A 288358-nucleotide genomic window follows, 5' to 3' on the forward strand; every position below is an offset into this window, starting at 1 on the left:
GTTGTTATAGACCGCAAAGAAAAATTGTAGGCTGATTTTTATAGTAGTGCAGTCACCTGAAATGTTATCAATTTAGATATATTCCGCCTATGTTTGATAGGAGATGGTTGTCTGTCCAGTGCAAAAGAAATGTTTACATATAATATGAAGCCAGTAACAGCAAAATGGCATTTGCTGTATAGAAGATAAAGTACACTTAACAGTGCAATCTGTTTTATTTTTGAGTGAGAAAAACAACTTTCAAATACTGAAGATACAAGTGGCTTTCCAAATTTTTCTTACAAATAAAACATTATGCTGCCTAGGCATGCATAGCTTTTTAAATTGTGTGTAGCAATGATTCATTTCTGTTTTGTCGACAATATTTTGCAACTATGATTGGCTCCTGTATTGATTCATTTCCAGAAACTAAATTACTTGGTCCAAGCGCAGGTCACATTTGTTGTCTTCAAACACTCCTACTATACATGTTTTCCTTATTTTAGCATATCATATTTTATAAATGAGTTTCCATAATGTCTGAAATAATGAAGGGATAGTATAAGATCCAAGGAGAGGACATATAAATTGGCCAGCAAAAGCAGTAAACCTGAGGATTGGGAGCAGTTTAGGATTCAGCAAAGGAGGACAAAGGGATTAATTAAGAGGGGGAAATTAAAGTATGAGAGTAAGCTTGCAGGGAACATAAAAACTGACTGTAAAAGCTTTTATAGATATGTGAAGAGAAAAAGATTGGTGAAGTCAAGCATAGGTCCCTTGCGGTCAGAATCAGGGGAATTTATAATGGGGAACAAAGAAATGGCAGACCAATTAAATACATACTTTGGTTCTGTCTTCACAAAGGAGTACACAAATAACCTCCCAGAAATGTCGGGGAACATAGGGTCTAATGAGAGGGAGGAACTGAAAGAAATCAGTATTTGTAGGGAAATGGTGTTAGGGAAATTGACGGGATTGAAGGCCGATAAATCCCCAGGGCCTGATAATCTACATCCTAGGGTACTTAAGGAAGTGGCCCTAGAAATAGTAGATGCATTGCTGGTCATCTTCCAAAATTCTATAGACTCTGGAACAGTTCCCATGGATTGGAGGGTAGCTAATGTTACCCCACTATTCAAAAAAGGTGGTAGAGAGAAAACGGGGAATTATAGACCTAATGTAAGCCTGACATCAGTAGTGGGGAAAATGCTAGAGTCCATTATAAAAGATGTAATAGCAGAGCACTTGGAAAACAGTGACAGGATCGGACAAAGTCAACATGGATTTACAAAAGGTAAATCGTGCTTGACTAATCTACTGGAATTTTTTGAGGATGTAACTGGTAGAATAGATAAGGGAGAACCAGTGGATGTGGTGTATTTGGACTTTCAGAAGGCTTTCGATAAGGTCCCGCATAAGCGATTAGCGTGTAAAGTTAAGGCACATGGGATTGGGGGCAAGGTACTGACTTGGATAGAGAACTGGTTGGCAGACAGGAAGCAAAGAGTTGGAATAAACGGCTCTTTTTCCGAGTGGTAGGCAGTGACTAGTGGGGTACCGCAGGGATCGGTCATAGGACCCCAGCTATTCACAATATATATAAATGATCTAGACGAGGGAATTAGATGTAATATCTCCAAGTTTTTAGACGACACAAAGCTGGGTGGGTATGTGTGCTGTGAGGAGGATGCCGAGAAACTCCAGTATGATTTGGACAGGTTGCGTGATTGGGCAGAAACATGGCAGATGCAGTATAATGTGGATAAATGCGAGGTTATCCACTTTGGTGGCAAAAACAGGAAGGCAGATTATTATCTGAACGGCAATAGATTGGGAGAAGGGGAAGTGCAACGAGACCTGGGTGTCCTTGTGCACCAGTCGCTGAAGGTAAGCATGCAGGTGCAGCAGGCGGTTAAGAAGGCAAATGGTATGTTGGCCTTCGTAGCAAGAGGGTTTGAGTACAGGAACAAGGATGTCTTGCTGCAGTTGTACAGGGCCTTGGTGAGACCACACCTTGAGTATTGTGTGCAGTTTTGGTCGCCTTATCTGAGGAAGAATGTTCTTGCCATGGAGAGAGTGCAGCGAAGATTCACCAGACTGATACCTGGGATGGCAGGAATGACGTATGAGGAGAGATTGGGTCGATTGGGCTTATACTCGCTGGAGTTTAGAAGAATGAGAGGGGATCTCATTGAAACTTATAAAATTCTAACAGGACTAGACAGACTAGATGCAGGAAGGATGTTCCCGATGACTGGGGAGTCCAGAACCAGGGGTCACAGTCTAAGGATAAGGGGTAAGCCATTTAGGACAGAGATTAGGAGGAATTTCTTCACCCAGAGAGTGGTGAACTTATGGAATTCTTTACCACAGAAGGCAGTGGAGGCCAATTCATTAAATATATTCAAGAAGGAGTTAGATATATTTCTTAAGGCTAAAGGGATCAAGGGATATGGGGAGAAGGCAGGGACAGGGTACTGAATTTGGATGATCAGCCATGATCTCATTGAATGGCGGAGCAGGCTCGAGGGGCCGAATGGCCTACTCCTGCTCCTATCTTCTATGTTTCTATGTTTAAATTTGACTAGTGATTACAGTATCATAATGGTGGTTGTGGTGATTAAAGCAGTAGTCTTGCTGAATGGATTATGATGTAATGTGACACCAATATGCTGAATGAAATTTGCTACTGGTAAACAACCGTACCAGTTGATCATGGCCTGTACTTGTGGTAAGAACATATCAGCATAGCACTTTACAATGAGCAATATGGCCTAATGTATCAGTATCTTTATTCCAGGAAATACAGAAAAAGCTCTACAGTGTGAAGATATGTCTATACAGACATTGCTGGGACACTAATATAATACATTTTTGTAACATACCTTGTTTGTATAAACTTCATGGGCATTCCACAGGAAAGAACTTGTAATCTCAGTTGATAAAATGATAATACGTATTCCTTTACAAAAATTCATTAAAGTTAATTAAACATCTTGCATAAACGAATATTTCTTGATTAACTTTTTAAAATATTTTTTGCAACTATATGGTGGATGCATTCTAAACTCTATTGGTAGAACAAATCTTAAATATGAATCCATTCAACATTCAATTTATGTTTCAAGGCTAGCACATGACCAACTTGGGCTTTTGAAAACTGTCAAAAGTGTGTTTTAATGTTACCAAACAAATTTTACTCAAGATTTCAGATATTTGGCCTTATTGCTGACCTTCAAGAAAAGTTTGATATGATCCAGCAGCCTTTGACACTGCATGATCTCTGAAGAATTAAGTCTGGCCATACTTCTAGCATGTACTGGTGCCAATTCCTAGCTCAGAATCCTTTTGTCTTAGACTGGAACAGGAGCACTCAAGGAAGTGTGGGACCTCATTCCTAATCAAGGATTATTTACCCTTCTCTTTCTTTCCCTAAATGCTGAGCTGACGTTTGAGCATTTCTCTACTCCTTTTTGAGTTGGTGGTCTTCCTTAAGACAAACACCATAACTCCAACGATTGAAAGGGGAAGAGAACACCTTGGCTCTGTCTCCTAACATCTACTGAATACTGGTAGTTGCCTACAATCAGTTTATTTCCTCTGTATATTAGTTGATTTATGAGTTGAATTGAAACATTACTCCTCAACTGTAACCTATCGTACACTCAATAATCAGGCTTTGATTATTGCCATCTACATCTCAAATTGCAATTATTGCTATCTTGCAAGGTATTTACATCTATTTATTTTTACATGTGGCCCTCCAGGGGGCAACTTGTACTGTTTTTTTTCCCTGATAAAGGGAGAATTGGGGTAGGTAATGATGGGTCATAACACATGTATTAATGACCTTTAAATATGTTATGAAGAAGGTTCAAGCACAAAAAGAATTTTCAGCCTGTGAGGAAATTAAGTCAAATTGTTTATTAACCAAACTAGCAACTAGTGTTAACTAGCAATTCTGAGAACAGTGTTTACATTGGGTGCATAAATTCCTCATCTTCGTGAGTACAATAATATTACTGTGAGCATAGTACTCTGGTTTTCATTTGCAATACAAAATATTTACTGTGGCACTTTAGTATTAGTGGAGAAGATATTTCTGTGAGGTGCAGTACACTTTAATTCCATAAAATTACTGGAAGTTGACTATGTGAGTCTTGATCTTGACATCCTTTGTTGTGCTTTCATAGCATATCAGTTAGGTATTCTGTTATACATTGTAGCAGCATCTATGAACTAGACTAGTGTTGTCCAACAGAAATTGCTGACTAGCCACAGGTCTGGCTACGATGACATCATTTTAGCACATGCACTAATTTTGGTAGAAAATACCATACATACACTCTCAAAATACAGATAAATTCACGTGTATATTTACTTCACAAACATCTACCACCATTCGGTAACCAAGGAACTAGCGCACTCAACGATGATCATAAAACTCCTGCACAATGCTTTTCGTCTTACCATTTTACCAACAAACACACAAAAAGACTTAAACTACACATGCATATGCCAAATGAATGAATATTTAGATCACATGCCCAACGACTAATCACAAATACAATTATTCACAACTGGATTCCCAACCAGCAATTTCCATATCCCACAAACCTCATAATAATAGTGGGTAATGTATTGGACAATGCTGGACTGGAACTTTTATCATGAGATTTGTAGGATACTGAATTAGCTAGTTAGGTATATGTTTACCTCTCAATCCTCATTTTTAGTTGGCAACTCAGTATTCACTTTTACCATATGCGCTTCTTCAGAGATATCCAAATAAACATTGGGAAGACCGAATCCATTGTCTTCGTCGCCCACCATAAACTTTGTTCCCTTGCTACCGATTCCATCCCTCTCCCTCAGCCACTGTCTCAGGCTGAACCAGACTGTTCACAACCTCGGTGTCCTAGTTAACTCCATATCCTCTCCATCACAAAGGTCACCAACTTCCACCTCCGTAGCATCACCCATCTCCACCACTGCCTCAGCCCATCTGCTGCTGAAACCTTAATCCATGCTTTTGTTACCGCCAAACTCAACTATTTGAATGCTCTCCTGGCTGACCCTCGATCTTCCACCCTCCATACACTTGAGCTCATCCAAAACTCTGCTGCCCATATTCTAGCCTGCTCACCTATTTCCCCCCCCCCACCCCCCCCAAAGCTTGCCTCACTCTCCATATCTCTGTAACCTCTTCCAGCCCTACAACAGTCCAAGAACTCTGCGTTCCTCGAACTCTGGCCTCTTGTGCATCCTCCACTCCCTTTGCCCCAGCATTGGAGACCTTGCCTTCAGTTATATAGGCCCTAAGCTCTGGACTTCTTTCCCTAAACTCCACCGTCTCTCATAAGAACATAAGAAATAGGAGCAGGAGTATGCCATTCGGGCCTCAATTCAGTAAGGTAATGATCTCAACTCTACTTTCCCGTCCGATCCACATATCCCTTGATTCCCAAAGAGTCCAAAAATCTATTGATCTCAGCCTTGAATATACTCAACGACTGAGCATCCACAGTCCTTTGGGGCAGAGAATTTCTACGATTCACAACCCTCTGAAGAAATTTCTCCTCATCTCAGTCCTAAATGGCTGACCCCCTTATCCTGAGACTATGCCCCCTAGTTCCAGACTCGCCAGCCAGGGGAAACAGCCTCTCGGCATCTACCCTGTCAAGCCCTCTCAGAATATTATGTTTCAATGGGATCACCTCTCATTCTTCTAAACTCCAGAGTGTATAGGCCCATTCTACTTGATCTCTCCTCATAAGACAACCCTCTCTTCCCAGGAATCAATCCAGTGAATCTTCGTTTCACCCCCTCTGAGGCAAGTATATCCTTCCTTAGATATGGAGAGCAAAACTCTACGTAGTACTCCAGGTGTGGTTTCACCAAAGCCCTCTCACTTCTGTTTTCTCCTTTAAGACCCTCCTTAAAACCTACCTCTTTAACCAAGCTTTTAGTCACCCATCCTGATAGCTCCTTCTACGGCTTGGTGCCAGTTTTTGTCTGATTATGCCCCTGTGAAGCACCTTGGGACGTTTTCCTACGTTAAACGCTCTATATTTTGTTTTTGTTGTTGTACTTTGCTGCAAATTTCACTTCCCTAGCTTCCTGGATATTTGTTAAGCTGCCCAGTTCCTTACTGAAACATTTTTTGAGATTTGTAGCTAGTTTTCCATAGAAAATATTTGGAAAAGTTACATTTACATGTTAAGTTTTTAAAGCAAAGTGTATTCATATATATTTTTTTAAATGCTGAGATGAAAGGTGGTTAAAATGCTAATGGTCTAGCCATTGAAGTCGTTTTCCCCAAACCTGTGAACAATAATCAAAGTATCAGTAATCTATAGACACCTTGCACCCACTTTGTGTGATCCCAGATGCAAAGCGGGGGGATTGCCTGGCTTAGACTTTCCCCTCACATTGTGAGCACGGGGAGATAAAAATAAGACAAAACCACTCACTGACAGGATTTTAAAGTGAAAGTTGCAAGAGCAAACTTTTACCTAGACTCAGTAGATTAGGATGTAGGAGTGTAGTTAGACGTTACTTTCTTTAAGTCAAGCAAGATGATCTATTGATGTGGCGAAGTGTAGCGTGTTCATAATTTCTGTATTATTATGCAAAAACAATTTGTATTAATTGAACTGAGTCTGATTACAACTATTTCTGTGTGTTCATTTGCTGTGAAATAAAGCAACTTAATTACTTGTTTCTGGTCTTGTGTTGCCAAGTGTTTTCTCTGTCTGCCTTTGAAAAATTTGGAGAGGGGCATGTAGGGGCATTTACGAAAGACACAAATATCTAGTTCAGAGCACAAGGGGTTACCAATGTTACATACGGATTACACTATCATATAGTTAGCTTTAGGACAATGTGGGCACATCCCCAATGTAAGACACTCGTACCACTATAAGGAGTGATTAATACTACCGTATCCGAGGGAATATCTCAGGCTAGACCCAAACTTGTAACAGTCCCCTAGCTCTGCCTTAACTCATCTTGGATATAGTGTGGTCATCTGCTTTTTTAATTTTCTGAGAAGAATGTATAGATACTCTGTGCCCATAGTATTACTAATGCTGGTTCTCTCATGGGATACACAAATTCCTCCAGTTCTCAATTGTTGTTCTGTGTACTGTAAAACATCTGTTTTGAATATATAAAGGAATTCTCATACTCTTGTTTCCATTGCTCCCTTTTTCTCTTAATTAAAGGCTCTATTTTCATCAGTCTCAGCTCCTCTTACACCTGGCCATTGTAAATCCTGATATTAATTACCTTTTTTGCTGATCTGTGTAAAACAATCTGACACTAATGTTGGAACAGCATTAATCAACTAATGTCCTTGTTTTAGTAGAATGGTTTATAATTCTGGCCGTAGGCAAAGGATACTGCCAGCTGCCTCATTGTACTCTAAGATTATATTCCCCTAAAGAAGGGATAATTCTCACCCAATCCAATTGTTCTTTTCTCCTGCTAGATTGTAGTTGGTGAGTTTTGCTTTTGGTTGAATCTTTCCCTGAAATGAACTTTTGGTTCACTCTTTATAGTCCATTCTTCTTCTTACAATCATAGAAATTTACATGATAGAAGGAAGCTATTCAACTCATCATGCCTTGGCCAGCTCTCTGATAGTTTTCCACTTAGTCTCAATCTTCTGTCCTTTCCCTATACCCTTTTATTTGTTCTTAAATATTTATCAACTTCCCTCTAGGGATTCTGGTTTCACTACTGTTTTGGGTAGGGCACTTGACATCCTCACAACCCACTGTATAAAGAAAATCTCCTAACCTCTCCCTTTGGCCTTTCAATAATCTTAAATTTAAGCCCTTTAATTATCAACTCACTAACCAGTGGAAATAATTTTTCCTGATTTTATAAAAACTTTTTGTAATATTTAACATTTAAAAAATCTCTCTTTAACCTTTTTCTAATGAAAAGAGCCCCAGTTTCTCTAGTCTCTCCTAATTAAAGGCTCTTATGCCTGGTATTATCTTAGTGAATCTCTTCTGCACCCTCTCACGAGCCTTAACATCCTTCCTGAAGTAAGGAGCCAAAACTGAACACAATATTCTCACTGGCCTAACCAATGATTTGTACAGGTTTACTATTACCTCTTCGCTTTGTACTTGATGTCCCTATTTATGAAATCTAGACCTTTTTACAGTTTTATCAACTTGTCCTTGCACATTTAAAGATTTGTGTATCTGAATCTTTGAGTCTCTCTGCTCTTCTACTCCTTTTAAAGTTTTACCACCATTTAGTGTTTATGTCCTCTATTTAATCTTCCTCACATTTATATGCATTAAATTTATTCTGAAATCTATCTTCCCAATGTATTAACTTGTCTATGTCTCCAGATGTTGCTTACAGACAGTCCTCTTACCAATTCACCATGTTTCCATTTTTGTGTCATCTGCAAATTCTCATACCCAATTCCAGACCCTTCATATATACCATGAGTTACTGTGGTATATAATCTTTGACTTTAATGGTGGCCTTACTTATTCTAGATGTATAACCACATAGCAGAGATACTTGGGTTGATAGTCATCCTATTTTCATCCCAGTTCTTCCTCTCGACATGTGGTCATCAGGGTCATTTCTTCCCTCCATCATTGATAGTTGTGACTTGCTAAAGGTATCAATTCCTTAACATAATATCACTTTGACCCGTCCAGGGATATAATATATGTAATCAATAATGCAGCAGAAATACTATGTCACACTGTTCTACCTGTCCTATGATAAAGTAACAATAGATTTACTTGCACTAGGATTGCTTGTAATAACCAGGCCTATGTAACTTGAGTTTCCCTGTGTCCATTCGCGTGCGTATTTTGGCTGCCACTCCGGACCCAAGCCCATCACTTCTGTTCCCACTGTTTTCTCCAACTTTTTTACTTTTCTCTCTACCCCTCCTAGAACCCTCTCTCCTGTCGTTATGCCTCCTTTCATTTCTTCCCTCTCGGGTACTCTGCCCTACACCAGCCCTTTAGTACTTCTCGACTTTCCTACTCACCTGCCGCCATCCCAGGCTTGACTCCCTCTTAGATAAGCCTACAGATTCCCTCTGTGCCTCTCTTGGCATCCTCTGATGGGCCTATTGAGGCACTCGTTGCTGCCTCCTTCAGAGCAGCAACACCAACTGCCCCATCCTACTCTCTCGCTGACCACCTTATCCAGCATGCCCGCTAGGGACTAATCTTGCCAATCTCCTCGTCCCACTCATCCCTCCCAATCTTGACCCTGTGAACTCTGCCAGCAGATCAGGTATCACCTCCCCTCTCTGCATCTCCCTCCAGAATCTCCATTCACTTATGAACAAGGCCCTTGCATTCATGAGCTTATTTTGGATGATTGCATCAACATCATGGCATTGATGGAAACCTGGCTGAGGGGTGATGATACTTTCCCCCTAAATGAAACCTCCCACCCAGCTATACCTTCCAGCACTTGCCCCGCCAAGAACGTCACGGTAGCGGTGTGGCTCTTATCACCAAACACACGTTGGTCTGTCCCCCTACTCCTCTGGAACTTTCTCTTCCTTTGAGCATCTCACATTGTTCCACCTATCTCGCCTCATTTAAAATTGTCGTTCTCTACCGCCCACCCAACTACCGTAAAAATGTTCTCGCCAAGATATCTCCACTGCTTTTCTCCCTCAGCCTCTGCATCAAGCAACTTCTCATCCTCGGTGATTTTAACCTCCATCTCAACTCATCATGCTCTCCTCCGAGTTCACTGCCCTCCTATCCTCCCTTAATCTCTCCCTCCATGTAAACTCCCCAACGCAATATCACGGCCACCGCCTTCACCTTGGCATCTCACGTGGCCTCGCTACACCAACTGTGTCAATTACAGATAAGACCATCTCTAATCACTTCCTAGTATCACACCCCACCCTCATCCCTCTTCTCCCTCCCAACCCTACATCCTTCTGTGTCCGTGCCTGGAAAAAAACCTCTCACAATTCACTTACAGCTGTACTTTTAAAATCCAAACTGTCTAGCCTTCGGCCCTCCATTCACCACAATATTTTTGCAGCTACTGATCTGCTCAAGCACACGCTCACCTCCACCTTTGATGCCCTAGTCCATATTAAAACCATTACTCTCTCCCCTGGCCATTCCTCCGGTACGGCCCTCATCTCCGCTTCCTTAAGTCCAAGGGACCCAGACTTGAACGGATATGGCGGACAACTAGTTTAGCCATTCACCACCAGATCTGGCTGGATCACATAAAGCACTATCGGGTCCTTTCTGTCAAAACAGCTCACTATTCCAGGATCATTCTGGAATGCAAAGATAACCCCTGGCTTCTTTTCTCTACTGCAAACCATCTTCTTAAACCCTCTCCCCTGTCTCCTTCACCCTCACCTCCAACAACAAGTGCAAGGAGCTTATGGACGACTTTCTCACTAAGACTGAGACCATCCGATCTGACACTTCCCTCCCTTCCACTAGCACACCGGCCAAACTTCCTCTCAGGTTCCCCCCTGCCCTAGCCCTGAACTCGCATCTTTCTCCAGTTTCTCTCTGATCTCCCTTCATGCCCTCTCTGAGCTCACCTTGTCCATGAGACCCACTTCCTGCTCCCTCGACCCTATTCCCACTAAACTGCTGACCACCCAACTTCCCTGACTGGCTCCCATGTTAGCTGGCATTGTTAACTGTTCTCTCTCCTCCGGTCCTGTCCCCCTCGCCTTCAAATCTGCTGTCATCACCCCTCTCAAAAAACCAACCCTTGACCCCTTCATCCTTGCAAATTACTGCCCCATCTCCAACCTTCCTTTTCTCACAAGTCTTTGAACATTTTGTCGCCTCCCAAATCCATGTCCATCTTTCCTGGAACTCCATGTTTGAATTCCTCCAATAAGGTTTCCGCCTTGCCACAGTACCGAAATGGCTCTTAACAAAGTCACGAATTACATCCTATGTGACTGTGGCAAAGGTAAACTATCCCATAAGAACATAAGAAATAGGAGCAGGAGTAGGCCAATTGGCCCCTCGAGCCTGCTCCGCCATTCAATAAGATCATGGCTGATCTGATCCTAACCGCCAATCTCTATCACAGAACTATCTCCTGAAACTAACAGAATTAGACACACGAAATAGGAGCAGGATCAGGCTACACGGCCCCTGGGCCCGCTCCGCTACCCACAGGGCCATGACCGATCCGAACCTAGACTCATGTCCAAATTCCTGCCCGCTCCCCGTAACCCTTAATTCCCTTTACTTCTAGGAAACTGTCTATTTGTTTTAAATTTATGTAATGATGTAGCTTCTACAGCTTTCTGGGGCAGCATATTCCATGGACCTACCACCCTCTGAGTGAAGTAGTTCCTCCTCATCTCAGTTTTGAAAGAGCAGCCCCTTATTCTAAGACTATGCCCCCTAGTTCTAGTTTCACCCATCATCGGGAACATCTTCCCCGCATCCACCCGATCCAACCCCTTCACAATCTTATATGTTTCAATAAGATCGCCTCTCATTCTTCTGAACTCCAATGAGTAGAGTCCCAATCTACTCAACCTCTCCTCATATGTCCATCCCCTCATCCCTGGGATTAACCGAGTGAACCTTCTTTGTACTGACTCGAGAGCAAGTATGTCCTTTCTTAAGTATGGACACCAAAACTGTACGCAGTATTCCAGGTGCGGTCTCACCAATACCTTGTACAACTGAAGCAATACCTCCCTATTTTTATATTCTATCCCCCTAGCAATGAAAGCCAACATTCCATTGGCCTTCTTAATCACTTGCTGCACCTGCATACTAACCTTTTTAGTTTCGTGCACCAGGACCCCTAGATCCCTTTGTACTTCAGTACTTTCCAGTTTCTTGCCATTAAGATAATAATTTGCTCTACGATTTTTCCTGCCAAAGTGCATAACCTCACACTTTCCAGTATTGTATTCCATCTGCCAAATCTCTGCCCACTTACTTAGCCTGTCTATGTCCCCTTGCAGGTTTTTTATGTCCTCCTCACTCACTACTTTCCCTCCCATCTTAGTATCATCTGCAAACTTTGATATGTTACACTCGGTCCCCTCCTCCAAATCGTTAATACAGATTGTAAAGAGTTGGGGACCCAGCACTGACCCCTGCGGAACACCACTAGTTACTGATTGCCAGTCTGAGAATTAACCATTTATCCCAACTCTCTGCCTTCTGTTAGATAGCCAATCCTCTATCCATGCCAGAATATTACCCCCAATCCCGTGATTTTTTATCTTAAGCAATAATCTTTTGTGTGGCACCTTGTCAAATGCCTTTTGGAAATCTAAATACACTACGTCCACTGGTTCCCCTTTATCCACCCTATATGTTACTTCCTCAAAGAACTCCAGCAAATTTGTCAAACATGACTTCCCCTTCATAAAACCATGCTGACTTTGTCCTATTAAATTATGATTATCCAAATGTCCTGTTACTGTCTGTGGTAAACCACTGTCATACCTGTCTGTGTCTGTATGTGTATTCCACTAGGTACAGGTCTGGACATGCCTCGGCTGACTCCTCCCACTATTCCAGGTATATAAGTGACTACCTCCCAGTCCCTTAGTATTCTGGACGGGTCGACCACTCGAGACAAGACCTTCATTCTTTAGTTAATAAAAGCCTGATTGTTACTCGCTCAACTTCAGTCTTTTGAGTAATTGATGGCGCATCACTGTCTCCTTAATAATGGACACCAAAATTTTACCTACCACAGATGTTAGGCTAACCGGTCTATAGTTTCCAGCCTTCTGTCTACTGCCCTTTTTAAATAAGGGTGTTACATTAGCAGTTTTCCAGTCTGCCGGGACCTTTGCCGAGTCCAGGGAGTTTTGGAAAATTATTACCAATGCATCCACAATCCCTACCGCCACTTCCCTCAAGACCCTAGGATGTAAGCCATCAGGTCCAGGTGATTTATCCGCCTTGAGTCCCATTATTTTACCGAGTACCACTTCCTTAGTGATTTTGATCGTGCTTAGCTCCTCCCCCCCTATAGCCCCCTGTTTGTCCGGTGTTGGGATATTCTTAGTGTCTTCTACTGTAAAGACTGATACAAAATATTCATTCAGTGTTTTTGCCATCTCCATATTTCCCACCATTAATTTCCCGGTCTCATCCTCTAAGGGACCAACATTTACTTTAGCCACCCTTTTTCTTTTTATATAACTATAAAAACTCTTACTATCTGTTTTTATATTTTTTGCTAATTTACTTTCATAATCTATCTTCCCTTTCTTAATCAATCTTTTTGTTATTTTTTGCTGTCTTTTAAAGTTTTCCCAATCCTCTATCCTCCCACTAGATTTGGCTACCTTATATGCCCTTGTTTTTAGTCGAATACTATCCTTAATTTCTTTACTTAGCCACGGATAGCTGTCTTTTCTTTTACACCCTTTTCTTCTCAGTGGAATATATTTTTTTGGGAAGTTGTAAAATAACTCCTTAAATGTACACCACTGATCATGTATCGTCTTACCCTTTAATCTATTTTCCCAATCCACTCTACTCAATTCCGCTCATACCTTCATAGTCTCCTTTATTCAAGCTTAGCACGCTTGTTTGAGATCCAACCTTCTCACCCTCTAATTGAATATGGAATTCAACCATGTTATGGTCACTCATTCCAAGGGGATCCTTTACTAGGACATTTTTAATTAATCCTGTCTCATTACACAGGACCAGATCTAAGGTTGCTTGCCCCCTGGTCGGTTCAGTTACATACTGCTCAAGAAACCCATCCCTAATACACTCAATGAACTCATCCTCAAGGCAGCCCTGCCCAATTTGATTTGTCCAATTAATATGATAGTTAAAATCCCCCATAATTATAGATGTTCCCTTATTACAAGCCTCAACTATTTCCTGATTGATACTCCGTCCAACAGAGTTGCCACTGTTCGGAGGCCTATAGACTACGCCCACTAGTGTTTTTTTCCCCTTATTATTCCTTACCTCCACCCAAACTCTTTCATTATCCTGATCTTTTGACCCAATATCATTTCTCTGTATTACAGTGATTCCTTCCTTTATTAACATAGCCACCCCATCTCCCCTTCCTTCCTGCCTGTCCTTCCTGATCGTTAAATAACCTGGTATGTTTAATTCCCAGGCATTGTCACCCTGCAGCCATGTTTCTGTAATGGCCACAAGATCATACCCATATGTAGTTATTTGTGCCATTAACTCGTCTATTTTGTTACGAATGCTACGTGCATTCAGATAGAGAACTTTCAAAGATGTTTTGTGACACTTAGTTCCTGCTTTTGCCCTTTTTATTACTTTACCTTTTACTCCATACCTTCTGCCCCTTCCTGACACGCTCTGGTTTTTAATTTCCCCACTGCTACCTAAGTCTATGACCTTCTCTGTTGTCATTTTTATTATTTGCTCTCTAGGAACCTCCCCCCCACTAGTTAGTTTAAAGCCCTCTCTACAGCCCTAGTTATATGATCCGCCAGGACTCTAGTCCCAGCACTGGCCAAGTGAAGCCCGTCCCAACGGAACAGCTCCCTCCTGCCCCAGTACTGGTGCCAGTGTCCCAGGAAGCAAAACCCATTTCTCCCACACCAGTCTTTGAGCCACGCATTTAACTCTCTAATTTTATTTGTCCGAGCCAAATTCGCTCGTGGCTCAGGTAATAATCCAGAGATTATTACCCTTGTGGTTCTGCTTTTTAATTTGACCCCTAGCTGCTCAAACTCCCTCAGCAGAACCTCCTTCCTTGTCCTATCTATGTCGTTGGTACCAACATGGACCACGACAACTGGATCCTCTCCCTCCCGCCTCTTCCTTCTCGGCCTATCAGCAGCCTTTGACACAGTTGACCACACCATCCTCCAACCTCTCTCCACCATCGTCCAGCTGAGCAGGACTGCACTCACCTGGTTCCATTCTTATCTCTAATCGTAGACAGAGAATCATCTGCAATGGCTTCTCTTCCCGCTCCAACACCATTACCTCTGGTGTCCTCCAAGGATCTATCCATGGCCCTCTCCTATTTCTCATCTGCATGCTGCCCCTTCACATCATCCGAAAACATAGCATCAGTTGCCATATGTATACTGACGACACCCAGCTCTACCTCACCACCACCACCACCTCTCTCGACCCCTCCACAGTCTCTAAATTGTCAGACTGCTTGTCCGACATCCAGTACTGGATGAGCAGAAATTTCCTCCAACTAAATATTGGGAAGAACAAAGTCATTATCTTCAGTCCCTGCCACAAACTCCATTCCCTAGCCACTGACTCCATCCCTCTCCCTGGCAACTGTCTGAGACTGAACCAGACTCTTCACAATCTTGGAGTTTTATTTGACCCCGAAATGAGCTTCCAACCACATATCCGCACCATCACTAAGACCGCCTATTTCCACCTCCGCAAAATCGCCCGTCTCTGCCCTTGCCTCAGCTCATCCATTGCTGAAACCCTCATCCATGCCTTTGTTACCTCTAGACTTGACTATTCCAACACACTCCTCGCCAGCCTCCCACATTCTACCCTATGTAAACTTGAGGTCATCCAAAACTCCGCTGCCCATGTCCTAACTCACACCAAGTCCCGTTCGCCCATCACCCCTGTGCTCGCTAACCTACATTGGCTCCCAGTTAAGCAATGCCTCAATTTAAAAATTCTCATCCTTGTTTTCAAATCCCTCCATGGCCTTGCCACTCGCTGGCTCTCCAGCCCCACAACCTTCCGAGATATCTGCGCTCCTCTAATTCTGACCTCCTGAGCATCCCCGATTTTAATCGCTCCACTATTGACGGCCGTGTTTTCAGCTGCGAAGGCCCTAAGCTCTGGAATTCCCTCCCTAAACCTCTCTACCTCTCTTTCCTCCTTTCTTCTTAGGCAGTCCCTCGGACTTCCACACTAAAAATGAGTTCTCAGGTAGCTGATGAGTCCAATGTGGGACCTACAGTCTCCTCCTTTAAGATGCGCCTTAAAACCTACCTTGTTGACCAAGCATCTGCCCTACTATCTCCTTATATGGCTCGGTGTCAAATTTTATTTTATGATGTTCCTGTGAAGAGCCTTGGGACATTTTGCTATGTTAAAGGCATTATGTAATTACAATTTATTGTTGTAATACTCATTTATTTATGCCACTGCATTTTAAAAATAAAATTACATTTTCCAAGATGAAAATGCAGATCAGGGTTCTGCACTTTTCTAAATCACTTGACAAGTTGGTAGAGGTAATTTGGCAAAGGCCTATGTGGCAGCAGTAATAGTGAAGAATTTGTCCAGTTGTTTCACAGGACCTGTAGTAAGAGTAAATTCTTATGAGTGATTTACCCAAGCAACCCTTGGGTAAAAGAAACTACAAAACCTTGCAATGTATTGCTGTCCATCCTATTTATAAAAAGCTAGGCATGTATATAAGATCAGTCAACAAACTAAGAAAGAAGCAAAATTTCCACACATCAGGGATACACATGGAGAGCCAAACTGATAAATTCCTCCTTTCTTAAAAAATTGCATTTTCTTTGTGAACTTCATTCAAAGGTTGAGTTTTTCATCATGGATATTTATCTTCTGCAGCATCATATTCTGGTAGTTCACAAAAGTCAATTTATGGAGTCAGACTTTCATTTTAAACAAGGTGTAAGAACAGGGACCTGGCCCCAATGCCAGAAGCTATTTCAGCTTCTCAACTATGGCATGTGGTAAATATTAGGAAGCAGAGTTTCCAAATGTCACGTAGGATTAGTTTTGGTCTTTCTCCCTTTTTTTGCAACACTAATCTGTTCAGCTTTCTGCCTTAAAAAAAAAAATCTGTGTATTTTTCGGTTGTTTTTCTTCATCTTGCCAATATTTAGGCTAACGCTCCAATAATGGAGCTTTTATCATATAACTGGAAAGCAAAATAAATAAAAATTGTACATGCTGTTATATGAAATACAAAGTAATGCGAAATTAGAACACTTTCTGCTGGGAACATCAAACATTGGCCCTATCTTTGTGAAGACAAATGCAAGCCCCAGTTTCCATTACGCTCCAGCACACCAGTGTGTCTTTTCCTTTTTGTGCTCTCCGGCGTGAGAATAACATTTCCGAAATCTACGTTGTGGACACTGTATTCTGTCCATCGCTGTGCTCATTGGAGGAGCCAAGCTTCATCGTCTTCGCAATTTTTAACGACTTGGAGAAAGAAGACTATTTCTTCAAACTCCCCCCCCCCCCCCCCCATTATATCGTGTAAAACAGGACTTTTTGTTTTGCACACATGGCACCACGTAATCCTTTACTTTGCTATCGTCCTTTAAATAAGATGCGTTAGGTACTAAACATAAGCTGCTTGCGAAGACTTCTAACGTGTTGGGATGCTAATGTTCATCGAACGCCTGCAATGTACTCGTACTGTTACCGTGAGATTGCTGCCTGATATTAACCATCTATCCAGGAGAGGGTGCGGGACGTGGAATCCTCCAATAGTAATGGTGAGGGTGGGAATGCTACCAATCCGTGTGGGAGGGGGTGGGATTTCCTGTCTGCTGTGAGGCTGTAGCGGAGTGGAGGTGACACGTAAGAGAGATTGGGGAAAAGGGCCTGGAAGTTTTCTGTCGTGTGGAGTTAAACGCAAATACTACTTTGTTGTTACAAAGCTGCATTTCAGTATACGGGGTGCTGCAGCCAGACAGGTTATACAGCGGTGCACGGTTTATGGCAACATTTTACTTCATTCCTAAAATTGGATCGGAGACTTTTTTTTGTTGGGCTTTGCAACTTGTAACCTGGAAAGGATTTTCAGCGTCAGAAACAGCTCAAGTTGTAGGAATGTCTCTCTGCAACTGAGTGCTGCGCCCTAATATGCTCTTGTTTCATTGAAAATAAACATTGGACTGAATTGTGGCGGGGGGGGGGGGGGGGTGGAAACCCTGACTTCTTCGATTTGGAGGCTCAAAGTTCACGTTTTGGAGGGAAAAAGAGGGAATATGGGAAATAATATGTGTTCCAGGAGACAGAAAAAGATTTTTCAAACTTTGTTCTTTCTTACAATAGTTTTTGGGTTTCTTTATGGTTTGTTGCTATACTATGAGATGCATAATCAGTTAAAGAAGGCTGAAACTCTGGCGTTGAAGTACCAGCAGCACCAGGAGGCTTTATCTGCACAGTTGCAAGGTAAAGTGTTAAAGCTCCAGCATCTTTCGTGTGTGTGTGTGTGTGTGTGGTTTGTGTGTTGGTGTCTACACGCGTCCGTCCTCCCAAACTTACACTCCAGCTGCTTTGTTGCTTAATCGTGTCTAGTTTAGCTAAAATTAGTCAATATTTAAGGCCAAGACTATAAATTCCACAAACTTTTTAAATGAAAAAAGGCTGGTGTTGCTGCAAGCAGTATTAACACTTGGTTGGCGGTGTCTGTGTAATCTCCACACTCTGGGTGCGCGGCCGGCATTCCTCAGGTTCCCAGGACAGTTGCAAGCAGATTTTCTTTTCCTGCCTGTGGCGGCGGCGGTATGTTGTGTGGGATTCATTTGCAGTGTCATCTTGATCTGTACGGGGGTGGGTGGGGGAGTCCTGCATCTCCTGTTTCATTTGAAGCTGTGTTTAAGTTCGGCTGAGCAACAACAACAAGAAGAACAAAATAAATCTAAAGAAAAAAACTCGGCGCAGAGTTTGTGTTTGGGGAGAGTAAATATTTGGCGGTGCGAAGAGGCGTGACTGAAGTGAGCAGTCGGCTGGTGTGTTGCTGAACCGTTCAGTTACATTTCTGTCATTGGCACCAGATCAGTGCGGGGGATAGTAGGAAATCTGACAGTGCCAATGCACGCAGTTTATAGGAATTGCGTTCTCTGCTGCTGCTGTCCGTTGACACGTTTGCTCAGTTTTCCGACCTATGATCTTCACTGCAAAAATGAAACGATTCCAACTGCGGCTGGAGAAAGCGCTCCTGGAGCTCGGATATCTCTCCTCAGCTACCCTTCATTTCTCCCCCCAAACTATCCTGGTTTTAAAATCACCCCATTTGTCCGGCAGCCTCGGTGAATCGTTTTCTACTGCACCTTCCCCAGCAGCAATGTTTCTGTCCTACTATAGACTTATGCATTCAGGCACAAGGGTTTTGGGGGAGCTTTGAGTTAAAAGTGGGAGTGTAACTCGAGATCGCCCTGCTGTGCGAGGCCCTCATCAGGAGGCTGTTTCACACTGGCTTGAGTTTGTACAGAATGCACCGGAACTCCTCAGAGACTGTAACGTCCTGATTTATAAACTCGGTTCATAGAATTCAACGTCCTGGAGATCTCAGAAGTCCCCAGGGTGGGTGCCAATTCTTTTCAATGCAGGAATCTCAGTACTCGGAATTGGGATTCCCCCGTTTGGTTCTACACCAAGTTACAGAGAAAATGAGTAATTCTCACTCGCTGATTTAAAACTAATATCCCGTTTGGACTATGGAGGTTCACCTTTTGGTCGAGCTTTCGCTGATAGTTTGCCAAACCACAAGCTCATTTCCATTCTGTGGGCATTGTTGATCTGTTCACAGTCTCGACCAGTGCTTTTCACACTCATAAAAGTAGTTACATGAAGTGAAAAACATCACTTACTGTCCATAAATGTTTCTGAAAATAGGTTAAACTAGATGATGACATGAGTTCAAATCTCATCAAGGCAAATTGAAAATTGAATTTAGTTTTAAAATATCTGCAATTAAAAATACTCTTTATCAGTAAAAAAAAAGTGACCATGCAGCTATTGGATTGTTGTAAAACCCCAATTGGTTCACGATTGTCCTTTAGGAAAGGAAACCTGCTGTTCTTAGCTGCTTTGGCCTATATGAGAATTCAGTCCCACATCAGTGTGGTTGACCCTTAACTGCCCTGTGAAGTGGCCACTCAGTTTTATCAAAGCACACGGACTGCAGCGGTTCAAGAAGGTGGCTCACCACTGCCTTCTCAAGGCAACTAGGGAAGGGCAATAATTACCAGCCTTGCCAGCATCTGAGAATGAAAATAAAAACGATGCATTCTGACTTTTTCCCCTTGGTAATAAACAGTGGAGCTGATGAGTTTTGAATACTCTACCATTCTTAAATAATGTACACCAGCTATCACTGCATGTTTTATTATTGCTTGGTCATAACAGGTTCTTTTTCAATACTTCAAAAACAGTAGATTAAAACATTCTAGTTTTCACCGACAATTTGCCAAACTAGCAAATAGACTGCTTATTTTCATCATCAAAGATCAAAACATTTTACAAGTTATGATACATTGTATCTTTTGATCTTGAAAATGAAATGCTGGACTGTGGGGAAACAATTCTTTGGAATACCATGACTTTGACTTTTGTTCCCTTAAAAACTGAAGAATATCAGGTGATTGATATTTACACTTTAATGAAATTCCACCATTGGTCCATTGAACTTTGAAAGCTGATGTATTTACAGAAGGAAAATAAGACAATGTAATTTTATTTGGGAGAATATAACAGATTAAAACTAAATAATGATAGAGTCAAAACTTTGACCATTAAAGAATCTGTGAATCATGTTGTTGGTGTTTGTTTAACGATTTTACGCCTAGAAATTTGAGATCACTAAAAACTTGCTGGTGTCACCGCGGGCGGGAGTTAACGGCCGGCGAAATTGATGGTACTGGCAGGACCGGGATATTTGTGCTGGTTGCTAATTAACATTAGCCCAGCGCTAACTCACCGTGCAAGGCCGTTAAATGTAGCATGGCCATAGCGTCATTGCAGCAAGAACAGCCTTTTCAGAAAGCAATGCTGTCATTTTAGAAAGCAGTGTTGGTCCCTTAAAGGGGAACTGCCTTCTAAAATGAAAAAAATAAAAATAATTTAAGAATAGGTAGTTTTTAGCCCTTACAGCTCAACTACCTTCTGAAAAAAAGTTAACATTAAAAAGAATTCCCAAATGGGAGTCTTCAGCTCTTAAAGCTGAATTGCCTTCCGCACCTAAAAATCCAGTCGAAAAGCTTAAATACAAACTTACTTGAAAGATGCGTGTGTCCCGTTAAGAATTGCTGACAGCGTATCTGTCAGTCTGCTGCACGCTCGCTTTTCAGAGTGAGCTTATGACGCAGTGCTAAACTCAGTGCTAAGGTCCAAATTTGCAGAGCGTGGCATTAAGTCGACATTGCAGGTCGACTGACGTCACGCTCTCCATATTTGCATCTCCAGGGCCAGTGCTGCTGTCGGCAGCGCTAAGGCCCTCACCAAAATGATGGTCGGCAAGTCCCGCACCAGAAAACGGCGTTAGAGTGGCAGCTGCCGTTTTTTCCAAGATTGCAGTGGTAACTCATGCCAGTAAGTAGCCCAATTTCTGGGCCATAGTGTCTGCGCCAGTTAATTCCTATTAATGAAAGTCTGAGCTTTAAATGAGTTTACTGAACACCCTGGCAGTGTCTTGTACTTGGCAGGAATTCACTGTTATCACTTAATCTAAACTGTAAAATGAACTTGGAAGTATACATTTACTACCTAACTCTTAGTAGGCACCAGCTGTATTGGCGAAGACCTTGTTTCATCTTGATAGGATCTGCTGTTAACAGCACCAGCTACTGATAACATTGGGGAATTGGAGCTCTGTGAATTTGATGTTTTTATTTTACTCAAGAGTATTGCAGGATGGTTGTTGACATAATATTCTCTGTTTTAACCAGTTGCATAAAAGAGTTTATTATTTCCTACTTTGCACATTTTTGGTACATTTTGGATCTCTTTTATTGTAAAGTAAAATCTTAAATCTTTGCAAATCCCATTAAGCCTGCATCTCCCGGAGATTGTGCACATTCTGTCAATTTTTTTGGTAACGGTCAAGGTGCAGTTTCCTTTTGCGCACTGCGCATGCTACCACAACACACACAATGGCTCGATAGAGGACTGGATCAGGCAATGCTGGATATATCCCATCGAACTAGTTAAGTTGTGGGAAGATCAAGATCTGTGTTTTGTCTGGAAAGTGTCCATTTGCTAACTAGCCAAAGGTAAGTTAGCTTGTTGCTTTTGGGAGTTGAAAATAAAACATCTCATTACCTTGCAAATTACAATGTTTTATTTATCCCTGTCTCTGCAGTCCTGCAATGCTACTGAATTGGCCAGAATTTGTTGGCAAAATAACTGTGACTTTAATGCGCACACCATTATCAGTGTGTAAGTCGCCCAGCAATTTGTGGCGAGGAAGAGATACCCCTTGAGTTGTAAATCGCCACAAAGTGCTGGATGATTTGTGCTGCTCCGCTCAAGAACAGCAGCTCGCTGTCAGCCTCCTCGGGTGTTTCAAGAAATTGCTGCATTTGAGCATTAAATAAGAATTAAACTTGCTGCAGAAAGTTAGGGCTGGTACATAACAATGTAAGAACCATTTGATTGATGAGCTTTTATGTTCCTGCAATGCCACTCAAACTCCCCAGCCCAGAAAGGGAACAGTTGAAACTATGGAATTTCATTCCTGCATGTAGTATAATTGTTCTTTGAGATTTTAAAAATTTAAGTTAAATTTTAAAATTTGTTTTCTTACTTTTCTGTCTTTTTTTCTCGCTCTCTTAATCCAATCTTTCTTTTCTCATTATTTCTCTTTCTGTACCTGATTTGACACTAATTCACCCTATTTCTTTCTCTGTTGTTTCTCTGTTTCTTTCTCAAACCTTAAATATCATTGGCTAAGGAGACAGACTGTTGGTCCCATCGTTCACAAAAGTCCCAGATGCCCTGTTGCCCTCGCCGCGTCATTATCAGTTCGCACTTCCAGCAATTTGCGACGTGAAGACTTATCGAGCAGAAGGGTGAGGAAAAAATCTAATGGGGCAGATCATGAGATGCTCCTCTCCAGCAAACTCTGGGCCATTGTTTCTCCTGCATTTGGACCTTTATATCATGTTGCAGTTCTTCCAAATTACCCTCACTGCTCTGTGTGGAAACGAAAGACAGTGGCCTAGATTTTCTGCAGGAGCTGAATTGGAGTGCATATTCAAACTTGCGGTACATAACACCAGCCAATCTTCTGGTCTTAGATCAGTACCATATTTTAGAAGGGGTTCCTGGCCTAGGAGTAGGGTTATTGTTCTGTTGTGTATGTCCTTTGGTTGAGGCCAGCCACGTTGTTGTGGTGCTGGCGGCCTCCACCAAAAGTTTTTTGTGAAAATTTAAAACCTACCTCCTGTGGCCTGTGCCATCCATTGAGCTGCAAGCATTTGCACAGGCTTTGTCAATGGTTTAAAAATTAAAAGGCCTCCCGCCACCCCCATAGCAATACTGGACGCTATGGACCAGTGAGCATATCTTGCATCCTAAGGTGCAAATGACATAAAAATAAAGAGTTATAAACTTGACCTCTTCAAATAATTTTGAAACATTTTGAGCAGAAATTGCTAGAATATTCCAGCAGTGCAGCTGACTGAATGGTACTGATGTATCCTGGGAAAGTAGGTACAGTGCACATGCACAGATGACACAAACCAAATGCGGTTCACAAAATAACAGCGCCAATCCTGTCCTAGACCCTTGGGACAGGTCAAGGCCTTCACCTTTAATGAAAGCATTATAAGATTCCAAAGACAATTCAATGAATAAATATAATCATGCTATTGTGAAATAATACTTTCTGATTTTTTAAATTTTGCTTAAACCCAAATTTTAGACCTTTGAAATGTCAGTTACTGAGAAAAAATTGTTGGATGCAAAAAGCATTTCAGAAAGAATTTTGAGCGATTTGTGAGAACCTGGTGGCTGTAGAAGTTATAGTCTCCCCAGAAAATAGTAGCTATTGTCTGTGTCACAGGCCGTGACAGGGAAGCATAACACCTTTAACATTGAGAATACCTAACACAGCACCACCTACTGGAGTAACAGGTACTGTAGATACTTACAATGAGAATTCAATGAAATGTGTGCCCACATACTGAATCTATCTAATATATATATATATAATAGATAGATATGCAACTGTGCAGCAATGTAAGTCATCTCCCTTCTTCTCTCTTCACCCCCCTCTCCCAAACCAAGCTTTTTTGGCAGTTGATCTGCCTTAGAATTTTGGAATTTGTCAAAATGAATGACATTAACAAAATGACAGTTGTGGAGATTGTTCATTGCTTACATAGCATCAACTATTGAACTCAAAATTGAGCTATTTTTAATTTAAACTTTATAAAAATGTTAATAAATGCAGTTCCCTCACAAAGCACAGTCTGACCATTTAATGGACTTGTGATTTAAAGGAGCTGTTTGTCTTTATGTATCATTAGCTGTAGGATTACAGATGTTGTGATTCTTCAGCCAACAGCCTGAAAGAAAGAACTTGTGTTTATATAGTACTGTTCACATTCTCAGAATGTCCTAAAGCACTTCAAGGCCAATGAAGTACTTTTGAAATATTGTCACTGTAATGTAGGCAAATGCAACAAAGTCCCACTAACAGCAATGAGACAAATTACCAGATAATTTATTTTTAGTGGCATTAGTTGAGGATAAATGTTGGCTAGGACACGAGGAGAACTCCCCCTGCTCTTCGAATAGAATGGAATTTTTTTGATGCCCACCTAAGAGGATGAGAGAACTCAGTTTAATATCATCTGAAAGATGGCACCTGTGATAATGCAGCACTCCCTCAGTACTGTACTTAGTTTTAGCCTAAATTATGTGCTCAAGTCTCTGGAGTGGGGCTTGAACCCACAGCCTTTCTGGCTTAGAGGCGACGGTCTTACTACTGAGCCAAAGCTAACGCTCTATGTACACAAATCTATATCTGACATAAGCTCAGAGTTCCCTGTAACTGAGTCTGCAGTACAAATAGCAATTAATTTAGAAATAAATAGTTTTCATGAAAGAATTTACAAGAATGGGTTGTGAGGGATATCAAAATGTTTTGGTAGTCTAGTAGAGGGTGCCTTTTTGAAGTTGACGGTGCAAATTGCGGGTGTTTTGCTCTGCATCCAACACCACTGATACTGAACCTGTGAGTGCTTGATGTTGACACTAGGTGCAAAAGATTGTAAAGTTTTCTTTTCTCTTTTACTGATCTTATTTACCTTAATAAATACGGAACTCATAAAAATCTTACATTATTTTTTAAATCAGATAAGCATTCCCGCTACTCCACTAGAGCAAGGAGTTTGCATATCACAGAATCACAGAAACCCCACAGTGCAGATAGAGGCCATTTCGGCCCATCGAGCCTGCACCGACACATATCCCACCCGATCCCCGTAACCCCTACACCAACACGTAACCCCACGTATTTAATCCCCCTAACACTAAGGGTCAATTTATCATAGCCAATCAACCTAACCCGCACATCTTTGGACTGTGGGAGGAAACCGGAGCACCCGGAGGAAACCCACGCAAACACGGGGAGAATGTGCAAACTCCACACAGACAGTCACCCGAGGCCGGATAGTTGTATAGTTCTGCTCAGTTGTATGCATCCTGGTAGATAATCATACAGGAAACTCTCATTTAAACGGCACCTAAATATCCGGAATTCTCTATTAGCTGGCAAAATTCATACTCTGAAAACACCTCAATAACCGGAAATGTTGCCGAGTCCAAGTCCGAGTCTCCCGCGGTGGCCGAGTTAGTCAGTGTGGGTAGTTCTCCAAACTGCCACTACTCGGCTTCTTGGCACTGTCAAAAGTCCGAACACCTCAATAACAGGAGTCTGACGCATTGTTTGTTAAAAATAGCCTCGGTAGATAACCCTCTCCGTCATCCGGAATTTTTTAATCAACCGACACCATCCCGGCCCCGTTGGTGCCGGATACCAGAGAGTTTCTTGTATTTACTGTAAACTTTCCTTGTTTCTGCTACTCTCATAGACTTGGGGAGAAATTCAGTATCGCCCCATTTGGGGCGCAATTATCGGCCGGGCGCAAAGATTAGCGCCTGGCGCTAATTATTGTCTCCAACTGCAAACTTGGCTTTTATCGCCCCTGGAGGTGATTGAAGCGCTAAATCAGGCGCTTCACAACTGTCTTAAGGCACAAAGGCCGAGGAGCGAGGCGCTACCTCAGAGCGCTGGCGAAGCTCGTGATGTCAGTCAGCAATGGAACACAGACACAATGGCTCTGGCCAGTTCTTAAAGGGGAGGGTTGATCTTGCTCTCCATCCACATCCTGCTCATTGCAGCCTTGAATCTCGGCCTGGAGAGACCTGTACATCAAATCTGCTGGAAAGAACAATGGAGCGACCCAGCGAAAGAGCTGAGTGCAGCCCCCACAGTCTCTTTTAAATCGATACAAGGAAGGGCAAATCATAATGAACCTGCAAAGTGCTGCTCAGTACCCAAAACTCCTTCACACAGCGTTGAATCTCTCCAGAAGTCTCTCTCAGAATGCGTGGTGCAAAAATGTCACCAACAAAAAAAGGCAGGAAGCGGTCGCCTTTAAATAGCGCTCGCCCAGTCCCTTCCTGACTGCAAATGCTCCCCTCAACCTGTCGTTGCTAGCGGCAGGCGGTAAGGCAGGGGGCGCCACTCAATATCCGGTCCGGGGCACTACCGGGGCGTTGCACACTCGACTGACGTCCCGATCTGCCGGTGCAGGAGATCGTGGCGGTAATGTTTAGTGCCGCCTCAAAATGTCTAGTTAATTTCGTGAGTGGCGCACACATCTCCGCGCACGGGCGCAAGTTGCTTTGCGCCCCATTAGCGCCCTCTTAAGGCGCTAACAGGAGGCGCAAACCAGCTGAATTTTTCCCCCTTAGAGTTAAGTTGGAGGGAGGTGGCAGTTTCTCAATTAATTTCTTAATTATTTAAATGTGCATTAAAAAATAAACCTATTCACATAAAAGAAACAAGGGCTCATTAAGTTTACAATTTTAATTTTGCTGAATTTAAAATCTTCATTTCTATCAGATAGGAAAAGTCAAAAATGATTTTATTTAGAGATTTATTATTAGTTTAAAAAAGTAGGCAGATTGTTCGTAGTCAAAATATGAATTATTACTCTGCCACTAATATGTTGTGCCTGAGCCAAGCTGCAGCATTCAAATGTTGTTTATTTGCTTTAGACATTGACTAATGATAAGACGTCTATGTATTTTGTATGTATGCTGCAAATTATAATTCAGAGTTTTGTGATCACTGTTAACCTTTATGCAAGTTTTATCAAAGTATTGGATTGCTTATAAAGATATACATCAAAATACTGTAACATACTGTAATGGTGAAAAACTATGGAAAATATTTTTTAATAAATTGGGGTAAGTGTTCCAGGGAATAATTTCAGTGCCAAAATTAATTATTAATTAAAACCTAAACAAATCTGCTATTGTGTTAACCTGCCAACTTACATTTTTCAAACACCAGCCTTATTTTTCTTTAATTATCTGTTCAGCTTGAAATTTGTTAGGAAGGGAAGAGGGAGAGCAGTAGTTATTCTATTGTTTGTGTCCAAACACTAAGTAATCATCTCAATAATTTAAAAACACTTGGTAACTTTAATCAAATGTGAAGGGCCTGGATTTTGTGATAGGAATAACGGTGAGGCTATTAGCGCTAAGGGGAACAACTTCTCCAGTCAATCCACGTAATTGAAGAATACTGTGAGTTAAGAAATATGCTGTAGTACAATGTAATTATTTAGGATTAAGTACATTTCCGTTCTATCTCCCGCACTTCTGCCCTCACCCCTGCCCCTCCCTCCCGGAACCACGATAGGGTTCCCCTTGTCCTCACCTTTCACCCCACCAGCCTCCACATTCAATGGATCATCCTCCGCCATTTCCGCTACCTCCAAAGTGATCCCACCACCAAACGCATCTTCCCCTCCCCTCCCCTTTCAGCATTCCGTAGGGACCGCTTCCTCCGAGACACCCTAGTCCACTCCTCTATCACCCCCAGCACCCCTTCCCCTTCGCCTGGCACCTTCCCGTGTAAGCGCAGGAGATGTAACACCTGCCCCTATACCTCACCCCTTCCCACTGTCCAGGGCCCCAAACACCCCTTCCAGGTGAAACAGCGATTTACTTGTACTTCTTGCAATCTAGTATACTGTATTCGCTGCTCACGATGTGGTCTCCTCTACATTGGGGAGACCAAATGCAGATTGGGTGACCGCTTTGCGGAACACTGCCGTTCAGTCCGTAAGGGTGACCCCGAGCTTCCGGTCTCCTGTCATTTTAATTCACCGCTCCATTCCCACTCAGACCTCACCGTCCTTGGCCTTGTGCATTGTTCCACGGAAGCTCAATGTAAACTCGAGGAACAGCACCTCATCTTCCGATTAGGCACTTTACAGCCTTCCGGACTCGATATCGAGTTCAACAATTTCAGATCATAACCTCGGCCCCTATTACATTTTTACTTATTTTTTATCCTCCCCTTTGTTTTGGTTTTTCCCTCCCCCCCTCCCACCTTTCCTTTTTTTTCTCTCTCCCACATGGCAGCTGTCTCTCATTCTGCCAGAACATTTCACACCTAATCTGAGCCGTCTTTTGTCTCCACTAGTCCTATCACCATCTCGTCTCGTTTTGAATACCTCTTAATGTCTCTTCACTTCTTTTGTTCTCTCCCAGCTCTGCCTTTCGATCTATTTCATTTCCTTTCCAGTTTTGAAAAAGGGTTAGACCCGAAACGTCGACTCTAATTTCTTTCCACGGATGTTGCCTGGCCTGCTGAGTTTTTCCAGCATTTTCTGTTGTTATTTCGGATTTCCAGCATCTGCAGTATTTTGCTATTGTTTAAAAAAATATAGTTTGTTTCTTACCTTCACTCTTGCCAGTTGTAGTTTGTTCTTTTGTATAAAGGTATAGCAACAGGAATAAAAACAAAAATTATTCTAACTTATCAGCAGAATGTATATTAATGAGACATATTGCAAATCACATATATCATCTTTTCAACAAAGCACAATATTTGCAACTATGCCAAAATGATAATAAGAGCCCCCCTTTCTTTTTCTTTACAAAAACATAAAATGAATGAATAAACTATTTCATGGTCATACATGTATAGAATTATAAAGGAACTCAAGATGAGTAAAATCTCACCTGGTATGCGGTTTGAAATCACGCCTGCAAATAATCTCCATCATTTATTGATGCCGGACAATTCATTTCATGATTCCTACCCAGACGTGTAATGCATGAAAATTAGCATCCACTCTCAACTCCAATCCATTTCTTTCTCTGTGCCATTCAAATTTACAGTCACCTTACCAGACACTATAGGGTAGATTTTCAACTTGCCGCCAGCGTGTAAAACTGCCATTGTGGATCGGCCTCCCGTTATACAAACTGCTCGATTTTCATTTCCATTGATTTCAGTGCAAATTGGGTGGCATCTTGGAAGCCAATATTAGGAGGATCTTGACTCAAATGAGGTTATTGTCTCAGGTGCCAGGGAAATATGTCAGCAGATTATTAGTCAGATATTCTCATTAGATCAAAATCATTCCACCTGACTACACACCCATCACAACATCTCCCCAGCATTCATGGCTACTCAAATCCTTTCCTGTGAACACATCTGTCTTTGGGTCTTGTAAACCAACCGTGCCACTTCACCTCAACAAGACCTTGCTGACTTCTGTTGGCTCTCCATCCCTTAAAGCACTGAATTTAAATTATTACTGAGGGATAGCATATCAGTGAGGAATAGAAGGTAATGGAAGAAAGAACCTTGGGCCACTCCTGTGGTGAGCTTGAGGGGATGGGAGAAAAAGTCAATGCAGATGATATGCTAGCTACATTGGAAAAAAATAGGATAGGGAGGTGCCATTGAGTTGGATCGTGGAGGAGTTACGGTTGAAAAGGATAGAATGGGTTGATCATGTCTAATACTGTGGAGAGATCAAAGAGTGGTAGCGCATTATAATCACAGTCACAAAGAATGTCCATGCTATGATGTACATCCATATTTAGAAATCAGGTGTCTTTCAGAAATTTTTTTTAGAGAATAATTCACTTTTAACTCTATATCATACAAATATTTGTAGGCTAAGGCAGCAAGGGGGTAGCCTGGAGGTGGTCATTGTTACAATTTGGGCTCTCTTCCAAATTTTTTTACTTGTGTTTGCTGCAAATGGACTTGACACATCCACATGGAGCTCAGAAATTGACTTTAGACATATCTGAAAATGAAGTAAAAATGTGGTGAAGAGCCCGCAGCATATAGCTCGGTCTAAGAAGCCTCGATCACAGAACTGCCAATCAAGGCAGATCAAAGACACAGTGGAACAGCTTGAATAAAGAACCACTTGATGAGAACAGTTCACAACTCATCCAAGGCTTGCATAACTAATTAGTGCTTTGATGAGGCATTGGGGGTAATTTTCGACTTCAGCAGAGACTTCAATAGAAAGGAAAATTGTGTGTCATGTATAACGGGCGCCGATTCACTATCGACAGTTTCCCGCCCCCACTGCAGTTGTAAAGTGGCTTTAGGATGAGCTTTCTGCATCCTGTCTGATTTACAAATGAAAGCAACTGTTCTGCAGCACAAAGATTACTTCATGGTTTTAGCTGGCACCTGTCCGATTGCAATATACAAATACAATATCCATCATCCTTCAAAAGATTCAGAATTTGGTTAGCTGTAGTTTAAATGCTACTGGGGCTGTGACCCAAACAACCCAAGTGTTTCCCAAACTATTGGAATAATATTTCTCATATTCTCTAAACCAAACCCGGGGAGACACAGGGTGGGAACACGGCAAAGTACCCAGGACGGAAAATGTAGGTTGCGCAGCGTAGCGAGGCAAATTTTTTTAGCAGCCTATATTTTAACAGTTGCACATATACACTACAAATGCAAAATGGGATACTTTCCTTTATTAGCGGAGGTATAGAATATAAGAGCAAGGAAGTTATAAAACACTAGTTAGGCCTCAGCTAGAGTACTGTGTACAGTTCTGGTCACCACATTACAGGAAAGATGTGATTGCACCGGAGAGGGTACAGCGGAGATTTACGAGGATGTTGCCAGGACTGGAGAATTTTAGCTATGAGGAAAGATTGGATAGGCTGGGGTTGTTTTCTTGGGAGCAGAGGAGGCTGAGGGAAGACTTGATTGAGGCGTATAAAATTATGAGAGGCCTAGTTAGAGTGGATAGGAAGGACCTATTTCCCTTAGCAGAGAGGTTAATAACCAGGGGCATAGATTTAAAGTAATTGGTAGAAGGATTAAAAGGTATTTGAGGAGAATATTTTTCACCCAGAGGGTGGTGGGGGTCTGGAACCCATTGCCTGAAAGGATGGAGGCAGAGACCCTCCTCACATTTAAAAAGTACTTGGATATGCACTTGAAGTGCTGTAACCTACAAGACTACGGACCAAGAGCTGGAAAGTGGGATTAGGCTGGATAGCTCTTTTTCAGCTGGCAAAGACACAATGGGACGAATGGCCTCCTTCTGTATTGTAAATTTCTATGATTCTAAGTGTGCATATAATTACTGTGGAAGTGATGTCACACTATTGAAGTGCATTCAGACATCGTTTATAAATAACAGAATAACACTGTTCAGTCCATTGACCTGAAACATAGGGGGGAATTTTCCCAGCCCTGAGGAAGCGTGTTTGGAGCCGGGTCTGCCGGGAAAATGGCAGAAACTGGAAGTGGGTACCGACCCCGCTCCCAACCCACCTCCGTGCCATCTTCCCAGGAGGCGGGTCCCCGAATCGCGCAGGGACCCGTCTCCTCGTGGCAGGAAGGTGATTAGAGCCAATTAACTGCCTGTCAGCGAGGCGAGCAGTGGGTCTGCGGGGGTGAGAGGGGTCGAAATGTCAGCTGTAGAGGTGAGTGATGGGTGCAAGTGTGGACAGGTAAGTAAGGTGTTGGAAAAAGTTTCCTTACATTTGCTTCTTTCTGCAGGCTTCAACTGTTGAGGATCCGGGGGTGCCTCATCTCAACGGCAGAGATGACAGAATGGCTGCTGCATTCTCGGATGCAGCAGCATTTTGCTGAGGAGAGAGGTCTTGGTGAGCCTTTGTGCAAGGGCTCACCTTAGAACAGAGATTGTCAGTGTTTGACAGCTTCTTAAAGCTGTCGAACACTGACAATTCATCTGTCAAAATTTTTTCGACAGATGAAGCGTCATACGCTGATGTCATCTGTCACCGGCTTTCCTTTTAATTGGCTGGAACAAGGCCAATCAAGGGAAAATAGCGTGTGTTCGTCAGACGTCGCTGGGGGCTGGACTGAAACCCGGAAACCAGAAGTCCCGCCTCCAGCACGTCTCCATTGACAAAATCCAGCCCTGTGATTCTGTCGAACGGTTTGATATGCATATATTCCAATGAATATTGCTCTAGTGTATTTGGGACCGAGTTTCGTGAACCAGGGACTCTACCGGGGACATTGTTTGCCCGGGGACACAGTACCTCATCCGGGGATTGTCCCCAGAAAACAGGGATGTATGGTGACCATCTAAAGATTTCTTTGGTTGAAGTCTGTTTTAAACTGACAGGGCTAGAAATTCATTATAGCCCAGGAATGGGCGGTATCTTTAGAAAAGTTTGAGAATTAGCGCCAGGCGCTAATGCTTTAGACTGCCTGCAAAATTCATTCTCACTGCTCAAAGAAATGATTTTGGCGCTAAATCATGTCTTAAAGGCCTAGCCCAGTGGTGTTACACTCAAAGGGTGGACCAATATCGGGTGCAGTCTAATCACAACTCATCATTGCCACAGGCTTTTCCCAGTACTTAAAGGGCAGGTTCATTGATACTGCAGCACCTCATTCTCAGCATTGCTGGCTGTGCAGCTGCCTCATCAAGGAGAAGCACAACAAGAAGGAGGAGCCGGAGGACTGAAGCAGGTGTGCTCATGGCAGATCCACCTCAGTTGGGTGGTCAGGGTGATTGAATGCTTCAAACAAATGCTACATACCACCATCTGTACCACAAACTTCACACACTGCCCAAAGCACCAGACCTCCAGTGCTCACCCACCAACAATCTCTACCTAACAACGCTCACACCCACATCTCACACCTTGCACACAATGACAGCTATTCAACTAAGCCAGGCACAAGGGTCATTAGTTATTAGAATGATTGTGATATATGTGATCTGTTTATGCATACATTTATTCATGGAGTTTGTAATATTTTGTGGTCTCTCTCATTTCACCTTTGCTCCCAGGAGGACGCTGTAATATGGCATGACACAGGGATGGCATGATGGGCATGTGGTGTGCAAAAGGGATCTGGGGTTTAAGTCATCCTGCTGTGAGGCTGGAGGTCTGTTTGGAGGAGGTGGCAGAGTTCTGTGACCACCACCTTGGTGATGCAGAGCCGTCTAATACACTGCTCCTCGCTTAATTGAAGGTAAGAGAAGTGCTGTCGGAATACCCTCGGAGGGTAAGGCCTCCTGGTGAGAGCCCTGATGTCCCTCCTCATCCCTCTGCGCACATGTTCCTGTATTCCTGGCTGCCTACGATCCATCCGCCATAGATCCTGGAGGGCAAGGTGGCATGCCAGTACAGCCCCCATTAATGTTGCCAAGTGTAGCAGTTTGAATCTTTAAACAATAAATGTAGTCACTTTGCACTTGCCAGAAGACTGCTGATAAAAAAAGCTTGAAATTACTCATACAAACTGCTCCACTGGCTGAAACTGTTTCACGCTCTCTGATGTCACCATCTGCCTCACATTGAAGTCCCCGGCAGTACCTTGCACCGGTGGCGGACGAAATTGCCGTGCGGCGCTAGATTTGCATCGCCCCGGTGCTACTGCATCAGCATCCCGTTACTGCCCTCTGCAGGTGAAAATGGGAGGCGCTAACTTACTGAACTTTTCCCCCATAGGCCCCAAACTTATTGGGCCTGCTCCGCCAGTGTACATGTGACAGAACAGATCTCCTGTCCACCTTAGGCTGGACACCCTGTCTGAAATCCTGGTGACAGGGTGGGCTACTAGTGCCTGTAAGGTCACATCAGCAGTAATCATCCCAGCCCAACCTGATCTACCCTTATAAGTTTCAGTAGCACCTTACCACTCCATTTGATGCCACCCAAGGCCCAACTGGGCCAAAGAAAAACATTCTTTTTTCATTCTTTGGCTCCGACTGGCACCATTCTACCACTAGAGAAGGTCATCGGCCCCCTCTAGGTGCTGAGCTCTACTTATTATGTTGCCATAATTGTGAGTACTGATATTTTTACCTGTCTTAAGATGATCATCATTACAAAGATTAAGGTGAACATTGGATCATCCTATTGAATGGCGGAGCAGGCCCGAGGGGCCGTATGGCTTACTCCTGCTCCTAGTTCTTATGTTCTTATGTAAGTATTTAGAAATCATGGAATATTTGTTTATAGTATTTATAGTTAAAATAGTTTTTAAATCACTTATTTAAATGCTGAAATCTGATTGCTTAAGAATGGCTTCAGGTTTTTTATTATTTAGGACAGCCAAGCTTGATAAAAGAGACATTGATCTCCTGATTATTAGATTAGAGAATTGACCTTTGTTCAATACTTTTTACTGTTATAAGCTTCATAATCAAAATATCCTTAATATTTTTACTCTGTATTTTCGATAAGAGGCAGTATATTTGCAGAGCTTTTTATAAAGTGGCAGGCTAATGCTGCACAGGAGCAAATGATTAAATGAATATTAATGTATCCAAGTCCGGTATGTGTCAAGTAAAGCCACACTCAACACGTGAGGGCGATTAATCAGCATCTTTTTGTTTGGTAGACAATCACTTAACAAATGTATGGCAGTATAGTGCTATTAGCATGAGTCCTATACATAAATCCTTTTAGGTATAAGCAATTACTATGCCATCAAAAAATTCCTGTAGAAAACTGTCATTTAGATAGATGCATAGATATGGGATGTTGGCTTAGAGAATGGATATTACAACCTGGTTATTTTGTTGCAGAGGCTCTGGAGACATGGTTTTATTGTGACTGATGTCTTTAGATCTACTAGATAAATAGCACCCCAAAGATTGATGGCAAGAATTGATTAGTAATCCTGCTTCAGCACTATATGGCAAATCTACTTAGATAAATCATGCATTGGGGGTGTGGGAAGAATGATATATCCAATGGGATTAAACCTAATCATTATAGTGATCATTTCCAAAGGTTATTTATCTGGGGTTTGTTGACCTGCTGCATTGGAGTCTGAATTCACTGTCTTAGTGAAGTGATGCTATGTTGACGTCCATAAGCACCCTCTATAAATTTATTGCTATATAAAACTAGAAGCAGTATAATTGCTGCAAATTGTCTCTGAAGGAAATGACTGTGCTAATAGATACTATTGTGCACCTCTGCAAAAGTTTTCATTGACTAACCGTGTGTAAGAGCAGAAAAAATGCCTCTTGCTGTGTGAGTCAAAAAGTACACCCTTGTTATTGTAATTTGCTGGAAATGACATAAGACCGCTCATGTCATCCGAGTTCTTCAGATAATGGACAAAATACGACTCCAGCATACCATGTGATATAGGCCCTAATCTACAAATTGGGTTTAGCAAACGTATAAATTAAGCAATAGCAAATTATCAATGCATTAGATTCTACGAGATTATAATATTTAACAATAACTCCTTGCAAAATGTAACTCTTCACTAATCACCCTAGTAATTCTGAGCTTGGATCAGAATCTGTAATGTAAACTTTCAATGCAAGTTTGAACCCCTCAATGAGACGTTGCATGCTCAGCCTTATACAGGCTGCAGTACAGTAGAACAGGAAGAATTGCTGAACTGGCAAAAATGTCTGTGCACGGAGCTGTTAATTACCCATTTCCCTCAGCGATACCCTTTAGAACAACCCCAGCATTAAAAAGCAGGCTACTGAGTTCATGTTTATGGCAGTTTGCGAACTTGATTGCTGTGATCTCTGCATATAAAATCCAAACTTGTAATATCTCAGTATATGTCTGTTTATTTATATCAAGTTGAAGGGATTGCTTATAGGCATCAGAGGTAAGGAAAGCAAACCAACCCCAGTAGCACTTTGATGTGGATTCCCTTACAACTCGGGAAACTGTTTCTTTTAAGAAAGCAGTTCCAGATAACTCAGTTGGCAACAACAATAACTTGCATTTATATAGCGCCTTTAACATAAAACATCCCAAGGTGCTTCACAGGAGGGTTATCAGACAAAATTTGACACCGAGCCATATAAGGACAGGTGAGGTAGGTTTTAAGGAGTGTCATAAAGGAGGAGAGTAAGTGGTTGACGCAGAAAGGTTGAGGGAGGGAATTCCATAGTTTAGGGCCTAAACTTCTGAAGGCACGGCCACCAGTGGTGGAGCGAAGGAAATCAGGGAATGGCCAGAATTGGAGAACTGCAGAGTTCGCGGAGGGTTGTAGAGCTGGAGGAGGTTACAGAGATAGGGAGGGGTGAGTCCATGTAGGGATTTGAACATACGGATGAGAATTTTAAATTCGAGGCATTTCTGGACCAGGAACCAATGTAGGTCAGCGGGCACAGGGTGAACAGGAATTGGTGCGAGTTAGGATACGGGCAGCAGAGTTCTGGCTGAGCTCAAGTTTACGGAAGGTGGAAGATGGGAGGCTGGCCGGGAGAGCAGTAGAATAGTCAAGTCTGGAGGTAACAAAGGCATGGATGAGGATTTCAGCAGCAGCTGGGCTGAGGCAGGGGCAGAGAATGGTGATATTATGGAGGTGGAAATAGGCAGTCTTGGTGATGGAGAGGATATGTGGCCGGAAGCTCAGATCAGGGTCAAATTGGATGCCGAGGTTGTGAACAGTCTGATTCAGCCTCAGACAGCAACAGTCAAATGAAGGAATAAAGGGCTAGAACATTGTTATAGCCAAGAAATGGGTGGTGTTAGGACAAAAGATGGTGAATTAGTGCCAGGCGAAAATGCTCTAGACTGCACGCAAAATTCGTCCTCACTGCTCAATAAAATGATTGGAGTCTTATATCAAATCTGAAAACCTAAGCTCATTGGCATTACAGTTAAAGGCTAGACCAATATCGGATGCAGTCTAATCACAACTCATGATTGCCATGGGCTTTTTTCACTACTTAAAGGGGAGGTTCATTGATGCTGCAGCACCTCATTCTCAGCATTGTTGGCTGTGCAGCTGTCTCAACAACCATAAGAAGAAGGATAAGGAGAAGTAGCACTTATTTTACAAATCCTCATGGCAGATCGCCACCCCAGGGAGCGAGCACGCAGGTTTTCCCGTGAAGCTTTGAAGGCATTGGTTTTAGCGCTGGAGAGAAGGCGGGCAATCCTGTACCCACCAACTAGCAGGAGGCCCTCACCACAAGTCTGCTGCACTATGTGGAGGGAGGTGGCATAACACATCATGGATCACCCATCCGAAAGCCTGATTATCTGGCTGCCTCCTTCCTCCCTCCTGTTCCTCGTCTTCTTCCTCCTTGTCCTCATCCTCCTCCCTCTGCGCACATGTTCCTGTCTTTCTCGCTGTCTACGCTCCCTCCGCTGTAGATCCTGGAAGGCAAGGTGGCATGCCAGTACAGCCCCCATTAATCTTACCAAGTGTTGCAGTTTGAATCTTTGAAGAATACATGTAGCTACTTTGTACTTGCCACAAGACTCCTGCTATAAAACCCCCCTGAAATTACTCAATAAAACTGTTGCAGTAGCTGAAACTGCACCAACCTGACAGGTGCAAGTGATTACTGATGATCCTTTTAAATAATGTACCTGCAGCCGGCTTCCTGGTGTTGCACACCAGCTCTCTCTGTTGGTGTTCTCTCCAGGCGGTGAGTTAAGTGGCTAAAAGCAATTTGGGAAATCAGGCGTTCAGTGAGCATTGCACACTCACTGGATTCTGGATTTCTTGCCGGCATAAGAACATAAAGGGCAAAACAAGAAAACCCCACTCAGCCCATTGTCTGCTTCTTCCACATAGCACATACAATTTACCCTATAGTGGACTCTAATTCTCGCCCACCCATTCCTGAGGGAAAGTTCAATGTGTAAATACTCCCTAATCCCCAAAGGTTATTGAGCAAAATGCCAGTACATTCATCCATCCTCACATTTTCATTATCCACCTGGCAAGCTTCTATCCACAGAGATGTCCCATAGCTACAGAAAGGCATCATGTCCTGTGACACACTCGATCCCAGAGAGATCGATTACCATTTGAGCAAGGGCCTAGTAGCAAGGAAGTATCCAGTAGGAAGATGTGGGGCCTGAAAATCAATGGCAAACTGGCCTGTTTCTCCCCCCTCCCCGACAAAGCGCTACTCAGAAATCCTGTCAGATCCACGAGGTGGGCGTCCAGAATATTTTAGTATCCTATTTCTGGGATTTGAGACCATATTATACCAAGGTCAGACCGTTGGGCAGAATTTCGAGGCCGTAGTGCCCAAATTTGCAAACAGTATCCAAATGTGCCTCACCAGTGATGAGAATAACCTATTTAGATTTAGTCAAATGTCCTCATATATGGTTGAGAAAGTTGCTTGATTTTATGAGTTGAAATTGCTTTTTGTTAATTGCTTGATGTGGTTGATTTAATTACTGTTATTAAGGTGCTATTGCGGTACAAAAATTTTAATCAGAAATTGCTGCACCTGTTAACTTGATGGCCCTGAATTTGCAAATAAAATCCGTGCCTACCTGGTGGTCTGGGAGGTACGGAGACTCGCGATCCCAGGTACCCGCGGGTAGAGGCCCACGTATCCCAGGGGCGCAGGCAGTTTGCGAGCGCCCCTGGGATCACGTGGGCCAGACCAACGAATGACAGAAGGGGATCCCCATTCATGCTTATTGGGATTCCGTATGTACGGAAACCCCATAAGCATGAATGGGAATACCCCAAAAAATACACCTAGACATCAAATAAATAAAATAAAAATCACATATTTAAAATTAATTAAAATGGCATTTAATTTAAAACAAAAATTCAATGTTTTGAAAAATAAATTTACATGTGTTAAGGGGCTAAAAATAAAGTTACTTTAAGTTTGTAAATGTATAAATTATTGATAACATTTTATTTTTCTGTTTTTTTAAAACTCTTACGCTGGTAAAAGCAGGCCTTACCAGGCGTAAAAATTTCACGGGGATGTGGATGATCTGTCAAGATGACAGATCGTAAGTTCCGGGTTTTAGCGCATGCCTAAACCCGGAACTTGCGCAGCCCTTATGGGCGTGTGCACACCTCGTACGCGCCCGTAGGGGCCGCAAATTACGGCCCGATATTTATTGCATATGTGTAGTGGAGAATGTTTGCCAAAATGATTGAACACTATTGAAATTCACAACATAATTAATGTTATTTTCACCATTCGTAGATTCCGATATTTGTTATAGAGATAAGCATTTTGGTCAGCAGTAGGAAGTAGTAATGTCTGAATAGATCCAAGTGCAAAATTCAAATGTAAGATGTATACTGAACCAGATCAGCTAACCTTCAACTGCTGATTATTTCTTACAGTTGTTTATGAACATAGATCAAGATTAGAAAAATCACTACAAAAAGAAAGAAATGAACACAAAAAAGCTAAAGAAGGTAAGGAAACATTGAGTCACATTGACATTTTATAAATGTGTTCATTCATTTTTACTTGTTCATTTACAAATGGCATAGGCCCTCATCAAAAGCAAGGATTTTTTTTCTGGTGCGGTCTTGCAAGCTTTTAATACTGGATTCCTCTGACCTGGCCTTTTGTGTGTCCCTCATCTCTTAATCTCATCATTGGTGGCAGCCAATTGTGAAGTGCTTTAGGATTTTTTTTTACGTTAAAGACAATGCAAGTCGTTGATGTCATTGTCTTCACCGCCAGTGGCCAAGATTCAGCAACTGTTGTAGAATTCTACAGTTGTAAAAATACATTGAAAGATTAATATTTTACAGAAATTCATTCCTGACATATGTGATGATTATATATGTAAAAAGTAGGTAGTAGGAGAACAGAGATTAGTGCTAAAATCTTCTGACCACAAGAAAGTTTGTAATGGCCTTGCCTGGGTAAATTATGGTCGTCATTATGGTGGTAGTGGAGAAGGAGAGGGAGATCTGGGAGTATAAATACAGCAGGTCTATAAAAGAAAGCCTGCATGGCAAAGATTGACCAGGGAGGTTGTAACTTTTATAATAAATAAAAACAGAAAATGCTGGAAATACTCAGCGGGTCAGGCAGCATCCGTGGAGAGAGAAACAGAGTTAACGTTTCAGGTCGATGACCTTTCATCAGAACTGGAAAAAGTTAGAGATGTAACAGATTTTTAAGCAAGTGCAGGGGCAGGAAAATGGGGGAGGGGAGGGGAGGAAAGAACAAAAGGGAAGGTCTGTGATAGGGTGGAAGGCAGGAGAGATTAAAAAACAAAAGGGATGATGGTGTAAGGCAAAAGGAGATGGTAATGGGACAAGTTAAGAAACAAAAGATGAGTCTAGATGAGGTGTAAATGGGAATGGCAGAATCATCAACAGCTGCCATGTGAAAAAAAAATAGGGGCAGAGGTTATGGTCTGAAATTGTTGAATACGATGTTGAGTCCAGAAGGCGGTAAAGTACCTAATCGAAAGATGAGGTGCTGTTCCACAATAACCTGCAGGGACAATCAACCATCTATGTTGTGGAGTAATTTCAAATCACTCAACACAAGTCCGAGATTGGGGGTCCAAACAGCCTTTATTCGCACCAGTGGGGCGGCCACTGGTGGGGAGACAGCCTGCTTCCGCCTTTGTTAAGCTTCTCTGAATTGTTACAGCAGTTAGTAGATATTTATACATACAGTTTGATGTGCTATACATTGTTCCCACCTACCTTCTAGAATGTTCTGCGTTATAACATCAGTTTTATCTCTTATCAGCATTTGTTTACTGGCCCTTTGTCCTAGTCCCAAGAATCGTTGACTGCTTCCTGATCTACTTCATGTCCTTGGGATATTGTTAGGCCGTCTGGTTTCTAGGCCGGTTACACATCTTGAGCATCCCCTTTGTCTTGCAACATTTGCATTTCTATGTTTCTGATTATCTTGTAGCCAGCCCAGTTACGCGATTATCTTGTAGCCAGCCCAGTTACGCGATTATGTGAGATAATGCTATGCACTGCCTTTCCTGACCATTTTTATATAGAACCAAATCCCCATCATGCACCAGCACTCCACACCAACCCTCATACATCTTCTTTCCCCCTTTCAATCTGCAATAGACTAATAGCAATGCTGGTCACCATTGCCCTCAATTTTAATGTTGCAAGGATCTCTCGGGGGATAATTGATGAATGAGCTGCTTTGGCGTGTACTGCTCCATTAAGGAGGTAACTGAAGCCCTGTAATGCCATTCACCTAACTACATGCAACTTACTAAGAACCACAGAAAACAAGCTGCATCGGGTAGGGAAATGGAAGCATAAAGTTCTCAATGCCAAGTCCTCCACTCTGCTTTGTAACTGGGCACTATTTTCTTTTTGGATACATTTTCAGTGACCAAACTTATTTGCCAGCCGTGTTCAGTTTTTGCTGTTTACTGCCTATATTTTACTTGGCCTCTGAAAACTAACAGTCTATTTTTTGTGGAATGAAAGAACCACAGATTACAAGTGGATTCATTTTAGTAAGTTGCACTGCTTGCAGTGTACGTGTTTAATGTGTTTTGAGATTGTGTTTGCCCTTGTGTGCCGTGAACTTCTTCATGCTTGTTAGGGATGCGACCTACTACAGTATTACACAAAGCTCATTGGTTTCAGCCAGTACATAAGGAAGTCTTGGCGTCTAACAAAACTTTAAATTTATTCAGCGTTCAAACTGCTTTCTAGTGAAAATGTTTAAAATCCTGATGTAACAGATTTTGTTCGGCTCTGAGATTCCTAGGTGAAAAAGATAAGGATTTTCAAGTCCTCACTTTAACCCACAGTAAGCATATTTACTTCTGTTAGAACCGCTTGGCTAGTCACTGAGGGGTTACCATTAAATCCACTACCCTTGCTACAGTCAAGTTGGTTTTGAGAGTCAATTAAGGCGTGTTTTGGAAATGCGATCGTCATGCTGAAACCTTATCTTGGTGCATCGCTTTAATTGCAGACATGTTTTTTTTACGTTCATTGTAATTTAACCTCCCTAACAACTGTCATGTTGAATTCCAATTGCTTCACAATGTTTCAGTTTTTTACTTAATAATTTAAAGCAAAGTCTTAAAAATTCATATTCATACTAAAGTAAACCCTTGATTGACCAGCAGAGCTATTTAATGTTGAATTGCCTTTTTGTTTGAACTTTTCCTTGCAGGTGTATCTTGTGTTGTGGCAGTGATATGATTCCATGTTCATGGTTTTATAGTCTACTCTTAATTCAAAGTTTTTTGTGTGAAAAAAACACTCAAAGGGGGAAAATTTCTGATGGTTAGTGTTACGTCCGTGAATAATTGAGACACGGACAGCAGGAGTGAACAAAATAAGTCTTTACTGGTGGAAGTCAATAGTGAAACTAAAAACACAGAGGCTTACTAGCGCCTTTTATACAGGGGTGGTCACTGCCGGTACTGCAGTCTGAGACCAGTTATTCTCTTAAAGGTACATACACAACAATTCCTCCCCTTTTAGATAAACAGTACATAACATTCATTTAACAACTAAATGATAACTAATTACAATCACAATTACTGTTGCTAGATACATTGGTTAAGTTTAAGCAATTATAAGTTCAGTCTTTGAGGAGGCTTCCTGATTCTGTCTGGATAACGCCTCTTTGGGTTATCAGGTTCTTCTGGCAATGTTGAGTCGGGATCAATGTCGTTGTTTGGTTCATCTGCTTCCAATATTACCGGTTCTGCGGTAGCTGCAATTGGAACGTCGATTTCATTACCAGGTGTATCAGATCGTGGTGTGGAGTTGACGTTTTCCAGTGACTCTAGAATCTGGTCAGCATGGCGTCTTACAATGCTCTCCCCAACGTCCACGCTATACATGAGAGGTCCTTGTCGTGTACAAATCGTTCCTGGCTGCCATTTCTCAGTGCGGTAGTCCCGGGCCAAAACTGGTTGACCTATCTTAAAACTCCTGGTCGGCCTTTCATTCATATTCTGAAACTGCCTGTTCTCCACATCTCTTCGGACGTTTGGCTTAACCAAATCCAAGCGGCATCGTAGTCTTCGATTGAAGAACATCATGGCTGGAGTTTGGTTGGTAACCGCATGTGTCGCATTCCAGTAGGCAAGCAAGAAGTTGTCCACCTTGTGTTGTAGGGGTATATCTTCATTACACATTGCCTTGATAGCCTTCTTGAATGTTTGGACAAACATCTCGGCCAATCCATTAGTGGCTGGATGATATGGGGCAGATGTGTAATGCTTAACACCATTGTTCTTTAAGAACCTCCGGAACTCTTCAGACACAAACTGTGGTCCATTGTCAGAGCAAATCTGTTCAGGCAGCCCATTCCTGGCGAATATGGTTCGTAAAACTGTGATAGTTTTTTCCGTGGTGGTTGAGGACATTTTTATTACCTCTGGCCACTTTGAATGTGCATCCACTGCAATTAAAAACATCGAGTCCATGAAGGGACCAGGAAAATTAATGTGCACCCTTTGCCATGGAGATGAGGGCCACTCCCATGGATGCAGAGGAGCTTGTGGTGGGGCGTTTTGGACCTTCTGGCATCCTGCACAGCTCTTGGTCATCTCTTCGATTTCTCTATCGATTCCCGGCCACCACACAAACGCTCTGGCTAAGTTCTTCATTTTTACCCCACCCAGATGACCCTCATGAAGCTCATTGAGCACTCTATCCGTCAACTTAGGTGGAATTACTACTCTGGATCCACACATCAAGGTTCCTCTGCACACTGACAGCTGTTCTCTTCTCGGCGAGAATGCTGGCAGCAGTGGTTCGCCATGTGCTGGCCATCCCTTCACCGTTAAATCATAGACCCGTGATAGTGTCGGGTCATTCCGTGTTTCCTTTTCTATGTTTGCATTCGTCACAGGGAGACATTCGACTATGGTCGAGTGGAATAACTCCATTGGATCCACTGCAAGGTCTTCTTCTTCCACCATCGGCAACGGTAGACGTGACAATCCATCAGCATTTCCATGCTGTTTAGTTCCTTTGTACTCGATGTCATATTGGTGTGCCCCTAGGAAAAGGGACCATCTCTGCAGCCGTTGTGCTGTCATTATCGGTACGCCCTTCTGAGGGTTGAAAATGGAGACAAGAGGTTGATGATCGGCTAGTAGAGTAAATTTTTGACCGTGCAGGTAGTGATTGAACTTCTTCACCCCCCACACTAGGCTGAGGGCCTCTCTCTCAATCTGGGCGTAGTTACGCTCGGCAGAAGTTAACGAGCGTGACGCAAAAGCTATCGGCCTCTCCAAACCATCAAGGAATTTATGTGACAGTACCGTCCCAATGCCGTAGGGAGACGCATCACATGCCAGCCTGATTGGCAGTGCTGGGTTGTAGTGAGCCAAAACTTCCCTTGAAGTGATTAAGTCCTTACTCTTCTGAAAAGCACGCTTACAATCATCGCTCCATTTCCATGCTACCCCCGTTCGTAGCAGGGCGTTCAGTGGGTGCAGAATTGTCGACAAATTCGGCAAAAACTTATGATAGTAATTCACCAATCCGAGGAATGACCTCAGTTGCGACACATTTTCAGGCGCTGGGGCCTTAACAACTGCTTCAATTTTGTCAGGGGACTTATGTAACCCCTCTTCATCAATCACGTGGCCACAATACAATATCTGTTTCTTAAAAAATTCACACTTGGGGCGGTTGGCTCGCAGTCCATGTTCCCGTAGTCTAGTGAGCACCTGTTCTAGGTTGTTAAGGTGTTCACTGTCATCTTCACCTATTACAAGGATGTCGTCCAAGTAACACTGAGTCCCCGGAATCCCTTGCAGGACTTGTTCCATCGCTCTTTGCCATATCGCCGTAGCCGATGCTACTCCGAATACCAATCGATGATACTGGTAAAGACCTTTGTGAGTGTTTATCGTGAGATACTTCCTGGAGGACTCTTCAACCTCCATCTGCAAATATGCTTGTGCTAGGTCAATTTTTGTAAAACGCTTCCCTCCAGACAGTGAGGCGAAGATGTCTTCTATCCTTGGAAGAGGATATTGTACTGTGTGAAGGACTGGGTTCACCGTCACCTTGAAATCCCCACAGATGCGAATCTTCCTTGGCTCCCCGGACTTATTGCTTAACGTTTTCTTCATGACAGGAACGAAGGGTGTCGCCCACTCGCTCCAGTCGACCTTAGACAACACGCCTGCCTTCTCCAGATTCTCCAGCTCTGCCTCGACGGCTGGGCAAATTGCATATGGTACCGGTCTTGCTTTGAAAAACTTGGGAACTGCATTCTCTTCTATTTTTATCGAGGCGGTTACGCCTTTAAGCGTGCCCAGTTCTTGTTGAAATACCTCTTTGGCGTTAGCTAAGATTGTTGACAATCGTCCAGGAGTGACATCTTCATCTTTTTTACTGTCCACCGTCATTGCATGAATGGAATGCCAATCTAAGTTTATCTTCCTGATCCATTCCCGTCCCAATAACGGTGGTCCACCATTTGGCAGTATGTAGAGATACAGTTTCCGTATTTTCTTGTCATTGTATTCGACAGGCACCCTTATTTTTCCTCTGGGGTATACTTTTTGCCCCGTATACGTCGTCAAGACGATGGATGTCTCTCTCAAGGGTGATGTAAGAAAAAGGAGGCTTACCATCAAGTAACTTTAAAGTAAGCTTTAAGTAACTTATAAACACACTATATACAAGAGAGGTCTTTACCATGCCTCTGGTAGAAGCCTCTTACAATACTGAACAGACCAGTATTTATACCAGTCCAACAGGAAGTGACACATGACAGGAAGTGAGGTATGTACACAGTTCATAGTTCACAGTTCACAGTTCACAGGAAGTGATGACATAACTTCCCGGAAGTTATTATTTTTATCACATTCTTCCCTCCTGCAGGTTTAGGAGGCTGTGGTCTACCTTTTGGTCCGCAGCCGCCGAACAAGGAAGAGTCGCACCCGTTTGGATTCCCGTCGTAGAGGGTCGCTGGTCCGCTTACATGCGGTTGGCCATTGGCCAGAGTCCGTGTGGCCTGGATTGCCCTGTGAAGGGTCGGGGAGATCATGGCTTCGAGTACGAGCCCCAATAGGTTCAAAGTCAGACTGCCTCTGTTCAGAGGGAGGTGCAGAGCTGGTCTGTGGCAGACCAGTACTTTCATGCGTGGTACTGGGAGGGTCGCAACCTTGAGCACGGGGTTCTACCGGCACCAAGCTAGTTGGTGTCCGATCAGGATCCTGGAGAGGGGTACCCGATAGGTCCCAAGAGTTTCCTGGTGAAATGCCATCACCCGATGTCCCACTAGGTCCTGGTGGGCAGGGAGCCAGATCCCGTAATGATACGGTAGATTCTCGGCCGTCGGAATATCGTATGTTTGCATAGGTGGGGTTGGCATCGGTTAGTTCGACCTCGTCTACAAGAGGGTCATTTTTAGACGTCCGAACGTATCTTCGGAGTAATACAGGTCCAGGAGTAGTTAGCCATGACGGGAGTGATGTCCCATGAGATGAGCGACGCTGGAATCCAAAGAACCGCTCATGAGGTGTAGTATTTGTGGCTGTAGAAAGCAGGGACCGTATAGAGTGCAATGCATCCGGAAGCACTGTTTCCCATTGCTGGTCTGGTAGGCCCCGAGATCTTAAAGCGAGACGTACGGAATTCCAGATGATACCGTTATACCTCTCTACCTGCCCATTTCCGATGGGATGGTATGGTGTTGTTTTGCTTGTAGCAATTCCCCGTTCTGAGAGGTAGTCCTTGAGTTCCCTCGACATAAAGGATGGACCCCGATCTGAGTGAATATAAGCCGGCATGCCACAGAGAGAAAATACCTGCTCAAGGCAGGAGATTACTGTGGACGCCAGCATATTGGAGCAGGGGAAGGCAAACGGAAAACGTGAATATTTGTCGATCATGGCGAGCAAATATGTGTTCCGAGTTGAAGAGGGCACTGGGCCCTTAAAATCGATGCTAAGTCGTTGCATCGGTTGGGTTGCATGTATGAGTATACCATCTGAGGGGCGGAAGAACTGAGGTTTTAATTCCGCACAAAGCCGGCATTCTGAGCATATTTTCTTTACATCTCCAGTGGAAAAAGGGAGATTCCGTGATCGTACGAAATGTAGCATGCGCGTAACGCCAGGATGGCACAAACCATTGTGGACATCCATGAGGGTGGAGGATGACATAGTGGAGCAGAATGCCCGTGTGAGGGTGTCCGGGGCCACATTCTCCTTGCCAGGCCGATAGAGAATGGTATAACCAAAAGAGGCCAGTTCCATCCTCCAAAGTTGTATTTTATTATTCTTAATTTTGGTTCGTTTTCGATTATCGAGCATGAAGGCGACTGATCGTTGGTCCGTGATCAATGTAAAGTGCTGGCGAGCTAGAAAATGGTTCCACTTCCGTACTGCCTCTATGATGGCTGTGGCTTCTTTCTCAACCGGAGGATAATGTAGCTCGGCACCTTGTAAGGTCCTGGACATAAATGCTACAGGACGACCTTCCTGATTCAGAGTAGCCGAGATCGCCACCTCCGAGGCATCACATTCAACCACGAAAGGGAGATTCTCATCAATGGAGTGAAGAGCCGCTTTCTCCAACTGTTTTTTGAGAAGGTTAAAGGCTGCAACAGCCGCTGTTCCCAGTGGAAATGATCTAGCATGCAGCAAGGGTTGGATTTTGTCCGAAAAATGAGGAATCCATTTAGCGTAGTATGCAAACAGACCGAGAGCCCGACGTAAAGAAGCCGGATTCTTAGGTGACGGGAGCTCTTGGAGCGGGCGAAGTCTTTCTGGGTCTGGCTGAATGATACCATTGCCTACGCAGTAGCCAAGGATGTTGATGGTCGGTTGCGACTCAACAGATTTGGATTCATTCAGGGTCAAATTACGGCGATGGAGGGCATCCCGAAATTTTTGGAGGTTGGAGTCGTGTTCCTGTTGATCGTGACCTGCAATGGTAATGTTATCAAGATAGGGAAAAGTGTCCCTTAGGTTTTCCTGCTTAACCAGGCCATCCATTGCCCGTTGAAAGACAGCCACTCCATTAGTAACCCCGAATGGGAGGCGACGAAATTGGTACAGCCGTCCATTAGCCTCAAAGGCTGTGTACTGCTTATCTGAGACCTTCAAGGGTAACTGATGATAGGCACTTTTTAAATCGTAAGTTGAGAACACTTTGTATTCGGCCAGTTTATTAACCATATCATCAATGCGTGGCAATGGGTAGGCGTCCAAGTCGGTATATTGATTGATGGTTTGCGAATAATCGATGCATAGTCGCTGTTTGTGAGGTTTTAGAGGGTTCTTGACAATGACGACTTGAGCCCGCCAGGGCGACGAACATGGTTCAATGATATCCTCTGCTAGAAGTCGAGAGATTTCAGCCGCAATAAAAGATTGGTCTTCCTGATTAAAGCGCCGCGATTTCGTTATTATCGGTTGGCATTGAGGCGGAATACTGGCAAATAATGAGGGTTCATCAAGTGAAGCTGCTGATAATGCACAAAATGGTAATTTAGACGGTATATTAGAAATAGTAAGTCCGGGTTTGGATCCACCAAACTCAATGGTGAGTTTCTTATGCTGTTTTTGGAAGTCCAGTCCTAAGAGGAGATCACTACATAAGTCCTTGAGCACCGAAAGTCGGGTGGAGGGATACATACGACCATGAAGTGTCATATCAACAACACAAAAGCCGGAGATTCTGGTATTAAGTGATGACTGGGCCATCGCAATTGCCTGGTCCGATGGGAAGACATGTAGTTTCAATTTCGCAACAATCTGTTCCTTAATGAAACTATCAGTACTTCCTGAGTCAATTAAGGCATCTAAGGTATGCCCTTTAATTGAAATTTTTGTGGCAGCATGAGACAGGTTCTGTGGGCAAGCAGCTGTAATTGGTGTCGTTGCACAGAGAGTGGCTAAAACTCTCGGTGTGCTTCTTCGGGAGAGAGCTCGAGAGGAAGCTTGATAGGTCCTAGCTGGAGCATCTTGATAGGCCCTAATTGGGGCAGTTCGGTAGGCCTTAGCTGGATTGGCCCTCGTAGAGGCCCTTGATAGGCAAACTTTAGCAAAGTGTCCTTTTTTCCCGCAATAACTGCAGATTGCATTGCGAGCAGTGCAGGTTTTCCTAGGGTGAAAAGCATCTCCACAAAAGAAGCATTCCTTCCTAGATTGCCAAGAGGCTGCTAAAGTGGGGTCGTCCTCCTCTTCTTCATCAGAATTATCAGAATTAGATTCCCCCATGATAGGGTTCACCTGAGACCGCTTGAATTGTCTGGTTGCAGCTACAGCAGCAGATCGAGATCTGGGCAGCTGATAGAGGTCTGCATTTCTCTTTGCCAAATCCAGTGAACAAGCTAGGTCAAAAGCTTTTTGTAGCTCAAGTGTTTTACTTTCTAGTAGACGCTGGTGTATAAATGGAGAGGCAATCCCGCAGATGAAAGCATCACGAATCATTTCTTGGCGGTACAGCTCAGCTGAGGCTGCCTGAAAGTTACAATCTACGCTGAGCCTGCGAAGTTCTTGCAGGAATTCGTCAATTGATTCCCCTGGCCCTTGTCGGGCTGTGGCCAGTAGATGTCTAGCATAGACCTCATTTGGGGTCTTGGCATACAGTTTCTTAAGTGCCCGAATCACCTCATCGTAATTATCCCATTCATCAACATATTCGAACACTTTTGGGGTCACATAATTGATAAGTATCTTCAATCTAGCAGGAGCATCCGCTTCACATTCATCCAGAAAATTCTCAAAAGTACGGTACCAATGCTTCCATACCCTGCCAGCTGCTGGTGCATTCGGGTCCAAGTCCAGACGAATAGGTCTAAGGATTTTCTCCATGATGGGTGGTTCCCTGGATCCTTAATTCCGAGTTTGTCCGAAGGTCTAGTATTCGTGAGTGTAAATACTAAGTTACTTAAATTGATGTAAGAAAAAGGAGGCTTACCATCAAGTAACTTTAAAGTAAGCTTTAAGTAACTTATAAACACACTATATACAAGAGAGGTCTTTACCATGCCTCTGGTAGAAGCCTCTTACAATACTGAACAGACCAGTATTTATACCAGTCCAACAGGAAGTGACACATGACAGGAAGTGAGGTATGTACACAGTTCATAGTTCACAGTTCACAGTTCACAGGAAGTGATGACATAACTTCCCGGAAGTTATTATTTTTATCACAAAGGGTATGTGTGAAAATAGCCGCTCGTAGTCTCGTCGATTCATGACGGTTAGCGCTGATCCTGTATCCAATTCCATTTTAACTTGGGACCCTGCTATCGTGAGGGTGACCCAAATGGTTCGGTGATCCTCTTTTGCGATTACATTGTGAAGTTTGAGACAGCTTAGTCTCCTGTTCCCGGATTCACTATCGCTCATCTGGTCTTCGGAACTACTGTCCGTCATCTTTTGTACTTTCTTGTACGGTTCCTTAGTAGCCTTTTTGTTGTCGCTGGTCTTCTTCCCAGACCTGCAAACTCGTGCAATGTGTCCCATCTTCCCGCATTGCCTGCATATTTTGTCTTTGGACCAGCAATCCTTCTGGTCATGGTTAGTTCTGCCGCAGCGATAACATTTTGCAAATCCCCGTGTCATTTCGTGGGTGCCGTATTCCTGTGGTTTTTGTTGAATTTCTGCAGCTCCCCTGGCTGCTGCTTCATACGATACTGCCACGCTGAAAGCCTTATCTAGCGTCAGCTCTTTCTCTGAGAGTAACTTCTTCTGTGTTCCTTCACTCAGGAGTCCACAGACAAATTTGTCCCGTAGGGTATCTGCCAGTCCTGCTCCGAACTGGCAGTGCTTTGATAGCTTGCGTAGTTCCGTAAGATACTCAGCATTGCTCTCATCTTTGTGCTGAGTTCTCCTGTGGAATTTAAATCTTTCTGCTATCAACAGCAGTGCAGGGTTTAAGTGCTCCTGTAGGACAGCAACAATTTCGTTAAAACTCTTCGCCTTCGGTTTGGCTGGAGTAATCGGGTCCCGCAATAGGCTGTACGTTCTAGCGCCCATTAAGTTTAGCAATATCAATGCCTTTTTCCCCTCCGCTATTTCGTTTGCCTCGAAATATACCTCGACTCTTTCCACATACGTGGTCCAGTCCTCTATTGTATTATCAAAAGCAGTGATACAGCCAGTCTTCGGCATCTTGCAAATCTAAAATGGCGCCTCCCGCGCTTCGCCGCCTTCCCCGATTTAACAAAATGGTGCCTCCCGCGCTTTGCCTTCTTCCCCGCTGTTGTTAGCGCTGCTTTCCACGGTTTCTTGCGCGTTTAATATTGATTTTTTTTCTTTTATTATTTTCCCGTCGTGGAGCGGACCCTCTGGGACACTTCCCTCCCTCTTCTTAGGTCCGAACGCTGCCCGGCTTCGAAGCACCGGCCGCGCCCTGTGTGCTCCACCCTCTCTCTTTGCTTCCCGACTCGCTGCCCGGCCCTGTTGAAAAGCCACCCGATCGAGCTCTAGCCCGCCGCAGCCCAGGAAGGATCAGTGCACTACCTGCCACCAGCCCGATTAGCTGGGAAACCACAGACCGAGGAACCAAGCCTGGCTCTGGACAGTCTCTCCTGCAAGTTTTCAATCCGATGATTTGGAGGGCGGTTGCCCACGGTCGACGCCCATTTCTCGAGTTTCTTTGGATTTTATTTATTTATTTATTTTTTCTTCTGGCTTCGACCTTCAATAACGTCGTCTGAGGTGCTGCCGAGTTGCAGGTAAGTTCGTTTCATACTCATCGCCAGTGTTACGTCCGTGAATAATTGAGACACGGACAGCAGGAGTGAACAAAATAAGTCTTTACTGGTGGAAGTCAATAGTGAAACTAAAAACACAGAGGCTCACTAGCGCCTTTTATACAGGGGTGGTCACTGCCGGTACTGCAGTCTGAGACCAGTTATTCTCTTAAAGGTACATACACAACAGTTAGCACCTCCCGTTAACGCCTGGTGAGGGCCCTAATGGGGCACTGCTGCAGTAGCGCCGGGGAAGGCGAGGCGAAGCCAGTGCCGGACAGCAAATCTGCCCCCCCCCATTTCGTCGCCGCTACCAGTTACCGCCAGGGACCTTACCACCAGACAGATCGTGATGTCAGTGAGCATGCAACGCTCACTGGGCGCCCGATCTGCCAAATTCATTTTCGCCCCCTGCCTTAACGCCTCGCCCCGACAGCGACAAGGAGAGGAGGCGTCAAGCAGGCGGATGCCGGCTCCAGGGGCGGTATTTAAAGGGATCATGAGTAATGAGTCACAGCTGTCAGGTTTGTGCTGTTTCACTGCTTCCTTGTCAGCTTGACATTGTGCAGCAGTTTAATTCTATCATTGTAATGTTGTTTAGTATCAGGAGAGTTGTGGCTCCTAACAATTAGTTACATTTATTCTCACAACATACCGAAGTGCTGCACTTGGATACATTAATGGGGGCTGTACTGGCAGTCGACCTCGCCCTCCAGGAGGGAGTGGAGGCAGCGAGAAAGATTGGAACATGTAGCCAGAGGGAGGAGAAGGGCCATGAGAGCTCTCAACAGCAGGCCTTAGCCTCCAAGGGTATTCTGAGAGCACTTCTACCTCCAATTAAGCAAGGAGCAGCGTATTAGAAGGCTCCGCTTCAGCAAGGAGGTGGTCACAGAAATCTGCCACCTCCTGCAACCAGACCTCGAGCCTCAGAGGGTGACCACGGCTCTCTCAGTGGCAGTCAAAGTCACCATCGTCCTCAATTTCTTCAGCAGCGGATCCTTCCAGTCTGCAACAGGAGATATAGCTAACATCTTGCAGTTCGCCATCCATCGCTGCTTCCAGGAGGTCACAGAGGCTCTCTACAGTAGGAGAAGGGATTACATTTCCTTCCCCATCACCAGCGAGAAGCAGGACAAATGTGCATGTGGCTTTGCCAGGAAAGCGGGCTTCCCCATGGTGCACGGCGCCATTAACTGCACCCAAGTGGTTTTGCGGGCACTGCATAACAATCCTGAGATCTTCTGTAGCCACATAGGCTACCACTCACTTAATGTGCAGTTGGTGTGCGACCACAGACAGCGAATCCTCAATATCAATGCCCGCTATCCTGGCAGCAGCGACGATGCCTTCATCCTGCGTCAGTCCGGTGTGCCAGCACTCTTCTAGTCACCACATCAAGCTTGCGGCTGGCTGCTCGGTGACAAGGGTTGCCCACTCTCCACCTGGCTCATGACTCCCCTCCACAACCCCAACACTCCTGCCCAGCACTCATATAACGAGAGCCATGCTGCCACCAGGAACATCATCGAGCAGACCATCAGAGTACTCAAGAAACAGTTCTGCTGCCTTGACTACTCAGGAGGAGCCCCCCAATACTCGGCGGAGCAGATGACCCATTTCGTCATGGTCTGCTACATGCTCCACAACTTGGCCATCATGAGGGCCCAGCCCTTGCCACCAGGGATTGTGGGACGACCTCAGAAGGAGGAAGAGGGAGAGGAGGAGGAGGAACAGGAGTGAGGGAGAAGGCAGCCACTCAATCGGCCTTCTGGAAGGTTGGTCCATGACCGGCTCATCAGACTGCAGTTTGAATAAATTAAACCCCAGATCCCCGTTGTTCACCAGATCCCCATCATTCCATCCCTATTGCACGCCATATCACAGCGCTAAGCTGAAATGAGAGAGATCACAAAATAATCCAAACTTAATCAATAAATTTATCAATAATCAGTGAACACTATTTACAACAACAATATTAACTATTCACCCTTATGCAATCCCTTGGTGCTTGCCGTTACTGTGCCTTTGCCTACTTTAGTGCTCCTACGAAGTGTTGGCCCAGTGGCTGCAGCATGGCGGGTGGAAGGCTGCTGAGTGTCCATGCTGGAGACTTCACATGGCCTTGCAGGACGCCCTCGACTAGCTCTGGGCCTGGAAGGGCCGGCTGTAGACTGTACCACCTCAGCATGGGCGGCAGCAGTCTGGGCTGGCTGGATGACAGGCAGCGACAAAGGTAATGGCAGAGTGCCAGTGGTGGGAGCAGGAATGCTGTCATCCTGAGAGAGGACAGCAGGTTCCTGCTCCACTGCCACTCCCCCGGGACAGAACCTCAGCATCCTTCGCAGTCTATTGGAGCACAGATTGCTGGCCTGCTGCGACACCATGAAAGCCCCAGTCGATGGTGGTAGACCCAGCCACAATGGCAGCAGTCAGAGCTCGCATGGCATCAAGCTGAGACTGCATAAGAGCAGTCTGAGATTGGATGCCACCAAGCATAGACTGCATTACACCACTAAGATGTTGCGTAGTTTCCACCTGTGCTGTAATGGAAGCTGCCAGATCGCAATTCACACACGGCATCAGGTCTGGGTCATCACAGTCTCTCTGGGAGTCCACCATCCTTTGCAGACTGGAAATGATGGGCTCCATGGTGTGCGCAGAACCTTGTGCAATGTTGCCGACAGGCTCTCAGGCACACTTGCCATTGTACCTATCATCTCCGTGTGCATGCCCATCACCCTTCTTCTAAACGCCTCCCCATCGAGGTCCTTGTCGTGAGTCCTGTGCAGCAGAACTCGCACGCGAACTCGCCCTCCAGGGAGCTGGCCCCCCGAGCTACCCTTCCCCCCCGGCCTTGCTGCAGCTCACTCGTCCCCGGTTCATCACCCTGTGCCGATCCTGCTACTATACTAGCCTCCAAATCATGCATAATGCCAGTATCTGAGCTGGTGCCTGCAGGTGAGACATGCAGTGACTCGGTGTGTTCTTCCTCCTCCTCTTCTCCCACCTCGCTCTCAATGGTGCCCTCAGGGACAGGCTGCTCAGGTGCTTGCTGATTATCTGAAAGTATAAAGGCACAAGAGTCAGGTTAAGGTGAGGGGAGGGGGGGGGCAGGAAGGGAGAAATGCATGGAGACAGCATGATTAGCTGGAAAGCGTGAAATGCTTGTGGGATGAGGGGGAAGTGGGATATGAGATGAAGTAGTAGGGATGAACATACCGTTATTGTCCCCAAGGGAGTCAACTTCACCGGCGGCCACGGCGCCCACCACCTGGCGCCCAATAATCTGCAGTAGCGGAATCTCCAGCTTAAGACAGTGGTTGGGTGTTGGTTTGTCCCCTGCCTGTGCGCTCCTGCTCCCTCCTGCTGTGTGCCACCTTGGCCTGTGAGTGAGTGTGGAGCAATGTGTTTGGGTGATGTGCCTGCCATAGTTAAATAGCTGTCATTGTGTGCATTGTGTGAGATGTGGGTGTGAGTGTTGTTAGGTAGAGATGGTTGGTGGGTGAGTGCTAGGGGTCTGGTGCTTTGGATACTGTGTGAAGACTGTGGTTCTTTTGGTGGTATGTAGCATTTGTTGAAGGATTGACTCACCCTGACCACCCAAGTAAGGTTGTTAAATTTGTTCCTCCACTGTGTGTGGGTCCTGGGGACCACAGTGCTGCCTGAGACGTGCTGGGCTACCTCCCTCCACATGGTGTAGAAGACTTTTGGCGAGGGCCTCCTGCCACTTGCTGGGTACAGCACCGCCCTCCATCGCTCCACAGTGAAGAACATCTCCTCCAATGCCTCATCGCTGAATCTGCAGGTTCTCTCCCTGGACCATGGGTGTGCAGCCTCTTGAGTTGTCCGGCTCCTTCTACTTGGTCTGCTTGTGCTTGCTGAGGCTGTTGCACATCCAGCAATGATGAGAATGAGGTTCTGTAGCATCAATGAACCACCCCTTTTAAGAACTGGAAAGAGCCTGTGGCAATGATGACTTGTGATTAGACTGCAGCTGATATTGTTCAGCGCTTCGAGTTTAATGCCACTGAGCTAGGCCATTAGTGCTTGATTTAGCACTCCAATCCTTTCTTTGTGCAGTGAATTTTGCATGCAGTCTGAAGCATTAGCGCCTGGCGCTAATTCTCAAACTTTTCTAAAGTTACCTCCCATTCCTGGGCTATAATGAATTTCTCCCCCAAAGTTTTTTGGTTAAAAAATTTGAATTATCCTGTAGCGCAAATTAAGCAATTTTAGTGAAACACCACACCAAAACACTATAGGAACACTAAAAAATGCAAGAAAACAGCAAAGCAACTATTGTAAAGCATGTGATCAAAACTTGAGCACTGTATTAGATGAGTAACGCGAAGGTAAGTCATTTATTGAAATACTTTATGATTGTGGCTAGCTTCCTGCAGACAACACATTCGTTCACAACATTCTCAATTCTGTTTAATTCAGAGAAAAATTCCATTGGGACATCAGTGGTGGGGACTGGCTCCTCTACCTCGCATTAGCTCACTGAATGTAGTCATTGGGCCTCTCTCTCTCTCTCTCACACCCACTGGCAGCAGCATTCTCCACACAGCATCAACAATTTCCATATCTCTCAGCAATCTGAATGTTAAGAGATCCTTATCGACACTAACAATGGATTCAAATCTCATGGCAGTCGCAGCAGGGAACGAATGCCCTCCAGTAGGTTTTCTGCTCCAGAGTTGGCTGTCATATGTCTGTGTGGGTTGTTTGCCTGTGTCAGGTTCAGCTGCTTCCTCTGCTGGTGCGATGAATTTACAGCGCTGAAAGCAGTTAGCAATAGATTCTGCTTTCAGCGCCTTCCATGATGAATGGATCATGTGGATTGCCACCGAAACATCAGATGAAAATGTCAATGCCAGTTTCATGTGCAGCAATTACTTTTCAATCCAAACATTTCTTGTAGTGCTGCTTCAAAATATAAATCACATCAGCATCCATTGACTGATTCATGGATGTTATGTTTGGCAGGTAAATATATTACCTGCATCGCATTTAGTCACAGGCACTTCATACGAGCCCCACAGATCTCAACTATGGAGGTGACTTTTCTGCCTTACAATGTCATAGTGATGTCAGTCAAAGTGAAGGAGTTACTCCTCACAAAGAGCACCAGTCGTCCATGCCTTTACAGGCAGAGTAACAATGATACAAAAACATTGGGGGTTTTGGAATTTCCAATCACCAGCAATTTTTTTACCCAGTCATGCTGTTATGGTAATTAGCTACTTCGATTTTTCCCCACCTGAACATTCCTTGCGTGCTGCAGCTTTTAAAATGGCTAATGTCATCAGCATTAAAGATATCTTCAGGTTTGAGTTAAAATTTCAGGAATTTTGTTGCACAGTTGTCAACGGTTTCTGTTAGAGTGTAGTTGTCCACCATATGTGGACCTGGACTTGATTGCGCGGCAGTTTTTGACGTGGCTGATGTATGATGTAGAAATAAGATTGGTTTCCAATTCACTGTCCTTTCCAGCATGACGAGTTTGGATAATTCATGAAGATTGGGCTAGTAATTGGTATGTGTTGCGCCTATTTTTGGGGCGTAAAACGTGCACAAAATATATCAATTTACCAGCAGGGTGGCCTGCGGCTAATCTGCGCAGGCGTCCCACTACTAAATTCATGGAGCCCATTTTTTAGGTGTCCCGGGTGGAAATCAAAAACAGGCATTTGGCCCCTTGAATATATTAACGAGGAGCTTAATGTCTGTTGAAGGACCCCCTTTTCAAAATTAGTTTCCAATGAGTGGAGCAGGTTGGCCGTGCTCAGGATTCTTCAGCGGCCACCAACAAAAGATAGGTTTAAAGCAATCTTTTTTTTAAAACGTTCCCAGTGGAGCCAGGAGTCTGCAGCCGCGTCCCGTTCCCGGAACTTAACTTAGGGATGCTGCCGGCGTCCCAAAATTGTTTGTCCCTGTCGGGTAAGCTGCCTGTGGAGGCACGACCAGTGGCGACAGCTCGCCCCAGTTATTCAGAAGAGGCCCGAGGACCAATTTCTAGCGATCATCGGCCTCTTGGTTCAGGTGCATACTGCCTTCTATTCTGATTCTATTCTTGTTTTTGAGATGGGGAGAGAGGGTAGAGGGTGGGATGTTATATTTCTGTGCTGCAACTATCTTCATTTCTCCAATGTGCACCCCGACGTATTTGGTGATCTTGTATTTTTCTTCAGTGGTAAAAGTCCTCTATGTCTGGCAAGCCATGTTCTTAAAGTGCTCTCTATGTCCACCTGCTGATGCACTGCACTCAGGTGGGGGAGGGTTGCCACACCTAGGTTGATCATGCGGGTAAATTCAAATTAAACAGTGGATTTCACTGGTCAGAACACATTTGTGATGGGAATTTGAATTCAAATTAACCAGTAATTTGAATTGAGATACAAAATAAGTAATACATTTTTAATGGGCGGTGTTTGTTGTGCAATTACAAATTAATTAACAGACAATCAACAGATGACTAAAGTAGTGGACAGGGGAATGTCTATGGATGTAATTTATATGGACTTCCAGAAGGCATTTGATAAAGTTCCTCATAAGAGACTGTTAACTAAGGTTGAAGCCCATAGCATTGTAGGCAAATTATTGACCTGGTTAGGAAATTGGCTGAGCAGCAGGAGACAGAGAGTAGGGATAATGGGCAGGTACTCTAATTGGCAGGATGTGACTAGTGGTGTCCCGCAGGGATCTGTGTTGGGGCCTCAACTATTCACTGTATTTATTAACGACTTAGAGGATGGCATAGAAAGCCACATATCCAAATTTGCCGATGATGCAAAGATAGGCGGCATTGTAGGCAGTGTAGATGAAAGCATAACATTACAAAGGGATAATTAAGTGAACACAAAGAATTCGACCCAACACAATCGTCGCTAAGCAAAAGGAAAAATATCTGACATATTGGGCAGAAACAACAAAAACCCAAAGCAAACTCAATTGCTACCTGGCCCTAAACAGACAATACAACATAGCTGATTACCTGACCATGGTAAAGGATAACAAACTGAGAAGAACCTTGACAAGGTACAGACTTAGCGAACATAGCCTAGCGATCGAAAAAGGCAGACACAGGCAGACCAGGCTGCCAAGAGAGGACAGGATATGCTCTCACTGCAGTCAGGGAGTAGTGGAGACAGAGATGCACTTCCTCACAGCCTGTGGAAAATATCAGGGCATCAGGGAGAATTTCTACCAAAAATTCTCACAAATATGCCCTGAATTCAGAAATCTGAATGACAACCAAAAACTCCCATACCTACTGGGGGAGGAGAGAAGCTGTATAACACTGGCGGCACACTATGTTACAGCTTGCCATGAACAGAGGGACAACCAGTAAACTAAGAAAAGAGTAGATATAAATAATGCGAATGTATATTTATACACTCAGGGATATACCTGTTTATACACTGTATGAATAGAACTGCGTTTATGTGTTCAACCATAAATGCATTTTGATGCTTTGGCAACATAAGATGTACCTTATCATGCCAATAAAACGATTTGAATTTGAATTTGAATTTGAATGGGCAAAACTGTGGTAAATGGATTTCAATGTAGGCAAATGTGAGGTAATCCACTTTGGAACTAAAAAGGATAGAGCAGGGTACTTCTAAATGGTGAAAAACTAAAAACAGTGGAGCGCCAAAGAGATTTGGGGGCCCAGGTACATAGATCATTAAAATATCATGAACAGGTACAGAAAATAATCAAAAGTGAGGCTAATGGAATGCTGGCCTTTATATCTACAGGACTAGAATACAAAGGGGTAGAAGTTGTGCTGCAGCTGTACAAAGTCCAGGTTAGACCACACCTGGAGTACTGTGAGCAATTCTGGGCACCACACCTTAGAAACATAGAAGATAGGAGCAGGAGTAGGCCATTCGGCCCCTCGAGCCTGCTCCGCCATTCAATGCGATCATGGCTGATCATCCAAATTCAGTGCCCTGTCCCTGCTTTCTCCCCATATCCCTTGATCCCTTTAGCCTTAAGAAATATATCCAACTCCTTCTTGAATATATTTAATGAAGTTAACAGGAGGAGGAGGCTCCAAAAATATCCCCATCCTCAATGATGGTGGAGCCCAGCACGTGAGTGCAAAAGACAAGGCTGAAGCATTTGCAACTATCTTCAGCCAGAAGTGCCGAGTGGATGATCCATCTCGGCCTCCTCCTGAGGTCCCCAGCATCACAGATGCCAGTCTTCAGCCCATTCAATTCACTCCATGTGATGTCAAGAAACGGCTGAAGACACTGGATACTGCAAAGGCTATGGGCCCTGACAACATTCCGGCAATAGCACTGAAGACTCGTGCTCCAGAACTAGCTGCGCCCCTAGCCAAGCTGTTCCAGTACAGCTACAACACTGGCATCTACCCGGCAATGTGGAAAATTGCCCAAGTATGTCCTGTCTACAAAAAGCAGGACAAATCCGACCCGGCCAATTACCGTCCCATCAGTCTACTCTCAATCATCAGCAAAGTGATGGAAGGTGTCGTCGACAGTGCTATCAAGCGGCACTTACTCAGCAATAACCTGCTAACTGATGCCCAGTTTGGGTTCCGCCAGGGCCACTCAGCTCCTGACCTCATTACAGCCTTGGTCCAAACATGGACAAAAGAGCTGAACTCAAGAGGGGAGGTGAGCGTGACTGCCCTTGACATCAAGGCAGCATTTGATCGAGTGTGGCATCAAGGAGCCCTAGCAAAACTGAAGTCAATGGGAATCAAGGGGAAAACTCTCCATTGGTTGGAATCATACCTAGCACAAAGGAAGTTGGCTGTGGTTGTTGGAGGTAATTCATCTCAATCACATGACATCACTGCAGGAGTTCCTCAGGGCAGTGTCCTAGGCCCAACCATCTTCAGCTGTTTCATCAATGACCTTCCCTCCATCATAAGGTCAGAAGTGGGGATGTTCGCTGATGATTGCACACTGTTCAGCACCATTCGAGACTCGTCAGATACTGACGCAGTCCGTGTCCATATGCAGCAAGACCTGGACAACATTCAGACTTGGGCTGACAAGTGGCAAGTAACATTCGCACCACACAAGTGCCAGGCAATGACCATCTCCAACAAACGAGACTCTAACCATCTCCCCTTGACATTCAATGGCATTACCATCGCTGAATCCCCCACTATCAACATCCTGGGGGTTACCATTGATCAGAAACTGAACTGGACCAGCCATATAAATACTGTGGCTACAAGAGCAGGCCAGAGGCTGGGAATTCTGCGGCGAGTGTCTCACCTCCTGACTCCCCAAAGCCTTTCCACCATCTACAAGGTACAAGTCAGGAGTGTGATTGAATACTCTCCACTTGCCTGGATGAATGCAGCTCCAACAACACTCAAGAAGCTCGACGCCATTCAGGATAAAGCAGCCCGCTTGATTGGCACTCCATCCACCACCTTCAACATTCATTCCCTCCACCACCGGCGCACTGTGGCTGCAGTGTGTACCATCTACAAGATGCATTGCAGCAACTCACCAAAGCTCCTTCAACAGCACCTTCCAAACCCGCAACCTCTACCACTTAGAAGGACAAGGGCAGCAGACGCATGGGAACATCACCACCTACAAGTTCCCCTCCAAGCCACACACCATCCTGACTTGGACCTGTATCGTCGTTCCTTCACTGTCGCTGGGCCAAAATCCTGGAACTCCCTAACAGCATTGTGGGTGTACCTACACCATATGGACTGCAGCGGTTCAAGAAGGCGGCTCACCACCATCTTCTCAAGGGCAATTAGGGATGGGCACTAAATGCAGGCCTAGCCAGCCAGTGACGCCCACATCCCTTCAATGAATAATTTTTTTTTTTAATGAATTAGGAAGGATTTATTGGCCTTGGAGAGAGTGCAGCATAGGTTTACCAGAATGATACCTGGACTCCAAGGGTTAAGTTACAAGAAGAGATTACACAAATTAGGGTTGTATTCCCTAGAATTTAGATGGTAAAGGGGTGATTTGATCAAAGTTTTCAAGATATTAAAGGGAGCAGATAGGGTAGATAGAGAGAAACTATTTCCGTTGGTTGGGGAGTCGAGGAATAGGGGGCATAGTCTAAAAATTAGAGCCAGACCTTTCAGGAGTGAAATTAGAAAACACTTCTACACACAAAGGGTGGTAGAAGTTTGGAACTCTCTTCTGCAAATGGCAATTGATGCTAGATCAATTGTTAATTTTAAATCTGAGATTGATAGATTTTTGTTAACCGAAGGTATTAATGGATATGGGCCAAACGCGGGTATATAGGCTGCAATTTCGCCTACCGAGGCAGGTCCGGGGCGGGGTGCGACCCCGTTGCTGGCTCCAGCCCACTCTGAAATTATTTTATGCTGATTGGGCTTGTTAAGCCCGCCCAGCACGTTTCCCAGCCAATTGAAGGAAGCAGGTCTGATGACATCATTTGATGACACATCATCAGCCGGTTTCCTTAAAGGGACCATGCACAAATTTACTTTGACAGTTGTGCTGACAGTGTTCTACAGCATTGAGGTGCTGCAAACACTGCACAGAGGTGCACGGCTGCACACAGGCATATGCTTATGGAGGGAGCCACAGCACGCAGGGAGGTCCTCTTCCCTTCCCATAGGCAGAAGAGACCTCCCCAGGAGATCAACACAGCCTGGTTGCACATTGCACAGGAGGACACAAGCAGGGATGTCGTTAGGATGACCAGGCTGCAGTGGCGCAAACCTTTCAATGATCTCTAGATCACAAAACGTTACTGCAAAGCCACACTCAACCTCATCCTGCTGTGCCACTCATCACATCCCCATCACTCTGCCTTCCCTACCCTACTCCTGCACATCCTTACTCACACCAACTTACCTTGCACCTCCACCTATCCGTCTCTATCTACATTGTCACTTCGCCATCTCACTAGTCACCCCTCAAGCTCGCCCTCATCCTATTCCAATCATACCAAGTAACAAAACACAAGGGTAGGCACTTAGGTATTTTAGCCAATGTTCATGTGAAGTTTCTGTTAATATGCTGTCAAACATTGAAATCTTTATGTTCAACACTGTGTTCTTGGACAGATTTGTGTGTGATGGGCCGGGACCTGGAACCTCCCAGGTTAGTCGGGAAAGAGGAAGTGAAACTATACACAGTGGGGGAGGGTAATATACATGAGTGCAAAACGAATACAGGATCAAGACAAACAGATTTCATTACATTCACCCCTTCTATAGATTTAGTCCATCGGGGTGATGTTTCTTAAAAGTTGGTATAAGTGAGTCTGTCAGGAGGTTTTGCAGTTCTCAGTGATCGGCGCAAAGCCGGTTGGGGTGCCTCTAGGGGAGTGGATTCTGGTTCCTCCGCTGTCCGGGCCTCCGCAGTGTCTTCCAGGTTATCTGCAGTGTCCTCCAGGTTAAAGTTGGGTATTGATACCTCTGGGCGTCCTGTCTCTTTGTAGTGTAGATCTTCATCGGGTAGTCTCCCATCGTTCTCTCCGCTCCCCGAGGGAGCGAGGTCTTTTATGGAAACAGTGTCCTCTCGCCCGTCAGAGTATTCGATATAGGCATACTGAGGGTTTGCATGGAGGAGCTGTACCTTTTCCACAAGGGGGTCCGTTTTATGGCCTCTCACGTGCTTCCGCAATAGTATTGTCCCCGGAGACGTCAGCCACGCGGGTAAAGATATGCCCGAGGTGGATTTCCGGGGGAAAACGAACATCTTTTCGTGAGGGGTAGCGTTAGTGGCAGTACATAACAGAAACCTTATGGAGTGGAACACGTCTGGGAGGACTTCCTGCCAGCGGGAGGTCGGAAGGCCTTTTGACTTTAAGGCTAACGTGACAGCCTTCCAAACAGTAGCATTCTCCCTTTCCACTTGCCCATTACCCCGGGGGTTGTAGCTAGTGGTTCTGCTAGTGGCTATCCCCTTCGAGAGCAAGAACTGGCGCAGCTCGTCACTCATGAATGACGTCCCCCTATCGCTGTGTATGTAGTTCGGCATGCCAAACATGCAGAATAGATTACAGAGACACTTGATGACCGTGGCACTGGTCATATCTGGGCAGGGAATGGCGAAGGGGAAGCGGGAATATTCATGAATGATATTGAGGAAGTATACGTTACGGTCGGCAGAGGGAAGGGGTCCCTTGAAGTCCAGACTTAGGCGCTCGAATGGCCGTGTGGCTTTGATAAGGTGTGCACGGTCAGGCCTGTAGAAACGAGGCTTGCATTCCGCACAGATGCGGCAGGCTCTGGTCATTGCCCTGACCTCCTCGATGGAGTGGGGCAGATTGCGGGACTTTATAAAATGGTATAGTCGGGTGACCCCTGGGTGACAGAGGTCGTTGTGGAGACCCTGTAATTTGTCCGTATGAATGCTGGCACACATTCCCCGCGATAGGGCGTCTGGGGGTTCATTAAGGGCTCCCAGCCTGTACATAATATCATAGTCGAACGTGGATAGTTCGATCCTCCACCTGAGTATTTTGTCATTCTTGATTTTCCCCCTTTGTTATTAAACATGAAAGCCACCGACCGCTGGTCGGTGAGCAGGGTGAAACGTTTGCCGGCTAGGTAGTGTCTCCAGTGCCGCACTGCCTCCACTATAGCCTGTGCCTCCTTCTCGACAGAAGAGTGCCTGATTTCAGGTCCCTGAAGGGTTCGGGAGAAGAAGGCCACAGGTCTCCCAGCCTGATTGATGGTCGCAGCTAAGGCAAAGTCTGACGCATCGCTTTCGACTTGAAAGGGAATGCATTCGTCCACTGCACACACTGCAGCCCTTTCAATGTCCTGTTTAATACTGGTGAAAGCCTCCCGAGCTTCAGCTGATAGTGGGAAGGACGTCGATTTAATGAGGGGTCGGGCCTTATCAGAGTAATTGGGCACCCATTGGGCATAATACGAAAAAAATCCCAGGCACCTTTTTAAAGCTTTGGGATTGTGTGGCAGGGGCAGTTCCTTTTAGGGGGCGTAATCGTTCAGGGTCCGGTCCAATTACCCCATCTTCCACCACACAGCCGAGGATACAGAGACGGGTTGTGTTGAAGACACATTTGTCTTCGTTGTAGGTTAGATTCAGCTTTAGGGCAGTTATTAAAAATCTCGCAAGATTTAGATCGTGGTCTTGCTGGTTGTGCCTGCAGATAGTGACATTGTTCAGATAGGGGTAGGTAGCTTGTAGTTTATTCTCGTCAACCATGCGGTCCATCTCAGGTTGGAAGACCGAGACCCCATTTGTTACCCCGAAGGGCACTCTGAGAAAATGGTAGAGGCGCCCGTTCGCCTCGAAGGCGGTGTATGGGCGGTCCTCCGTTCTAATGGGGAGCTGGTGATACGCGGATTTGAGGTCGATAGTCGAGAAGACTCGGTATTGCGCAATCTGGTTGACCATTTCTGATATGCGGGGTAACGGGTAGGCGTCCAGCTGGGTATAAATATTAACAGTCTGGCTGTAGTCAATTACCATCCGTTTCTTTTCGCTATTTTTAACTATGACTACTTGGGCACGCCACGGGCTGGTACTGCATTCAATAATGCCTTCCCGCAGGAGTCTGTCCACTTCCGCCTTGATAAAGTGTCTCTCTTCCAGACTGTACCGTCTACTTTTGGCCGCTATGGGCCTACAGTTCGGAGCAAGATTAGCGAATAAAGAGGGCGGGCTGATTTTTAAGGTTGATAGGCCACAGACTGTGAGTGGTGGCTGGGACCCGCCATATGCTAGCGTGACACTTTCGTGGTGGCACTGGAAGTCCAGGCCCAAGATTACATTAACACAGCGTTCTGGCATCACGAGGAGTTTAAAATCCTTGTAGTCCGTGCCTTTTACAGTCAGTGTTACCACACAGTAGCCCAAAATGTCCGAAGTGTGGGGCTTAGCAGCCATAGCAATTCTGCTCCGTGTAGGGGTTACCGTTAATGAGTGCCGCCGTACCAGGCTAGGGTGGATAAAACTCTCGGTACTCCCACAGTCAATTAAACATTTCATTAAATTCCCGTTTACCTGTATGTCCATCATGGATTTTGTCAACGGGTGTGGCCTCGATTGATCCACCGTGATCGAAGCCACTGTTGGGCCCTGGGCGGCCGTTGAGTCAGGAAAAGATGGCGGATCCCAAGATGGCGGCCCGCACGGCATGCACGAGGCGGTGACAGAGTTGGAAATCGGATTCCCCCTGCAGACTTTGCTAAAATGCCCCTTTTTCTTACATTTGAAGCATGTAGCGTCCTTCGCTGGGCATCGTTGTCTGGGGTGCTTGGCCTGGCCGCAGAAGTAGCATTTCGGGCCTCGAGACATTGCCGCTGTAGTAGGACTCCTGGGTGAACTTCTGTGTGGGGACTCCGGCGGCGTAGAGCTGGTTTGAGACCTGGATGGGGAAGATGGCTGATTCCAAGATGGCGGCCCCCTCGGCGCGCACGAGGCGGTGAGGGCCGCATGGCCGGAAGAATAAGAGTCAGAGTTTCTCGGGGCCATGTCCAGCGATCGCGCAGTGGCCACTGCCTTTTTTAAGTCCAGGACCTCCTTCTCCAGCAGTCTCTGCCGGATATAATTCGATTTGAGGCCCGTGATGAAGGAATCGCGGACCAATTCGTCAGAGTACGCGTTGGCCATCACGGCCTTGCAGTTACAGTCCTGGACCAGGTCCTTTAGGCCCTGTAAGAAATCGTCCATTGATTCCTCTGGTCGCTGCCTGCGTGTAGCCAGCAGATGTCTGGCGTACACTTCGTTTACCGGCCTCTGGTATTGGGCCTTCAGGATAGTGATGGTCTCCGTGTAAGAGGTGGCATCCCGGATGAACGAATAAATCCGATGACTTACGCGAGTAGTCAGTAGACTCAGTTTATCTACCTCGCTAGCGGATGAGGCCCCCGCGAAGAGTTCGAAGCATTTGAGCCAGTGTCCAAATTGATTTGATGCTTCAGCAGAATGTGGATCCAGGTCCAGATGCTCTGGTTTTAGGAGTCGATCCATCCTAGTATTCTTTAGTCATTTAAATTGATGGGCCTTCAATAACCACAAAACTAGAAGTTATAGACTTAAACAAGTTGGCTTTTAATCACTAAGATCAGAGCTAACATCTCAACACGCCGACTGGTTCACAGGAATGAGTCATACAGATCCTGGGATCTTTATGTAAGAGAAGTCAGGGGCGGAGCCAAGAGCCAAGACCTGGAACCTCCCAGGTTAGTCGGGAAAGAGGAAGTGAAACTATACACAGTGGGGGAGGGTAATATACATGAGTGCAAAACGAATACAGGATCAAGACAAACAGATTTCATTACAGTGTGCATCTTTGGAAGTGGCTTAGTGAGTTGCAGTGAATGGTGAGACATAATGGTACCCCCCCCCCCGCAATGGTGATGAGTGTGAAAGGAATGGCTTGGGCATTGTAGAGATGCTTTATGGTGTTGGTGTGGGGTGGTGCCAACCTGGCACATCATGTGGCAGCCAGGGTCTGCAGCGTCAAGTGAAGTAAATCTGGCTATGGTGAGGCCATCCCTGGCATCCCGGGCAGCAATGTGGTCGGGTGCTGATGCCCTGTGTCTTGTGCAGCACCAGTTGATTGCGGAGAAGGTTGATGATGTTGGTGCTGCTAGTGTGCCTGGTGCTGATGGTGTTGGAGCTGATCGTGGTGGGATTCTGAGGATCAAGGTGAGATATTTTCAAGGGTCCTGATGCTGATGGAATAGATAACAGGTGAAGTTGAGATGACAGAAGCGATCTGTCAATGGTGAGAGAGGTTGTTCCAATGAGGTGACACTGGATAAAGAATTTGCTCCAAACACTTGCCAGCTGGATAAAGCTCAATCTGTCTTCCAAATGCAGTAAGCAACAGCTTCTAACCTTGGAAAGTGAACAGCTATGAAATGGGAGCTTTGACAGACCATTTGTAGCTGTCAAGTTAAGAAATTATCCCATGCTGACACATCTCCCAACCTCCTTACCTGACGTGATCCCTGAGCAGCGGGGAAACCAAGGGGGAAGTGGTAAAATTGAAAGGTTAGCTTAAAATACTACCTAAGTGCCTCTTAACATTCTTTTAATGATGTAAGTTGCCTCCCCCGCCACTTGGTGTCGGGTCTGTTCAGCGATGACAGACCCGACATCTGGGAAACTAGCGTGGAGGCGGCGTGACAGTGGGTTCCTTACCTGCAAGTCGTGATCCTGACCAACGGACCCACCACAGACCCAATTCACGTATGGACCGGGGTCAAGCAAGGCTGTGTCATCGCACCAACGCTCTTCTTGATCTTCCTTGTTGCAATGCTCCATCTCACCCTCAGTAAGCTCCCCGCTGGAGTGGAGCTAATCTACAGAACAAACGGGAAACTGTTCAACCTCTGTCGCCTCCAGTCCAGGTCCAAGGTCGTCCCATCCTCTGTTGTCGAACTACAGTATGCAGACGACGCTTGCGTCTGCGCACACTTGGAGGTCAAAGTCCAAACCATCGTTAACACTTTCACCGAAGCGTACAAGAGCATGGGCCTTACACTAAACATCCGTAAGACAAAGGTCCTCAACCAACCTGCCCCCGCCACACAGTACTGCCCCCCGATTATCAAAATCCACGACGAGGCCTTGGACAACGTGGACCACTTTCCATACCTTGGGATCCTACTGTCAACAAGGGCAGACGTCGATGAAGAAGTCCAACACATCTTTCAGTGTGCCTGTGCAGCCTTCGGTCGCCTGAGGAAGAGAGTGTTTGAAAACCAGGACCTCAAACCTGGCACCAAGCTCACGGTCTACAGAGCAGTAGTGATACCCGCCCTGCTGTATGCTTCAGAGACATGGACCAGGCACCTCAAAGCACCGGAGAGGTACCACCAATGCTGCCTCCGCAAGATCCTGCAAATCGGTGGCATAGTGGTTAGCACTGTTGCCAGCATGGTGGCATAGTGGTTAGCACTGTTGCCTCACAGCGCCAGGGACCCGGGTTCGAATCTGGCCTCGGGCGACTGTCTGTGTGGAGTTTACACATTCTCCCCGTGTTTGCGTGGGTTTACTCCGGGTGCTCCGGTTTCCTCCCACAGTCCAAAGATGTGCAGGTTAGGTTGATTGGCTATGATAAATTGACCCTTAGTGTTAGGGGGATTAAATACGTGGGGTTACGGGGATAGGGTGGGATATGTGTCGGTGCAGGCTTGATGGGCCGAAATGGCCTCTATCTGCACTGTGGGGTTTCTGTGATTCTGTGATTTCTGTGAAATCCATTGGCAGGATAGCCGCACCAACGTCAGTGTTCTCGCTCAGGCCAACATCCCCAGCATCGAAGCTTTCAACACGCTCGATCAGCTCCAATGGACGGGCCACATCGTCCACATGCCCGATACGAGACTCCCAAAACAAGCGCTCTACTCGGAGCTCCGGCATGGCAAGAGAGCCCCAGGTGGGTAGAGGAAATGCTTCAAGGACACCCTCAAAGCCTCCTTGAAAAAGTGCAACATCCCCTCCAACACCTGGGAATCCCTAGCCCAAGACCGCTCAAAGTGGAGGAGAGCATCCGGGAAGGCATCGAACACCTCTAGGGGGAGAAATTCGGTATCGCCCCATTTGGGGCGCAATTCTCGGCCGGGCGCAAAGTTTTTTGCCCGGCGCAAATTATCGCCACCTACTGCGAAATTGGTCTGTCTCGCCCCTGGAGCCGATTGCAGCGCTAATTCAGGCGCTGCACGACTCTCTTAAGGCGCTAAGCCGGAGGAGCGAGGCGCTAACTCAGAGGGCGGGTGCAGCGCAGGTGCTGTCAGTTAGCGATTGCACACAGACACGCTGGCGCCGGTCAGCTCTTAAAGGGGAGGGTCGATCTTGATTTGCAGCCGCACCCTGCGCATCGGAGCCCTGAATCTCGGCCTGGACAGATCTGTTGCCAAATCCTGCAGCCAAGGACCATGGAAAGGGCCAGGGAGCGAGTGCAGTGTTTCAGCGAGGGGGCCTTGGAGGCTCTGGTTGGCGCGGTGGAGCGCAGGCGATCTCTCCTGTACCCGGAGAGTGGCAGGAGGCCTCTGCCCAGCGAGTACCGAAAAGCTTGGAGGGAGGTGGCTCCGAGTGACCTCCAGCAGCATGGTGCCTAGGACCCCTGTGCAATGCAGGAAGAAGTTCAACGACCTCACTCGGGTCGTCAGGGTGAGTGCCTTTTTCAGAAACCTCTTCATTCCTCCATCTCGATCTCGCTTTAATGCCAAAGGGTCTTGAAAGCCCCAATGCCCAGCACTCCTCCAACACCTATGGCCCTTTCAGGAAATTCACATGCACATTCAGCACTTTGCACACAGTAATGGCTATTCGACCATGGGAGGCATTTCAGCCAAGATCATGGCTGCACACAGTAAGGGCTATTCGACCATGGGAGGCATTTCAGCCAAGATCATGGCTGCATCTTTACTCAGACCCGTCCTTTTTCTTGCAGGGCAAGCTGGCACATAATAGGAGACAGCAGCAATGGACCGGGGGAAGCCGGCCTCACCTTCAAGCCCTGACCGATCTGGAGCAGCGAGTCCACCAGATTGTGGCAAGCCGGATGCTTGGCCCCTTCGCCACTGGAGACGCCGACCCCGTTCTGGCCAGCAATGGTAAGGTCATCACCTTTTTGACCTCTCTCCTTCCACTTGTTCCTCACAACAGCATCCTTTGACACTCTCGATCCAAATCAGTACATCGCTGCACTCATTCCTCCCTTGCTGCCACCCTGTCCTCACACTAAAGCCACTTGTGTACCTCCCTGCTTTCAGATGCTGATTCACCAAGTGAGGAGGCGGGCCCTCAAGCTGCCACTGGGAGTGAATCTGAAGGCGAGGAGGAAGAGGAAGCCGGACCATCAGCACAACCCTCTGCCGAGGCAGCCCATGGCCATACTGGGGACACGCCTTCCCTGGAGGGGAGTGGGGGGGAATGGTCTGTTGAGGGTGAAGCTCCAGGACCCAGCGGGCTGCAGCAACACGAGGGGGGTAGGGAAGCTTGGGGGCCTTCTCCCCGGAGCGAGAGTATGGCCTCCAGTCCTGCTACAGTGAGCGTAGAAGAGGTGCGGCTCCTCGCTGAAATGAGCGCCCAGGTGGAGCAGAGGCACACTGAGCTCATGGCTGCAGTGGCAAGGATGCCCGAATCCATTGAGTCACTGGCAAGGAGTGTCCAGGACTTCGGTGCAGCACAGGCGTCTGCCACGCAAATGCTAAGTGCTGCAATGCAGTCAGTGGGTGGTTTCATGCAGACGCAGATTGAGGCCACACGAGCACTAACTGCTGCCACCCTCGCTGGATCGGGCAGATTTCCCCGGGGCTCTCACCGCGCCGCAGCAGGCCAGCAATCCCTGCTCCCGCAGATTGCTGCGCATGCTGAAGTGCTGCCCCGTGGGAGTGCCAGTGTGTCGGTCGAGCGGGGTGTTGCTGTCCTCTCTCAGGATGACAGCATTCCTGCTGCCAGCACTGTCACTTCTCCACTGCAGTTACCACCACCTGTAGGACAGACTGCTGCCGCCCATGCAGAGTTGGAGCAGTCAGCAGCCGAGCCCTCCAGGCCCAGAGCTGGTCCAGGCCGTCCCTCAAGGGCATCTGCAGTCTCAGTTTCTGACACTCAGCAGCCTTCCCCCAGCCTTGCTGCAGCCACTGGGGTCCCAGTGCGGAGGAGTTGCAGGGTGGGAAGGGGGCAATTTCGCAAGGGAAGCAGATCACCCTCGAAGGGCAAAAAGTAGAAGGTGTGGCAAAATGTGGTTCATTGTTTTTTTGAAGGCCGAGGATCGTGGTCATATCTTTGTTACTGTTTTGGACATTGTCTCCAGGTTGTGAGAGCCAGTTATGTGATTGACTGTTTCTTTGTGTCTTTCTTTCTATTACTTTGTCATGCGGGAAGGATACACAGTTTTGTTAATAAAGTAGTGTGTTAATTCAAAATGTGCATGTTTGCTCTTTGCACTCATTGTTGCCTTGACCAGCTTAAGGGTTGCGGCATGGTTCCATTCAGGTTCTTTGAATGGCAGAAGCCATTCCCTCAGAGGGGACCTAGAAACAACTTGCGATAAGCCTTTGACGGACAGCCCTTGCACTTTGTGCCTCCCTCCCGTCTTGGTGCTGCTGCTCCTCCTCCTCCTCCTCCTCTGCTGGTGCTCCAAGGCCCGCTGGCATTGGCTGGGTCCTGAGGATTGCCAGGTTATGCAGCATGCAGCAGACAACAATGAAGTGGGAGACTCGCTCAGGCGAGTACTGCAGGGCTCCTCCAGTGTGGTCCAGACAGCGGAACCGTTGCTTGAGCACGCCGATTGTGTGCTCAGTGATGTTCCTGGTAGCTTGATGGCTCTCGTTGTATCGTTCTTCTGCAGGGGTACTGGGCGAACGGAGCGGGGTCATCAACCAGGTGCACAGAGGATAGCCCTTGTCCCCGAGAAGCCAGCCTCCTGGGTGAAGCGGGGCCTCACAAAGGTCTGGCGCAGGATGAAGGCATCGTGGCTGCTGCCTGGAAATTGGGCATTTACAGCGAGTATCAGCTGTCTGTGGTCACAGACCAACTGGATGTTCAAGGAATGGAAGCCCTTTCAGTTGCGGAAATCCTCTGCATTCTCTTGCGGCGCCCACAAAGCCACATGGGTGCAGTCAGTGGCGCCCTGCACCATGGGGAAGCCCGCTATTCTTGCAAAGCCCGCTGCGTGATCTTGCTGCTTGTCGGGGGTCATTGGGAAAGAGATGTACTCTCGTCTCCTTTTAAAGAGGGCATTTGTGACTTGACGGATGCAGCAATGCACCGCGAACTGGGAGATATTGGCAATGTCCGCAGTAGCAGATTGAAAGGAGCCGGTGGCATAAAAGTTGAGAGCCACTGTTACCTTCACTACCACCGACAGAGACGTCCTGCTCCTCAGTTGAGGTTGCAGATCTGGCTGGAGGAGGTGGCAGAGCTCAGTGACCACCTCCTTGCTGAATCGCAGCCTTCGCAAACACTGCTCCTCAGACATATTGATGTATGAGAACTGTTGTCGAAAAACCCTGGGACGGTAAGGTCTCCTGTACCGACGCCTGTTGGCCCTCCTCCGTCTGGCCATGATTGCCACTTTATCTCTGCATCTCTGTGCCCTCTCAATGTGATGGAGAAGCACGACGTGCCCATCCATTGCAGCCCCCATAATATGTGGGCAATCAAAGTTATGCCGGTGAAAAAGCAAAGCAACTACAAAGTTATGGGCAGAAGCCAAATTACCTCAGACAGCGTTGACTCAATGCAGAAGTCTCTCTTTCTCCCTTTGTCTCTCAGCAAATCTCTCTCTCTCTCTCAGAACGAGTGGTCCAAAAATGGCTACCACACAGAAGACAGGAAGAGCCCCCTTTAAATAGCGCCCCCCCAGCCCCACAGCGACTGGGAAGCGTTCCAGTCAACCTGTCGTTAGTAGCGACAGGCGGAAAGGAGGGGGGCGCCACTGAATTTCCGGTCCGGGGCGCCCCAAGGGCGTTGCACTCTGGAATGGCGTCAAGATCTGCGTGCGCAGGAGAGCGGGTGGTAGGGTTTAGCGCCGCCACTAAATGTCCGCTCAATTTTGCAAGAGGCGCCGGGCTCGCCATGCCCGGGCGCTAGTTGGTTAGCGCCCCACTTATCACCCTCTTAAGGCGCTAACGGGTGGCGCTCACAACTGAATTTCTCCCCCCTAGTCTCTTCGCCAGGAGCAAGCGGAAGCCAAGTGCAAACAGCAGAAGGAGCGCACGTCAACCCAAGCACCCCACCCACCCGCCCCTTCAACCACCGTCTGCCCCACCTGTGACAAAGACTGTAGGTCCTGCATTGGACTCATCAGCCACCTGAGAACTCATTTTTAGTGTGGAAGCAAGTCATCCTCGGTTCCGTGGGACTGCCTAAGAGAGAGAGAGATTTACAGCAGGAAACTGCATGCTTGCATTTTAATGACAGTATTAGTGTTGAAAGGTTTCATAAGTAGCAAAGCGCTTCTGAAAATTAGAAGTAGCTTGACAGTTTAATGGAAAATCCAATTATCAGTTTTGTGAAGTGACCTTTAAAACAATGTTGTTGATTCCTTTCTTAAATAGAAATAATACGTGTATCTATCTGTTCACAGAAGTGAAATGTCACCTTGGACCTTTTTTTAATTCATTCATGGGATGTGGGTGTCGCTGGCAAGGCCAGCATTTATTGCCCATCCCTAATTGCCCTTGAGAAGGTGGTGGTCAGCCACCTTCCTGAACCGCTGCACTCCATGCTAGGGAGAGTGTTCCAGGATTTTGAGCCAGCGACCTGGAGAAGTATTAGCAAATGAAGTTCAATAGATCATTGCTCCTAGTCAATTTGTTTTGCAAGTAGAAATAGGATATAAATAAGATGATTTTATTTTAAAAAATCAGACTTTTTAGGAATCATTGAGCCAGCTTTCTCTCCTCTTCCACTCATGAAGTGAGTTATATCTTGTGATACTAATGTACAAATGCTTAGTACATTCATTCAAGATTTCTCCCTCAGCGATTTACTGCAGGAATTAACCGATTTGTTTTAAACAGGTTAGTACCTCTGCTAAAATAGCAGAGATGGACTGAACCTGATCCTGTCTTCACTCAATGTGCACCTCCATCAGGGTTGCAACCAGGAGTGGGACCCTGGCTGGTTGTCACCTACCTGGACCAGCGGTGTCAAGGCTAATTCTAGCACTCTCATTGCCACCCAACTCAGATCAGCTAACTCAGGCAAGAGTGGGAATAAAACTTGGAACTTTCTAGCCTGTATAGCTTAGTTACATGCTGAGACTTGGATGTCTCATTTTTGGTGAGTTCCTGAATGCTGGTAACACCATTGTTTACAGTACAGGAAAGAGCAGGGTCAGAAACATGGCTGTTGTTACTCGGAATTGTTTGAAACTACTCCACGAAAAATAGCGCAGCAATTTTACACCATCCTGCTGACAACCAGCTGTTAAAGTGCTTTAAAAAGAAGCAGCAGAGACTGTTTATTGTCATAATTTTAATGCATTGCAAAAAAAGTCACACTCGCTTCTCCATAATAGACATCAGTATCATTAAATATCAGACATCCAGGGACCTGTATCTGGCAAAAATAAATACATTCTTATTAATATAAATATTTCTAATTTTGTTTGGGCATTGACACATACAATAATGTGGGATAGTTCTTGTCTCCTACACTGTCCCTCTCCATTGAAGGATGGAGTTGACTGGCTCGAATGCTTTTAGGTTTATACCATTTTATTTTTCCTTTCCTTTACAAATCCTTTCGGAGGACGATATCTCATTACTCAGTGTTTGGCATGGTTGGCCAGTTCTAATTCCACTGTTGCATGATGCATAGGTTTGGTTTGGTGAAAACTCCCTAAAAGTAATTTTTTTTCTTCTTGTTGCTTGGAGATTTCTGGCCCCCATATACCCGAGTGACTGAACCAGGACTTCAGTGAAGGATCAAACCTATCCCCCACTATTCTGTGCTACAGTGTGTTGATTTACCAATATGCTGCCTGATGGATTAAAATTTTTCTATTTCAACTCAGTCTGAATATTGACTTTTTTAATTTCTATTTTAGATTATTTGGTTTATAAGTTAGAAGCGCAGGAAGCCTTGAACAAAGAAAAGGTGAGTAATTTGTTGCTAAGGAATGCTATCTATAACATTGTCTTAAAGGTTTTTTCTTTAGAGCAAATGCACATGCTTTGAGCATTACTGAAACATTTCAGTGCATGCCTTTAGTTATCATTAATTGAATAACTTTTTCATGGCATTATTTAAATACATGTACAGGAAACTTTGTTATATCCGGCACCGACGGGACCGAGCTGTTGCCGATCTATCAAAACTGCCGGACATACCAGCGTTAATGTTGAAGCATATGGAGATTTGCAGCTCCGTATCTGGCAACAAACACTGTTGCTTAGCAACAGCTTCTAAACAGTCGGCTGTACCTTAGAAGCGTCTCTGTAGCTTAGCAACAGCTTCAGAGAGACTTTGCAGAGCTTGACTGTTGAAAAAAAAGCCACGAGAAGAAAAAAAAGCCACGAGAAGAAAAAAAACCTAACAAAACAGCTCCTGATTTCTGCCGGTAGATCGAGGTTTCCGGACATACAACCTCCAGATAAACCAAAGTTTCCTGTACAAACTTATTTATGTTCAGTTGGTTGAACCTAATACAAGCTGAAATGTCTAAGATTGGTTTTTGCCATATAAGGTACATAGTATTTGTTTTACCTATGTTATCTGCACAGAATATTTTCTTGTAATTTGCAGCTGGAGAAAAACAGTATTAGTATAATATTAATTACAAGTATATAAAAATAACAGACAGGAAAAGACCTACTAGTCCATCTAGCTTGTCCCACACAGTTGTGATGCCTTATGCATTGCCATATATGCACTCCCAACTCCACCCGAAGCCATACAACCTCCTGGAAGAGGGGGGAAAAATAACATTTTTTAAAACACAGGCCCATTACGGTTGTGGGTGGGGCCCGGAAAATTCCTCTCCAGCCTCCTTAAGCGATCAAAACTAGACCAGGAGATCACATTAGCCCTAGTTTCTGGTTTACGTTATAGGATACCTACCTCTTGTACAAGGCGATCTCTACCCCAGCCAGAAACAGGTCCAGCTTTCACTTGAGGGAATCAGCGTCTACCACACGAGCCGGCAACCTGTTCCACAGGTCCACTTATCTCTAGGAAAAGAGGAACCACCTAACATCCAACCTAGTTCTGCCCTTTCATAACTTGTAAACGTGACCCCTGGTCCTCCCGAACCTATTCAGTTGAAATAATTGGTCTATATAAACACAATCTAATCCCTTCATTATTTTAAAATCCTGAATCAAATTACCCCTAAGTCTACGCTTCTGCAAAGTATATAGAGCCAAGCTCGTTGAGCCTACCTGGGTAACTAAAGTGTTTCAGACTGGGATTTAATCTTGTGGCCATCAGTTCTGTGATGCCTGCTGACTTTCCCAGGTCTTGTTCCCTTCCCCTTTCACCTATGTTGTGCTATATCGGTTGTGGCTAACAAATCAAAAATAGAGCTATTTGATATTTTCTCATGAATTAACAGAACAATGTTTAGCAGCAAGTAGGAATGTTAAATTCTTTGCTTATGAAATGATCCAAAACTAACTGGCCAATGCTGTATGATAATTAAAGAAATTACTGACATTCTTCAGAGTAGCGTTCTAAATTTACAGAACCAGGGCTCATGTTCTGATCTGCATTTCATTTTCAACTCGCCTGTATAACTTGTCACAGTTTGTCTTTTCTTGTCAGTGTAGTAAATTGTTTTACCTAGATTCAGTTCCCTGTCAGATTAGTTGCCCGAGGTTCCAATGATCTACAGTAGCCCGGAGAAATTCACATCACTCTTGTCATCGTTCAAGGTCAAAGGCTACCACTGCATCAATAAATATCTGCATTTGACACCCTATTAATAAAAATAAGCCGACCTTTGACTATTTTCCTGCCACTTTCCTTTGATTTTGGTCTTTTGTTCTGTTTTCTGATGTAATCTCACTATGAATATGTATTAAAATGCCAACAAAATGACAAGTTGGCCTTCTCCTTATTAATTTCTGTTTTGCAGCAAGATTCCAGTAACCGATACAGTGCACTTAGCGTACAACACAAAATGCTGAAGGTAGGTGCACTGACTTTTTATGACAATTGGATATACAGTATTCTTGAGCAAATGTTATTAAATCACGTTACTTCACTTTTGCCAGTGAAGGGTTAATAAATAACAGTATATTAAAAGCATAATTGCCCAAGTTTAAGGTAAATTTGCTACCTTAAATAGGCACTGCTTCGTTTCCTGTACAGAGCATTTTAGAGGACTTTTTGTGCACTTGTAGCTTCATTGTGGACTTGAACTAACTATTCAATATTACAAATAGGAATATTCAGAATTAGTCTTTTAGATAACCTCTAACTATGGAACTTGTATTAATGGCTACTATTATGAATAAACAACAAATTTATATGGTTAACACCACAAGTTCAGTAGCTAGCATGTCTAATGTTAATCGTGGGAGAGTAGGTTTCTTGTAAATGAAACAAAGGAACCTTTTCATATTTGTCCTCTTGAACATTATGATTCATACCCTCTACGGTAAATGCATTATATTGAAATATATCAGCTTTCTAGCTCTGAGTATGATCATTTTTCATATATAACACTCGCAGATTTACAATGAAAAATGGGCCTGAAACCATAATGTGCATGAAATATTTCACACTACAGCAAATGAAGGAAACTTTGTACAGTGGTCCCTGTTTGTAGTGAGCTTCCATTTTATACAGAAAATATTCTAGTGTGTTCCTTCACGTACTATGGGCTGGATTTTCTGAATGGAGACGTGTTGGAGGCGGGACTGCTGCTTGCCAGGTCTTAGTCCCGCCTCCATCATCTTCTGGCCAACCAGCGGGATTTTCCCCTGATTGACCTTGTTAAGTCCGCCCTGCGGGCTCAGCAGGCCAATTAGGGGGAAGTCACTGACAGAACACGTCAACAACTGACGTGCCATCTGTCAAGATTTCTTGAAAGAAGAAATGTCAGCGTTTGACAGTTCTGTAAAGCTGTCAAACACTGACATTCTGTGTAGTTTGATGAGTGCTTGTGTCCAGGACACATCAAACCTTTCTACTTTGTAGAAATCAGATGACCGTTGTTTCGGAGGATCCAACAGCCAGTCTGTGAAATCTACAATGAAGATGTCGGGACTCCGGATCCAGAGTGGCTGAAGGCTGTAGTCAGAAACAAAGGTAAGTGAACATTTTCTAACACTTTACACTCACCTCATATACTTACCACTCCACACTTGCACCCATCACTCATCTCTACATTGCACTTTCAGACCCCTCCAACCCCCGCAGACCTCCTAGTCGACTCCTCCACCCCGGCGGGGTTCTCCGAGATCGGGAAGCCTGCACTTGAAAAGGTAAAATGGGACTAATTCTTTTTTCTGCCTGTTAACTACCTGTTAACAGGCAGTTAAAAGGATTTAATTCCTTTCCCGCTTCGAGGAGATGGGGGACCCGGGCCAGGGCGGCTTCCCGCCTCCTGGCAAAAGGACACAGAGGTGGGATGGGGACAAGTTTGCCAGCTGCCCCCACTTTCTGCAACTTTACCGGCAGTCCCACCTCCTCGGGGCTGGCAAAATCCAGCCATATGTGCCTGAGTAGCATAACATATTTATATTGAGATCGTAACCTGCATTGTTTAAATCTGAACACTACTTTTATTATTTTGCCTATTTAGGACAAAGTAGTATGCCTATAGACCCTTAATGGTGTTTTATTTCTATAACCTTCATTGAAATTATGGTTGTACACATGCATGAGATTCCACTCATATTGAAGCTGCTATTTTAGTTCCAAGTTCCTGCTATAGCATCGTAGGTGTTGCCTTCTTGCTGAAAGATTTATGGGGTGATTTTAACCCTACCCTCTTGGCAGAAATCTGACAGGCCTATAGTTAAAACCAGCCGGGTGATTTACCTGCTGACGTCCTGTACAGAACCCGCCATGTTCAATTTGAACCTGCTCTTCTGAGCAGGCAGCAAGACAACCCGCCTGAAGTCAGTGGCGTCCTTCTTTAAATATGCAGCTCAGGGTTTGAAGAAGTCATCAGGCCCCGACTGCAATTTTACCTGAACAGGGAAGCCGTTGTGGCTTTCCCGCCACGTGAAGACAGCTGGAAGAGGATCCGGAACCAGAAGATGTAATTTAAGGTAAGTTACTTTTTACTTTTCTTATGGGGCCAGAAGGAGTAGGAGTGCCCCTCTGGGCTCCACTAGGAAAGTTTAGGCCTCTACTAACCTGGCCACCCTCGCATTCATGCCCGTGAGGTCCTCCTGAAAACTCCTCTTTGGAGTTGGCTGGCGGCCTCCTGCTGCCCGAAATTCTGCTCCTGCCTGCGGGCAACTGCCACTTTCTGACCGTTTCAGCCAGTAAGCTGACCAGTCATGCTGCTGAGGTCGGGAGGCGGGGGGTGGGGTTTAGCACTCACTTTGCCTTGCCGCCACGCTCGCCTGAATCCCGCTCCAAGTTAAAATAGAGGTTGTGTTGTTTGCATAGCCTTCAACAAGAAATCTTAGAGGAATTGACTGCAGAATCTGTAGGGAATGTTCCTTTGAATTAACCATTTTTCTGAAGTTCTATACTTAGAAACTACAAGTTTGTTAGATCCGCATTGGGAGTCCCTTGTGAAGTTCGGGTCCTCTAATCATATGAAGGATATTATTGCCCTTGTAAGGATGCAATCAAGATGATTCTGGGTGTCAGGAATCTAAGTTAGGAAGGAAGGTTAAGGAAGTTAGGCTTATCCTCTTTGGAAAAGGGGATAATTCTAATTGACCTAAAAAGTTTTGAAGTTTATGAAAAACATTAACACAATTGATCCAAACAAATTGATCAATGTGGTAGGGGAATTTAAAGATTAGGGGACACAAATTGGAAGTTATTATCTAATTTTTAAATTTATTCTCAGGATGTTGCCACTGCGAGGAACACTACATTTACTGCTGATCTGTATTTGCTCTGAGAAGGAGTTGGTGGACCATCTTTGTGAACCACTGCAGTCCTTATGGTGACGTCGTTCCCACAATACTGTTAACCAGATAATGTCAAGTAGGGAATTTCAGGATTTTGACCCAGTGATGATGTATGTCCAAGTCAAGATAGTGCTTGGGGAAAAGAGGAGAATTCCTTTTGTGCAGCGAGTTATTATGATCTGGAATGCACTGCCTGAAACGATGGTTGAAGCAGATTCAATAGTAACTTTCAAAAAGGAATTGTATATATATACTTAAAAAGGAAAAATATGCAGCGCTATAAGGAAAGAGCAGTGGAGTGGGACTAATCGGATAGCTCTTGCAAAGAGTGAGCACAAACGCGATGGGAAAGAGTCAGCACAAACACGGTGGGCCAAATAACCTCCTTCTGTGCTGTATGATTTTATGGGTGCGCGTAGTGCTGATGCGTTTCCCCGCCCCTCCCATTCCGTTAAAGGGGAGGGATGCTGCAAGCTCTGCAGGGTCTCCCATGACCCACACTAGGCTACCAGGGCGGCGTGGTGCCATGGCCACAGCCTGGCACCGAGATGCGGTGCCGGACTGCGTGATGGCGGCCACGGACCACGCCAAGGATCGACCTGGAGTTTGGCCAAAAGAAGAAAAAGGCATCGCGGGTCGCAGCTGCACCTCCCCTTTAAACACTGCCCCACGAGCAGAGGTCAGCCCAGTTCGCAACCCACGAGGCTGGCGCTGACATTGCTCACGGCAGTCTTGCGGGGCGCAGCTGAATTTCTGCCGCAAGGCGGTAAGGAGCCGTGACAGGGCGCTAAAGGGTTGTGTTGCTCGGAGGCGTTAATGGCAGGCGCAAAGGAACCGAATTTCACCCTGTATGATTCTACTTGAAAGGGACCTTGGAGGTGATGGTGTTCCCATGCTATTGCTTCTTGAGGTACCTCAATTATCTGGCTTCTTTCATAATTCTGTAAAACTACCTAAATCACTAAGGAGCCTTCTTTCTCCTAATTTTATTTTGAAAGAGCTCCAACTTTACTGCAACCTTGTGCAGAAGAGCTTCTTGTATCCCACTTATCCCACACCACTGATATATTGTTCTCCATTAGCCCAGAGCTATCCTACAAAACTGTTGTCTCTGCCAGCTGCTTGTTGTGAGGAGTCCTATTGTTCTTAAAAGGTTTGCTACAACAGGAATTTCTTTAGGCGCACAAGGCCATTTAGGATGTCCATTTCCAAACATTTTCAGCCTTGCCAGACACATTGGAGCTTATTTTTATCTTTTGATTAATTTTATTTTCAGTAATTTCCTCATTACTTACATAACAACACTGACTGTACTTCAAAAGTAATCCATTGGCTGTGAAGTGCTTTGCGATGGCCTGAGGACAAGACAAGGCACTGTATAAATTCTTTATTATGTTAAAGAACCCTTCCTCTTTCATATCACATTTCCCCTTTTTAACCTTTAGTTTATAAAAACTGAGAGCATGGCTTGAGACCTAGCTATTCCTTGCCTGTTACTTTGATGGGAATATAGAGCTAGTAAACCTCATTGCCTCTCAGCTGAGCACTTCATGTGTTTTTCAGTATATCATTGGTTTTTTAAATCACCATTTTTGTGTACTGTGTATCCTAAGGCATTGATGCACAATAGGATGTCTGCAGGCCTCCCACCCGAAATGATGCAGCAAATATATTCGCTAAACCAATGCTACGTATTCTGCACTCTAAACTTCAGATTGGTAAGTGTGAAGTTTAAAGGATATGCCATTTTAGAGACTAACAAGATACCACAGTTAAGACTTGAGGAAGAGATTGCTTCAAAGATCGACCCAACTCCAGAGATTCGATCCATATTATTTCTTTGAAATTTCAAAATACTCTTAACATCGCAAGGTGTAACCCATTCTTTCTCCGAGCATGGAAACCATTGTAGTCCTTACCTTCCTCAGTCTCCCCTTCATCCAATAATATTTTAAAACTCAAGCTTGGCTTTACCTAATTATTACTTCTTGATTTTCCTTTCTCTCCCATACTTTTTAATCTTTGTGGTGCCCTGCATTATACCACCTACATTTCTCAATAATCTATCTATATCTTATTAAAAATCTTGTATCTGAACGCAGTTCTTGTTTGCACAACTTGACTTTCTTTTATATTTTTGTCACATTAATGATTCCCATAACCATGTTATGCACAATTTGGACACCAGAATCGCTCAAAATGTGGAATTCCGGAATTTTTTTTTCCTCTGCCATTTTCTTTTCTGTAACTGAAACTTAATGCCCAAAGTAAAGATTTAAATAAAATTTTAAAAATAACATATTTTATAATAACATGATTAAATTTATCATTTTAATTGAATTGTGTTTTGTAGCTCTTAAAGCCTTCATCAACATTTTTACTTGAAGGAATCAGCCTCTAATATTTATATCTTAAAACAACTAGTCTAAATAAGTTCAAATTGTTGTTTCGGTATACACCTTAGCTTCTCCTGTGCACATCATTCTTTAAAATAACATGAAAATGTAATTTTACAGCATTTTTGTGTGGGTGTATAACCTGCTATGGTCAGGATTAACATTAACAGCAATTTGTATCCCTAGTTGATACCTTTAATTCTTCATTCTCATTCATTCTTCCCAGATGGTTAGGAAGATGTAGACAGAAAATTTTGTGGAATTAATTGTTTTAGATGATTTCTGCATACATATGATTACATATATGTATATAATTTAGTGTGATCCGCAGATCTTTCAAGTGTGGGGCCATCTGATATTTGTACTTAGATCTGATTTTTCAATTGTGCTTATTTATTAGAATGCTCAGTTTGATCTATTTAGTTCCTAGTTGTCTCTGTCTACCCATGAAACAACGAAGGAATGAAAACTAAAAGAATGGTCAATTATAAATGAAGAAATTGAACAATACAATGATTCATGTTAAATAATAATATTTCATCTTTAATTTACATTTCAATATGTGTGAAATTAATACCTTTCATTTATAAACCATTGTTAATTTAGACAAACTGTCTCAAGCCACTTTGCAGAGGGAAAATAAAACAATAGATGCTGAACCATGGTGGGAGACTGTAGGAGAGGAGACTGAAAGTCTGGTTAAGAAGATGAGTTTTTAATGGGTTTAAGAATGAAAGAACGTGTGTTTGTATAGCACATCCTCGTTATGCTTCACAACCAATGATTTGCTTTCATACTACAGTCACTGTTGTTATGAAGCCATTTAAAGGCAGAGAGAGTAGAGACAGAGAGTGTTAACAATGGGTTTTTAGAGTAGTGCAAGTGTGCCAAAGGTTTTGCCACCTATGGTGTGGAAAAGGGGGAGGAAGATGCACCTAATGCCATAGCAAGAGGACCAAAGGATGTAGGAGGGAAGGTAATGCTGGAGGAAGTTGCAGAGGGAGAGTGTGATGAAGCCATTTGCAGAATTAAAGATGAGGATGAATATTTTAAATTCAACATTTTGGAGAATAAGGAGTTAGTGTAGGTTAGAGATGACCACACCATCACTAAGGCCACCTATTTCCACATCCGGAACACCGCCCGACTCCGCCCTGCCTCAGCTCATCTGCTGCTGAAACCCTCATCCAGGCCTTTGTTACCTCTATACTTGACTATTCCAACGCACTCCTGGCCAACCTCCCACGTTCTACCCTCCATAAACTTGAGGTCTTCCAAAACTCTGCTGCCCATGTCCTAACCCACACTAAATCCCGTTCACCCATCACCTCTGTGCTCGCTGACCTACATTGGCCCCCGGTTAAGCAATGCCTCAATTAAAAAATTATCCATGTTTTCAAATCCCTTCATGACCTCGCCCCTCCCTATCTCTGTAATCGCCTCCAGCCCCACAACCCTCAAGATATCTACTCTCCTCTAAGTCTAACCTTTTGAGCATCCCCGCTTTTAATCGCTCCACCATTGGTGGCCGTGTCTTCAGCTGCCAAGGCCCTAAACTCTGGAATTCCCTCCCTAAACCTCTCTTTCCTCCTTTAAGACGCTCCTTAAAACCTACCTCTTTGATCAGGCTTTTGGTTATCTGCTCTTATACCTCCTATGTGGCTCAGTGTCAAATTTTGTTTTATAACGCTCCTGTGAAACGCCTTGGGGCGTTTTACTACTTTAAAGGCTCTATATAAATACAAATTGTTGTTGTTGTAGTAGGATTGATGGGTGAGTGGGATTTTTTTATGTTCACTGGCAAGGACTTGGTTTAACATATCTGAAAGATAGTCTCCAACTGGAAGCATCAATCTTAATTATGTGCTCAAGTTTCTGTAGTGGGGCTTGAACCCACGACCTACTCATATAGGCAAGGCTGCTACCACTGAGCTAAGGCTAACAATAGTAATGTTTATTGAATTTTAATTGTATATATTCAGCTCTTGTTATACTGAGAATGCCCTCTATTCAGAGATTAAAATTATGCAGTACTGCTATGAGGTATCAGGACAAGCTGTTAAAAACAGTTAATAAATAATCTCATGATAGTTATAACAAAAGCATTGCCAATCAACACTTACATTTTAATCCAAAAGCACAATACAGTGGATGCTGGAAATCTGAAATCAAAACATGAAAGTGCTGGAAATACGCAGCAGGTCAGGCAGCCTCTGCGGAGAGAGAAACAGAGTTAACGTTTCAGGTCAATGACTTTTCGTCAGAACTCACAAAATGACGAAAGATCATCAAGCTGAAACATTAACTCTTTCTCTCTCTGCAGACGCTGCCTGTCCTGCTGAGTGTTTCCAGCATTTTCTGTTTTTATCTCAAATTTTAATCGCTAGATTTGTACTTAAGTAAAATACCAATTTCAAATGGATATAAAGCAACACCAATTTCAAATGGATATAAAGCAACACAAGAGTTTTACAGTTGCAGAAAATGAATCAAGCAGAGGATTTCATTCGTGAAGGGGATTATATAATGAAGAAAATCTTTATATGCATTTGTAACCTAACATTGATGTCACCCTCGCACTTTTTTTGTAATTATTTGCAAATCTTTTAAAACTGAATGAAGAATGTCTAAAGCTCCAGTGCTGTTTTCAAACAAACCTTACTACGCTATTAGTTTTATAGATCCTGGTTCCAGGTTTCCCATTAATTAATGTTTCTCCCATAGTACATGAACCTCCAGCTTTTCTGCATGGCAGACTCCTCATAGTTATGCCAAAAATTCTCACGCTTGACTGCAATGATGGAGAATTAACTTGGCAAAGAGCATGGTGGAGCAGCTTGAGGTTTTTTTTTAGCACAGGTACAAACTGCACTGTAGTAAGGAACAGAGAGAGGAGGTGCCTGGGCATGTGGTAAAATGTAGAAAACAGAAGGAAAGGAGAGTGGTCCTCTGCATTTGTATTGTCAAAACTTGACTTTTATATGCACAGTGTAAAATGTTGAACAGATAACTACAGTGGCACCTCAATTATCAACCAGAATGGAGGGGATCCTATCCCACCCTGTCGTGAATGGAAATTGGCAGATAACTCACTTGCACCTCTATGCTGATAAAAGAACCAACTCAAATCTTTGACCTAACCCAAAGTGGCAGCCCCGCAGCTAAAATAACCCCAACAAAAGACACAGTACAACCCGACCTGAATTCCTTACGCACAGTAAGTACTAGACTCAACCTAAAGCAGCAGCTCAGTAGTCAAAAGATGCATCCCAACCCAAAAGCCCAGACTCTCACCGATCAGTTTAACAGATAACAGGAAGGTGGATAAACAATTTGTGTAATTAGTTTATTCAATTTATTTAATGACCATAATTTTATTAATAGGTTAGTTCTGTCTATTTTAATCCATAGATCAATAAACAGCTTCACATGTTAAACTTATTTTTCATACTCCAGTCAAAATTGGAAAAGCACTTTGAACTATGGGCAGTGCTTTCAACTTCAGCTGGGATTTAAAACGGGTACTACCAGATCGGCCACCCGTTATGCACCCCCGCCCGATTTACCTTTCCGTTGAAGTGTATTACAGGCAGTGTCAGGGTTGGCTGTCACGGGGCCGTGTAGTCACGGGGCCGTGCTATCAAGGCGAGGTTGGTTCTGGACCCAAGTGCAGACAGACGAGGTGAGAAGCAGATATGCAGTCTTAAATAACAGTACTTTACTAGAATCACACAGGTAAACAGTTGCAAAACATAAGAGCTCAAGACAAGCTACCACATAGGCAAACGGCTAGTCTAGATAGGAACTCAAGACAAGCTACCGTGCGGCAACCGGCTTGTCAAAACTGAGCTCAAGACAAGCTACCACAGGGCAACCAGCTTGTCCAAACTGAGCACCTTATCAAGACTGAGCAACTTGTCAGCACCTTGTCAAGACCGAGAACAAAGGGAAGAACCACAGAACTTAAATACAAGCAGAAACATAACACAGATAAACAGTTATAGACATAGGAGCTCAAGACAAGCAACCACTAAGGCAACCGGCTTGTCAAGGCAAGTGACCACATAGGCAACAGGCTTGTCGAGACAGAGCACCTTGTCAAGACTAACTCCCTTGTCAGGACTGAGCTCAGAGGGAAGAAACCACAGAACTTAAATACAAGCAAAAACAGGTGAAACCAATAAACCAGATAAAAGGCAGTTAAGTAATGAACACAGGAGACTAGAAACAATTAACAAAGGGAAACCAACCAGTGAAGGTGCCATCTAGGGGTTACTGAAGGAACTGACCGGCACCCTCACAGGCAGCCAATTTGCTATTTCTGGAGGGCAGGCAAGCACAAGTGCCACTGCAAGCGCATCTCCAGTAGCCTACCTGCCATGGGGGTTTCCCAGCCTGCCCAAGGACATAGTCACCTCCCTCTTGGCCCCCTGTGTAAAGAGGTCAATTAATGCTTTCTTCAGGGATTTGGGCCACTTGCCTGGCCTAGACCTTATAGATTTTAGGAGTAATAGTAAGAAAATGATACAGTTCGGATAGCTTGACATGAGCAGAAGGGTTAAGTAGTATAATGGGTACAGCATGTGTCTAAAACATCTCTTTGCAGAATTAATAGCCCGAACAAGATAAATGCAGCTGTGTAGATGTAATTAACTGTATTCCTGTAGACAATAGACCCTTAGATGAGAATTGTATCACATGACTTTAGGAGTGTATCGCCGCTAACTTCGGCTCCGTAGCACCTGTTTTTTCGGTGCTACGTTCCCATCTTGGGTCCAGAATGGTGTCTGTACCACGTGCGTACACTTCTGGTGTGGGCCACGCCCGGACGCCATTTTCGGTAGGTTGTTAGTGTTGTGTCTGTGTATAATAAGACACAGACTGCAGGAGAAACGGTACAACAGGTGTTTACTGAATGAGGGTTACTCTAGAACTAACTGTGCAGATCACTACTCAGGGTTTATATACAGGTGTGGTCACTGCCGGTACTACAGTATACAGGAGCTGTAAAAAGTAGTTCTCTCCCTTAAAGGTACATACATTACAGTTAGCACCGGCACTGGGACCGTGCGCCAGAAGTATGCAGAGTATTCAGATCATGATGTCAATCAGCATGCAATGCTGATTTGACGCTAGTGCTGCCATTTTCGACATCAATGCTCCAGCTAATCCCCTCTCTTACACATGTTCAGCTGAACATCTGTTCAGCAGCAGGAATGACCCCCCGCCCTCCCCCCAGCAGCGCTATTTAAAGGGATCCTCAACTGCTTTCAGGTTAGTTGCTGATTGATTCCTACTGGCTCTTGGTAAGTTTGTAGACGTGTTTGGTGTTTTGTTATCTTATTGTTATCTTATTTGAAGTTGCTGAAGTGTCCAGGGAGTGGTGTGGCAGGTTACTTAAAGGCTTCTGCTCAGACCAGTTGCTCCCAGACATGGCTGCTGTAGTTTGTATCCTCCTTGGCCTGCAGCATGATGGGGAGAATGAGCAGAGGTGACACAGAGGAGGACAAGCTGCTCGAAGAGGGAGGAGGAGGGGGAGAAGGGCTCTCAGCAGGTGGCCATATCCACCAAGTGTCTTCAGGGAGCAATTCTTCTACCTCAACCTCAGTGAGGAACAGTGTAGGTGACATCTCCGCTTCACTAAAGAGGTGCTCACTGAAACCTGCCACCTATTACAGGCAGAACTGCAGCCTCAGAGCAGGGTGAGAACGGCATTGCTAGTGGCTGTTAAGGTGAGTTTGGCCATGAATTTTTATGCGTCGGGCCCCTTCCAGGCTGGAGCAGACGACATTTCCAATGTCTCCCAGATCACCGTGCATTGTTGCATAAGGAAGGCCACTGAGGCGAGGTATGCAAAGAAAGCTGAATATATTTCATTCGCTCTTGCCAGAGAGAAGCAGGGGGGAGCCAGCATTGACTGTACAAACATCGCTTTGCGGGTACCTCATGTGAATTCAGAGATAGAATCATAGAATGGTTACAGCACAGAAGAAGGCCATTCGGCCCGTCGAGCCTGTGCTGGCTCTCTGCAAGAGCACTTCAGCTAATCCCCCCCCACCCCACTGCCCTTTCCCAGTAGCCCTGCAAATTTCTTTCCTTCAGGTACTTATCCAATTCCCTTTTGAAAGCCGTGATTGAATCTGCCACCACCACCCTTTCAGGCAGTGCATTACAGATCTTAGCCACTCACTGCGTAAAAAAGTTTTTTCTTACGCCGCCTTTGGTTCTTCTGCCAATTACCTCAAACCTCTGTTCTCTGGTTCTCGACCGTTCTGCTCATGGGAACAGTTTCTCTCTATCTACTCTGTCCAGACCCCTCATGATTGTGAACACCTCTATCAAATCTCCTCTCAATCTTCTCTGCTCCAAGGAGAACAACCCCAGCTTCTCCAGCCTATCAGCATAACTGAAGTCCCTCATTCCTGGAATCATTTCTGTAAATCTTTACTGCACCTTCTCGAAGGCCTTCACGTCCTTACTAAAGTGTGGTGCCCAGAATTGGACACAATATTCTAGTTGGGGCCGAACCAGTGTTTTATACAGGTTCATCATAATTTCCACACTTTTGTACTCGAAACCTCTATTTCTGAAGCCCAGGATCCCGTAAGCCTTTTTAACTGCTTTCTCAACTTGCCCTGCCACCTTGAACGATTTGTGCATATATACCCCCAGGTCTCTCTGTTCATGCACCCACTTCAGGATTGTACCATTTAAATTATATGTCCTCTCCCCATTCTTTCTACCAAAATGTATCACTTCATACTTTTCTGCATTAAATTTCATCTGCCACATTTCCACCCATTACATCAGCCTGTCTGTTTTCTTGAAATCTATCACTCTCCTCCTCACTGTTCACTATACTTCCAAGTTTTGTGTCATGTGCAAATTTTGAAATTGTGCCCTGTACACCCACATCCAAGTCATTAATATATATCAAGATAGAAAGATAGATTTCTAGACACAAAAGGCATCAAGGGGTATGGGGAGAGAGCAGGAATGTGGTGTTGAGATAGAGGATCAGCCAGAGCAGGTTCGAAGGGCCGAATGGCCTACTCCTGCTCCTATTTTTCTATGTTTCTGTGTTCTAACAGCAGTGGTCCTAGAACCGACCTCTGGGGAACACCACTGTATGCCTTCCTCCAGTCTGAAAAACAACCGTTCACTACTCTCTGTTTCCTATCACTTAGCCAATTCCATATCCATGCTGCCACTGTCCCTTTTATTCTATGGACTTCAACTTTGCTGGCAAGTCTATTATGTGGCACTTTGTTGAACGCCTTTTGGAAATCCATATACACTAAGTCAACTGCATTACCCTCATCAACCCTCTCTGTTACCTCATCAAAGAACTCAATCAAGTTAGTTAAACACGATTTGTCTTTAACAAATCCGTGCTGGCTTTCCTTAATTAATCCACACTTGTCCAAGTGACTGTTAATTTTGTCCCTGATTACTGTTTCTAAAGGCTTCCCCACTACCGAGGTCAAAGTGACTGGCCTGTAGTTGCTGGGCTTATCTTTACACCCTTGCTTGAACAATGGGGTAACATTTGCAATTTTCCAGTCCTCTGGCACCACCCCCCCGTATCTAAGGAGGATTGGAATATTATGGCCAGTACCTCCGTGATTTCCTCCCTCGATTCCCTCAGTATCCTAGAATGCATCCCATCCGCTCCTGGGGATTTATCTACTTTGGAAGGGATTCCACTCCCTCAATGTCCAGCTGGTGTGCTACCATACTCAGCACATCACGCTCAGTATCCTGGCAGCAGTCATGATGCCTTCATTCTGCGGAAGTCCGCTGTACAATCCGCATTTGAGCCACCATGACAAACCAGAGGGTGGTTGCCAATGTTTCTTGTCATTTTTTGGGGGGCCACACAGCCCCTTCAAAATACCGCACATGCGCGCTTTTTCTATTTAAAAACCGGCAAGCCGGCTGTGCGGGACCTTCAGAGAGCTGCACGGCCACGCGGCTTAAAGGGATCATTGGTGGCTACTGGGCGACAAGGGCTATCCGCTAACCACCTGGCTCAGGACACTGGTGTGCAACCCAAGCACAGTGGGAAAAGCCATGCTGCCACACGGAATCTGATAGAGCAGACCATTGGCGTGCTTAAACAACACTTCCGCTGCCTGGGCCACTCTGGAGGAACCCAGCAGTACTTGCCAGAGCGCGTCTCAAGATTCATCATGGTCTGCTGCATGCTCCAAAACCTCGCCGTCATGAGGGCACAGCTCTTGCCACCACGTATACAGCAAAGAGCTGAGGAGATGGGGAAGAGGCAACCAACACAGCCACCTTCTGGCCATGCTGTCCATGATCGACTCATTTGACTGCGGTACGAGTGAATGCAACCCCAATTTCCTATTCGCCAACAGTCCGACACATTACCTTCCCTCTGTTACTGATCATCACAGTGTCCTCTTGGCCACAATGCTACAATAAAAGCCACCACAAAACAAACATTCCTATTCTAATTTATAAATCAAATCATCTAATATTACATATCAAAGTCAACTAATCACGCTTGTGCATTCCCTTATTGCCTGTCTTCCGTGTGCCTTTGCCTGTCCTAGTGCTCCTACGCAATGCTACCCCAGTGGCTGCAGCATGGCTGGTGGAAGGCTGCTGACTTTCAGTGGGAGAGTCTGCAGATGGCCTTGCAGGACGACCTCGAGCAGCTCTGGGCCTAGAAAGCTTGTCTTCAGACTGCACCATCTCGGCATGGACGGCAGCAGTCTGGGCTGGCTGGCTAACATGCAACATCAGCGCAGTCAAGCGTACGTCCCTTGCAGTCAGAATCAGGGGAATTTATAATGGGGAACAAAGAAATGGCAGACCAATTAAATACATACTTTGGTTCTGCCTTCACAAAGGAGGACACAAATAATCTTCCAGAGATGTCAGGGAACATAGGGTCTAATGAGAGGCAGGAATTGAATGAAATCAGTATTTGTAGGGAAATGGTGTTAGGGAAATTGACGGCATTGAAGGCCGATAAATCACCAGGGCCTGATGATCTACATCCTAGGGTACTTAAGGAAGTGGCCCTAGAAATAGTAGATGTATTGCTGGTCATTTTCCAAAATTCTATAGACTCTGAAATATTTTCTATGGATTGGAGGGTAGCTAATGTAACCCCACTATTTAAAAGTGGTAGAGAGAAAACGCGGAATTGTAGATCCGTAGTGGGAAAAATGCTAGAGTCCATTATAAAAGATGTAATAGCAGAGCACTTGGAAAACAGTGACAGGATCGGACAAAGCCAACATGGATTTACAAAAGGTAAATCATGCTTGACTAATCTACTGGAATTTTTTGAGGATGTAACTGGTAGAATAGATAAGGGAGAACCAGTGGGTGTATTTGGACTTTCAGAAGGCTTTCGATAAGGTCCCGCATAAGAGATTGGCATGCAAAGTTAAAGCGCATGGGATTGGGGGTAAGGTACTGACTTGGATAGAGAACTGGTTGGCAGAGAAGAAGCAAAGAGTTGGAATAAACAGATCTTTTTCCGAGTGGCAGGCAGTGACTAGTGGGGTACCGCAGGGATCGGTGCTAGGACCCCAGCTATTCACAATATATATTAATGATCTAGACGAGGGAACTAGATGTAATATCTCCAAGTTTGCAGAGGACACAAAGCTGGGTGGGCGTGTGTGCTGTGAGGAGGATGCAGAGAAACTCCAGTATGATTTGGACAGGTTGGGTGATTGGGCAGATGCATGGCAGATGCAGTATAATGTGGATAAATGTGAGGTTATCCACTTTGGTGGCAAAAACAGGAAGACAGATTATTATCTGAACGGCAATAGATTGGGAAAAGGGGAAGTGCAACGAGACCTGGGTGTCCTTGTGCACCAGTCGCTGAAGGTAAGCATGCAGGTGCAGCAGGCGGTTAAGAAGGCAAATGGTATGTTGGCCTTCATAGCGAGAGGATTCGAGTACAGGAGCAAGGATGTCATGTTGCATTTGTACAGGACCTTGGTGAGACCACACCTTGAGTATTGTGTGCAATTTTGGTCGTCTTATCTGAGGAAGGATGTTCTTGCCATGGAGGGAGTGCAGCAAAGATTCACCAGACTGATACCTGGGATGGCAGGAATGAAGTATGAAGAGAGATTGGGTCGATTAGGCTTATATTCGCTAGCGTTTAGAAGAATGAGAGGGGATCTCATTGCAACTTATAAAATTCTAACAGGACTAGACAGACTAGATGCAGGAAGGATGTTCCCGATGGCGGGGGAGTCCAGAACCAGTGGTCACAGTCTAAGGATAAGGGGTAAGCCATTTAGGACTGAGATGAGGAGAAATTTCTTCACCCAGAGAGTGGTGAACCTGTGGAATTCTCTACAACAAAAGGCAGTTGAGGCCAACTTATTAAATATATTCAAGAAGGAGTTAAATATATTTCTTAAGGCTAAAGGGATCAAGGGATATGGGGAAAAAGCAGGGACAGGGTACTGAATTTGGATGATCAGCCATGATCTCAGTAAATGGCGGAGCAGGCTCGAGGGGCCGAATGGCCTACTCCTGCTCCTATCTTCTATGTTTCTATCAAGGGCACAGGTGGAGTGGCAATGGTGGGAGGATGAATGCTGCCATCCTGTGAGAGGACAGCAGGTAAGTGCTCCATGGAGCCTCTGCCACTCCCCCAGGGCAGTACCTCAGCAATCCTAGTGTCGATTGGAGGACAGATTGTTGGACTGCTGTGACACCCTGCACGCCCCTTTCAACACTGGTAACCGCAGCCATGGTGGCATCACTCTGTGCTTGCATCGCAACAAGCTAAGCTTGCATGACTTCAGTCTGAGCTTCCACTGCAGCACTCAGACATTAGGTGGCTTCTGCTTGTGCTGCAATGGAAGCTGAGACATCAGCCATCAGATGCTACATCATGGTTGGGTCCACAAGTGCGCTAACGGAGTTGCCCACCACTTCCACACTGGAAAGGATGGGCTCCAAACACTGCACAAAGCCCTGTGCAAGGTTTGTGCCAGACTCCTCAATGCTCCTTGACATTGCACGCAGGCTTTATGGCAGGCCTGCCAACACACCAAGCATTTCATTGTACATACCCATCAGCGTTCTTCTGTAGGCTGCCATATCAAAGTCCTCATCTGAGTCCTCTGTAGCAGAACTTGTGTGCAACCTCGCCCTCTGGCAAGCTGGCACCTGCGCTACCCTTTTCCCCTGCCCTGGCTAGAGGCCATTCATGTCCAGTGACTCACAAAGTACAGATCCTGCCTCTGAGCTACCCTCTAAATTACGCGCAGTGTCAGTATCTGAGCTGGTGGTTGCGAGTGTGAAATAGAGTGGCGGTGCTTTGTCTTCAGCATCACTGCTTTCTTCCTCTTGCAGTTCTTGCTCTTCCACCACTGCCTGACCAGGTGTCTGTTCTTGGCTACCTGAAAGGAGAAAGGCACAAGGGTAAGGTTGCGGTGAGGGGAGGGGGGACAGCAAGAGGTGCATGCTCACACCATTTACAGCTTGTAAATCAGAAGAGATTGTGGGATGAGAGGGAAGTGGGATGTGAGAAGGAGGATTAGGTATGAGGATACCGTCATCTTGGATTGTTTCAGACCCGCTGCTGGCCATAGGCTCAGCAATGGCCGCTCGAATTATCTCCAGCACCATCTCCTCCATGGGGGTAAGGCCATGCAGGCATGCCTGTCTCCCTACAGGTAGACCCTGCTGCCTCCGGTTATGCGCCACCTTGTCTTGCAAGAGAGTGGGAAGTGTGTCAGTGGGTGTGGTGGAAGGTGTTTGGATGATGTGCCTGTCATGGTTGAATAGCTGGCAGTGTGCGCATGCTGTAAGATGTGGGTGTGAGGCTTGCAGCTGTGCAAAGTGTGTGAGGATGAAGTGAAACTATGAATGTGAGATATGAGTTGTGATTGATAGAGATTGTTGGTAAGTGAGTGAAGCGGAGGTGGGTTGGTGAATTGAGCAGTGTCTGAGCCTAGTGCTTCCATTGTAAGGATATGGCATTTGAAGATGAATTCACTGACCTTGACCACTCGTGTGAGGTCATTAAACTTCTTGCGGCACTGCATCTAGTTCCTTGGGGCTACACTGCTGCCATTGACCACGACGGCTATCTGCTCCCATTGCCTTCTCAGTGTTTGTCTGGAGGGCCTCCTGGCTCCCTGTGGTTACAGGACCTCTCATCTCCTGTCCACCTCCCACACCAAGGCCTCCAGTGCTGCATCAGAGAACCTTGGAACACGCTCTCTGCCCTGTTGCACCATTACTCAGTGTTGTTCCTGCTCCGACTCTGTTCCCCAGCCACTACCAGCACCAGCTGCAGCCAGAATGCACCTTTCCTTTAAGAGGTGCAGGCTGCCTTTAAGCAGTGCAGGCTAGCTTTAAGTGGTGCCAGCCTTGCACAAACTTGGGGCCCCTGCTGAGGTGTGCAGCCACTCAGCAGTGCATTCAGCACTGGGCTGCACACTACTATTATTTAAATTAGCAGGCAGCACGAAGTTTGCGTGCTGCCTGCATTGGAAGGAACAGGTGTGGGTTGATCCCCGCGTCTGTTTTTGGGCCGTGTCCAATATCTAGGCCTAAAAGTTTAAAATAGTTAAGCAAGATTACCATGGATACAGAAGTATAATGGAGAAAGTGCTGACATGGTACAGATAGGAGACATATTCTTGAACAATACCAGTTAGAAAGGGATGAACTCAGTTGAACAATAAGGAAACAAACTTGGTCAAGCACAAATAAGAACGGGGCCCAGTTGCAGTTGTAGTTTCTCACTGAAGTCAAAGGTCTGTCAGGTGACATGGATTGTTCACTAAAAAGTATAAAAGTGAGAGTATATACAGATGTAAGGGGGGCATCTTGAATTTAAGACACCATGGTTTCACCCAGCAGGCTAGTTGATGTAAGTTACTGTGGATGCGCAGGACTTGCATGTTTACTTTGATTTATGTACCAATATAAGATACGGTAGAGGACAGAAAATCTGCTAATGTTATATTTCTTAATAATGAATTATTAAAGTTGATGACACTCGACTCTCAAGCCTATTAATTAGTATGACACAAGGCGTTAGCTAGATTCTTACAGACCCCTCAATGGGACCCACTTCTGGTACCATCTGGAGCCCAGTAGCCCTCATTTCATATGGTATACTGGCCTCCAGTACTACGTCAGGTCCCAACTGAGCCAATGAAATGTTGATATAGGAAGTTTGCCTTGTAAGGGAAAGGCAGAGGTTCCTCCCCTTTCTAGGCATATTGGAAACTCCCAGAAATAGTGGAGACTCAGCGCAACCAGGTCGCTGCCATTTTCCAGTGGATGTTATGGCTGGAGACTAGCAGAACCCGAGTGGATTTCCAGGGCACTTGTGCTTATGTTTCTCAACCAGCCCTGTGATTTGTGTACACAGAATCAACATGAAGATCTGAGAAAACAATATACTGACCTACACGGGGAACATCAGAGACTTGGAGAGGACCACAATAGAGCAATGAATGAGCACAGCCGGCGATACCTGAGCCTACAGCAAGAGAAGGAACAGGAGATTGCTAAACTGAAGGGTACTGATGAGAATTTAGTCACTATGGAGCAACTTTTGTCTTCACTGCATGGGTGGTCATCTGGTGGAATGGATTTTTGGCCCATTATGGAAGCCATTAATTTTCATTCCTATAATGGGCAGGTGCTCTGTTCCACCAGATTACCACCCATGCAGTGACAATGGAAATTTCACACAATAGTTTAATTTTCATTTGTAATGTTTTTAATGTACATTTCATTTAAAAGCAAACAACTGTGTGATTGCAGTGTCTGTTATTTGCTTATGTTTTCCTTCCTTCCCCTTTTCCACCCCCTTTTCTGATTCTATCATAATGCTTGTTCATCACTCAGTCTTCAGTTCTGAAGAATGATACTGCCATAAATGTTAACCTGCCTTTTTCTCTTTGGAGATGCTGACTAAACTGCTATGTATTTCTAATGTTTTCTGTTAATGTTTCAGATGTAGGAACATAGGAACAGGAGTAGGTCATTTAGCCCCTCGAGCCTGTTCCGCCATTCATTGAGATCATGGCTGATCTGTAACCTAACTCCATATACACAACTTTGCCCCAAATCCCTTAATACCTTTGGTTAACAAAAATCTATCAATCTCAGATTTAAAATTAACAATTGACCTCGCATCAATTACCGTTTGTGGAAGAGAGTTCCAAACTTCTGCACCCCTTTGTGTGTAGAAGTGTTTCCTAACTTCACTCCTGAAAGGCCTGGCTCCAATTTTAAGACTATTCCCCCTAGTTCTAAACTCCCCATTCAGCGGAAATAGTTTCTCTCTATCTCTATCAGTTCCCCTTAATATCTTGAAAACTTGGATCAAATCACCCCTTATTCTTCTAAATTCTAGGAATACAACCCTAGTTTGTGTAATCTCTCCTCGTAATTTAACCCTTCGAGTCCGGGTATCATTCTAGTAAACCTATGCCGCACTCCCTCCAAGGCCAATATATCCTTCCTAAGGTCTGGTGCCCAGAACTGCTCATAGTACTCCAGGTGTGGTCTAACCAGGGCTTTGTACAGCTGCAGCATAACTTCTACCCCCTTGTACTTTAGTCCTCTAGATATAACGGCCAGCATTTCATTAGCCTTATTGATTATTTTCTGTATCTGTCCATGACATTTTAGTGATCTATGTACCTGGACCCACAAGTCTCTTAGGACATCCACTGTTTTTAGCTTTTCACCATTTAGAAAGTACCCTGTTCTATTCTTTTTAGGTCCAACTGGATGAGCTCACATTTGCTTACATTGAAATCCATTTGCCACAGTTTTATCCATTCACTTAATCTATTAATATCTCTTTGTAATTTTTTGTTTTTGTCCAGCTTTTTCAGTTTTTTCCTTTTTATTTGTATTCTTTTAAAGGGTTTGCAAATAGCACATAAAGGTAGCTGACTTCACGTGGTCTTTTCCGTCTTGCTATGGTACAGTCTTGTAAATGCAATGCTCTGCTTTGTTTTCCACATACTTGTAGTTTATTGATGAATTATCCACTTGAGATTGAGCATTTTAGTGGTTATGATGAAATGTTGAGTATGTTGTTAATCTGACTGGAATTGGCTCAACCATAATATTGCTGTTGAATAATGCAATGCTAATCATGTTACTTAAGAGGTCCTTTGAAACTCATGCATTATTGATATGAAAATATCAGTACAGCATTAAACTGGTGCTTCATCCAGGATTCCAATTTTTTTCCCTCCCATGCTATCTGTATATTACAGAGACTTGCACTTGAATAGTTTTCAAATAGTGTTGGTCATTAAGTTGTCAGGTTGAGATACAATTAAATGACACTACTAATCCCACAGGTGTTAGATATTTTGATCTATGCAGCTGCTTGCTAAAGCTTTGACTACTTAATGGAAACATGTATTCTCGACCATTTATACCCTTAAAATTGCTTTATCTGGAGAACAAAGTTTTAAAACAACAAAACTCTACAGGAAACTGAAGGTTACGTTTAACTTCATTATGTCCTCAAAGTTGGTCTAATAACCTGGATCTGCGACTTACCTTACAGTATCTTTGTTCACAGAGAATATTTATAATCTACTCGAAGAGAATAAAAAATTGAGGAAGGCGCACCAGGATGTTCATGTTCAGCTCCAGGATGTGAGGGTAAAGTCAAGTTTCTACTAATCAGTTTTACTTGTTACATGACTGCTATTTTTGATATGGTGCAGCAGTTTAACAAGTGGATAGCTAAAATGATAGTCTTCATCCATTTTTGAATTGTCTTGCGTAAAATTAAGTTTGGAGAGTATGTAATATTTTACAGTTGGTATATAATTGCTAAGGAGCAACCTTTAATGTGCTGTGTGTGATGAAATATTCCATTCATCACTCATCAGTATTTCTCTGCCTGTGACTGTGGTTGGTTTCAGTTTCATTTCCATTGTATTGTACTGTGTGTAGGGCTCCGCCCATACCTGGCTCCTATGTAAGCTGGCCCAGCCTGCAGCACATCCAGTACGGCAGACCTCTGGATGGAAGATACATTCTCCTCTGTGTGTTTCCTTCTAAGTCAATAAAAGCCTTGTTTTGTTTCGCTAACATCGAGTCTCGGATTTATTGAGGCACATCACTGTGTTCACAAAAAGAGATTATTTTATAGTTTGAGGGATCAGGCTGTGCAGTGAATAAACTTCATTCATATCTGGGAGTTGAGTTTGAATCTAGTTTCAACCAATGGGATGAAACTCTTCTCTCTGCGTTGGCTGTAAGGATCCTATGTGAATTGAGTTTGGGCAGTTTGTTATTCACAAGCCCATAATGCAAATGTGCACCTACTTTGGCACTAAATTCACAATTTTACTTGGGGTGATTTTCATCTCCTCCCCATCAAATGGGATCAGGGTGGTAGTACAGTGAAAATGATGGCATAGCACTTGCTGCCCCATTCCTGCCAGTACCCGGGTCATCGCCATTTGGTGGAGGGGGAAGCGGGATGGAAGTCCAGGTTCGTACCTCGTTAGTCCATACAAATCTGGGTCATATAACGTCAGTAGGATCCAATGCAATTTTGAAAACCAATAGGCAGAGCATGCGACGTGTAAACTCTGCCCATTGGTACTTGGCATAGAGAGGCCCAACCAGTGGTCAACTGCAGGCTGCTCAAAAAAGGGTTTTTAAATAAGAACATAAGAATTAGGAGCAGTAGTAGGTCATATGGCCCTTTGAACCTGCTCCACCATTCAATAAGATCATGGCTGATCTTCGACCTCAACTCCACTTTCCCACCCGATCCCCATATCCCTTGATTCCCCCCCATGAGTCCAAAAACCTATCTATCTCAGCCTTGTATATACTCAATGACTCAGCATCCACAGCCCTTTGGGGTAGGGAATTCCAAAGATTCACAACCCTCTGAGTGAAGAAATTCCTCCTCATCTCAGTTTTAAATGGCCGACCCCTTATCCTGAGACTATGCCCCCTTTTTCTAGACTCTCCAGCCAGGGGAAACAATCTCTCAGCATCTACCCTGTCAGTCCCCCTCAGAATCTTATAAGTTTCAATGAGATCACCTCCCATTCTTCTAAACTCCAGAGAGTATAATGATTTTTGCGTGGTCAGGACGAGCATTAATATACCACCTGGCCCCACAAAACTCCACCTCAACCCCTCACCCCACCCGATGTGAGGCCATGGTCCTCCCTTACAATCACCGCCCCACCTCGTTAATCTAGCTGGAATAGCTGCACTCCATTGAGGATGTGCTGGAGTTCCCGCCCTTCCCAAATGCATGAGCAGCTTGCCGACAAAATTAAACTGAAGCCCCACCGCGGAAATGATTGAACCTTGGAGCGCTTCTGTCAGTCGTGCGGTGGGCTCACTCCGCGCACCTTCTGCCTGATGGAAGCCATTACTTCAAAATTGATCCCCTTGTGTGGAAAATGGAAATGTTCAGACCATTTTTAAAAAAATTGGGACTAGGAATTTGAGGTACACTGGGAGTAGTTTCATTCTACAGCTGGTCCATGCTGTACCTGAACTGGGACAAGAAGTAGAAAATATTCCATTCCTAGCAGTGATTTCCCAACTACACATTGCAAAAATTCACCAATAATATAAATAATGAAGAGATAAAAAGTATGATTTTTCAGTTATTCTTGATAACCTGTTAACACTTTTGATTATGTCTAGTCAATGTAAACAAAAGTACAACATGATTTTTTTTTCTGCAGCAATTACATAAGAATCTATTGTTGCAACATGATCAGCTGCAAGTGACTTTAGAAGACCACAAGAACTCGCTATCAGTTGCCCAGGTGAGAAGATGTGATCAAAAATTCCCATTTTATATGGAATGAAAATATATCTAAACTTTGCAACTGGAAAATTGGATTCTGTCTCATCTCACTCCCCTTACTTTGCATTCTGTACGACTGCTTTTTGCAATACACAATTATGTAACCTGCAAATTAAATTGCCTACACATAAGCTGATGGAATTACTTGAAAGTGCTGAAATTCTGCATGGCTGCCCTTTAACAAAGACAATTTTAAAATTAGTGCTGTCAGGTACGATAACAAAAATGTTGTTTGTTCTTTTGTTGACAGTTGCTTTTCCAAATGCATGCATGCTGACTGAGAATGAGTGGGATCTTACCATGACCTATTTTATGCTTCCAGTATAGAGGATTTCTACTAACATTTGACTTAATAATATTTTATTTGTAGGAAAATCCATTTATCTTTTAATGCAACAATTCTTTCTGAAGATTTTCTTTCCTGCTTTTGAGCTATTGATTTAGTCTGATGCTCTTTAACTCCATACAAGTCCTCCAGGTAGGGCTGCATATAGTGACACCACTATTCCCAGCCAAAATGGAGATGATTCGGTAAATCCCCTTCAGGTAGACCAATACCTTAATTTGCAACTGCCTAAAGCTTGCGTCAAACAAATATAGAGATAGGAGCTTAGGAAATGGCTTCTATGTTGTGGACGACAATGTCACGTAGCTCGATTGCCCTCGAACTGGGATTGCTTCACTGGGGGTGATTTTTGGTTTAGATACACACAGGTCGGGTGGTGGGCACAACTATCGCCCTATGGCACCAGCAAAAGTCCCGAACCCTTTTCGTAGTTGGACTTCATTACATTACTTATGGCGAGCATTCACAGCCAGCTTTTCAATTAGGGAGGGTAGGGAATACTGGCAGCTGCTCCGTGGAGCTGAGCTAGAAGTAAGCCCTTAAAAGGTGGGGAGAGGCAATCCTGGGGGATGACGGCACTGTATGACCGGCAGGAAGTGGAAAGATTTTTGTGGGGCTAGGTAGAGCAAAAAAGCCAGGGACACAGCTTTTCTTTGGCGGTTTCTGGAGCGGCATGCAACAATCTGTTTAGGACTGCTGGTTCAACGCTTCAGATAGTAGGGTGCTGCAATTGACTTCAGTGCCCATGGGCTATGGAAGGGTATGGTAGTCTGAGTTCCTGCTCCTGATTACTATCCAATGGCCCTTCTGGAAACTGCACATGTAGACGTTGGAGGACAACAAGGCCAGCTCTGCTGTGTTGTCATTGTCCTCTACTGTGCCCTGTCCCTCATTGCCCCCACACTGTGGTCAAAGAGTCTGCCAACATTCGCTGTCAACAAAAGAATGTGAAAAATGGCCCCTTGGACAAGGTACCCAGGGACAGTCAGTGCCTATGAAACTGACGTAGCAAGAGACAGGACCTTCAGGAAAGGAAAAACTGGCATAGAAATAGTCTGCCCAACTAATTTATACCTGAAAAGCTATTGGTGCCAGTGAGAAAAGTAGCAATACTTTTGAACACCAGGGGAACTGTGATTGTTGCTCTAAATGACTGATGTGCATTAAGCTGGCACATCCACAGTGGGCTGAATAACTTCCTTCTGATTATATAAATGTGCTTTGGGGTAATGCCAAGTTCTGAGTCTATCGTCTTGGCTTGTATCTGTATTACCAATTACCACATTATGATTTTTTTTTAAATTATAGGCTCAGGTAGAAGAATACAAACAGCTAAGAGAAACCCTAAATAAAATGCCTAGCCTAAGACAAACTGAACAAAAGATACCTTCCAATGCAGAGAAATCACAGCAAGATGTTGCTGAGCCCTTGCAATATCACGAAAAGCTGGGAGCCCATGACCAGATACCATATAGAAGTGAAGGTAACCAGCATGATCAGGTATGTCAAAGTGTAACTGAGATGGTGAGCAGAATTGAATTAAGCTTTCTTTTGATTGAACTAACAAACTCTAGAATTGAGCAACAATTTACCTAGTCCTGATGACGAGGAGGAACAATTGTCAGAATAAAAACAGAAAACACTGAAAATATACAAGAGCTTGTCAGCATTGGGTAGAAATCCTTCATCAATTCTGGGGAAGGAATTCATCTCAGAAAATTAACTGAACTTTTTTTTCAGATGCTGATGGACCTGCTGTTTATTTCTAGCCTCTTTTTATCTATGAGCCAGTACGTAGTTGGATTATGTTGTTGTAGCATTGATCAGGCAAATTATATGAATATTATGCCCTGAAATGTACATCAAAAATAGCAAAAACAGAATTGAAAGTTCATATTCAGCTTCTATAACTTATTCACAAATCCTTATGAGTCTTCCACATATGTTTTTTCTAAGAGATAGTTAAACAAAAATAGCCATTTTAAATTCATTAGGATTGGGTTGCACACTGGATTATAACATGAGGCTCCTCTGACATTTGTGGGGGTATTTTCCTGTCATTGCTTTGTGCAGTAACACCGTAAATAAATCCCAAAAGATTTCTTCTGGTCAATATTTCTAATTAAATAATAGCCTACAAATGCCAACTGGATGAAATCTTCCCATAGGTTTTTATAAATTTGCTACACATAGGGGAGGATTTTTCGGGGGGTCAGCACGTGCGTTTGTTGATGGGTCGGGTGGGGGAAATTTTTTTTTGACTGGGTTGGGACCCTGCTGTCAACCAGCCGCCATGCAACTTTCCCAAATGTCGGGTCTGTCAGGGCTGAACAATTCAATTCAAGTCATTATGACCTTGGTAACAACCCATTAAAAAGTATTTTGAGCTCACCATACCATTTCACAAGGTCGCCCACGGGGTCCACGCTGCTCAGGGTCAGGTAAGGAGGTCGGGAATTGTATGACCATGGAATCATCTCATTACTTGACAGCTACAAATGTGCTATGAAAGCTCCCATCTCACAGATGTTCACTTTCCAAGCTCAGAAGCTGTTGCTTACTGCATTTGGAAGACAGATTGAGCTTTATACAGGTTGCAAGTGTTTGGAGCAAACTCTCTATCCAGTGTCACCTCATTGGAACAACCTCTCTCACCATTGACAGATCGCTTCTGTCATCTCAAGTTCACCTGCCATCTATTACATCAACATCAGTGCCCTTGAAACTATCCCACCTTGCTCCTCAGAACCCCACCACAATTAGCTCCAAATCCCGCAGCACCAGGCACACCAGCAGCACCAACAACAACACCAACCTTCTCTCCAATCAACTGATGCTGTATCGGATACAGGGCATCAGCACCTGAGCACATTGCTGCCCAAGACGCCAGGGATGATCTCACCATGGCCAGATTTACTTCACTTGATGTTGTACACCCTGGCTGCCACATGAGATGCCAGGTTGCCACCACCCCACACCAGCACCATAAAGCATCCCTACAATGCCCAAGCCATTCCTTTAACACTCATCACCATTGCGGTGTGTGTTGGTAAGTTGGTGTGAGTAAGTATATGCAGGAGTAGGGTAGGGAAGGCAGAGTGATGGCGATGTGACGAGTGGCACAGCTGGATGAGGTTGAGCATGGCTTTGCAGTAACATTTTGTGAACTACTGAGATTATTGAAAGGCTTGCGCCACTACAGCCTGGTCCTCCTAACGACATCCCTGCATGTGCCCTCCTGTGCAATGTGCAACCAGGCTGCGTTGGTCTCCTGGAGAGGCCTCTTTCTCCCATTGGAAGGGAAGAGAACCTCCCTGCGTGATGTGACTCTCTCCATATAAGCATATGGAGGGAGTCGTGGGAGAGCCTGGGTGCAGCTGTGCACCTCTGTGCAGTGCTTGTCAGTGTTTGCAGCACCTCATTGCTGTAGAACACCCGACAGCACAACTGTCAAAGTAAATTAGCGCATGGTCCCTTAAGGAAACCACTGATGACGCGTCATCAAATGACATCATCATACCCGCTTCCTTTAGTTGGCTGGCAAACGTGCTGCGTGGGCTTAACAAGCCAAATCAGGGGAAAATCATTCTACACAGCGGGCTGGAGCCAGCAGCGGGGTCGGGACCTGCCACTGACGTCGCCCGCCACAGACCCGCCGAGGTAGGGGAAATCGCGGCCATAGTGACTAAAGGAAACCGTGCACACTTGTTTCTAATCTAACCCATAATTATGAAAAAAAAAAATAACTTGCATTCATGTCGCACCTTTCACAACCTTAGAACGTCCCAAAGCACTTCACAACCAATTAAGTACTTTTGAAGGGTAGTCACTGTTGTAATGTAGGGAAACTATGGGAAGAAAGACTCCTCTGTCTGCCAGTTATGAGCAACCAAAATAAAGGTAGTTCAGGTAGCCTGAAATATGTTCCCTTCTGGCACAGGGTCACAGTACAAAGTTGTCTGTAATTCTGGATAAATTGAGTCAGATTGTCAAAAGAATGGCCCGTGTAGAGTGAAAAAATTCACAATGGTGCACTAGGGGGAGAGTTTCTGAGACTGAGCTTGAGGTATGCTTTTGGAGCAATAGAGGAAGCCTATACTCTAATCTATATTATATGGGAGTGCTTGCAGCTAATGGTGGGCGCTAAAAGGATTACATTCTCTAGGAGTAACATCCTTTACTTTGATGGACTAAACAATTATTAGAAGAACTGTATAGCTAAATTCATTTAAAAAACTCAAAACCTTAATTAGATCATATAAGAAGTAATGAATTGTGAGCAGGGGTAATAGAATAGATTCATTGCACTAAATAAAATTACATATGTCTTTATTTCAGAAGGAAGATGTACAGTTACATAATAAGCCAATGATAGGGGAGAATGATGACACTAAAATAAGAGAAAATAATGAAGAAGTACCAGAGAAGCAATATGCTCAACATGAAAATTGGCAAAGGAATGAGCAGCTAAGACATTCAGATTTGGAAAAGCATGGATATGAAGCACAGGAGCATCACCATGAGTGGGAGCAGGAAGAGAAAGACGATCATACAGTGGAGCAGACAGAGCTCCATGGGCAACATCAAGAGGAAGAAGAAACTGAAAATCATCTGATTGCGGATCAGGACAATGAAAATGACCATACAGAGGATCAGAATCTGGCTAGAAGCAGTCCTACTGAGGTAATACGTATATAAATTTAGTTGTGAAAACACTATAGCATCTGTCTTTCGCCTCCTTTTACTATTGTACTTTAGTAGATCAGTTTTTTTTTAATTGCATAACCTTTCGTAAAAACAAGTTGATCTCCCATGACATTACCAAAAGTTAAAAAAAGGCTTCTTTCCTCCTTTAATGTTCTCAATCTCAGTTTCTAATTTCTTTCAAGCTCTGTTTTTCTGCTTGTCTTTCATTCTTTCTCATACCCTCTTTCTGTCTATTTACACATCTCTTGCTTGTTCTCTCTCTATAGCCCCCTGTCTCACTTTCATATATTCCTTTCACAGTTTCTCTAGTTACAGTAGTCAACTCTGTATATGTTTGTTTGCGACTTTTTCTCACTACCCCCATTTATGTCAGTGTGTCCTTATCTCATTTTTGTGCATGTATCTTATTTTCTCTCTATGTCTCTCACAATTTGTTTCTTTTTTCTCTGTGCCTCACATTGTCCTTCCTTTTCTTCTCACCTGTCGTAGAAGCAGATTTAGGGGCCTGGAGTTTCTTCCTTGGGCATAACCTGGAGATTAGACCCAACAATGTTGCCCTAATTTTGCCAATGTCAAGTTACACCCAAGAATCCTCCCATTCTCATTAGAATATGCCCAAAATTAAACTGGGCGTAAATAGGCATAAACCAGCGTAAATAATCAGGGCCCAATGAAACAATGAACCCACACCAGTATATTTCTTCTTTGAGTCTTAAAATTTAAGTTTCAACTGATTTAAAGCATCAATCAGGCACAGCATGTTTAAAAACTTACAATCGGGGAAGCTTTTCAATTTTTAATGTGACTTATACTGATGCCATAAAAATGCAGTAAGAGAAACAGAAAATACAGAGCTGGTCTATGAGGGTAATGTTTGTTTAAAAACTCTCAAAAGATTGCAATTAAAAAAACAAAAATGACTTTGTTTGCTGCTGCACCTGAAGATCTGGCCGCAATGTTGAGAGACTCCCCCGAACATGTACAATTGTGGCAAGAGCTGAAGATAATGGCTTCAGTCTTTCCAGTGTTTAGCTGGAAAAAATTGTGGTTCATCCAAGACTAGATTTTGGACAAGCAGCCTGACAGCACTGTGACACTGGAGGGGTCAAGGGAGGTGATGAAGAGGTAGAGTTGGATGTTGTCAGAGTATATGACCCCATGTCTTTGGATGATGTTGCCAAGGGGCAGCATGTAGATGAGGAAGAGGAGGAAGCCGAGGATAGATCCTTAGGGGTCTTTGGAAGTAAAGGTGTGGAGTCGAAAAGAGAGGCCATTACTGGAGATGCTTTGGCTACAATTGGATTGATAGGAGTGGAATCAAGCAAAGGCAGTCCCACTGAGCTGAACTATAGAGAGGAGGTGTTGGAGGAGGATAGTATGGTCAACCATGTCAAAGGCTGCAGAGAGGTCAAGGAGGATGTAAATTGGTTAGGGCCATTTCACTGCTATGGGAGGGGCAGAAACCTGATTGGAGAGATTCAGACAGGGAGTTGCGGAAGATGTGGGCACAGATTTGGAAGAAGGTTTAGAAATCATTATGTCCTTTAGATTATAATAGTTTCCCTGTTTGTGACGTTTGCATAAATGGACAGGACTATGTCTGGGGGGGAGGGGGGGGCAGTAATCAATGGCATTCAGAGACCTTCTCATAATATTTTTGAATGGTTTGCTATTTTGTTTCTGAACAGTGCATATAGGAATATTTTTGTGAGCTTTGCTTGTATTCCTTGTTTCTTTGTTTAAACCACTCACAATTAAAATTGGCTCCATGTTGCTTTATTCTGGATTGACAAAGCTCATTCACATTAAAGCCAATTTAAATGTACATTAACCTGGTTATACATATCCATTCACTTGCACTTCTAATTTAATTCTCAATCAGTTATTATCTAGATATATAGATGGTATTATCTTGTCCTTTTTTAAAGATCTACCATTTAGGATATTTTGTGTGACATTACAGTAACTTTTCTATATGCCCAAATGCTTCAGTAATTTGGTATGGCTTTCTGCATCTCTGCTTTGCTCAAAAGTGGCATCAGAGGGCAGCAGAGGAGTAACATACTGTCTTATTAATGTTACACACTCCTGTTCTCCTAAATGAGTGAAAGTGTTGTCCTTGTCTGCTTTCAGCCGTGGCTCAGTTGGTAGCACCCTCACCTCTGAGTCAGCAGGTTGTGGGTTTAACTCCCAGTCCAGAGACATGAGCACAAAAAACTCTAGGCTGACACTCCAGTGCAGCACTGAGGGAGCGCTGTACTGTCAGAGGTGCCATCTTTTGAATGAGACATTAAACCGCGGTCCCGTCTGCTCTCTGAGGTGGATATAAAAGATCCCATGGCACTATTTCGAAGAAGAGCAGGGGAGTTACCCCCGGTGTCCTGGCCAATATTTATCCCTCAATCAACATACCAAAAACAGATCATCTGGTTATTTTCACATTACTGTTTGTGGGAGCTTGTTGTGCGCAAATTGGCTGCTGGGTTTCCCACATTACAACAGTGACTACACTTCAAAAAGTACTTAATTGGCTGTAAAGCGCTTTAGGATGTCCAGTGATCGTGAAAGGCGCTATATAAATGCAAGTGTTGCTTTCTTTTTCTTTTTTTAAATTTTGTGAAGCAGGCATCCCTGAATCACCATTCATTTTACACTGTGTAGCATAACTGGAGAGTGGATTGCAGGTGGTCCTTTCAATAGCATTATTTTAAAATCTTTAAACAGAACAACATGCAGGATAGTTTTGAAAGAAAGACTTGCATTTATGTGGTGCCTTTCACGACCCAAAGAGCTTTACAGCTAATGAAGTACTTTTTGAAGTGTAGCCAATTTGCGCACAGCAAGTTCCCACAAACAGCATTGTTGTCACTGACCATCATCAAAGACCCTACCCACCCCAGCCACAGTCTGTTCGCCCCCCCCTGCCATCTGGGAGACGCTACAGATGCATTCGCACCCGAACGACCAGATTTAGGAACAGCTTCTTTCCCAGGGCTGTCATCCTACTGAACTCCACAAATAAACTCTAAAGCCTGCACATCTGCCAATGCACTTTATTATGTTTATGTTAATGTATTACAAGCCAAATGAATGTTGAATGTTTAAATGTCTTAATCTAAATGTACACTCTCGGGAGCCGCAAGCCTACATTTCGTTGTACTGCACTTGTGCACTAACAATGACAATAAAGTTGATTATGATTATGATTGAGGGATAAATATTGGTCAGGACACCAGGGATAACGCCCCTGCTCTTTTTCAAAATAGTGCCATGGGATTTTTTACATCCACCTGAGAGAGCAGACGAGGCCTCGGTTTAACATCTCACCGAAACGACAGCACCTCTGACAGTGCAGCACCCCCCTAGAGTGTGAGCCTAGATTTTGTGCTCAAGTCTCTGGAGTGGGACTTGAACCCACAACCTTCTGACTCAGAAGTGAGAGTGCTACCCACTGAGCCACTGCTGACACTGTGCTTTACAGCCTTCACTACTTAACAATGACCATTGCAGTAGATTTATGTTTAGCCACCAGTTAATTAGCATGTTACAGTGAATTACTTTGAAGTGCAGTGATAGCTGTTATGGAAGCAAGCACAGTAGGACTTTGTATACAACACGGTCTCATAAATAACAATGGGATGAATTACAAGTTAATTTGTTTTTGTTGTTCGTTGAGGGAAAATGTTGTCCAGAACAGCAGGAGGACTCACTGTTCTTCAAACTGAGCCATGGAATCTTTAACATTTTCCTGAACCAGACAGGGCCTTGTTTTAACATCTCCAAAGGCTGCCACCTCTGACAATGCAGCACTTAGTCCTGCACTAGTGTGTCAGCCTAGATTCTGTCCTTAAACCTTAGAGTGGGGCTTGAGCCCACAGCGTTCCGGCAGAGGTAATAGTGCTACAAACTAAGCCATACTGTCACAGATACATACATTTTTAACTACAATGTGCTACAATGGGATTAGCTACAATATACAGGATAGAGAAAAAGTTCTCATTAGGTATAGCCATTACATTAGTTACTAATTATTAAAAATTAGATGACATGACTTTACGGTTTGGTGTCCTTAAGTCTAATTTATGTTCGAAGAGTTAACTTCAGTCACCATATGAAAGATGTAAATAAATTATTGTGTAGCAAAATAACATGAGATTTTCCTTTAGTATCCATATTGTCCTGATTGAGGCTGTTGCCCCGCCACCCACACTAGGGTTGCCAGCTCTTGTTGGACGTATTCCTGGAGGGTTGATCGCATGACAACTGATCACATGACACTTGCCCACAAACGTGATTGCAAAGGTTGGGTCCCCTGTAGCTGAGTGTCTTTGCTCCTGGTTTTGTGCCAACAGTTGCCACATGAGAAGCTCTAGGAGGCTGCCTGCTAGCAGACGAAGAAAGTGCACAGGTACAAGCTACAGGTGTGAAGCTCCAAAGTAATAAGATCCTGGGAAAGAATTAGACAGAGTGGGAGACCAGGAGATGAGGCTTGCTTTCAGCACAGGAGGATGAAAGCAGGAGGAAGAGATTGTAGATGTATTTGGAATTAAGAAGGAACAAGAAAGTTGACACAACCATAACTGTATTGATACAATCAGAGGACAGGTAAGAATGTAATGGGGAATGGGAGGTCAGAAGTGAGATGGAGACCTTTTTGGTGTATCCAGTCTGGGAGTGTGTTCGAGGTGTTGGCATTGGTAGAGTCAAGAAGCGTTGGAAGGGAAAAGAATTGGTTGGTATGAAAGAAGAGTTGGAATAAACGGGTCTTTTTCCGAGTGGCAGGCAGTGACTAGTGGGGTACCACAGGGATCGGTGCTAGGACCCCAGCTATTCACAAAATATATTAATGATCTAGACGAGGAAACTAGATGTAATACCTCCATGTCTGCAGACGACACAAAGCTGGGTGGGCGTGTGTGCTGTGAGGAGGTTGCAGAGAAACTCCAGTATGATTTGGACAGATTGGGTGATTGGGCAGATGCATGGCAAATGCAGTATAATGTGGATAAATGTGAGGTTATCCACTTCGGTGGCAAAAACAGGAAGGCAGATTATTATCTGCCCTGCAATAGATTGGGAAAAGGGGAAGTGCAATGAGACCTGGGTGTCCTTGTGCACCAGTCGCTGAAATTAAGCATGCAGGTGCAGCAGGCGGTTAAGAAGGCATATCAAAGACTAAGGATAAGGGGTAAGCCATTTAAGACTGAGATGAGGAGGATTTTCTTCACCCAGAGAGTGGTGAACCTGTGGAATTCTCTACCACACAAGGCAGTTGAGGCCAATTCATTCATTAAATATATTCAAGAAGGAGTTAGATATATTTCTTAAGGCTAAAGGGATCAAGGGATATGGGGAGAAAGCAGGGACAGGGTATTGAATTTGGGTGATCAGCCATGATCTCATTAAATGGCGGAACAGGCTCGAGGGGCCGAATGGCCTACTCCTGCTCCTATCTTCTATGTTTCTATAAGATGGCGAGAGCCGGGGAGGGGGCAGCTTCAGCAACATAGGTGATGCAAGCGATGTGCCAGCAGTGGTTTATGAGTTTTGGACCATTTAGAGTTCATGCTATTGAGCAAGGAGGGTGTTTGAGATAATGTCAGTCCCTAGTTTTTAGTCAGAAAGAAGTTTTGATCACGTTTTAACTGTGGATAGTGTTTCTTTCCATATCCAAATCCCTGTCGCTGAAGCGCTTTCTAATACCAAAAACAGCATGGTCACAATGGTGGTGCCCGATACCCACAATGCCTTGTGCCACTGAAACCACTCTATTATATGTACAGAGTGGTCGCACATGCACAAACACACTGGCTGTGAGAGCAGCTACACCAAGTCGGGAAGGAGCCGGAAAAGAACAAATTGCAGCAGTCACCAGGTGAACTTGACATTTTTTCCCCCGGGTTTCTCGCAGCACTATCTGGGAGATCAATTGTCAATTCTGGGAGACTCCTGGACAATCTGGGAGGGTTGGAAACCCTAACACATGCACACACACAATATATGAGGAACATAAGAGATCACTTTGAAGGTTCTCTTATTTATTACTTGATACAGATTTTAAAATATTACTCCATTAAAGTCAAAAAAGTCATCCCTGGGTTTTTTAAGTCTTTCCAGCCACCTTAATTGCCCATACCTGAGAACTTCTCCCCTTTTGGGATTGTGTGCCAACGGTCTCCTTGTTGTATACCTCCCTGTTACTAACTCCCATCGTAAATTTGCAACTAGCTACTAATGTGATTCTGTGCTTTTTTATGCTTTATTGTAGATTTATGCGGCAAACATAGTGAACTGTGTTCAGCTCCAGCTTTTCACATTACTGATTCCTTTCAAAATTAATTATTTTTTGGATTAGCAAATTAAATTAACATTACAGGTACAGGTAGACTACCCTTCATCCGAACTTCCGAAAACCGAAACCCTCTAAAAACCGAAGGTTTTTTCGGTCAGCGTAAGTCGTGCGCACGACATGACCAGAGTGGCGCACGACTTACGCTGAGCAGAGAGTCAGCGTAAGTCATGCGCACAACCCCCCGCCGACCCCCGCCGACCCCAACCCCCGCCGACTTACGCTGAGCAGAGGGTCAGCGTAAGTCGTGCGCACGACCCCCCGCCGACCCCCCCGTGGAACCACCTGACTCTCTTCCAAAGGCTCGAAAGCAACGAGAGCTCTGAGCCCGCGGCGGTGCCGGCCCCTGTTCGACCGAGCACGACGACCTGTTGGTGGAAATGCGGAACTTCATTGCATTCCAGGCTAGCAGCGACGGACAAGCCACGACTGCGGACCCCCGCCGACGCCGACCCCCACCGACCCCCCTGCGGACCCCCGCCGACCCCGACCCCCGCCGACCCCCCCGTGGACCCCCGCCGACCCCGACCCCCCCGCGGACCCCTGCCGACCCCCCCGCGGACCCCCGCCGACCCACCTTCCGAAATCCGAAATTTTCCGAAAACCGAAACACGGCTGGTCCCGAGGTTTTCGGATAAAGGATAGTCTACCTGTACTACACTGAAGCCTTCAATTTGCTTCAGCAACATGACAGCCCATTGCTTCTGGCTAGAGGATGACGCCTGGAATTTTTCAGTATTCTGGTGGCCCATCCGATAAGATTTTTTTCCCCAACTGATTGTGAAAGTGGCTTCAAAATATGGAGTTGTGGCGGAGGCCACAAAGGGACAATAACACAATGTGTACCCAATGCTGTTATATGTACCTAACACAATTCACTTTGTATAGCAATGCTGTGGTATGTACATGCTGGGTTGGGTTATTGGTGCAGGGCCCCTTTAAGAGTGTCGGGCCCTTTAAGAGTGTCGGGTTACGTGATGATTCATCAGCCCCTGCTAGTAACCCTGCACGGGGCTGAGGTTTTGCAGTCCATGTGGAGATGTGATAAAAGCAGGACACGTTTTGTCCTTTACCAAAAGAAAGTCTCAGCCTGTTGATTTCTGTCGATCCCAACATCGGTGACCCCGCTGCTCCTTTGGACGATTCCAAAGGCCTCTGCTGAAATGGCGACAAACGCTGTTTCCATCAAACTACCCGAGTTTTGGGAACAACAGGCTGCCGCTTGGTTCGCCCAGGCCAAAGCTCAATTTGCAATCCGGAACATCACCGCGGACGACACGAGGTACTACTATGTCGTCTCTGCTCTCGGCAGCTCCACCGCGGCCAGAGTCGTGAACCTGCTCGAAAACCCCCCGGAGCACAGCAAATACGACACGCTTAAGGCACACCTTCTACGGACTTTCGGCCTCACCGAAGCCGAACGCGCTTGCCGGCTCCTCTCCCTGCCTGGGCTTGGTGACTCCAAGCCCTCAGAGCTGATGGACCACATGCTGGCCCTCCTGGGCACACACACACCGTGTTTCCTCTTCAAGGACCTGTTCCTCCAGCAGCTACCAGGTCAGGTACGGTCGGCGCTAGCCAACTCTTCTACTACCGATTTCCGCGACCTGGCCAAGGAGGCCGAACAATTTTTTTCCGCCGGGCAACAGTACTGCGTGGCCACGCGGAGCCGTACCCCCACTGATACAGCCCAATGGTGGCAACCCTCAGGCCTCTGCTTCTACCATGCGCAGTTCGGCCCCAATGCCTGGAGGTGCCGGCCCCCATGCAGTTTTCCCGCGTCGAAGCAAACTAAAGACCACTCGTCGGTTGCTATGGCTGTCGGCCGTTCAGGCAGCTTGTTGTTTGTTACTGACTCCGACTCCGGGCGCCGTTTCCTTTGCGACACGGGCGCCCAGGTGAGCATCCTGCCCACGTCATCCATAGACATCCAAGGTCATCCATAGACATCCAAGGGGGGAACCACGGCCCCGTCCTCGAAGCCGCCAACGGCAGTTCCATCCGCACCTTCGGGACACGGAACGTGGCGCTTTGTTTGGGCGGGCAACGGTTCACCTGGGACTTTGTCACAGCAAAAGTGTCCACCCCCCTCCTCGGCGCTGACTTCCTCTGCGCCAATGGCCTTTTGGTGGACGTCAAGAACCGACGTCTCATCAACGCTGAAACCTTCAGCTCGCTCCCGTGTTCCCTCAGTAGGTCCAGCACAATGCTGTTGTCCAGCGCACTCGCGGCCTCCGACGAGTTTTCCCGTCTCCTCACCCAGTTCCCAGACCTTACGAGACCCACGTTCTTGTCCGCCGCCACCAAACACGGGGTAGAACACCACATTTCGACCACCGGCCCGCCCGTCTACGCCCGCGCTCGGCGCCTCAACCCAGGGAAGCTCGCCATCGCCAAAGCTGAGTTTGACACCATGGAGCGCCTCGGCATCATCCACCGGTCGAACAGTCTGTGGGCTTCGCCCCTCCACATCGCCCCGAAACCAGGTGGCGGGTGGCACCCGTGTGGAGACTACCGGCGCCTCAACGACGCGACGACCCCCGACCGCTATCCTATCCCACACATCCAGGATTTCTCCGCCCGCCTGGCCGGGAAAGTGGTATTCTCGAAAGTGGACCTCGTCCGAGGTTATCACCAGGTCCCCGTCCGGCCGCAGGACGTTCCGAAAACCGCGGTGATCACCCCGTTCGGGCTATTCGAATTTCTCCGCATGCCATTTGGCCTCAAAAACGCCGCACAGGCTTTTCAACGCCTCATGGACACCGTGTTACGGGACCTGACGTTCCTGTTCTTATACCTGGATGACATCCTCATCGCCAGCGCCTCCAGGACGGAACATGTGTCCCACCTCCGGACTCTTTTCGAACGACTCAGCCAACACGGCCTAATCGTCAACCCGGCCAAGTGCCAGTTCGGGTTGTCCTCGATCGACTTTCTCGGGCACCGCATCACGAAGGATGGGGCGGTGCCACTCCCATCGAAAGTGGAGGCCGTGATGGACTTCCCGCGGCCCCTCACCGTTAAGGCCCTACAGGAGTTTTTGGGCATGGTGAACTTTTACCATCGTTTCGTCCCCCGAGCAGCCCAGCTTATGCGGCCCCTTTACGAGGCCCTCAAAGGCAAGCCCGACAAACTCACCGTCAACTGGCCTGATGAGATGGCCGCTGCTTTCACAGACACGAAGAGGGCCCTGGCCAACGCGACCATGCTGGCGCACCCGTTGCCCGATGCGCCGATTGCTCTCACCACTGACGCCTCGGATTACGCGGTCGGCGCCATCCAAGAACAGTGGGTCAATGGCGCCTGGCAGCCGCTCGCCTTCTTCAGCCGGCAGCTCCGCCCCAACGAGCGGAAGTACAGCACATTTGATCGCGAGCTCCTCGGCCTCTACCTCGCTGTCCGACACTTCCGTTTCCTGTTGGAGGCCCGCCCGTTCATGGCGTTCGTGGACCACAAACCATTGACCTTTGCCATGGCCAAAGCCTCTGAGCCGTGGTCGGCCCGTCAGCTACGCCACTTGGCCTTCATTTCGGAATTTACGACGGACATCCAGCATGTGGCTGGGAAAGACAACCCCGTCGCCGACTGCCTCTCCTGAGCCGTCACCAGCGCCGTACACCTTGGAGTCGACTACACCCGCATGGCGGCCGACCAGGCCTCCGACCCGGACGTCCAGGCCTACAGAACGGTGGTCACGGGCCTTCAACTCGCAGACGTCGCGTTCGACGCTGCCGGCACCACACTCCGGTGCGACGTCTCCATTGGGCAGCCACGTCCCGTCGTGCCCGAAGGGTGGAGATGACAAGTATTCAACGCTATCCATAATCTTTCCCACCCGGGCAGGAAGCCGTCGCAGAAACTGGTGGCGGCCAAGTTCGTCTGGCACGGGCTCAGGAAAGACGTGTGCGACTGGGCCAGCACCTGCGTGGTATGCCAACACTCCAAGGTACATCGCCATACCAAGGCTCCGTTGGTGCCTTTCGCAGTACCCGAGAGGCGGTTCGACCACGTTAACATCGACTTGGTAGGGGCCCTGCCGCCTTCCCGCGGGTTCACCCACCTCCTCACAATGGTCGACAGAACCACCCGATGGCCGGAAGCCGTCCCGCTGTCTTCGACGACGGCCGCCGATGTAGCTCGGGCGTTCATCAGCGCTTGGGTCGCCCGGTTCGGCACCCCATCTGACATTTCCTCCGACTGGGGGCCCCAGTTCACGTCAGAGCTCTGGAACGCCGTCGCCCAAGGCCTCGGGTTGAAACTCCACCGCACCACAGCTTACCACCCTCAGGCCAACGGGTTGTGCGAACGGTTCCATCGCTCCATGAAGGCCGCGCTCCGAGCCAGCCTCCGGGATGATGGCTGGATCGACAGACTTACGTGGGTCATGCTGGGACTCGGGACCGCTCCCAAGGAGGACCTCCAATCCTCGTCCGCCGAGCTCGTCTACGGACAGCTGCTGCGGGTGCCCGGGGATTTCGTCCCCAACACAACGGAGCCTTGGTCCGCAGCCCGTCAGCGGTCCGACCTTCTAGACAACGCCAAGGTTTTCACTCCGGTGCCCACGTCGTAGCACGGCCTCCCGCAGCCCTACATTCCACTCGACCTTCATGCGGCAGAGTACGTTTTCGTCCACCACGACGCCCACCGGGGACCTCTGCAGCCACCCAACGATGGGTCATTCCACGTCTTGGAAACCGGGGACAAGACCTTTGTCGTAGATGTCGGCGGCAAGCCGGACTGCATTTCCGTCGACCGCCTCAAGCTGGCCCACCTGGATCTGGACCGACCCGTTGAGTTGGCACAGCCCCCGAGACGGGGCCGACCTCCGCTTTCCACGCCCTCCGTTCACCACCGAGCGCCCGAGGTCCCCCCGACGAACCCCCCGGTCTCCACCCCGGAATCGAGGAGCCGTTCCAACCGATTGACCCGGCCACCCCCGACGACTGATATTGCCAGTACTTGTGAATTCTGGGGGGACGTATGTGGCGGAGGCCACAAAGGGACAATAACACAATGTGTACCCAATGCTGTTATATGTACCTAACACAATTCACTTTGTATAGCAATGCTGTGGTATGTACATGCTGGGTTGGGTTATTGGTGCAGGGCCCCTTTAAGAGTGTCGGGCCCTTTAAGAGTGTCGGGTTACGTGATGATTCATCAGCCCCTGCTCGTAACCCTGCACGGGGCTGAGGTTTTGCAGTCCATGTGGAGATGTGATAAAAGCAGGACACGTTTTGTCCTTTACCAAAAGAAAGTCTCAGCCTGTTGATTTCTGTCGATCCCAACAGAGTCATGAAAAGCCGAGTACCTGACAGCTCTGTGTTGAGCCCTGCAATCATGCCACCCAGTTGATCATGTAACGACATGATTGCCGTTCTCGTGTTTAAGGATGTATTGAAGTAAAACTCTCTTTACTTATGTGGACAAATGTAAGAAATCACACAACACCAGGTTATAGTCCAACAGCTTTATTTGAAATCACAATCTTTCTGAGCGCTGCTCCTTCATCAGGTGAAGTGGAGAGATGCATAAAAACACAGCTTATATAGTCAGAGAATAATGTCAGATGTTTACAGGTAATCTTTCTAACTGCCATTTGTCACACCTCGGCAGAGAGATAATCACAGCAATCAAAGGTGTAAATGGTGTCCAAACAGGTCAGTCAGGAAAACATTACATCAAGATTATGTGGAGGGAGGGAGGAGGAAGAAGAAATTAATAAATTAAGAAAGGGGGCAAAATACAGAAGGTATGGCTCAATAAGTAAATAATGGGGGACAATCTAGTTTTAGTCGACCAATGCTTTACTGGTATTTAAGCAATGCTATGAATTCCTTTTATGTTTACTTAATGACATTATATTGTATTATGAATAATTTATTAACGTAACTTACTAAGGTTTTTTAGACTACAGTTGGTTTTTCACTACTAAACATATATCAAGCTGTTTGGGTGCATTTAGAAAAGCACATTTTTAAAAACTCATGAATATGAATTGGATAGCCTTCATATGCCTATTTAATTGCCTTGTTTTTTTGGATTAAGTTGAAGAAACATAAATCGCCATATGAGGAACAGTTGGAACAGCAACATCTAGCAGAGCTACGGGCAGAAGAAGCACGCAAACTGAAAGAAAAGCAGGATGCACTGCACCAGCATAGACTGAAGGAATACATGGATCGGCAGCAGCGCCTCCAGCAAGAAGCAGAACGCAGGGAAGAGATGCTGCGACAAGAGCAGTTAAGGTGAATCTTTTTCTGCCGCAGTCTTTCCGTTTGATATGTCTTCATCCTTCTACAGTGAGACATTTATTGCTGAAAGTTAATTTCCCAGAAAACACTGGGGCCGATTTTCAGGGCCTCCACCAGGCGGGAATGGGACAATAGAGCTCTGAAAATCACGGCGCAGCAGTTAATCGATCTGTTACCGCTGTTGCTCAAGCCGCTCCCATTTTTGACCCATCCTGGAAATGGGTGGCCGAAGTGCCTGCCTGTTTCAGAGTACTTTTAATATGCTGATAGGGGTCCTACAACGTTTTGTAGGACTTTGATGCAATTTTCAGGTACCAATGGGCGGAGAGCATAAGCCACATTTGATTTTCATGAATGCTTCTCTTAGCTTCATAAAAATCTTGCCACTGGATTTCTCAGCCAGCCTGATTGGCGAGCTGCGTGTGAGTGCTGGTTCAGTGCTCACAGCTCGCTATTCCTCTCACAAGTCCACAGGCAGCTTGCCCATTTTAAGAAGATAAATTTCAGGCCACTTGCCTTGCCTGCAATGGCCCATAGGTAAGTCCTGGGAGAGGATGGGTGGAGTGGCAACAAGAGAGGGTGATCAGAATACAGTGGATTTGGGCTCCATAGCAAAAAATGTTAACATTTTTTGTTTTAAAAAAACAAACCTTTTGGTGGCGGTTGCAATGGCCGCTGAAGAATCCGGAGCAGAGCAGATCCAGCTCTTGTGATATCCATTTACATAGAGGGGGCCTAAAACAGGCATTGGCCCCTCAGTTACATATGTAAGGGGCCTAGCACCAGTTTTAGGCAGCTGCCAGGTATACCTGATAAATGGCCCAACCCAATATGGGGACGGACGTGTTTCAGGCGTCCTACTGGTCGCTGAAATTGGCCCTCGTTGCACCCATTTTACACTCACAAAACGAGGGCCTCGAGGTCCAATTTCCAAGCCATCAACTGTATGACACAAATGAAATTACAATTCATGAGGTAGAAAAACTAGTACAGTGCACTCAACAAACGTTGGGGTTGATTTTCCCGAAGCTGTCAGGAAGAAGGCGAGACTACAACTTTCGGGTTTTAGACCCGCCTACATCGACGTCCGGCCAATCCGCGCAATTTTCCCTTGATTGACCTTGTTAAACCCGCCCAGCGGGCTCAGCAGGCCAATTAAGGGCCACCCGGCAACAGGTGACGTCACAGACTGCAATTTCATTTGTCAAGAGTTCTTGACAGATGAAATATCAGTGTTTCACAGCTGTTTGAAGCTGCCAAACACTGACAGTCTGAGTTTTAACACGAGTCCTTCTGCACAGACTCAGTTAGAACTCTCAGCAGCACTCAAAGCTGAAGGCTGTCACTTTTGACAGATCGCAGCCATTCAGCTTTAAGTGCCGGCTGAGTGATGCGCTCCCGACACCGACAGGAAGAAAGGCTGTTAAGGTAAGTACAGGTAAGTAAAAGTTCTTTACACACTTTAGACACACCAAACACACTTACCTTTGCACTCATGCACCCATCACTTACCTGAACACCGACATCGCGACCCCCTCCAACTCCTTCAACCCGACGGCCCGCCTGCTCTAACCTGGCGTGGTTTGGCGCCGTCGGGAATCCCACACGACACCCCTCAAAACAGGCAGTTAATTGGCACTAATCCCTTCCCGCCTGGGGTCGGCGGGTCCCAGTGCGGGGCGGGTACCCACCGCCTCTGAAACTTGCGTGGAGCGGGGTTTTGGGTGGGATGGTGTCGGGACCCCTGAATTCGGGATTTTCACCCCCACACGCCTGAAACCCCGCCTGATGGCTCCAGGAAAATCGACCCCATTATCTCTGTGCCTAGCATTTAAAGTTTAAAAATTTGGTGTACTAATATTCTGAATCTAAGATGGATCAAAACTGGGAAATGTTCTGGTAACAGTTAGACAAGATTACGAATCAACAACAAAAGCAACTTGAATTTGTCAAAAGGAAGAAAGACTTCTATTTATATAATACTGTTGGAAATGTTTCACAGTTTCACAAACATTGATTTTTTTTTGTACTACTGTATGTAGTCAAATGTGGTAGCCATTTTGTACACTGCAAGACTTCACAAACAGCAGTGAGATGAATGACCAGTTAATCTGCTTTTGGTGGTGTTGTTTGAGCAAGGAATGTTGGCCAGGACATTGGGAGAACACGCTGTGTAAAAATCGGATAGCCAGGTGGTGAAGGATAGGGTACTTGAGCCAAGTTTTTACGAAGTTGATTCCGGAGATGAAGGGGTTGTCTTATGAGGAAAGGTTGAGCAGGTTGAGCCTATACTCACTGGAGTTTAGAAGAATGAGAGGGGATCTTATTGAAACATATAAGATTCTGAAGGGGCTTGACAGGGTTGATGCAGAGAGGATGTTTCCTCTCATGGGGGAATCTAGAACTAGGGGGGATAATTTCAGAATAAGGGGGCACTCATTTCAAACGGAAATGAAGAGGAATTTCTTCTCTTAGAGGGTCGTGAATCTTTGGAATTCTCTTCCCCAGAGAGCTGCGGAGGCTGGGTCATTGAATATATTTAAGGTGGAGATAGACAGATTTTTGAAAGGTAAGGGAGTCTAGGTTTATGGGGTGCGGGCAGGGAAGTGGAGTTGAGGCCAAGATCAGATCAGCCATGATCTTATTGAATGGCGGAGCAGGCTCAAGGGGCCAAATGACCTACACCTGCTCCTACGTCTTATGTTCTTATGTTCTTTAGTTGCATACAAGCCTTTATTTACGGAGACACACATTATATACTGTGCACCCCAAGATAAGCTTGCAACCCTTCCCCAGCCTACTCCCATATATATACATGTGCACAAGAGAGTCCCCAGTTAATACCCACCACTTGAATACAATCAACACCCTGCTCTCCTTCTACTAGTGCCTTGTGCTCTTTATTAGCCACATGAGCTACTGGAGCAGGCAGATTGGGCCTCAGTTTAACATCTCATCTAATGGACTGTACCACTGACAAAATACAGCACTCCCCAGAACTGCATTGAGTGTCAGCCTAGATTATGTACTCAAGTCTTGGAGTTGGACTTGATTCCACAGCCTTCTGATTCAGAGGTGACAGTGCTATCAACTGGGCCAAACTGACACTCGTGCCCCTCACATCATTATTTCCAATCTCTTGCCAAGGAAGGAGAGGAGGATGCTGATCAGGAGATGGGAAAAAATTGAATGATGTGGCAGGAAGCATGGTCAAACAGGGATTTTGTAGAGGCCTTTGAAGGAAGATAGAGAGGTAATAAAGAGAGTGCCAAAAAGCAGGGGTGCTGTGACTGAACAATTGACCTTTAATGGTGGAACAGGAGGGAATGAATACTAACACGGAGCCTGAGAAGTAGAGAATATGAGCTTGCACATATGGCTGGAAAAGATTGTTCAGATAGATTGTTGCAAGAGTGTGAAGTGATTTGAAAAAGGGGACAAAGACCTTGAAGTCAATATGCTGGTGTACAGGAAACCAATGGAGCTGGTCAAGAGCGAGGGTGATAGATGTGTGAAACTTGGTGCAAGTTCGGGCTGCAGATTCCTGGAGTAACTGAAGTTTTTGAAGGATGGAGAGGGAAAGCCAGCAAGAATATTCAAGAAGTCAATCCTTGAGGTGATATAGGTGTGAATTAGGATTTGGTAACAGAGGTAGAGAGAGAGATTGGAGTAGAAACTGTGAATGATACAGAAGTGAAAAAGCCTTGGCAACAGGTTGAAATGTGAGGTAAAAAGGTCAGCTCAAGGTCAAACAGAAAACCAAAGGTGCACACCAGCTGGTACAACCTGAGCTGGCAGCTGGGGAGACTGATGGAGTCGGAGCCCAAGCAGAGGTTCATAGGTGCTGTGGGAACTGAAAAGGATGGCTTTGGTTTTAGTGACATTGAGCTAAAGTCCAACACAGGTAGGTGGAATAAAGATCTCTCTCTGATGGCTTGAAAGGGTCACAAGAGAGATGACTTGGTTTTAGTGAATTTAAATTTATAGCAAGCTTTACAGACCTAAGTAGCATAAATTCAAAAAAGTGCTATCCATCACGTGTAACAAGTATTTCTGATAGAGTGTTTTAATTTAGGAATACTTAATCAATGATTAAAAATACAGCATGTTCTAAAGATTCTGCAGATTGCAGCAATTTTACAAATTAACTCATGAGAAATCTTCCTGCAATTAACATTTTATTCCTTTTTAATTACTATCTTAATTCCACTGTGTTCTACAGGATATCTTCTGGTCATGCATTTAGGTTTCTACATACAAATAAAACCATTCATTAGTTAATACTGTACTGATTATGTACATTTTGCTGACACTGGATGTTTAATCTCACAGGCAACAGTCGGATTTTGGTAACAACGATGATGCTGCTGAAGGTGATGATGAGCAAGATGTGCATGATGAGGAGGAAGAGGGTAAGGTTGGATCTAAGGATGAATTAAGCTGGTCAGTAGTTGTGCACAATGCCATCTTGAACTGGCATAGCTGGCAAGAATTGAAATATTTTTCACAAAACCCCTGTTGTCTTTAACAGAAAACTATTGTGAAAGATTTAATTCACAGAATGTTTTGTAAATTTAAATTGGTGAAGAATGTCTCAAAAGTGCACACACCTAATAATGCTAAAGTAAAAATGAATATTCTGAGCACTTAATTCTATTCTACCACATGATTTCCACCCATTGAGTCATGGCATCTACAATTTTCCCAGAGCCGGAGCAACTAAAGTGCAATTTCAAAACAAAATGGCGAAGTGTTTTTCTTTTGGAAAGCAATTGGTGTTCTTATGGTTACTGTGCATCAATCTTGATATCCGATCGTCTAGTGGAGAGTGCAATGCACCATACTAGGTTTGGCTATCCAAAAGTGAGGTGATGTAAGAAAACTCACTACGCACTTGGTTTGAGTATAAAGCAAGGCTTTAATCAACTTGTTTCAAAACATGGAGGACTAGTTATCCACATGGAGGTCTAGTTATCCTTCACTAGTTCCTGTTTACAAAATGTCCTGGGCAAGCTGGGCCCACGCCCGAGTATTTATACTCCTTGGACAGCGCTACCAGCTGGCCGTCCCAGTGTTATTTCATGAGTCATTCTTCATGAATAATGAGATTCATAACATGAGGTATTAATTAAACTGCATACCAGAGCTAGTCACCAACAGTCTTTGGATCAACAAATATATATATATTTGTGTCTCTGTATGTTGTGTGTTTTTCTCTCCTACCCATCTCACCAACAAAGAGGACAAAAGACTTCCTCCCATGTTTCACAAACTGTGCCATTTTTGAGTTATCTGTTTGGAGACATGCCAGAGCAATTCTGTCTTGTCTTTCCCTTGGCGGTTTAGCTGAGAACAAGAACTATAGGTTACACCCATGTCCTACTAATCATTGGAAGTTCCTTGGATTATACTGTATTTTCAATTATTCAGAAAAGGAAATTGAAGGACTGCTAGTACTCATTTAATTGAATCACTACTTTTGCAAAGGATTAATAATTAATCCCTTGAATTTTCATCAGAGATGATTGATAGGCAATTACTTCAGAATTTGGGTAATCTCAGCCTCCAAGCAAAACTGTACATAAATTTATTTTAGTGGAGGTACACTCTGGTTGAAACATTCGAACAGAAAATGTAACTGTAATCATAGACCTTCAATCTATAATTTTGCTTTAGCTTTTTTGTGGGCTGCTCTAAAATGTTACTATTTCTATTAAAACATTTATTTAATATTAAAATATCTGTAGAAAAGCAAGTACAATCTATACAGGAGTTACACATCATAAAAAGTACACAATAATAGTTTAAGTTTAAGGACTGCCTAAGAAGAAGAAGTACTATATACAGAGATGTGTATGTACAAGACACAAACCAGATCTAAGGTTCTTCATAAACAATATTAACCCCCTAAAGCCTAGAAAATACTGTTGATGGTACCAGTGGACAGAGGTTAAAACATTTGTATGCTGTTCCTTTGTTCATTATTTTAGTGCAGATATTAAGTCATTAAAAATGATTGGTTTGGCACCTTCATTATAACAGTAGACAAAAATGGTAAATAATATGCATTGTGTGTTCATCTGGTCAGTGGTGAAGCTAGGTTTGTCCAACTGGGAGTGGGGGAATCAAACTCATGTTTTGGCCGACTTAGCAAGAAGGGGACCAAGCTAGGAACTGGGGAAGGCTGGCTTAATTAGTCCGAAGACTAAAAGGAGCACCGCACAAACTTGCAAGCAAAAGACAAGTGACAGAGCTTCCTTGGATTGAAATGGAGGCGTTCCTTCAAATCCGTGTTGGCTGACACTCAGTTTGGGTTCTGCCAGGAACGCTTGGCTCCAGACTTCATTACAGCCTTGGTCCAAACATGGGCAAAAGAGCTGAATTCCAGAGGTGAGGTGAAAGTGACTGCCCTTGACATCAAGGCAGCATTTGACCGAGTGTGGCATCAAGGAGCTCTAGTAAAACTGATGTCAATGGGAATCGGGGGGAAAACTCTCCACTGGCTGGAGTCATACCTAGCACAAAGGAAGATGGTTATGGTTATTGGAGGCCAATCATCTCAACCCTGGGACATCGCTGCAGGAGTTCCTCAGGGCAGTGTCCTAGGCCCAACCATCTTCAGTTGCTTCATCAATGACCTTCCCTCCATCATAAGGTCAGAAGTGGGGATGTTCGCTGATGATTTCACAGTGTTCAGTTCCTCAGATATTGAAGCAGTCCGTGACCATGTGCAGTAAGACCTGGGAAACATCCAGGCTTGGGCTGGTAAATGGCAAGCAACATTCGCGCCACCTAAGTGCCCAGCAATGATCATCTCCAACAAGCGAGAGTCTAACCACCTCCCCATGGCATTCAAAGGCATTACCATCATTGTATCCCCCACCATCAACATCCTGGGGTCACCATTGACCAGAAACTTAACTAGACCAGCCACATAAATACCGTGGTTACAAGAGATTTTTCAAATTTGGTTTCTTAAACATGGTTTGACTGCAAAGATGTCGAGAGTAGTTTGGACTATTAACAGTGGGAACTGATTGAATTGAGTAACAAGGTTTTCTATCATTTTGCATGCTAGTTGATGATGAGAACAATCCACATGAGGAAGCAGAAGATCAGGACCCAGAAATAGTAAATGAGGATCATCATGCAGAACACGAGTCGATCAACCAGCAGGTGAAGATTACTACAATGTGATTTATAACTATCAGTTTCAAGAAGTTTGAATCAGTATGCTCAATAACAGATTAACACACCAGCAAACCTAATGGTTGAATTCCTGCTGCACTGCTGTAGCATTTGTGTGTCCTTTAAAAATATCTGATCAATGAGCAATAGCTGAGGGCAGAATTTGCCACTGTCAAGGGCTTTAATACAAAAAAAAAAGTGATTGATTTGCTGTAATACTAATCTACTACAGGTATACCTGTGCCATTCATTAAATTGTTATAAGAATACAGAAATTTACTGTTATCATGGGAATAAAAAAATAGGACATCATAACAATTTGATTTTCTATTCTGGTTTCTACATAGAGTAGAAATGTATCCCTTTGACTACTACTTAAAATTCCCTGTGTACACCTTAGCAATAGCAGCTTGTATTTTTACAGTGCCTTTAATATAATCCCATGGCATTCACAGTAGAGAAATTAATGCCATGTCGTAGAAGAATTAGGGAAGATGACCGAGTGCATGAAGATGGGAGAGAGAGGTAACTAGACAGAGGAATTTAGTGAGAGAGTTCCAGGATGTTCGGCCAAGGCACCAGTTCTGGAGCGAAGGGAACAAGGCTGGCAAGAAACAGGTTGGAGGTAACAAAAGTGAGTTTCTGTGGTGGTAAGGTTAGGGCAAAAGGAAGTTAATGTTATGGAGGTAGAAGTAAGTGCTCTTCATGATGGATCGGATACGGGGTTCGAAGCTTCGCTCAGGGTTGAACTGGATTCTGAGCTGGTGAACCAGCTGGTGCAGTTTGAGGGAACGGCTGCAGAGAGGAATGATGTCAGAGGCAACGGTGTTGAAATACTGGCAGGAATCGAACAAGATGGCTTCAATTTTAGCAACGTGAAATTGTGGCTAGATCTCTGAATGATTGTTATTAGGAAAAAATACTATTTAACCTGATTAACTTACACCCCTCGCCCGTTTCTGAATGTTTGCTTCATTAGAAATATGAACACTTCAGCACTGTGTTATTATCTGGGCTTTTTAAAATTCTTAGCTGCAGCACAGTATTTACCATGGGGAAATAGCACAATTATTATCTTTTTGTTCTCTGATGTGGTGCTTAATCCACTACTCTTCTGACAGCAGCAATTCCGACTTTCTGCCATTATCACAAGTTTCATGCTTAACACTGCTGGTTCTGTCATAAATGAAAATAAAGCTACTGTAATTGGACAAGCTAGTAGATTTAGTGAGTTTGTCTTTCGTGCTCGCTTACTGTGTCTGTCAATATCCTTATCTCATACACAATCTTTTTCCTCACCATCCCTCCCATGCACACCTATATTATATTGTTTTTAAAAGACGTCTCGAAGCACTGCATATAACAGAAAATCTTCAGGCAATGTTACTCTGAAGTCTTGGTGGTTGTACTGTGTGGTAAACCACTGTATTGTATATTGCCACCTCTGGGTGGCGCTGTGTATGGAGGCATGCCTCAGCTGACTCCACCCACCACTGTGTGGGTTTCGTTCAGACTTGTTCAGTCACTCACGAAGAAGCATGGTCTCTTCTTAGCTAATAAAAGCCTTATTCATCTCTTCTTTCGACTCATCATCTCTTCTTCGACTCATCACCTTTTATGAAGTAATTGATAAGCGTATCAATTTTATTAGCTAAAAGTTAAATGGCGACACCTGAGGAGCAACAACAGCAACGGATACAGCAGACATTGCTGAGAGCCCTCAGACCACCACGCCTGGACCTCGACCCTCAAGATGTGGGTGCATCAGCCAAGTTTGAACACTGGCTGAGCTGCTTTGAATCCTTCCTCGCAATCTCACAGGTTACAGAGGAGGATCACAAACTGAAAATTTTGACCGCCCAGGTGAGCCATCAAGTATATATGCTAATCCGGGACTCTAATACGTACGTGGTGGCCCTCGAGCTACTAAAAGGGCAATATACGCGCCCAGTGAACACAATTTACGCCCGACACCTCTTGGGATCCCGCAGGCAGCAACCGGGAGAATCGGTAGGGGCATTTGCACGGGCGCTACTGGCACTCTGCAGAGACTGCGATTGTAAAGCGGTAACGGCTGTGGAGCACGCGCAGGGACTCGCCTGTGATGCCTTCGTCAGGGGCCTCCAGTCAGACCACACCCGGCAGAGACTGCTAGAAAGCAAGGAACCCGACCTGAAGACGGCCATTGCCCTTGCGCTCTCGTTAGAGGAGGCCCACCGAAACCTCGAGGCATACCCCCGTAACGGCGCCGAGACATGGCAATCGAAACCGTGGGACACGGGACCGCCGCCCCCGGCACCAACCGCTGCAGCGACCCAACCGAGACAGCAGCCTCCGGTAAGAACTGCTTCGATGCCCAGTAACCAGGCCCAAAAATGCTATTTCTGTGGCCAGTTAAAACATCCCAGAGCGCACTGCCCAGCTAAGACAGCTACCTGCTCGGGCTGCGGGAAGAAAGGCCATTACGCTAACGCCTGCAAGGGGAAGCCAGCCAGCAGCGCAGCGTGCGGGCCGTGGGAGCAGCCATCTTATCCGCCATTTTGTGTACCCCCGGCCGCATGGCATCCGCCGCCATCGTATCCAACGCACTCAACCGCCATTTCGTCACCGGAACCGACCACCGTCTCGGCGGATGACTATAGTGACTCACTAAGCCACATACTGGCCTCCGTGACGCTGGATCAAGGCCACCCTCACCATCTATCCAGCTCCATGATGGATATCGCGGTAAACGGCCGCGCCACCAGTTGCCTGATCGACAGCGGGAGCACAGAGAGTTTCGTCCACCCCGACACGGTACGTAGCCACTCCCTCACGATTCTGCCAACGCACCATCGCATTTCTATGGCGTCCAAGTCCCAGTCAATGGACATCAGCGGCTACTGTGTGGTGACCCTGTCAGTAGGGGGCACTGAATATCAAAAATTTAAACTGCTAGTCCTGCCCCGTCTTTGCGCTGCCGTCCTGCTAGGGTTGGATTTTCAGTGCCACCTTAAGAGTGTCACACTAGCATACGGTGGACCCCTCCCCCCACTCACAGTCTGCAACCAACAACTTTTAAATCGCCCGCTGCAAACCACCTGCAGCCTTTCCACATTAAAAGTCCCCCCCCCTCCCCTGTTCGCTAACCTCACCCGCGACTGTAAACCCATCGCTACCAAAAGCAGGCGGTACAGTGCCGGGGACAGAGCTTTTATCAGCTCTGAGGTGGAGCGGCTCTTGAAGGAGGGCATTATCGAAGGTAGCACTAGCCCCTGGCGAGCCCAGGTTGTAGTCGTTAAAACCACTGCAAAACGCCGCATGGTAATCGACTACAGCCAAACCATAAACCGGTACACCCAGCTGGACGCGTACCCCCTCCCTCGCATATCTGATATGGTCAATCAGATTGCGCAATACAAAGTATTCTCCACCATCGACCTTAAGTCAGCGTACCACCAGCTGCCCATCCGCCATGAGGACCGCCAGTATACTGCCTTCGAGGCAAACGGCCGCCTCTACCACTTCCTTAGGGTCCCCTTCGGCGTCACCAACGGGGTTTCGGTCTTCCAAAGGGAGATGGACCGAATGGTTGACCAGAACGCGCTGCGGGCAACCTTCCCCTATTTGGATAACGTCACCATCTGCGGCCACTACCAGCAGGACCACGACGTTAATCTAGCAAATTTCCTCCGTACGGCCCAACGGCTGAACCTAACGTACAATAAGGAAAAATGTATGTTTCACACCAAGCGCCTGGCCATCCTCGGCTGCGTGGTGGAGAACGGAGTCATCGGGCCCGACCCCGACAGAATGCGCCCCCTAATGGAGCTACCCCTTCCCCACTGCCAAAAAGCACTGAAGAGATGCCTGGGGTTTTTCTCCTACTACGCCCAGTGGGTGCCCCTCTATGCAGACAAAGCCAGGCCCCTCATCAAAGCCACCTCCTTCCCCCTGACACCAGAGGCGTGTGCAGCCTTCACTCTTATCAAGAACGATATCGCGAAGGCCGCAATGCACGCGGTGGATGAGTCCATCCCCTTACAAGTGGAGAGCGATGCCTCCGACTTCGCCCTAGCCGCGACCCTTAACCAGGCGGGCAGACCCGTGGCCTTTTTCTCAAGGACCCTCCAGGGCCCCGAGACGAGACACTCCTCCGTCGAAAAGGAGGCCCAGGCTATTGTAGAAGCGGTGCGTCACTGGAGGCATTACCTGGCCGGGAAACGATTTACCCTGCTCACTGACCAGCGTTCAGTAGCTTTTATGTTTAATAATAAGCAGAGGGGTAAAATCAAGAACGACAAGATCTTGAGGTGGAGAATCGAACTCTCCACCTACAATTATGATATCTTGTATCGGCCAGGGAAACTCAATGAGCCCCCAGATGCCCTATCACGTGGTACATGCGCCAACGCGCAGAGTGATAGGCTGCAGTCCCTCCACAATGACCTCTGCCACCCGGGGGTCACCAGGTTTTTCCATTTTATCAAATCCCGTAACCTGCCCTACTCCATCGAGGAGGTCAGGACCATGACCAAGAGCTGCCAAATCTGCGCCGAGTGCAAACCGCACTTCTATAGGCCGGACAGAGCAAGCCTGATCAAGGCCACCCGCCCCTTCGAACGCCTGAGCGTCGATTTTAAAGGGCCCCTCCCCTCCGCTGACCGCAATGTGTACTTCCTCAACATAGTTGATGAGTACTCCCGTTTCCCCTTTGCCATCCCTTGCCCAGACATGACCAGTACCACGGTCATCAAGTGTCTGAATGACATCTTCGCTCTGTTCGGGTTCCCCAGCTATATACATAGCGACAGGGGCTCATCGTTCATGAGCGACGAACTTCGGCAGTACCTGCTAACAAGAGGTATCGCCACGAGCAGGACCACCAGTTACAACCCCCGGGGGAACGGCCAGGTGGAAAGGGAGAACGCGACGGTTTGGAAGGCAGTCCTCTTAGCACTAAAATCTAAGGGCCTTCCGACCTCCCGCTGGCAGGAGGTCCTCCCTGCAGCGCTTCACTCCATTCGGTCACTGCTTTGTACTGCCACTAATGCGACCCCTCATGAGAAAATGTTCGTTTTCCCCCGGAAGTCTACATCGGGAACCTCGCTACCGGCATGGTTGACTTCTCCTGGGCCCGTCCTACTGCAGAGGCACGTGAGGACGCATAAAACGGACCCCCTGGTCGAGCGGGTGCACCTCCTACACGCCAACCCCCAGTATGCCTGGGTGACATACCCAGACGGGCGGGAGGACACGGTCTCCATACGAGATCTCGCACCCTCGGGTACCCCTGAATTACCACCGTTATCCCCCTTACCACCGTTATCCCCCTTACCACTGTTATCCCCCACCACCCCTCCCAACCCAACCCCTGCAGACGGCATGCCAAAGCCCCAGGAATCTTCGCCAACCACCCAGACACCAGACCCGACGTCGGATGCTGCAACACCACCGCCGCCACCACGACGATCAGGACGTCAGACAAGGCCTCCTGATAGACTTAACTTGTAGTACCCTTCACCCCGCCGGACTTCACATTAAACAAGGGGTGAATGTGGTAAACCACTGTATTGTATATTGCCACCTCTGGGTGGCGCTGTGTATGGAGGCATGCCTCAGCTGACTCCACCCACCACTGTGTGGGTTTCGTTCAGACTTGTTCAGTCACTCACGAAGAAGCATGGTCTCTTCTTAGCTAATAAAAGCCTTATTCATCTCTTCTTTCGACTCATCATCTCTTCTTCGACTCATCACCTTTTATGAAGTAATTGATAAGCGTATCATACTGCCCGACATGTGCAGTGAAATTCCTTTTTCTCTGTATAAGTCATCTCCAGGAAGAAAGATAGGTGGATGTGTGGCTTGTGCCCGAGCAGTATGGATATATTTTACAGCTTTAAAAATATGCAGGCTTCCTGCTGTATATTAATATCTTTAAAAAAGAACAAAGTTCCAAAAACACTTGATTTGATACATCATAAAAAGCAATTAATTGCAGCAGAACTACTTGTACTTTAGCATGCCTCCGTACTATCCATACTCAAGTTAGTAACTTAGTAACAATAAACTTTAAAATCAAAGTTAAGGTTTCTTTGCTTGGGACAATGAAGAGCCTGAGCTTTATGTTGACTTTAGGTAAACCTATAGAACAAGCGATATGCTCCTCCATAACATCTAAACTGATTGAGAGAGAAGTTCCGCAGGGGTTCTCCTGCTCATCCACCATAACTTCAGCGGAAGATCTGCAGAAACCACGGGAAACAGAGAAAACGCCATGGAACACCTCTTAGGATGCATTTAAGGGGAAGTTAGATAAGCACATGAGGGAGAAAGGTACAGAAGGGTATGCTGATAGGGCTAGATGAAGTAGGGTGGGAGGATGTTCGTGTGGAGCGTAAATGCCAGAATATACCAGGTGGGATGAATGGCCTGTTTCTGTGCTGAGCACTCGATGTAACACCTTCATTTAGTACGCCTTGCGTTGAGTGACACTCCGTGAAAGAAGGTATGCCTGGGGCAATAGTCAGCGTACTCTGATTGGCTGCACCCACCACAAACCATATCAACAGACATTGTTGCACCTTATGGCAACAACTGTGGGAAACTGAATAGGGCTGATACAGTCCATGCAGCAAGCCACAGTCGCCACTTGGCTAAACCTCCTTACTGGTACGCTGCAATAACCACTCTAAAACACTATCCCCATCGATCAGTCGAGAGTGTCACCCATATCGTGCGGCCTTACTCTACTTCAGCAGTCATCAGACAGAGGCTCAGGTGCAGTGTTGAACCGTCATTTATCCGCAGACAGCTGCCTACCCTTTGGATTACATTTCTCTTTATTTTTTATCTGGCACTTCTTAGTCCCGTCTGTCTTCAGCCTTGGAAAAGGCTGGTAATTAGTTATGGGACTTTTGAGCCTACCTAAAGGCTTTCAGATTTTTTAAAATCCCCCCAACCTTCCGATTCTGCCACTTCCCTTTAATTGTCCTCATCACTTTAAATTGTACTTACACACAATTTTCTGCTGCCACCACTTCAACTAGGGACAGAAAACGGCTGACAGCGGATCAGCCACTTGTTATACACCCTGCCTGATTTTCCTTTCCAATGACGTCAAGGGGGCGAAATTCAGTTACGCCCCGTTTGGGGGCGGTAACCAAATTATCGCCGGAGATTTAGTGCCTGGTGCGGATGTACTGCCCCAGCCACTAAATTCAGCTTACTGCCCGGCGAGGATGTGGTGCACTATCTCGGGTGCTCCACTTCCTCTTGGGGCGGTGTCAGGGGCGCAAAGCGCGGTAGAGCCGGAACGCTACGCAGCCACTCCACGTAGCGCTGACTCGTTTCAGTGCCCCTCCCCTTCCATTAAAGGGGAGTTATGCTGCGAGCTCTGCAGGGCCTCCGATGGCCCACACTAGCCCACCAGGGCGGCGTGATGCCGTGGCTGCAGCCCAACACCGAGACATGGTGCCGGGCTGTGCGATGGCAGCCACAGACCACGCCAAGGGCCGCCACAGAGGGGCGACCTGGAGGCCGGACAAAAAAAATTAAATGGCGGCATGGGTCATGGCTGCACTCCCTTTAATTAGTGCCCCGCGAGCAGAGGTTGGCCCAGCTCGCGACCCACGAGGTTGGCGCTGACATCGCCCGCGGCAGCCTCGCGGGGCACTGCCGAATTTCTGCCGCGGACTGGTAAGGGGTCATGGCAGGGCGCTAATAGGTTGCAGTGCATGTTGATGATGTCATCGCCGGCAGCGCAACGGCCTGGGGCACTACCGGCGGGGGCGCGCCACTATCGGCTAGCGCCTCAGTAGCACCCCGACGAATTTCTCGGGGGGTGCTGCTCCTGACCGTGCGATATGCCCTTTGTGCCACGTTAGCGCCCCCCGGAGGCGCTAGCGGCAGGCGCAATTAAGCCAAATTTCACGGCCCAAGTCTGAAGTGGAATGTCACCCATCTCTTGTGCTCCCTGTATACGTCCCAATCTGCACCTGAAGCTGTGGTAACAAGCTGGCCTCAAAAGATTTGGTGCAAGCAGCACTCTTCCATTTGAGTCTCTCTGTAGCCCAGTTCTAACCATTGGGTTCTAAATTGCACCCATATCAGAAAATCTCTGCTTTTATGTTTAATCCGCATTATGTACCTGATTCCCATTATCTGCACTGTTTTTCTGGGATTTCTGCAGTTCATCCACCAAAATTCTGGCAGATGAGTGGGAGAACCCCAACAGAAATTTATCCCCTTTGTATAATTCACATTCATATATATTTCCTATTACCATTTAATACTATGATTAATCTTTCATATATTCCATACTTTCATGATTTATATTTTTTCCCCTTCATAATTATTATTTCAGTCTGATCAGAAATCCCCAACCCACTATTAAATGGATAATTATAAATGGCTGTGGCACATAGGTTGTCTTTTCCCCACCTATTGCTCAAATTTGCCATTTTGGTTAATTATTTAGGTACATCACCTTCTTGACTGTATCAGCCTGTCTTAAAAGACAAGTTTCTCATTTACGATTTTTTTCACATATAGCAAGCTTACTGAGCTCATTGATCCGTTCTTAATTTTGATTGAACCAAATTTCAAAGAGTTGTTTATACCTGAGGTGCAGAATAATTAGGATGTGATGATGGATGAATGGAGATTCCACTAGAACAGCCTTCCTCATTTCAAACACAGCAGATTTCAAGTTGTGAATCTGAATGGACCACCTCCTTCCCCTCCAAAGGGAACTGAAGAAATACATCCGATCCTGGCTCCATACGCACAACAACAACTTGCATTTATATAGCGCCTTTAATATAGAAAAAAGCATCCCAAGGCACTTCACAGAGGCATAATGAAAAAATGAGCGCTGAGCCAGTTGTCCTCTATTGAGCTGTTACTAAGTCATTTCCTTCAATCAATCATTTTAAAGTTGTATATCTTGTTCTTGGACCTAAGCTGTTCAGTTAAATACTATTGCCAAGTCAAACTGCGAGTTTCCTCTCTCATATGAGATAGTAGAGACATTAGAAAATTTTACACATATATGTCTGTTCCAATATACTTGAAAATGAACCAAATAAAGTGTCCAAAGTGGGGGCAGACTCTTAGATCCTTCAGAAAATAAATGCTGTATGTGGGGTACAGTATAGCCACATCTAAAATTGCTTGTTTCTTTTCAAAATGTTGAAGGAACAATGCTGTTAAAATAGTGGCCTGTGATGCACCACTCCCACACATAGCTGGAGAGAGCGAGATGAAGATGAACAAGTACGAAAACCTGTGAAAGTCATAGCATGAAATGGCAAAATAAAATTGATTTCTGAATTGAGCTATGTATGAATGCTCAGAAATGATCTGCAGTATTAATCTGCATCATCTGTTATAGGAAGTGAGATCATTTTGATTTTTTTCTGCTTTCTGTAGTTTCTAAGTTTTAGTGTGCAATCAGAACTTTGTACTGCTTTGTGGCAGAACGATTTCTGAAAGCAAACCAAAAAGGGATCAATGTAAGTGAAAATAAGTTCTGCAAGAGGTGGGCAAGAGAAGATGCAGTTGGATCAAAATGGTCACATACACAATCATTCCCATAGAAAAAAGGAGGAGGAATATACCATGTGATATATCAATTCCACTTCATTCAAAGTCTTGCTCACCTACTGTTTTTCCTTTGATATGGAGGAAACTACAGTGTTTTGTGCGAGTGTGGATAAGAACAAAACTTGTCACTCTTGACTTTTGGTAACTCTCTTCATTTGATTCTGATGTATTGAACATAATATAACTTAAGAGAAGTTACAAAAAGCAATATGAAAACTGATATCTGTGTTGGTGCAGAAGCCAATGGGGGAGGACCTAATTCCAACTGATGATCCTAATAATCAGGGTGAGGATGAGTTTGAGGAGGCTGAGCAGGAGCAAGAGGAAAGCCCGCAGGATAAAAATAATCCACAGCAAAAAATGGACAGTCAACTGCATGACAAACATGAGATAGAGGACCAACTAGTGGTAAGGATAATAAACTACGTTACATAAAAAATGAGGTATGACTTTAAAGTTAGGGTGCCAAAATCAAGTGACTATGTTGTCATTTCTGACCTTAAATTTTTACCTCATGACTTGTTTGTCACAGACATTGCTAGATTGCGTCCTGTTATGTTAGCCTGTACTAAGATCAAGGAGGGAGCCTTAACATAACTGCATCACAAATAGGTCTAATAGAACTCACTCTTTTCCTGATGAGCAATGTATTGTAGGTAAAATAAGAGTAGGATAAAAAGAGTAATGACAAGAAAAAAAAACTTAAATATAAATGTTGTTAAACAAATCAAAGTTGTTTTAAAAAAACCTAATTGGAGAAGTGAAATGATTAAGGAAAAGGAAGCAATAGAACAATCATAAACACAAATAAGAGAAAAAGCACAGCAGTGTGTATACAGTAAGAAAACAAAGATAAAAATAGGTGAAATGGGGTAAACGAAGCCCTAAAGATTAAATAAACTAGGATCAAAACAAAAGAGAAAACAACAATAAGAAAAATAAAGAAAATAACAACATAATTTAGGCTATTAAGTTGTGTTAATTCTTTGATATGTTAATGATACAGGGCCATTGTCCATTTCTGCTGCTTTAAAATAACAATATTACTAACAGTAATTTGTGAAGCAATAAGCCTAGCAAATTGGCCTGATCGACTTTTTTGAATCTCTCCCTTCCCTCTCATACCATAATGGTAAGGTTTATCCACAAGTACTGGCTTGTCACTGAAGCAACTGTAAGAATATTTCCTTCTCTTACAAAATGGACATATATCCAATCTGCACATCTATAACAAGCAATTTGGCACTGAAATCAGCAAATCTGATTAATTGGTATGTGCAGTTCTTCTGAAAGGAAGAATCCTAGTAAAACCAATGACTCATTTCATGAAACATTAACAGGTAGATGCAAAAGAGTTCTTTGCATTTTTCAAAGAAAAGCAGGCGAGTTCACCTGGTGTTCTGGCCAACAACTATCCCTCAACCAACACCACCATAAACAGATTAACTGGACCATTATCTCATTGCCGTTTGTGGGATTTCACTGTGTATAAATTGGCTGCCATGTTTGCTTACAGAACAACAGTGAATATATTTAAAAAGTACTTAATTGATTGTAAAGCACTTTGGGATGTCCTGAGGATATGAAAGGAGCTATGTAAATGCCAATTCTTTCATTCTTCATAAATATAAGCATGAGTCAACAATTGGTTTATTTGTCAGCATTGGAATTATTTCTACAGGAAACCTATTTTTAACTTTATTTTTGAGAAAAGAGAAAAGGTAAAAGGATACTTTTGCGAACATGACCAATTTTGATGACACCTAACTAGAGACTGATATTCTAACTGCTATTCCAAATGAACTATAATTGAGGAATACTTAACACTGCTTCATCAAACATCACAATCATTTTACCCATAATGAAATACATTTTTTTTATGGAGATGAAACCCCCCAAAAAGTTGTACATTGCACCAATGTGCAAATCCAATCTATATTACTCCTGCTGGGGATTGTGTTAACATGACATGAGGGCAGGAGATCCCTTGAGACATTAGCTCCTCCCCAAAATTGTATATTAAGCACAAACACTAGGATAAGGTGCATCAAGTGTGGTAACTGCTAACTGGATTTACATGTGGGTGACTGTTCACTTTACATTAATGGAAGGAAGAGATGTCCTGAGTTGTTTTTTTTAATTATAAGTTGCAATTTTTGATTTTTATATTCTTTTAATAAACATTATTTGAACACCAGTCATCATGTCAGCCTCACTGTGACATTTATACCCTGAGGCAGTCCTCTGTGTTCAGGAAATAAGTGATATGGAAGAAGTTGATAATACTAACAGTTTTATTTTCCTTGCTCGCTTGGTGCTCAACAATTTTTTGATCTAGATATTGCGGGGGAAATCCTACTTGCCTTTATAATCCCAATACAAAAACAAGCTGTGTGTTTATAGTAATTGAGTATTGCGCATTCAAGAAAAGCATTTGTTGAAAGGGTTTCTAAGACTAGGTTGTACACTTGTTTTATATCTTGTACAATAATGAAGAATTTCTTAAGTCCATTATCTTGCATATAGTCTAAAACTTCATATGGTTGGCCTCCCTATTTGGAGCTGGAAATTTCCTCATATTTCTCCATTTTAGGGGAGGTGAAATGTCTCAGTGCCTTAGCAATCCTCTTGCTTCTCGGCTTGCTTCCAATAATAGTGAACAGTAACTGAGGACAGTAACAGCTCAGGGAAATATTCATAATCTTTATATACTTAAAATTCTACTTTTGCAATTTTTAGTGAGTCTCCAAATAGCGTATTTCCCCTGTAAGACATTTGTCAGTGTGCTGCTGTCTCAGGAGGATGTTGGATTAAAGTTAATGCTGAGTTATTAGGATACTTTGTTCTACTCAGTCTGTGATTCCAAAAGTGTCCTTGGTCCTCAGAAATCTTTTAAAAATAATGGGTTATAAAATTTGGGAAATGTAGTGGTGCATTTTAATTTTTACAGAGGTATATATAAAAATTATATATGTTCATCAATAATAATAATCTTTCTAAGTCCTCTTCCTCCTTTTTAGGTTTCCCTGTGGCATGTCTCATTCCCCAGTTGAGAGAGTAGAATTACAACCCATTCACACATATCTGCCAGTGCTGCTCTTAAACCAATGATTAAGAAGTTCGTGAGGGCAAGCCAGAATGACTTGCGCTCTGATTTCCATCTCTTTACCCCACTTCACCACCTTCAAAGTGGCACTTTTTGTCGAATCACCTCCCTCAATAGCAAGACTGGAATGAGCCTCGAGCACGTGTTTAATCACTTGTGTGAATTCACATCCTATTCCTCTGGCACTGTGTGATGGTGTTTCAAAACACTGAGCCACTAAAACTATTTTATTACTGTGAGATCACGTCTGTAGATGTGAGGAGGTTTATGCATTTTAAATTGAAGTTAGTTGCAGTCAACAGAATTCATTCTGCTTCAGTTTGGACAAATGTAACACTGGTTAAATTGTAAGCTTCTGCTAAGCAAGGTAAATTTTATAGAGAAAAATGGATAATGGGTTAATAGGAAGTTACAAGATATCTGAAATCTAAAGTTCAAGTTGTTTGCATGAATTATCTGAACCTAGAATTTCATTGTATTAGATTGCAACATTTTAGCTTCCTCCTACTTGGCTGGTTTGCTTGTTTTCTCGAACATGTAGATATAATCTCTATATTTTGATGTTTGTAGATTGGCGGAAATCCTGATCAACAGGAGGATAATCTAGATGAACAGTACCAGGATGAGGCAGAGGAAGAGGTAAGGAAATACATGCTAGTTAGCAGGTGGGATGGCACTGCAATATAATTTTACTTATACATTGAAATATAGTCAGCACCTTCATTATGTTAAGTAGTTGCTTTTTCAAAAAGCTTTGAGGTAAAACATAGGTACTCAGTTCCAAAAGGTGCATTGAGAATATTAGTAATGAACATACCAACCAATTCATACAAAATTCACCTGTTTCATATTTTAGCAAAGATATTAACCAATTTGAAATAAATAGGTCAGGCAGCATCTGTGGATCGAGGAATGTAGGTGAAATTACTGTTGTTACATGGTACATTTGTATCATCTTCTGGCTCTGACTAAAGGCTACCGACCTGAAGCATTAACCCTACCTTCCTTGCTCCACAGATGCTGCCGGACCTGCTGAGTGTTTGCAGCATTTTCTGTTTTTATTTCAGATTTCCAGCACCTGCAGTATTTGCTTTTTAAAATAAATAGCTTTACCTTCTTGATTAAAATAGTGGACAAAGAAATTTCATACAAATATTACACAGGACGATTTCAACTCAATCGAATGTTAAGTAATACAGTCTGGTGCAATACATTGTTGGTATGGTGCCTTGATAAGATTATGACTTTGTGAGATATTGTATCTCACAATTTTTGGGGGGATTTTTTGATTATATAATCTGAATTCTGCTTGAACACGGATTTGCTTCATCCTTCTGGCTATATAGATAGAATCTGGCAGATAGTGTTGTTGGAAACGGGATTGAACGTTAAAGAGACAGGTGTAAACGGACATCATGCTTCTAGGAGCATAATTGTTCCTGTGTTGCTGTGTGCAGGAGGTGGGGAATGTTGCTTGCAGAAGGCGGAAGACTCGGTTTAAATTGTGAAGAAATGGATATACAGGAAACTTTCGATTTACCGGCACCTAAATAACCAGAAATCTCGGTTAACCGGCAAAATTCAGGAGTAGGTTTTACTTCATATTTATTTGCCTTCTTCCATCTGTGCTGTGCAAGGGTGTGGCTGCAGCTGTTGCTAAGCTACAGAGTCGCTTGAAACTTGAGGCCATTGTTCTACAGTTGTTGCTAAGCAACAGGGTTTGTTGCTTTATACGGAGCTGTCAGCGCTCCCTATCTTTTACTATAGTGTTCGGTTATCCGGAATTTTTGATGAACCAGCACCACGTCGGTCCCGTCCGTGCCGGATAAAAAAAAGTTTCCTGTATACAAAAAAAAATCAAAAATGGCAGCCAGATGGTCCCTCAAGACTGTTTCATATCATCATGGTGCAAATGAGCATCATGCTCTCCTCCACACCCCACCCACCAGCAGCCACACAATCTTTTCGAGAGACATAAAAAAGCAGAGAAAAAATGAATTGGCTTAGGGGCGTGCGGGAGGGAGCGGGGATGTGTGTGGAGGAAATAGGCCAGGGTTCAATCATGAAGAGCTAGGGATGGATGAATATTCTGGAATTTTGCACAATTGCCTTTGGAAATGAGGGAGTATTATTTATGCAGAACTTTCCCTCAGGATATTCATTAGAAAGTATGGGCTAGATTTTTTCAGCAGTGTCGGGATGGTGGTAGGAGAGCTGGTTTCCGGGTTCTGATCCCGCTCCTGGCTGCAGCCGCTCTGTCAAAGGGATTTTCCCTTGATTGGCCTTGTTAAGCCCGCTCTGCGTGGTTCCCGGCCAATTAACAGGAAGCGGGTCTGATGATTTCAATTGATGACGCGTCATCAGCCGGTTTCCTTAAAGGGACCACGGCCACATTGAGTTTGACAGTTGTGCTGTCAGTGTTTGACAGCATTCAGGTGCTGCAAACACTGACAAGCACTGCACAAAGGTAGACGCTTGCACCCAGGTTCTCCAATGACTACCTCCATATGCTTATGGAGGGAGTCACAGCACGCAGGGAGGTTCTCTTCCCTTCCAGTGTCGGAAGAGACTTCCCCAGTACACCAATGCAACCTGGTTACACATTGCACAGGAGGGCAAAAGCAGGGATGTCGTCAGGGGCCCCTGGCTGCAGTGGCGCCAACCTTTCAATGATCTCAGTGGATCACAAAACATTACTGCAAAACCACACTCAAATTCACCCTGCTGTGCCACTCAACACATCCCCATCACTCTGCCTTCCATACCCTTCTCCTGCACATCTTTACTCACACCAACTTACCTTGCACCTCCACCCAACACTCTCTATCTACATTATCACTTCCCCATCTCACTAGCCACATCCTCATCCTACTGCAAGCATACCAACTAACAACACACAAGGGTAGGTACTTGAGAGGTTTAGCCAATGTCCATGTGAAGTTTCTGGTAATGTGTTGTCATACAGTGAAATCTATATTTTCAACACTGCCCTTTATTTGACAGATCTGTGCGCACATTGAGAGTTGTCTTACTGAGTTCCATTGACTGTTGAGACATAACTCCACCCCCGCCCCCCCCCCCCGCTATAGCGATGAGTGCATGGAATGGCTTGGACATTAAAGGGATGCTTTATGGTGCTGGTGTGGGATGGTGTCAACCTGGCACATCATGTGGTAGCCAGGGTTTACAGTGTCAAGTGAAGTAAATCTGGCCATGGTGATGCCATCGCTAGCCTCCCGAGCTGCAGTGTTGTCAGGAGCTGATGCCCTGTGTCCTGTGCAGCATCAGGTGATGGCGGAGAAGGTTGGTGATGTTGGTGTTGGGCCTGATCGTGAAAGGATTCAGAGGACCAAGGTCTGATTTTTTCAAGGGCACCGATGTTGCTGCAATAGATGGCAGCTGCAGGTGAGATGACAGAAGCGATCTGTCAGTGGTGAGAGAGTTTGTTCCAATGAGGTGGCGCTGGACATAGAGTTGCCTCTAAACACTTGCAAGCTAAAGAAATCTCTCTATGTATTACAAATGCAGTAACCAACAGCTTCTGCACTCTGAAACTGACCATCTGCAACATGGCATCCTTTACACCACTCTGCAGCTGTCAGCTTATCAGATACATCAGAGCAAACTCAAATCACGCCAGGGTGAGCTGGCGATTTCCCTGAACAGCGGGTAACCCATGGGGGAGCATATAAAATTGGAAGGAAGCCTCAAAATCCCATTACATTGTCTCTTAACAAGCCATTTAATGAGCTAAATTGGCTCCCCCCGCCACTTGTTGTCGGGTCATTTCTCCGCTGACAGACCTGAACCCGCTGTCAATCTTTGCTATTTTGACAGCTAACCCGCCTCCAAACCCGCCCTCTGAGCGCCGGCAAAATTCCGGCCTTTGAGTCCATGGGCTTGATGGGGAAAATAAGGTCTTTATTTTTCCATGTTTTCTTAGATTTCTTATAATCAAAGACCAGGACAGATTTTGATATAGGTACCATCTTTGTTATTATAAATCCTGATAGGAATTTACATTAAGCAGTGTCTGTGTTTTTGTTATAATATCAGAGGTCAACTTAAAAAAAATAGATCAGCAGTGACATGGTATTGCTGCAATCCATATCCATAACAATAGGGAGATGGCAGAAATATTAAATAATTATTTTGCTTCAGTATTTACCAGAGAGAACAGGTGGACATGACATTGGATGATGAGATTAGTAATGAGATAAGTGCATTTAAAATAAAAAGACGGGATATATTAAATAAACTAATCAAACTCAAAGAGGATAAAACCCCTGGTCTGGATGGATTGCATCCATGCATTTTAAAGAATGTAGGGAAGAGATAGCAGAGGCATTTCTACACATCCTTTAGAATAATTCATTAGAAAAAAGCGTAGTTCCAGAGGACTGGTGGATAACTAACGTAATAATACCTATATTTAAGGGGGATAGAACATGTCCAGGGAATTATAGACCAGTCAGCTTAACATCGGTGGTAGGAAAAATAATGGAATCCCTACTAAATGAGAAAATAGAAGAACATCTAGAAACCAAAAACATAGTAATGAATAGTCAGCATGGATTTCAAAAGGGAAATTCTTGCTTGACCAACCTCATGAATTTTGTGAAGAGGTAACAGAGAGAGTAGACAATGACAATGCAGTAGATGCAATTTATCTAGACTTTCAAAAGGCCTTCGATAAGGTTCCCCATAATAGACTGATGAACAAGGTCAGAGAATGCAGAGTCAGGGGACAAGTAGCAGAATAGCTGGCTTCAAGACAATTTCTAAATTTGCAGATGACACCAAATTGGGGGGGATAGTCAATACTGAGGAGGACTGCAACAAATTACAGGAGGACATTAATAATCTTGCAGAATGGGCATATAATTTGCAAATGAAGTTCAACACAGATAAATGTGAGGTATTACATTTTGGTAGGAAGAATAGGGAGGTCACTTATCACTTGGAGGATGCAAGTCTAGGTGGGGTAGAGGAACAAAGGGATCTAGGAGTACAAATACACAAATCACTAAAAGTTGCGACACAGGTTAGCGAGGCAATAAAAAAAAAAAAAACAAGCACTAGGGTTTATTTCTAGAGGTATAGAATTGAAAAGTAAGGAAGTTATGCTAAACTTGTATCGAACCTTGGTTAGACCACACTTAGATTACTGCGTACAGTTTTGGTCGCCATATTATAAAAAGGATATAGAGGCACTGGAGAGGGCGCAGAGAAGATTTACAAGGATGATATCAGAAATGCAAGGGTATACATATCAGGAATGGATGAACAGGCTGGGTCTCTTTTCTCTTGAAAAAAGAAGGCTGAGGGGTGACCTAATAGAGGTCTTTAAAATTATGAAAGGTTTTGATAGAGTGGCTACACAGAGAATGTTTCCACTTGTGGGGAAGAGCATAACTAGAGGCCATCAATATAAGATAGTCACCAAGAAATCCAATAGGGAATTCAGAAGAAACTTCTTTACCCAAAGAGTGGTGAGAATGTGGAACTCGCTACCACAGGGAGTGGTTGAAGCGAAAAGTATAGATGCATTTAAGGGGAGGCTAGACAAGCATATGAGGGAGAAGGGAATAGAGGGTTTTGCTGATAGATTTAGATGAGGAGAGACGGGAGGAGGCTCGAGTGGAGCATAAACGCCGGCATGGACTGGTTGGGCCGAATGGCCTGTTTCTGTGCTGTATATCCTATGTAATCCTATGTAATAGTGTGTCAACATCATATCAGAGCAGGCAAAAAGAATTAGCAGAACAGCAGTTACAAATTTCCATTCTTCATATATGAAACCTTCCTATTAATATGAAATAGTACTGTTTGTCTTTTACATGTAATTGCACTGTATGTTTGCTTCCTTTCCCCAACCCTAACACACCTTCATTATCTGATCAGCACTTATTTCTGTAACCCTTACCACTGAAAAACAATACACAGCACTTAATATGCCTCTCTGGAACACAGTATTCATATATCGTGCTATAAATTCCCGTAATACACTAGCTTTTCTGACGCTAAGTACCATTTCACAAGCCAGATTTCTCCACTTTATTTATTTTACTTAAATTAACTTCTCATTTTGGCTCTGTCTTTTACTGCCTCTTACTTACCTGTCTCTCGAAATGCACAGGCCATGATTCCAACAGTAATGTTGGGATTGTCCCTACCAGTGCGGACCCTGAATTCGGGATCAGTGGGAGCTTACTTCATTTGGATGGGGCTGGTAGACACCTACTTCACCAAAGGTGCATTCTGGATGTCCGCCTACCCTATGCTGCTGAAAACTCTGCTGCCTGACGCCAATGGGGGACAATCCGTTGCCCAAGACCGCGTCCATTTCCTTATTGGGGGCTTATCCAGAATTTTTTTTTAAATTCTTCCCATTTTTGGGGTCACAGTTCAATCCTAGCCCACTGCCACCCTTCAGGAAGCTGATACACCTCATTTCACTGGACATACCAGCCACCAGTGTTTCTCCGGGTCCCTTATGGACTAAAGAAGCAGGAACACCCAGCATAGGAAGTCCCCAGCCCCGGCCCCTCTGTATAAGTAGCCTTGTAATGGGTGGCCAGAGGCTCTGCCTCTTACAAGGTCAAGCAGCAATTCCCAATGAAGGTTAGAGTAATGGCAGGAGTTAAGTGGAATGGCCAAGGGATTTGGACCCTCATATTTATTCATCCAGGAATCCAAGATATGTATCTGTTATATTTCATCCTGAAGGCACTCTTACACTTTTCTGAATTTTTGATCTTCCATGGGCTGCTGTCCTAATTTTTCATTTGAGATTAGTAGCTATTCTCTTTAATGCTGGGCACCACTGTATTATACTGAGATCAAGACTGTAATTGCATGGACAGCTTTGATGGTACCTCTCCAGTGCTTTGAAGTGCCTGCTGTACATGGTCCATATCTCTGAGGCATACAGCAGGGCGGGTATCACTGCTGCTCTGTAGACCATGAGCTTAGTGCCGGATTTGAGGTCCTGGCCTTCAAACACTCTCTTCCTCAGGCGACCGAAGGCTGCACTGGCACACTGAAGGCGGTGTTGGACTTCATCATCGATGTCTGCCCTTGTTGACAGTAGGCTCCCGAGGTATGGAAAGCGGTCCACGTTGTCCAAGGCCTTGTCATGGATTTTGATAATTGGGGGGCAGTACTGTGTGGCGGGGGCAGGTTGGTAGAGGACCTTTGTCTTATGGATGTTTAGTGAAGGGCCCATGCTCTTGTACGCTTCAGTGAAGGTGTTGACGATGGTTTGGAGTTCGACCTCAGAGTGAGCGCAGACACAAGCATCGTCTGCATACTGTAATTCGACGACAGAGGATGGGCGACCTTGGATCTGGACTGGAGGCGACGGAGGTTGAACAGTTTCCCATTTGTTCTGTAAATTAGCTCCACTCCAGTGGGGAGCTTACTGAGGGTGAGATGGAGCATTGCAGCAAGGAAGATCGAGAAGAGCGTTGGTGCGATGACACAGCCTTGTTTGACCCCGGTTCGTACGTGAATTGGGTCTGTGGTGGAACCGTTGGTCAGGATCACGGCTTGCATGTCGTCGTGAAGCAGGCGGAGGATGGTGACAAACATTTGAGGGCAGCCGAATTTGAGGAGGACACTCCATAATCCCTCATGGTTGACAGTGTTGAAGGCCTTTTTGAGATCAAAGAAGGCCATGTACAGCGGTTGGTGCTGTTCCCTGCATTTCTCTTGTAATTGACGTGCGGTGAAGATCATGTCCATTGTGCCCCTTAGTGGGCGGAATCCGCATTGCGACTCTGGGAGGGGCTCTTCGGCCATTGGGAGAAGGCGATTGAGGAGGATTCTTGTGATGACTTTCCCTGTGGCAGACAGCAGGGAAACTCCTAATTACCACAACCACCGTCTGCCCCACCTGTGGCAGAGACTGTAGGTCCCGCATTGGACTCATCAGTCACCTGAGAACTCATTTTTAATGTGGAAGTAAGTCATCCTCGGTTCCGAGGAACTGCCTAAGAAGAAGAAGAAGAATTGCATGGAACTGCTCCCACATTTACTAAAATAGGTAGTTGTAACCCAACAGCACATCAGTGACAATGCCGCCAGTTTTGTGAATATTGCCTTGATTGCTCTGTGTACTGTAATAGATGGAGCATGAACTGCAGATCTACCATTGGCTGTATTCCTCTAGCGTAAAAGTGCTTTAAAGATATTTTTGCTGTTGAGGCTTCAAGCATCTTCTAGTTCTCATGCTGGTCTTCCAATCTTTTCACGTGTTTCTAATTCAGCCACCTCCATCTTAAATCTATTTCTGTTTAGCATACACAAGCTGCCTTCTCTCAACTTTCCATCCATCCCCTATTTTTTCATATATCTGAACATGTATATCCCATACTTTTCCATTTCAGCCTCTTCTTACTCTCTAAATTCCTCATTGTTCAAACTCATTCATTCCCTAAATGTATAAGCTTTCTTGATTTGTCTGTTTTCTGACTTTGTCTTCCTGGAAGTTCTGTTCAACTTCCATTTTAAAATTCCTTATCTTTTGTTGTCAGTGTTTTTAGCTGCATCCTTGGTGCTGGTATTCATTGGAGAAAAACAACTACAGAGAATTTTTGATTTTGATAACTCAATAATTAATTATTTTATATTATCACTTATTGCAAAATAAATTGTCAACTGATATTAGCTATAAACTTTGCATACACTCCACCCAATATATTTGCTGCTTTTCCCAGTTTCATAAAACTTCTGTCCTCATTATGATTTTCTCTGGCTCCACTATGTTATACCATGCACTAAATGGATCCTTTGAATTTAGATGTTCTAAAATTCTACTTCTCTGAACCTGATTTTGTTTTTCTTCCAATTTGCTCCCTTTCTCTCATGATGGCACATGATTCCATCAGCTTGCCAAGTAGCTATTGTTCATATTTGAGCTCTGACACGGGGGGTAATTTAACTTTGTATGGTAGTGCAAAATGGGCGATATCGGTTCAGCCGCTGGTTATACATCGCTCCCGATTTTCAGTCCCATTGACTTCAATGGAAATAAAAATAGGGAGAGATGCATAATGGGGCCTATCCTCATAACTAACACATATGAAAAGCTTTTCCAACTAAAATAATGTTGTTTTGGTCCATATCTGGAACTGTAGCTGGCCTGGATTGTACAGGCTGTAACATGGTTGAAAGGTTCTGATGATGTCCTGAATTACAAGAAAATGAAGCTGGAGTAGTTTACTAAACCATTTGAATTCGGAGATTACATTACAGCTTTGCAAAACACTTTCCAAGTCAGCTGTTATGTTTTATTTATGGATCTGATATTTTGCCGTTGTGTTTTGTTACTGCTGCCATATTATGCCATTCCTTCACAGCTGTCACAATTGTTTTAGCATAAACATTCACAGTTGGGCAGCATCACTTGACAGGAGGAAAAGGTGAGACAAGAGTTACTTTTCTGCCTCTCGACCTATACATAATTAGGATAAATCAGCTGACCACAGAAAATTGGGTGCAAACAGTTCACTTCACTGTGGGTCAGTGTAACATCCACTTTAAACCATTCGCATGCGAACTGCACCCCACAGAAAATCTAGGCTAAGATACTTTAAAATCAAGAAAAGGCAAAATCATAAAATTAATTTTACACTGTGTAATCACCAACGCCCATCTATTGTTATCCACTTGAATCCTTGATCTGTAAGCCATGGTGCCTTTTTTTAAATCTTGTTTTACATTTAAGGTTTTATGCTGATACAAAAATCTCTCCCAATTCTCCTTGAAAGGCTCTGTAGACCTAACATTCATTCATGTGGCAATTATCTAAGAATTTATGTGAGAAGCTGCTTGTGAGCTAATAAGTAATCGCTTCTTTTCTTACTGCAGGTCAGCATTTCAATTTCAAATACTTTTATTTGCTGCCCTCAGTTTTTTAATGGATCTAACCTCATCCTGCATTCATTTCAGTGAAAATAATCTTCTTTTAGTCTATCCTTGTAAAGCACTAACTCCTGAGAGAATTTCTTACTCTTATCTGCACCTTTTCTGATTCAGCTTTTCAATGTTACTTTAAAGCTGGTAAGAGGAAAGGTTCCAGTGATTTACCTTCCTTGTGTTTAGGTTCCATTCTTTTGCTAATCAATGTTAGATTGTGCACAATCAGTCATTTTTCACTGCTGGGATGTTTCTAAAGACTGGTATCAATGGCCATCTCGAGATTTGGGTACCCCCTACAAGAACTGCTCACTACCACCTCCCCTACCTCAGCAGTAGTCAAACACTGAAGGGGAGGCATGTTATTCTAGGATGTCTGGGCATGCAATGCTAGATCATTCAGTAATTTATAGTTAAAGTGGTGCAATCTGCTGCATTTGCTTTTCAATTTATTTAATTTTCCCAATTGTATTCAAACAAGATTCACTTGCTTCCGTCATCACTCTTTTTAAGACGTGGATGGGCCAATCTCTGTAACCTTTTTCTCTATGTTATTTCCCTTTTGATATGTTTTTCTCTCTTTCCCTGGGGCTCAAGTTCCTGTTTTTGGGAATGTTAACAAAAAAAAGTATAAAGTGCTATTTTCTCCAATGAAGACAGGAAATGTCAGTACCCCCTCCCTGTTTCTCTGTTATTCTCCCCTCTCTCGTTGTTTCTCTCTCTCTCTTACTCTGCCTTTCCCTCTCTTACTCTGCCTTTCCCTCTAAGTTCACAAGACATTGAGATCTCCTGAAAAGATACATAAAAGTACATGGGCTAAAACAACAAAAGCTGTTAATGTACTGCACAATAAAAGGATGCAGAAATGCAGACACACGATGAAGGTGGTTCATAACAGAGGCTGACAAAGAAGACAATAGGGTGGAACTGTGGCACCTAAAAAATAACACAAAGGAGGATGGCCCTAATATCCCATACCCTGAGGGAGCACCGTAAATTCATTACCTGTCTCAGGAAAATCGTAAGTTCATTTTCAAAAGTTATATATCACAATTTACTTTATGCAGATCACAGACATTATACAAGTTTGATAACTTGATATGGATGTCAGTGTCACTTCACGGGTATTGGCCATTATTCTCTTGTATCTTTCCATAAAATGTTAAAAATAAATAGAATTTAAAGTATAATGTACAAGTAATTAAAATACTCCTTTTTAGATTAAGCTATAACGTCTCATTTTGTATCTTTGTAACTTCACAGGTGAGCCATCCAGATCCTAGCCAAGGCTGACTTCTGAAGAAGAACCCATTGACCTATCAACAGAAGGAGAATGACAAGATGGAATCAGCTAGCTATTTTACCCCAAGCATTACAATGCCCAGGTGATGTTGGTATCTGATGTGCAGCAGCCAACATTCAAGAGGCATAATATGCCCGCGATAAATTGAAGTATAACCCCAGCTTCAGGATCCGTTGTGTGGTCACTTCTCAAAAGGCAGAGTTCATAAATCCACCTGAAATGTATAAAAGAAGACATTGTACCTAGAATACCTCAACCCACCAATCCACCCCACACCTACAATCAACAGAATACTGGAAGTGTTCTGAGGACTTAACACACAGAAAATACTAAGAAGCTATACATTCTTCTTCAAGTTGCACAATGATAGAACTCTGTATACATCATTGTATACAAGTAACTGGGAACAGTTAATTGAGCAGATTGACTAGAGCCAATCTGCTTGACAACACTAGTCAACTGCTATTCTATCTTCTTCCCACAGTCCATGAAAGCTGGTCTAGAACCTCTTGGACAGTCTGGATGGATTGTGCAGAATTCTTGTGTCATTTCAGTCCGCTGTTAACTTCGTGGTGATTCCTTCCAGTGAATCTGATTCACTGAGTTTGATCTCAGTTAGTATGTAGTTTGGTAATGGCTAACTACAAATTAACATTTTTAGCTGCATTAACAAGTCATACTTTTAATTATTAATGACCTGTTAAAAATGTATTTCACTGGATCTAGTCTACCTTTCAACCAGCCTGGTAACTAGTTACCAATTACAATTGAAGAAAAAATGCAGAAGTCGTGCTCTGAGATGGTTCTATGTTCAGCACTTCCAGTTTCTGTAGCGTGGAGTACTTTTATCATCTGGTTACTGATTGCCTTAATATGCATTAGAAAGTAACTTACTTTGTGCCGATTATTCATATGACTAACTATGCTATAGTAGGTAGTTTTATATCTTGTTTACATGCAATTCCTAAAAAGAAAAAAAACCTATAGTAAGTGACTCTCATCAGAGACTTATTTAAAGCAGCAATGCATCTCTTAAAGCAAGGTTGCATTGCCTTTTGCCTTATTTTGATGTGGAGTGGTGGAGGAAAAAACTGCTTCAAGATGAGGTTTTCTGAAGCCTCGCTTGAGGACCTGCTTCAAGAAGTCAGGGTGAGGAGCGAAGTTTTCTTTCTTTCCAGTGGGAGGAGGATCCCAAAACAGCAGGTTCCTAGGCATGGAGAGACATTTCAGAAATTGTCAGCTCCAGGGTCAGCACTCACCCCCAGGACCTGGATGCAGTGGAGGAAGCGCTTCAATGACCTCACAAGATTAGCAAGGGTGAGTACTGCTCTTAATTTCTCCATCTCTCTTAACAACACTTAGTAACAGTCCTCTCCTCCTCTCCCATCACTCTCAACAAGTCACTCCCTTCAATCACATCCTTCACCACCCAGCACAATGAAATACTATACCACCTCTCAATCTCATTCCAAGCACACACTCAACTCGTCCTCACTCCTTTCACAGCGGCTACTAGCCGTATTCTCTTCTCACTTGCTGGTCTTTGCAGAATCACCAATTTCTCTCATGACTCCATCCTCACTTCACACTCCTCTTACGTGCTTTCCAATCAACGCTTCCCCATCCTGATTCCATCTTGCTTTTTGTCCCTCTCAACATGTACACAACAAGGAGAAGCCCTACACATCTGCACTCTCCTTTGTAGGAAGCTCACTAATTCTCGCACTCCCTCTCTGCAGGACAGGACAGTGCACAACACAAGGGAGAAGAGTAAGATCAGGAGGAAGGACCAGGCAACATTATCAACCTCTCCAAGCTGGAGCAGCAAGCACTGGAAATCAGTGGCCCCCTCCAGAGATGTTAGAATAGGAGATTTCAAGCCCGGGGTCTTCTCTGAACAGGGCCTATGATTATTACTTGCACCCCTTCACGAACCTCAGAAAAGCTCACAATCATGCAGCTTAACTACATCAAGCTGCATTGCGATCTTGTCATCTGCTACTGCCCGGCCTCTCAGTGCCATGCTAACTCTTGTCTCTTTTCTCTTTCCTCTAGGTCCTTCTCAAAGGACACAACCTGCAGAAGAAGACACCTCAGAGGTGGAGAATCCATCTGAGGAGGCACCATCATGCACTGCATTACTCCCAAGCGACAGCACTGAGATTGGCTGGGTTAGTGAGTGAGTTGGTGGGGTTTTGCATGTGGTGAAACACTCAGCAGTAGCAAGCAGCAGCAGGGACTCGTGGTAGGGATAGCCCAGGAGACAGCTCGCCAGAGGGCGAGGTCCTCTCCCAGCTCTGCTAAGGAGGACAGAGATGCTGACTTCAGAGGCCCAACTCTGAGAAGAGTTTGCTTCACGCAAGCATTTATATCAGGTATTGGAGGACTTGCCAAGGAGTTTCACCACCATAACTGAAAGTATGGAGGAGTCTACTTCCAGGATGTGTGGTGTCATCTCTCAGGGCATCACCACTCTGCAGTCTACCCTGGAGAGTGGGGTCACCTCCAAAGATGCTACAGCCAGGCCCTCGCAACAGAAGTCAATGTTCACAGCCTTTGCAGCTCAAACGGCTGCCATGCAGACTCTGAGCTCAAACCTGTGCATTGTCTTGGAGAGGCAGACCTTGCAGAAATAGACATCCACCTTGGAGAGATTGGTGGAGCAAATAGATAGGGGGCTTCAAAGTATCAAGTCATCTTCTGCAGTCTGCTTTTCCGCAGATCAGTGGAAGTGATGAGCCCCAACCCCATGGGAGTGGCAGTGGTTTCCATCGGGTGGTGCAGTTAAAATCAGGGCCTATGAGTCAACAGGAAGACAGTTGGTAAGCCACTCCATCTGCTGCAAGGACACTTGCAATCAATCTGCACCATAGGGTTTGCACTGTTGGTGACAGGTAAGGTTACCCATGCAATCAACTTTTTTGGCTCTGCCTTCTTCCAGTCCAGCATAGACATCGTCCGCATTAACAACAGAAGTGTGAGGCAGTGGTCAGTTGACCTTCAAATCCCACTCCTTGCCTTTCTCCAGAAAGCTCCCAGCATCAGGCTCAATATGGGCAAGGAACTTGTTGAAGCTACTCAAAGCAGGTTGATTCCAGAGGTTCCAGCAGGGTCAGCCCACCTCCAGTCAGTGAGCGCAGATCCCTTCGTCTCCATTTACCCTCCTGATCTTTACAGAAACCCAAAAATTCACCATGTGATGTCTCTCAGCAAGCATGCTATGCCATTTTCTATGTTTCAACATTGCACCATGCATACAACAAAGCACAAAATGTTGAAGCTGCAATCCTAAAAGAACAAAATATTCTTGTTTTTCTTGGCTTTATAATTATCATAAAGTAGATCAGTGCAAAACTGAAGCTACCCTTAAACTCAAGTTTCATGTGAACCTCCCACTGGACTAGTAGGGGATATAAAGGTTGATTCCATAATCCTGTGCACCCAGTGGGAAGCCGAGCTTGGAAGTAGCATGGGTCAGAGAGTCACAGCTACGTTGTTGTAACCCTTTCTCCAACAGTTGCGCTCCCTGCAAGTATGGCTGGTATTGCAGAATCGTCCAAATAGCACAATCTTCCAACTTGAGCACTAGAGAAGCGGAATGCATAACCACTATTAAAGTGTGTCAGGGCTTGGACACAGATCCACTTGTACTGAATTTGGATGATCAGCCATGATCTCATTAAATGGTGGAGCAGGCTCGAGGGGCCGAATGGCCTACTCCTGCTCCTATCTTCTATGTTTCTATGCCTTCGAGGAGCATTAATCTGCGAAAGAGCAGATACTTACTCCGAGACTGACAACGACCAAAGACAGTCCAACTGATTCACCTTGAAACCACCAAAGTTCACACCTGTCAATGAAGGAAAGAAAGACCGTGCAATTATATAGCATCTTATCATATCCGCAGGATATTCCCGAACACTTTACAATCAACACATTACTTTTAAATGAGATTACTGTTATTATATAGGCAAACATGGCAGCCCATAATAGCTGTCAGTACAGCAAATAATAAATGGCGATCTGCATGTGCAAGCAGGCAATTTTTACGCTTATATGGAATTTGTAAGACTAATTTATGTAGCTGATTCAATTTGATACAGCTCGACTCTACTGCTAACCTAAGTACACCGCTGCACAATTTGCTCATCTGACTTTCGAATTTACCATCGGACAAGTATACATCTGTACTACATAAATTAAGGCGTTCATTTCAGTAGGGAAGGACCTGTGATAAACTTGGTTAGGATGACATGCTTAGACTTCAGATTGGTTTAGCTTTGTCAGACCTAGATATTTTATTGGGTATGGACTACTGGTAATGCCCATCAGCAAACATTTAATATCCCATCTTCCAACATTAGCTGGGGAAGGAATGTAACTAGATGGACATCGTGTGATTGTTTTGGGTACTACATAGCAAAATAATCTCGGATTATTTCATACTCTTTAAAATATAATTCTGTAAATTGGCATGTCAGATTTATACATATTTCATACTCTTTAAAAGATTAAAGTCCCTTTCCCCAGGAAAATGTCATTAATAATTTAACTGCATTGTTATTTGACCAGTGCATTGGTCAGTCAGGAAAACAGTTAGGCCTAGAAATTCACTATGGCCCCGCCAGCTGGCTAACGGCCAAAAGTTAGCACTGTGCGCGGAGCCATGTGCGACCGTCAAATATTCACTTTTTGCGCCCCAAGTCGGAACCGGGCGCTATTCCAGGGTGTGCCCGCCCCCGCTTGGGGCACTGAAACTGAATTTCAGCGCTCTAAGTGCCGCTGCGCCACCCGGTGCGGCAGGCTGCGGTACTGCAGGCCTCCTCCTTCTCTTAAGGTGGAGATGCCTGCAACGGGGAGATCGCCACTGGATTGTGCCGGCAAATGAGCCCGGCACCACGGAGAAGTGCCGGGCTCGCGGAAAGCAGCCGGCAATGCCGCGGGGGGGGGGGGGTGGAGGAGGCCGGGGAAGGAGGTGCGGGCAGGCGGCCGCCGAAAAAGCGGCCGGCCGCACCTCCACCTTTATGCGCCCCACTAAGGCTGCAGTAAGGCCCTGGTCTCCGGATGTTAGTAGCGGCCGCCACGGAGGAGGCGGCGGCAACTGAATATGGGTGTCGGGCCGGCACCGGGGCGTAAACGGGGCACTGTGCACACCGATGACGTCATCGGTGCCGCCGCAGCGCTACCGGCTACCGCCGCCATTACCGCCGATCTCAATATCAGCGCAACCTCCTATACTGGCGCAGAAGCCCTCTTTAGGCGGTAACTGGGCGCAAAGCTTGCAGCACCTTACTGAATTTCTAGGCCTTAACCTTTACCTTGGAGGTAATAGGCTTGGTCATTTCAATTTAGTTCAGGGCCTTTTTCTAACATAACGTAGATTCTGGAAGAAACAAATACAATTCTCATTGTAATAAGTTGGGCAAGCTGCTGGTGCTTGTCACGCCTCCAGAGGCCCATTGTAAGGGCTTTAATTTCTCCGGCAGCGTCGCTAAGGTGTATACTGGGAGAAGAGTGGAAGGACAATGGGAGGGTTGCCGATCGTGGGCCGACAGCAGCTCTCAGGAGTGCTGTGGAGCCGAGAGGAACGCTCCTGCTCCTCCTGGTTCCACAAGTAAGCTTTTTTCCACATTTCTTCTGGTAGCGGCCTCAGTGACTGTTGTAAAATCCTGAGTGAAGCAGGCCCGAGCCTCCTGCACTCATAAACTCATTTAGTGCAGGGGTCCTGAAGCAGGCATCAGGTCCTGCATTTACATATGTAAGGGTCCTAACGCCTATTTCAGATGGTGCCACGGGTGCCTGTGCCGACATGACAGCAGCCGAACATCTGGTGCAGCCATTTCTCCCCAAAATTGGCACTTATTATGTCCATAAAACGGCGCAAAGAGGTCCAATTTCTACCGCAGTGAGTTTTGGTTCCCGGTCATCTGTTCCCTTAGGCATTTTTCAGTGAGCCATCTCCAGGTCATGGTTAACTCCCAGATTTGAGGGAGAGTTTAAATAAAAATCTTAAACTAGACCAATTGCATTTCAGATAAACCCAATTATTTTGGTTGTGTGTTAGAAATTTGGCAAACAGTGCCTCATAACGTATGAAAATATCTGTGATTGTCGATTTGTTGATGAGGGGTGATCTGCAGAATTTAAAAAAGTATCAATATGTGTTCTATTCAAGCCAAAAACAATAAGAACCTGATTTTTATATAGCACTCCTCACCTGTTTGAAGATGTCTTAAAATGCTTTTCAATAAAGAGGAATGAGTTTGGTGAACACCAAGGAAAGGTGATTAGTAATTAGTTGATTATTGTGAAAAAGATCCAGGGCACCTGAATAACTGGGAGAGGTATTGTCAAAAATGGTAAAATAAGTTTTGAATGTTACCATATCTAGTAAACAAATAGAAGTTGTGCACTCGTGACTGAAGGAAGGACATTCACATTAGGAAACCAGAATTTTTAGCGGTGGGAATATTGCTGGTTTTAGTGTTTCTGTTTAGTAGTATCTGTGCCATGTGTATTTGTAGAGAAGAGAGGTAAGATTTTCACTTGTGTTTCTGCATTAAGCATTCTGTCAAGTTGTATCATATCATACGCAAATGTATTCTCACAGTGGTATGTGATTTCCCTCTTTTGCAGGTTGATGAGAAGGAAGGGGAAGCTAATGAGCAGGAAGAAGAGGCCATAGCTGATGATACCAACCAGGAAGGAGAGAAAGAGGATGAAAATTATGAAGAAGACGAAGAAGAAGGAGAAGTCCCTGCTGCAAAGACAAATAGGCGGGCGGAAATGTGACTTTTTTATAATTGACTTTTTATTGTTTTTGTTTCATTGCCCGATTTGAGTTGATCTACAATCTTTTACAGATACTTTCACATAAATATATTTAAAATGGGGTTCTTTCAGGTTAATTTAAATTTGGACATATTTAAAGGTAATGTATTAAATCCCTTCAAAGACATCTGCTTTCTGATTATATATAATTTATAATAGGTTCAGTGTGAAAGGATAGTCCACAAAAGGTTCATAGTAAACTTTTTTTAAATGTTGGATCATATTAGTTTAAGGTGTTTTGTTACATGTGCTTCATATGAGAGTAATTATTTCAATGCAAAGCCAATTATAGCAAGCAATGCTTGAACATTTCTGACATTTCTGAAGTTCATCAGAACTTATTTTCTAACTTGAGTGATATTTATCATCATTATGATCAGAGGTTAATTTGTATACATAATAACTGATCAGGTATTAAGCACTGCTCTTATGCACTGCACACAGTGGGGTAGGTCATGACTTTGTGCAATAGTGTAAAATGGATGATAGCGAGGCGGCGGCCCATTTAACATCTTTCCTCATTTTTATTTCCATTGAAGTTAGTGGAAATAAAAATCGGGAAAGTTGTAAAATGGGCCACCGATTCACTATCACCTGTTCTACACTTTCACACAAACTCAAGATCTACCCCACTGTTCACAACCGCTTGTCAAAGTTAAATTGGAGCCTTTAATTTTGTTCTCAGCTTCAATACAAAATATGCTTCATAAAGTACTGTTCCTTATATTGTACAGTAGTTATTAATTTCTCCAATGTTAGCATATCTAATACCGTTACGTTATTGAGTGAGATTCTGATCAATGGATATTGAGCAAGGTTTTTCTATATAATAGGGAGATTCAATACAGAAAGGATCCATATGTGCTCAATGAATTACTGTTTCTATTTTTGTCTCTTTTTTCTGAAGGAAATTATGTTGTATTTAAAACTGTTTTAAAACTTATTGCATTGAAATGACAATCAAACAAGTGAGAAAGCCCATAAAGATATAAGTTGAAAAGCAATTATTAGTTTGGTTACTCTATAAATGTCCTCAACTTTCTTCTTGTTCCTGAGCAAGTAAATTGGTGCAATTTAAATAATCTTACATTTGTGCCCATGCAGGAGTTTGTAAGTTATGAGAATAAAAGTGTGTATAAAGAACCATGTAGCACCTAACCCATGAGGTGTACCAATTTGCAACACATGGTACGGTGCTGATATTTTAATAATTGTGATAGATTAAAATTTGAAGCTTTAAAATTAAATACATAAGTCACCATGACTCTTTTAATGTCAAGGTGACAGAAATTTCTATAAAGGCAAAAGGTTTGCTTTTTCTAAAGGGTTTTTATTCAACATTGTAAGATACTACTATGGTGCATATGAGTCAACTAATATTTGTTTGTGTCATTGAAGCAAAGGAATGCAGATTTTCTATATCAAACTTGAAAGTACAATTGCATTGTTACTTGGTATATAGAATTTACAGCACAGAAACAGGCCATTTGGCCCAACAGGTCCATGCTAGAATTTATGCTCCACACGCGCCTTCTCCCACCCTTCTTCATCTAACCCCATCAACATAGCCTTCTATTCCTTTCTCCCGCATGAGTTTATCTCGCTTCCCCTTAAATGCATCTATGCTATTCGCCTCAACTCCTCCCTGTGGTAGCGAGTTTCACATTCTAACCACTCTCTGGATAAAGAAGCTTCTCCTGAATTTCCTATTGGATTTATTAATGACCATCTTATATTTATGGCCCCTAGTACTGGTCTCCCCCATAAGTGGCAACATTTTGTCTCTCTTGACCCTATCAAACTCTTTCATAATCTTAAAGACCTCTATCAGGCCACCCGTCAGTCTTCTCATTTCTAGTGAAAGGAGCCCCTGCCTGTTCAATCTTTCCTGATAGATTTAACCTCTTAATTCTGGTATAATTCTAGTAAATCTTTTTTGCACCTGCTCCTGTGCATCTATATCCTTTTTATAATATGGAGACCAGAACTGTCCACTCTACTCCAAGTGTGGTCTAACCAAGTTTAACATAACTTCTCCGCTTTTCAAATTTACCCCTCTAGAAATGAACCCCTGTGCTTTGCTTTTTTATGGCCTTGCTAACCTGCATCGCTCCTTTTAGTGATGTGTGTATTTGTACCCCCAGATCCCTCTGCTCCTCTACCCCATTTACACACTTATTTTCCAAGGAGTATGTGGCCTTCTTATTCTTACTACCAAAATATACCACCTTACACTTATCTATATTGAATTCATTTGCCAATTACACGCCCATTCTGTGAGTTTATTACTGTCTTCCAGTATTTTTGTCACAGTCCTCTGAATTAACTACACGCCCCAATTTGGTGTCACCCACAAATTTTGAAATTGGAACTTCCGATTCCCGAATCCAAATCATTTATGTAAATGGTGATCAACAGTCGTCCCAGCGCTGATTCTTGTGAAACTCTACTTTCCACCTTTTGCCAGTCTGAGTAACGACCTTTAACCCCTGTTTCTGTTTTGTACCCAGTTTGCTATCCATTCTGCTACTTGTCCCCTGACGTCACATGTGCTGACCTTTATCATGAGTCTACTATGCAGTACCTTATCGAAGGCCTTTTAGAAATCCAAATATATTACATCTGCAGCATTGCCCTTATCTACCCTTTATGTTACTTCTTCAAAGAATTCAATAAGATTGATCAAGCATGACCTCTCCCTTTGGAAATCCATGCTGTCTACTCTATTATATTTTCAGTTTCTAGATGTTTTTCTATTACATCTTTGAGTAAGGATTCCATTATCTTTCCTACCAGCAACGTTAAGCTAATTGGTCTACAGTTCCTTGGACTTGTTCTATCTCCCTTTTTAAACAAACACTTTTTATGTCAAATCAATTTTGAATTAAAAAGTAACGAAATGTATTATAACCATTTCATTTGGAGTAACTAATTAGAACATATGTTTTTCAAGATGTTAATTTGCATTAAGGGCACAATAGGGCAGTTATTGTTCTGTTGTAATATGCAGGAATTTAACATTTCTGTCCTGTATTCAGATTTGGTAGGTTGGCCATGTTATTTTTACATTGCCAGAACACTTGTTTTAATAATAATCGTAGAACTAGCTTGACATTCTATGTGTTACTAAATAACGTGGATACTTTAGTTACCAAAGTGTATAATGCTGTAATAAGAAAAAATATGCAAACATTTCTAACCAAACTCAAGCATAGATGTCCATTCATGTATTGCTTTTTATGTTTTTTTTTGGGGGGGGGGGCTAGGGTTGATTATGCTAAGAGCTTTTCAGGATAGATTTTTGCCAGGATTTGTTGTCAGCAATATTCATGTAGCCAGGTACATGTGAGAGCTCCTGTTTACTGAACTTTATATCAGTGTAAAGTGTATATTATGTAAATACTAATGCTGATCAACAAAAATGGAGGTATATATAGTAAAATACTATGATTTCTAAAGAAAATTAAGTGATTATGTGAAATTATTGGTCATCATTAAACTGGGTGATTGTTCAATGCTTTGTATTATGTGCTTATTTTGTTAATGAAGCATAATAGCTTGAATCGTTTTTCCTTATACAGTACATTTTCTTACCTGATTTTACAACAACAACTTGCATTTATATAGCAAATACATCTGTGCAACAGTATTTTGAAAGATAATAATTATAAAAGAAACTGTTCCTTCTTCATATTAATCACCTCCATTCATCATTGAACATTAACATTTTTTGTTGATTTTCTTAGTGAATTAGTTACATTTTTCAGAATTTAATTGCAATTGAAACTTTGTGGGTGCAAAGAATGGGCGCGATAGGTCTGTTTTTCAGCTGGTACATTAGAAGATGGCCCTTCACCTCTGCAAGTAGGTTCAAAATTCAGCATAGACTAGCTCCTCTTTTTGGTGTAAAAGCCAAAAGCTGAAGTGAGTTTGGACCAGCTTAGCCAGTTTCTAGTTAGAATGGACTGCTAGATATGGAGCCAGAGCAGAAAACTGTCTGCAATTTGGAATAAATCAACATCATACCAACAATCTCACTGTGAGAAGACGTATCTCATTGCCTCAATAAATCACGGGATTTTCTCTTTTTATTTTTCCTCCCTCAAGTTAGTTTCACTAGTAGTTGGGGAAGGTGGTTTACAAGATTGCACCGTCAAAAGGATCAGGTGAGCATTGATGAAGTTACTGTCATTTCTTGCCATCTCCGTATGTTTGTAAAGTGGAGGGAGTTTTATTTTGGTTCTGACATGGATGACAACATGACAATGAATGGATATGTAGAGCACCTACAACTACTAAGGGTAGTAGAGTGGAACCTCAATCATCCAACATAACATAATGAAAGACCAATGCCGCCCCCCCCCCCCACACCAGAACAGATACTAGAAATTGCTGGATAATCTAGAGTTCACTTATACTATGGCAGAGAGAATATTTAGCTTCTGGTTTCTGTACCTATCAACTTTCCCGCATGTGCAGATGAGAGGCATGATTTTCCATTTTAAAACTGAGATATACAGTATTCGCAACAAAATTCTGACAGTCCAATTCCTGTTGCTCATCCAAGACACAAAACCCAGACTTCAGCTGCTTTCTTGATCTGTAGCTAAATATCATAGCCGCACGGATAGAAAATTTGACCAAGCATTTAGTCACTTTTCCTGCTCAATCAATAACCCAACATCGGTGAAAGCCAATTAAAGTGCTTTTAGTTGGTCAATGCAAAGCTAAGTACCAACTCCCACAAAGATTCTTGTGTGGATGATCAAGCGTAACGATTATGGGAGTGCAGATAACTGATGTTCCATTCTGTATTGAGTTGCAATTCAGTTTCACCTTTAGTGAATTCAATTTAAATGCCAAGGAAATATGATAGAGCAGTTTAGACTGGTGTTTTTTGTTAGTTACTGAAACAATCAGTACATATACCATAATAATACACAGGCCAATTTCTTGCCATGGTTTCTGTGTGTTGCCAAAATAATTCGTCACATATAGTCTGTCGTCTAAGAGCTGTCTGTAGTCAATGCCACATTGTGCTGTGAGAGCTTTTGCAGAAATTATCAATAGAGAATGATCAATAAGAGAGTGTAAGGTAAGAATTTTAAACTTATTTTTAAGTACCAAGTAAACAAATTGAAACTAATACTGTAACATTTGCTATTACCAGAAATGCTCTTCCAGACTTTGCAATAGTTGGTGACAGGAATGGTATTGTGCATAAAAGCTAGGGTGAAACTCGAGTCCTGCATATGTTTGAGGAAAAAAATGTGAAAGTAAAACATACAATTTCCTTAATACAGTAAAAACATAATTTAAACATTTACTTATAATGTTGAGAGGAAGAATGTGGAGAGGCAATATAAACTAAATGGTGCAATTTTAAAGTGAGTGTAGGAACAGAGAGACCTGGGGTTTTGAAGGTGGCAGGACAAGTTGATAAAAGCTTATAAAAAAGCAATGGGGATCCTTGACTTTATAAATAGAGGCAAAGCAAGGAAGTTATGTTAAACCTTTATAAATTATTGGTTAGGCATTACCTGGAGTATTGTGTCCAATTTTGGGTACGACACTTTAGGAAGGATGTCAAGACCTTGGTGAGGATGCAGAGGAGATTTACTAAAATGATACCAGGGATGAGGAACTTCAATTATCTGGAAAGACTAGAGAAACTGGGATTGTTCTCCTTAAAGCAGAGAAGGTTAAGGGGAGATTTAATTGAGGTGTTCAAAATTAGGAGGGATTTTAATAGAGTAAATAAGGTGAAACTGTTTCCACTTGCAGGAGGGTTGGTAACCAGAGGATACAGACTTAAGATAATTGGCAAAAGAACCAGAAGGGAGATGGGGGACATTTTTTTAATGTGGCGAGTTTTTATGATCTGGAATGCACTGCCTGAAAGGGTGGTGGAAGCAGATTCAATAGTAACTTTCAAAAGGGAATTGGATATATGCTTGAAAAGGAAAGATTTGCAGGGCTGTGGGGAAAGAGCAGGGGAGTGGGACTAATTGTCGGGATCTGGAACGCTCTACCTGAAAAGGTGGTGGAAACTGATTCCATAAATAATTTTAAAAGGGAGTTGGACCGGTGCTTAAGGATGAGGAACTTACAGGGTTACGGACAAAAGCCAGGGATGTGGAACTAAACCCGACTGCTCTTTCAAAGAGCTGGCACAGGCACAGGCACGATAAGCTGAACGGCCTCCTGTGTTGCATGGTTCTGATTCTGTGGACAAGAGAATTGCTTTCAAGACAATTTGAACATCAGTAGCTGTTAGAAAGTGAGTAGAAATTATTTGGCATTACGTTCTAAATTTTGATCTTTAAGTTAATACTCGTTCAAGGAAAGAAAATACCTAATGTGCTAGCACCTTGAGGCAAATTGTACAGCAACATCAGAAAAACATGTATCTGTATATAAATTCAGAAAAGTTAATTTAATAAAGGAGCAAATTAGGATTATATAATATTAACTCTGTTCACTCCATGTCATTGACCCCTTCATTTAAACATCTATTAATTTTTTAATGTACAATTATTTTTCCCTACTTATTATTTCTGTTGATGAATATTGACCACTGCTTCAGAGAAGTTGGACTATGCAGCTGAGTGGTCTATTGGAACTGAAGAATATTGGAACAAACATTCATATTGGCAGTGCAAGATTTCAAGAAAAGTCATCTCTATGTTATGACAAGAATGTGCAGATTACAAGGATATTAATTGTGAGGGTAAATTGCAGATTTTTGTCAAAATAGCATATTCAGCTAGCTGAATTTTAGAAAAAAACAAGATTCAGTGAGGATTTGAAGAAAAAATACAGTTAGAGGGATATGGGATAGGGCATAAAACAATAGTCAATAAAGAATCAAGAGACTCATAAGAAAGACATTCTGAAATCTAGTCTAACATGGATCAGTATTTCTATTTTCTACTTCCGATACTGAAGTAGGACAGCAAATTATTCAGCATTTTTACGATATTGTTAACTGGGACAGATCCCTTCAAAATGAATAAGTCTAAAACAATTAGCAGGTGAGCAAGCAGTCAGAAGAGGGAATATACTGTATATTTTAAGTGGAACAATTACAGTGTAATGAGATACAGGGATTATTGTGGATAGATCTATGAAATGGTGAGCTCAATGCTCGGGTGCAGTAAAACAAAAAGGTAATTTAGATACTGGCTTGTATTATCAGAAGGATAGACTAAAAATCAAAAGCAGCTGCATTGTTGCATAATAAACCATTTATCAGAACCCATCGCAAGTATTGCACACAGTTCTGTTTACCTAATCATAGGAAGGATATTGCTACCCAAGCGAAGATACAGAGGCAATCGTCCAAACAAATCCCAGGTATCAACGATCGGACTTCTTAGGTTAAGGGACTTTGAGCAGATCAGGCCTCCAGTAAAATCCTTTAAGAATAAAAAAGATCCTATGAAAGGTTTGCCCTTTGCTCTTTGGATTAACCCAATTAAAATTTTCAAGATTAAATATGGGGTTGATACAGATTATAGCAAAAGGTTTGACTAATAGCAAGTTAAAATTAGCAAAGTTAGGAGTACGAAAAGAAGTCATTCTTATTAAATGATCACTATCTTCTAAAGAGCACAATTGATTTTCCACTGTGATTCAAATTGCAATTAAAGGTATGGACTAACCTTCTTCGTTGCTAATTCTATGCCATTCTTAGGATTGACTTGTAGCATTTAATTTCTAAAGCTGCCATCCTGTTGTAATTCTTGAATAGTCATACTTCAGAGAAATCACAGGCTTTCCCCATTCACAATTTAAATATAAATATAATTTAAATATAGCTACAGAAGTGGTGAATTCTTTAGTCCTATTAACTTGAAAACTGTGGCTTTATATGGTCAGGTGGAATTATTAAATAGACAAAACACTGTTGTTCAAAATTAAATGGATTAATTATCTGAGTACAGAAAGAGGATTTCAAAGTAAAAATCTATCATAATTAAGAGGTCATATTATTCCACTTTAAATGAAAGCATTAAAATTAAACATTTACTAATCTTATCTTAGAATGCTGGATCATATGCTAAACGTTGTACAGGACTCAAATATGCAGAATGAGAATGGCAAACCTTATATAAGTTATTTTTATTCTTAAAGCACATATTTATATCTGTCTTTTCACTTTTTAAAGGATTTTACTGGGGCCCGGATCTGCTCAAAGTATTTGACACAGTCCACATGCATGTCACAATGGATATGAATGACACAACAAGGTAACTTACATAAATATAAATGAAATTAACTACAGGCATTTTAATTCATGAAAAATAAATGTTTGAAAAATCATTTTACAGCAGCCTGCAAAAACCACAGTGCTGAATATTATAGAATGTGGGAGGGAGGAGAAGAGAGAATTTAATGGAGATAACCCTGAATGTGCATTGTTCTGGGGAAAAAAATTGAAATTTTAATCTTTCATTCACTGTAGACCTAGCAGTTTTATTTGCTCTCAACAAGATGTGTGGGTTAAATTTTCTCTGCTTTTTTGTCAGTACTTACGGAAATGACGAAATTTACTCAATGGTGATCATTTTTAAGTCTGCTTCCTGAAGAGCACCACTCGCCAGGAATGCATATTGAGAATTTGGGTGCACACTACCCACAAATTTCCAACCATTCATTCTAATAATCAGGGAATTGTGTACAGTGCACACCTCAGTTTCTGATATAAACTTCCGTCGGGTGAGGCTGCCAGCCAGGAGTGCAGACGTGTAACATTACCCCAAGTGCGTTTACTTTGAGCTTTGGTGTATAACTAATGTACAGTAGAGCAATAAATTAGAAGGTACACGCAGCAATACTATTGAATCACCTGTTAACTCTCTTACTAGGCATATGCATACTCTTAATGGATAGTCAGTACCTCAGTGCATCTATGATGTGTGCAAATTTTAGTGCTAATTTATGAAGCAAGCAGATCTTGAAAAGTCTGCTTCATATGCTATGAGGAAATAGCAAAATGCAGGTCAAAAAGGAAGCGACTACCAAACAGAGTGTCCAGCAGGTGTAAGCAGCAATCCCATAGAAGGTAAACTTGAACTCTGATTTTAACCCATCCCGCCCAGCAAGAACAGGGCTGGTTCAGGTCGGACGCCCAATTTACACCTGGCCCGAATTTAAGCTCCATTGACTTCAATGGAGCAGAAAATCGGGCGAGGTGTGAATCGGGCACCCGACCCGAACCCGCCCCGTTCTTGCTGGGCTAGGTTAAAATTAGGGGTTTGGTGTCTACAACCCATCACACTTAGAAGAATTTGAAGAAGGTGTCCAACTTCAAGGAAGTGCCAAGGTAAGAAATGAGGATGATTGTCAATTATCGCACATTGCTTTCAATGGTCTACACTATTTAATCTGCTGAGAAACAGCATAGTCATTGGCCTTACTGAGTCATTTTATGACTTTGGACACATGGGCCATTGAAGGAATAGAAGATGCTTTACCACCATGAACTGGTGAATAAATCACTTACATCATTGTACAAGGCAGCGCAAGCTAGCCTAGATAGATTTGCAGTTTCTACCACCAGGCAAGGGTGTTCTGCTCTCTAGACTTCTTTGGAGCTTTTTCAATAGAAATAAAAATCGGGAGAGATGTAAAACGGGCTGCCGACTCACTATTAGCCATTTTACACCATCGTGCAAAGTCAAGGTCATAGAGTCATAACGGCACAGAAGGAGGCCATTCGGCCCATCGAGTCCATGCCGGCTCTCTGTGGAGCAATCCAGTCAGTGCCATTCCCCACTCTATTCCCGTAGCCCTGAAAGTTTATTTCCCTCATGTGCCTATCCAGTCTCCCATTGAAAATATTGAGTGTCTCCGCTTCCACCACTTCCGTCGGCAGCGAGTTCCAGGACCTCACCACTCGCTGCATAAAAATGTCTTTCCTCACGTCCCTCCTGTATCTCGTGCCCAAAACTTTAATTCTGTGTCCCCTAGTCCTTGTACCATCAACTAGTGGGAACAGCCTTTCCCCGTCTATCCTATCCAAACCCGTCATAATCTTGTACACCTCTATCAAATCACCCCTCAACCTCCTTTGCTCTAATGAAAACAAATCCAGCTTCTCCAACCTGTCCTTGTAGCTAAGATCCCCCATCCCCAGAACCATTTTAGTTAATCTCCTCTGCACCCTCTCAAGGGCCTTCACACCCTTCCTAAAGTGTGGTGACCAGAACTGGATGGAATACTCCAGCTGCGGCCTAACCAGCGTTTTATAAAGGTTCAGCATAACTTCTCTACTTTTGTGCTCAATACCTCTATTTATGAAGCTCAAGATCCCATATGCTTTGCTAACCACTCTCTCAATATGTCCTGCCACCTTCAGGGACCTATGCACATTAACTCCCAGGTCCCTCTGTCCCTGCACACTCTTTAAAACTGTGCCATTAACTGTATATTGCCTCTCCCTGTTCCTTCTACCAAAATGCATCACCTCACACTTCTCTGTATTAAATTCCATCTGCCACTTGTCTGCCCATTCTGCTAACCTTTCAATACCCTGTTGCAGTCGATTGGTATCATCCTCACTGTTTGCCACACCCCCAAGTTTGGTGTCATCGGCAGATTTAGAAATTCTACTTTGTATTCCAATATCCAGGTCATTTACATATATCAAAAAAGTAGTGGCCACAGCACTGACCCTTGGGGGACACCACTGTCCACCATCCTCCAGTCTGAAAAACAGCAACTCACTGTTTTCTGTCCTTAAGCCAATTCTTTATTCAAGCTGCCACTGACCCACCTATTCCATGAGCCTCCATTTTGTTAACCAGCCTTCTATACTTTGTCAAACGCCTTTCTAAAATCCATGATGTATAAATCCTGAGTAAATTTACACCTTTCAGTTTAATTGGTCCTTAATAAGAAAAAGAATGCCAATATGTGGTCAGTATTAATGACTATACATTAATGTGTGAACTAGCTCAAACATTCAGAGCAAATTAAACCCTATGGCGTAAAAAGTCTTGTTACAATCCTCCTTAAAATCTCAGGTTATTCAACACAATTTTGATAAGTGAATTGAGTTTCAGTCAGTCATTATCACAGCTTTGAAATTTTGACAGTCCTCAAACTAAAGCAACAACTTCAATGAAGTCCAAGGGAGATTTTTCTTGAGATATTTGAAGTTACCTGACCCTCAATGAATTTTGAAAAGATTTAAAATGCTTGTTTCTCTTTTGAATAAATGCAACAATGTTATTTTTACAGATGCGGGAATGAGTTTTTTAAGGCAGCTCACACAAATGACACTATCAGCATGAAAGCCTTATTGACAAGTGAAGATTTTGACCCTTACATTCGCGGTGAGTATTTATTTAATAAAAATTAGAAGTTTGATTTCTCTTGGCTTTGTAGCATTAATTTTGCTTTTTCTTCCCCCACCACTTACCAGTCAAGAAGCTGGTAAGACAACCGTCTTTTGGTGTCTGCCAGCGGCATTCTATTGCTGTCTCAGAACAGATGCATGAGCGTAGTCCAGGTTAACTGATCCATGTATATCTCTTCAATTCTTCCCCAGAAATGCCTTCTCTCTGTTTGGCACTTTGTAGAGAATCATAGAAAACACTTTCCATCACTTTGCCCTACAGGTTTGGCATAGTTCAGCTTCTGTCCTTTCCTTATATTTCCTTGCAGCAATCACCCACCACCGTGCAACCTCTTTCAGACAGATAATTGGGTTTGTCAGACTACACTCTATGATCACACAATACATTTGCTTCTTGTAGCATAGGAAGCCCATTAATCTGAGCTCTGCACTTAGTAGCTTGAACAAGAATGAAAGGGAAAGAAAGATAAACTTTGATACTGCGTACAGTTTTGGTCTCCTTTTTTAAGGAGGGATATACTTGCATTGGAGGCAGTTTAGAGGAGGTTCAGCAGGTTGATTCTTGAGTTGAAGGGGTTGTCTTATGAGGAAAAGTTGAGCCTATACTCATTGGAGTTTAGAAGAATGAGAGGTGATCTTATTGAAACATATAAGATTCTGAGGGGGCTGGACAGGGTAGATGCTGAGAGGATGTTTCCCCTCGTGGGGGAATCTAGAACTAGGGGGCATAGTTCCTGAATAAGGGGTCACCCATTTAAATCGGAGATGAGGAGGAATTTCTTCTCTCAGAGGGTCGTGAATCTTTGGAATTCTCTACCCCAGAGAGCTGTGGAGGCGGAGTCATTGAATATATTCAAGGTGGAGATAGACAGATTTTTGAAAAACAGGGGAGTCAAGGGTTATGGGGAGCGGGCAGGAAAGTGGAGTTGAGGCCAAGATCAGATCAGCCATGATCTTATTGAATGGCAGAACAGGCTCGAGGGGCTGAATGGCCTACTCCTGCTCCTATTTCTTATGTTCTTTATGTAAACACCTCCCCTTGATATTCAATAGCATTACCATCACCGAATCACCCACCATCAACTTCCTGGGGGTCACCATCGACAAGAACTCAACTGGACCAGCCACATCAATGCCACAGCTACTAGAGCAGGTCAGAGGCTAGGTATTCTGTGGTGAGTGACTCACCTCCTGACTCCCCAAAGCCTCTCCACTATCTACAAGGCACAAGTCAGGAGTGTGATGTAACACTCCACTTACCTGGATGAGTGCAGCTGCAACAACATTCAAGTGATTTGATACCATCCAGGAAAAAGCAGGGTGCTTATTCGGCAGCCCACCCATCACCTTAAACATCCACTTCCTCCACCACCGATGCACCGTGGCTGCAGTGTGTACCATCTACAAAATACATTGCAGCAACTCCCAAAACCACGACCTCTACCACCTAGAAGGACAAGTGCAACAAGTGCATGGGAACACCATCACCTCCAAGTCACACATCATCCCGATTTGGACATATATCACTGTTCCTTGATCGTCGCTGGGTCAGAATCCTGGAATTCTGTATCTAACAGCATTGCCCACAATGCTGTTAGATACAGAGTTCCAGGATTCTGGCCCACCACATGGACTATAACGGTTCAAGAAGAAGGATCACCACCACATTCTCAAGGGCAATTAGGGATGGGCAATAAATGCTGACCCTGCTAGCGACGCCCACATTCCGAAAATGAATTTTGAAAAATAATAACAGTAGCTTAGCACAACTGTGCAAATTGATTTAATTGCTAGATTCTCCAAAGCTCAGGGGAACTTTGAGGATACCCATGTATTCCTTCAGACTTAGTTAGAAGAGGTTTTTGTTAAGTGAATATGGAAAGACTATTTTCTTTGGTTGGCTAATCGCTGACAAGGGGGGTCATCAACTTGAAATTGTCACTGAGAAAAGGGGCTGGATTTTACCAATGGGGAGCTTTTGGAGGCGAGACTCCCACTTGTCGGGTTTTAGTCCTGCCTCCATTGACTTGTGGCCAACCCACGCTATTTTCCCTTGATTGACCCTGTTAAGCCCGCCCAGCGGGCTTAGCAGGCCAATTAAGGGAAAGCCGGTGACAGAGAACGTCAACATATGACGTTTCATCTGTCCAAAATTTTTGACAGATGAATTGTCATCATTTGACAGCTCTGTGAAGCTGTCAAACACTGACATTCTCTGTTGTTTGATGAGACCTTGTATTCAAGACTCATCAAATCTATCTGCTGAGCAGAAATCAGATGGCTGTTGCATCGGAGAATGCAGCAGCCATTCTGTCATCTCTGCCAGTGAGATGCCGGAGTCTCCGGTTTCCCAACTGTTGAAGCCTGCAGGAAGAAACAAAGGTAAGTCAACTTTTTCTATCACTTTACACTCACCTCACACAATTACCTCTCCACACTTGCACCCATCACTCAGCTCCACAGCACACTTTTCGACCCCTCTGACCCCCGCAGACCCACTGCTCGCCTCGCTGACCCTGGCGGGGTTTCCCGATGTCGGGAAGCCCGCACTTGCAGGGGTAAAATGGGGATAATCCTCTTAACTGCCTGTTAACCACCTGTTAATAGGCAGTTAAGTGGCTGTAATTCCCTTCCCGCCTCGAGGAAGTGGCTTCCAGTGCAGGTCGGGTACCCGCCTCCTGGGAAGATGGCACGGAGGTGGGTTGGGGGGGGTGGGATGGGCACCCACCCCCAGATTCTGCCATTTTTTCCGGCAGTCCCGCCTCCCCAGGGCTAGCAAAATTCCCCTCAAGAAGTTAGGAGAAATTTCTTTACACAGAGAGTTGTTACAGCACAGATTGCTTTGCCATATGGAGGAGTTGAGGTGGAAACCATTGCATCTTTTAAGGGAAGAGAAGTTAAACATTTGAAGCAGTGGAAGATACAAAGCTAAGGAGAGAGCAGAACTGTGGAATAGTTATGGATTACACAAACAAAAAGCTGGCATAGACACAGTGGGCTGAATGATCTCCTTCTGTGCTGTAAACCTCTTTGGCTCTAATTGTTTTGATATTCTATGTATTTGTTCTGAAACTAATATTTAAAAATACCATTTAAAGGGGATTTAGAAGAAACAATACTGCATACAGCATTGTTCAATGGCAATAAGGAAATTGCGGAGTTCATTCTGGATAGGATACCATCACTGATCAATGAACCAATGACATCTGACATGTACAGAGGTAAAATACATTGTTTATTAGGGTTCATAGTAAACAGTACAGAAGCCCTAATTTACTAATTCATAAGTACTGTAAGTACATTTACATTATTATTTTGTAAATGTTTTCTGAAACACATAGTAAAATTACTGTTATGGGATCATTAAATATCCAAGTAATCAGCAACATTGCACAATCACCTTTATACAGAAATTGTTGTCTGCCAATAAATACTTTGATGCTGCATAGTATTATAGTGTGCTTGAGCCTTTAAATATATGAGTAAATACATACTAAGTCTTGACGACATTTGTGTTTGTAATGCATCCCTTCTAAATGAGAAGAACCTCCTTGAAATACCACATGAAATGGAGGGTAGGAAATGTTAGGGCAACATAAAAAGGACCAGGCTACTTTAGCACACTGTGGGCCTTAACTGGTATAGTGGCCTTTCTTATTCTGTTTATATGAATGAACTGTTTCTAGGATCACTTTCAATTTTTTTTTCAATCTATAGGTGAGACACCTATGCACATTGCTGTTCTGAAACAAGATGTGGAAATGGTTCAGGAACTGTTGAATCGAGGTGCTGATGTGATGAATGCACGTGCAACCGGTTCCTGCTTTGTCCCAGGAGAGGAATGCCAGTGTTATTATGGTAAGGTCTAGTTTTTGTTCTGAGAGTTAAAATGAGATAGATTATTGAAATATTATTATGGATTGCTAAAGGTTGAAGATTCTTTTGTATCTGCAACATAATTATATAGTTGTTTGTGGGTGTAATGTTTCAATATATCCTCAGTAACCTTTTATTGTCCAACCTTGTTCCAAATTGTTTGAGAATGATACCTGCATAATTAATGTTATTAAAATACTTGGCCTGTGAAATATGTTTTCAGTTTCCTTTAGAAATGTTTCAAATCTGTCAATAAATTAGTCTCTAATGTCACACAACTTGATGTTTACCATTTTAGAGTTGCTCAATAATCTTCAGTAACATGCAAGGAAGTCACGTAAGAATAACAAATACATACATAAGAATATAACAAATATTGAATGCTATTTTTTGAAGTAATAGTAAAATATAGGTATCTTAAGATGTGAAGAATGGTTTTCAGATTTGCAATAATTGTCAATGCGACAACCTTTTGACAGGAAGCAACCTCAGGTGCATCAACACAAAAGTGACTATATGACTCATTAATCAGATTGATAATCGGAGCACTAAGTCAAGAGTTCTGAGGTCACCATTTCAGCTTCACACCAGGTGCAGAATTAAATCCAGACCAATGGAAAGCCAAAATTTAAAAGTGCTCTGGAACTCCACTCCCCTCGTGGGAATTTTATAAACATACTTTTGACTTTTTTATAGCACACACAAGAAAACAACTCTCTCATCCACTTTCTTGTAACATTAAAAGTAAGCAACCTGGGAGTGGAGCTCAGTGTGAGGTAACTGGGGCCTGTCAACTGTGCATTGCATTGTAGATATACTGGTCTGAGACAAAACAGCTTTACACATTATTTATTAATTTGGCAACCCTCCTGTGATATTCATTACTGTCTTCCCAGTAGCTGTCATTGATGTGTTAGTAACCTGCGTTAAATGCCTAATTCATACTGCACAGAAATGTTCTTGATATGGCATGGCTTGGTGAATTATAACTGGGATGTTAATGTTATATCTACAAGATTAACGGCTCAGCAGCAGAAATGATTTTGCTGTCAATTTTTTATTGATGACGGCATTTTGACCACATTTTTTTATTACCTGCAGGTGAATATGTGTTGTCTTTTGCAGTATGCGTTGGCAATGAAGAGATTGTCAGAACTCTTATTAAACACAGTGCTCCATTAGAGGCACAGGATTCCTTAGGTAAATATTTCATCACTCATCAACCACCATGAAGTAGTTGTTTTCTACTTCATATGTAATTATCATTGGGAACTTAATTCCTTCCTCACAGAGGGCCCAAAACCAATTGTGAATTACCATTGCAAATAATAAACAGGCTTGAGGTCTTGAGCTGCGTTGAAAACATCTATATCCTTTCCTTTTTAAGCACAACAACCCTGGATAACAGTACAAATACAACTTTGTAATGCTTCCATAATAAAATTAGAATGATTCCATGTAGTGAACACAAACCTCTAACTACAGGAAACTCTTTTAACCGGCACCTAAATATCTGGAAATCTCTCTTAATCAGCAAAATTCAGGAGTAGGTTCAAATAAGTTTTACTATATATTAGTGGCCTTGTAACCGGGGTTCCTGGATCTGTGGCCATGTAACTGGGGTTCCCGCACCTGTGGCCGTGCAACAGGGGCTCCTGCACCTGTGGCCGTGTACGGGGCTCTTGTACCTTGGTAAGTATACCTCTCTGTAATCTGGACTTTTTGATCAACCGGCACCACGCCGGTCCCGTCGGTGCCGGATAAAAAAGAGTTTCCTGTACCTGTGGATTCATTGAAGGTTCCTCCTCAGAAATGTCATTATGGAAATAACTACATAACAGTGCAGAACTCACAAAATTCCTGAAATCTTTATACACACGCATCTAGAAAACCAGCAAAAAATGATCAACAACTTCAAAAAAGATCACACAGTACCAGAAACAAATCTGTTTACAGTCCTCATGACAGACAAGTTAGACTAAAAGTGCAGTGGGACATGGGCTGGTAATAGCTTAACTGGCAGGTATACCTAACATTCAACCACTTTTATTACAGGAAGAAAAACTAAATACACAAAAGACAGAGATGTATTTTGAAATTACTGAAGGGGCACACGAGTGCTGAAGCCATGAGATTTATTTTCATGGGGAATCTAGGAGTATCCCCCACTGAAAGTTGGCACCTCGTGTCAACCGGACTCTGCTGTGGTCTCAGTTCCAGTGAATGTAGCAGAAACCTGTCAGGAAACTTTGCTGACAGTTGGATTTTTGACATTTTATTTTATGCATTTTCTGGCATTAAGTTCCCAACCCTGATTGATAGGATAAAAGTTTCCTTGCTGACTGTAAATGTCCTATATGAAGTGAGTTTGTACAGTCACAGTCCATTTTTTAGTGGGTGTGGGTCTATCTACAGCACAAACATGGCACTAACTGGCAACATTTTAGCCGTTTTATGCAGAGAGGCAACAGGATTATATTGGAAAAGGGAAAAAATAACAATACATAGCACTCTTCTAAAGTTGGTGAGATTCTTCTTGCACCTCTCACACTCTTGGACACAACAGAATTAAAAGCTTGTCATATGGTAGGTAATCCCACTCTTGCCTCTGTTCTCCACCCTCTCTATTTGATTGATGTTACGATAGTCACTATTTCTCTGTACTTTCTTCTCTCGTTCTCCTGAGCTGCAAATACACCATTCCACAACATTTCCTTCAACCTGCTGCATTGTGTTGAAATTAAAAGTGATCATTAATTGTGTTGAAATCAAGAGTGATCATAGTGTCTCCTACTCTAACTTATTCTTTTCCTATATCTCAAAACTGTGGAGTTGTTTACCTCAGTCAGTATTTTCTTCCTTCATGCTTTTGAAAGTCAAGCTTGGCATCATTTGTCACAACTTATTTATTTCAGCTTCTTTTCTACTGCTTCCAATCTTGATATTCTAAACCACAGGCCTTACCCTTCATCTAGATTTCACAATTTTAAAATATCTCAACCATTACATATCAACATTTAAATTTAAATTCAAATAAAAGGTCATCTGTAGTAATAACCATAAACCTTCTTCTGTAATTACAAGGGGTGAGAATTCATATTTCTTTGCATGTGTAGACATCAATTTCTAAAGGGAGAAGCTAACTGAAACCCCACATGGGAATAATTGGGTCTGGTTTAGCTATATTAAAATTAACCTGAATTAACCATATTGAGGTGACTTGGGGGTTTCAGTTTGATTGAAGAGCTCACTCACAGAAACATTCATGTACACTCACATAATTCAGATTATTTCCAACATGTTTCTAACACAGAGGAACCCACAAGGAGTAAATGTTAACCTGTCAATTTTCCTTCAGAATGATTAGAAATTAGAATTCTTTTGGGCAGGTAATACAGTGCTTCATATGTTGGTTATACAATCGGAAAAAAGACAGGTGTATTCCATGTATGACCTCATCACATCACTTGTGTCTGAGAAACAACTTGAGAGCATCGCGAACAACGATGGCTACACTCCATTGAAGCTTGCAGCAGCTGAGGGTGATTTGGAGGTAGGTAAATTGTGACTTCGTAATGCAATATGAAGTTATTGTTCACTAAGCTGTATAAGAGAAAGGATTTTGTTTAATCAAGAGCCCATTCATTATGAGCTCAACAAAATGAATATTGGAATTTCTTGTGAAAGTGAGTTATAGCCATACTCCACAGTAAGTTCTCCAAGATGCAGTTAAAGATGATCCTGATTCTGTGCAATGGAAGATAGCCTTTTCAGTACTCAGTCTATCTGTAGCTGCATTATTCAGCACTATTTGTTACATAACATTCAGAATAATTACCTGCATTGACATAGTTGCTATTGTATTTTTTTTCCTTTCCAATTTTGTGATCATTAATATTATTTACATTACTTTCAGGTCATTACTTTCACTATGGGAGAAACAACATTAATAGTTCTACACATTTCAAAACAAATGTTGGAAGAAGATGTTTAGTGAACTCTAGTTAAAGTCAAACCAGTTCAAACCTTTCTTAAAAAATGTATCAAATTTAATTTAATACTTGTTTTAATACATTAATTGAACTTTATTTGTAGATGTTCAACTATTTAGTGCAAAAACAGAAGAAAACATACTGGACAATGGGGACAATGTCTTACTGTGTCTATGATCTCACCAACATTGATACATGGGGTGACGAAAAATCAGTTCTGGACATCATAACAACAAGCAGGAATAGAGAGGTAACCATAAGGAATGAACCAGCCTGCTCTTTGCTGTTATTGTCAATACATTTCCATGGGATAATTTTCCATTTTCTTTGACTTTGATTTCTTTACTGTGCAGCTCCATATAACAAGTATTTATGTTCTTAATGTGTATGGACTTTAGTAAAGATTGTGGCCTTACTGGTAATGGCTCCCCACTCCAACTCTGTATTCAGCAGCTCAGCCAATGATCTTTAACTTTGGTTGATTTCCTAAAAAAAATTTCACTTCCCATCACAGAACTAGAAATTTAAACTAATTTCATGACACACAATGAAATGTAACATTTTGAAAATGTTCTTGTTGTTAGTTCTTAACTTCATGCTCTGGGAACTTTTAAGATGGTTAAAAATCACCTCAGGAAAGAGGTAAGAGGCACTGAACACAACCCAGTGGTGATTATCAAATGGACATTTTCTTTGCAATAGTTACCTTGAAAAAGAATACAAAATAAATTCAATATTTAGTCAAAGAACACGTAGTAGCAGCTGAGAAATATGATTACAATTCCACTCATGTTGATAGCACATCTATCAATGAATTGCTTTTGTACACCAAGGGTAGTTACTTCAATCCTGAGTTTAATTGAGTAATCTTACAAGAGAACTAAGAATATTTATCACTATTGTAGTCTTTGAGTATTACCTATATTTTTAGGCAAATATTTGAACACCTCAACTGCCATGTTGAGGCGAGCAGAGGCCTAAAATTCCTCCTCCAATGAAAAGTAAAAATACTTTTCTTCAGAATTAGTGACTTAATAAAATTGCTGAAGCAAGCATTCTCCACTTCTTCTCATGGGTATGTGCTGCCAGCTGTGGTATATGATTTAATCTGCAAGTGAACCTGACTAAACAATCGATAAGTGATGGAGGTACAAATGGCTATCCTGGTCAGTCTCATTTATGTAACATAAATTATTTTTTATGGCTGATCATGATAGGCCCTTGGTGCCTTCTGAGATTTGATGATTTTGAATTCCCTACCGAAATGATCAGATAGAAATTAAGTTGTTTTTTTGTAGGTTCATAAACTCATTGATGCTAAACCAGTGAAGGAATTACTGCATCAGAAGTGGATTTCATTTGCATACAAGTACTTCCTAACGTGGATGTTTTCCTATGGTGTGTACATCATGATATTTACCATCTCAAGCCTGTACCGGCCCTTGAAACCAGTTCCAATTGGCCAATTTGGTGACTACATTGTTAAAATACAAAAGACTTTAGCAGTAAGTATAGTACAGTTCTATAATGTCCAATGCAATATTTGTAATGGAAGTATTTTAAAGTTTATGAATTTGTAAACTCTTTCTCTATAAAATGCAGTAACAAATCACTGTTATCCTGTAATGAAAACTTTCATGAATACTGAATTACCCACAAAACTGTTGGAATGTCCAAGAAGCTGCAGATCTAGTTGAAACAAGTTGGAATGAGATATCCTATTTTGGTCACTTCCTAATGCATTTTACAAGAAAGGACAAAGAGGATTACGTCATAAAGAATTTAAATCCAAGCAGATCAATAGGGCTTGATAATAGACATCAGGAGTTGTGGGCAGAAGCAGTTAATTGGAAAAGTAGATTGGTGGAATAAGATGTTCAATTATCACAGCGGTGATGTATTCACATTGTTTCATAAGATACTGTCAGTCACAGTTGTTAAAAGCATTTCATTATGAATTGATGATAGGGTGTTAGTGTTAATAAATAGATATGCCTCAAATTCAAACCAAATGATCATCCCTGGTAAGGTAAAAAATAAAAAGATGAATGTAAAAGTGTGCGTGTGTGTGAGAGATTGATTTATTGTAAATGTTGTGAAAGTCAAGTTCATCAGCTGATTTTCTTCTTCGTTGGCTAAGCATCTATTCGTTCTGATTGGTTAAGCCTCTCTTTTTATCCTTTCTATTTGGTTATTCTGCTTTCATATTGTACGAAACAGTACAAGTACAAAGTATTGCACAATATATGGATGATCTGGACTTATTGGGCCAGTAATTCCGGTCCCAACGCATGAGTACGGACGGTGTACTCACGCGTGGGCCCGTTGGAAGTGCCGGATTTCAGCATGCACAGCGCATGCACGGGAAACCGGCATTTCCTCCAAGGGGTTCAGAGGTCCAACGCGTGCGCGCAGGACTCTGCGCGCACGCGTTGAACTTCCTTCTTTTTGACAGGTTTGCCCGTGTGCAAGGGCCTGAACATTTTAGACATAAAAAGGAGGCGTAAGGACTTCATTCTTGAAGGTAAGTGGTCTATTATTTAAAATTATAACATTTTTTCCACAGCTTTATTGTTTTTAAGGACTTTACAGTAAGGTAAGTTTATTTTTAGATCCGATTTCTTAAAAAATTATTTTTTTCAAAACTTTGATTAATTGTTTAAAATAGGTTTTTAAAGTTATTTATAGTTTATTTAATTATTGGGATGTTTTTTTAAATTTTATTTAAAGTTAAACTAGTCTTTTGGGCGCCCATACTTTTCATGAGTTTGACAGTTCTTACTATCAAACTCATGAATGAAGTTTCCCCTCCCCTGATTGGCTGCACAGTGCTCACCTGATCCCAGCCGGCACATCGCACTAACTACGCCGCTGGATCAGGCAAGCACATCGCGCCGACATCTGAACTGGGCCAGTGACAGGAATTCCAAGCAGGCCCAGGCTTCAGATGTCGGCGCGCCGGGTGAGTGCACATTGGGGGCTTGCACGCGCGGCAAGCCCCCGATCCTAATTTCTGGCCCAATGTAAAAAGATGGATATCATAACTTACTGATAATACCAAACCGGGAGGAATTGAAAATTGCCAGAAAGAATGTAAGAGACTACAAACATAAACAGGCTAGGAAAATCAGCCAATAAAAGGCAGATGCAGTTTAAAACTGAATGAAAATATACCTTAAATGCTACATTTCACAATGCAGTGGAGGGGATAAAGGTATCTAGCATGCAAATATATAAATCCTTAAATTTGAGTGAACAGATTAAAAAATCTATTAAGGAAAATGGGATTTTGTGTTTTATATCAAGCAAAGAGACTGTGGTTAAGCCATCTCTCAAATATATGCAATTTTAGGTTCTTAAATATAGAAGGGATATAATAACTCTGGAGAAAGTGCAATGCAGATTTTCTAGGATGGTACCAGGGATGAGAGGTCTGAGAAACAAGCAAAGACTAGAGCAAAGGGCTGTAATCTCGCAAGTAGTGAGCGATGCTTAATCAATTATTGCATTCAACTTTTTGAATGATTACTTAAAGAGGAATATAAATGGTTATGGGATGAAAGCAGGAAAATGGGAGGAGACAGACCAATGCTGTATGGGCAAGAAAGGCCGAATTACCTCCTCCTGTGCTAAGATTTCTATGGGACAGATTTTCACCTACCCCACCCCACCCCACCTCCCCGAGTCATCAGGTGGGAAAAGGGTGGTAGTGCAATGAAAATAGCAGTGCAGCACTTATCACCCATTGCTCCCAATGTCAGGGTCTGTGCCATTTTGTTGGGAGCCTTGAAATGGGAGTACCAGGCACCATCAGAAACAGGTAGGAGTCTTGTTAGCCCATTCAAATCAGGGTCCTGTGATTATCAGTAGGATAAATCAATGGACTGAAACTCAGGCGGGTTCCATAAAGGCCGTGTGATCTGCCCCACCTGATTACTGTCTCGGTGGTGAAGGTGAAAATCTACCCCAAGAACTGTGAAGATTTCTGCCTAAACCTTGGCTCATGCACTAAGCATGGCCATTGGCATCATTGGCGAGATACAAGAGCCCAGTTCATACAAAACCTTCAGGCAGTGCTGTGGAAGATTCACTGGTATATCTTAATTTTAAAATGTCATACAAATGTTAAGAGTTATGTAATTAAAGATTTTGGCAACAAATTGACTGTCGCCAAGCTGCACAAAACACTCTTATGTAAAACCTCACTGCTATAGCTCCTGGTATTGTTTGATCACTGGCTGAATACTGTTGTTAATTTAGCAATTAATGTATGGTTAGTAAGTATCAGTATGTGGCACATAGTGGAGTTAGCATTCCTAATGGACATTGTCGCTTGGAGTTCTTACGGTGCTTGTCTGTCTGTGACCCCAAAATTCACATTATACCCAGTACAATTCATGTTCAGTAGCTGTTCTTTTATGTTTGCATATTATGCCATAAAAATTATTTGCAAAGACCATAATAATTTATTTTAAAAAGTAACTATTTTAGGAATCCTATCAAACAAAGGAAGACTACCTGAGACTTCTGGGTGAACTAATAACTATCGCTGGAGCACTGGTAATACTCATCGGTGAGGTAAGCTGAGAAGCGGTTACCAAACTCCGTATTATAAACCTAAAGTAGAAACTTGTGCATTCTCTTCAGTAGTTACAAAAACATGTTCATAATGTAAATATTACCTTTGTTTCAGATCCTGTATTTATACAAGATTGGTCCAAAAAATTACTTTGGGAATACATCAATTGCAGGACCTTTTCCATTACTAATGTAAGAGCATAATCATTTTTTTTCACCCTTCCTGTTTGTGGGGATCTACTGGAACGTATCGTCAAAAAGTAACAATTGGTGATTGTCCTGGCTTCCCACTGCCCAGGCTGCCTGCGTAAAACATGTGTTAGGCACCTTGAGTATGCGAATCAGGGGCTTAAAGCCTATCTTAGGACTCTGATACCAAATTCGGCAAAAACTAGGCTCCGCTCAGCTTTTCCACGTCTACATCTGCCTAAACAGCGGTCCTTAAAGAGACTGCTGGAGTTCACCAAAGAACAGGTTAAGTTTTCATTTTTTAACTTACCTTAATGAGGTGTCAGGAGCAGCAGGAGTGCTTCTCCTGGCTCCATAGAAACATAGAAGATAGGAGCAGGAGTAGGCCATTCGGCCCTTTGAGCCTGCTCCGCCATTCAATGAGATCATGGCTGATCATCCAAATTCAGTACCCTGTCCCTGCCTTCTCCCCATATCCCTTGATCCCTTTAGCCTTAAGAAATATATCCAACTCTTTCTTGAATATATTTAATGAACTGGCCTCCACCGCCCTCTGTGGCAGAGAATTCCACAGGTTCACCACTCTCTGGGTGAAGAAATTCCTCCTCAATTCAGTCCTAAATGGCTTACCCCTTATCCTTAGACTATGACCCCTGGTTCTGGACTCCCTGGCCATCAGGAACATCCTTCCTGCATCTAGTCTGTCCAGGCCTGACAGAATTTTATAGGTTTCGATGAGATCCCCTCTCAATCTTCTAAACTCCAGTGAGTATAAGCCCAATCGACACAATCTCTCCTCATACGTCATTCCTGCCATCCCAGGTATCAGCCTGGTGAATCTTCGCTGCACTCCCTCCATGGCAAGAACGTCCTTCCTCAGGTAAGGCGACCAAAACTGCACACAATACTCAAGGTGTGGTCTCACCAAGGCCTTGCACAACTGTAGCAAGACATCCTTGTTCCTGTACTTGAACCCTCTTGCTACGAAGGCCAACATACCATTTGCCTTCTTAACTGCCTGCTGCACCTGCATGCTCATCTTCAGCGACTGGTGCACAAGAACACCCAGGTCTCTTTGCACTTCCCCTTCTCCCAATCTATTGCCATTCAAATAATAATCTGCCTTCCTGTTTTTGCCACCAAAGTGGATAACCTCACATTTATCCACGTTATAGTGCATTTGCCATGTTTCTGCCCAATCACCCAACCTGTCCAAATCGTACTGGAGTTTCACGACATCCTCCTCACAGCTTACCCTCCCACCCAGCTTTGTGTCATCTGCAAATTTGGAGATATTACATCCAATTCCCTCGTCCAGATCATTAATATATATTGTGAACAGCTGGGGTCCTAGGACCGATCCTTGCGGTACCCCACTAGTCACTGCCTGCCACTCGGAAAAAGAGCCGTTTATTCCAACTCTTTGCTTTCTGTCCGCCAACCAGTTCTCTATCCAAGTCAATACCTTGCCCCCAATCCCATGTGCCTTAATTTTGCACGCTAATCTCTTATGTGGGACCTTATCGAAAGCCTTCTGAAAGTCCAAATACAACACATCCACTGGTTCTCCCTTATCTATTTTACCAGTTACATCCTCAAAAAATTCCAGTAGATTAGTCAAGCATGACTTACCTTTTGTAAATCCATGTTGACTTTGTCCGATCCTGTCACTGCTTTCCAAGTGCTCTGCTATTACATCTTTTATAATAGACTCTAGCATTTTCCCCACTACCGATGTCAGGCTTACCGGTCTATAATTCCCCGCTTTTTCTCTACCACCTTTTTTGAACAGTGGGGTAACATTAGCTACCCTCCAATCCATGGGTACTGTTCCAGAGTCTATCGAGTTCTGGAAAATGACCAGCAATGCATCTACTATTTCTAGGGCCACTTCCTTAAGTACCCTGGGATGTAGATTATCAGGCCCTGGGGATTTATCGGCCTTCAGTCCCATCAATTTTCCCAACACCATTTCCCTACCGATACTGATTTCTTTCAGTTCCACCCTTTCATCAGGCCCTATGTTCCCCGGCATCTCTGGGAGGTTATTTGTGTCCTCCTTTGTGAAGACAGAACCAAAGTATGAATTTAGTTTGTCTGCCATTTCTCTGTTTCCCATTATAAATTCCCCTGATTCTGACTGCAAGGGGCCTACGCTTGACTTCACCAATCTTTTTCTCTTCACATATCTATAAAAGCTTTTACAGTCAGTTTTTATGTTCCGTGCTAGCTTACTCTCATATTCTATTTTCCCTTTCTTAATTAATCCCTTTGTCCTCCTTTGTTGAATCCTAAACTGCTCCCAATCCTCAGGATTATTGCTTTTTCTGGCCAATTTATATGTCCTCTCTTTGGATCTTATGCTATCCCTAATTTCCCTTGTTAGCCACGGTTGAGTCACCTTTTTTGTTTTATTTTTATGCCAAACTGGGATGAACAAATTCTGTAGCTCATCCATTCGGTCTTTGAATGTTTGCCATTGCCTATCCACCGTCAACCCTTTGAGTGCCATTCCCCAATCAATCCTACCCAACTCGCTCCTCAGACCATCGTAGTTTCCTTTATTTAAATTGAGGACCCTAGTCTCTGAGTCAACTACTTCATTCTCCATCTTAATGAAGAATTCGATCATATTATGATCGCTCCGACCCAAGGGGCCTCGTACAACAAGATTGCTAATTAATCCTTTCTCGTTACATAATACCCAGTCTAAGATGGCTTGATCTCTGGTTGGTTCCTCGACATATTGGTCCAGGAAACCATCCCGTAAACACTCCAGGAATTCCTCCTCCACAGTATTGTTACTAATTTGGTTGGCCCAATCTATATGTAGATTAAAGTCACCCATGATGACTGCTGTGCCCTTATTGCACGCTTCTTTAATTTCCCTTTTAATGCCATCCCCAACCTCCGCCTTACTGTTTGGAGGTCTATATACCACTCCCACTAATGTTTTTTTCCCCTTAGTATTTCGCAATTCTACCCATACAGATTCCACATCATCAGAGCTAATATCCTTCATTACAATTGTTTTAATCCCTTCTTTAACCAGTAATGCTACCCCACCTCCCTTTCCTTTTTGCCTATCTTTCCTGAATATCGAATACCCCTGGATGTTGAGTTCCCAGTCTTGGCCATCCTTGAGCCACGTTTCCGTAATCCCAACCAAATCATATTCGTTTACCTCTGTTTGCACAGCCAATTCGTCCACCTTATTACAAATGCTCCTCGCATTAAGACACAAAGCCTTCAGGCTTGTTTTTTTAATGCTCTTAGACCTATTAGCATTATTATTTACTGTGGCCACGTTTGATTTAAACCGTTGATTTCTCTGACTGCCACTTTTGTTTTTCTCGTTCCTATCTTTTGCTTTTATCCCTGTTTCCCTTTCCTCTGTCTCCCTGCTCAGGTTCCCAACCCCCTGCCATTTTAGTTTAAACCCCCCCGAACAGTGCTAGCAAACCTCCGCGCAAGGATATTTGTCCCGCTCTGGTTCAGGTGCAACCCGTCCGACTTGTACAAGTCCCACCTTCCCCAGAAGCAGGCCCAGTGATCCAGGAAACTAAAGCCCTCCCTCCTGCACCAATTCTTTAGCCACGCATTCATCTGCTCTATCCTCCTATTCCTATACTCACTAGCACGTGGCACCGGGAGCAATCCAGAGATTACAACCTTTGAGGTCCTGCTCTTTAATCTGCTACCTAGCTCCCTAAATTCTTGCTGCAGGACCTCATCGCTCTTCCTACCCATGTCATTGGTCCCAATGTGAACCATGACCTCTGACTGTTCACCCTCCCCCTTCAGAATGCCCTGCAGCCGTTCAGTGACATCCTTGACCCTGGCACCAGGGAGGCAACAAACCATCCTGGAGTCACGTCTATGGCCACAGAAACACCTATCTGTTCCCCTTACGATAGAATCCCCTACCACTATTGCTCTCCCACTCTTTTTCCTCCCTTCCTGAGCAGCAGAAGCACCCCTGGTGCCAGGAAGTTGGCTGCTGCTGCCTTCCCCTGGTAAGTCATCCCCCTCAACAGTATCCATATCGGTATACCTGTTTGAAAGGGGGATGGCCACAGGGGTCCCCTGCACTACCTGCCTGCCTCTACTGCTCTGCCTGATGGTCACCCATTTCCCTTCTGCCTGTGCAGCCCTAACCTGCGGTGTGACCAACTCACTAAACGTGTAATCCACGACCCTCTCAGCATCGCGAATGCTCCAAAACTCATCCATCCGCAGCTCCAGCGCCTCAATATGGTCCGCTAGTAGCTGCAGCTGGATGCATTTCTGGCACACATGGTCGTCAGGGGCAGTGACCCTGAATTCCCACATAGAGCAAGAGGAGCATAACATGGGGCTGGGCTGTCCTGACATGACTTACCCTTTAATTAATTTAATTAAATCAATACCACCAATTAAAGACCTACTCTAGGGCGCTTATTTGCCAACTGTCCCCCACTACACCACAGAGATCCTAGAAAATATAAACCGCAGAATTTAAGCTTGTAAAAAAAGAGAAAGAGAGAAAATACTCACCAACCAATCACTTACCTGCTTTCTGATGACGTCACACTTCAACTACTTTTTACCTCTCTCCCGCTCTCGGAGCTCTGAAATTGGAGATTGGTAAGCCTACCTGGTCCTCGGGGTCACTTTTATAGCCGCTCCGCCGCTGCCTCTGCTTCCCACACAGGTCCGACTCCGCTCTGGGGCCTACCTGGTCCTCGGGGTCGCTTTTATAGCCGCTCCGCTGCCGCCTCTGCTTCCCACAGGAATACGGTGGGCCACTGCCAGGCCTTCCTCTTGCTGTAGGCTGGATCACTGTCCAAGCCAAATGATTTTGAGTGGGCCCCGATCGGCTAGCTGCATCAGGCTGCACGATTGGTGTCTGCAGCTCGCAGTATTATGTAGATGAGTCCCGAGGCCTAATTTTCTGTGAGCCTCAGCTCTGTATCATTGAGCGTGCATTGTAGGCCAAATTCCCAGCCAGAAAGTACCAATGTGAGGCATGTTGTCAGGCTAGGGGGAGCTGTTGAGTAATGTCTCACAAAGCTCAGTATTTAGGGCCGGAATTTTCACATTGCAGAGCATGTGGGTTTGCGAGTGGGTCGGCAGTTAAAAGTGCTGAAATTGACAGCGCGTCGGGAACCCGTTGTTAGCCCACTGACTTCCGCATTTAACTGGGGCGCGATTCGAAGTGCGTCATGGACCCGCTTGGGAGAGGCAGGCGACCTCATTGAGGTAGTTTACTGCTTGTTTAGAGACCCTTAACAGCCTTTTCAACGTGAGGTTTCAACTTTAACTGGTTGCGCACAGGATTCAAGGAACTCGGGAAGCTCGACTGTGAAGGGGAGGCGGGAGCTCAGCGGCCATTGTGCGACTTCATTGAGGACAGCTGGAAAAATCACATAAATACAAACATAGAAACATAGAAGATAGGAACAGGAGTAGGCCATTCAGCCCCTCGAGCCTGTTCCGCCATTTAATGAGATCATGGCTGATCATCCAAATTCAGTACCCTGTCCCTGCCTTCTCCCCATATCCCTTGATCCCTTACAGCTTACACCTGCTTCCTTGCCTAAGCGAAAGGCTCTTGCTGACACCATTTTGTGCAGAGGTTTTGCTTTCAAGAGTTTCCAGGTGATTTCTGCAATCTCGGAAGCCACTCTCACCACATTGCAAGTCACTCACTACATTGGAGGATTGTGCCTCTGGTCTCCACTTTACCTGCCATCTATCAGATCAGCATGGGTGCCACTTACGCTGTCTCACCTTGGACCTCAGATTCAGACCAAGATGAGCCCCAGCACCAACAACACCAGCCACACCAGCAGCAGCAGCGACAACACCAGCAGCCTTCTCCTCACCGACCTGATGCTCCACAGGAGAGAGGAGATAAGCACAGGGCTGCACCATGCCAGAGGCGATACCCCCAACACAGGGTATACAGGCAGAGGATGAGCTTCCTGGACATGACTGAACAGCAGTGCCTCAGGAGGCTCAGGCTATCGCGCCAGGTCGTGCCAGACATTTGTAGCTTGCTGGAAGAAGACCTGCTGTCCAAACCAGCCAGGGTCTCCAGAAACATCGTTGTACACTGTGTGCTGCACAACAGAGTGCAGCAGCAAGGATTGGAGCTGCAGGAGGAGCATGGAGCAGAGCGCACAGCCTCTTTGAAGGGAGAGGAGGAGGAACAGGTGGAACATGAGGAGGAGGCGGAGGTGGAGGAACCCTGAAGTGGAAATAGCACCATCAGCGGCGCATATTGCTGCCCGGGAGGCCCGGGATGGCCTCATAATGGCCCGATTTACTTAACTTGCACCAGTGCACCCATCTGTCTCCCAGATGCTGTACCAACTGCCCCTCCCCCCCCCCAACACCAAAAAGCAGTCCTAACATGACCGAACGATTCCTGTCAACCAAACCCCCATTGCTCGCGGTTAAGTAATGTCTCACCATTCACTCCAAGTGACAAGATCACTCCAAGTGACAAGGTAGCAGGCAAAAATGGACAAGATAGGAAAGTAGTGCAAAGAAATAAATTTATGTGCATCATAAATAAAACTGAATCTTAACACTAATGTTTTGGCAAACACCCATGTGCATACCCTTCTGTATCTAGGATTGTGTCTTTTTACTTTTCCGTGTGCTTCTACGAGGTGCAACCCCTGTGGCTTCACCAGAGGTAGAGGCAGGCTGCTCACTTCCCTGCTACGGCTGCTTTGACACTTTTGACGGACGTCCTCTGGGTTTTGGAGCCTGTAAGGGCATTGCCAAAGACTGCTCCTCCTACAACTGTGCAGGGGCAGACTCGGCCATTGCCCACCAAGGCAGTATGTGGGGCTCTGACTGAGGGGGTGGCAACGGGGGAGAAGTGAGAGTGCTTTCAGCAGAGCCCACATTTCCATGTCTCCTCTCACCATTGTCCTGCTCATGGGCCACCCGCACTTCCCTGCTAGTAAGGAGCTGGACAGCACCTGGGTGCGCAAGGGACTGGTGAAGGTGCACCCTCAGAGAATGGAACTTCTTCTGAGGAGTCATCTTCCTCCCTGGCTGAACAGTGGGAGGGGCACTTGATGGACCTGTGGGAGAGTAAAGACATGAATTAGACCTCTTATGATAAGAATGTGTAACATTAACATGCACATGATGATATTTCACTGGCTGCTGGCATCAGTCACCATGAGTGACTGTTGTATGCCATGTGGGATACTTAATTCTGTCACCAGGTTGCTGGGAGGTCCTCCTCTCTCCATCTCCCACCGACAGCAGCTCTGCCACTTCACTTATTTCAAGAGCCTCCTCCTCTGCTAGCGTCAAATTTGTATATATTGGAGGGCCACCTCTGGTTCTCTCTCTTTCTCTCCTGTTCTGCACTGTCTTCTCCTGCATAGAGTGAAAGAAGAGAACTTTGAGTGAGAGTTTGAGTCCATGTTAAAAAGATATCTAACTTTTTATGATGCATTTTCCTATTGCTCCAGCGCTTAAATGTTATACTTACTGGAAGTGTATGTGTCAAGTCTATTAACATATTGTGTAAAATATACATCTGCATTAAATAGTTAAATTACTCATACATGTTTGACTTTTTCTAGATCATGATGCATTTTCCTATTGTTCCAGGGTCTGTTACTCCCTTTTGATTGCTGTGGCAGTTATTATGAGAATCCATGCTGATGTTGGAGAAGCAGTTCCGATCTCCTTTGCTCTGATCATTGGATGGTGCAACACAATCTATTTTGCCAGAGGTTTTAAAACATTCGGGAAATTTTCTATTTTGATACAAAAGGTAGGAAAACAGACTGAGGTAATTTATAAGACTGACAGGACTTAGAACTTGCCACAGAAAGTTAGAGCTTCTCCATTTCAGTCCAAGTATCCTTTTTAACAGTGTAGTAAGTCTTAATTACTGTCAAACAACCTCTCTGGCACTGAAAATCATAACCTCGGCCCCCATTACATTTTTACTTATTTTTTATCCACACCTTTGTTTTGGCCCTTCCCCCCTTTTTTTTTCTCTCCCACATGGCAGCTGTCTCCCATTCTGCCAGCGCATTTCACACCTAATCTAGAGCCGTCTTTTGTCTCCACTAGTCCTATCACCATCTCGTCTCGTTTTGAATACCTCTTAATGTCTCTTCACTTCTCTTTTGTTCTCTCCCAGCCTGGCCTTTTAATCTATTTCATTTCCTGTGCTTTTCCAGTCTTGACAAAGGGTTTGACCCAAAACCTTGACACTATTTTCTCTCCACGGATGTTGCCTGGCCTGCTGAGTTTTTCCAGCATTTTCTGTTGTTATTTAGGACTTAGAACATAATGGGCCAGAATTCACTGTCAAAATAATGGTGAGACTAATGGCCCTCACCGTTATTTATATGCTAATCACACAGCAACTTCAGGCAAGGGCAGATGTGTAGTTAAACACGAAAATCCGGAAGTTGCTGTCCAAGATGTGCCGTTACACCGTTAGCTTCCCGAAAATGGCATCTCACTGTCTGACTCACCATTGACATGCATTGAACGGCGTGAAGTTCTTGTACTTACGTGGTGGATATGAACTAAACTTGCCACAGAAAGTTAGGGTTTGTCCATTTCAGTCCAAATATCCTTTTTAACAGTGTAGTAAGTCTTAATTACTGCCAAACAACCTCTCTGGCACTGAAAATTAACTATTACAAATGTGGGGTCTCATTCTTTCAGATTTTAGTTGTAGGAGTTTTTACTTTTTCTCTCTATCTCTTTTCTCTCTCTCTTAATCCAATAATTTTTCCCTCTTTATTTCACTTTCTGTGCCTGATTTGACATTGAATTTGCTGTTCTAACTTACACTTTCTGGTTCAGACTCTGCGCTGTTTATTAACAATCTTCAATCTGATTGGTTAAGGAGACACACAGTTGCTTACACTGTTCACACAGGTTCCAGACGCCCTGTAGAGGGCACCGCGCTGTTTCGATCTCCCACTTTCAACAACTTCCCGTAAAAAAGCTCATGGAAATCTATTGGGCAAGAGCAAGTCTAACTAAAGATGGGTGTATGAATGTAAAAAGTCACACAACACCAGGTTATAGTCCAACAGCTTTATTTGAAATCACAAGCTTTCGGAGCGCTGCTCCTTCTTCACCTGCTACAGTAAATTCTGACCCAATCTGCAATCTTCTTTGGTATTTCCACCAGTGGGTAGTATGTATGAAGAAAGAAAGAAAGAACTTGCATTTATAAAGTGCCTTATCACATAAGCAGGGTGTCCAAAAGCACTTTACAACCAAAAAATTACTTCCAAAGTGCTGTCACTGTTATGTAGGCAAATTTAGCAGCTGATTTGCACACAGGTACCCATAAACAGAAAATTAATGACTGGATGATCTATATTTTGGTAATGTTAGTCAAGGGAGCAATATTGGTCAGTTTACTGTGAGAACTTGATGCTCTTCTTCTGATAATGCCATGGGATCTATTACATCTCCCTGAGGAGATAAGCAATGCCTTAGTTTAATGTCTTATCTGAAAGTCAGCACATTTGACAATGCCACATGTCCTCAGTAACTGATTCCATAGTCAGGCTTGAACCCATAACCTTCTAACTCTTGCAAGAGTAATACTACTAACAGCCAGGCTGACACAAATGGTTAAGTTTTTTACACCACTAGCTTTAAAAAAAAAAAAAATTTCCACCTGACTTTTAGCAATCACCGCCCCAAAAAAATTGCCACTACAAAATTGAATGAGGTAATATTGAACTTTAGGTATTGTGTTAGCAATTCTTCTCAGCTGCCACAGACCAGTTGAAATAACCAAGATGTTCAACTAAGTAGGAAGTACACACCATTTTCAAAATTAATTAATTTTGTTTTATTTGACAAAAATGACAGCAAATAAAAAACTCATTTGGAGCCGAGTTCTGCTGAGGACAGAAGTCACATTATGCATGATGTGACAGGGAGCCTAAAATGATAAGAATGCTGCAATAAGCATAGGGCTAGCCTCTAATGAAAGATAAAGATAAATGTCCAGATAGGTCATTATTTCTACTGTTTGCTCTGTTTTCTAAGCCCTGGCAATCATACTTGACCACTGGTTCTTTGGTGGCAGGAGGAGGAATGGGGTGAATCAGAAACATGGTGGTAGAGACACTTCCACCAAGTTGAAACTAAAATCTCTGGAGGTAGAGCAATGCTTCTCTTTATCACCAACAGTAAAATTAAGTCCACTAAATGTTAGAAGGAAGAGTTTTTGAATTCTCACAAATTTGAGCAGAGATCACATGCTATTTTTCTCCACGAGAAAGTATCAAAAAACTACAATTAACATATTTATTGTTGCATAATATGTTTCTGAGGATATGTAGTGAAATCTAAGAGTCCCATTCAGGGCATTGCATTGATGCACTTGATTTTTATAAGTTCAATTCATTTGCTTATTATACCTCCCAGATTATGGCAGAAACTGTCAGAGTAACAATCATCCATCCCTTTCTTTGGACATATAGTGGTAAATTTTCAACTCGTGTCCCGGGCATAAAATTGGCATTGAAATCAATGGAAGTTATAATCAAACACATGCACAATGGGCGGCCAATCACAACACCAGTTTTATGCCATGGGGCAAATTGAAAATCTAGCCTATTAAACCCCAATCAAACTAAACAACTGCATTTTTATTCCCAGTGGAACTCCTCATTTTAAATTCACTTTAAGTTAAAGAGGAAAATAAATTATGTTTATCACCTGTTATATATCGATCTAACTATGGTTTAGTTCACAAAATTTCTATTGACGAGTTGTTTGGAAAACACAAGACAGAAGGAAAGTCTGAATTGGAGGATATAATTAGGTCTAGAAATTTGTCTCGGGCGGTGGCACAAAATGGGCGATATCGGATCAGATGCCCATTATAGGCAGCAGCAGATATTTAGTTCCACAATGGAACTGAATACCAGGCGCCGTGTATAACGGGTGAACAATCCAATACCGCCCGCTTTGCGCCACTGTCCGAGACAAATTTCTAGGCCTTAGAGTTTAATTTCTGGAGGTAATCCTTTCCACTGGGTAAATGGGCATTGGTTCCTGTTGGGACCTGGACTTAAACTTTTAATTTTGAATGTGATACTTTATTGTAAAATAAAATAATCAAGATAAAATATAGGACACTATTTATTAATGAGTTTTAGATAAATATGCATAATTTTTTTGGGGGGGGAAATTTCATTTACATATTTATCCTTTATTTTTACATTCTTTATCATTAATGAGCTTGGGGCACTCAGTCAGCATGTATACTGAGAGAAACACAGTAAAATAATTTATGTAAAATTGTATAATTGTACCTGAGCATCACATTTGTGGATTTTCATTTCCTCACAGCTAATATTTGGAGATTTTATGCATTGGTGCTGTCTGGTATTTATCTGCATCATTGGATTTACCTTTGGTATGTGCTTCATCTGAATAAATAGCCAATTTTAATTACTTTCTAATTAAAAATAGATTGGTGGCTTGAAAAGCTCAATGTTTTTGTCAGGGTTGCTGTCACGGGGCCGTGTAGACACGGGGCCGTGTAGACACGGGGCTGTGCTATCAAGGCGAGGCTGGTTCTGGACCCAAGTGTAGACAGACGAGGCGAGAAGCAGATATGCAGTCTTAAATAACAGTACTTTACTAGAATCACACAGGTAAACAGTTACAAAACATAAGAGCTCAAGACAAGCTACCACATAGGCAAATGGCTAGTCAAGATAGGAACTCAAGACAAGCTACCGTGAGGCAACAGGCTTGTCAAGACTGAGCTCAAGACAAGCTACCCCAGGGCAACCGGCTTGTCAAGATAGGAACTCAAGACAAGCTACCATGAGGCAACCGGCTTGTCCAAACTGAGCTCAAGACAAGTTACCACAGGGCAACTGGCTTGTCCAAGACAGAGCACCTAGTCAAGACTGACTCCCTTGTCAGGACTGAGCCCAGAGGGAAGAAACCACAGAACTTAAATACAAGCAAAAACAGGTGAAACCAATAAACCAAATGAAAGGCAGTTAAGTAATAAACAGGAGAAACAAGTAACAATTAACAAAGGGAAACAAACAAGTGAAGGTGCCATCTAGGAGTTACTGAAGGAACTGACCGGCACCCTCACAGTTTTGGTCTGGTTTTTAAGCTGAACTGTTGCTGGATTTGAAGAGGAACTTTAGAGTAGGACAGATGTGTGCTCATCCCTACATTAATCTTATGTAGTTTTAAAAAAATTGTTTTTAAATATAATTTTAGTTGCAGGACTTCATGTGCATGATCTATGTATGCCCATTGTATTGGTGTGAGTGCCAGAGTGTCAGGTGAGAGGAATGCTTTGTAGCACATCAGCTCCACTATATTAAAATAGTAGAGTTCATATATTCTGTTTGGTTAACAAGCCATTCTCAGCTGTTTAATTTTTATGATCCCACTGAACATATTCTAGAATCCCTTTGCCCTATCCTGCTGAAAATGTTAAAATATATGTGATTTGATGTTAGTTATTATTATCAGTAATTTGACTTTAGGTCCAAATATAACAATGTTTTGCTGGGACATATTTCAAATTCTGGTCCCCCTTTCTTGTAATGTATAGATTAGTAACAAAGTCTGCTGGCCTCAGCATTGTTTCTAATGCAATGTATAGCATGGAAGTGCCAAAAGTTTGCACCTGATTTAGTCATTTTAATTTATGTTGATCCTAGGTAGACCTTTCTGCCAATTGATAAATTACTCTTAAAAAAAAACATTCAGGATGCTTCAGTGTTTGTAGAAGTTATAATTGAAAGCTCGACATTTCCTTGAATGACTGTGTTTTATTTCTTTCCTGCAGCATTCTACGTTTTATTTCAGACTGTGGATTTGGCAGATTATCCATATTTTAGCGATTTTTCAATGACATTACGCACCACATTTGAGCTAATGATGGGATTGATGGATATCCCTCTTCCTTATAACAAGCCAACTCCCCCCAATATATACATTGCCTATGTCATGTATATGCTCTTTGTTTATCTCCTACTGTTAAATCTGCTGATTGCGATGATGGATGATACATACTGGAGAATTGTACCAGAAACAGAGGAACTATGGAAAGTACAGGTAAACTCTGCATTCTTTTAATGTAGTTTGTGAACTACAGCAGATCAAATAAAACAGAAGAGAGGTAATGTAATCCACGCTGAGACCTAACAACGCTCTTGCCCTTTGGAACAGTTTGCCTTTGGCACTAGTTTTTTGAAGCTATACACTATGATATGATGAAATAATTTACTTCAAGACTAATTAATTACTATAGCAATGTAAAGCATTAAATCAAAATAGTTTTTACTTGTAGGAGAAAGTCTAGTTAGTAATCAACCTAACTCATATTTTCAGCAAGGTTAATCAGAAGATTGTTTCAATCTCTGTACCTATTAATACCTATAGAAATATAAACAACACATTTGGATTAATTTCCAGGTCTACTGTTGGTAGTATTTGTGTACATGCACGCATGGGAATTGGGTGGAGAATCAAGGTTTTTATGTATATTGTCCAATCTTCTTATTTGTTTATTACTAATAATTTTGATTCTCCACCCGATTCCCATGCGTGCGTATACACACACATACACACACACAAAAATACTGCCAACAGTAGATCTGGAAATTAATCCAAACGTGTTGTCTGTATTTCTATAGGTATTAATAGAACCTCAAAGGCAATAATCTCTGGAATGTTACCTAAGCCACATACAAATTGGCATAGGGACAAACAGATTTGAAGGTTAAATGAGCGGCTCAACGAGTGGTGTGGAATGCAGGGGTTCCACTTCATGGGGCACTGGCACCAGTACTGGGGAAGGAGGGAGCTGTTCCGTTTAAACGGGCTGCACTTAAACAGGGCTGGGACCAGTGTCCTGGTGAATCGAATAACTAGGGCGGTAGGTAAGGATTTAAACTAATGAAGGGGGTGGGAGGATTCAGGAAAGGGTGAACTCAAAAACAGTAAGGGAAATGTCAAGGCTGTACAGCAGAGTAGCAATTTGGGTAAAAATAAGTAGTGTGGGTCAGGAAGGGACAGAGAGTGTAACAAAGGTAAGAGGGCATTACAGATTAAGGTGGCATCAGGGAAAAATAGAAAAAAGTTAAAGCTAAAGGCACTATATCTGAATGCACGAAGCATTCGCAACAAAATTGCTGAATTAATAGCACAGATAGAACTAAATGGGTTTGATCTATTAGCCTTACAGAGACATGGGGCTGGATTTTCATTGAGAAGTCGGGTAGGAGGCGGGACTACAACTTCCGGGGTTGTAGTCCATCGAGTTCTAGCCAACCCACGCGACTTTGACTTGATTGACCTTGTTGAGCCCACCCAGCGGGCTCAGCAGGCCAATTAGGGGCCACCCGGCAACAGGTGATATCACAGATTGATATTTCATCTGTCAAGACCTTTTAACAGATGAAATATCAGTGTTTCACAGCTGTTTGAAGCTGTCAAACACTGACAATCTGTATTCTAAGTTAATTCCTTCCTCTCAGGATGATTTAGAGATCTCCCCGGAACAGAAAGCTGAATGCTGCAATTTTTGACAGCTCGCAGCCATTCTGCTTTCTGTGCCGATGAGATGAGGGACTCCCGAGACCTGAAGGAAGGAAGGCTGTAAAGGTAAGTAAAGGTATGTAAAACTCCTTTAAATACTTTACACACCCCAAACGCACTTATCTTTGCACTCATGCACCCATCACTCACCTGAACACCGGACATCTTGACCCCTCCAAGCCCTTCATCCCGACGGTTCGCCTCCTCTAACTTGGCGTGGTTTGGAGCCATCGGGAATCCCACACTTCAACATTAATAATAGGGATTAGGCTAAAAACTGCCAGTTAACTACCTGTTAACAGGCAGTTAATTGGCACTAATCCCCTTCCCGCCTCGTGGAGGCGGGTCCCAGTGCGGGGCGGGTACCCGCCTCCTTTGAAACTGGCATGGAGGCGGGTTGGGGGCAGGATGAGTTTGGGACCCCTGATTTCGGGATTTTAAACCCCCCGCACGCCTCCAATCCCGCCTCCACGACCCAGTGAAAATCCTGTCCATGGTTAGAGTGACCAAGGTTAAGAACTAAATATTCCAGGATACTTGACTTTTAGAAGAGATAGGCAAAATGGAAAAGGAGGGGAGGTAGTCCTGATAATAAAAAATGTGATTAAAGACAGTAGAAAGGATCTTAGCTCAGAAAATCAAGATGTAGGATTAGTTTGGGTGGAGCTAAGAAACATCAAGGAGCAGAAAACACTGGTGGGAGTATTTTATAGGCCCCCTAACAGCAGTTGTAGTGTCGGGCAGGTATAAATCGGGAAATTAGAGGTGCATGTAAGAAGGGTAATACAGTAATCATGGGGGACTTTAATCTACATATAGACTGGGCAAACCAAATTTGCAGTAATAGTATGGAGGACGAGTTCATGGAATGTATCCAGGATAGTTTTCTAGATCACTATGTTGAGGAACCAACTAGGGAACAGACTATTTTAGATCTAGTATTGTGCAATGAGAAAGGGTTAATTAATAACCTTGTAGTAAAGGAGCCTCTGGGGAGAATGATCATAATTTAATAGAATTTTATATTGAGTTTGCGAGTGATTTAGTTAAATCCAAAACTAGGGTTTAGATATGAACAAAGCAAACTATGTAGGTATGAAGGGGTGAGTTGGCTAAGGTAGATTGGGAAACTAGATTAAAAGATACAGTAGATAAGCAATGGCATGGTAACAGGGCACTTAGAAAATCATAACATGATTCGGCAGAGTGAACGCGGATTTCTGAAAGGGAAGTCGTGTTTAACAAATCTGTTAGAGTTTTTTGAGGTTGTAACTAGCAGGGTAGATAAGGGGGAACCAGTGGATGTAGTGTATTTGGATTTTCAAAAAGCATTTGATAAGGTGCTACACAAGAGGTTATTACACAAAATTAGGGCTTATGGGATTGGGGGTAATGTAATAGCATAGATTGAGGATTGGTTAATGGACAGAAAACAAAGAGTAGGAATAAATTGGTTATTTTCAGGTTGGCAGGCTGTAACTGGTGGGATACCGCAAGGATAAGTACTTGGGCCTCAGCTATTTACAATCTATATTAATGACTTAGATGAAGGGACCAAGTGTAATGTATTCAAGTTTGCTGATGATACAAAGTTAGGTGGGAGGGGGAAGCAAAGAGGCTACAAAGGGATATAGACAGGTTAAGTGAATGGGCAAGAACATGGCAGATGGAATATAATGTGGGGAAGTGTGAAGTCATCCACTTAGGTAGGAAAAATAGAAAAGCAGAATAATATTAAATGGCGAGAGACTGGGAAATGTTGGTATTCAGAAGGCTCTTGTACACAAATCACAGAAAGTTAATATGAAAGTACAGAAAGCAATAAGGAAAGCAAATGGTATGTTGGCCTTTGGGCTGGATTTTACTCACCGAGACACGTTGGAGGTGGGACTGCTGCCTTCCACGTTCTAGCCCTGCCCCAGCGACGTCCGACGCACAGACGCTATTTTCCCATTTTTGGCCTTGTTAGGCCCGCCCCCTGGGCTTGCTAGCCAATTAAGGGAAAGCCGATGTCAGATGACATCAGTTGATGACGTTTCATCTGCCAGTTTTCTTAAAGGCACATGAACCATAAATTTTTGACAGATGATTTGACAGTGTTTGACAGCATTGAGGTGCTGTCAAACACTGACAATCACTGAAGAAACATAGAAACATAGAAGATAGGAGCAGGAGTAGGTCATTCGGCCCCTCGAGCCTGCTCCGCCATTCAGTGCGATCATGGCTGATCATCCAAATTCAGGACCCTGTCCCTGCTTTCTCCATATACCCCTTGATCCCTTTAGCCTTAAGAAATATATCCAACTCCTTCTTGAATATATTTAATGTATTGGCCTCTACTGCCTTCTTTGGTACAGAATTCCACAGGTTCACCACTCTCTGGCTGAAGAAATTCCTCCTCATTTCTGTCCTAAATGGCCTACCCCTTATCCTTAGACTGTGACCCCTGGTTCTGGACTCCCCGGCCATCGGGAACATCCTTCCTGCATCTAGTCTGTCCAGTCCTGTCAGAATTTTATAAGTTTCAATGAAATCCCCCCCTCATTCTTCTAAACTCCAGCGAGTACAAGCCCAATCGTCCCAATCTCTCCTCATACGTCATTCCTGCCATCCCAGGTATCAGCCTGGTGAATCTTCGCTGAACTCCTTCCATGGCAAGAACATCCTTCCTCAGATAAGGCGACCAAAACTGCACACAATACTCAAGATGTGGTCTCACCAAGGCCCTGTACAACTGCAGCAAGACATCCTTGTTCCTGTACTCAAACCCTCTCGCTACGAAGGCCAACATACCATTTGCCTTCTTAACCGCCTGCTGCACCTGCATGCTTACCTTTAGCGACTGGTGCACAAGGACACCCAGGTCTCGTTGCACTTCCCCTTTTCCCAATCTATTGCCATTCAGATAATAATCTGCCTTCCTGTTTTTACCACCAAAGTGGATAACCTCACATTTATCCACGTTATATTGCATCTGCCATGCTTCTGCCCAATCACCCAACCTGTCCAAATCATACTGGAGTTTCTCGGCATCCTCCTCACAGCACACACGCCCACCCAGCTTTGTGTCATCTGCAAATTTGGAGTTATTACATCTACTTCCCTTGTCTAGATCATTAATATATATTGTGAACAGCTGGGGTCCAAGGACCGATCCCTGCGGTCCCCACTAGTCACTGCCTGCCATTCGGAAAAAGATCCGTTTATTCCAACTCTTTGCTTTCTGCCTGCCAACTAGTTCTCTATCCAAGTCAATACCTTGCCCCCAATCCCATGCGCCTTAACTTTACACGCTAATCTCTTATGTGGGACCTTATTGAAAGTCCAAATACACCACATCCACTGGTTCTCCCTTATCTATTTTACTAGTTACATCCTCAAAAAATTCCAGTAGATTAGTCAAGCACGATTTACCTTTTGTAAATCCATGTTGACTTTGTCCGATCCTGTCACTGTTTTCCAAGTGCTCTACTATTACATCTTTTATAATGGACTCTAGCATTTTCCCCACTACCGATGTCAGGCTTACTGGTCTGTAATTCCCCGTTTTCTCTCTACCACCTTTTTTGAATAGTGGGGTAACATTAGCTACCCTCCAATCTATGGGTACTGTTCCAGATTCTATCAAATGTTGGAAGATGATCTGTAATGCATCTACTATTTCTAGGGCCACTTCCTTAAGTATCCTAGGATGTAGATTATCAGGCCCTGAGGATTTATTGGCCTTCAATCCCATCAATTTCCCCAACACCATTTCCCTACAAATACTGATTTCTTTCAGTTCCTCCCTTTCATCAGACCTTATGTTCCCCGTCATCTCTGGGAGGTTATTGTGCCCTCCTTTGTGAAGACAGAACCAAAATATGTATTTAATTGGTCTACCATTTCTTTGTTCCCCATTATAAATTCCCCTGATTCTTACTGCAAGGGACCTACGCTTGACTTCACCAATCTTTTTCTCTTCACATACCTATAAAAGCTTTTACAGTCAGTTTTTATGTTCCCTGCAGGCTTACTCTCATATTCTATTTTTCCTTTCTTAATTAATCCCTTTGTCCTCCTTTGTTGAATCCTAAACTGCTCCCAATCCTCAGGTTTACAGCTTTTTCTGGCCAATTTATATGTCCTCTCCTTGGATCCTATGCTATCCCTAATTTCCCTTTACAAAGGTGAGCCATTGCATCCAGGCTCTCCAATGACTCTCTCCTTAGGATGAAATAGGTGGTAGCTGCAGGTGAGGGTACAGAAGCGATCTGTCACTTCTCCGATTGAGGTGAGGCCACACAAACACTTCAAAGCTTGTCACCTACAGAAAAATCTAAACACATTAAAAATGACTTTCCCAACATTTCCTTATCTCTGATACTCACCAGTGTCCCATTGCATCCTTCACACCACTTCTGCAGCTGTCATCTGTACACCAACAGTACAACAGACCCACAGTATGCCTCACTTACGCTGACGGGGTTCCCCAATGTTGGGAAGCCCGCAGCAGAATTCTAAAAATTGGATAAAGCCTCTTAACTGCCTGTTAACTACCTGTTAACAGACAGTTAAGTGGCTATAATCCTCTTCCCACCGCTAGGAATCAGGTCCCTGTGTAAATCGAGAATCCGACTCCTGGGAAGATTGGTTGGAGGCAGGTTGGGAGCGGGTTCGGGAACCGCTCCCATTCTTTTTGACTTTCCCAGCAGTCTCGCCTCCAAACCCACCTCCTCAGGGCTGGTAAAATCCAGCCCATTATTACAAAGGGTTTGGAGTATAAGAGTAAAGAAGCCTTACTACAATTATACAAGTCCTTGTTGAAACCACGCCTAGAGTACTGTGTAGAGTTTTGGTCTCTTTACCTAAGGAAGGATATACTTGCCTTAGAGGGAGTGCAACGAAGATTCACTAGACTGATTCCTGGGATGAGGGGATTGTCCTGTGAGGAGAGATTGAGTAGATTAGGTGTGTATCCCCTCGAGTTTAGAATAATGAGAGGTGATCTAATTGAAGCATACAAAATTCTTAAAGGGCTTGACAGGGTAGATGCTGGGAGGATGTTTCCCCTGGCTGGGGAGTCTAGAACCAGGGGTCACAGTCTCAAAATAAGGGGTTGACCATTTAGAACTGAGATGAGGAGAAATGTCTTCACTCAGAGGGTGGTGAATCTTTGGAATTCTCTACCCCAGAGAACTGTGGAGGCTCAGTTGTTGAGTATATTCAAGACAGAGATCGATAGATTTTTGGATACCAAGGGAATCAGTGGATATGGGGATAGTGCGGGAAGGTGGAGTTGAGGTAGAAGATCAACCATGATCTTATTGAATGGCGGAGCAAGCTCGAATGGCCTACTCTTGTTATTATTTCTTATGTTCTTATCTTTTTCAGATTGCAGCCAGCATACTGCTTCTAGAGCAACGAGTGCCAGCATTTCTGAAGATCCGCTCTGGAGTTCAAGGAAGATTGCTGGGCTTTGATGATGACAAGTGGTACATTGGGTATTCAGAATATTACATTTCAAGATTTTTCTTATTCATAACTTCTGAGTCATAAATATGTTTCCTTTATCTAAACTGCATTTTTAATATAGGGTTGAAGAGATTCTTCCTGAGACAGAAGGAGGAGCCGGAATGAGCACACAGGGATATTCACAAAATATAAGATGGGAGGTGGTTAGAACAAATCTTGGAAAAATCATAAGCATGAAAGATTCTTATGAATCAACTATTTTGTAGGAAAGATGAATAGTGAACCAATCCCATTTCTTTCTGAAATGAACTATGTGCTTTATTTAAATTGCTAAATCTTTGATGTTAGTTATTTCCAATAAATATAGAGGTTGAAAAAATTCAAATCCAGTTATTTCCCCTAAAAATATTGCATAGCTCCTTATCTGTGAATAACCTTAGTGGGGCCATCATTTTTAATTTTATAGCTCAGCGGGTAAGGTCTGGTTTGCTGAGGATATCAACCTTCCTGCAAACCTTTATGTTGAAACTTTTGGTTCGTGCAGTTAGACCTCAAAGCCGGAAGTGGCATTTTACTTTTGTTTACCATTAACTCATTTTATGTAGCAAGAATGGTATGAACATATGGACAAATGTAGCATTGGGTATCAGGAACCTACAGAGAAAAGGACCAGATAGCTATAGGGAAAATTATGATGAATTCTCCTTTTATTGTAATGTTAAATAATTTCTTTTTATTGGGAAACCTAGGTCAAAAAGAGCAAAAGAGATGAGCTAAACTAGGAAATAGTGATTTAAAGTCTGATATTTGTTGGAAGACGGAAAGAGTGAAGGATGTTATGAAGTTCTGTGAAAGATTGAGTTGGAGTGTGAGACTCTTGATTTAAGTAGCTGTAAGTAGCAGAAAGGTCATAGGACTGCATATTTAGACTTTAGAAAAAACAAGAGAGGAAAGTTCAGAGAATCGCTGACCATAAAAAGACAAGATTAAGGATGACTGCATTATCAGAAGTTTCTCACCTCCGCTGGTGTACTCACGGGTTACTGATAAGCCAACAGTTATCCATTCACACCCGTGCAGCAGAGCAATAACATTATTATTGTAAAGTCTGTGGGTTGTTTAGTTAATTAATGCACAGACTCCAAGAGTAACTTAAAACAGGACTTTACTATTCGAAGGTCAGGGCGAATCTGCCCAATAACTCCTGACACAGCACTTATATACCGGTGTGGTCACCGTCGGTATTACAGTATACAGAAGCCAACAAAGTAGTGCAACACCTAAAGTAGTTCTCTTAAAGGTGGACGGTTACATACGATAGTTCTCTTAAAGGTAGACGGGTACATACACTACAATCCTCCCTTTTTAGCTTACAACATACTGATTCCCCATTAAACATACATTATAACATATATACAGCTTTATGCAAGACAGTTCACAGATTCAGTCTCTCTGGAGGTTTCCGGACTCTGTCCGGATAACGCCTCGGTGGTGTCGTAACTCCCGGCGGGGTAGCAGGTGCTTCTGGCAAGGTCGATTCGGCTTGAAGGACAGTGTCAGGTTCATCTGATTCCAGTATTACCAGATCGGAGGTAGGTGTTCTGGGTATCTCTGTCTCAACATTAACCGTGTAAGGTGGTGGAGTAGATTGGCCATTTGTGGCTGACCCTATGATCTGGTCAACATGGCGCCTTATTATACTGTCCCCAATGTCCACCGTATACATCAACGGCCCTAGCCTTTTTCCAATAGTTCCAGGCTGCCATTTCTCGGTACGGTAGTCCTGGGCCAAAACTTGTTGACCTATCTGAAAAGATCTAGTTGGCCTTTCATTCATGCCCTGGAATTGCCGGTTCTCTACGTCCCTTCTGACGTTTGGTTTAAGCAAATCCAGCCAGCATCTTAGTCGTCTATTAAAAAACATCATGGCGGGAGTTTGATTTGTGACCGCATGTGTTGCATTCCTGTACGCCAACAAGAAGCTATCCACCTTATGTTGTAAGTTAATGGCTTCATTACCCATGGCCTTTATGGCCTTCTTGAAGGTCTGGACAAACCTTTCAGCCAATCCATTGGAGGCGGGATGGTATGGGGCTGACGTGTAGTTCTTAACCCCATTGCTCTTTAAGAATTTCTTGAATTCTTCGGACACAAATTGCGGTCCATTATCAGAACAGATCTGTTCCGGCAGCCCATTCCTAGCAAACATGGTCCTTAACACTGTGATGGTTTTTTCCGTGGTGGTGGTGGACATCTTTATTACCTCCGGCCACTTGGAGTGTGCATCCACCGCTATTAGAAACATTGAGTCCATAAATGGACCAGCAAAGTCGATGTGTACCCTTTGCCAAGGAGATGAGGGCCACTCCCATGGATGCAGAGGAGCCTGTGGTGGCGCGTTTTGGACCTTCTGGCATCCTAGACAGCTCTTAGTGATTTCTTCGATGTCCCCATCAATGCCTGGCCACCACACAAACGCTCTTGCTAGGTTCTTCATTTTCACTCCACCCAGATGTCCCTCGTGCAGCTCCTTTAACACCTTCTGTTGAAGTTTGGGTGGAATCACCACTCTAGATCCACACATCAGGGTTCCTCGACACACTGACAGCTGTTCTTTTCTCTGCGAAAATGCTGGCAGCGTTGGTTCGCCCTGTGCTGGCCATCCCTCCACCGTTAAATCATAGACTCGTGAGAGAGTCGGGTCATTTCTTGTTTCGTTTTCGATCATCGAATTTGTTACTGGTAGACATTCCACTATGGATGAGTGGAACATCTCTACCGGGTCCACTGTAGTCGCTTTTTCTACTATCGGCAATGGCAAGCGCGATAACCCATCAGCATTTCCATGCTGTTTGGACCTTTTGTATTCGATGTCATATTGGTGTGCCCCAAGTAACACGGACCACCTCTGTAACCTTTGCGCTGTCATGGTGGAAACGGCCTTGTTAGGGTTGAATATGGACACCAACGGCTGGTGGTCTGTCAGTAATGTGAACTTCTTGCCCTGCAGGTAATGATTGAATTTCTTTACGCCCCACACAAGGCTGAGGGCCTCCCTATCTATTTGAGCATAATTTCGCTCCGCGGAGGTCAATGATCGGGACGCGAATGCCACTGGCCTTTCCGAGCCATTTGGTAACATGTGTGAAAGTACTGCTCCAATTCCATAGGGGGAAGCATCACAAGCTAGACGAAGAGGTAACGTTGGGTTGAAATGCGCCAACACTTCTTCAGAGGTAATCAACGCCTTGCTTCTGCGAAAGGCCTTTTTACATTCCTCACTCCACTTCCATGGTACTTGTAAGAGCCATAAAAGCTTAAGAAAATACTTTAAAATAGTGGCTAAATGGCATAATACAGTTAATTTACCTGAACGACTTATTGTATTAAGAAACCCCCTATTTTCTTGCTCCAGTAGTATAGTCCGACACCCCCTTCATTCTTGCCACAATGGAACAGTCCCTAAGCCACACATTGGGTGCAGCCATTTCACAGTTTAAACTGCACGTGGTGAAAGAGGCAGAAGCTGTGAGGTTTGGAGCAGTACAGTTTTTGACCGTGTTCGTTTATACGTGTTTGCTTTGTAATTCCGTTTGTTAAGTGTTATAGTAAACAGTTTAAAAGACAAAGCTACGTTTGGGAACGTTTTATTTCGACACGCGTCTACTCGTTGTTAAAGGCCCCACAGCTCAGTGGCCTGCCTGTTTGGAAACTAAGAAGCGCCACTACAGTACTTCTTTCCGTAACAGAGCATTCAGCGGATGCAGCACCGTGGATAGATTCGGCAGAAACTTGTGATAATAATTAATCAACCCCAAGAATGATCTTAACTGTGATACGTTTTCCGGAGCGGGGGCCTTCACGACAGCTTCTACCTTGTCAGGTGACTTGTGCAGCCCCTCTCGGTCAATGACATGACCGCAGTACGAGATCCGTTTTTGGAAGAACTCACATTTCTTGCGATTAACTCAAAGGCCATATTCCTTCAACCTAGTGAGCACCAGTTTCAAATTTGTGAGGTGTTCTTCCTCGTCTTCTCCCGTAATCAGGATATCGTCTAAGTAACACTGCGTGCTTGGAATTCCTTGTAATACCTGCTCCATGGCCCTCTGCCAAATTGCTGGAGCCGAAGCTACCCCAAAAACCAGTCTATTATAACGATACAAGCCTCTGTGTGTGTTGATGGTGAGGTACTGACGCGACTGTTCCTCGACTTCCATTTGTAAGTATGCCTGTGCCAGGTCTATCTTGGTGAAGTGTTTCCCTCCAGCCAACGAAGCAAAGATATCTTCAATCCGCGGAAGCGGGTATTGTACCGTGTGAAGCACCGGATTCACTGTGATTTTGAAGTCTCCGCAGATGCGGACCTTCCCCGGTCCCCCTGGCTTGTCACTTGGTGAAGACTTCATGACGGGAACAATGGGCGTGGCCCACTCACTCCAGTCCACTTTTGACAGTACCCCTGATCGTTCAAGTTCTTCCAGTTCTGCCTCCACAGCAGGTCGTATCGCGTAAGGTACCGATCTGGCTTTGAAAAGTTTTGGGCTTGCATTTTCTGCAATCTTAACCTTTGCTTTAATTCCTCGCAGTGTTCCCAGTCCTTGCTGGAATACCTCTTTAGCTTCGTCTAATATTCTGGACAACCGTTCAGGTTTGACATCTTCCTTTCCGGAATCTACCGTCATGGTGTTTAGTGAATGCCAGTCTATCTTTATTTTCCTGATCCACTCCCGTCCCAGAAGTGGTGGACCTCCCTCAGGCAACACATACAGGTCCATCCTTTGGTGCTCTTTGTCCTTGTATCTCACCTTGACTTCTATCTTTCCGATGGGGTATACTTTGTGCCCCGTGTATGTCTTCAATACTAGTTCCGTATCCCGTAGGGGAATATGCTTGAATAACTTTTTATAATCATGCTTATTCATGACCGTCAACGCCGATCCGGTGTCCACTTCCATTTTCACTTGGACTTTTGCAATCTGTAGTGTGATCCAGATAGCTTGTCGGTCAGCTTCATTACTCACATTGTGAATTCTCAGACTATCCAGTTCCTTGCAGTTGGAGTGTGAGTCCGAATTCTGTTCTTCCGGACTCTTCCTAGTCACCTCATGTACCTTTCTGTACCTCTTTTGTGGTGACTCATTATTGTTGGTCTTCTTTCCTGACCGGCATACCTTAGCTATGTGACCGAGCTTGCCACATTTCCTACATTCCTGGTTTTTAAACCAGCATTGGTTCTGGTCGTGTGTTGTCTTCCCACAACGATAGCATTTCGTTGTACCCGAAGTAATTTGCTGCACCCTGAGTGCCGCTGCCTTTAGCTGCATTTCCGCCGTTCCTTTCGCTGCGGCTTCGTTCGATGCAGCAATAAGGACAGCCTTCTCAAGTGTAAGATCGTTCTCTTCGAGCAGTCGTTTTTGTGTTTCTTCCTTCGACATTCCGCACACGAATTTGTCTCGCAATGCCTCTGTCAGATTCCCTCCAAACTGGCAGTGTTTCGCTAGTCTACGCAGTTCGACCAAGTATTCTGCGTTCATCGTTCCTTTGCGTTCTCGCATAGAATTTGAATCGTTCCGCCAACATCAACGGTGTGGAGTTCAAGTGATCCTTCAGAACAGCCACAATATCATCGAAAGTCTGATCCGCCGGTTTAGCTGGTGATAGTAGATGCTTCAAGAGCCCGTATGTCTTCGCGCCCATCGAGTTTAGCAAGGTTATAGCTTTGTCATCTTCTTCTATTTTATTGGCCTCACCATAGATCTCAATGCGTTCCACATACGTGGCCCAGTCTTCTACCTCGGAATTAAAATCGTTGATGTTACCACGCTTAGGCATCTTCCTCTCTTCCTGATAACACCACGAATTATTTCTTTAAATTTTCTTTTTTTTTCCCAAGATGGCGGTTCCCGCGAAAATGGCGGTTTCCCACGCTTATCTTCTCTCCCCGCCCACTTCAATGGCGGTTTCCCGCTTCTGTCATCTTCTCCGCCTAATGGCGGCTTCCCGCGTTTCTTCCCCTGGCGGGAGGGGTACACTTTCCCCACGGGCGGCGGCCGCTGGCTTTCAGGTGCACAGCCTGCGCGTCGGCTTCAGTGCTTTCCCTTTTCTCGGCAGGGCAACCGGCGCTGGGTACACCCCGTTGACGGCGAACAGTTTCAGCCGCTGGGCTGGCTCTCGCTCAGTTCCCCTTGCTCGGGCTCTGTCTCTCTCCCGCTCGCTCGGCTCTACCGGCGCTGAGTACACCCCATTGACGGCGAACAGTTTCAGCCGCTGGACTGGCTCTCGCTCAGTCTCCCTTGGTCGGCTCTGCCTCTCCCGCTCGCTCGGCTCCCAATCGCGCCTCCCAGCCCTCTCGCAGTCCGGTGCTTCCCTCCCCGGCTGCGGCTGAGTTTTTATCTCTTCCCGTGCCTACGCTCCCGGTCGCAGCGCTTCGTGGCTTCGGTCGCTGCCCGGCCTTTTTCGCCGGTCGCGGTCTAGCTGTCTCACGACGCCGTTGCGCTCCCCAGCCTGTCTGTACCGCGGCTTCCTTGCTCCACGCTGCCCCAGTCTCAGCGCCTCTGGGCCCAACTTCTGTCCGGCTCCTTTCCCCCTCGACCGTGGTCGAGTGCACCGCCCTTATCCTCCGGTTATTCTTTTTACTTTCCCTTACTCACAGTCACCGTGGCCGCCTTGCTTCTCGTGCTGATCGGCTCACTCCTCACCGTGACAGAAGGGACAGTCAGTGCCTGTTGCTGATGGAAGTCTTTGTCTCTAAATTCTTCCTCCTTTCTAGTTCTGCAGCCTCGAGTTTTTTCCCAGCAGAACGACGAGGGCGGTTGCCTCTTCTCGACGCTCGTTAACTGCTTCGGACGTATTGTTGCCGCAGGGTACGATCGGACTCGTCGCCACTGTAAAGTCTGTGGGTTGTTTCGTTAATTAATGCACAGACTCCAAGAGTAACTTAAAACAGGACTTTACTATTCGAAGGTCAGGGCGAATCTGCCCAATAACTCCTGACACAGCACTTATATACTGGTGTGGTCACCGTCAGTATTACAGTATACAGAAGCCAACAAAGTAGTGCAACACCTAAAGTAGTTCTCTTAAAGGTGGACGGTTACATACAATAGTTCTCTTAAAGGTAGACGGGTACATACACTACAATTATAGAACACAATGAGTGTCATATTTTTCTTTTTTGGAAAAAAGGGGTTATGTATCCTTTTTTCATACAACCAACAAACAAAATGTTAAGTACCTGCAATGTTGCAGTGGAAGATTTTGTATAATTGTTTCTTTAATGCGAGTGACAGAAAACCAGCCAATCGTAATGGACCAAAATACGAACAACTTAAATAGTATAAATTATGACAGGTCATTTATTTTACTGTACTGCAGTCAATTTCAGAGTGCCTGTCGCCAGCAAGATGTCCACCTGCTTGCAGTGTCAAATAATGGACAATTTATGGAGCAAAGAGGATCAAAAATAAGCAGAAAAGAAATCATTTTTTCAGCTAATTAAATTTTTTCTGGCCTATGCAGTCTGCATACTCTCAACATGTGGTTTCCGGATACTGAATGCTAAATCTGGCTATTATATATGTTTCTGCTATATAAAAAATGCATCTGAGAGCACTGATCAAATACAGTATATCTGAAAATCAGTGGAGTTTCTTGGTCCCTGTGCAACTGATTTACTAACAATTCTTTCAGTCTTTAAATTTATGCTGTAATGCTATACGTAGCTGCTAATCTCACCCACATAGTATCTTTGCATCAATCCAGATGCATTCCCAAAATGGTGTAGTCAATTATACTGCTCAGCAGAAGCATTATGTTTATCAAATTCATTTTTTTAAACATCAAAATGGCCACTCCCAAACCTTACGTGTCTGAATAAATAGGCTTAGCATTACTTCCGTTTTTCATTCGGGACAGTGGGTGGATAACTAGCTTCAAGCTACAGCATTATGCATTATGTATAGTTGGTGGAGTCATACTCTGATCTATATTTTAATAAAAAGATTATAAATATAGTTTATAAAAAACAAAGTAAAATTGGAAACATTTAATCAATAAAATATATCAATCATGTCTCTATCTTGAGTTTAAATTAAAGTGCATTAACCAATTCATTGTTTCTGTTCTATGTTTAAAAAGTTATTTTAAAGAAGTTATTGACAAGCCATTATTACATCTTTACCAGCGGGGGTAGGTTCTGATATTTCCCCTCACCTCCTTCTACCTTTGCCCCCCCTCCCCGTTCTTGCAAACTACTGCCCCACCACCAACCTTACTTTCCTCTCCAGATTCCTTCAACGTACTGTCTAAGCCTATCTTCCCCCCCAACTTCGTATTTGAACCTCTTCAATCAGGTTTCCATCCAATTTGTATTGGCGACAAAATGGGTGAAAATGGTTAGTTGCAAAATGTCCGTAATGGAGTGGCTGCCCATTATATGTCGACTTCAATGGAAAGGAAAATCGGGCAGGGTGTATAACGGGCAGCCGATCCACTACCAGCAGTTTCCTGCCCAGCAGTGAAAGTTAAATTCTACCTTGCCTTTTCTGGAAATGCCAGCTGTGAAATACAACTGTTCTGGGATGTATAATTTTGTTCAAGTTCAATTCAATTTCCATTGCATGCCAAGGGTACGTTTCAAAATCTTACCTGCACTCCACTGTTGTCTTTCTTCCATTAGGAGATATGTTGGGGGTAGCCCACTACAGGCCAAATGGTATACAATCTATTGGAAGGACCACTTAAAGTCAAATGGCCTTTTCTTGCTCCATATTTTCTTAGTAATGGCTATAATGAGGTGGGTCACTTGAAGTTTAAAACTTTTCATTATATACAGATACCAGCCATTTGTCTTGTAATACTAACAGAAATTGAGTTTCATTGTGAATTTGTTAACACTTATATTGCTCTTAAATGTAACAGGAAAGCTCCATCACTCAATTTTTATTACTTTTATATTAATGAAATCAGAGGAGGCAGCTCAAAATTACAGAATGAGTTGGGTAAAATATAGTGGCAGCATTATGGTAGATGAAATGTTGTATTAATAAAATACTGGTAAAATTGCATAAGAAGAAAAAATAAATGACACATACTCCATGAATGTTGCTGAAATAGCTAGGGAGCAAGTCGAAAGTGACCCAGGAGTCTAAGTAGACTTTCTAAAAATTAATTCTTAGGATGTGCATGTTGCTGTCAAGGCTGGTATTTATTACCCATCCCTAGGTACCCTGAGAAGGTGGTGGTGCCCTTCTTCATTAAACACTGCCAACAGTTTGATATAACTAAGTGGTTTGCTAGGCCATTTCAAAGGACATTTAAGAGTCCATCACATTGGTATGGGACTGGAGTCACCAGGCCAGACCAGGTAAGGACAGCAGGTTCCTTCATTAGTAAACCAGTTGGGTTTTTAGAACATTACATTTACTTTTATTTACAGATTTCTTTTAAACTGAATTTGAATTCTCAACTACCATGGTGGGATTTGAACTCACTTTCTCTGGATTAAAAGTCCAGGCCTCTGGATTACTAGTCTAGTAACATAACATTACACTACTGTACCCTGTCCACTGATGCTCAACATGCCTAATCAATGCAGAACAGCAATTAACAAAGCCAATAGACTGCTGAACTACATAGTCAAAACAATACACTTCAATTCAGAGGACATTGTGATTGAATTGTTTAATTAAATTCAGTTAATTAAATACAAATCTGGAATAAAAAGCTAGTATCAGTAATGGTGACCATGAAACTATCAGATTGTCATAAAAACCCATCAGGTTCACTACTGTCCTTTAGGGAAGGAAATCTGTCATCCTTACCTGGTCTGGCCTATATGTGACTCCAAACCCACAGCCATGTGCTTGACTCTTAACTGCCTGCTGAAATGGTCTATCAAGCCACTCAGTTGTACACAACTGCTACGAAAAACAGTAAGGTGAAGAAAACTGGACAGACCACCTGGCATTGACCTCGGCACCGACTTCGAACACAACAACGGCACACCCAGCCCAGTCAACCTGTAAAATCCCCCTCTCCAGCATCTGGGGACTTGTGCCAAAATTGGGACAGCTGTCCCACAGACTAGACAAGCAACAGCCTGACATAGTCATACTCACAGAATCATACCTTTCAGCCAATGTCCCAGATTCCTCCAACACCATCCCTGGGTATGTCCTGTCCCACCGGCAGGATAGACCCACCAAGCATGGGCAAGGAAATCTCCTGCTGATTACCACCTACCGCCCTCCCTCAGCTGATGAATCAGTACTCCTCCATGTTGAACACCACTTGGAAGAAACACTGAGGGTAGCAAGGGCACAGAATGGTACTTCAATGTCCATCACCAAGAGTGGCTCGGTAGCACCACTACTGACTGAGCTGGCTGAGTCCTGAAGGACATAGCTGCCAGTCTGGGCCTGTGGCAGGTGGTGAGAGAAACAACATGTAATGAAATCTGTTTGTTCTTGCCTGTATTCGTTCTTGCCTGTATTCGTTTTGCACTCATGTATATTACCCTCCCCCACACGGTGTATAGTTTCACTTCCTCTTTCCTGACTAACCTGTATGACTCATTCCTGCGAGCTAGTCAGTGTGTTGAGATGTTAGCTCTGATCTTAGTGATTAAAAGCCAACTTGTTAAAGTCTATAACTTCTAGTTTTGTGGTTATTGAAGGCACATCACAACATGAGGGAAAAACCTACATGACTTCATCCTCACCAATCTACCTGTCGCAGATGCATCTCTCCATGACAGTATTGGTAGCAGTGACCACCGCACAGTCCTTGTGGAGATGAAGTCCCATCTTCACACTGAGATCCAGCAGCTCAAAACTGGGCATCCATGGGGTGCTGTGAGCCATCAGCAGAAGCAGAATTGTATTCCACCACAATCTGTAACCTCATGGCCCGGCATATCTCTCACTCTACCATTACCATCAAGCCAGGGGACCAACCTTGGTTCAATGAGGAGTGCAGAAGAGCATGCCAGGAGCAGCACCAGGCGTACCTAAGAATGAGGTGCCAACCTGGGGAAGCTGCAACACAGGACTACATACATGCCAAACAGCAGAAGCAGCATGCTATAGACAGAGCTAAGCGATCCCACAATCAATGGATCAGATCAAAGCTCTGCAGTCCTGTCACATCCAGTCATGAATGCTGGTGGACAATTAAACAACTAACGGGAGGAGGAGACTCCATAAATATCCCCATCCTCAATGATGGTGGAGCCCAGCGCGTGAGTGCAAAAGACAAAGCTGCAGCATTTGCAATCATCTTCAGCCAGAGGTGCCGAGTGGATGATCCATATCGGCCTCTTCTTGAGGTCCACACCATCACAGAAGCCAATCATCAGCCAGTTTGATTCACTCCACGTGATATCAAGAAACGGCTGAGTGCACTGGATACAGCAAAGGCTATGGGCCCTGACAACATCCTGGCTAGCGTGCTGAAGACTTATGCTCCAGAATTAGCTTCGCCTCTAGCCAAGCTGTTCCAGTACAGCTATAACACTGGCATCTAACTGACAATGTGGAAAACTGCCCAGGTATGTCCTGTCCACAAGAAGCAGTACAAATCCAATCCGGCCAATTACCGCCCCATCACCCTACTCTCAATCATCAGCAAAGTGATGGAAGGTGTCATTGACAGTGCTATCAAGCGACACTTACTTACCAATAACCTGCTCACCGATGCTCTGTTTGGATTCTGCCAGGACCACTCGGCTCCAGACCTCATTACAGCCTTGCTCCAAACATGGACAAAAGAGCTGAATTCCAGAGGTGAGGTGTGAATGACTGTGCTTGACATCAAGGTGGCATTTGACCAAGTGTGGCATCAAGGAGCTCTAGTAAAATTGAAGTCAATGGGAATCATGGGGAAAACTCTCCACTGGCTGGAGTCATACCTTGCACAAAGGAAGATGGTTGTAGTTGTTGCAGATCAATCATCTCAGCCCCAGGACATTGTTGCAGGAGTTCCTCAGGGCAGTGTCCCAGGCCCAACCATCTACATAGAAACATAGAAGATAGGAGCAGGAGTAGGCCATTCGGCCCCTCGAGCCTGCTCCGCCATTCAATGCGATCATGGCTGATTATCCAATTTCAGTACCCGGTCCCTGCTTTCTCCCCATACCCCTTGATCCCTTTAGCCTTAAGAAATATATCCAACTCCTTCTTGAATATATTTAATGAATTGGTCTCTACTGCCTTCTGTGGTCTCTACAGCTGATTCATCAATGACCTTCCCTCCATCATAAGGTTAGAAGTGGGGGTGTTCGCTGATGATTGCTCAATGTTTAGTTCCATTCGCAACTCCTCAGATAATGAAGCAGTCCATGCCCGAATGCAGCAAGACCTGGATGACATTCAGGCTTGGGCTGATAAGTGGCAGGTAACATTCACGCCACACAAGTGCCAGGCAATGACTATCTCCAACAAGCGAGAGTCTAACCACCGCCCCTTGACATTCAACAGCATTACCATCGCCGAATCCCCCACAATCCTCCTGGGGTTTACTGCTGACCGGAAACTTAACTGGACCAGCCACATAAATACTGTGGCTACAAGAGCAGGTCAGAGGCTGGGTATTCTGTGGCACGTGTCTCACCTGAATCCCCCAAAGCCATTCCACCATCTAGAAGGCACAAGTCAGGAGTGTGATGGAATACGCTCCACTTGCCTGTTTGAGTGCAGCTCCAAGAACACTCAAGAAGCTCGACACCATCCAAGACAAATCAGCCCGCTTAATTGGCACCCCATCCACCACCTTAAACATTCACTCCCTGCACCACCGGCATTCCTTGGCTGCAGTGTGTACCATCTACAAGATGCACTGCAGCAACTCGCCAAGGTTTCTTTGGCAGCATCTCCCAAACACGCAAAATCTACCACCTAGAAGGACTAGGGCAGCAGGCTCATGGGTACACCATCACCTGCAAGTTCCCCTCCAAGTTACGCATCATCCTGAATTGGAAATATATCAGCGTTCCTTCATCGTCTCTGGGTCAAAATCCTGGAACTCCCTCCCTAACAGCACTGTGGGAGTACCTTCACCACACGGACTGCAGCGGTTCAAGAAGGCGGCTCACCACCACCTTCTCAAGGGCAATTAGGGATGGGCAATAAATGCTGGCCTTAGCAGCGATGCCCACATTCCAGGAACTAATAGAATAAATTGTACAATGCACTGATAGACTACACCTTGAGTCCTGTGTCCAAATCTGATCAACAAGACAAGATCACCATAGTGGAGGCAAACACCCTGGAAATATTTAAGAAACAATCTCTTAAGTAATGCTGAAATGGAGGGGTTTTAGGACCTACTGGGTGATGAGCTAAGATGGATAGAATGGTCTTCTTCATCCGTAAATTTTTGTAATCTTGTGACTGGCATTTTTTTCAAAGCACTTTTGAACAAAATAATATTTGAAATTAAAGTGAATTTGTTTATTACACATAAATGTAAAGTATTATTCTGTGGGTATCTTTATGTACAAATAATAACATACATATGATGTGTCAATAATTTTGTAAATAATTTAGCACATTTGTGGAACAGTTAAATACATTAAAAAGTGGCTTGTTTAATAAATATAATAATTTGGTACAAAAATACTCAAAGCTCATTATTTCTCAGTATCACAATTAAAAATAGTTTTACAATGACTTATCAAAAAAACCAATTGAAGTCTCGTAAAGGCAGCTCTTCATTAGCAGTCATGAAATAGCGCACATTCTGGAATTTACAGGACTGTCCACTGGTGCACAATCAGCTGGCAATTTCGGAATTCCATCTAATGTCTTCAGATTTGGCAATGAGGAGAACACTCTGGAAATAATGCAAAATGCAATTTTAAATATTATTAATATTTTCAGGTTTTTTGTTTGTTCAGTGCATCACCTCTGCGTTTTAATCAGCCAGTCATAAAACAGCCATCTAACTCCCTAATGGCTTACATTTTCTTATCACTTGGTCTTGTAAGACTGGCAGTCACTTACTAAATAAGAGCATAGGGGGCAGAGAATGTTTTGTGCCACGGCTGCGCATCCAGAAGCAGCAGGGACCGTCACACCTAAACTGATGCACAAGATCATGCCAAATTGGTCCTCTGGCACCATCAGGACACAACTGGAAATCTGGGGGCACAAGAGCACCCTGGTAGGCAATGCGCTGGTCCTGACCAGACTCACAGTAAATCTGGGAGGGGGGAGTAGATCGGGAGGCGGGTGAGCGATAGCCGGCAGTAGCCCTCAATTTCCATTTTTACTTACCTGAATGCTGCTCCACCTGGTTCCGCATTCAGGTAAATAAACATTTTTAGTTACCTTTTTGGTAGCAGACTCCAGGAGGTTTTTAAGAACCGTTTGTTTGTCTGCTTCAAGGCCCGAGACAACTGACCACAGCATGCACAGCACATGTTGTAGTCAGTCGCAATCCAATTTCTAAACAGGGTCAGAAATGGGGGTTTAGAAAACATAGAAACATAGAAGATAGGAGCAGGAGTAGGCCATTCGGCCCTTTGAGCCTGCTCCGCCATTCAACGAGATCATGGCTGATCATCCAAACCCTAGCACCCGGTCCCTACACCGACAGCCATCCCACCCAAGCCCTATCCCCGTAACCCCACGTATTTAATCCCCCCTAACACAAAGGGCCAATTTTTATCATGGCCAATCAACCTAACCCGCACATCTTTGGACTGTGGGAGGAAACCGGAGCACCCGGAGAAAACCCACGCAAACACGGGGAGAATGTGCAAACTCCACACAGACAGTCACCCGAGGCCAGATTTGAACCTGGGTCCCTGGCGCTGTGAGGCAACAGTGCTAACCACTATGCCACTAGGCTACCCACAAGGCAGCAGTCAAGATGGAAGCCTCTACAGATACTGTACCTAGTCCACATTCTTATGTTCATTAATAAATAGACATTCTTATTATGAACACAGCTAGCTTTTGCTAGTTACTTTATTGAGCACATGTGGACTGGGTACTGTATCTGTAGAGGCTTCCATCTTGACTGTTGCCTTGTGGGTAGCCTAGTGCCTCATGGGTAATGTAGTCTTAATATCATACAGCTGGGTAGTGTGGTCTTATATATACAGCTCTACGGCTCCACCTAGTGTCCACTATAGAATGACATGTTATTGATCATTACATCCCCCTTTTTTGAGGTTTAACAAAATCAATATCAATCAACTTTCAAGAAAACAATAAAGATAATATCAGTTACACTTTTGTTAGTGCTCTATAAACATAAACATTTTCAAAACAGTCAACACATTTTCAAAGCTTTACATTGTACTCAAAGATTAAGTCTATCAGGCTCTTTTACTTCACGTGTGGATCTTCTCAAAACGGGTAAGTCTGATGTGTCTTCATGAGATTGTTCTGGCGGTGAATTACAAGATGCAGTTGCGGCATTGTCATCAATCTGCTCTTGTATAGATCGAGGTCTCCTTGCGATCTTTGCTTGGAGAGGGTTTCAGTGTTTCCTTCACTCTTCATGCCATAACTCTCAATGTAGTCAATGCACTCTCGAAAAACTGCTGGCAGCTGGATCCCATCATACAGCATAGTCCTCTCAGCAGCCTCAGCTAATGGAACACCAAAGATTGGCCTGAGGGAAGAAGGAGTATCCACCAGAACTGCTTCCTGCTCTGGTGCAGGCTTCTTCTTTCTCTTTTTCTCTTTCCACTGCTTAACAACATCTGCTGCGGTTATATCTTTGGACTTTTTCTCCTTGTGTTTTTCTTTGACCTTAAAGTCTTTTTCTTTCTTCTTGGAGAAACTAGGCTTTTTGAAGACATGGATACCCTTTGGCCTTTTCATCCTTGATGGGCTCTCTGCTTCATCACCTGAGTCATCTGGCCTGCTTATGGCACCGTTTATACGGTAGACTCTCTTGACCAGTTCTAAGTCTTCACAAGCTTTGTCACCTAGTATCGAATCAAGTCTTTCAGCCACAACAGAAAACATGAGATGATGCACTTTGTCTTTGACTGTCACTTTAAGTCTGCATACACCTAAGCTATCTATTTTCTGTCCATTATAGCTCTTCAGTAGTACTGACTTTTTCTGTATTTTGGGCTTTTCTTTCATATTTTTTATGTCACTTAGACTGATTAAGTTTGCTTTTGTCCCAGTGTCCAGTTTCAATGTAACTAATGCTCCATTTATCTGCAGTGGGATCATCCATTTGTCCACTTTTACTGCATTGACTTTATGTTCAGCATTGTCCATTTCTGAGGGCTGCACATTGTCTGTATTTTTTTTTTGATATCGTCACATGACACCATTCTTACAAAAAATGTCTCACTTAAATCAGTGTCCTCAATCACATTAACTTGTTGCCCTTTCGTTGTTTTTACTTTTGAAAAGCATTGTTTGGCAAAGTGATTCTTTCCATTACACTTTGTGCACATTTCTCCAAACGCTGGGCATTGTCTTAACTGGTGTTTGTAACCACAGCGTTTACAATTAAAAATTTCATCCTCCGATTGCTTTTCATTTCTGTTCTGCCCACGTTTCTTCCCCTTGTAGGACACAGCACCGACAGCAGCATTATCACTCATTACAATCGCATCATTATTGATTTCACTGAAAGTCTTCGCGTGCTTTCGAGCTAGCTCGCTGGCTTGGCATATTTTCACCGCATTTTCCAAATTTAGTTCGGTTTCTCTCAACAGACGTTCCCTGACTTTTTTATCATGAATACCAAACACAATCTGGTCACGAATCATGGATGATTTCAGCTCAGAGAAATTACATGTCTGTGCTTTCAGTTTCAGATCAGTTATAAAGCTATCAAAAGTCTCATTTTGTTGCTGTGTCTGAGAACGGAAGATGTATCTTTCATACGTCTCATTCTTTTTGGAAGAGCAATGTGCATCAAATTTTTTTAGCACATCTTCTAATTTTTCTCTGTTCTCCGCTGGATTAAATACAAATGTATTAAATACCTCTACTGCCTGTGGGCCAGCAACTGTGAGCAGCAATGCTATCTTCCTTGCGTCTGGCTTCGTACCGAATCTGATGGCTGCAATGTAGAGTTCGAATTGTTGTTTAAAAATCCGCCAATTGTAGTCGACATTTCCCTCGAGATTCAAACGCTCTGGTGGCTTCAAATTCTCCATTTCGCTTTTCACAATTTTCAGCAGATCTTCACCATCCTGGTACCATCTTATGTTCATTAATAAATAGATATTCTTATTATGAACACAGCTAGCTTTTGCTAGTTACTTTACTGAGCACATGTGGACTGGGTACTGTATCTGTACAGGCTTCCATCTTGACTGTTGCCTTGTGGGTAGCCTAGTGCCTCATGGGTAATGTAGTCTTAATATCATACAGCTGGGTAGTGTAGTCTTATACATACAGCTATATACAGCTCTACGGCTCCACCTAGTGTCCACTATAGAATGACATGTTATTGATCAATACACACATGTGCTCACTAAAAGTGTCTAGCAAAAGCTAGCTGTGTTCATAATAAGAATGTCTATTTATTAATGAACATAAGATGGTACCAGGATGGTGAAGATCTGCTGAAAATTGTGAAAAGCGACATGGAGAATTTGAAGCCACCAGAGCATTTGAAACTCACAGGAAACATCGACTACAATTGGCAGAATCTTAAACAACAATTCGAACTCTACATTGCAGCCATCGGATTCGGTACGAAGCCAGACGCAAGGAAGATAGCGTTGCTGCTTATGGTTGCAGGCCCACAGGCGATAGAGGTATTTAATACATTTGTATTTAATCCAGAGGAGAACAGAGAAAAATTAGAAGATGTGCTACAAAAATTTGATGCACATTGCTCTCCCAAAAAGAATGAGACCTATGAACGATACATCTTCTGTTCTCGGACAGAGCAGCAAAATGAGACCTTTGAAAGCTTTATAATTGATCTGAAACTGAAAGCACAGACATGTAATTTCTCTGAGCTCAAAGCATCCATGATTCGTGACCAGATTGTGTTTGGTATTCATGATAAAAAAGTCAGGGAACATCTGTTGAGAGAAACCGAACTAAATTTGGAAACTGCGGTGAAAATATGCCAAGCCAGCTAGCTAGCTCGAAAGCACGCGAAGACTTTCAGTGAAATCAATAATGATGTGATTGTAATGAGTGATAATGCTGCTGTCGGTGCTGTGTCCTACAAGGGGAAGAAACGTGGGCAGAATAGAAATGAAAAGCAATCGGAGGATGAAATTTTTAATTGTAAACGCTGTGGTTACAAACACCAGTTAAGACAATGCCCAGCGTTTGGAAAAATGTGCACAAAGTGTAATGGAAAGAATCACTTTGCCAAACAATGCTTTTCAAAAGTAAAAACTAAGAAAGGGCAACGAGTTAATGTAATTGAGGACACTGATTTAAGTGAGACATTTTTTGTAGGAATGGTGTCATGTGACAATATCAAAAAGGATACAGAAAATGTGCAGCCCTCAGAAATGGACAATGCTGAACATAAAGTTAATGCAGTAAAAGAGGACAAATGGATGATCCCACTGCAGGTAAATGGAGCATTAGTTACCTTGAAACTGGACACTGGGGCAAAAGCAAACTTAATCAGTATGAGTGACATTAACAATATGAAAGAAAAGCCCAAAATACAGAAAAAGTCAGTACTACTGAAGGACTATAATGGACAGAAAATAGATAGCTTAGGTGTATGCAGACTTAAAGTGACAGTCAAAGACAAAGTGCAGCATCTCATGTTTTCTGTTGTGGCTGAAAGGCTTGATTCACTACTGGGTGACAAAGCTTGTGAGGACTTAGAACTGGTCAAAAGAGTCTACCGTATAAACTGTGCCATAAGCAGACCAGATGACTCAGTGGATTCTGTAGTGAATAATTTCCAGGATGTGTTCAAAGGATTTGGAGTTCTACCATTCACTTACAAGATCCAGCTAAAGGAGGATGCTCAGCCAGTGGTACATGCTCCACGAAGAGTTCCAGCACCCCTGCGTGACTGGCTCAAGAATGAACTGGACAGAATGACCACACTAGGAGTCATCAGGAAAGTCGAAGAGCCAACAGACTGGGTTAATTCCATGGTATGTGTAAAGAAAAAGAACAATGATCTAAGAATATGCATGGATCCAAAGGACTTAAATGCAAACATAAAACGTGAACACTACCAGATTCCCAAGCGAGAAGAAATCACCAGTGAAATGTCAGGTGCCAGATACTTTACAAAGCTTGATGCCTCACAAGGATTTTGGCAACTAAAACTGGATGAAGAGAGCACCAAATACTGTACCTTCAACACACCATTTGGCAGGTATTGTTTCCTCAGAATGTCTTTTGGGATAATATCTGCATCTGAAATCTTTCATAGAGCGATGGAACACATAATTGAAGGTCTGGAAGGAGTTCGGGTCTATGTTGATGACATCATCATCTGGGGCTCCACACTGAAAGAACACAATGAGAGACTGACTAAAGTGCCACAGAGCATACGCCGGAATGGACGGAAGCTCAACAAAGCCAAGTGTCAGTTTGGCATCCAGGAAGTCACTTTCCTAGGAGATAATCTATCTGGTAAAGAAATAGAGCCAGATATGGAAAAAGTAAACGCCATACTCAAAATGCCCGACCCACTGACAAAAAAGGAGTGCTACACATCATGGGGATGATAAACTTCATTGGAAAGTTCATTCCTAACTTGTCAGCCAAGATAGCCTGTCTGCGAGACCTGCTACATAAAGCAACTGAGTTCGCATGGACAGAAAGACATGAACAAGAGTGGATAAACCTCAAAACAGTGCTGACAACCACACCTGTACTCACCTTCTTTGACCCAACAAAAAGAATCAAAGTGTCAACAGATGCATCAAAAGATGGCCTAGGTGCGGTCTTGCTACAAGCAGAGGGTGAAGATTGGAAGCGTGTTGCCTATGCCTCCAGGTCTATGACTGTTTCTGAGTGTTGATACGCCCAGATTGAAAAGGAATGCCTAGGCTTGGTAGTTGGACTAGAAAAGTTCCATGGCTACATATATGGACTTCCCACCTTCACAGTTGAGACAGACCACAGCCCTCTGGTTACCATCATAAAAAAAAACCTGAATGAGATGTCTCCAAGGATTCAACGACTCATGATGAAGCTGCAAAGATATGACTTTGAACTGATCTACACACCAGGCAAATACATAGTGTTAGCAGATGCACTATCCCGAGCACCCACAATGAGTCATGTGAGCTCTACTGAAGAAGACGTGGATGTTCATGTGAGTATGGTCACTGCTGCGCTGCCCGTGTCAGACACAAAATCAAAGCAAATAGCAGAAGAAACAGTAAAAGATACAGTATTACAAACAGTAATAGAGAACATTCATCATGGTTGGCCAAAAGGTTCCTGTCCAAAATATTTTCACATAAGGTCAGAATTGAGTGTCGCAAGTGGACTATTACTAAAACAGAACAGAATAGTAATTCCACAGGCTCTACGTCAAGACATGCTCAAAAGGATTCATGAGGGACACCTCGGAATTGAAAAATGCAAAAGGAGGGCAAGAGACACTGTTTATTGGCCTGGCATAAATAAGGACATTGAGAACATGATAGGCAAATGTGAGACATGTCAGAAACACCAAAACAAACAAGCAAAGGAACCAATGATAGTAGCTGACATACCAACAGCGCCATGGCAAAAGGTTGGTATGGACCTTTTTCATTTAAATGGTAAAGACTATCTAATAGTGATTGACTACTATTCTAACTATCCTGAGATGGCGCTGCTCTCAAGCACCACAGCAAGCAGTGTCATAATGCATGTGAATTCCATCTTCGCCAGACATGGAATTCCCAGGATTGCCGTTAGCGACAATGGTCTGTGCTTCAACTGTAAGGAGTGGCAACAGTTTGCAGCACATTATGACTTTCAGCACATCACATCCAGTCCTTTGTATGCTCAGTCAAATGGTAAGGCAGAGAAAGGTGTTCAAGTTCTCAAGCAGCTACTGAAGAAAGCGACAGGAAGCAAGTCTGATCCTTATCTCGCCCTGCTGAGCTACCGAGCCTCACCTTTAGACTGTGGTTCTTCACCTGCTGAACTACTAATGGGTCGCAAGTTGCGCACCACGCTTCCCTGCTGTGCAAAAGAACAGCAAAGTGAGGAACTGAGACAGGGACTTCAACTGTTAAAGCTGAAACAGAAATCATACTATGACAAGTCATCCAAACTCTAAAACCATTGACAAGGGATGATGTTGTCAGGATTGAGGATCCAGATGCATGGAACAGGAAAGCTACAGTTCTTGAGGAAGTAGGACCAAGGTCATACACTGTTAGAACTGAGGAAGGACAGATTCCCAGGAGGAACCGCCGTTCCCTCCTAAAAACACAAGAGACTATTCAAGACCAGATTGATGACAATGCCGCAACTGCATCTTGTCATTCACCGCCAGAACAATCTCATGAAGACACATCAGACTTACCCGTGTTGAGAAGATCCACACGTGAAGTAAAAAAGCCTGATAGACTTAATCTTTGAGTACAATGTAAAGCTTTGAAAATGTGTTGACTGTTTTGAAAATGTTTATGTTTATAGAGCACTAACAAAAGTGTTACTGATATTATCTTTATTGTTTTCTTGAAAGTTGATTGATATTGATTTTGTTAAACCTCAAAGAAAGGGGGATGTAATGATCAATAACATGTCATTCTATAGTGGACACTAGGTGGAGCCGTAGAGCTGTATGTATAAGACTACACTACCCAGCTGTATGTATATTAAGACTACATTACCCATGAGGCACTAGGCTACCCACAAGGCAGCAGACAAGATGGAAGCCTCTACAGATACTGTACCTAGTCCACATGTGCTCAATAAAAGTGTCTAGCAAAAGCTAGCTGTGTTCATAATAAGAATGTCTATTTATTAATGAACATAATACATGTTGCTGCAGAATTTAAAGGCCTGAAGCAGCTTTGAGGTGCCAGCACAAGAGAAGAAAGCAATAATACAATTTGGTTTGCAAACAGTCTGTCAGATCTGCTGGAGAACTGAAGGCCCCCAGGTTCTCTGATGATGCCTTTGAAGTGCTTCTCCTAGAAGTTAAATAGCAGAGAGAGAGAGAGAACAGACAATCTCTGGCACTGCAACAGAGGGCCGATAATTAAAGGAGTCGACTATTCGCAACTGGGACTCTGATGGATGGCTTCTCAGTATTGCAGTCCACTCTGGAGCATGTAGTAGCTCCAAGAAAATCTACAATGGAGGCCACCATGACTTCCTCTTTGGTCAATAATCTCAGCCATATGAAATGGTCGCTAGGGACCATCCAATTTGAAGGCAGCTGTTGCATTTTGAAGTGTTGATATATGGGTAGTCGATTTCTAACTGACACAAGTAAAGATGCAAGCACTGTTACAACTTGAGAGAGCACAGTTAAAAGACCTTTGGAGGTGGCATTGCTGCCTTCTTTGTAGCCTATGTACCAAATCAGTCCCTTGAAGTGTATGGAGGAGAAATTCGGTATTGCCCCGTTTGGGGCGCAATTATCGGCTGGGCATAAAGTTTAGTTCCTGGTGTTAATTATCGCCTCTGACTTCAAACTTGACTTCAATCGCCCCTAGAGGTGATTGGAGTGCTAAATCAGGTGCTACACACTTCTCTTAAGGTGCTAACGCTGATGAACGAGGCGCTAACTCAGAGCGCTGGTGAAGCTCATGTGATGTTATTCAGCAATGGAACAGAGACACACTGGTGCCGGCCAGTTCTTAAAGGGGAGGGTCGATCTCATTCTCCATCCACATCCTGCTCATTGCAGCCTTGAATCTCGGCCTGGAGAGACCTGTACATCAATTCTGCTGGAAAGAACAATGGAGAGACCCAGGGAAAGAGCTCAGAGTGCAGCCCCCATTGTCTCTTCTAAATCGATACAAGGAATGTCAAATCAAAATGAACCTGCAAAGTGCTGCTCAGTACCCAAAACTCCTTCACACCACGTTGAATCTCTCCAGAAGCCTCTCTCTCTCTCTCTCTCTCTCAGAATGCGTGGTGCAAATATGTCGCCGACAAAAAAGGGCAGGAAGTGGCCGCCTTTAAATAGCGCTCCCCCAGTCCCTTCCCAACTGCAAAATGTTCCCCTCAACCTGTTGTTGCTAGTGGCAGGCGGAAAGGCAGGGGGCGCCACTCAATATCCGGTCCGGGGCGTTGCACGGTCAACTGACGTCACAATCTGCGGGCGCAGGAGATCGTGGCGGTAATGTTTAGCATCGCTGCAAAATGTCCGGTCAATCTCGCGAGCAGTGCAAACATCACCGCGCCTGGGTGCTAGCTGCTTTGCACCCCATTAGCGCCCTCTTAGGCGCAAAGCAACCAAATTTCCCCCCTATGTTTTTTCTCATTTATTCCTGGCCAAAGGGATTACAGCTCTTGGAAATAAAACATTAGCAACACTGCAGAGGCAATCTATGGGTAAGATGAGAGAGTGTCCTGCAAATTTTTTAATTTTTTGTGCTTTCCTTATGTTATGAATTGTATTTTATTTAAATTAATATAATCATATGGCGCTCAGCAAACAACATGATCACTGAAAGAAAGAGAATTGCTCTGCTTTCTGTTGGTTACTTGTTCATTACTGGTATTTTTTGCCACTTTTGTTTCATTCACATTTAGTTAATCCAATATTTGATTGGTTCAAATAACTGCTTACCTGCCGTTATCTATTTTCAATCCTACCAATGTGGACTTCCTTGCGGGGGCGGGGGGGGGGAGAGGTGACACTTTTGAGGTGTAAGTCCTCTGAGATTGCACTTTTGGATTTAGAACTATAGAATCATCGATAGAATCGTACAACACAAAAGGAGGCTATTTGGCCCATTGTGTCTGTGCCAGCTCTTTGAAAGAGCTATCCAATAAGTTCCACTCCTCTGCTCTTTCCTTATAGCCCTACAAAATCCAGTATTTTCCACTTAGATAAAAACTGTACTATCATTGTGATACAACCAAAAAATGGCTTTTAAGGGTCTGCAAATACAGACCTTTTTCTCATCCCTGACCTTTCCCATTTTTTCATTAGGCCCCGAGTGAATATTGTTGCCCTGATTCACAAATCATTAAAAGTAGTAATGAAGGATAACAAAGCTATAAAAAGTGCAAACAAAGCACTGGGGTTCATTTCTAGAGGAACAGAATCTAAAAGCAGAGAAATTATGCAGCGTAAGGCCTGCTTTTACCAGCATAAGAGTCTAAAAAAGTAAAAAAATATTTTTTTCACTCATTTATAATTTTAAAATACTTATAAAAAAGGTTAGTTTATTTTTAGCCCCATAAAAAACATTAATTATTTTTTTCAAAAAATATATATTTTTTAAATATTTAATTTAATACGTGATTTAAAAAAAAATTATTTAATGTTTTAGTGTGTTTTTTGAGTGATCCCCATTCTAAGCTGAGAGACCTGTCAAAACTGTGAAGTGGGATTCCCTTCTTCCATTGGCTCGCCTGGCCCACATGATCCCAGGGATGCTTGTGAACTGCCTGCGCCCCTGGGATACCTGGGCCTCTGCGTGCGCACACCAGGAGAGGCCCAGGAGCGGAAATGTCCAGACATCTGGAGCCCTCAGGTAAGGGCGTAGATTTTTTCCAGATGTTTCCACTTGTGGTGGAGTCCAAAACTAGGGGCCATAAAAATAAGATAGTCACTAATAAACCCAATAAGGAATTAGGAGAGATGATAGCAAAATACTGCGGATGCTGGAAATCCGAAATAACAACAGAAAATGCTGGAAAAACTCAGCAGGCCAGGCAGCATCCGTGGAGAGAGAAACAGAGTTAACGTTTCAGGTCGAAACCTGACGAAGGGTTTCGACCTGAAACGTTGACTCTATTTCTCTCTCCACGGATGTTGCCTGGCCTGCTGAGTTTTTCCAGCATTTTCTGTTGTTATTAAGGAATTAGGAGACATTTCTTTACTCAGAGAATGACTCAGAGAGTGGTGAGAATGTGAAACTTGCTACCACGTGGCGTGGTTGAGGCAATTAGCATAGATGCATTTAAGGGTAAGCTCAATAAGTACATGAGGCAGAAAGGAGTAGTAGGATATGTTAATAGGGTGAGATGAAGTAAGGTGGGAGGAGGCTCGTGTGGAGGATAAACACTGACATAGACCAGTTGGGCCGAATGGCCTGTTTCTGTGCTGTGTAATTCTATTGAGAAATATATGGTCCTTTTTTCATCATAATGAAAGAATCACAGACTACAATATATAGTTAATATATCTTTTATTAAGTAAGTGTAAGTGTTCAAATTGTTCTAAAGGACCCCTTGCAATTAGTGTACTAATACTGTATGGCCTAGAAATTCACTATGGCCCCGCCAGCTGGCTAGTGCCCAAAAGTTAGCGCTGGGCGGGAAGCCTATAGCGATCGTCAGATATTCATTGTTAGCGCCCCAATTCGGAACCGGGCACTATACCAGGGTGTGCCCGCCTCCGCTTGGGGCGCTGACACTGAATATCAGCGCTCTTGGCGCCGCTGCGCCAGCCGCTGCGGAGCGGCAGGCTGCGGTACTGCAGGCCTCCTCCTTCTCTTAAGGGGGAGCTGCCTGCAACGGGGAGATCGCCGCTGGATAGTGCCGGCAAATGAGCCCGGCACCACGGAGAAGTGCCGGGCTCGCGGAAAGCAGCCGGCAATGCCGCGGGGGGGGGGGGGGTGGAGGAGGCCGGGGAAGGAGGTGCGGGCAGGCGGCCGCCGAAAAAGCGGCCGGCCGCACCTTCCGCTGTTTGCGGCCGCAACTAAATATGGGGATCGGGCCGGTTTTGGGGCGGAACCGGGGCACTGCGCACACCGATGACGTCATCGGTGCCAGCGCAGCGCTAACGGCTACCGCCGCCAATACCGCTGCGCTGAATATCTGCGCAAACTCATTTCTGGCGCAAAATCACTCTTTAGGCGTTAACTGGGCGCAAAGCTGGCAGCGCCTTAATGAATTTCTAGGCCTATGTGTTTACCCTATTCCTAATTGCTTTCTTAACTGAGGTTGCAGCAGTGGTGGTTGTCGGCTGAGTTAATTGGTGAGCTATGTGCAATTCAGAAGGCCTGTTACCTGCATCTGTTACCAATTCTGATTTTTGTGCAACAGTGCCAGGTGTGTTTTGTGCTGCAGTCACTAGGGGTGATTTCCTGAGGTGGTGCTGACAGTCACTTGTGCAGAGCAAATGGTACAGAACTGCCAATGACATCACAGTAACTGCTAGAGGCCATCATCATATAAGGTTCAATGTTTTGTCTGAGTGTAGAGCAGTTAGCCTCCAAGACATTTTCAAAACCGCCTTTGATGATTGTCTTTAAGCACTGTCCAAGTTTGTCAAGAAAGGCCTTCAATGCTTCTTGGACTGGACCCCAAGGCAGCCAAACCAGGACGTTGAACAACCTTGAGAGGTATTCTCATTGCTGAGGCACTGGCTTGGGGTACTGCAGTTGACACTGCAGTTCTACTGGCGTTGCTTCATGTTCAATGTCGCACTGCTGGGCGGACAACCATTGTCGATCCCTTGCACTATCAAGGGTATAAAGCCAAGTACTTTCCCAAGAGAGTGCATTTTTCTAATATCCTTTGTTGGAAAGGAAACCCACTAAACTCTGTGTCCAAAGGCAACTCACAGGAGGCATTCTGCATGAATCACCTTGCCTTCTACCTGCTGGCCTCTCAGCAGCTGTCACACAACCAAATGTTCTGCACCAGTGGCATGCTTCATCCTATGGTGTCTCATCCCAGTAAATAACGGGAGTAAAGGCACGATTTTGCCAGGCCCAAAGAGGCGGGAATGGAGGCATGTGAGGTGTTAAAATCGCAAACACTAGCAGGTAGGCCTGATCCCGCCTCCATCCCACCTCTGAGCAATTTTCCCACATGCGAGTTTTCCAAGAGGCGGGATAGTCCCTAATGGCCCTTATCAACCAGTTAAGTGCCTCTATAATCCCATTTTGAGAGGCCTTTCTGATTTTAACAGTTTTCCCACGTGCTGCACGCCTCCTCTGAAACACGTCAGTGAAACCTGGCGACAGCACAAGTGGATTGCTTGCTAACAGCTGCAGCTCCACCATTAAAAAGGAGTTTTCACCAATCTTCATTTGCAGGTGGCAGAACTTTGTTGTCTCAGGTCTGGGGGAACTTTTAACAGGCCTACTCATTGTTGTGGAAGTTTGGAGCCTGACACCCATCTCCAGTGTGACCTCCTGGGAAACTCCTCTCCCCACATTGAATGAGCGCTTCCTCAACTGAGGTATATACCAGAAGAATGGGAATCATTTATTTCCTTTCCTCCTGGACATCAGATTCGGACGAAGACCAGCCGCGGCAGCAGCAGAACCCTGAACAACAGCAGCACCAACTGCAGGAGCAACAGCAGGAGCTCCAAGCTGCTGCTCACCCACCTGAAGCTGCACAGGCCAGAAGGCGCCAGTGCGCGACCACATTGCTGCACGAGATGCAAGGGACGCACTCATCTTGGCCAGATTTGCTTAGCCTGCACAATCAAGCACTTTTGCCTCGCACATTCTTATCAGACCATCGACAATGGCCAAGAACCTACGGATTCCTATCACTCTGACCACCATACTGACAATTGCAAGTTGCCCTAAGCCCTCAATGTGGAAGTCCCATTTGTGAAATGACACACGCCACAATTGCAACAGTTTGCCATCAGATCTTTTTAGGACAATAAGCACGTGATGGCATTTTAAAAATAAACACATTACACCCAAGTGACTACCCTTGTGACTACTTGTGCATTATCTTCCTCTTACGCATGCTCCTACATGGTGCTTCCCCTGTGGCTTCAGCAGATGTGGAGGCCCCTTGCTCACTTTCTTGCTGCTCCTGTCTCGATACCTTTGGCGGGCGTCCTCTGGGGTTGCGAACCTGTGAGGGCTCGTCAACAGTCTGCTGCTCCTGCGGCTGTGCAGGGGTTGAGACGCCGACCTCAGTTGGGTGGGGACACTGGTGGGGCTCCAACCGAGGGCTTTGCAGTGGCATGATCGTGTGAGCGCTTGGAGAGGAGCCCCCACTTCCTTGTTGTATGCCACCAACATCCCTCTCATGGGTCAGCCCCACTTCAGAGCTAGCATGTGGCTTGACAGCACCTTGCTGCAATTCAGGGGGGTCATGAGGACCCATTTCTGTAGTGAAAGCCCTACTCCCGAGGACTTGCCTGAAGGTCTGGTTTGTTTGCTCACTAGCTGACCATCGCTCCTCAAGAGATGTCAGTCTATTCTGAACAAAGACCATGTTTTCCATACCCTGGCGACTAAGCTCCTCCATGGACATAGCCATCCTCTCCGCTACCGTAACCATCTTCTCCTCTACGGTAGCCAGCCTTACCATGGAGGTAGCCATCCTTTCCAAGGAGGTTGCCATACTTTCCGTGGTGATGCGTTCATGCACCAACACCTCCACAAAGGCTCTGCTCATGTTCGCTATGGGCTCCTCCATTCGCTCCACACTCACAGCGATCCTGGAGACAAAACCTGCCAGAGACTCCTGCACCTCTTCCTGGAGTTCCAGCACCACTCTTCTTCTGGATGGACCCGGAGGCAGAGGGTCGACATGCAGCTGAGCTGAGCTGGCAGAGTCCTGCGCCCTCCGACTAGGACTCTCCACTGCTGTCTCTGTCTCCACAATCTGCTGATGCTCACTTGTGAGCTGTGATACACCAGGTGACAACTCTACTCAATCTCGCGAAGGTACCACCGAGGTGCGAGTGTCTGCGCTGGTGCTGGGTGCGCTGAATTCTGCTGACGCTGAACCTTCAGAGGTTGCAGCTTCCTCTGAGGAGTCTGGAGGCTCAGGCTGTTCCTCCTGGATAGTGGGGACGGGGGCTTTCGATGGTCCTGTGGGGGAGTAAAGGAAATAGTCAGAGATGTGAGGCCAAGGTTACATGTACATTGAATATTGCAGATGATCAAATGTCAATCTGTTAAAGCATCAGAATCATTATCAGCGACTCATGCAATGTCAATGAGAAAGATGATAAACTATTCTGTCACCAGCTTGCTCTGATGCACTCGTCTGTCCGTCCCCCACTTGCGCATCCTCCTCCACTCCCACGATCTCCAGGGCTGCCTCCTCCCAGGGGGTGAGCTGGGCTACTGAGGGTGGCCCTCCTCCTGTCCTCGCTCTTTCCCTCTTATTGTGAGCTCTCTTTTCCTGCAATGAGGGAGAATGAAGGAGTGAGTGTAGAGAATCCATATCATTGATGGCTAGAAGGAGACAAAGATGGAGTGAGGTGGCAAGACCAAGAGTCCTCCCTGTGTGTTGTAAGTTGTTTTCATAGCATCACAGCGATAGGGAGTGTGAGGGCTGCATAGTCGAATAGTTAGGTGAACGTGACCATAGAGAGAGAGGGAATGGGTAAGGGTGCAGGGATGTCATTGTCAGGTGGGATGTGGATGAAGAGGTTGTCAAAGCTGAGTGTTGGTGAGGAGAGGCAATGGGGATCAGATTGAGGGTGATGGGAAAGTCATACTCACTTTTCCAGTGTGCAGAAGGTCATGAAGCCTCTTCCTGCACTGCAGCCAGGTTCTGCAGCACATAGACAGCGAGTTGACCTCCTGGGCCATTTGCATCCACACAGCTTTCATCGGCTGGGGAGGCTTTCTTCTCCCTGAGGAAGGGAAAAGCACCTCCTTACTTCCTCTTGCTCCCTCCACCAGAGCTTGCAGGGCAGGGTCATCGAACCTTGGTGCAGACTTTGGCCTACTGCTGGACATATTGGCTGAATGACTCGATCATACCACTGGCCATAAAGTTTAAAGTCTGCAGAAGAAACAAGGCTGCTTGCAGGCCTTAAATCCAGCAGCATTGATGACATCATCAGAGGTGACTTTCAGAATGGAAAGACTCATTGGGCCAGGGGTTCCCACATTCTGGGAATCAATTGGCCAATTAGGTGAAAATTGCATTTTTCTCCTACATCAAAGTGGAGTCGGGTGGATAACACGAAAAGCGTCTGACACGCCCCCAGCACCTCAATGACAAAATCGAGCCCAAAGTGTCTGTATCTGGACTGCTGACTGAAATGAATATCCGTGCTACCACGATGATTGTTCCTCTGCAGCTGTGCCCTGATGACAGCTAGGTTCTCCATGCTGTGCTAAAAGAGGCAGTTGGACATTATTAGCATCCATTCATGCTTATCCACTTGACAATTATGCTTTAATTATATGAAGTATGAAATATTTGTGCACAATGACTGTGTATGTACATGTTAATATAATAAATGGTACATAGCACATACTTGATTAAGATAGTACATACCAGTGACCCACGCAGCCCTCCTGATGACCAATGTCTTCCCAGAACTTCCCTCCCTATGAATTACACCATGTCCTGCCCAGGTTCTGTCAAACACTTCTTCTTGAATAGTTACCTTATGTTGCATTCCTTGCCCTAATATTCAGTATAATGAGCCTTTAAATATAACAACAATATGCATTAACAATGGAGGCTGATGTGTTACCTGGCATTGCATTCACTCATTAACGAGGATAGTGTTTATTTCAATCTGATCATCAGCAAAGCACATGAAGAAGAATTGCCCTATATGTCTAGTACAAGAAAAATTAATTCCACTTTGTGAAAATTTCATTCAAATGGCAGAACTTCTTCCAGGCATCCTCTCAGCTCCTCCTAGTGGCTGACCCAAAATGCTGTAAGTGCATCAATACAAAGCACTTTCAAATGCACATTACAGTACCTTGAAAGTGGTCTTATAACTCAGGTGACAGTCTGGCAATATGATTGTCGAATGCACTAAAACCAAGTGGTGTGAAATCACCTCCATTAGGAGCTTTACACCAGCTGTACTAGAAGCATAAGACAGTGCAAAGCCAAATTTGAAAAACTTAGGTCTGGTATTTCCTCGTAGCTGTTCCCGTTCCGCCACCATAACTTCACTGGAAGGGCACCAGAAAATCCATGTCCCTACGTAAATGGAGCTTCTGTGACATTTCCGACAAAGTTACGGCGGCGGAGCGGGAGCAGCTCCAAGGAAATTCTGACCTTAAATTTGAATGTTTTACATCTTAGTAGAGTGTTGATGCTCCAATACGCTTACTCCTAACATTAGAAAGAAAGACTTACATTTATATAGCGCCTTTCACGACCACCGGTCATCTCAAAGCACTTTACAGCGAATGAAGTACTTTTGAAGTGGAGTCTCTGTTGTAATGTGGGAAATGCGGCAGTCAATTTGCACACAGCAAGCTCCCACAAACAGCAATGTGAAAATGACCAGATAATCTGTTTTTGTTGTGTTGGTTGAGGGGGAAATATTGGCCAAGACACCGGGGACAACTCCCCTACTCTTCTTCGAAATAATGCCATGGGATTTTTACGTCCACCTGAGAGAGCAGACGGGGCCTCAGTTTAACATCTCATCCAAAAGATGGCACCTCCAACAGTGTAGCACTCCCTCGGTACTGCACTGGAGTGTCAGCCTAGCTTTACGTGCACAAGTCCCTGGAGTGGGACTTAGAACCCACAACCTTCTGACTCAGAGGCGAGTGTGCTACCAACTGAGCCACAGCTGACACTGTAATTAAAATGTAACTAGCCAATAAGTGCAGCTGTGTGCATGCATCCTTACAGACATTCAGGAATCTCTCTCGCTGAGATGAGAAGTGTGCGGTGTAGGTGGCAGTGTAACTTGGGTCTGCGAACTGCACATTCTGTTCTAAAGGTATCGATTTTAAAGTGGTACCTGGAGTACAAGGATGTCTATATAATACAATTAGGAACATAGGAACAAAGGAGCATACATGACCAAAAAAAGACTATAGAGATTTGTCTGGCTTGTCCCAAGGTTCAAGAATTACCATCTTTTATGCCCCTTGATTGCTTCTAAAACAAAAAGTATTGCATTGTAATCAGAGACTAAATTTTATGTGACAATTCTGAATTCTCAAAATTGTATTATGCAAACAAGCTTTCTGTTATTGGGTATTTTTTACTTGCTTCATAGGTTATGTAGATTAATTATACTTTAGAAGACAGAATTCTCGGCGATAGTTGTAATTTTCCCCCAATCTTTGTCAATGATGGTGTTAGAGGTTTCTGTACCATTGTGGCGGAGACCACATAGGGACAGTAACACAATTCACTATGTTTAGCCAATGTTGTTATCGCTCCACGTTATGTACGGAACTTGGTTGGGTTATCGGGGCAGGGTCCCTTTAAGAGTCGTCGATTGTGTGATGACGTCATAGCCCTGCGACGAGGCCGAGTCCCTCAGTCCATGCGGAGAGTTAATAAAGCTAACACGCGTTTTTCTTTGCTGCTATGAAAGTCTTGCAGTCTGTTTATTTCCAGCGATTGCTACATTGGTGAACCCGTTTCTCTTTTGGACGTTTCCAAAGACTTTATCCGAGATGGCGACGAACGCTGTTTCTCTCAAATTACCGGAGTTTTGGGAACGGCAGGCTGCCGCTTGGTTCGCCCAGGCCGAGGCTCAGTTTGCGCTCCGGGACATCACCGCAGACGACACAAAGTATTATTACGTCGTCTCTGCTCTCGGCAGCTCCACCGCTGCCAGAGTCGTGAGCCTGCTCGAGGACCCCCCGGAGCACCACAAATTTGCGACGCTGAGAACGCACCTCCTAGAGACTTTTGGACTAACTGAACCCGAGCGCGCACGCCAGCTTCTCTCTCTACCCGGGCTTGGCGACTCCAAGCCCTCAGAACTGATGGACCACATGTTAACCCTCCTGGGCAAGCACAAGCCATGCTTCCTCTTCAGAGAACTGTTCCTACAACAGCTGCCAGGGCAGGTACAGTCGGCTTTAGCCAACTCTCATATTAGAGATTTCCGTGCCCTCGCCAAGGAGGCCGACAAATTTTTCTCCACCGGGCAACAGTACTGCGCAGCTATGCGGGGCCCTGCCCCCACCGCCACAGCCCAACGGCGGCAGCCCCCAAGCATGTGCTTCTACCACGCGCAGTTCGGCCCCAACGCTAAGAAGTGCCGGCCCCCATGCAGCTTTACCGCGTCAGGAAACGCGAAGGCCCACTCATTAGCTGCCATGGCTGTCGGCCGTTCAGGTAGTCTGTTATTCATTACGGACACTGACTCTGGACGTCATTTCCTCTGCGACACGGGTGCCCAGGTGAGCGTCAACCGTAGACATACAGGGAGGGAACCACGGCCCCGCCCTCGAAGCCGCCAACGGCAGTTCCATCCGTACTTTCGGGAAACGGAGCGTGGCGCTGTGTTTTAGCAGGCAGCGTTTTGCTTGGGACTTTGTTACAGCGAAAGTGTCCACCCCCCTTCTCGGCGCTGATTTCCTCTGCGCCAATGGCCTTTTGGTGGACATCAAGAACTGATGTCTCATCAACGCTGAGACTTTCAGTTCGTTCCCGTGTTCGCTCAGTGGTTCCAGCACGACGAAGTTGTCCAGCGCACTCTCGGCCTCCGACGAGATTTCCCGCCTCCTCGCCGGGTTCCTGGACCTCACGAAGCCCACTTTCTCATCCGCCGCCACCAAGCACGGGGTAGAACACCACATCCCGACCACCGGCCTGCCTGTCTTCTCCCACGCTCGGCTCCTCGACCCGGGGAAACTCGCCATCGCTAAAGCCGAGTTCGACACGATGGAGCGCCTCGGCATCATTCGCCGGTCGAACAGTCTGTGGGCCTCGCCCCTCCACATCGCACTGAAACCAGGTGGTGGTTGGCGCCCGTGCGGCGATTACCGGCGCCTCAACGACGCTACGACCCCCCGACCGCTACCCGATTCCACACATCCAGGAATTTTCCGCCCGCCTGGCCGGGAAAGTTGTTTTCTCTAAAGTGGACCTCGTTTGGGGTTATCACCAGGTCCCCGTTCGGCCACAGGATGTCCCAAAAACCGCGGTGATCACCCCGTTCGGGTTGTTCAAATTCCTCCGCATGCCATTCGGTCTCAAAAACGCCGCTCCGGCTTTTCAACACCTAATGGACACCATGTTACGGGACCTGCCATTCCTGTTCGTCTACCTGGACGACATTCTCATCGCCAGCACCTCCAGGACGGAGCATGTGTCCCACCTCCGGACTCTCTTCGAACGCCTCAGCCAGCACGGCCTAATCGTCAACCCGGCCAAGTGCTAGTTCGGGTTGTGCTCGATCGACTTTCTCGGGCACCGCATCACGAAGGACAGGGCGGTGCCACTGCCGTCGAAAGTGGAGGCCGTGAAGGATTTTCCGCGACCCCTCACCGTGAGGGCCCTGCAGGAGTTTTTGGGCATGGTGAACTTTTATCATCGCTTCGTTCCCCGGGCAGCCCAGTTTATGCGGCCCCTTTACGAGGCCCTCAAAGGCAAGCCCGCCAAGCTCGCCATCGACTGGTCCAAGGAGATGGCCAATTCTATCACGGACACGAAAAGGGCTAACGCGACCATGCGCTGATCGCTCTCACCACTGACGCTTCAGACTATGCTGTCAGCGCCATCCACGAACAGTGGGTCAACGGCACCTGGCAGCCGCTCGCCTTCTTCAGCCGGCAGCTCCGCCCCAACGAGCGGAAGTACAGCACCTTTGATCGTGAGCTTCTCGGCCTCTACCTCGCCGTCCGACACTTCCGTTTCCTGCTGGAGGCTCGCCCGTTCATGGCGTTCATGGACCACAAGCCATTGACCTTTGCCATGGCCAAAGTTTCCGAGCCGTGGTCGGCCCGTCAGCAGCGCCAGCTTTCCTTCGTCTCCGAGTTCACGACGGACATCCAGCTCGTGGCTGGGAAAAACAACCCTGTCGCCGACTGTCTCTCCTGAGCCGTCGCCAGCGCCGTACACCTCGGCATCAACTACACCCACATGGCGGCCGACCAGGCCTCCGACCCGGACATCCAGGCCTACAGACAGCTGTCACGGGTCTTCAGTTAGTGGACGTCGCATTTGACGATGCCGGCACCACGCTCCTGTGTGACGTCTCCACTGGGCAGCCACGCCCCGTCGTGCCTGACGGGTGGAGACGGCAGGTTTTCGACACCGTCCATAGCCTTTCCCACCCGGGCAGGAAGCCGTCACAGAAGCTGGTGGCGGCTAAGTTCGTCTGGCACGGGCTCAAGAAGGACGTTCGCGACTGGGCCAATACCTGCGTGGTATGCCAGTGCTCTGAAGTGCATCGCCATAATAAGGCCCCGTTGGCGCCTTTCGCAGTGCCCGAGGGGCAGTTCGACCATGTTAACGTGGACCTGGTGGGGCCCCTGCCGCCGTCCCGTGGGTTCACCCACCTCCTCACGATGGTCGACAGAGCCACCCGATGGCCGGAATCCATCCCGCTGTCGTCAACAACGTCCGCCGATGTGGCTCGAGCGTTCATCAACACTTGGGTCGCCCGGTTCGGCGCCCCATCTGACGTCTCCTCCGACCGGAGGCCCCAGTTCACGTCGGAGCTCTGGAACGCTGTCGCCCAAGGCCTCGGTTTGAGACTCCACCGCACCACAGCATATCACCCTCAGGCTAACGGGCTGTGCGAAAGGTTTCATCGCTCCATGAAGGCCGCGCTCCGGGCCAGCCTCCGGGACGACAGTTGGATCGACAGACTCCCGTGGGTCATGCTGGGACTCAGGACCGCCCCCAAGGAGGACCTCCATTCCTCGTCCGCCGAGCTCATCTACGGGCAGCCGCTGCGGGTTCCCGGGGATTTCGTCCCCAACGCCACGGATCCTTGGTCCGCAGCCCGTCAGCGGTCCGCCCTCCTGGACAACGCCAAGGTTTTCGCGCCGGTGCCCACGTCGCAGCACGGTCTCCCTCAGTCCCACGTTCCGCCCGACCTTCGTGCGGCGGAGTACGTTTTTGTCCGCCACGACACCCACCGGGGACCTCTTCACCCACCCTACGACGGACCATCCTGTGTCCTGGAAGCCAGGGACAAGGCCTTCGTGGTGGATGTCGGCGGTAAGCCGGACTACATTTCCGTGGACTGTCTTAAGCCGGCCCACCTGGATCTGGACCGACCCGTTGGCTTGGCTCAGCCCCCGCGGCGGGGCCGACCTCCGGCTTCTGCACCCTCAGTCCACCACTGAGCGCCCGGGGACCCTCCTGCGACCCCCCTGGTCCCCGCCCCGGACTTAAGGAGCCATTTCGGCTGTGTGATCCGGGCCCCTCAATGACTGACATTGCCAGTTCTAGTGAATTCTGTGGGGACATATGTGGCGGAGACCACATAGGGACAGTAACACAATTCACTATGTTTAGCCAATGTTGTTATCGCTCCACGTTATGTATGGAATTTGGTTGGGTTATCGGGGCAGGGTCCCTTTAAGAGTCATCGATTGTGTGATGATGTCATAGCCCTGCGACGAGGCTGAGTCCCTCAGTCCATGCGGAGAGTTAATAAAGCTAACACGCGTTTTTCTTTGCTGCTATGAAAGTCTCGCAGTCTGTTTATTTCCAGCGACTCCTACACCATCATATTTAAAAATAACCCTCACACTTAAGCAGTTAATGATTTCCCCCCATATAATTTATATTTTCCCAGCAAAGTTAAATTGAACATACTTGGATCTATACTTATCCTGAAATTCACAAGGATTCCTTTTCAAAGTAAGTGATTCTATTGGAGTTGGTCCTAGTTCGTAAAGTCCTCTTATTGTCTTTATGTTGTTTTCAGTTAGTGACAAATGTTGGATTTGGGGAATTTTCGGCAGTTGTTTAAAGGATGTTAAATGATTTTTGTTGAGATTAAGTTCTTTACATCTGCAAATATAAAATAAGCAGGTTCAGTTAGAATCTGTAAGACTACCAAATTATATATAAATTCAGATAAACAAAGCAGTATATTCCTTAAATTTCTCAATGGTGAAAGATTGAGATAACTGGTGAACGATAAGGGCCCGTATTTTCTGATTGGAGGCTTCCTGCGTGCGGAGGCCTCCGATCTGGAAACAATCTACGCCCTTACCTGAGGGCTCCAGAGATCCGGCCATTTCCGATCCTGTGCCTCTCCACGACGAAATGCGCAGGGCCCACGTATCCCAGGGGCCCATGCGGTTCACAAGCGTCCCTGGGGTCACGTGGGCCATGGGGAACCAATGAAAGAAGGGAATCTCCTTTCATACTTTTGACAGCTTAGGCCTGACAAAAGTATGAATGGAGATCACTTCAAAAACACATCAAAACATTAAATAATTTTTTTTTAATATTATTTTTTAAATGAGTTAAAATTACATTAAATTAAATATTTTAAACAAAAATATAATTTTTGAAAAAAAAAATTGAAGTTTTTTACAGGGCTAAAAATAAACTTACCTTTTTTAAAAGTATTTTAAAATTGTAATTGAGTGAAAAAATAAATTTGTTTTTACTTTTTTAAACTCTTATGCTGGTAAAAGCAGGCCTTATGGGCGGAACTCTCCACCCGCAGAGGACCCTCTCCAGGGGTGCCGTGCGGACAGATCGGAAGTGTCGGTTTTCAGCGCATGCGCTTTGCATGCTGGAAACCGGCACTTGCGAGGTCCCTACAGGTGTGTACACAGCTCGTACACACCTGTAGGGATCGGAAAATACGCGCCAAGGAGTTGTTAAGAACAAGGCACTAAGGCCAGAACAATGAAACCTTTTGCTCTCTTAACTGAAACCAGAATGACTATTTTCCCAGTAAAGAACTTCAGATCACAAAGGACCACAGACTCAGAAGGGAAACAAACAAGTTTCTGAAGAAGGTTGGTCCTGAATGTAGAAAGAGCAATTGGAAGGTATTTGAACAAATTGTGACTGAAGCTAATGTGGTTAACTCTGTGTGTGATTTCTGAAGGTTAAGGGACAACAGTATAGCTGCTGGTAGTACTAAAGTCTTATCGAGATTAAATCAGAGGGATCTAAGTAAGGGGTATGTACTAATTTATCCAGGCCAAGCTCAGGATAAATACAAATGTCCCTCACCAGAAGGAAGACACCATTAATGATCAATCTAAAAGTGTAAATAGGTAACTTTAAATAACAGTGCCAACCAGTCATAGAAGGTGACGTAATAAAACTCACTACACACTTGGTTTGAGCATAAAGCAAGGCTTTAATCAACTTGTTTCAGAACATGGAGGCCTAGTTGTACTTCACTAGTTCCTTGTCTTACAAAATGCCCCTGGAAAGCTGGGCCCACGCCTGAGTATTTATACTCCTTGGACGGCGCCACCAGCTGGCCATCCAGCGTTATTTCATGAGTAGTTTCTTGATGATGATGAGATTTATAACAGAAGGCTTCAGATGAACCGGTGGACACCGCATGATCATGCTCCATGGTCACCCGGGCACGCACTAGGGATCGAAACAATGGTGTGCAGTTGGAGAGATCTGGCCCATAATTCTATGCATTCTGGAACTGTGGATGGTGGATTTCACCAGGCTCAGGAGCAGAACCCCAAGGGCTCCTGTGATCTTCTTGCCCTGTGATCAGATGATCAAAAGTAAAGAGTGTAGACAAAAAGTGGAGCCAGAAATTCAGGAACAGCCCCTTCAAGTAATAGAAACATGTGGAGCATGTAACGAAGGCCTTAAGATGTTTCTATATAAGTACTAGAATTATTAGAAATAAAATGTTGAAATCTGAGTTAGACATCAAGAGTTAAGCACAGTACTCCCTACCTTGGCAGCCTGATAGAACTAAGATCTGTCAGAAAATTGTCCACCAGCTGAAGCTTTTCCACTCGAATCAACCTGCGAAGAATCTTATAAAAGTTTTCCAACTGATAGGAATCACCAAGACCTTGGTATGACAGGTTTACTTCCTAATTGATAAAATGAAAGATCTGTAAGTTTGCACATTTTGGACACAAAAATACACATGTTTATCACTGAAGCTGAAATGGTTTGGAAAACTCTTAACATTTACCTGTAACTCACAGTATGTTAATGTGATCCTGGTCAATATGAAACAAGTTCACATGAGATATGATCTTACAGTGATTAACATACAGTACAGAAAAATATAACGGTTATCCCAGAGGCAATTTACTGAAGTGGCTTCTAAACTAGTGTCCTGCTACCATTTGATGTCAAAATTTACAATTACCAGTTTTGCTTTAGATTAGAACAAGAATCAGCCAATTATACCATGTAGTTTGTGTTGTTGTAAAGTGGTTTTGACTACTCATTGGTACAAAATGTGGAGTATAGTTACCTGAATCAAATTCAAGCAAGTAATGCGGCAGCATCTCCAGGAGATCATAGAATCATACAGCACAGAAGGTGGCCATTTGGCCCACCGCGCCTGTGCCGGCTCTTTGAAAGAGATAGTCACACACACTGTATCAGCTTCACATCCACTGTGGTATAAACACAAAGCTCTGTTTTTCCTGTCACAAAGCTGAGAGTATAATGTGGGTTTGTTAGTCCCATGTTGCTCTAAGCAACATGGAGCTAACCAAAGTCATCTATAGCATAACGTGCCCATAGTAGGCTTAAAGAAATGTAACTAAAACCTGGGCTCACTTGTTACACCATTTTAACATTTAAGGGCCAATTTTACAGATGTGCATTTCTGATGCGTGAGGCTCTGCCGACAGTATGATTTTGAAATATTGGCCCTTTAGCTCTACTGCAGTATTTTATTTGCTGAAAGTTTTGTAAATGAAAGAAGATTTGGCAATTGAATATGGTAAATATTGTGTAATTTATTAGATTCTTTTACATATGCAAAAAAAATTGTCTTATTGCTGAGTCTCACCAGACAATTCTCCCAGTTTTCCAGTAATCTTTGATCCAGTGCACCTTCGTTCTGTTTTTCCTTTCTCACAGGCGAAACGCTTCCTCTGTCTTTGAAAAACAGATCCTCTGCTGGCGGGCCTATTACATACAGATTTTACTGAATTATATACATTGCTGATTAATTTTATTAAAGACTAATTTTTAAGTCTTTCTGTCTCTATTCACTATGTGCTTTTTAATAATTGGTAGTTTTTATTGTCCCCACAAAATTATCTGTTCATTCAGGAAATTTCTGAGGGTGATTGTAAAAGTGATTTCTACCTTAGTATTAAAATTTGCATGTCTCAAAAAAAAATCCCATAGTGTGGTGACCAGGCGATAATTATCTATATAGTACTGTTACAACATTTACTAATATTTGGAAAATATTTTGCTGAAGTTAAAGCTGGAGTTTAAAACAGGTATATTCAAGTTCATATTATTAAAGTTCCTGAACAATGAATCATGTAAAAAATGTCTGGAGATGAATTGGTCTTTGATGGTAGTGCAAAATAAATGATACTGGCCCGGAATTTGCAGTTGTAATGATGGTGAAACTGTCAGTGCTCACCGTCATTACTGTGTAAAACTGACAGCAACTTCTGGCGCCTGCACACACGCAGTTAAACGTGGAAATCTGGAAGTTGCTGTCAGTGATACCCTGCTCCTCCATAGGGTGCGCTGTTGTAGTCTTCGCAGTTGCAATCAGCACAGAATCAGTGATTTGATGTGAACTTCAACTTTTTATGCACTATTCTCGCTGTAAAAACCATTGAAAAAGTTAAGCCTTGTTGAATGATGTGTAACTGAGTTTTTAATAGTGTACTAAGTCATAATTACTGCAGAACAACCCCTCTGGCCCTGAAAAACTAATTTTAGAATTCTGGAATGTCTTCCATTCCACAATAAAATTCCAAAGATTTTTAAAATAATAAAAATTATTATTTTAATTTTTTTTAAAAGTTTGTTTATGCTACCTTAATCCCATGTGTATGCCCCAATCTTTATTTCACTCTCTGCAAAATGGTTAAAAAGTGAATTATAATCCATTCTTTTTACTTCTTGGTTTGCTGTCTGTGAGAATTCTCAATCTGATAAGCTGCTCAGCCTGCTTGATGACTTCACTGTTCCTCGATGCCAGAGATCCCCTATAGATACCACCAGCATGAAATTGATGACACAATAGGGAAAATTGACGCCTCAGAGCCCACTAAATCTTTGTTAGCAGCTTTCTTCGAGGTCCCTTCACCGCTGACCATAAAATCCGGACCAATGAATCAATAGCCTATTTTATACCCTGAATAGATTTTTTTCTATTGACTTCAATAGAAAAGAGAGTCAGGCAGGGTGTAAAATAGGCTCCCAATTCCCTATCACCCATTTTGTGCTACCATCGAAGACCAATTTCACCCCCTATATATTTTATATTTTAATGCAGAAAGCTAATATTGTATTGAAGCAAAGTATTCATTAACAAGTGTAAAACATTCCATCTGTTTTATGCATTGTCCATAAAATCCTGCAACATTTTCAGGGTGTGCTCCATAGGAGGGATTAGGGGCTGGAGGGGAGGGAATTGGGGCCTTGGAGGAAAGATCAGGGGCCTGGATCTTGGGACCAGGCTGGAGGGCTCATGGTCAGGGGCCTGGATCTTGGGACCAGGAGTAGCGGTGATAGGGATGCTGATTGTAGTGAGTACTTACCTCTTATTTAGGTGATGCTTAGGGTTGGTTTTCCTAAGCCAAACCAATGTTGCAGGATATGCAAAGGACCTAACGCCTAATTCAGGCATGGGTGACGGACGCCTCTAGTTTGTCCTTACCCAATAAGGTGGGCGATGCACTTGCAACCGGAAGTGTGCACTCACTTCCTGCCCACCATTTGGGACTGTAGGAGGCCACGTGGCCCCTGAGAAATGAGCACTACACAGCTCAATTTAATCCCCATTGTCTATGCAATATTTTTGAAAGTAATTTGTAGATCTTAAAGTTATTGGCCTTACCTTGTAGTAATGCAGCAGCTTTTGTGCCTGTTAAATTGTACACTGTTTTGGTTACATTTTATTATTTTTATAATCTTTAGGGTTTCTTTTTTGATATTGATGTTACCTGTTCTGACTCTGGGACAATGAAGCTGAGTGCCTTTGATGTTATTTCCTTCGAGCTCATGCCAGGTTCTGAACTTGAATTTATCGGATGGTAGCTTTGAAACATTGGCAAAGAAGTTCAGAGATTTTCATTATACTGTATTTGAATATTAATCAAGTAGTCATTACACTTCAGTAATCTAGTATGAAAAAGTCTATTTAAAATGACACAAAATATTCTATAAGTAATTTTAAGTGAATTCAGAAAAATATCAACAATAGCTTTCTTGACTGTATAATTAAAATATGTATAATTTACCTTCAGGCTCCTCACAGATATAATTTTTCTAATATAAGATTTCCTGTTATAAAATTGTAGATAGTATGGTAATGATATTTCAAAAGATTTGCATTACACTGAAATTAGAAAGTCAATATGAAAAATGTCATAACATGCAATGAGTACCACACCGCCTGATTCCCCAAAGCCTCTCCATCACCTATAAGGTACAAGTCAGGGGTGACCCAATACTCTCCACTTGCCTGGATGGGTGCAGTTGCAACAACACTCAAGAAGCTTGACACCATCCAGGACTTCATCCACTAGCCTAAACTTCCGTTCCCTCCACCATCGGTGTACCACCAGTTGAAGGTGCACTATCTACAGGATGCACTGCAGCAACTCACCAATGATTCTTTGACACCAAAACCCATGACCTCCATCAAAAGAAAAGAAAAAAAGACTTGCATTTATATAGCGCCTTTCACGATCACCAGACGTCCCAAAGCGCTTTACAGCTAATGAAGTACTTTTTGAAGTGTTGTAATGTAGGAAACGTGGCAGCCAATTTGCGCACAGAAAGTTGTGTGTGTGAAGTCCCACTCCAGAGACCTGAGCACAAAAACCTAGGCTGACACTCCAGTGCAGTACTGAGGGAGTGCTGCACTGTCAGAGATGCTGTCTTTCAGATGAGATTTTAAACTGAGGCCCTGTCTGCCCTCTTAGGTGGACATAAAAGATCCCATGGCACTCTTTCAAAGAAAAGCAGGGGAGTTATCCCCGGTGTCCTGGCCAATATTCATCCCTCAATCAAAGTCACTGAAACAGATTATCTGGTCATTATTACATTGCTGTTTGTGGGAGCTTGCTGTGTGCAAATTGGCTACCACGTTTCCTACATTACAACAGTAATTATACTTCAAAAAGTACATCATTGGCTGTAAAGCACTTTGGGACATCTGGTGGTCATGAAAGGCGCTATATATATGCAAGACTTTCTTTCTTCTTCCTTTCTCTAGAAAAGTTTAGACTTTGGAGTGATTTTATTGATGTATTTAAAATGATGAATAGACATGTGACTGATTATTTGAATCAGGTAAGTTAAGGATGAAGGGATAATTACTAGTCCTAGCCTTTTTTGGGCTACCCCGGATCAGGCGTAGTCCCCAGATGTTCACCTTCAACTAAAGTTAGAGGTAGCTGCATCCTATAGGCGCTTAATTGGGTCTAAAGGTCCAGACTATCTCTCCCTAAAGGAAGGGAACAACCTGAAGATGTTATCATCCTCCAGATAGCACTTTTAATAAGTTTAACTAGACTGTAACCTTCCAGATATTATGGAGGTCCATAAAACTCCCCCAGAATTCTGCAACTCCTCACCAAAGGGTGTACAGAGATTGAGTTCGCAAGTTTGATACAGAAGTGCTATGTGAGACAATTCTAAAAGTATATAGATTTATTAACGAACCAACATGCAGTTAACAGCTGGTGAGTCAATCACAACTTTAACAGTTCCAAAAACAAATAGCTAACAATTCTTATCATCAGAGATCCTTATTTTCAAACCTTAGCTTCATTACATTTTTACATTTCTACTTATTCTTAATCCAGGATATCCACCAAAATCCTAAGATTCAAAGAGTTGTAGGCTTACAGAGTGGTTCTGAAGCTGAGAATCGCTTTGCCCCTTCCAGTGACTTCTGTCTTCTGTCTTCCTATTTGAAAGTTCTATATTTTATACTCTTTTTTTCAGTGGTATATCCTTTGATGTTCTCTGCTGATGTAAGCTAATTATCTCTAGTCATTTTTCTGTTGACTTCTTTCTATTCTTACTGTCAATTAAGCTGTTAGCTTGCAGAACTCTGTCTGCTGTGTAGGTGTTCAAAACTTATAAAGACAATATGACAACAGTGGTGCATCTATTGATGTCATATTTACAAAGTCTTCTGTTAGTATCTTTTACAACATGTAAATTAAAAACACCTCAACCGAGTACATGATTGTCTTCCTAGCTACCTTCGTTGGTTGTATTACAGACTTCGTGTCTCCTTGTTTCATTTGATGTCATATTTATGAAGGCATATGTTTCTTTAATGTTCTGTGTTTCTGTTTCCCAAAGTGTTGGTTTATGACACCTTAACATTATACCATTGTGCTCTTTCATGTGCCTGTTTACAAAGTGTTGGTTTAAAACAATTTAACTGGGTATATTTCTGGAAGCTCTAACTCTTTGCTTCAATAGGGCTACCGTTTCAGAGTCAACAACTGATTCTTATCTCAAAAGCCTGTATGGTGTTTACAGCTCAGTGTCGTTGAGGCTTTTAGATTTTTAAACCCAGTTTGTCATGTTTTAATAAAGTCAGAATTCTGTTCATAGGATGGTGTATTTTTCTGAATAGGTATGGCTTATTCCTTCACAAGGAGAACAAGGGAATATGCATATAAGCTACATAAGCATTGAATTAGGTTTATCCCAGAGGATTATTGACCTTTGTAATAGGTTGCCGGCTCCTGCGGTGCACTGCAGCAACTCGCCAAAGCTTCTTCAACAGCACCTTCCAAACCCGCGACCTCTACCACTTAGAAGGACAAGGGCAGCAGACGCATGGGAACATCACCACCTACAAGTTCCCCTCCAAGCCACACACCATCCTGACTTGGACCTGTATCGCCGTTCCTTCACTGTCGCTGGGCCAAAATCCTGGAACTCCCTTCCTAACAGCATTGTGGGTGTACCTACACCATATGGACTGCAGCAGTTCAAGAAGGTGGCTCACCACCATCTTCTCAAGGGCAATTAGGGATGGGCACTAAATGCAAGCCAAGCCAGCCAGCGACGCCCACATCCCATCAATGAATATTTTTTTTTTTTTTAATGTTCAGAAGTACGCTGGGCAAGTTCTTGGAAATGGCTGATATCGCTGCATACAAAAGCTAGTTGCGATGTTAAGTAATGTACCTCGTTGTTATTGTTATTTACTGGAACTTGTCTTCAGGGATCAGAGAGGAAGTTCGCAAATTTCATGGATTTTTGGATTTTTAACCCTTATTAAAAACTGAACAGGCTGTTTGAGGGGGAGGAGCAGTGTAAAACCCACTCAAGCTGGAGATGACTCATTCGTATGGAAACAAACTGTCTTGGGAACGATGGCCGAGAGGCCCACTCCCAAGTCTTGATTAACAAGGCTGATGACTCATTGTTCTAGTCAAGATGAACTCGTTAAGTTAATTGGCAGGAAGATCGAAAAGAGATAAAAAAAAACATTTCAAACCATTCCAGAGATCAAAAACCCATTCCCCCAGGCCATGTGTCCATTAAAACCACAGACAACGGTTTGTGTATTGGAGGGGTATAAAAAGAGCAGTTTGGATAGCTCTCTCTCTCTCTCCTGCCCTCCACACAACATAACATCAAGAAGAGCTAAGCCTTGCTCTTCCAACCGAGACAAACGTTGACTAAGGCTGGGACTCACATGCCGCAAGGCTGGTACAGAACCAGGTAGCCGAGACGTACGGGAGGAAGCTGCATGCAAGATAAAAGTCAAAATGGATGCTGTACAAGTCCACATGGCTGAATAAAGTGACTAGCTCAAGCTAGCTGTTCATAATGAAAACGACTAGTTATTAATGAACATAACATGGTACCAGGATTGGTAAAATCTGCTGAAAATTGTGAAATGCGACATGGAGTCTTTGAAGCCACTGGAGGGTTTAAAACTCATGGGGAATGTCAACTACAATTGGCGGACTTTCAAACAACAATTCAAACTCTACATTGCTGCCATCGGATTTGGTACGAAGCCAGACGCAAGGAAAATAGCATTGCTGCTCACAGTTGCAGGCCCGCAGGCGCTAGAGGTATTTAATACATTTGTATTTGATCCAGAGCAGGACAGAAAAAAATTGGACGATGTGCTAAAGAAATTTGATGCACATTGTTCTCCCAAAAAGAATGAGATCTTTGAGAGATACGTGTTCCGTTCACGGACACAGCAGCAAAATGAGACTTTTGATAGCTTTATGACCGATCTGAAACTGAAAGCACAGACATGTAATTTCTCTGAACTGAAATCATCCATGATTCGTGACCAGATTGTGTTTGGTATTCATGATAAAAACGTCAGGGAACATCTGTTGAGAGAAACCGAACTAACATTGGAGAATGCTGTGAAAATATGCCAAGCCAGTGAGCTAACTCAAAAGCACGCGAAAACTTTCAGTGAAATCAATAATAATGCGATTGTAGTAAGTGATAGTGCTGCTGTCGGTGCTGTGTCCTACAAGGGGAAGAAAAAGGGGCAGAACAGAAATGAAAAGCAATCGGAGGAAGGAATTTTTAATTGTAAACGCTGTGGTTACAAACACCAGTCACGACAATGCCCAGCGTTTCGAAAAATGTGCACAAAATGTCATGGAAAGAATCACTTTGCCAAACAATGCTTTTCAAAAGTAAAAACTAAGAAAGGGCAATGAGTTAATGTGATTGAGGACACTGATTTAAGTGAGACATTTTCTGTAGGAATGGTGTCATGTGACAATATCGAAAGGATACAGAAAATGTGCAGCCCTCAGAAATGGACAATGCTGAACATAAAGTTAATGCAGTACAAGATGACAAATGGATGATCCCGCTGCAGGTAAATGGAGCATTAGTTACATTGAAACTAGACACTGGGGCAAAAGCAAACTTAATCAGTATGAGTGACATTAAAAATATGAAAGAAAAGCCCAAAATACAGAAAAAGCCAGTACTACTGAAGAACTAAAATGGACAGAAAATAGATAGCTTAGGTGTATGCAGACTTAAAGTGACAGTAAAAGACAAAGCGCATCATCTCATGTTTTCTGTTATGGCTGAAGGACTTGATTCACTACTAGGTGACAAAGTTTGTGAGGACTTAGAACTGGTCAGGAGAGTCTACCGTATAAACTGTGCCATAAGCAGACCAGATGACTCGGTGGATTCTGTAGTGAGTAATTTCCAGGATGTGTTCAAAGATTTGGAGTTCTACCATTCACTTACAAGATCCAGCTAAAGGAGAATGCTCAGCCAGTGGTACATGCTCCATGGAGAGTTCCAGCACCCCTGCGTGACCGGCTCAAGAAAGAACTGGACAGAATGACCACACTAGGAGTCATCAGGAAAGTTGAAGACTGGGTTAATTCCATGGTATGTGTAAAGAAAAAGAACAATGATTTAAGAATATGCATGGATCCAAAGGACTTAAATGCAAACATAAAACGTGAACACTACCAGATTCCCAAGCAAGAAGAAATCACCAGTGAAATGTCAGGTGCCAGATACTTCACAAAGCTCAATGCCTCACAAGGATTTTGGCAACCACAACTGGATGAAGAAAGGACCAAATACTGTACCTTCAACACACCATTTGGCAGGTATTGTTTCCTCAGAATGCCTTTCGGGATAATATCTGCATCTGAAATCTTTCATAGAGCGATGGAACACATAATTGAAGGTCTGGAAGGAGTTCGGGTCTATGTTGATGGCATCATCATCTGGGACTCCACACTGAAAGAACACAATGAGAGACTGACTAAAGTGCTACAGAGCATACGCCAGAATGGACTGAAGCTCAACAAAGCCAAGTTTCAGTTTGGTGTCCAGGAAGTCACTTTCCTAGGAGATAATATATCTGGTAAAGGAATAGAGCCAGATATGGAAAAAGTAAACACCATACTCAACATGCCCCGACCCACTGACAAAAAAGGAGTGCTACGTATCATGGGGATGATAAACTTCATTGGAAAATTCATTCCTAACTTGTCAGCCAAGACAGCCTGTCTGCAAGACCTGCTACGTAAAACAAATGAGTTCACATGGACAGAAAGACATGAACAAGAGTGGATGAACCTTAAAACAGTGCTGACAACCATACCTGTACTCACCTGGATGAACCTTAAAACAGTGCTGACAACCACACCTGTACTCACCTTTTTTGACCCAACAAAGTGAATCAAAGTGTCAATGGATGCATCAAAAGATGGCCTAGGCGCGGTCTAGCTACAAGCAGAAGGTGAAGATTGGAAGCCTGTTGCCTATGCCTCCAGGTCTATGACTGTTTCTGAGTGTTGATACGCCCAGATTGAAAAGGAATGTCTAGGCTTGGTAGTTGGACTAGAAAAGTTCCATGGCTACATATATGGACTTCCCACCTTCACAGTTGAGACAGACCACTGCCCACTGGTTGCCATCATAAAAAAAAATCTGAATGAGATGTCTCCAAGGATTCAACGACTCATGATGAAGCTGCAAAGATATGACTTTGAACTGATCTACACACCAGGCAAACACACAGGCCTAGAAATTCAGTGCCCTTAGCGCCGATTTTGCGGCGCTAGAGGGCCTAGCGCTGCAATTGGCGCCAGCGCCTAAATTGCCTGGGGCCCTTCCGCCGCGGTAGACCGGTAGCGCTGCGCCGGCACCGATGACGTCATCGGTGTGCGCAGCGTCCCGGTTGCCATGGTAACCCGCCCGAACTGGGAAATTGACTTGCGGCCGCCTCGCCCGTGGCAGCCGCAAGCAACGTTCTGGCAGAGGTGCCTTGCACAAGTTTGCGCCAGCGCATTAAAGGCCCCGCGGCGGCCGGCCGCTTTCCCGCCGCCCGCCTGGCCGCAGCTCCCTCCCCGGACTTCCCCCCCCCCCCCGGAACAGAAGCAAGCCCGGCACTTGTCCGAGGTGCCGGGCTCATTTTTAATAAGATTATCGCGGGCTGCGGCCGGGTGCAGGCAGGTCCTCCTTAAGGGAAGGAGGAGGCCTGCACTTCCCGAACCTGCCGCACTGCAGCGGGCGCCGCAGCGCCGGAATAGCGCCGAAATTCAGCGCATAGCGCCAGTTTTCAGGCGCTAACAGCTTTCAGCAGCGCCGGCAGCCGTTTGGGCGCAGAAGTAGTGAATTTTTGGCCTGACCAGCGCGACTTAGCTCCGGCACTAACTTCCGGCGCTAAAGCCGTTGCTGCGCCAAAACCCAATTTCTAGGCCACAGTGTTAGCAGATGCACTATCCTGAGCACCCACAATGAGTCATGTGAGCTCTACTGAAGAAGACGTGGATGTTCATGTGAGTATGGTCACTGCTGCGCTGCCCATGTCAGACACAAAACCAAAGCAAATAGCAGAAGAAACAGTAAAAGATACAGTGTTACAAACAGTAATAGAGAACATTCACCATGGTTGGCCAAAAGGTTCCTGTCCAAAGTACTTTCACATAAGGTCAGAATTGAGTGTCGCAAGTGGACTATTACTAAAACAGAACAGAATAGTCATTCCACAGGCTCTACGTCGAGACATGCTCAAAAGGATTCATGAGGGACACCTCGGAATTGAAAAATGCAAAAGGAGGGCAAGAGACACTGTTTATTGGCCTGGCATAAATAAGGACATTGAGAACATGATAGGCAAATGTGAGACATGTCAGAAACACCAAAACAAACAAGCAAAGGAACCAATGATAGTAGCTGACTTACCAAAAGCACCATGGCAAAAGGTTGGTGTGGACCTCTTTCATTTGCATGGTAAAGAATATCTAATAGTGATTGACTACTATTCCAACTATCCTGAGATGGCGCTGCTCTCAAGCACCACAGCAAACAGTGTCATAATGCATGTGAAATCCATCTTCGCCAGACATGGAATTCCCAGGATTGCCGTTAGCGACAATGGTCCGTGCTTCAACTGTAAGGAGTGGCAACAGTTTGCAGCACAATATGACTTTCAGCACATCACATCCAGTCCTTTGTATGCTCAGTCGAATGGTAAGGCAGAAAAAGGCATTCAAGTTGTCAAACAGCTACTGAAGAAAGCGACAGAAAGCAAGTCTGATCCTTATCTTGCCCTGCTGAGCTACCGAGCCTCACCTTTAGACTCTGGTTCTTCACCTGCTGAACTCCTAATGGGTTGCACGTTGCGTACCACGCTACCCTGCTGTGCAAAAGAAAAGCAGAGTAAGGAACTAAGACAGAGACTTCAACTGTTAAAGCTGAAACAGAAATCAAACTATGACAAGTCATCCAAAACTCTGAAACCATTGACAAGGGATGATGTTGTCAGGATTGAGGATCCAGATGCATGGAACAGGAAAGCTACAGTTCTTGAGGAAGTAGGACCAAGGCCATACACTGTTAGAACTGAGGAAGGACAGATTCTCAGGAGGAACCGCCGTTCCCTCCTAAAAACACAAGCGACTATCCAAGAGCAGATTGATGACAATGCCGCAACTGCATCTTGTCAATCACCACCAGAACAATCTAACACAAACACACATACAGGCTCTCATGAAAACACATCAGACTTACCCGTGCTGAGAAGATCCATACGTGAAGTAAAGAAGCCTGATAGACTTAATCTTTGAGTACAAAGAAAACTATATTGAAAATGTATTGACTGTTGTGAAGATGTTTATGTTGTTATGATTGATTGATATTGATTTTGTTTAACCTCAAAGAAAGGGGGATGTAATGATCAGTAACCTGTCATTCTAGAATGGTACACTAGGTGGAGCTGTAGAGCTGTATGTATATAAGACTAGGCTACCCACAAGGCAGTAGTCAAGATGGATGCTGTACAAGTCCACATGGCTGAATAAAGTGACTAGCTCAAGCTAGCTGTTCATAATAAGAATGTCTATTTATTTATGAACATAACAGGTTGTACTGTTTTAAACTGTACTGTTGTGTTCACACTGCTTGTACTGTATGCGAGTGGAATGGTTTTTGTTAACCTTAATAAACACTGTACGGGTGAGCCCGAAAATGCTGTCCATGTTCAAATCTGTCCTCAGTAGTTCCTATCATCCAGAACTTGTAGTAAGGGGGTTTGCATGCTTGCTACGGGCGGGGCGAAACCACTTACAATAATTGGCGATTGCGGTAGGGGCCATAGGAAATTGGCCACCGCAAAAACCAGTTACACCCAGAATTTTTTTTTCCGATTTGGTCTAGAGTTTTTTTAAATCAGTTTTCAGCCTCTCCGAGGAGGTTACATGGCTGCTAGTAGGCGGGAAATATTGGGGGTCATGCTGCTTATTGCAACATGACTAAATGGGACAGACTCAATGGAACAGCTGATCCTTTTCTGTCCTTTTTGTATGTTCATAAGTAGCTACATATACATATTTTAATAAATCACAACTACCTTCCTTGTATAAACATTTTACAGTATTTAATACCTGCAGCCATATAATGCATAACTTGCTGTGGTTCATCACATAACTTGTAATCTTTTGCCTGATCAAGCATTTCCAAGTCTATTATAATTGAAACCTGTCCAAGCACCTTTAATATGCATTCCTCAGGCTAGGGGAGTTATCTAAAGTGGTTAAACTTGGCATCCACGCAAAGCTTTGATTTTAATGAAAGATATCCTGCAGCATTAGAAAAGGGAACAACAAAAAAGGAAAATGCCGAAATACAGTGAATGGGGGCATTCAACAACTAAAAAGATAAGGAAATCCCTCTCTATATCATGTCCCAATATGAAAAGTGCCTCTCATCAGCTTGTCAGAGGTACAAACCCAAATAAATCTTAGATAGGAACTGAGACTTGCTGAAAATCAAACTGTTTTCAGCATTAAGCTTAACTCCATTATCCTTCCTCTTGAGAAAGACAGATTACCTTCTCTTGTGTTGTTCAGCACCACATATGCTGAAAAGTCAGCTGAAATACAAGGTTAGATATGGTGAAACAAAAAGCAAAAACCTCAGTTGCTGGAATGATATGGTGGAGGGCAAGGGGAAGTGTTAATTTTCACCTTCACAACCCGGGGTGGTGGACTGTCGGAGTGGATCACTCGCCCATTGTAGAACCCATCCCATTTTCATTTTGATTGATCTCAATGGAGATGAAAACAGGGCTGGTTCCATAACGGGTGAGTGATCTGCTTTGCTAGTTTACAGCACACATCCTGATCCACACTCAATCCTGATTGCCCATCACCTCTATCATTGTTGACTTACATTAGCTCTCCCGTCCCCAAAATATTACATTTCAAATCCTTGTCCTGCTCAGAGCCTTTTGTATTTGTTTCATAATAAAAACTTCAGCAACTAGAAAAATGGACTGTTTACAACAGTTTTGTTAATTATTGATAGGAGAAATAAGTCCAGATGGATTTTTCTGCAGCTGCAATGGCTAAGCTTTTATTTTCCTTCATGTTCCTTTTTCTTTTGATCTGTGAGGAATTTGCTGTCCTGCAGCTAATGCATAATGCATTAAGATATCTTGAGTGCATTTCTAAAGCAATATATAGTACAGTTATTGGAGACACGATAGCCATCCTATACGAGATTGTGGCCGAGAAATTAAATCGAGCCGTGCTATTTATCTGGTGCTAAATGGGCACGTAAGTGTCCAATATGGTGGGCAGGAAGCATGTGCTCATTATGAGCCAGAAGTCTGCCGCCTGCCATATTGGATACGGCTTCTCTGTAAGGTGTCCAGGGCGCAAGCCAGAACTATAGTAAACACTGAATAATGTATTTAAATTAGGGTCCTGAGTTTGTTGGAGGGCCCTTATCTGATATTGGCAAGCCCCAGCGGACTCCCCACATGATAAACTTGCCCAGCAACTTGTGGCACTAACAGGCAGGAAGGACCCTTCACCGGCACCTTATAGAGGGATCATGCAATACTTACAGGTTAGTTGCTGGCTTGTCATTTCAGGCTGCTGGTTATCCGACTCTGGAAACTTAATTTTTACTGCTGAGAAGCAGATTTGTATGGTGTTGCACTGTTTGTGGCTCCCTTCTAAACAGTTTAACTGCAGTCATGGGTGGTTTGGTAGAGCTGCCTTTAGGGCTTGAGGAGGGCAGGGAACAGCAAGGAAGACAGCAGAGAGCAGGAGCAGCTGTGACAAGAAGAAGGAGGAGGACGGCACTGTGCAGGAGGCCATGCTGACAGTGGGCATTCAGTGGTCACTTCTCCTACATAAACTCTTCGGAGGAAAGTAACTGATTACTGTTGCATCAAAAGTAGCCCCGATAGGTCCAATGTCCACTTCTAGAAAATGGCAAGGATTCAAACATCCCACTCTGTGCTGAGATCGCCCCACAATGCACCTCCTCTGGCTATGTGAGGCTGTACTATTTAAAGTGAACAACATTTCTGTGGAATCTCCTGATTGCTGCATGAAAGTAGAGATCCTTAAATCAGGTGGCAATTTGAGGCACACATTCCTTACATGACTGAAGGCAGGGTGAGCATTTTGAACTTCTCCAAATTATTAATCCCAGTTTTTAAAACCAATAGGGCTAAAAATTGGGTAGCGCCCCAATTGGGGTGCTAACTCCCCAGAAAAAGTAGCATCCCCGCGCCGGAAATTGAGTGGTTGCGCCCCAAGAGGGAAGCGGGGCGCTACTGGAAGCACCCTGCATCCCTCTTGGGGCGCTATGAGTCAATATTGCGGCGTTATGTGCCGCAGCACCATACGCTGCGGCACGTCACGCCATGGTATTGCAGGCCTTCCTCCCCTTCTTAAAGGGGAGGGGCCTTGTGCAGCGCGACCTGGGGCCCAGCTGGGCTCCCGGGGATCAGGAGTGCAGGCAAAAGAGCCCGGCACTCAAGAGAAGCCAGCACTCCGTGGGGGAGGGGGAGTCGTTTCAGGAGGTCTGGGATGGGAGCGCAGGCAGGTGCTGGCAGGCGGCCAGCAACAAAAATGGCCGCCCCGCACCTCGCCTTTAAATTGCGCCTCCCCGGCTGCCAGTACGCCCCCCTGACCCGGTCGGACACAGCATCCGGCGGTAAGTCAGGGGTCGCTCCTGAAGATCGTGGCTGGGGTGTGAACGGGGTGCTGCACACGCCAATGACGTCATCGCCAGCGGCCAGCGCCGCAAGGCTCTACCGGTTAGCGCCACCACTAACCTCCCGCTGAATTTTGCGGGAGGCATGGGCAGTGCCGCGCCCGGGCGCTAGTTGCTTTGCACCCCATTAGCGCCCTCTTAAGGCACTAACGGGAGGTGCAACCAACTGCATTTTCCCCCTATAGGATCAAACTCTGCCATCTTCCTGGAGACTGCAAAATACTGTTTAATAGAAAAAGGGGGAACATGAATGGGACATGGATGTCAAAGGGGGTTTCAGCATAATAAAGGTTGGAACCTCAGTCTTGAAGGACACACTTGATTGTTGTCCTGCATGCATACTTCTCTTTATTGTGATATAATGGAGCATACAGCACACCATTATTGTCTTGGACATATTCTCTGGGGTGTATTGCAAGGCATTCCCCTTTGATGATCTAGGCAATGGAATTGTGCTTCAAGACTTAAAGTGCTGCTCAATGTTACATTCTTTCTGTAAAGTCCAGCATCTAGGAGGGTGCATTCTCACTTGTGATTCAGAAGAAGTTACTGAGCAATGACAGGAGACCTTTCAAATATTCAATATCTGAAGAATGTAACCACTCACAGTACTGCAGACAAGCTATCCCATTGCCGACCTGTACCCGAGAGCTCGTCCTTCAGCTTTTCCACCTCCCATTGCCTCACGGTGTGTCTACCCAAGTATTGAAGACCTTCCTCCTCAATCCTACTTAAGGGCCTGATGGTTGCAGGTCCTCCACTTGTGTCATTTAATTGCCGCTGACTGTGGGCGAGATTTTCCTTTGCAAAGACCATGAAGATATAGAAAGCTATGAAGTAAATGTAACCACCATGTCTGCAGACATTCCATTAAGATCATGCTCGCAGGTGCAGGCTATACAGCACTCATTTCACTTTTAACTCAAACACCACCCCTTGCTCTCAGAAAGTGGGTTAAGGAGCAGCGGAATAGTGGGAGAGGTATGTGTTGCTATGTTTGGGAGGAATATGTGGTGCATATTAACTGTCTCAATCATCTCTTCATTTTTACCGTGTGGACATGGATGGTGCAGAGTTGACGCTTGCTTCCAGATTATTTCAGGATGTACATGGGTACCTGTGCCTTCACTTATTTTGGCCAACTTGGAAACATTTGTGGCACTCTTTGTGGGGTGATTGTTGTTGCACTATTGGCTGTGCCACCTCCCTCCAGGTCTGCCTGCACTACCTTTTTCTAAAGCCTCCTGCCTTGGGTTCCAAACATATCTGGCAACATCAGCTCCATGGAAGCTTCTGAGAATCTTAGGGCCTTGACCACAGGAAGTCCACCTTCTGCCTTTCTTCGTTCACTGTGTTCTTTCTATGACTTAGCCTCTTTAACACTTCCAATGCCTTCTGGCCATTCAAGCTTCGGCAGCCTTCAAAGGTGCCTGCCACAGGCAGGTGGGGACCTCATTAAATGTAAAAGTTTGCTCTGATGATGTCATTCAGACGCCATCTCAATTTTTACTGAGGTTCGCGGAAGTCGTGCAATGTGCTGGACCCGCTTGACAGCAAGCAGTGGTGTAGCCACAAGAGGCCCAGATAAGTTTGAATTTTTAATTTTTTTAAGGTTTCCTTGTGGGTCAGGAGGAGCAGGAGTGCTCTTCTGGCCCCACATGTAAACCTTGGGCCTCCCATGCTCTGACTTCCCTCCCTCTCCCCCGACCATGATCCACTTCAAGACTCCACCCGACCCCCCCACCCCACCTCCCCTGACAACTTACCTAATGCCAGGAACTGTTTCCTTGTGTCTCCGGTGGTAGCGCCCACCCTCTGGACAATGATTCTCACTGGGCTCAGGCAGGAACCTGTCCTGCAGCATGGTAATGAGGCTTCGGGTTAAAATGACCTGAACCTCACACCGGCGCAATCATGGACGATTCTCACTCGCCCCAGCCCCCATCACTGTTAGATCCATGTATTTTTGATGTTGTGTGTCCTTCAATAACTAGACACGAGACTGCAGGGAACAATCAACAGGTATTTACTGGATGAGGGTTACTCTAAAACTAAATGTACAGATCCCTACTCAGGGTTTATATACAGGTGTGGTCACTGCCGGTACTACAGTATACAGGAGCTGTAAAAAGTAGTTCTCCCCTTAAAGGTACATACACTACAATTCCTCCCCTTTTAGATTGACAGTACCATAACATTTATTTAACAATTAACACTTTTAACATGCACATTAACTGAAAATAGTCCATTTATAAATTCAGTCTTTGGGGCGGCTTCCTGATCCTTTCTGGATAGCGCCTTTCCTGAGTGTCTTGTTCTTGGTGCGGAGGCCCCTTGTCATCAGTTGGTTCATCAGCTTCCGATGCTACTGTTTCTGGGGTAGATGCTACCTGTATGTCGGGTTCATCACCAGGTGCACGAGACATGGGTTGACTCGTTCCTGTGACTCTAGGATCTGGTCGACATGGCGTCTCACAATGTTCTCCCCAACATCCACTGTGTACATTAGTGGCCCCTGCCGTGTGCATATCGTTCTTGGTTGCCATTTCTCTGTTCGGTAGTTGCAGGCCAAGACTGGTTGCCCTACATTGAAGCTCCTTGTCGGCTTCTCATTGATGTGCTGGAATTCCCTATTCTCAACATCTCTTCGTACATTTGGTCTGAGCAAATCCAGACGAGATCTCAACCTTCGGTTAAAGAACATCATGGCCGGGGTCTGGTTGGTGACTGCATGTGTCGCATTTCGGTAGGCTAACAGGAAATTGTCCACCTTATGCTGCAGTGGAATGTCATCATCGCACATGGCCCTTACTGCTTTCTTAAAGGTTTGTACGAACCTCTCAGCCAATCCATTTGTGGCTGAATGATACGGGGCGGATGTGTAATGCCTTACCCCATTCCTTTTCATGAATCTTCGAAACTCTTCGGATACAAACTGTGGTCCGTTATCAGAGCAAATCTGCTCTGGCAAGCCGTTCCTGGCAAATATGGTCCGTAGGACTGCAATAGTTTTCTCCGTGGTGATGGATGACATTTTGATCACCTCAGGCCATTTCAAGTGCGCATCCGCGGCTATTAGAAACATTGAGTACATGAATGGACCAGCAAAATCAATGTGCACCCGTTGCCATGGAGATGAGGGCCACTCCCATGGGTGTAGAGGGGCATGTGGTGGTGCATTTTGGACCTTCTGGCATCCTGAACAGCTCTTTGTCAAGTCCTCAATTTGCTGATCGATCCCCGGCCACCACACATAAGCCCTAGCAAGGCTTTTCATTTTCACCCCTCCCAGATGGCCTTCGTGAAGCTCATTTAGCACTCTCTCCCTTAACTTGGGTGGAATTACCACTCGGGATCCACACATCAAGGTCCCCTGGCATACTGACAGCTGTTCTCTTCTGGATGAGAATGCTGGCAACAGTGAGTCGCCATGTGTTGGCCATCCCTTCACCATCAAGTCATATACGCGAGACAGTGTCGGGTCATTTCGGGTCTCCTTCTCTATATCAGCGTTAGTTACTGGCAAGCGTTCAATTATAGTTGAATAAAATATTTTGACAGGGTCCACTGCTGGTGCTTCCTCCGCAGTAGGCAGTGGCAGGCGTGATAGACCATCAGCGTTTCCATGCTGTTTCGTGCCCTTATACTCGATTTCATATTGGTTCGCCCCTAGAAAAAGGGACCATCTTTGTAGCCGTTGCGCAGTCATCACCGGCACGCCCTTCTTTGGATTAAAGATGGAGACAAGTGGTTGGTGGTCAGTCAGCAAGGTGAACTTCTGCCCGTGCAGATAGTGGTTGAACTTTTTCACTCCCCACACTAGGCTGAGGGCCTCCCTGTCAATCTGGGCGTAGTTACGCTCGGCTGAGGTTAGTGACCGAGCCGCAAAGGCTACCGGCCTCTCCGAGCCGTCCGGGAACTTGTGCGACAGCACCGCTCCAATGCCATAGGGTGATGCATCACACGCCAACCGAATTGGTAGTGCTGGGTTGAAATGAGCCAACACCTCTTTTGATGTGATCAATTCTTTGCACTTCTGGAAAGCTCGTTTACATTCATCATTCCACTTCCATGGTACCCCCGTTTGCAGTAGGGTGTTCAGTGGGTGTAGTACTGTAGACAAATTCGGCAAGTACTTATGGTAGTAGTTCACCAGCCCGAGGAACGACCTCAGTTGTGACACAGTTTCCGGTGCTGGAGCCTTGACTACTGCCTCAATCTTTTCAGGGGACTTATGTAACCCCTCTTCATCAATAACGTGGCCACAATACGAGATCTGCTTCTGGAAAAACTCGCATTTGTGGCGATTTGCTCGGAGCCCACATTCCTTCAATCTAGTGAGCACCTGCTCCAGGTTGGCAAAGTGAGCACTGTCATTTTTTCCCGTGACCAGGATGTCATCCAAATAACACTGGGTCCCTGGAATCCCTTGCAGGACTTGATCCATTGCCCTTTGCCAAATAGCCGGAGCTCATGCTACCCCGAACACCAGCTGGTTGTATTGGTAGAGACCTTTATGAGTGTTGATCGTGAGGTACTGTTTCGAGGCTTCTTCTACCTCCATTTGCAGGTACGTCTGGGCCAGATCAATCTTAGTGAAGCGTTTCCCTCCAGATAGCGAGGCGAAAATATCTTCAATCCGTGGAAGTGGATATTGTACCGTGTGAAGGGCTGGGTTCACTGTCACCTTAAAGTCCCCACAGATGCGAACTTTCTTTGGTTCCCCAGGCGTATTACTCAATGACCTCTTCATTACAGGAACGATGGGTGTGGCCCACTCGCTCCAGTCCACTTTGGACAGTACTCCTGAACATTCCAAACCTTCCAGCTCTGCTTCGACGGCTGGCGGTCTGGCCTTAAAAAACTTTGGGCTTGCATTTTCCTCTATTTTGATCATCGCTGTTATGCCTTTTAGTGTTCCAAGTCCCTCCTGGAACACTTATTGTGCGTCAGTTAGCATTTTTGACAGTCGTCCAGGTGTGGCGTCGTCATCCTTTTTGGCATCTACAGTCAGTGCTTGTATGGAATGCCAATCTAGCTGTATCTTCCGGATCCATTCACGTCCTAGTAGTGGTGGTCCTCCATCTGGCAGTACATATAGGTCCATTTTTGGTGTTTCTTTACCGTTATATACAACGTTCACCCTTATTTTTCCTTTGGGGTAGACTTTTTTGCCCCGTGTACGTCTTCAAGACAATCTCTGTATCTCTCAAGGGTATATGTGAGAATAGCCGCTTGTAGTCCCTTCGGTTTATGACTGTTAGGGCTGATCCTGTGTCCAATTCCATTTTCACTTGGACTCCAGCTATCTTGAGCGTGAACCAGATAGTTTGGTGATCCTCCGTTTGGATCACCTTATGTAGTTTCAGACAACCCAGCTCCTTGCTTCCGGAGTCTGTATCACTTTTCTGTTCGTCTGAACTACTCTCCGTCACCTTATGTACCTTCTTGTACTTCTCCTGTGGAGATTTCTTGCTGCTGGTTTTCTTTCCCGACCTGCAGACTCTTGCTATGTGTCCTACTTTTCCACACTGTCTGCACACTTTGTCCTTAAACCAGCAATCATTATGGTCATGTGTTGTTCTGCCGCAGCGATAGCACGTCACTGTTCCGTATGACATTTCATTTGTGCCATATTCTTGCGGCCTCCGTTGTATCTCTGCAGCACCCCGTGCGGCTGCTTCGTGTGATGCTGCCATGCTGAAAGCCTTGTCCAGCGTAAGATCCTTTTCTGATAGAAGCCGTTTCTGGGTTCCTTCACTTTGAAGCCCACACACAAACTTGTCCCTTAAAGTATCTGCTAGTCCCGTTCCAAACTGGCAGTGTTTCGATAGCTTGCGCAGTTCCGTTAAATACTCAGCATTACTTTCATCTTTATGCTGGTTCCTTTTGTGAAACTTAAATCTTTCTGCTATCAGCAGCGGTGTGGGGTTTAAGTGGTTCTGTAGGATTGACACTATGTTTCCAAAATCCTTTTCCACTGGCTTCTCTGGGTTACTAGGTTTTGCAGTAAGCCATACGTTTTTGCACCCATGGAATTCAACAATACCAGCGCTTTCCTCTCATCTGGCACTTCATTCGCCTTGCAGTACACTTCTATGCGTTCGATATATGTCGTCCAATCTTCGACTTCATTGTCGAACGCTGTGATACTGCCACTCTTCGGCATCCCTGGGTGTGGTTAGACTGGCTCAAAATGGCATTTTCCCGCACTCTCCCTTCTTCTCTGCTGCGGCTCAAAATGGCGTTTTCCCGCGCTCTCCCTTCTTCTCCGCTGCGGCTCAAAATGGCGTTTCCTGCGCTCTCCCTTCTTCTCCGCTGCGGCTGCTCAGCCCTTGAACACCGGCTGTGCTCTGCGCATTTCCCTTTCTTCCCCGCTGACGCTGCTCGTCCCTTGAACACCGGCTGCGCTCTGCGCGTTTTCCTTCATGCCTCTCTCTCTTCTCCCGTCGACGCCGTTCGGTCCTGAACACCGGCTGTGCCCTGTGCGCTCTACCCTCTCTCTTCTCCCATCGACGCCGCTCGGTCCTGAACACCGGCTGCACCCTGTGCGCTCTACCCTCTCTCTTCTCCCATCGACACTGCTCGGCCTTTTCTGTGCCGTCGGTCGGCTCTAGCCACCGCTGTCCGGGAAGGGTCTGCGCCGTACCTGTTGCCAGCCCGTTTTGCTGGACCACCGTGACTGGAGAACCAAGCCCAGCTCTCAACAGCCTCCCCTGCGATGCTCAAATCTCCGCTGGATGACTGGGCGGTTGCTCGTGGTCGACGCCCGTGCTTCTGGCCTCAACCTTCTTCCACTGTTCTTCAGGAGCGAATCCCTGGGAGGTAATGCAGAGTTGCAGGTAGGTTCGAATCTGCCTCGTCGCCAATGTTAGATCCGTGTATTTTTGATGTTGTGTGTCCTTCAATAACTAGACACGAGACTGCAGGGAACAATCAACAGGTATTTACTGGATGAGGGTTACTCTAAAACTAAACGTACAGATCCCTACTCAGGGTTTATATACAGGCGTGGTCACTGCCGGTACTACAGTATACAGGAGCTGTAAAAAGTAGTTCTCCCCTTAAAGGTACATACACTACAATCACCCCACTCCCGCTCAGAGTTAAAATTGGGGCTATAGATGAAATCTTACCCCAAATCATTCTCATTAGGAGCACTTTCCCCTCTTTTGGGTCTCCATTATTTGAAGCAATATTTCAATGTGACCTTATTATACAATCCCTTTCTTGCATGTTGCTAGTTTCACATGTATGGTTTATTATCAAATACAACCTTGTTTCCGAAAGCAGATTTTAAAATCTCAGCAGGTAGCCTGTTTCCAAAATAAAGACCTCAAGTCTTTAACGGAAAATGTCATTTTGTTCATGCTTTCCATATACAGTATTACAATCACAACTGTGTTTTAGTCAAAGAATTAATGACCATTGATAAAGAGAGCAAAAATACAGCTGAAACTGCTTAATGATCCAAATTACACTCAGAACTGCGATTTAAATGTTCAGTATTGCTTGAGAGAGGAACCCAAAACCAAGTTTTAAAAATAGTAAATTTCCAAAGTTTATTCACAAATAAAATCCTTCGTGAAATATTGTGAATAAAATACAGCTATGTTGTGGAGAAATCCAGCTTGCAACATTTATTTGTTCCATTTATTTTTTGGTTAGCAATGTTTCTATACATGTGCAGCTTCAACTGTATTTTTACTATGGTTAACAGCCATGTTTATGAACCAAGCTATTGAGAAAGCTAAGCCTGTTGAGTTTCTGTTTGCCCAACAGAGAGTGCACATTCCCACCCCTTAGGGAGGCACCCTACCTAATTAAGTTCAGAGAATTGTTTAGGCATATGTTGGCAGAGGGACCACAACTGTGCACTAAATGTGTTGGAGATTAATCAGCGAAAAGCAGTTTTTCATGTTGGGTGCACCATTCTCCACATCCTGGCCATGCAAGTGGGCAGGCACTGAGTGGTAGGGAGGCACCTTATGAGAGGAGGGAGGTAAATTTGGAGGGGCAGTCATCTCTTCTATCTCGAGTGGTCAGTTTGTGAGTGGATTAGGCATAGGTCTGGAAACAGGCTGTCCATCCACCTGTCCTCCCAACTGCAAAAGATACGCAGCTTGGATAAATCCAGCGGCAAGAGAAAAAAATACCTTAAAGAGACAGGCTCACTCACTAAAAAATGAAAAGAACCTGTGTGGTAAATTTTATTTTTACAAATTGCTTCAGCATTAACGCTAAGAGTAATTTTTTTGACCAGGCAGTAAAGTTCAATTCGATTTGTGTAAATCATATTTTTTGAATCATCAATAATATATTCCAATGTCATTCATACACACTTCCACTGCCCTGCTTTCACTGATACCTGAATAAGCATAGGAATTAAAATAGCCATTCCCACCCAAATTCCCACCTATTTCTTTTATTAGTCAAAATTCATATGTACTTAGGCTTACTGAACTGTGTTACATCGCCCATTTACTCATAGACCTAAAACGGGTGGTAAACCCGCAACGGTTCCTTAGTGAGGAGTGAAAGAGAGGGAGTTATGCTTTCATTTGGTTCCTTGGCATATATTTGTCAGGATACCAAAAGCCAGAGTTCTTACAAGCGTTATATCAATACTCCATGACACTACTACTGTGTTTACAAAGCAATGCAGTATTTAGCCTTGATCATGTGCTGTTGCCTGAACTGAATTGGCTGTATAACGTACTTACATTGGACTATGAGGTTAATGTGTAAATACCAGTGCTTAAATGTTGCCCAACTCAAATTTCTATTATTTCTCGTGCTCTTATTTGATCATCAGAAGTCAAAAGAAACCAGGATTCAAGAGTCAGCTGTGTATTTAGGCTCAATCACATGTTGTCTGGTAAAGTGGTCACATGGAGTATTGTATTATTCTGCATTGGTTTGATAAAGAAGAACCCTATGTGACCAAGGCATTTCTAGGAGGCTATGTAGTGTAGGCTGAGCATAGGGCTGAACCTCGTGTTAGATTCTGTTTGTTTTGTTTTTGTAGCACAAGGCTAGCCACAACTTTTGTGACAACCCACATTGGTAGTGAGCCATATAACTTACGCTGCCTCAACTGACAGGAGGGAAAGCTTTTCCAGTAATCTGCCCTTCTAGATTTTCATGACCCAAAAATTAATAATTACCCTACTTCCAGTAATCTGTTCACTTAATTAAACAGTCTTGCGCTGTGCTATCACACTCACTTCAGAATGATGGATAATAAACTCAAATTAACTTTGGCAGACTAAGATGCTTGTTTACATTAGAGATCTGAAGCATAATAGTTCAATGTTAACAGTACAAAATATTACCCAAAATTCAATGAGAAAAGTCTGTGATGAGTCAATTATCTTTCAGATTCGTGCAGGGTTCTTTTTTAAAGTCTCTAGGGGGAAACATTCGGTATCGTCCATTTTGGAGCACGAACATCGGTCGACCGCAAAATTTAGCGCCCGGTGCAAATTAGCGCCAGCAACCACGAAATTCGCCTCCAGTGCCCCTGGAGGTGATTGGAGTGCTAAATCAAGCGTGACACAATTCTCTTAGAGCGTAAGCGTCGGGGAACGGGGTGCTACCTCAGAGCACTACTCAAGCTCAGGCACTGTCAATTACCTAGTCCTCAGACCAACTGGCGCCTTCCAGTTCTTAAAGGGGAGGGTCCATCATGCTGCACAGCTACATCCTGATCATTGCTGCTTTTGACCTGGGCCTGCAAGTAGGTGCAAATCTTGAAACACGAATATCATGGTTGCTCAGAGGCCCAGAGAGAGAGAGAGCTGGTTTAGCGACCAGGCATTGGAGGCTCTGGTTGTGGCTGTGGAATGCAGATAGGCAGTGCTGTTCCCAGACACTGGCAAGAGACCATTGCCCCGGGAGTTCACAAGGATGTGGAGGGAGGTGGCCCATTACATCTCGTCCAGAAGCGTGGTCCAAAGGACTCACACCCAGTGCCGCAAGAAGTTCAATGACCTCACTCGGGTGGTGAGGGTGAGTAGATGCTTGAAATACCTCTACATCCCACCGTCTCAACCTCACCCTGTGCACAGATGGTATAAACTGCCGTCAACTCACCCAACAACTGTGCCCATCTACTAAAAGTCACATCCACATCTCACACCTTGCAGACATTATCGGTATTCAACTATTGTAGGCACATCTGCCAAACACATGGCTGCACACTCACTCATACGCTGTATTTTTCTTACAGGCCAAGCTTGCTCATAACCGGAGGGAGCAACAATGCACGGGAGGATGTCAGGTGGAGCTGCACCCCCTCACACAGCTGGAGGAACGAGTGCACAGAATCATCGTGAGCCATCGTGGGTGCTGTGGCAGTCGGAGAGGTCAACCCCCTTGGGGACAGCAATGATATGTTCATCATCTCTCCCTTCTCTTTCATACCACTTCTCCCTCACAACACGCACCCTTCCCACATTCCATATAAGTATACTATCTCCATTCCTTGCTCCCTACCTGCCCTGACATTGGAGCCACTCTTGTACCTTCCTGCTTTCAGATAGTGAGCCACCATCTGACCAGCCTGTCCATCAGCCTCCCAGTGGCAGTGACGCAGGAGAGGAGGAGGAACATGAAGTCGGAGCCTCACTGCCTGCATCTCCTGAGGGCGACACATCAGATACTGGAGCCATGTGGTCACTGGAGGGAAGCAGAGGATTTGGCTCTGATGTGGGTGAAGCTCCGGGACCCAGCGGGCTGCAGCAACGGCATGGGGAAAGGGAAGCTCAGGGGCCATCTCCCTGGAGGGTGAGTGCCCGCATGAGTTCTGCTGCACAGGATTCAGATGAGGACCTCGATATCGCGGCGATGAACACATAGGCAATGAGCATGCATAGTGAGCTGATGGGTGCAATGGCAAGGTTGCCTGAGAGCATGGATGCACTGGCTAGGAGCATGGAGGGGTCCGCCGCCAGCACAGCTGTCATCTGTGCGCAAACCCTCGAGCTCATTCTTGCCTCAGTGCAGAGGATAGTTGAATTGCAGAGAGACTGTGGGGACCCAGACCCCATGCTGCATGTAATGGGTGAGGTGGCAGCATCTATTGCAGCACAGGCCGAGGCAACGCAATGGCTTAGTGCTGGAATCGAGACATTGCTTGGTGCCATCCAGTCTCAGACTGCTCTGATGCAGTCTCAGATTGATGCCACGCAAGCGTTGACTGCTGCCATCGTCGCTGGGTCGCCCACACTCCACCAGGGATCTGATGGTGCCGCAGCAGGCCAGCAATCTGTGCTCGAGCAGATTGCTCCGGATGCTGAGTGTCTGCCCCGGGGGAGTGGCAGTATGTCGGTCGAGCAGGAAGGTGCTGTCCTCTCTCAGGGTAACAGCACCACCGCCACTCCGCCATTACACTTGCCACAGCCTGTAACACAGCCAGCCCAGACTGCTGCCGCCCATGCAGAGTTGGTGCAGTCTGCAGCCAGGCCCTCCAGGCCCAGAGCTGGTCGAGGGCGTCCTGCAAGGCCATCTCCAGTCTTTGGCGCCGAGATTCAGCAGCCTTCCACCAGCCTTACTGCAGCCACTGAGGCCACATTATGGAGGAGCAGTAGGGTGGGAAGGGGGCTAATGTGAAGGGGAGGGAGATCATTGAAGGCCCACTAACTAAAATTTTTAGACCAAATGGGGGGAGTGTTTGTGCCAAAGTTGGATGTGTTTGTAAATATATTGTTCACTTTAAGAATTATTTTGATGTGCTAAGAACCAGTTGTGTGTTAATAAATTGTTGTGTTTGTTTGTTATTGGTTGAGCTTAATAAGACACAGTTGTTCAGAATAATAAAACATTTTATTTAAAATTTTAATAAAAATTTCCTCATGTTTCTCATTGGAACTTTGGCCGGTCATAGGGACTGCGGGATGGCTGTGATATGTGGTTGTTGAGCCTAAATGCTATCTTCGCTGTCATTTATTGGAAGCAGTGTGTTATGATGCATTCACAAACGGCCCTTGCAGAAGCAAGATGCGTGGAGTCAATGGCGCCCTGAGCCATGGGGAAGCCCACTATCCTGACGAAGCCACATGCGCGTTCACGCTGTTTGTCTCGGGTCATGGGGAATGAGATGTACTCCCTTCTCTTTTTGTGGAGAGCATTTGTGACTTCCCCAATGCAGCAAAGAACAGCAAACTGGGAGATATTCGCAATATCCCCTGCTGAAGCCTGGAAGGAGCCGCTGGCATAGAAATTGAGAGCCACTGTCTTGGTCCTGAGCGGAGGCTGGAGCTCTGGTTGCAGGAGGTGGCAGAGCTCTGTGACCACCTCCTTGCTAAAACATTGCTCCTCGGACAGATGGATATATGAGAATTGCTCTCAGAATACCCTGGGAGGGTAAGGTCTCCTGTGGAGAGCCCTGTTGGCCCACCTCCATCTGGCCACATTTCCCACTCTCTCTCTCTGCCTCCGCTGCCTTCGACGGTGAAGCTGGAGGGTGAGGCCCCATGCCAGTACAGCCCCCATTAACTCTTCTAAATGTGGTAGTACTAAAGGTTACAGAAATGGGAGCCTGATAAGTCTTGCTGACGCCCAAAACTCCTTCAAGTAGGAAACCGTTAAATGTCTCCAAACACCTCTCTCCCTCTCTCAACCTGCGTAGGCAGAATTGATTGCCAACAGGAAAAAACAGGAAGTGTACACCTTTAAATAGCGCTCCCCCAGCCGACTGCAAGCCATCCCCCTCTACTGGTCATTCCCAACAGCAGGCGTGAGGCAGGGGGTGAGAACCAATTTCCGGTCCGGGGTGCTACTGGGGCGATGTGCACTTGAATGACGTCACGATCTCCGGGCGCAGGAGATCGTGGCTGTAGTGTTTAGTGCCACTGCAAACCGCCAGTTCAATTTTGCGGGCGGTGCTATAATCGCTGCGCACGGGCAGTAAGTCATTAGCGCCCCCCCTGGAGGCGCTAACCAACCAAATTTTTCCCCCTCTAACTTTAAATACAAGTCCTGGTTACTAGTAAGGAAGATTCAATAAGTTTTGTCTTTGCGAAACACTTCCAGTATCAGCATACTATTGTATTGAAACACTTGCTTCTGTCTCAGCTTTCACCAGAAAAATGCAACAACAGCAGTACTATTTCTAAGCTATTCATTTTTTGAAGTCAGGACTTTCGGATGAATTTTGCAATTTACATTCAGATCTACAATTTAGCAATGCTACTATGATAAAAATGGGAATCTCTTCTGTTTCAAGTTACAACATTTCTATGTTACTAGTAAATCTGGCATGGCACTGCCTATGGTACTTGAAGAGCAGGGCCTAGATAAGCAGTCGTGTTCCAGATAAAAATGAAAGGGTGAAAGTGGAAGAAGACAAATTTAGACAACAAAAATCACTCATAAAATGTGCAAACATGGTAACAAAAAATTGAGAACTTATAGGAATTTTAACAGGAGAAGCTGCAGCAGGATGGAGGAGATTCACTGAGTGTTGCTATTAATTCCTCGGCCTAGAAATTGGGTTGGTAGTGCCGGCGCTGAGCGCCTAAAGAGACCTAGAATTGGGGCGAAGCCCTATGTTGGGGCGAACGCTATGAGGATAGCGCCGACTCAGAAATTGACTATACATTTAGCGCCTGTGCTAAGTGTTTGCGCGCGCCCGCGAGCGCAAATGGCTCATGACGTCATTTCAGTGTGCAACGCCTTTTAGGAGCGCCTGAGCGCATATTGGGTGGCACCCGGAGCCTTAGCGCCCAGCGCTATTAGTGACAGTTCGAAGGAGGGCTAACAGGCCCTTCTTGGAGTAGGGCGGCGTTATTTAAAGGGGACAGCTCTAGTGCAGAATCTTCTGCCACTTGGCCTGCTCATTGCGATTGCTGCTGGAGAGAGTTGGCGAGCTAATGTGGAGCGGAGTTCTGGGATTTGAGCTTTACAGTACTTGGGACCTTCAACCCTGTCCGAAGCACTTGCAGCACTACACCTAAAAGCCTTTTGACCAACTGGCATCGGAATGGGAGCTTGTTTGGAGGACGACGGCCTCATCGCCCAACACTGTGAAGGGGCAGAGAGACGGCGGGAGAGAGGGCCGGGATTGGCCAGAAGGAGGAGGGGCAATGGAGGTCGGCCAATCCGACGGGAGGCTGCGAGGGTCTTTAGGCAGCAGGTGACAAGCCTTGACATGTTGGAGGAGCAGTGTTTGTGAAGGCTCCGAATCTGGAGGGACATTGTTACTGATCTGTGCCACCTGCTTGGTCAGGATCTGCAGCCGCGTGAACGCTGCAGAACCTCTCTGTCCGTGATGGCTACACTGACTGAAGGCCTCCATTTTTATGCCAACGGCTCCTTTCAGTCAGCCATTGGGGACAATGCGACTGTCGCTCAGGCTGCAGTCCGCTGTTGCATCCGGCAAGTGACAGATGCCCTTTATAGGCGAACGCGTCCATTCATTACCTTCCCTCGGACCCTGCACAAGCAGGCGGAGGAGGAGGAGTATGAGGAGGAGGAGGAGGAAGAGCAGGCGGAGGAGGAGGAGGAGGAGGAGGAGGAAGATGGAAGGGCTGCTGAAAGTGGAAGGTCCATTCGTCAGAGGCTCCTCTGGACTCGTCTCGACACCCCTGTGGCGGAATGATGAGAGTCTTACCTCATGCGCACATTGGATGTTGGAGGGCCTCTGCATGCCAGCATCACTGAAAGTAGTCACATGCACCAAGCAACATTTAAACTTCGGTTTATTGACACAAAAGCCTTTCATTACAGCTAAACAACGTAAAGTGAGCAGAAACCATCACTGCCAAAATAAAAGTGACCTGTTCGGCAAAGCAGCAAAACTCAACAAAAATCTGTACCTATAACAGCAGGTGAGGGTGTCCGTGAATTTGGACAAACAAATGTCTCAGCACCTCCCTCTACAACAGGCCCCTTGAGGGAGAACGACTTCTCGTTCGTGCCCGGCCCCTTCCCTCCCTGCTGCTCCTGCGTAATTGCACCCCAGTGGCGGCCTCAAGGCTGGGGGACACTTGCCGACTGTCTGGAAGCGCAGAAGCCCCTGAGGTACGGCCTGGCCGACCTCTGGGCTTGGAGGGTGCGGACGCGGGATGCTTGCTTTGAGCATGGCTGGGAGCAGTGTGGCCTGCAGGTGGTGGCAGCTGCAATGCAGGCATCCCAGCGCTGGCATGTGCAATGGTCTCCTGCCGAGAGAGGACACCTGCACCATGGTTGGACGACACACTGGCTATCTGAGGGGAGCGGCTCGGCTCATCTGCCACAATCGCAGGCTCCACGAATTCCTGGCCTTGTATGGGAGTGGAAGGGCCCGGGGTGATCCTATCTGATGCAGAGAGGGTGGCTGCAGTGAGACATCGCGTTGCATCAATCTGGCTGTGGAGGAGCCCAGCAAGTGAATGCGTGGCAACAGTGAGGACCTGTGTGCCAGGTGCCAGTGCTTCGGAGAAGGCCTGGACAGTTCTTCCCATGGCTTCGGACAAGGCAGGAGCCGACCGCTCCACTGCCTCGGACAAGCCCTGCACAGACCTTTCCAGGGATTGTCCGAAGCCCTGAACAGTCCTTTCCATTGCCGATTCAAAGCCGTGGACAGTCCTCTCCATTGTTGGGCCGAAGCCCTGGATAGTCCTGTCCATTGTGGCCCCGAAGCCCTGGATAGACCTGTCCATTGTTTCCCCAAACACCTGGAGAGACCTCTCCATTGTTGCGCCAAAGCCCTGCAGAGTCCTCTCCATTGTTGCCCCGAAGTCCAATATACTCCTAGCCAATGAATCTATTGACTCAGGCATCTTCTCCACTGCAGCCATCAGCTCCGTGTGTCTGACCCGGGCCTGTTTGCTCATCTCTGCCAGGCGCCGGACCTCATCTGCACTCTGTGCAGCAGTCATGACGACCTGCCTTGCCCTGCGGGGAGACGGTGGGCGAACTTGCCTATCCCCTCTGCGTTGCTCCATGCCGCTTGGTCCGGCAACTGGTTCATCCTCAGAGCCACCCCCCCTCCCCTCCAGGGGACTACTATCCCCAGTCTGCAGATGTCTCAGCTCCCCGGATTCTGCAAAGGCTGGTCCGGATTCCTCCTGGTCCTCGCCTCCGGTGGCACTGGCACTGGCAGCTTCAGCGCGTTGAGCCCGAGTTGGTGCTGCTTCATCTGAAAGTGGGAGGTGGAAGAGTGGCTTTAGCAAAAGGACAGGTTTGCTGAAAGGCATGCCAGATTGCGGCATGGCTCTGACATGGCTGCACACTGAGGATGCATGCTGGCGGGGGGACCAAGCGGAAGGCAACAGGTGGAAAAGGTGAGAGTCTTACCCTCACTGTCGGTAATGGGGTCGGCAGATGCAGTGGTCACTGGACCAGACAGACGTCCTCCAAGTATCTGGTGCACTCTCTCCTCCAGATCCGTGAGAGTGACCACTTGTGCAGGTCCGCCACCGGTTCGACGCTGTTCTTTTCTAATCTGCGCCATCTTCGACTGCAGGGGAAAGAAGGGGAGGTTCTGTTACATGAGGCCTTGAGACATCATCGCATGCCCCCCATGGTGCAAGAGCCCTTACATGAGGCCTTGAGACATCATCGCATGCCCCCCATGGTGCAAGAGCCCTTACATGAGGCCTTGAGACATCATCGCATGCCCCCCATGGTGCAAGAGCCCTTACATGAGGCCTTGAGACATCTGTCCATGTGTCTGCCCAGAAAGGGCCATGGGTGCATACTGACAGATGGCCAGCGGCGCATCATTGCAGCAGGGTGCCCGAAGTCAGCTGCAGACAAGGGCGAGCGCCAAATCTGAGGCCTACAGGGCGTTGGGTGTTGAAGCTCAGTCTGACTGACCAACCCCTTTAAGAGCCGGCCGGCGCCTGCAGGTCTCGTGCTTTGCCGTAATTGAGTTCACCTGCGCTGCGCCCGTCCGCGTCGAAATTGAGTAGCGCCTGACCTTTTGCGCCTTAAGAGCACCGTGCAACGGCTGAGTTAGCGCCTGAATCCCCTTTGGGGGCGATGCAACCCAATATCGCCCCAGGCGCGGATAGCTCTCGTCTGGCTATAAACTTAGCGCATCGCCAGTTCTAACGCCTCAAGCGGGGCTATACCCAATTTCTAGGCCCTCATCTACTGGATGGAGTCCTGAATCAAGGCAGCCCATTGCTGACAGAGGTAAATAGGGAATTCCCATTATAAAGGCTGAACTGAAATATTGATATAAAGGCATTACTTAAAATTTTTGACAATAGGATGTTATGTTTTTGGGACAGGACGTGGGTGTGTACACAAGATTTTTAATATTAAAATACTTTTCACTGAGGCTAGACTCTGGGGTTTTTAAAATGCACGCCTAGAAAAACTACTTCAATCAAGTTTACTTTTGTTCTTTTAGCCTGAGAGCATATAGGCAAGGCTTATGTTCATCTACACTTGGAAGTATTACATCTTAATGACAAATTTGAACTGGTTTCTGTTGATTGTTTACTAGAAGGGACTTGTGTATGTGTATGTGTATGCGTGTGTGTGTGTGTGTGAGGCATATATACAAACAAACACATGGGGGCCATTAATATGGTAATAGGTGCCCAATGTGTTTCAGTGCATCGAGACCGGTTCCCCAGAAAATTGAGAATGGAGGCTCGAGTCCTACAATGTGCCCGAAATGTTCAGTGTGCTTCATCCTGCTGCAACTTCTCCTTTTAAAATTGCCAATGCTGTAAACCAGTGCAAAAGGGGATTGGAAACCTGTGTATAAGCCATGCCCTGGGCTCATTCAGCTTCCGAACCTAATGTTAATGAGGTGTTCACCTCAATGCATGGCTCTGGTGCTCTCGGCCCATCATAAAACATGTACCCGCAGCACCAGTACATTTTGCCATAGAGCGGACCTCGCTTTATTAGGCAAGGTCAGGCCAGGCAGTGATGTGAGCTGCTTACCAACCTCTGGTTGTCTAATTTGGAATCCCAGCAACCTTTGAACTCTGCTCAAGTTAAGGACTCTTTACAGAAAATAGCAGTTTTATTTTGTGTCAACGAATGTGAGTTTTCAGATACAGTCATTATCGCTAATGGATGGGCCATCAAAAGAATAACCTTTGTTTTATTCTCATCCTCTTCACTTCCGGCAGATACCTATACTCTGAAAGCTATGATAGCATTCCCTACTTTCTTCAGTTTATGCATGCCCTCCCCATAGCCTTTTTTCATTCTATTAACTCACTTAGGCACTATCCTAAGTTTACTTAATCCATTCGCCATTAATCCTTCTCAAATCTCCTTTATAGTAACCGTTACCATTTCTCATACTAGTCACAATCTCCATCACATTATTTCTGACCTCTCTAATTGCCACAACTGTCCTTCACTTGCTCCTGTTTGCATTAGTTTTTCCTCCAAAGTTTGCCTCACCTCTTAAAAACCTCATCTTTCTAGTGCCCATACTCTCCCATTGTAACATTCAGCTGTATCTTGAACAACGCTGATGTTCTTTCCTCTTCTACTCTGCCTAGAGGATTATTCCAAACATTTATTTTTCTTTTACTAAAGAATTTCATCCTGGTACAGGTTTTAAATTTATTATTCACTAAATTCCATTTATGTCCTCTGGCCTTAATTAGTTGCGTTGAAAAACAACACAAGTCACAGATGAGAAAACGTGATTCAGCATATCAAAGCTCAACTTGCATGATCTCCCTCAAGCAGGATAAATCCAATCCGACCAATTACTGCCCCATCAGTCTGCTCTCAATCATCAGCAAAGTGATGGAAGGTGTCGTCGATAGTGCTATCAAGCGGCACTTACTCACCAATAACCTGCTCACTGATGCTCAGTTTGGGTTCTACCAGGACCACTCTGCTCCAGACCTCATTACAGCCTTGGTCCAAACATGGACAAAAGAGCTGAATTCCAGAGGTGAGAGTGACTGCCCTTGACATCATGGCAATGTTTGCCAGAGTGTGGCATCAAGGAGCCCGAGTAAAATTGAAAACAATGGGAATCAGGGGGGAAACTCTCCACTGGCTGGAGTCATACCTAGCACAAAGGAAGATGATTGTCGTTGTTGGAGGCTAATCATCTCAGCCCCAGGACATCACTGCATGAGTTCCTCAGGGCAATGTCCTAGGCCCAACCATCTTCAGCTGCTTCATCAATGACCTTCCCTCCATAAGGTCAGAAGTAGGGATATTCACTGATGACTGCACAGTGTTCAATTCCATTTGCAACTCCTCAGATTGCAGCAAGACCTGGACAACATTCAGGCTTGGGCTGATAAGTGGCAAGTAACATTCGCGCCACACAAGTGCCAGGCAATGACTATCTCTGACAAGAGTGACTCCCCTTGACATTCAGTGGGATTACCATCACTGAATCCCCCACCATCAATATCCTGGGAGTCACCATTGACCAGAAACCTAACTGGACCAGCCACATAAATACTGTGGCTACAAGAGCAGGTCAGAAACTGGGTATTCTGCGGCGAGTGTCTCACCTCCTGACTCCCCAAAGCCTTTCCACCATCTACAAGGCACAAGTAAGGAGTGTGATTGAATACTCTTCACTTGCCTGGATGAGTGCAGCTCCAACAACACTCAAGAAGCTCAACACGATCCAGGACAAATCAGCCTGCTTGGTCAGCACTCCATCCACCACCTTAAACATTCATTCCCTCCACCATGGCGCACTGTGGCTGCAGTGTGTACCATCTACAAGATGCACTGCAAGAGCTCGCCAAGGCTTCTTCGACAGCACCTCCCAAACCCACAACCTCTACCACATAGAAGGACAAGGGGAGCAGGCGCATGGGAACACTACCACCTCCAAGTTCCCCTCCAAGTCACACACCATCCTGACTTCAAAATATATAGTCGCAGAGTCAAAATCCTGAAACTCCCTCCCTAACGGCACTATGGGAGTACCTTCACCACATGCACTGCAGCGCTTCAAGAAGGCGGCTCACCACTATCTTCTCAATGGCAATTAAGAATGGACAATAATTGCTGGCCTTGCCAGCGACACCCACATCCCATGAATGAATAAAAATAAGTGTCCTCGGCACATGTTTAATTCTTTAATGGTTATGTTTTGAATATCTAGCTATCCCCTCTCATAGGCTTTTACATAACACCCTTTATGGCTATGTCTGCATTTGGTTAGCTGGGTTAGTGGTGAGTGGAGGCATGATCAGAGGAACACCTTAAAAGTCCTGTTCAAGGTCTGATATCATGGTTTTCCTTGTTTACTGGGGCTATGATGGTTACTTCGGACAGTATAATGTATTTCTGAACCTGTGGATTATAAAATAGAACTTTAAGCAATTAACTGTACATAATGAGTGGTTTGAAATTGTGAAAAATACATTAAAAATAAATACATACTGGTCACTATTTGGATTGGAATTGGCTCTATAGGGATGACTGAATGTGTGTTGTGTCCCTTTCTGTGCATCTTTTAGTGTTGGCTTGATGGTTAGTGGTAGCATGACTGGAGCAGTTCTGACGAAAGGTAATCGACTGGAACCGTTAACTCTGTTTCTCTCTCCACAGATGCTGCCTGACCTGCTGAGCATTTCCAGCATTTTTGTTTTTTTTGGAGTATTTAACGTGTCTGAAGCAGAAGAATGGTGTGCCAATGTCAGTAAGTTTACTTTGGCTCGCCATGCTAAGGTATCAGGGACACTGCCTTGTTCAGTTTATTCCAGCAACAGAACAATAGTTGCTTGCTATTTACCAGAGTGGCTTGGTGTTCAGACACTTCAGCTTTCTTATTATGTGGACCAGCTTTTTAATCACCCGTCTCCTTAACAGCATTCCACCATTTATTAATATCACCATTGTTTATCACTTTATAATAGATGCAGTTATGTTTGGGCTCTGAGCCAAATGTTGTTGCTGGCCCTAACAGAGGACTCAACTAGTGAAAGTTTGGAGTGGTGATAATTGGCAATGATGCTTTCTTCAGCAAACAGAACATGGATATGGAAGAATCATCATAAAAGAAGGATTCTTATTAATTGAAGATTTTTTAAAAAACAATTGGACTGCTCTAGAGTACATAGAATTAAATAGTTAATTTACTTACTTCATACAATAAAATTGCTTGGAGAATTAGAATCACAGATCTAATTTGTAAAATGTTACTGATTATTATTTTCATGCATATTATGGAAGCAGCAATGGAAATCTTTACAATTTTTATTTATTTGTGTAATTTAAAAAAATATACATCACGTACCCAAAATTTGGATGTTGGAGAAGGTGTTCGTGCTTTTGTCCAGAAGATGGAAAAAACGTTGCTGGGATTTTTTGGGTGGCACATCCCATCATTTTCCAATGATGCCACTTTGTTATGGTAATCCTCATACATGCAGCATATTTTAGAATTTTTCACACTCTGCAGTACTCTGAACCATGAACAACTTTTGAAATGTTATTAATAATTTTATAATTATAAAAGCTCAGGCCTTTTCACATTCCTTTGCACTGGTTATTTTTGATACTGTGCTTTCATTAAATACATACAAATTGGTTCACTACACTGTAATTATGGCTTGCTGAAATACAGCCAGCATGTGATTCCCTTGCAATCGTAATGCTTATAAGCCAAATGCATTTCTATATGTCAATTAGTTCAATTCCAAGATAGTAGTTTCAGTATCTCTGCAATAATAGATTCTAGTTCGGAGACTGTAAAGTGGTGTTGTGTGGCTGATTTTCCTTTCCTATGTGCCTGAGGAATGCTTAGTTCCCATAAAAAGAGATGGTGACACATGATGCCAGGTCTCCATCCTCTTTACGTTGGCCCAAGGATTTCCAGGACTTTCCCGAGGGGCAGGGGAAGAATGCCTGTGCCTAATACAGGTACAGTTAAACAGTAGCCATGGAAATGGGGTTCCCAGCCCTCCCACCTCATTATCCTGTATGTTTGTCAGAAGGGTGTCCATTTATAAGGGAGCCAGAAAATGCCGGTGTAGGCCTTGTACCTGGATCCCTCATGTTGGAGGATCTGGGGAGGGGTTGGGGGGGTGGGGGAGGAGGTGGGGCGGGGGAGCATACAACAGTGCAAGGAAGGCCCAAGAGAATATAAATCGTTTTTTTTTAAAAGCAGCATCCATGTGGATCATCAGGCTGGAGACCTTCTAGCTGCTGTTTTTGGACTGTTTTTAGGCTCAATGCCCTGCCAGAGGGCGGGCCTGTATCGAGGACATGTAAGGAGTAGGGTAATGACCTGAAGCTGGAAACAGGTGGATTAAGATCACTGCACGCAGTGCATGCTTTGGGGGCACATCGCCTGCCTGGTGTCCAGGTTTGGGGGTGTGGGAAACAGGAAATCCTGGGTCTGTTGCTTTCAGTAACTGTTCAAAATATTTGACAATTTGTTTTCCTGATCACTGAGTTAAATTTAACAACATCAAAAGAATCATAGAACATAGAGCACTAAAGGAGATCGTTTTTCCCACTGTGCTTGTGCTGGTGCTACTTCTACAACTAGAGTTGTCTATTCTAATCCCATTTCCCTGCCATATCCTTTTATGTTGCTATTTTAAAAATAATTATCCAATTCCCTGAAAGTCTGCAGGGGTTTCACCGGTCTCCTGCTATAACTCCAGCAGGAGACTTTTGGAATCCCCAAGAAAATGGCGGAGACCCATTTGTGCCAGATCTTCACTGCTTATGATGGTTTCTTCATTGCCTTGTTAGGGGTGGCCTATACAAGGCAAATAACAGCCAGGTAGCCAGAGGTAGGGACCCCCAAACTCCCCCACTCCTAAGGCTTATTCGGGACCCAGTGTTTCTGTGGCAGCTAGCACACTGAGTGAATGGAAGTGCATCGGCCTCCCCAGGGCATATGTGGGCCAAACCAGTACAGTTCAGGTGAAGCAAGAGGCCTGGACAACTGAAGAAGCTCAAATTAATTTTTTTGATATAAAAACTCTTGGTAGATCAGCCCCCTTACTAAGGGGGCCAATATTGGTGGGTAACAGACAGTGGGGGGAATGGGGGGGGGGATAATATGGGCAAAATCCTCCCTCCCATGGACGGATAGTTACAGAAGATTCCAGCGGTCAGGGGGAGGCAGAAATGTACCCAAGATGGTACTTTCATGGGCCAGGCAGCAAAAAAGAGAGATGCGCTCCTGTTGACCCCACAGTCTCTAATAGAATTTCAGGGCCATAGGGGGAGAAATTCAGTATCGCCCCATTTGCGCGATTATCGGCTGGGCGCAAAGATTAGCATCTGGCGCTAATTATCGCCTCCGACTGCAAACTTGGCTTTTATCGCCCCTGGAGGTGATTGGAGCGCTAAATCAGGCGCTTCACACTTGTCTTAAGGTGCAAAGGCTGGGGAGCGAGGCGCTACCTCAGAGCGCTGGCGAAGCTCACGTGATGTCAGTCAGCAATGGAACACAGACACAATGGCGCCAGCCAATTCTTAAAGGGGAGGGTTGATCTTGCTCTCCATCCACATCGGGCTCATTGCAGCCTTGAATCTTGGCCTGGAGAGACCTGTACATCAAATCTGCTGGAAAGAACAATGGAGAGACCCAGGGAAAGAGCTCAGCGTGCAGCCCCCACAGTCTCTTCTAAATCGATACAAGGAAGGGCAAATCAAAATGAACCTACAAAGTGCTGCTCAGTACCCAAAGCTCCTTCACACAGCGTTGAATCTCTCCAGAAGTATCTCTCTCTCTCTCTCTCAGAATGCGTGGTGCAAAAATGTCACCAACAAAAAAAGGCAGGAAGCGGTCACCTTTAAATAGCACTCCCCCAGTCCCTTCCTGATTGCAAAACGCTCCCCTCAACCTGTTGTTGCTAGCAGCAGGCGGTAAGGCAGGGGGCACCACTCAATATCCGGTCTGGGGCGCTACCGGGGTGTTGCACATTCGACTGACGTCATGATCTGCCGGCGCAGGAGATCGTGGCGGTAGTGTTTAGCGCCGCTGCAAAATGTCTAGTTAATTTCGTGTGCGGCGCAAACATCACCGCGCACGGGCGCTAGTTGCTTTGTGCCCCATTAGCGCCCTCTTAAGGCGCTAACGGGAGGTGCAAACCAACTGAATTTTTCCCCCATAGTCTCTACCTGAAGAGCCACTTGTTATAAAGCACTGCATATTTTAATAATCCTCTGCATGAAAAAAATCTTCTAACTTGCTTCTTTGTTCTTCTAGTGATAATCCAGAGTCTTTGCCCCTTCATTACTGATTCACCAATCTTTCACTTTTAACCTTTACAAAATCTTTCAAAATTTGGAAAACTTCTGTTAGATCCTCATATCAATCTTCTCTGCTCCAGCAAAAGAAACCCCAATTTACTGAGCCTTTATTTGTAACTATAACCTCTCATTCCTGGTATATTCTGGTGACCCTTTGCTTTACCTATTCCATAGATCTACTATCGGATGAGACATTAAACCGTGGCCCTATCTGCGCGCTCAGGTTGACGTAAAAGATCACAAGGCACTATTCGAAGAGCAGAGGAGTTCTCCCGGTATCGCGGCCAAATTTATGCCTCAATCAACACCTAAAACAGATTATCTGGTCATGATCACATTACTGTTGGTGGACAGATTGGCTGCCGCATTTCTACATCACAACAGTGACTACACTTCAAAAGTACTTAATTGGCTGTAAAGTGCTTTAGGACGTCCTGAGGTCATGAAAGGCGCTATATCAATGCAAGTCTTTCTCTCTTCTTTATATAATAGAATGCCCAGAAGTGCATGCAGCATTCCAACTATGGCCCAACAATGTCTTATACAAAAAGTGAGCATCACTTTCTTGCTTTTATATTCAATGCCCCTATATATATTCAATCCAGAAGCCGTTTGCCTTTTTTATGGCATTTTCTACCTGAACTCCCACCTTTAAATGTCGATGTATCTGCACTCCTATATTTCTCTGCAGAACCACTCTAAGAATCTTACTTTTTAGGGTATAGTTCCTTTCATTGTTGATCAAATAAGCAGGGGGAAAGAATAAAGTGCCTACATTAGAGGACAACAACCCAGTACTCACAGGTGACAAGATTCCGGAATCACAGCTCAGCTGCGGAGTCTCTTTTCTCCTGCAGGCAACTGGCAGTGAAATGCTGGCATCGCTGAAGTTGGACCACGGTGAAGATTGAGTCTTAGGGAAGCTGCCACTGCTCGTATTCACCCCTGAAGAACTAGAAATACAATAGAAATTTGTTAAAGCGGATTAATGTTTTGCATATATTTGAATCTACTTTACTTACAGTTATAGAATCATGGAATGGTTACAGCACAGAAGGAGGCCATTCGGCCCGTTGAACCCGTGCCGGCTCTCTGCAAGAGCACTTCAGCTAGTCGCATTCCCCCGCCCTTTCCCTGTAGCCCTGCACATTCTTTTCCTTCAGGTACTTATCCAATTCCCTTTTGAAAGCCACAACTGAATCTGCCTCCGCCACCCTTTCAGGCAGTGAATTTCAGATCCTAACCACTTGCTGCATAAAAAAGTTTTTCCTCATGTCGCCTTTGGTTCTTCTGCCAATCACCTTAAAGCTGTGTCCTCGGGTTCTCGTCCCTTCCGCCAATGGGAACAGTTTCTCTCTATCTACTCTGCCCAGACCCCTCATGATATTGAACAGCTCTATCAAATCTCCTCTCAACCTTCTCTGCTCTAAGGAGAACAACCCCAGCTTCTCCAGTATATCCATGTAACTGAAGTCCCTCATCCCTGGAACCATTCTTGTAAATCTTTTCTGCACCCTCTCCAAGGCCTTCACATCCTTCCTAAAGTACGGTGCCCAGAATTGGACACAATAATCCAGTTGAGGCCGAATCAGTGTTTTATAAAGTTTCATCATAACTTCCTTGCTTTTGTACTCTATGGGCTAGATTTTGTCAGTGTGGGCGGGCTGGGACGTGTCAGGTGGAAATCGTGCCAGGACCCCGACTCCTAAGTGAAGTGTTGAAAAAGTGGGATTTTCCCCCAATTGGCCAATTGATTTCCTTCATGTGGGAACCACTGGCCCAATTAGTCTTTTCATACAGAAAGTCGCCTCCGATGATGTCATCAATGCTGTTGGACTTAAGGCCTGCAAGCAGCCTTGATTCATCTGGAGACTGCAAAGGCTCTGCAATTTCTATGAAGGAGTTGAATTGTGGAAAACGTCAACAATCAAGCAAAAGTCTGCTCCTCGGTTTGATGAGCCCTCACTCCAAGCTCTGGTGCATGGAGCCAGCTGTAATAAAGAGGTGCTGTTCCCTTCCTCAGGGAGAAAAAAGCCACCCCAGCAGACAAAAGCTGTGTGGCTACAAGTGGCCCAGGTTGTCAACTCCATTTCAATGAGCCGCAGAACCTGGCTGCAATGCAGGAAGAGGTTTCATGACCTTCTCCGCACCGGAAAAGTGAGTATGACTTTCCCATCACCGTCAATCTGATCCCCATCGCCTCTCCTCACCAGCACTCTGCTTTGCCAACCTCTTCCTCCACATCCCACTTGACACTTACATCCCTGAACCCTTACCCTTTCCCTCTCTCTATATGGTCACATTCACTTAACTATTCTACCATGCAGCCCTCACACTTCCTATCACTGTGATGCCATGACAACAACTACTTACAACACGCAGGGAGGGTCCTTTGTATCCTTCTAAGCATCTATGCTATGCATTCACTACACTCACTCCTTCCATGGTCCTTGGAGGATCTTAGTCGCAAGGGTATTGAAAACATGGTCATTGTTCAGAATAGAATGACATCTCTTGAGGCGCGATGGTCAGCTATTGAGCAAACAAAGCAGACCTTCATGCAACTCCTCTGGAGTAGGACTTCCAGTGCAGAAATGAGTCCACATGGCCCCCCTGCAGTGCAGCAAGGTGCTGTCAAGCCACTTGCTACCTCTGAAGTGGGGCTGACCCATGAGAGGGATGTTGGTGGCAGACAACGAGGAAGTGGGGGCTCCTCTCCAAGCGCTCACACAACCATGCCACAGCAAAGCCCTCAGTCAAAGCCCCACCAGAGTCCCCACCCAAATGAGATGGGCATCTCAGCCCCTGCACAGCCGTAGGAGCAGCAGACTGTTGCCGAGCCCTCACAGGTTCGCCACCCCAGAGGACGCCCGCCAAAGGCGTCGAGACAGGAGCAGCAAGAGAGCGAGCAAGGGGCCTCCACATCTGCTGAAGCCACAGGGGAAACACCATGTAGGAGCATGCGTAAGAGGAAAATAAAGCACAAGTAGTCACTTGGGTGCTGTGTTGTTTTGTTTTTGGACCAGCCATCATTGTGATTGTATTATAAAGTGTTTTGATGGAAAACTGTTGAAGTTGTGGCCTGTGTCATTTCGCAAATGGGACTTTCACATTGAGGGCTTAGGGCGCCTTGCGATTATCAGAATGGTGGTCAGAGTGATAGGATTCCGTAGGTTCTTCTCCATTGTTGATGATCTGGTAAGAAGGAGCGAGACTAAAGTGTTTGATTGTGCAGGCTAAGTAAATCTGGCCAGGATGAGTGTGTCCCTTGCATCCCGGACAGCAATGTTGTCGCGCGCTGGCACCTTCTGGTCTGTGCATCTTTAGGTGGGTGACTAGCAGCTTGGCACTACTGTTGATGTCCCTGCTGTTGGTGCTGCTGTTGCTCATGGTTCTGCTGCTGCTGCGGCTGGTCTGCATCCTGTTACATCCGTGTATCTTAATGTTGTGTCCTTCAATAATCAGACAACAGACTGCAGGGAACGATCAACAGGTGTTTACTCAATGTGGTTCAAACTGCAACTGACTGTACAGATCACTACTCAGTGTTTATATACAGGTGTGGTCACTGCTGGTACTACAGGATACAGGAGCTGTAAAAAGTAGTTCTCCCCCTTAAAGGTACATACAATACAATTCCTCCCCTTTTAGATTAACAGTACCATAACACTCATTTAACAATTAAATATCAAACTAATTACAATTAACACTTTTAACATGCAACATTAACTGAAAATAGACTATTTATAAATTGAGTCTTTGGGGAGGCTTCCTGATTCTTTCTGGATAACGCCTTTCCCCGAGTGTCTCGCTCTTGGCGCGGAGGCGATTCTAACACCCTGTCGTCAGTTGATTCATCAGCTTCCAATGCTATTGTTTCTGAGGTAGATGCGACCTGTACGTCGTGTTCCTCACCAGGTACGTATGGCCGAGACATGGGGTTGACTCGTTCCTGTGACTCTAGGATCTGGTCAGCATGGCGTCTCACAATGTTCTCCCCAACATCCACTGTGTACATTAGTGGGCCCCTGCCGTGTGCATATCGTTCCTGGTTGCCATTTCTCTGTTCGGTAGTCGCGGGCCAAGACTGGTTGCCCTATATTGAAGCTCCTTGTCGGCTTCTCATTGATGTGCTGGAATTGCTTACTCTCAACATCTCTTCGTACATTTGGTCTGAGCAAATCCAGACGAGATCTCAACCTTCGGTTAAAGAACATCATGGCCGGGGCCTGGTTGGTGACTGCATGTGTCGCATTTCTGTAGGCTAACAGGAAATTGTCCACCTTATGCTGCAGTGGAATGTCGTCATCGCACATGGCCTTTACTGCTTTTTTAAAGGTTTGTACGAACCTCTCAGCCAATCCATTTGTGGCTGGATGATACGGGGCGGATGTGTAATGCCTTACCCCATTCCTTTTCATAAATCTTCGAAACTCTTCGGACACAAACTGTGGTCCGTTATCAGAGCAAATCTGCTCTGGCAAAGCCGTTCCTGGCAAAAATGGTCCGTAGGACTACAATAGTTTTCTCCGTGGTGGTGGAGGACATTTTGATCACCTCAGGCCATTTCGAGTGCGCATCCACGGCTATTAAAAACACTGAGTCCATGAATGGACCAGCAAAATCAATATTCACCCATTGCCATGGAGATGAGGGCCACTCCCATGGGTGTAGAGGGGCATGTGGTGGTGCATTTTGGACCTTCTGGCATCCTGAGCAGCTCTTTGTCAGGTCCTCGATTTGCTGATCGATCCCCGGCCACCACACATAAGCCCTAGCAAGGCTTTTCATTTTCACCCCTCCCAGATGACCTTCGTGAAGCTCATTGAGCACTCTCTCCCTTAACTTGGGTGGAATTACCACTCGGGATCCACACATCAAGGTCCCCTGGCATACTGACAGCTGTTCTCTCCTGGATGAGAATGCTGGCAACAGTGAGTCGCCATGTGCTGGCCATCGCTTCACTGTCAAATCATATACCCGAGACAGTGTCGGGTCATTTCGGGTCTCCTTCTCTATACCAGCGTTAGTTACTGGCAAGCATTCAATTATAGTCGAATGAAATATTTCAACAGGATCCACTGCTGGTGCTTCCTCCGCAGTAGGCAGTGGCAGGCGTGATAGCCCATCAGCGTTTCCATGCTGTTTCGTGCCCTTATACTCGATTTCATATTGGTGCGCCCCTAGAAAAAGGGACCATCTTTGTAGCCGTTGCGCAGTCATCACCGGGACGCCCTTCTTTGGATTAAAGATAGAGACTGGTGGTCAGTCAGCAAGGTGAACTTCTGCCCGTGCAGATAGTGATTGAACTTTTTCACTCCCAACACTAGGCTGAGGGCCTCCCTGTCAATCTGGGCGTGGTTACGCTCGGCTGAGGTTAGTGACCGAGACGCAAAGGCTACTGGCCTCTCCGAGCCGTCCGGGAATTTGTGTGACAGCACCGCTCCAATGCCATAGGGTGATGCATCACACGCCAACCGAATTGGTAGTGCTGGGTTGAAATGAGCCAACACCTCTTTTGATGAGAGCAATGCTTTGTTCTTCTGGAAAGCTCGTTTACATTCGTCACTCCACTTCCATGGTACCCCCATTTGCAGTAGGGTGTTCAGTGGATGTAGTACGGTAGACAAATTCGGCAAGAACTTATGGTAGTAGTTCACCAGCCCGAGGAACGACCTCAGTTGTGACACATTTTCCGGTGCTGGCGCCTTGACTACTACCTCAATCTTTTCAGGGGACCTATGTAACCCCTCTTTATCAATAACGTGGCCACAATACGAGATCTGCTTCTGGAAAAACTCGCATTTGTGGCGATTAGCTCGGAGCCCATATTCCTTCAATCTAGTGAGCACCTGCTTCAGGTTGGCGAGGTGATCACTGTCATTTTCGCCCGTGACCAGGATGTCGTCCAAATAACACTGGGTCCCTGGAATCCCTTGCAGGACTTGTTCCATTGCCCTTTGCCAAATAGCCGGAGCTGATGCTACCCGGAACACCAGCCGGTTTATTGGTGGAGACCTTTATGAGTGTTGATCGTGAAGTACTGTTTCGAGGCTTCTTCTACCTCCATTTGCAGGTACGCCTGGGCCAGATCAATCTTAGTGAAGCGTTTCCCTCCAGATAGCGAGGCGAAAAAATCTTCAATCCGCGGAAGCGGATATTGTATAGTGTGAAGGACTGGGTTTACTGTCACCTTAAAGTCCCCACAGATGCGAACCTTCTTTGGTTCCCCAGGCGTATTACTCAACGACCTCTTCATTACAGGAACAATGGGTATAGCCCACTCACTCCAGTCCACTTTGGACAGTACTCCTGAACGTTCCAAACCTTCCAGCTCTGCTTCGATGGCTGGGCGGATCGCATAAGGTACCGGTCTGGCCTTAAAAAACTTTGGGCTTGCATTTTCCTCTATTTTGATCGTCGCTGTTATGCCTTTTAGTGTTCCGAGTTCCTGCTGGAACACTTCTTGTGCGTCAGTTAGCATTTTTGACAGTCGTCCAGGTGTGACGTCATCATCCTTTTTGGCATCTACAGTCAGTGCTTGTCACGGGGCCGTGCATTCACGGGGCCGTTTTGCTAGGTTTTCGGTAGTGGACCCAAGCGCAGGAAACCTATCCCAGGACTCGAGACCGGGTAGAACTCGAAAGATGCTTCACTTGATACTCGAAAACACAGAGACATGGTAACACTCGAAAGGAGATTCACTTGAGACTCAAAAACACAGAGACTCGAGAGAGCTGCTACTTGCAGCAGGCGAACCCAGGACTGAGCAAAGAGGACAGGAAACAGGAAGCTTAAATACAGGCCAGAGTGGTCACGTGACATAATTAATCAAATGAGACAGGGGACAAATACATTAACAACACACAGGTGAGGCCAGAGGCACAGAGGACAAGACAAGGACAAAAACAAACAACTCTATTCAGTCTCTGTCTTGCTCTCTGTGGTGCTGGTCAAGCTAACAGCAGAGTGGAAAGTGGTGGTCGCCTTGACCAGGGAGTGGAGGGGAAGGAGAGACCCCAGGCCACCACTGCCATCAACCAACTTTATTTACCGAGGTGCCTGGAGAGAGAGGAGGAGAGGGGAAGAGGAGGCCAGCATTTACAACTGGAGAGGCCTTTCCATCACTGCCTCCCCAAATTGGCCTCCTTTCCAGGAGAGGGGAGAGGAGCTGCATTCAACACCCACTGCTTGGAAGGAGGGTAGGAGTAACTTCCTTTTCTATTTGAACTTCTGCAGGGGGGTGTCAGTCGGTGCATTCCCCAAAGACTTTGTATTGTGGGTAGGGGGAGGAAGGAAGACCGGGCCGGAAGACCAAGGGGTGTCAAAAGCCCCTTCCATTGCCTGTCCTGGGTTAGCTGGAGCTGCCCGGGTGAAGCCTTTCCAGCACATCAAGAAGACCTGGTGTGGGGCTGAGCCTGGGCTTTTCTCCAGCTTCCCCAGGTGAAGACATCTTCTCCCCCTGCCTGAAGACCACCCACAGAGACTTTATTTATTTTTACCATCGGGGAGTGCACCCCCTGCCGACACCCACCCACCCACCCACCCACCTGCCATCCTGAGTGGCGCCCCTGCCTTTGCGGCCTCCCTCCTTCCCACCCCCCCCCTCTCTTTGTCTCTCTCTCTCCCTGTCTCTCAGGAGGCACCTCTTTCTCCAAACTTATACTAATTGCCACTTGAGCCGAGGGAAGAAGGCCCCCCTCCCAATTACTTTCAACAAGGGGAGAGGCGGGCCTTTAATTTAACAGCTCCCTCTGCTCAAGGGAAGACTTTAAAAAACGGAGGCCTTTTTAACTCCTTCAGGCCTGTGACTTGGGGTGAGTGTAGCTTTTTCTTTTTAAAAAAAGAAGGACCACCCCATAATGGCGACTACATCTTCGCCGGTGGCGGGGTCAGTCAGGACCTACGCGAGAGTGGCAGCAGCAGCCACAGCCGCTCTCGCTTCTTCTGCTGCCCCGTCACCTTTTAAACTTATTACTAAAAAGCTTGGGGTGAAGAGCTACACCCACCCCAATATGACTATTGAGGCGTGCGTGAAGGCTATGGCCGGGGTTGTCGGCCCTCCGGCCATAGTGGCCGCCTCAAAAATGTACGGGAAGGCTGTCTTCTTCCTGGAGTCCGAGCGGGCGGTGGCCCTGGCCATCGCTCAGGGGCTCACCGTGGGCGGGACTTTCCTGCCGGTGGACCCGCTGGAGGCCACCGCGCAGAGGGTGGTTTTATCAAACGTCCCGCCCTTTATCACCTGTGAGCTCCTCCTCCCCCACCTACACCAACTCGGGGAGGTGAGGTCGGGGATTTCCCCGATCCCGCTCGGACTCCGGGAGAGCAGCCTTCGCCATGTCTTCTCCTTCCGGCGCCAGGCCTTTATCCAGCTGGCGCGGGAGGGGGAGACGGACGGGGCTTTCACGGTCCTCCACGGGGGGACCTCGTACCGCGTCTTCTGGACGTCGGACGGCGTGCGGTGCCACGCCTGTAGGGAGGTGGGGCACGTGCGCAAAAACTGCCCCGCCTCCAAGGCCGCCAAGTCATCTGGCGTGGCCAAGGCTGGCGCCGTCGCCGCTCCTCCTTCCGGGTCTAGCCACGCCCCCGCTCAATCGAGCGCTACCGGGGCGCGGTCGTCGTCGGAGGCCAACGACATCCAGGCCTCCGGCGGGGGGGAGGAGGGAGGTCCGGTCAGAAAGAAGGCGCGGGACAAGACCAGAAACCGTAGGGTGGGTCCCCCCGCGGAGGGCGTCCCCCTGAATTTGGAGGCCCTGACGCCCGAGCGCGTAATCGCGATAATCGCGGAGTGCGGAGGTGGGGGGGACCTCGTGCCCGAGCCTGTGGCCGCGACCGCCGAGGCGGTCACGCCAGAACCTGCGGCCGGGCTCGGGCCCGGGGGACCCAAAGAACTCGCTCCACCAGAAGGAGCAGGGGAGGCCCCTGAGGAAATGGAGGCCTCCCTTTACCCCTCCGCGCTGAAAAGAAGGCGCGACCCCCTGGATGAGGAGGAGGACCGGGAGGAGGAAGGTCCCTCCGGTCAGGGGGAGTCGTCGCCCGCCGCGGGCACTGCGCCCCACCCCACCGCTAACACCATTACGGGCGAACGGCAGGGGTCGCCTGTCCCTGGGGAGGCTGAGGCAGAAGCGTCTGCCCAGCTCGTGCCTCCCGGGGATGGGGACGAGACCCTGCCCGTGGGGGGGGTCGCGGAACAACCCGCGGCGGTTATTGAGCCATTGCTGGTGGCATTGCCCCTCGACGGGTCGGGCGGCCAGGGGACCGGGTCGGGCGAGTCGTCTGAGGACGAGCTCGCCCAGAACGACCCGGATTTTTCCCAGGTGCTGCTCGACCTCGTCGAGGTGTGTCAGAATTTTCCCCCGTCTGCTGGGTCAGAGGCCGGTGGCGTCGCTGAGGAGGGCCCTCGGTCTGTGTCTCCGGCGCCGGGCGACTTGGAGGAGGTCCGGTTTTTGTATTCTCCGGTCTCTCCGGCCTCTCCGGTCGTTCCGGCGCCTGGGGCGGAGGGGGTCTCCGAACCGCCGCCGCCTGCTGGCCCGGCCCCCCTAGAGGAGCCCGGGGGGGAATCCTCCGCTACCGATCCTGGGGGTGGGATCCGGGCGGAGGCGGGGCCGGCTGTCGCGGCCGGGCCGCCCGATGCGCATTGCGTGGTGGACGGTTCGGCCGCCGGTGGCGACCCCCCGGAGGAGGACGGGGACTCGGTGGTGGGGGCGGAGGAGGACTTAGAGTCCGTCGCCGACGAGGCGATGGATGACCTCGCGCCCCTCGCCGGGACCCCCCTCGTTCTTATTCCCATCAGGGAGCTCCGGGAATTTGTGGCCACGAGCCAGGGTCGCCGCAGGACCCAGCAGGCCCTCGACAGATGGTCGGGGCTGGCGCTGCTCATCGGGTCGGCCCGCGTCGCCTACAAGACCATGGGTGCGGACGCGGGCGTGAGCCCGTCCGAGCTGTGTCGGTTCCGGGCATTCCTCACTGGGCTGCTAAGGGAGTGGCGGTCGGCTAGCGGCCGCCCTCCCTTCCCCCGTTAGGTTTAAGTAGGGGTTGGTTGTGTTTCTGAAATGAAGATAACCATAGCCAGCCTCAACGTCAACGGCAGCAGGGAGGCTAGCCGCAGATTTAATAACTTTTCGGTCCTTCGGGACGGGAAGTATGCGGTGTGCTTCCTGCAAGAAACCCACACCGTTCCGGGAGACGAGGCCACGTGGCTCCTGGAGTGGCAAGGAGGGGTCAACATGAGTCACCTCTCCAGTGTTTCCAGTGGGGTGGCTATCTTGTTGGCCCCGCATTTTCAGCCGGAGATCTTGGGGGTCAAGGAGCTCGTGCCGGGCCGCTTGCTCCAGGTCACTGTTCGCC

At 44.8% G+C, this 288358-nt stretch overlaps 2 protein-coding genes and 1 long non-coding RNA gene across 6 annotated transcripts; 2 read left to right on the forward strand and 1 right to left on the reverse strand.

Annotated features, from left to right (window-relative positions):
• Positions 1-17484: 17484 nt before the first annotated feature.
• Positions 17485-159460, forward strand: golim4a (golgi integral membrane protein 4a). 4 transcript variants are annotated; one of them, XM_085990366.1, is made up of 16 exons: positions 17485-18119; positions 39298-39372; positions 75107-75156; positions 77135-77188; positions 81716-81820; positions 95898-96048; positions 98082-98164; positions 100231-100314; positions 102010-102201; positions 105040-105384; positions 117806-118005; positions 122344-122423; positions 125090-125187; positions 135022-135192; positions 138461-138529; positions 155751-159460. In XM_085990366.1, the coding sequence occupies exons 1-16, from the start codon at positions 17933-17935 to the stop codon at positions 155904-155906; spliced, it is 2100 nt and encodes a 699-aa protein (XP_085846492.1). In that variant the 5' UTR covers positions 17485-17932; the 3' UTR covers positions 155907-159460. The 4 variants fall into 4 exon arrangements, with proteins under 4 accessions (XP_085846492.1, XP_085846493.1, XP_085846494.1 ...); XM_085990367.1 differs by lacking the exon at positions 81716-81820 and having other exon boundaries at positions 17486-18119; XM_085990368.1 differs by lacking the exon at positions 135022-135192 and having other exon boundaries at positions 17487-18119.
• A 3983-nt stretch (positions 159461-163443) lies between these two features.
• Positions 163444-200263, forward strand: LOC147115793 (transient receptor potential cation channel subfamily V member 6-like). The gene is made up of 16 exons (XM_085991977.1): positions 163444-163471; positions 164116-164197; positions 167193-167287; positions 170409-170531; positions 171028-171168; positions 172288-172386; positions 174576-174739; positions 175282-175428; positions 176477-176683; positions 179670-179756; positions 179872-179948; positions 187569-187734; positions 191307-191373; positions 192781-193049; positions 199908-200017; positions 200110-200263. Exons 1-16 carry the CDS (start codon positions 163444-163446, stop codon positions 200252-200254), a joined length of 2007 nt encoding a protein of 668 aa, XP_085848103.1. The 3' UTR covers positions 200255-200263.
• A 34774-nt stretch (positions 200264-235037) lies between these two features.
• Positions 235038-252975, reverse strand: LOC147115794 (uncharacterized). Its single transcript, XR_015078589.1, has 5 exons — positions 252687-252975; positions 241780-241873; positions 239652-239770; positions 238571-238713; positions 235038-236686 (listed from the first exon to the last, which is right to left on the reverse strand). It is a non-coding gene; the product is annotated as an uncharacterized LOC147115794 (long non-coding RNA).
• Positions 252976-288358: the final 35383 nt, after the last annotated feature.

The sequence above is a fragment of the Somniosus microcephalus genome, chromosome 6 (assembly GCF_052327205.1).
Source record: "Somniosus microcephalus isolate GS21.2 chromosome 6, FLI_Smic_1.0, whole genome shotgun sequence".
Classification (NCBI taxonomy): Eukaryota; Metazoa; Chordata; class Chondrichthyes; order Squaliformes; family Somniosidae; genus Somniosus; species Somniosus microcephalus.

Coding starts and splice junctions, on each gene's coding strand:
- golim4a (XM_085990366.1), top strand. CDS start 17,933: ATGGGAAATAATATGTGTTCCAGGAGACAGAAAAAGATTTTTCAAACT. Junction 39,373..75,106: donor ACACAAAAAAGCTAAAGAAG/GTAAGGAAACAT, acceptor TTTCTATTTTAG/ATTATTTGGTTTATAAGTTA. Junction 102,202..105,039: donor AAGGTAACCAGCATGATCAG/GTATGTCAAAGT, acceptor TCTTTATTTCAG/AAGGAAGATGTACAGTTACA.
- LOC147115793 (XM_085991977.1), top strand. CDS start 163,444: ATGGGGTTGATACAGATTATAGCAAAAG. Junction 167,288..170,408: donor TTTTGACCCTTACATTCGCG/GTGAGTATTTAT, acceptor TACCATTTAAAG/GGGATTTAGAAGAAACAATA. Junction 172,387..174,575: donor AGAGGCACAGGATTCCTTAG/GTAAATATTTCA, acceptor TCTTTTGGGCAG/GTAATACAGTGCTTCATATG.